This window comes from Phocoena sinus, chromosome 15 (assembly GCF_008692025.1).
Source record: "Phocoena sinus isolate mPhoSin1 chromosome 15, mPhoSin1.pri, whole genome shotgun sequence".
In the NCBI taxonomy this organism is placed as follows: Eukaryota; Metazoa; Chordata; class Mammalia; order Artiodactyla; family Phocoenidae; genus Phocoena; species Phocoena sinus.
In genome coordinates this window covers 10,028,320-10,316,677 of record NC_045777.1, presented here as the reverse complement: position 1 = coordinate 10,316,677, position 288,358 = coordinate 10,028,320, and the positions used below count along the sequence as shown (strand labels likewise).

Genomic DNA, 288,358 nt, shown 5'->3' with positions numbered 1-288,358 from the left:
TGGAAGCAGAGGGGCAAGAGAGTATCTCTGATTTATGAAGCAAAGCAAAGTCAATTTGCCTGTCTGATCTCACTAATTCTAAGGATTTCCATAAAGCACTGCTGTGTGATCACCCATCTTCCACGTCAGACTTAGGAGCGTGTAGTGGAGGAGTAAAGGGGAGGTAGTGAGGGAGGCAACAGTCTTCGGTTGTCTAAGCTCTCACTTTCAGAAAAAGGCATATGAAACAACTGAATTTCCATACGAAAAACAATGCAACTGGACCCTATCTCACACCATACACAAAAATTAACCTGATACGGTTTGTATCCCTAAACCTAAAAGCCAGAATCAAAAACCTTCTAGAAGAAAACAGAAGAGAAGATGTCTGCTATCTTCAGATAGGCGGCGATTTCTTGGGAGAATATAACGAGTAATAATCCCAAAAGAAAAGAAAAGAATATACTAGACTTCATCAAAATAAAGTATTCATGCTCTCAATAAGACAAAATTGAGAAAATAAATAGGCAAGCCACAGACTGGGGGAAAATATCCATAATACATACATCTGACAACAGGTTCATACCCAATGCAAAAAGAACTACTGTATATTAACAATAAAAATATGAGTAACCCAATAAAAACGGGCAAAAGCTCTGAACAAACACTTCACCAGAGAAGACACAGGACAGCCAATAAGCACACAGATTAGGGCTCAGCGTCATTAGTCTTTAGGGAAATGCACATTATGGGTTATGTACAACGAGATACCATTTTACTCACTGTAATGGCTACAATTAGAAAGACTGGCAAAGCCAAATATTAGTGAGCAAGTGGAATTCTCAGACACTCTTGTACGGAGTGCAAAACGATTTGGAAAATACATAAATTGGAACATATGGTTTTTTTTCCCCATGACCCAGCAATTCCATTACCGGGTATTTACCCAAAAGAAACGAAAGCATCTGTCCACAAAGGCCTTGAAGGGGAACGTTCATAGCAGCCTTATTCATGATCCCCAAACCCCAGAAACAACCCAAATGTCTATCAGTGGTAAATAAACAATCGTTATATTCATACAATTGAATACTGTTGGGCAACAACAACAAAAAAGGAATGAACCACCAAATCACACAGTAACAGTGATGGATCTCAAAAACATCATGCTATAAGTAAAACAAACCAGACACGAGAGAGCCCATACTGTACTATTCCATTACATGAAGTTCTAGAATGGGGAAAGCGCATCTATGGTTATAGAAATCAGAACAGTGCTTGCCTGTGTATGGGGCTGGGGAGGGGGCACTGGCTGAGGGGTAGGAGGAAACTTTCAGGAACGAGGGAAAACGCCCTGTATCTTGTTTGGAGTGGTGGTCACACTGGTGTACACGATTGTCAAAACCACTGAACAGAAGATTTACAGTCCATGCAATTTAGCGTATCTTAATTATACCTTTGGTAAAACACATTTATGTCATGAAAAGGGAGAGACTGAAAACACCATGTGAGAAAAGCTATTTTCTAGTCCACACCTCATACCCATGCCCCCAGTTCCTGCAAAACGAGCGAAGTGAATTTACACTCTGTGCTCTGAGCGGGCAGGGCCCGGTGGGAAATTGCTTTAGGTGTTTCCTGAAATGTGATGAACAGAGAGGCCCCTTTGCAGGGCAAGGAGAAAACCCAAGGAAAGTTCTCACGGGAGAAGGCATCTGCCCCTGGGGACACATCCACTCTGTCTCATGGCTGCCTCTCTCTCCTGCGGGGCAGCCTGAGGACACTGTTTTCACACTTTCATTTTTTTCAACAAACATTCTGGAGACAGTTGCTATGTGCCAGGCCCTGGCTAACATCCACTGGCCCCTAACCTTACCTAAGAGAGATTGATAAGTAAATTGGGTGTCAGTGCACAGAGAGGGGACCCTATACCCTGTGGGGTGAGGGCAAGCTTCCTCCTCGAGGGGCCATCTAAACTGGGGCCTTGGATAAGGAGGGGTTAACTAAGCAACTGAAGGATGCGGGCACCCCACCTCCCAGCAGTAGGTCTCTAACTTTGCCGCATGTCAGAATCACTAGGCATCTCTGAAAGTCTACGGGTTCAGGGCTCAACGCAGACCAACTGAATCAGAGTTTCTGGGGTGGGATTCAGGCATCCTATTTTTTCTTAGAAGTCCCCAGGTGATTCCAACATGCAGCTAAGATCGCTCTGGATGGAGGTGACAGCATAGGCAGAAGCCTAGGAGCCCGAGGAAGATGCCCGTGGATTTGGGAATTGCGGAGCAGAGAGAAGGGTGAAGCCGAGAAATGCAGCTGAGGAGGTGTCGTGGGTTGAACTGAGCCCCATCAAGATTTCCTGCCCACCCAGAACCTCAGAATGTGACCTCATTTGGAAACAGCGTCTTCAATGATGTGAATAAGGATGAAGATGAAATCATCCTGGATTGCGGGGTCCTAAACCCCATGAGAGTGTCCTTAGAAGAGAGAAAAGAGGGCACACAGAGAAGGCCATGTGAAGATGGAGGTAGAGACTGGAGTGATGTGTCTACAAGCCAAGGAACGCTGGTGATGGCCGGCCACCACCGGAGGAGAGGGGCCTGGAACAGACTCTCCCTCCCTCAGAGCCTCCAAGAAGGAACCAGTCCTGATGACACCTTGGTTTAGGGCTTCTGGCTTTCAGATCTGTGGGAGAATCAATTTCTGTGGCTGGAAGGCTCCCAGGTGGTGGTAATTGGCTTCACCAGGCCTGGGAACTTGCACAAGAGGGAAGCAAGGGTTCCACCAGCACAAGGGAACTTGGAGTTGAAGCCGAGAGCTCTCAGGAACCCAGGGGGTAAGGAGAACTGTCCCATTCCAAGGGTCCCAGACGAGGAAAGGCTGCCCACAGCTGTGACCGTGTGCAAGGTCTCTGTTGGGCAAGACCAGGGTGTTGCCTTCTGAGCTCTTCCAGGTTCTCCTCCAAGTGGGAGGAGGGTGGGGCAGCCTCCGGAGCTTGGGAGACCAGAGAAGGTTCGAAAGAGTCTCTGCTGAGAATAGGGGAGGGAACTCAAAGGACCTCCCTGGCAACACTGAAGATCCGCTGGAAACAGAAAACTAGAAACATGGGGTGTCCCTCTGTGCACAGGTGAGATTTGACCTCGGGCACACTGGCCTATAAATAAAGAGAAGAGATCTGCCTTTCTGGCAAGTAACTCCACTTTCCAAAGAGTGGCCTCCAGTAGCTTGTTCCAGACTTTTCTACTAGATTCTGAGAAGTCAACCTTGATCCCTGAGACGTCACGTAAAAGACATCTCCAAAGTAAACAAGTTAGCCTTGCAAATAAGCACCAGCCCACTGAGTGTTTTTCTTACCAACCTACCTTCCCCAAGGGGTGTACATGAAGTCAATTAGTCAGCAGATATTTATTGTACGCATACTGTGTTGATACATGTCACAGACTAATTTGTCAACAAATATTGAATATCTCCCTAAGGATCAAACAAACAGGAATTCAGTTAGTCCATAAATGTTGGAACTGCCAGACAGAACAGAGGAGATAAAAATGACACAAGGCTCTGCCTTCCCTCCGCGAGAGGGAAAGTGGCCCATCGGGAGCTCCACTTGGTATTGCCAGAGAGGCTGGTGTTGCAGAAACCAAAAGAAGCTATTTCACAGAACTAGAAAGTTGGAGACTCTGCCTCTGCTCCCTACCGAGTAAAAATGAGTAAATCACCTTAACAAGAAATCACCTTACCAAGAAAGTCTCCGTTTCCTTATCTGTCAAAGCACAGTAGTTCAATCGGCCAAACACTTTTTTACAAGAATAGGAAAACAAAAAACTGCTATGTTCAAAGCTCACGCAACTTTTAACACCCTGAGGATCTTGCTGGAGGTGCGTGCAGCCAGTGCTGACCCTTAAAGTCTCAGATTGACAGGAGATAGAATGACTTGAAGGACCCAAAGATGGAGAGAACAGGAGCTCCTATCAACGGTCCCTCCTGAGGCCTCCTGACCCCCACCTTGCTACAAACCACAGCCCCATCCTGGAGACTGAGTCATTTGCCAGAAAGGCAAGACCTTATCTTCTCAAAATCCCCCAAATCACTGAGGAAGAGCCTGAGTTTCCTTCCCCAAATGTCTTGAGATGTTCAAAACCAAGACCAGGGTGGGGCAATCACCACGACTAGCACTTGGGGGACAGGGGTGGGGTCTGCTGGGCAGAGGAGGGGAATTCCTTCACTGTTTCTGTGATGATGTTTTTCAAACGCTTGTTTTCCTCTGTTGTCTGCTGTTGGGTCTTTCTCCTCTAACTTCAGAGCACAAACTCACCACCACATTCAGCCTGGTCCCCATCCTGACTCACCAGCCTGGAAGAGATCACAGGCCTCCTTCACCCTTGTCCAAAGACCAATCAAGACCAAGTTCTGGCTTCTCTACCAAAGAGGGTCCACCCTCTCCTCTTGCTGGCTGAAGGTCAGTCTTCCTCAATGCTTTCTGCATAAAATATTCATACTTTCCCTTTCCTCATTAGTGTCTGATTAAGACCACCTCTGATGAATCCAAGCCACGTGCAGTTCTCAGCTGACCTACAGAGTATTTTGACTTTGTTGTCGCTTTTCTTAAAAATCAGGAGATTATTGGTTTATCTTTAAAAAAAAGTCAGGGGCTTCCCTGGTGGCGCAGTGGCTGAGAGTCCGCCTGCCGATGCAGGGGACGTGGGTTCGTGCCCCGTTCCGGGAGGATCCCATGTGCCGCGGAGCAGCTGGGCCCGTGAGCCATGGCCGCTGAGCCTGTGCGTCCGGAGCCTGTGCCCCGCAACGGGAGAGGCCACAACAGTGAGAGGCCCACGTACCACAAAAAAAAAAAAAAAAAAAATCAGATTTGGCCACACTGAGTCGACACTCCCACATGGAAACACTGGCTGGATTTGGGTAACAGCAACCCATTTAGGTGGGGAATGTGCCACCCTGGCCCCCAGTCTCTACCACTACTACCCACCCAACCCACTCCACTCATGTCCACGACCTCCCTCGTCTCTGCAGGCAGCTGATTCTGTGACACCTAATTATGGTAAAATGTCCAGTAAAAAGGGGGGAAAAAAACCCTGAAACATAATTGAATATGGAACATTATTGTAAGAGTACAAAAATATTCTTAGAAGAACGAGACTTTTTAAAACTAATAAAAACAGCTTTTGTTTCTGGAACAATGCTTACTTCTTTTTTTATGCTTTTAAAAATGACTTCTCAACTCTCAAAAGCTGAGCAGACAATAAGCTTTGTCACATCTTAACTACAAAACCCAACAACAAACTTGCCCAAAGTACCTAAGAATGATCTCAAAGTGATTTCTTCTTTTGAAGCCTGATGTAGCTGGGCCAGGTCTCTGCTCAGAGACCTTCCAAACAGGATCTTGGCCACTCTGTACTGGATTCTGAAAATCTTCTGCATCTTCGTGTGGGTTAGCTTATACCAGACTGTAAGCTCACTGACGACAGAGAAAACATCTTGCTCATCTGCAGGCCCCCGGCACAGCACCAGACACTGAGCAGATTCTCAGTCAACACACAGGGATGGGCTGAGGGCGATGGGGACGTGTGGCTCCTGCATGCCAAGGCTCCTGCTCAGATCCCAGCCCTGCTGAGACAAGTTACACTACCCCTCATCTCTCTCCCTCCTCTTCTCTAAAATGGGCATCACGACACCAGCCATTGCCAAGGACTGCTGTGAGTATTTAAAGAGTACGACACACTGAGCACTTAGCCTAGTGACCAGTGGAGTCACAGTGCAGTAAGCGAGAGCCACCGTGATATTATTATTATTCTACTGAAAGAAGAGAAGAGGAAAAAGGGACTTCCCTGGTGGCACAGTTGGTGGGACTCTGCGCTCCCAATGCAAGGGGCCCGGGTTCGATCCCTGGTCAGGGAACTAGATCCCACATGCATGCCGCAACTGGGAGTTCGCATGCCACAACTAAGGAGCCCGCCTGCCGCAACTAAGACCCGGCGCAACCAAACAAAGAAATCTAAAAAAAAAAAAGGGGGCACTAAGTACAGTGAACTCACTCCAACTGCATCTACCCTTTTTGAGACCAGCACAACACTTATACATTCCAAACCTTCTAAACCAAGCTGTAGGCTACTTATCAGCCATATTATTTTTCACAGTAAACCCTCCACAAGTAAAGAGAAGCAGAGAGAAACCCTGAAATGTACTCTGTCTCTGGCCCCTTTGGTCATCTTGGGCCACCGCTGACCCCTGCGGGTCACACATTCTTGCTGGGTACCTTGCCCAGGCTGCACTGCCCAGGGTCACATACACTACACTTGCCAAAAACCGACCCTGCCCAGAACCCAACTTACAGCACTCGATGGGGTTAGATGCTGTCTGCAAGGAGACGATCCTTCCGCTGGACTCTGGAATGTGCACCCGGAACACCAGCCTCACCCGCGTGTTCTTCCTCCCGATGTCCGTCTCGCCTTTCCGCAGCTCAATGTCCGCATTCCGAAGCTTCAGGATCCCCGCACAGTCAATGCTGCCGGAAAGTCAAGAACCCCACTGACAACTGACCATCTCGGGGAGCAGGAGAGGTCACCCGCAAGGGGGGCGGGGGATTGCAATACACAGATAAATTTTTCAGCCAGGAATTTAAACCAAAATGGGGGTAAAACACAAAGTAATTAGCAAAATCCCCCAGTGGAAATTACCTCTCTAGGGAGATTCTGCATGCTTACTTTTCTACTCTCCAAAGTACCTGAAAAACTCAAAGACGCAACTGGGAAAAACTGATTATGGACTATGCAATAGTAAGAGTAGTAATATGGACATTAAATACCTTGAATTTGATCAATGTCCTGTGGTCACGTAAGAGAGCATGCTTGTTCTTAGGAAATGCATGCTTAAGCACTTAAAAGTAAAAAGGCACGATGTCTGCAACTAACTCGCAACCGGCTCAGGAAAAAATAAAGAGGGGGGAGAAAAACAGTAATAAAGCAAATGTGGAAAATGTTAACAATTGGTAAATCTGAGCGAACAGTGTAACAGGAGTTCTTTGTACAATTCTCGCAGTTTTCATGTTTGAGATTATTCTCTAATAAAGTTTTTTAAACTCCAACACACGGGTGCAATGTTTCCCACATTTTAGCCATATGCATATCAGCTCTGTGAGGTTAGACCTATCTGCATAGTTGTTTAATAATTTTAAGTCAAATAAATTTATAAATGTAAATAAACTTAGCCTCATCCCAAGCAACATAAACCAAAGATGCATAAGTATTCTTCCTCTCAACACACATGAAAAACATCTAGGTCTAGAACTTTTAAAATGGAGACTTTTAAAACAGAAACCTCTGTGGGTCCTTCACAAATTGGGAACCACCGTCTACGGTTGCTTCCATCAACTCCCTCCTCCTCCCAAATCCCTGCCACTTGGCCCCATCACTTCCCCATGAAGACCCACTGCCCTCAGCCCCCAGCCCTTACGTTGCCCTCATGTTGTTTTTTGGCTCCAGCGGAATCTCCAGGACTTTGGTGTTGCCCACGATCTTCTCGTAGCTGGTGGTGGTGACTGTTTTCCCCGTGATCCGGTGTACCTGGTAGAAGGCATGGGGCTTAAGGATCCGCTCGTCGGCCGTCCCAATGAAGATCTGAAGCCCCAGCGGCTTGTTTTCCATGTAGCCATGGAGCTGAGGGGAAGAAAACAAAACCAAATTATTACAGCACCATTAACATACAGGGTATGGTGGCTACAGTCCAACAAACAAAAACAACAAAGAAGCTCATGAGCAGCAGAAAGAACACAGAATTGCTGCAATGTCTAGAGTCATGGGGAATTGGAAGCAACCTGCATGTCCAGCCAGAGGGGACTGCTTGGATAAATTACAGGGATCCTCTTTCAAATGGAATATTAAGCAGCCCTGAGAAAGAGTGTGATAGATCAGAATTGCATTTATGGAGAAACAGCCCGAAACTATGCTTAATTGGTGACCGGGGGTCAGGGGGTGGTAGGGAGAAGAGAAAATAAGTGGAAACGATAAACCAGAGCTCTTGACAATGGGTTGCCTAGAAAGAAGGAACTTTCAGTTTTTATATGACTATGTTCCAATTAACAAGTTAGATTTTATAATTTTAAAAAAGAAGGAGCAAGACAAAAGTACCGTCATCTAAACTGGTAGAAAATTAAAGACTGGAAGAAAATATGTGTAATGTATAACATGCAAAGGATTAATACATACAATACATAAAGAACGCCTACAAGCGAATGAGTAAAAGACAAGATTCCTGGCCATCCTATTTAAAATCGAGTCCTACCCCCATGGCTGTCCCTAGCTCCTTTCCCTTCTTTTTAATCCCATAAAATATACTATATATTTTCTCAATTCCTTTTGCTTGGGTCTTTCTTCTACAACTAGACTATCACCTCATTGAGGCAGGGTTTTATTTAACTTGCCACAGAATCCCTAGCACCTAGAATAACGCTTGGCACACAGTAGGCATTCTAGTACATATCTGCTGAATAATGAATTTTTCAACAGAAAATTGGACAAGAGATTTGAACAGGCAATTCACAGAAAAACAAATGACCATTAGCATAGAAAAGATGTTCAAGTTGCCTTGTAAACAGGAAAATACAAATTAAACAACTATGAGGTATCATTTTTTTGCCCATTAGATGGGCACCCATGTAGATATTTGATAATATCAAGTGTTTTGGAGGCTGTGAGGACACAGACACTCTCCCACAGCTGATAGGAACAAACTGGTATAACTATTTTTGGAGTAGCAGTTATTAATATTAAAAATACATATTCCCTATGACCTAATAAATCCACTTCTCAGTATGGACCCCAGATGAAATGCTGTGCATGCAGGAGATGTGCACAAAAATGTTTACTAACACGAAGAGAAAAATGAACAATCAGTTTCATCCATCAGGCTTATGAGTAATACACGTCCAGGCTATGAAAGACTACAACAGTTAAAAAACCAGTATGGTAAAGATCTGTGAACTTCACCTGGAAGATCTAAGACATACTATTAAAAAAGAAAAGCAATTCGTTAAAAAAAAAAAACGTGGATAGCAGGATACAACTTATTTTTTTTTAATGCTGAATGTTTTGATCCATTCATTTATACTCATGTAAATGCAATAGGGAAAGGTGTGGAAGGATGCGCTCCAGACTGACCACACCATGATCACTTCTAGGGATGCAGGAGATCAAGGATGAGAAGGTGATCAAAGAGGAATTTAACTTCATCCACAAAGTTATAGACAGAAGAGCTGCCTGGAAACTTGTGGAATTTAACATTGGTTTTGAAAATTATACGTAAGAAAAGAAAAAAAGGACGTTGAGCTAAGAGTTAGAAGGTGGGTCCCTGTCTTGCCACTCCCCAGCTGAGAAATGCTGGGCAAATCATGTAATCCTTCTGTGCCTCTGCTCCTTCCTCTGCAAATTGGGCAGAAGGGGGGTTATGACAAGTGACAACTCACTGAGACCCCACCCTTCCACAGAGTTCTACAAAATTTCAGTAGGATCTCCAGTCAAATGCCCAGAACCAAAGGCTCCAGGGCAATAGATAATCACACATGGTCTAGAACTGCACTGTCCAGTACAGCAAGCAGTACAAAAATTTAATTGAAAGGTCAGTTTCTCGGTCACACGAGCCACACCTTCCAAGTGTTCAATGGCCACAAATGGCTGGTGCCATAATGAACGGCACAGATACAGGACGTTTCCATCATCGAGAAAAGTTCTTTCAGACGATGCTGGTCCAGAAAGATGGTGTTCTCTTGTGCCCCTCTAAACACTGGACCAAGAGGCGAGCTAAGGGTGGAGCAGAGCCAGAAGGCAACCTTCTTCATAACCTGCCAGGCTGACACCTACAACATTTACATAAGCGTCTGATACACACCGGAGAGGCACCCTGGGGCAAAGGTGGAAGTGAAGTCAGTCTCTTATCTTTCTCCCCCATGCAAACTGAAGAACAGGTACTGTTCTTGACAAAAATCAAAGGAGGAAGGGCAGCTTTGAGGACAGATTCCGTTTTTGTTGTTCTTGCTTTCCATTTGGACCCAAGATAAATATCTTTCCTCACCTCCTGTCCTGGATTTATCAGGAGGTGGTAAACACAGTATCACTCAGAATCAAGGAGGAGAGTAGGTAGGATAGACAGTGACCCTAATGGTCTGAGGTTCCTTCCTCCTTCCCGGGATCTAAGAGCAGAAATTGCAGGCTGCATGTACTCAGGGTAAACAGCCAGAGAACACCTGGGGATAAAATCCGTCACATCCCAAAGGAGTCCAGCCGCCTCTAGTCCCCTCCCCTGATGGCACACTAGTCCAAGCCACTACTGCCTCGCCCTGGAGTGACCACCACTGCTCCCTAACTGACCTCTTGCTGGTCTTTAACAGAATAGCTCTCTGATCTTTAAAAAATGCAAAGCAGACCCAGACGTTCCCCTGCTTACAACCCTCCAAAGACTTCCTGTGGCCGGAGAATAAAATCCAAACTTGGTACCATGGTCTGTGAGGCTTCCAACAGCCCAGCCTCTGTCTTCCAGTCCTTCCACCCCATTAGGCTCCTGCCAGCACCAGCCATCCTTCTGTTCCCTGAGCACACCAAGCTCTCTCCGACCTCAGGGCCTTTGCACAGCCATCTTCTCTGCTGGCATACTCTTCCACTGGTACATTTAGCTCTCAGATCTTCAGGTCTTTCCCAAACCACATTAGTTACATACACTCAGGGCCGGAGCCAGCTATTCCACCCTTGCAGTTGGTTAAATTTTCAGGAATTTTAAGAGCCGTTAGACATTACTTTGATAGCCTGAAATTAGCCACGATGAGAATATTTACACCACAAAAACTGGCAAATGCTACAAATCGGGGCTCTTTTTTTCTAGAGAAGTAGATGTTAAACATTCACTGACACACCACAGGAATAGTTACTTCGTTACCATCTGAAATTTTCTTGTTACTTGTTCATTTGCTTAGTATCTCTCTTTTCCACTTGAACAGGAAGTCCATGGTAGGAGGAAGCGTGTTTGTTTCGTTCAGTGTGATCAATAATCACGTGGAATCAATGGTCACCAGCAACAACCGGGCAGCAGCTAAGTGTACACTGTCCCCAGGCCAAGCACCACACTCAACGTTTTACATGTATCACAACAATTCTAGGTAGGAGGGGCCCATCTTATAGATGAGAAAACGGAGGCTGGCAAAGTCCTGGCAACTTGCCCCAGTGGACACTGTTAGTACAGGGCAGGGCCAGGATGCGGACTCTGGGCCTTCAGGCTCTAAGTCCATTCCCAGCGTGCTGTCTGTGCCCTTGGTGCCTGATAGACTCACAGCTGCTCTCTGATCTACAACTACAGCTCAGAAAGTGCAGATTACATTCGCAAAGGAAACACGAGCGAGTGCGAAATTATAAGATCAAGAGTGCTCTTCCTGCTGAACAAGAAGCGGTGGGGGCAGGGGAGGAGGAAGGGAGATGGAGGGAGCCGGAGAAACAGGCAACAGCAACCAAGACAAACAACGCTGCCCCTCAAGAGAAGAACCCACTTCTTTAAGCGGGAACTTTGTGTGTCCCGGGCTGAGCAGCCCCTAGTTCAGCTGGACTAGCTGATGCCATGTGAGCAGCTGGAACCCACCTCACCCTCGTGAGCGCCCCCTCCCACGTAAGACAGGTCTCTGCTGTCAGAGGGCGTGGTAGAGCAGGAAGGAGAAAGGATTTCACGTTTGGTCAGACGTACCCAGCTCTCAGTCCAGGCCCTGCTTCTTATCAGCAGCTGTGTGACCTCAGAGCAGTGACTCCACCTCTCTGAGCCTCCATCTGCTCCTATAAAACAGGGACATCACTTCCCACTGCCCAGGGCTCTTTGAAGGCTAAAGAAGATGACCTTTATAGGGCCCCAAAGCCCAGCACACAGGAGGTACCCATGAAAAGAGAATTCTCCTTGTCATCGGAGGCTGATGCAAATCAAAACACGGAGGTGACAGGACGGAACTGAATGGAGAAGTGAAGAATGAATGTGAAAGACCCACAATGTGAAAAACAACCCCGAACATCCTGATGTGTGGTGAAACCCAGGCACTCATTCCATCGTCTCTGTGGGCAGCTGAAGAGCCCCTGACGTGGAGGGCTGGGAGGAGGGGGGTGGGGGAAGAAACCACACCGTCTAGCGTGAAAAAAACACTTCCCCTCCGACCTCCACCCTCCCCTTCCCTGAAGGTGGCAGAAGATGACCAGAGCGCGTGCATTCTGGAAGAGGCTTGCCAGCTTTCCGGAGGTTTGATAAGACCATATGGCTATTTACTTGCCTCTCCAAAACCTGAGTGATTTGGGTCTTGCAAACAGAACCTGATGCCTTGGGATGGCGTGCCCTGCCCTCAAGGTCTCAAATGCCCCATTGCCCCCATTTTAGGAAGACCTGGGTCTCGAGGCCTCTTTCCAGGCTTCTTCAAAGATAAGGTCATCTCAGGAGCATGGCAAGCAGGGTGGCCTCCCAGCCATAGCAGACTCCCGCCTGCCCACCCATTGGAACCTAGAAGCTCAAGGTCAGCCAACCTCCAAAGCACAAGAGGCTCCACTTCCTGCAGCCAGGGTGAGAGCAAAAGTCTTCTCCTTTTCGCAGAAAATTTCCCGAGCAGTCTACAAGATTCCAGGAAGAAGGGGTGCTTCTGGGGCACATCATGAGGGTCTGCCGCACAGCTAGGGGGTGTCAGAGCTGATTTAATCTGTACAGCAACACACGGAAGGAAAAGCAAGGTGATCCCTTTTATGGGTGAGAAAGCCAAGGCTCAGCGGGGTTAAGTGACTTGCTCATGACCCTAAGCTCCAAAGCCATCGAGTGGAAGCTCAGGGATGTGGCCAGACTTGCTTCCCATGTCGCAGCTGCCTCCTGACGCTCCCAGATGCTGGACTATATTATATATATTATGACAGGCAGGTCCATCCCACCAGCTCAGCCAGAAGAACCCAGACTTGAAATGGTCTCCACATCTCAGAGACCCCCCGTTTCCCAGAGAAAGCTCATCAGAACCACGCCTGCCCCCAAATTCAAGCTCTGCCCCCTCTTAGCAGCAACTGAACTGTCCTGAGGCACAGGTACATGTGGATACTTGCTTTCCCTTCGTCTTGTTATAAAAGTAATAAGGGTTCATCATTCATTGCAGAAAAAATAGACAATATAAAAATATATATATTATAGAGAAAATACTCTCTCAAAATAAATAAGCATTTTAGTGTACATCCTTCCAGACGCTTCTTCTAGGCACTTAGAGAAACATACCTGGGATTCTATTTCAGATATTGTTTCCACTTAACAATATAATGTGACCATTGCCCTTGGTCATTAAATGTTGTCCACTGGGACAATCTCAAATAACTGCATAGTATCTCCCTGGGCTTAGACCGGCACAAGGCAAGTGAGGTTCCCCGGGCACGTGGTTTAAGGAGGCACCGGCTCTCAGGGCTGTGCAAATGTTATCTGAGTACCTGAAAGTGAGTGCTACCTTAAATTTTGCCCTGTCCTGCATCCCTTGTTCCCATCCTACGTTTGGACTCAGAGCTTAACCTCTACAGTTGGGCATTTAGGTTGTTCAAACATTCCCCATTATATAATGTTGCAATGAGAACTCATAAATGACACTTCCTTGAAAACAATTTTTCTATCAACTCTGTTCAGAGTTTTTAAATACTCTCAGATGGATGAGGTTGCCATCAAATCTGAAATGTGGGATTGATTTTCAAAATGGCAACAGGCCAAGGAAACTGTTTTGAATTTTACTAAAATCAAACTTTAACAATGTTAAGTAGCATTTTTTTGTTGAATTTGGAATATTAGGAAATTGGTATCGTCCTCAAATATTACATTGTGAAAGAAGGGAAAAGCCCATGGGGATGTTTTATTGTAATTCCCAACTGCCACACAGCACGCAGGGAGAAAGTTTTTTACAAATACACGTGGATCTCAAATTCTGCCTTTATTTTTGGATGCAAAAATTGCAGAACATAGCTGCTACCCCAAGCCCACTCCCATCTCACTCTCTCTCTCTCACACACACACACACACACACACACACACACACACAAACACACACAAACACGCACACCAGGAAAACTACTCCATGATTTTACTCTTATCTCAGTGATGCCAACAGCATTACATATCCATCTAATGAGCACATATTAATAACATCATTAAAAACTCTAATTCATGATAACTCCCTCCGCCTCACCTCCATATCGGATCCACCTCAGAGTCCTGTCAATTTGATTTCCTAAAGTGCACTCAAATCCATCACCATTTCCCCATCCATCACTTCCGCCCTAGTCCAAACTACAACTATTTCTCTCCTAAAGAGTTTCCCTGCATCCCCTCCAGTCCCCACCCACGACTTTCTACCCTGTGGCCAGGATGACCTTTTATAAACTCCCAGCTCCCACTGACGACACCACCATGTGTGATCTGACCCCACCTCACATCACACCCCGACCCCCTTACCAGGGGCTCCCTGTGTCTGATCTTTCAGAAACAATCCCCCCATCACCCTCTCCACCACCTCTGCCCTAGGTAATTCCTAGTCATACTGCAGAATGTGACTCAAATACTATTTCCCAAAAAAAGTCTTTCTTTTGCTCCCCGGACAAGGCGGGGCCTCCCAGCAATAGTCTTCTTTGTTATACTTCTCATAATTACAAGATATAATTAGGTGCCCAATTAACTGTGGCATGCCTGTCCCCTTTCCATCCTCCTGAAGTTCCATCAACAACTCAACTGCCCTTTTACAGAAGAGGAAACGGAGGCTCAGAGACATGAGGTCCCCAACCAAGCAAGCAGCAGTGCAGGGATTTGAACCCAGGTCTGACGCCAGGAGGAATATTTCCTTCATCTGCTCTATGTGCGACTGATGCAAAAGACAGAACAAGGGTACCAACCAGGTAAAACTTGACCTGGCTGAAATATGTAAACCTAAGAGCAGAGCCCACAGAAACAGGGTGTACCCAAAGCTGTGGTAGACAATTTTGCAGTTATCTTTCAAAATTACAAATGTACACTCCCTTTGCTGTAGTAATTCCACTACTAGTAAGTGGGTTATCCCATGGATGCCCTGGTAGATGTGCAGAGAAAAACTAATGACAAGGTTATTCAATGCAGCGCTCTTTAAAATAGCAAAATATTGGAAACGACCTAAAGGTCCATGAAAAGAGTACTGGTTAAATCAGTATTGGGATATTACAGAGTATAATAATGTTATTAAACAAAAAAAAAAGAATGAGTATGCTGGGGACCAGCATGACAGTGAATATGAATGGCAACCCCTGGAGTTGTGCAGTGCACAATCTGGGCAACCACATGGGGCACCCTAAGGAAGCTTTTTATATAGCAATATAGAATAATCTCCAAAATACACCATAACCATGAGAACAAACATATGTGTTTTTAAGGTGGAGAAGGGATGTGTGTGTGTGTGTCTGTGTGTGTCTGTGTGTGTGTGTGTGTGTGTGTGTGTGTGTGTGTGTCCAAAATAAAAGTAGAAAAGAAATCAGGTCTTGTTTTAAAATGCCCACTGGACTTTGATCATTCCCAGTAAGGAGCTCTGTTGTCCCATGACTCCATGGTTGTAGCTCCCTTAAACCCAATATATTGGTTACAATTCAACTCAAATGAATGTATAACATAAAAATAAAGCCAAAATATTCATTCAAAGAAAGAGACACACCCCCCCGTCTGCTTTTCTCTTTGTAAACCTTCACATTTCTTTTAAGGGCCACAAAGAAGGTAAACTAAAGCGATGAAGGTACAAATGCATGTGCAACGTCCCATCCCATCCTGTAAGAAAAGTCAAGACCCAGGACCCACCCACAGAAACGTCAAGAGCAGGAGTCCAAGGTGGAGGCCTTCAGCAAAGGAAGAAGCAGGCAGAGGTGCCAGCAGGGTCCCTTCGAGTTAAGGGTATGGGGCCCACACCAAAAGAGAAGCAAACCGCACACCACATCCACTGGAGCAGCAAGTCTTGGTGGCTCAACGTTTGAAATCCAGCGAGAATCTGCTTCTCGCAAGCCCGCTTACCACCACTAGGGTCTGAGCTACCATCATCTCTTGCCTGGACCATTGCAGTAACCTCCTTCCAGGGTCTCCCTGCTTCCATCCTTGCCCACCTCTTCTCCTCCCCACTCCACATGACCTTCTGCACACAGCAGCTAGAATGATCTTTAAGACTGTACATTAGATCTTGTTGCTCCTCTACTCAACCACCGCCCCCACCCACCCCGCCACAGCAAACATCTTTTTTTTTTTTGCGGTACGCGGGCCTCTCACTGTTGTGGCCTCTCCCGTTGCGGAGCACAGGCTCAGGATGCACAGGTTCAGCGGCCATGGCTCACGGGCCCAGCCACTCCGCGGCACGTGGGATCCTCCCGAACCGGGGCACGAACCCGTGTCCCCTGCATCGGCAGGCGGACTCTCAACCACTGCGCCACCTGGGAAGCCCACAGCAAACATCTTTTTCGGATCAAAAATGCAATGTCTTTAACGTGACTCAGAAGATCCTATATGATCTGAACCGTCTCCTCCATCTCCAACCCTCCCTCCCCGCTCCCTCCACTGCAGCCACACCGCCCCGTTGTCCTCAGACAAGCCACGCACACCAGGCACGCTGCAGCCTCAGGGTCTCAGCACGAAGCGCTCCCTGTGCTTGGTGCGCTCATGCCGCATCCTCCCAGGGCTCATCCTCCTTGTCGCTCAAACCTCTCCCCAAACGACCCCTTATCAGAGAGCCCTTCCCCGACCACTCATCCCAACATGGCACCCCACGCCCATCTCACTCTTCACCTACCCACCCTGCTTTATGCTGTAACAGCCATTTATCGTAGCCTGATGTCGCGTGATATATTTAGATTTTTTTCCCTTCTCCGGTCCCTCCCTGACTAGAGCATCAGCAGCTTACCTGTCTGGCTCACAGAGGCATGTGCAGTGCCTAGAACACCACGCAGGTGCTCAACACGTGAGCGACCCTAGGAGGGAGGGGAGCCCCACCAGAGGGGTCTGAGTGGCTATCATCCCTCCAAACCCTCCCCTCCCCCATGACAAAGGGCGGTTATGCCGCCCACGGCAGCTAGCTTCCAGGCCCACAGCGAACACTGTGTCCTGCTCAGCGTGCGCAGGACTCGGCTGGTTAGACAACCGACACCGGGACTCCCCTGCTCCAAGGAGAGGTGACAGCATCTCCAGGGTGTGATGGAAGAGGGGCCCCACGTCTGCTTTCTCACCCAAGCGGGGATCCCGCTGGCCGGATATGTCTTCAGCCTCGCAGGGAGACCTCTGTGACCAGACGCCCCTCTGCTAGCGTCACATTCTATTTTATTATTGTATTTTATTTTTTATTTAAATTGAGGTAGAGTTGATGTATAATATTAAAGTTTCAAGTGTACAACATAGTGATTCACAATTTTTAAAGGTTGTATTCCATTTATAGTTATTATAAAATATTGGCTCTGTTCCCTGTGTTGTACAATATATCCCTGTAGCTTGTTTATTTTATACCTAGTAGTTTGTACCTCTTAATCTCCCCTACCCCCTATCTTGCGCCTGCCCGCTTCCATAGGGCCACATTTTAAAAATCACGTGGTGAGCCACAAAAAGAGAATGAGACACTTTGCACGGGCTCGAAAACAAAACAAGTCAGTCTCTCTCAGTATTCTAAATTAAGAATCAAGTCATTCTATATTTCTCACATCACTGGAAATTAAAAACAGACATATCTACCGCAGAGCAAGCACGATGACTGACGAGAGAGGCTTGATGGCCTGAAACATGCTAAATTTGTTTCCAATTACCATGTCCACATTTGAAACCCCAAGGAAGCCATAGAAAACAGAGTGGCGAGATCAGAGACAGACACATTAGCCTAATGGGATCCAGGACCCAGTGCTGTACCCCATTCTCCTCTCCCCACAGCACCGCCCCCCAGGGGTCTCTGAACAAAGAAACGGGATCACTTTGCCCCCTCCCTCCTGGAGACACCACCTTTCCCTTCTCCGGTCCCACCTGCCCCACTGTACCCTCAGCCCCCTGCTTCGGGTCCGCTCAGCAGAAATGTCAGGAAAAAAAAGAAAAGAAAGAAATGTCAGCTCCCCACCAGCACCCCCATCCCGACCAACTATCTCCCCAGGCCAAGGAGTGGCTGAGTCATAGAGGAGATGAGTCTGGAAGTGCTGGACTGAAATATGCGAGCCTTCTCGGAGTGGACCTTTGGAAGGAGTTTCGGTTTTTTTGCTGCTTTAAGAAGCCAAACGAGTACTTTTCACATCTTCTCTCTGTCCCATGCCTTGGGTAGAACCAATGTAACACGGAGATTAAGAGCATGGACCCTGGAGAAGCCAGACCATCTGGGGTTACATCCTGGCATGGGCACTGACTCTGTCGTGGTGGGGAAGTTAGTTTACCTCTCCGGGCCTCAGTTTCTTCATCTGTATATGGGACTAATGACAACGTACCCTCACTGGGTTACTGGGAGGATCAAGTGAGTGACACACAAAGCAGGTTGTAGGCGTTCGATCAGTATCAACTTTCACAAACATTCTTTCACCTATGGCTGGTGACTTTGGACAATGAAATTCCTCCTTCTAGTCTAAGTTCTTGGAAGAAATCATCTTGAAGGTTATCTTTCGGCTCTAACATGTGATAACCCTCAGGTGCATTTAGAAAATCCAAACGCCTCATCACAGTCTACAAAACCCTGCATGATCTGGCCCTTGCCCATGTCACCAACTTCATCTCCCCGACCCTGGTCCAGCCACACGGGCCCCCTTGCTGCTCCTTAAACAGGCTGAGTTTGCCCCTACCACAGGGCCTTTGCACTTGCGCTCCCCCCAGCCTAGAACACTCTTCCCTCAGGTCTTCCCATGGCTGGTAATCCCCTGATTCTTTAGGTCTTAGCCTAAATTCAGGGCCTTCTTTGAGCAGCCCGGCTAAAGCAGAGCCTCCCCACTGTCGCTCCATCATTCCTGCTGATTTCCTTCGAGAAGCGTTATACATTTGCTCACTGCTGACTGTCTGTCCTCCCCACCCCACCCCCTGCTAGAATGAAAGCTTATTCATCACCACGTCCCAGCACCTTGAATAGTACCTGGCATATAGCAGATGTCCAATAAATATTTGCTGAGTAAATAAATGAACAGATTAATTTTCAGGTTCCTATGTGGCTCACAATACTGCCAAGTGATTCATCCTCCAGTGACCCTGAGAAAGGAGGCTTATTCATGTCTAGAAGAGAATCCCCATGTTTGGAGTCTGCTTGAATTCACCACCACTTGAGCCAGTCTGCAGGAATGTGTCTCACCGTGAAAGAGACATATTATGCCAGGCTAATTCCATCGGAAGTCAAAGAGGACACAAGCTCAGGCTGGGAAAATGAAGTGTACCATCTCTTCTCCAGCAGCATTTAGGAATGGACACAGGGAGAGACTGAGTCAAAAGTACAGTGACTCGGTAGCCTCTTGGAGGTGGTGAGGAAAGGTGAGGCACGGGCAATGCCCTCTGCCACCTGTGCGTTCACCCAAAGACCAGACAACAAGAGAGACTATGCTTCAAAAACATTTTTCCACGAGTCTCTCGCTCAGGGCCCCAACCTGATACTGAGGAACAAAGTGTCTGATGTGTGCATGGGACCTGGTCTCTGGGAGAAGAAGGGAAGAGGGGAGAAACTGAGTCCCCCTGGAGGGAGCAATTGAGGACTGAAGGCAGCTCATGAAAACCTTGTGCACCTATCTGATCCTGACCAGTGGTACCCAACATGGCAGTGTGAACACCCAAGGATGCTGGGACGAGAATCCCACAGCCGGCTCCAACAGCAGCCCCTCTGAACACTTGGATAAAACATCCCAAAGAAACTGCAGCTCAGCCTCACATAAATGTTCCACCAAAGACAGGGTCATCTGGGCGAGGCATAAACTTTGGCCCTTCCTCTTTCCCTTGGGCCAAAAGCTGAAAAAGAACCCAGAGATGAAGTGGGAAAAGCCAGGACTTGTGAAATGCAAGACAGCCAGCTGAGCCAGTCAAGGCCTTCAAAAGGTGAGTTATTCCCAATCAAATGACACACCTCCCCCCACCCCACCCCAAAGGCCACGCAGGTCTCTCTGGATCCAGACCAAGAATTCTGAGTCACTTTTGCCACAAAGGGGAAAAAAGGAGAAGGCAGACGTGATGTGTACCTTTCCGCGCGCTATTTTGGGATTTTAACATCCAATTTCTGTCGTTTCAAAGGGTGGGTTTTGGGAGGGCTCTGCATAACTTGTACCGCGCACAGGCGAGGCAGCGCGGAGACGGGCCTCTGTCGGTGACCTGGGGAGAGGCGCGGCCCCTTTGGCAGAGCAGCAAGTCGCATCATCCAGGAACAAGGAGCCCGCTCTTGTGCGGAGCCGCTCGGGGCCGGCTTTCATAACATGATGCAAGCGTGTGGGCCGATCCGATCTGACTCACCTCCTTCTGGAGGCAGCTCCGCGCTCATTCACTCATTCGTTTATTCACTTATTCATTGAGCAGAGGGCCTCTCAGGGAAGGGTCGCTAAACTGAAAGCTGTTCTCACAACAGTGACTACGCATCCCTTGGGTGAAGAATCGGGTACCTCTCTGGATGGATGGTGACACCTGGGATTATCATTATCTCACAATTTGTTTAAGATGTGGGGTAAAAAAACAAAAACAAAACTAGTGAATCAGGATTTTTCAGCCTCAGCACTACTGCCTAAGGTTGATTTGGGGGCCAGCTCATTCTCTGTGGGGGCCCGTCCTGTGCATTGTAGGGTGTTTAGCAGGGTCTCTGGTCTCTACCCACAAGACGCCAGTAAACTGCTCCCCCGCCCAACCCAGTTGTGTTGATCAGAAATGTCTCTGGACACTGTCAAACGCCCTCTGAGGGACAAAATCACCCCACTTAGGACCATTCTTCAATTACACTGACATTTGTGGGGAAGGGCCTTTTTCTGCAGAAAATCTGTATTGGAACCCTATCCGCAGTCCATCAGAAAGTGCAATTGGCAGAATCTTCAAAGGGCACCTCTAATCCTTCAATCTCTCACCTTCTCTTCCACCTTCCCTGGGTCCCAACACCACCATCTCTTGCCCAGACCACTGCACCCACCCCCTTGATAATCTCCCTGCCTTTCTCTTGCCCTCCTCCTACCTCACCATCCTAAATACATTCTCTACAAGCAGCCAGAGGGATCTTTTTAAAGCAAATCAGATCACATCACTGCTCTACTTAAAACCCACCAATGGTTTCCCGGTGCATAAAGAATGAAGTTCAAATTCCATGCCCCGCAAGGTCCTGCATCATCCAATTCCTTCTTCTCTCTCCAGCTTTAACTCCTACTGCTCCTTCCCTCGTCCACTACAGGCAGCCACACAGGCCTCCTTGTCAGTCCTCAGACACCCAAGCTCTCCTGCCTCAGGGCCTTTGCACATGCTGTTCGCTCTATAGGGAAGGCTCTTTCTCTGGTTCTCATCCGACTGACTGCTTACTGTCATTCAAACATCAACTTAAATGAACCCATGCCTGGAGAGGAATCCCCTGACAATGCCAATATAAAGTAAACCACCTCTCCAGGTATTCTCTCCTATTACCCACTCTTTCCCCTGAACACACGTCATCACAATCTGAAACGACCCAACTTATGGTTTAACCTGTTCAATGTCTGTTTCCTCATTGGAATGAACACCTCATTTTTCTCCTTCACTTATAACCTTTGTTATAAGAAAAACAACTTATTAAAAAGTAATAATAGCCACACTTTGCCTAGTCTCGCAAGCACTGACTTTCAAGGCCCTTGGCCCCTGACACCTCCATGGCTCCTTAGAATATGCTCCATCTGTGAAGGCCAGAAGGACGAGTGGGCCAGTGTGCTCGTCTGGATTTTCAAGATAAGGAAACCAAGGCTCAGATTCACTTACCCTTTTACTGACTACAGAGAAAGTGCCTATGATGTGCCACGCAGAGTTCTAGGTGCTGGAAACGCAGCACTGAGACAGACCAGACTAGCAGGAGGGAAGGCTGGAGGTTTTTGACTTTTGGGTACAGACATGCCCTCAAAAGAGAATCCCAAAGGTCCCCAGGGACCATCCCTCATAGGAGACCTTTCTTGCCCTCTCATCAGCTGGCATGTTCCATGGACCTCTCCTAAAACGCTGCTACATCTTCAAGTTTAATATTCACCTCTCTAGACCACAGACCATGGAAAATCAGGTAATAAATGAAGGACCACAGCTCTCAAAACGTTAGAACTGTTACAGTACCTTTCTTCAAGGTTACCTGTTGTGGTAGAGACCACTTGCTCTCTGTTGCCCATTTTCCCTTCCTTAGTAACAGGATCCCAGTTATCTTAGGTGGCAACGAGTCCAGCTGAGCGCCACACTTCCTAGCCCCTTGCAGATGAATATAGCCACGTTACCAGGTTTGAGTCAACGAGATGTAGGCAAAAGTGTGGAGAGGACTTGCAGAAAGGTTCCTGAGAGGAAGCTAACCCAGGTGGGGAGTGGGCCCCTTTTGCCCTGTCTTCTTTCTTGCTTGGAATATGGATGTGATGGCCGTGGCTCCAGCAATCATTTTGGACTATTAGGTGACCCTGAGCGGGACAGGAAGAGAGGAGGGGCCTGGATTCCTGATAACTTCATAGTACTTCAGATGACCCATCTCTAGACTCTCTCCATAAGAAAATAAGCTTTTGAGTGTTTAAAGCAACTGTTATTTCGGGTTTCTGATAGATGCAACTAAGTCTAACTGAAAGACCCATCATCCCATCACCCAACCCATCATTTCCTCCATACGTTCATGTCCCCTCTACTGCATCTCAATGGGAATAAGATGACCATGCTTAGGTGAGCTTCAATTGAAAATAAAAAAAAAAGACTCAAGATTCAAAGAGTAGATGTACTGGTTCACAAGTCTGCTTTACAAAAGGCTTCATAAAGAATGATTTCTCTTAAGAGCCAGCACTGAATGTGAATCTGAAAGGAACTGCCATACACAAAGAGTCAAAGATCCAACTGCTCAGAACCATTTCAGGCAACGACTCCCAAGTCAGTCTGCTCTCCCTCTTATGCATAATTGGAATGAGTGTCTAGAAAGGCTGTCTGACACATGCAGGGGTGACGACGGTGCTCGCTAGAAATAAAATTGCTGCTTACTTTCTGTCTGGTTTCCGAATTGCTTTTTCCTGGTTGAAAGGTGCCAGGCCTGGCAGCTTTCTAAAAATTTAAAATTCAAGTCAACAAATATTTGTTGAGCACTCTCTATTCACAAAAAAAAAAGCCACACTAGGGAAAATCTGTATAAAAGGGGGATGCTATAATTAATCATAATAATAACAGTAACGACAGTAGCAGCTAATAATGTATTGAGCATTATTGCTTGCTAAATATTGGGCATTGTTCTAAGTGCCAATATCTATCAACTCATTCAATCCTCATGGCAACCTTCTGAGGCAGATACTATTACTTTATTTAAGAGGAAATTGAGGCACAGAGAGGTTAGGCAATTTGTTCAAAGTCACACAGCCAGGAAGGGAGAAGTCAGGGTTCCAAGCAGGCAGGTCGGGCTCCAGGGCCCATTCTCCTGACCCCGGTATGATATTCTGCTCCTGTTGACTCAGAATGGGGGAGACAGCACACCCACAAGCGGCCACACAATGTCCCCAAACCTCGATCATTCTCTAGCCATGTTCCTGAGCTTTTACTGAACCATTAGTTACTGAAACTTTCTCTTTAAAAGGCAACTTGTATTTCTACTTACAAAAACTTATTTTAAAATAAATTTTACATTTTTTGCAAAATATATAAATACAAATATTTATATAATGTATACTATACGTATACCATAAATAGTTATACAAGCTATTGTGTATAAAATAAATAAGCTACAAGGATATATTTATTGTACAACACAGGGAATATAGCCAATATTTTATAATAACTGTAAGTGGAGTATAAACTTTAAAAATTGTGAATCACTATGTTGTACACCTGTAACTTATACAATATTGTACATCAACTATATCTCAATTTTAAAAGTTTAAAAAATCAATAAATTCAAGTTAAAGCTACTAGAAATATTTGGATAAATAATAACCCTCTTCAAAAATCTTCCATAAACAATGCCGGCAAAATGTTGATAGTTGTTGAGTGATGGGTATATAGCGGGTTCACTGCACCGTTCTCTCTAATTTTATGTATGTGTGAAATCTTCCATAATTAAAATTTTAAAGAATATAAATAAATAAAATAAACTTTGTCACTACCTCAAATAGGAACCCAGGATCATCAGTCAGCAATCAAAGGTGCACATAAATACACAATAAAGGGCTTCCCTGGTGGCGCAGTGGTTGAGAGTCCACCTACCGATGCAGGGGACGTGGGTTCGTGCCCCAGTCTGGGAAGATGCCGCGGAGCAGCTGGGCCCGTGAGCCATGGCTGCTGAGCCTGCGCGTCCGGAGCCTGTGCTCCGCAACGGGAGAGGCCACAACAGTGAGAGGCCCGCGTACAGCAAAAATAAATAAATAAATATAAATATAAATAAATACAAATAAAATACCGGTGCCAAGAAAATAATTATAAATGTTTTTTAAAATGCTAAGTACCACAGAATTCATTGACCAGGGAACCCCAGGAAACCCCAGTTTGAAGAACACTGACTGACACATAAGTCTGTCACAGACAGTGCTAGGGGAAGAGCAGAGCCAGGGTTGGGAGCCAGGCGATCATCAAGGGACTTGTTAAAAAACTACCTGGGTCGGCGCCCAGACACAGGAGAGGCTCAGGAAACCTTTTGCTCAAGGAGCCGAGAAGCTCTACAAGAAGAAAAAGTACCACTGCCCTGCCCGCGTGCTAGCAGAGGGGTCCTTTGTGCAGAGAAGGAAGTGGAAAAAGAAAATCCACCAATGTATAAAACTTCGATGCATTTTCCTGAAACCAAAAGTGACAATCTTCCAGGCAGCTGCTTGCCTGTTTGTCTTCCTTGTTCTGTGTGTGTAACTGCAGGGTCTCCGGGGTGGGCTAAGTGTTTAACAACCAGTTCTCCACGGGAAAAAGCTCAATTTGTAATGTTTGCCAATTTCCGTGGTGTAAATACTCCCACCATAGCTGACTCCAGTCTACCAATGCAATGTCACCGGATTTGGAAAGAGATGTACAATGGCGGACCGTACGGACTATTTTCCCTGTACGGAGACAATGGATGTAAATAACCTCAGGGGCGTAGATGATAGGAAAATGTAGAACTCCTGAAAATTTAACAATCGGTTCCCACGAGCCGGTACAAACTGGCAGGGCCACACCCCTGGGTACACTGTTCTCGTGCACATCCGCTCATGTATCCGTCTGTCCATTTCTCTCTCTTCTCCCACTGATGGAGAGTGTACACACACTTGCCCCCAGCCGACGCTCCGTGAAAAGCGTAAGGATGTCTCTGCAGTCTGGGTCCCTCTCCACTCGGCCTCCCCTCATCTCCCTGCCGCCCCTCCTCCAGTCCCCCGCCCCCCCCCCCCCACGCCCCCGACGCGCCCCTGCTACACCAGCCCGGGCTCCTCTGGGGCGGCCGTATCCCCAGTCCGGGTGCTCCAGGCTCCTTCTCACCCCACCAGGAGCTAGAGCCCTGTCTTTCAATCCAATCACACACATCTTCCTGTCTAGACAAGGCCGCTGGCTGCGGGGCCCGGGGGTGAATGAATGCGCAACCCTCCACACCCTGGCAGGGTCACGCTCTCGCCAGAGCTCCGTGGGGCTAACCCGGGGGGCGGGGAGGGTGGCCAGAGGACCCTGCTCGGACCTGGCACAGTCCGGGCTTGTCCAAAAGCCACAGGGGAGACTGCACTGCTGCCGGGAGCAGGTGTGCGTGAGTGTGGCCGGGCGTGTGGCGTGCCACCCCCAGAGAACCGGGCGTCGGCAACGCCAAGAATCATCCGTCAGCCTCGCGCTGAAAAGTGGGAAAACAAACAACAAAACCCCGGCCCGGCCTCACTTTCTGTGAGCCAAATACAAAAGTCGCAGGAGAAAGCCTTTCCTCTTTGCGCTTCCCTTTTCCGGTCCGGAAACACCAACAGGCCAAGATAAGGGCGGCGTGAGCCCCCCCTGGATGGTTTCAAAGGGTTGGCACCCACCCACCCCCGGGCCCACCCCCACTGCTAATGGCCTCCCCCGCCGCCGGAGCCCGCGGTGGGAGCTGGAGGCGGCGGAGCTCCACGCCAGGGGCTTGTTAGAGGTTTAAGGCTCACGTAGCGGCAGGGAGGAAGCGCAGCCTGTCAAGGGGCGTGATAAAGCGTCTCTTTATCGGGAGCTTTCCTTTCAACTGCCTCCAGTGAGCGCCGGGGCTGGGCCCCTGTCAAGGCCAAGCATGTTCCTTTCATGTCGCCCTGCGTCCCCCGGTCACTGCCGTGTCCGCACGCACACGGAATTGCCGCATTGGTGCTGGCGTCCTCAGCTTGGGGCCCGCATCTCCAAGAGGACAGGATACTGACCTGCAAGCCTGGGCCTCTGGTTACCACGTGACATTTGCAAAGTCACCCAAGCCCCTGGGCCCTGGTTTTGTCATCAGGAAACCAGAAGAAGAGATGTCAAAGCAGTAGAGGCCAGGGGTGTGGACTTGGGGGGGGTGGGGGGTGCGGCTGGGGGCTGGCAGACCCAAGCTCAAGCCTCAGCTGTTGAACTCACTGGCTGGCGACCTCGGACAAGCACTCAGACCCTCCAAAAATGCTTCTACGTGTGTAAAATGGAAACAGCGCCTACCTATGTCATAGGCTCATGAGAAGGAAATGAGTTATTACATACGCAACTCTTAAAACAGTGACAGCACATAGTAAGTGCTCAATAAACGTTATCCATCATCTTCATTTGATTTTCAAGGGGCTGTTGTGGACATGGAATGAGGTTTGGTGGCATCATGTCACAACTGCATGATGTGAAATCAATGATGTACCAGAGAAATCGTTCTGGTCTTACAGGCCATTCTGCTCACCTTCCCATTCACAGGGTGAATGGCCCCAGATGGACATGGTGAATCTACTATCCTCGATCGGGGAGAGACCCTCCCCTTCTGTGATTCTCATCTGCCAGGCTCTGGACACAAGCCAGCTCCTCCACCTGAGGCAGCTCTGCAGAAACAGCCCCCTGGCCAAGCGCCCCAGAAAGATCCAGCTGTGCTGATCCCCCGAGAGGCCAGGGAGCAGAGGCAGGACAGAGTCCAGCTCGGTCCACACACGGTTCCCTCGTCTGTGCCAGTGTCAGCACCAGGGCCCCGGGCATGATGCTCTCCCACTGGGATGGGCAGAAACACCAAGCGAAGAGTCTGGCCCGGGACATGGTGGCGCGCTGACCACCAGCTTTCTCAGGCCCCAACTGTGTCTCAGATCTAAGATTCGTCAGAACACTGGCCCCCGTCTGTACAAGGGGGATAATAACAAGTACGCGCCTCGTGTGTCCTCACTGCCATGAGGATTAAATAATACATGTAAAGAGCTTAGAACGGCACCAGGCACATAGTAAGTGCTCAATAAATGTCAGAGTTACCATCATCACCAGCACCATCGTCATCATTAATTTCAAACCTTCCTCTAAGGTAGCTCAGTGTCATCATTCATTAATTTGGTTCATTAGTCCTCCTTAGAAGAGAGAAGAAGGGCAGGGCCCACGCTGCTGCCCACGCCAAGCCCGGAACCAGGCACTGCACCTCCAGACGATAGCTCAGAGAGGCTAAGTGAGCTGCCTAAGGTGACCAGCTCGGAAGGGTTACAACTGGGAACGAAAAGCAAGTTCAGAGGCTTCCCCAGCCCGTTGCTTTTCTGCTACACCTGCTCCTCCTATTTCCTCTTTGTTTAAAAATCATCCTTTTGGGGCTTCCCTGGTGGCGCAGTGGTTGAGAGTCCACCTGCCGATGCAGGGGACACGGGTTCGTGCCCCGGTCCGGGAAGATCCCACATGCCGCGGAGCGGCTGGGCCCGTGAGCCATGGCCGCTGAGCCTGTGTGTCCGGAGCCTGTGCTCCGCAACGGGAGAGGCCACAACAGTGAGAGGCCCGCGTACCACAAAAAAAAAAAAAAAAAAAAAATCATCCTTTTATTTTCGAGTGGAAACACAGCACACATCAGTGATTCTCTTACACTTCACTCTTAAGAGGTTTGTTATTTCATGCCCCAAAGCCCTTTCCTTTGCTACCATTTTCAGATCTCTGTTCGTTCCGTCGGCAGCCTACCCCGGCCAAGAGTTGAACACGGCTCCATCCGAGTCCTGAGACTCGGGACCTGTGGGGTGTGAGGGGCTGGAACCCGGCTGGCAGCAGTGAGGCACCACTGCCCCAGTCACCTCACAGCGAGGGAGAGATTCTCACCTCCCACGGCAGGGAGGTGAGAGGTCGAGAAGCCCCAGTTTGCCAAGAAGGACTTTTGGAAGGAAAGGGAAATGAAGTTTGTTGTAAGAAGGAAACGCTCACTCTAACTCCTTAAGGATTAGAGAGGCCTGGGTGGCCACCCAAACTCTGAAGTCCTCTGTTAACGGAGAGAGATGGTGACGGAGAGGACGGCCACTTACCGTACCGAACGTGACAGCAAACGGGTGTGCCCGCTGCCTGCGAGTCACCCACACTTGGAAAGGAGGCCAGCCTGGGGCCTAAATGGACACCCAGCCACCCGACAGTCACTGGGGTTGTCAGAGCTGACCTCCAGGTGGGCAAAGTAAGCCTCCACCCAACTCTGTGGGGCTAGAATCCCAGCCACCCCAAAGCCTCCTTTCTGACGGGGATGTGAGCGTGACCCTAATACTCAGCTCAAAGAAAATGCGGCTTCTCCATCATTTCAGGGGAGCGGAGAGACAAATTCCATCTTAAATGTCCAAGATGAAGCGAGTGCTGTGTCAGTACCATATGTATCCTGTCTGGGGTTCAGCCTCATCCAGTTCTGAGCTGGGATTTCCTCTGCTGACTCGCAGAATGCAGATAAAATCTGCAGCACTCATTTGTTTAGCAAGTGTGGAATTTTGAGGGGCCGAGGGAAGCAAACTGCCTCCCTGTTCTCAATCCGTGGGGTTCAGTTCCCTTCCTTTCTGAGCTCGAAGCCCACGACAAACACACCCATCCCACTCCCAGGTGTAGCAGCTCAAATCAACCCCGGCTGGCCAGGTCGACGCCCCAGCGTGTCACCTGAAGAGGGATTTAATTCAGGTCTCAATTATCCCTCCTTTTTCCCTGTGAAAAATCTGTGGATCAGAACAGACCCCCTTAAACAAACTTTGATACGTCAATACAACGGAACTTTACGTGGCAATAAAAGGAATAAAATATTGATTCGTGCAAAAAACAAACAAAAGAACAGACCCCCACCTACCTCCTTCTACTGAAATGAAGGACAGTAATGTGGGAAAGGGAAGGTCACCTTTGTTATTCAAAGTCTCACTTCTATATTTAAGAAAAATTACTTTGGGTAAATGTTTAGACATTAAAGTCAGTGAGACCTGGGTTCATTTCTCCAAACATTTCCCAAAACAGGTAACAAATCCCTGTCCAGGATCACCAACAAGGTGCCCAGAGGGACCAGGTAAGGACTTGAATGAGCAAACTGGGCCTGGTTAGAACTGGGGGGAATCTGGGATTACAGCCCTGGTGTAAAGGGAGGGCAGCCCCCAGCTCCTGACCACTATTACCATGCAGGATGTGGGCCCAGTGTTGCCAGATCTTCTGATTATTAACATCAGCCAGAAGTCCCACTTTTTATGAGAAATCTCCTAATCTGTAAATGCTGGTAACTAATGTCAACTGTTGTTTGAAGCCCTGAGCTGCTAAAACCATCTGTGGACAGACTCAGGCCTCGAGCTCTTACACAGTGTGCTGTCAGCTCTGCATGCTTACCAGGCTGTTCCTGGAGCCTGGAACATTCTTCCTTCACATCTCTCAACACCCCAATCAAACGTCACCTCCTCCCAGAAGCTGCCCCAGATTCTCTGAGGCAGAGTGATCTGCTGAACCTAGACCTTCACCATCCCCTCCCTCTATCACATCCCTCATAGATGTTACCCTTATCTCAGTTAAACAAACAAACAAACAAACAAACAAAAACTAACATTTATGGGACTCATTTTACCAGGCACTCTGCTTAATGCTTTACAGTCGTCATCTCTTTTTCAAGTACCATCATCATCCTACTTTATAGCCACAGAGAGGTTAAGTAACTTGCCCAATGTCACACAGCCAAGCCAGTAAGTGGCAGAGTCAGGATTCTAACCCAGGCCATCTGACTCCATTACCGCCTCCTATTAACCTCTTTGTTCAACTGCCTCCCTCGTGACTTCAATTATTCCCATGTCTGGTTCTCCCTATCCCAGTAGACTGAGCGCTCCCCGGAGGCAGGGACTGATAGATTTCTCTCTCCATCCTGGGTGCACAGCTGACACATGGTAAATATTTGCTGACTGAAGAAGGGTTGCTGCCCAACCTGACCTCCTAGATACCCCTGAAAGGCTCTGGGGGCGGGTGTTAGGGTGCCATCCAGGTGCACTGCATCCAGGTGGACCTTGTTCTCAGCAGCTCAGCCGGGGGGTGGCAGATGGGCGCAAGAGGTGACGCAAAGCTTCCCATTGAAAAACGTCACTCCCATCCTGGCCCTGACAGGGGACGCAGGTCTGACCACAAGGCAGGGGACGCAGGTCTGACCACAAGGCAGGACTCGCACCCACGTCCCCAGCGGGTCACAGCCTCCCAAAGTCCGCCTGCCACCTGGAGATGCACTTTCCAAGGTTGTGCCTCGGCCCAAGAAGAGGGCAGCAACGGGCCCCCCTAACCTCATCCCCAACCAGGGATTCAAAGTCAAGGAGCCAATTCTTCTGCTCCCCTGTCAAGAAACATAACACATCCACCAAAAAATAAACACACGAGAAAAGAATGCGTGGGAGCAGGGCACATGGGCGTAGAAGAAAGAACAAGAGTACATGGGGTCTCTAGATACACACTTGCAGCTGCTCTGGGGACACCGTCTGAACTTGGGGTGAGCCTGTTCCTATGCAACCAGCCCTTGGTAGAGATGCCCGGCTGAGCACGAAACCACCTTTAACCCCTGCACAGGAGCCCACGTTCGGACGCCCCCCTCCCCCCGCCATTGGGCATCCACTCCGAGCCCAGTTCTTGCAGCTCCTTCCACCCACTTGGCCCTCCTCCCCGTTGCTCCAGGGGCAGGACGGGCTGTGGAGGGTATATCGGAACAGGAAGAAGATGGGGTGAGATCTGGGAGGCGGCCTGTGTGGACAGGGCACTTGGGACACAATAAACAAGCCTGTTGCCTTGTTCAGAGCAGGACCCCAGGACCCCCGATCCCAGCGCAGCCCTAAAAGCATGAGTTCAAAGTTAAAGTTAGACACACGCAAAGCTGCAGCCCCCAGGGGAACTCGGAGCTCAACAACAATCCTCTCTTTGACTGAAAACCACAAGGAAACACCCACGGCATACTTCTTGATTAAAAAAGGAAAGTGAAAAATAAGGGTTTTTTTTTCTTCTTCTTAATCATTATAAAACTAACTTGTGCCCATTCCATCAAGTCACGACTGCTGTTTGCCGCAGGCAAGGCCGAGTCACGTTGGGCGAAGAGACGAGGGGCCGCGGAAGCCTGGGCATGTCCCAGCGCCCTGAATTGGTCCTTCTTAATTGTTGTACTTCCTTCCTTCATTTCCTTTAGCACAGGAAAGCCACCGAGGGGCCGCCCGTGTCAGCACACCCGTCACCCCAGCTCCCTGGGCACTGTTCATCCAAGGGGCCAAGGCAAACCGGGGCTCACTAACACCTGCAAGGAACAGCGGTGACACTCAGCCAACGTTCATGCGCGGATCAAGTGCCTCTAAGCGACAGGCACTGTGCTTGGGACTGGGATGGAGCAGTAACGGAGGGCTGATGGGGGTATAAGTGGGAGGGAGGGATGGAAGGAGGGGAGGAAGGAAGAATATATCGGGCTATGAAAGAAAACACCGTAAGTAACATGGGAGGGGATGGCAGAGGAAGGGGTAGCTATTTTGATAGAAGAATCAGGGAACGCTTCCTCACAGTGACAATTAAAGAGAGACTTGAGTGAAGCAGAGAAGAGCGCTGTGTGGATATCTGGGAATGTGAATAGCAAGTGCAAAGGCCCTGAGGCAGGAGCCTGCGTGGAGAGTTTGAAGAACAGTGAGAGGCCAGTAGCGTGAAAGTGGAGTGAGTGAGGACGAGCAGGGAGGCAGGCAGGGACCAGATGACGCAGGGCCTCGCAGTCCATGCTAAGGAGTCTGTGTGTACCGGGTGAGAGGGGAGACACAGGAGGAATCAGAACAAGGGAGTGCTGTGGACCCATTCACATCTCAAACAGATCCTCTGGCTGCTGTGTGGGGAGCAGACTGGGCAAGGGGCACAAGTGGAGCTAGGGAAACCAGTTAGGAAGCTATAGCTGTCTCCTCAGACAAGGGAAGATGACAGCTCAGCTCCAGGAAGCAGAGGGAAGATGGTAAGATATGGTTTAGCCAGGGGCCACCAAAGTATCAGCATCACCCTCCCTGGCACAGATACACAGACCTGTAACAGAGGCCAACAGGTAAACAGGATGCACATAAAAGTTCACAAAGCAAAGAGAAGTGCGTGAGAAGGAGAAAAAGATCAGAAATCTGAAATGGTTCCACTTACTGCCTGCATAAGCCTTACCCTGGGCAAGCCACACATCTCTTGGGGGCTCCGTTTTCTCATTATAACAGGACCCAATTCACAGGGTAACCATGGGTAATGCAAGCTGGTACTTAATGTCTGGCATGTTGTACACGCTTGATAAAAAATACATTCCTAACCTCTGCTTTTAACAGTCTGAGTGGGGGCTCAGCCAATTCAGTCACTGTGTAATCTTTACAATTCACATCATCTCTCTGAGCCTCCATCTGATAAATGCAAACCAGTGATGACGGTACCTACCTCAAGTCCTCAGCGTGAGACTGAATGAGACACTGGCTTAGCAAAAAGTCTGGCCCTCAGTAAAACAGTAACTGAAGCCCTCAATAAAATGGTAACCGAAGCGCTCAGTAAGATGGCATGAATCTGACACACCAGTCATTCAGCTAGATGATTTCTAAGTCTCCTAGCTCAATCATCCCCAAACTCTAAACAAGCCAGCTTCAAGTCCATGAATGAGTCAACCCTGGAGGTAGGAAATAATGCCAGTGAAGGCAGGCCAAGGTGAAGAGAAGCTGGAACTCCCACCTCAAAGTGAACAGAACTAAACGCAGGCACTTCTACTCAGGTGATACCTATTAATCTGAGTCACAGAATCGTGTAAGTTTAGTGGTGGGAGGAGCTCACGGAGCACCCTTGTTTTGGAGCTGAGGCTCCTACAACTCAGAGAGAAGAAGTGTGTGGGCTGAGGTTGCACAGCCAGGCCAAGGCAGAGGTGGAAGCTGACAAGGCTCCCCACGCTGTCCCAGCCAGTCTGGTTGGTTAGAGGGTAGGAAGGAGAAAACAACAAAAACCCCATCTGCAAGAAAGAAAATAATTGAGTAGGGATGTCTTTTAGACTAGCAGAAATGCCTTTCTTGCCATCAAGAGTTAAATTCAAATGGCCTAAAGGGCCAGGTAATGTAAATGAACTGAGCAACAAGTGTAAAGACAGACGAATGTCCCTAACCTGAAGACATTCACACTCAGATTTTTTCTCTTTTTAAGAATTATACTACCAGGGCCACTGCTAAGATGCCTGGCATTTTTGTACAAATTAGGAGAAGACACCTCTTCCTCCACACCCTTAGAAGGCATGTGTCAGAACACTGTCTTGATAAATATACAAATGTGAATGGTGCCCTCATGAGATGCAGTGCTTTTGTGCAGTGCACTGTCTGTGCAACTGTACCCAGTGACACACAGAAGACTTCCCTGGGCTGCGAGTTGAGGACCTCTGTCTACATTCCGTGGTCATATAAAAGGCACTGAAATGCCACAGCAAAGGTCATGTGAGAAAAAAAAAACATCTTCACTGTCAATACCTAACTCCTAATCAGAACCCACTCTGAACCGATGTCCAAAATGGACACCAGGAAAGCTCCCGCCTCAGTGCCTTTGCATTAGCTATTCCCTCTCCTATGGCACTTTCCCTCAAGACAGTGACACAGCTTACTCTCTCACTGCACTCAAAATTCTGGTTAAATGTCATCTCTTCAGAAAGTTCTTCCCTAAATAGCATCCTCACCACCTCACAATCATCTTCCATCCTCCCATCCTGCCTTATTTTTCTTCTTATGGCTCTTCAGCAACACTAGGTTTTACTGGTCTGTTGTATATCTCCCTCCACCGGAACACCATCTCCGTGAGAACATGGGATTTTGTCTGTTCTGTTCACTATTCTATCTCCGTCTCCAGTCAGAAAACGTTTCCCATAATGGACAAGACAGTAAACATTTTAGGCTTTGCAGGCCACATAGTGTCTGTCGCAAGGACTCAACTCTGCCAACGTAGCACAAAGGCAGCCACCGACAATATGTAAATAAATGGCGTGGCTTTGTTCCAATAAAACTTTATTTAGAAAGGCAGGTGGCGGGCCGGACTTGGATGGCATAGTTTGTTGACCTCTGTCCTAGAATAATGTGCTCCAGACTCCAATATGCACACAAATCACCAAGGCATCTTGTAAAAGGCAGATTCTGACTTGGCAGACTGTGAAGCCTGGGATTCTGCATTTTGAACAAGCCCCCAGGGGAGGTCTGTGCTGCTAGCCCGTGGACCAAACTGAGTGGGGAGCACCCAGCACAGGGCCTGGCATGTGGTGGAAGCACAATCAGTATTTGTTGAATAAATAAGAGATAAGCAGAAAACCACTCAATCCTACTCCACACTCTTCTTGCTACTTTGTAACCATGGCATCCTGCCCTTGCTGATACCATCCACTGCTTTTATCTTCAATGCATCATTTTCTGATGGAGAGAGAAAGGATACAGGCATAGGCGGGGGATACAGCCAGTGGATGCTGATGGATTATTTTACATCATTACGCCCGGAGTCAGGTAAAGCCAAGGCTTAACAAACATTTACTTGAGGCAGGTTCCAAAAATTGTATTCATTAGATCAGTATTTACAGTTTTATAATAAACGTCAAATTAGGAAGATGGGATTCCTTTAACAGAAACCTAAGTTTCAAGGGGAGAGGTCAATTTGGTTAAATAAATGATGCTAAGAAGGTCAACTCAGCCTCACTTCCTATTTGGAAAATCACAACGTGATGCATTTTTAAGGTCCACAGTAATAACTGCTTTGACCGTTTACAGGGAATTTTAAATGTGCGGGGCATTCTGCCCATGATGATGGCGACGACAACAATGCATCCAACCACAAGGACAGACACAAACCCTCTCTTGAAGGACACTCAAGAAACTGGTGACACTGGGGCCTCAGGGAGAGGAGGTGGCCGCTGGGGTATGAGGAGGGAGGCCGGTCTTGCCCTGTGCATCTCTTGCATCTTTCGAATTCTGCATCATGTGAATGCACTTCCTTCCCCAAAGGTAAACTATGAAAGAAACCAGAGCAGCCTGCACTTAGCACTGTCTTTTACACACATGCTCGTCTCCTAGATCCTAAAAGAGAAGTAACTTTCTGTACAATTTGCCGTGGGGGACCTTGAGGCCCCAGGAGGTCAGATGATCCTTGTTCAAGGTCACACCACTAGTGTGATAAGAACAACTCAGGCTGAAGGACAAGGATGGCCAGGTAGGTCCCATGACCAGCTCAGCACAGGTGGGATCATGGTTTGCATTTGGGAGCCAAACCCTCTGGAGATGCTGAGGTCTCAGAGCCCAAGTGCAGGCTACACTGGCCTCCCTGGGCTCTTAGGCTCCAGGCCTCATACCAGGACATGCTCGCGAGTGTCCTCAGAGGCCCACAGTCCATGCCCCCCACCAGGTCGCACAGCCCCGCAGGCCGGCTATTGTTCTGCACCTGGGAGGGGCCTGCTGGCTGCTGTGGCCAAACCCTGGGAGAGAAGGAAGGCAGGTGGAGGAGAGGGGAGCAGGGAGACAGCAATGGACGACATGAGCCTGAGCACCCTGACAAGGGAAGAATTTGCTTTGATGCTCAAATAGACTACATTTATTTCCTGAATTTTTCAAAATACCTAAGCAACAACAGAAGCCCCTAGGCACAACCTGGAAAATTATCTTAGGATCATCAAAGATTTCTACTTCTTCTTTGTGGCCGAACTAGTTAAGTGTGCAGGCTTTGGAGCTAGATGCTCCAGGTCAATTCATGGCTCACCCACTTCCTGTGTGACCTTAGGTAAGTTACTAAACTTCTCTGTGCCTCCAAGTACTGCCTGGAAATCAAGATAGTATTATATCCATTTATACATGGAAGGCACATAATGCAATTCCCAACCTTACTTGGAGCTTGGTAAATGCTACTTTCCCCCTAATGTCATGAAAATAACCTGATACAGACTCAACTAAGGAAGGAGGGGCAGGAGCTGGGTACTACGAGCTTAAGTGTGCAAGCATGAGGAAAAGACTGAAAGGAAAACGCTGAAGCAATGACACTAGTTCTCTCCAGGTGACAAAGGGTGCTGTTTGGTTTCTTACATTTTTCTGTATTTTTTAAACAATGAATACATACTAAGACAAGAAAAATAACCGAATAAAATTTACATATATATGTGTGTATCTTATGCACAGATACACATATATAGTGTCTATATATATGCATGTGTATATTTACACATATATGTATCTGTTAATATATATATATAATCTATATATGCAAGTCTGTGTGTGTGTGTGTGTATATATATATATATATATATATATATATATACACACACACACACACACACACACATATACATCCACACAAACTTTTTCAAACCTGTGTCAGAATGTTCAGAATCAGCCACCCCTAGGCAGTGGGCCTGAGGACCATATACAGCAGGGGAAACAGTTTGGCCAAGGAGGCCGACAGCTGTGCTTTTAAATTCAGCTCCACCACGTGTGGGCTACATGACCCTGAGCGAGTCCTCTGACCTCATCCAGGGCACGTGTCAGTAAATTACGGGCACTCATATCATCCTATCATCGTTATCTAGCTCATGTCCATCCCAGCTCCGGGATGACAACATGAAATCCAAACTTCCACGGGAGAACAAAGGCTCCCTTTTTTTATCCTAACAGGATGGTGCGGAGGAAAATAAACAATAACAGGAAAGAGTGACAACGCACGTACATGGGGTGCTTGGTGCAAGCCAGGCCCCGTTCTAAGCACTTTCCCGTCTTAAGTCTTTTATCTTTACAAAGACCCTAGGAATTGCCCCCTCTGCTGAGTGGTGCGACCTTAAGCCTCAGTTTCCTCATCTGTAAGTGGGGTTAATAATAGCACCATGACCTCCTGCAACTGGCACACAGGGGAAGCTTGGTCAGGGCCACTAGTGACCACGTGCTTCCCGGGGAAGGCACTCGACACCTCTGAGCCTCATTCACAGAGCAGGGGCAGCAAGCCTGCCTGAGCCAGTCCATGTGACGTGCTTGTCACATAGGAAGTGCTCGATAAACAGATGCAATTATGGGCAGAGTCAGCCCACAGTTTTCCAGGAAGCTCAGAACAAGCAGCTTTTACCTCCACGCTCTCTCCCAGGATCCAGAGAATGGCTCTGCTGCTCTCACAGAGGGAACAGGGCCCGTGTGAGAAGCCATCACCTCCCCTCTCTCCCGGGCCATGTTGGAGCTAGCAGGTACTTACAATCCACCTCTAGCAGATGCCTCCTTTCTCAACAGGACCAGAGACAGTCTTTGTTTCTCCCGGGGTCCCTCAGTGAAGAAAGTGAAGGCCACGATGGGACCCGGATGCCCAGCGCTGGGTCCAGGGCTCAAATCACACCACCAGCCGGGTGCTGCCCAGAGATGCTACAGAGGAGCCTTTCACGAGCCGTGTCCCATCTCACCCTCATGTGACGCCCCAACTGGAGCCCTCTGCGCTGGGGCTTGAGGCGGGGCCGGCTGGGAGCAGGGGATGGATGAATGAATAGGTGCATGGAAAGATCAGAAGCCAGAAGCTAAAAGCCGAAGTCAGGGCTCCAGTGCTTGCTGGCTGCCTGACTTCAGGTAAGTGACATTAGCTTCCCCCCGGCCTCTTTATCCATCTGTACAAGGGGAATAATAGCACCAACTCACTGAGCGGTTGCAAGGATGAAACAGTATCACGTATGTAACAAACGATGTGTAAATAAACAACCCTCAATGTGTAAATAAAGTACCCTAAGTTAGTCTCAGATGTGGTTAACTCAACCAGAAAAAACCTGAACGGGCACCAGGATCTAATCTTGGGCTATCGGAGCTTAAAATACCCCAGATCCATGTCAATCTTTCCCTCTCAACCAAAGAACATCAGCAGATTAAAAGACCACTTTGTGGGACTTCTCTGGTGGTCCAGTGGTTAAGACTTCGCCTTCCAATGCAGGGGGTGTGGGTTCGATCCCTGGTTGGAGAGCTAAGATCCCACATGCCATGGGGCCAAAAGAACCAAAACGTAAAACAGAAGCAATATTGTAACAAATTCAATAAAGACTTTAAAAATGGTCCATATCAACAACAACAAAAAATCTTTTAAAAAAAAGCCTACTTTGTACCCAAGATCACACGGGGCACTTTTGCTTAGAACCCTAACAACTCTTAACAAAACAAAACAAAAAATCTGAAAGGTGTAGGTCTTTACTCTTTTCTAAGTGAAGACACTGCAGGCCAGCCAGTTACCCAGCCAAAGCTGATGAATGCGAGGACGGCCTTGCTCCGAACAACCTGCTCTTTCTGCTACCAAAAGGCAGCACAGATCGATGGCTCAGTGTGGGCTCTGGCTTTAAACCTCCTATGTCCGAATCAAAGCCACCGCTCGCCGGCTGGGCGACATCAGCCAAGTTGCTTAACCTCTCTGTGTCCCAATGTCCTTGTCTGTAAAATGAGCGTAATTCTACCACCTGCACTCCATAGCATCGCTGCAAAGATTAAGTAGGTCACTCTAAGGAAAGCACATGGTAGATGCTGGGTAAGTGTGCCTGTGTCATTGTTACAGCACAGTGCCTGGCCCGTAAGAGGAATCCAAAAATTTGTTTATAGAACAGATGAAGTTTCCTCTCTATGTTCCCACTGGTTGCCAGACACACTGAAGGCTCAGACTTAATCTGTCTTTTTGGAACCATTATTCCTTCAAGATTCTGGAAATTTTCTGTTTTCTGCTTACACTGGGGGTGGCGGGGGGCAATGTTTGGCACTCATTCATGATAATTTATATTCTCATGTGAGCTGAAAGCACCTCTTGCTTCCCTCGGTGTGTTTCTGACACGCAGATGTGTTAGCACAAGGCACCATCCAACCCTGCACTTCCTCATCCCTCCACACCTGTACCTGTGCAGGCTCCGCCCCCCGACACCCTCTCTTCTGCACCTGGCTCACCCCTGGAGGCCAGCACCCGTCTCCACGCTTTTACAAGGCCTCCATGGCCACTCCAGCCTCAGCCAAGGTCACACGCCAGGGCTACATCTGGCCCACAGGTGCACTTGGTTTGGACTGTACTCTTTTTTTTTTTTTTTTTTTGGTATGCGAGCCTCTCACTGTTGTGGCCTCTCCCGTTGCAGAGCACAGGCTCTGGACACACAGGCTCAGCGGCCACGGCTCACGGGCCCAGCCGCTCCACAGCATGTGGGATCTTCCCGGACCGGGGCACGAACCCGTGTCCCCTGCATCAGCAGGCGGACTCTCAACCACTGCGCCACCAGGGAAGCCCTGGACTGTACTCTTTTAAAAGATGTTTTAATTAATGGCCAGTGTGATCATCAAGAGACTGGCATAGACAAAGAGAGCGTGGTGAGGCTGGGTCCTCCTGAAGTCAGCCTCAGCATCCCCTCCCCACCCCATCCTCACCTTTAAAGGAAAAGGCTGGGTCAAGCCAGCCCTAGATGTCTTCCCTCTGAAAACAGGAGAGTCTCAGTGTGACGGGCAGGGCTGCTCAACCCTGGGCACTCCGGCCTCTCCCAAGACTACAACCACCCGCGTGCCTCCCGCCCATAACTGACCTCTCAAAAAATCCAGTTTGCTTGACTTTCAGAATATACCCAGAGTCCCACCATTTCTCATGCCCTCCACTCCCCAGTCCTGGTCCAGCCACAGTCCTGTCTCGCCTGGACCACCGCAGCAGCTCCTAGCGCATCTCCGTGCTGCTTCCCCCAGCCCCCCGGCGGCCTGTCCTCATCTGCAAGGCAGCCGGAGGGATCCTGCTGAAACCTAGGTCAGACCCGCTCTTCCTGGCTCCCACCTTCCTGCGAGTCCAAGGCCCAAGCGCGCCCATCCTCTTTCCTCTGGGCCTGCAGCCCCTCCTCCTCTGCCCTGACTCAGCCTGCCCTTCCCACACAGGCCCCCTCTCTGCTCCCAGACCACACCCAGGGTGGCCCTGGCTGTCCAGGCCGCCGTGAGCACTCATCCCCAGAAACCCGGACCTTTTAGTCCTTCAGCTCCTCCTTGGCCCCAATGCTACCTTCTCAGGAAGGCCTAACTGACCACACCCAATTCCCCTCGCCCTGGCAGCTCTTCCCATAGTACTTATCACCTTCCAACGTACTACTGAACTTTCCTATTTATTAGATTTATTGTTTATCTCACTGCAGCCAGAACGTCAGCGCCACAGGGGCAGGAATTTGTCTGCTTTGTTCACGGCTGCATTCCACACCTGGAAGAGTGCCCAGCACCTAGAAGGCGCTGGGTGAATAATTCGAACAAACGAATGAATGAGCAAAACGCACCCCCGATGACCTCAGAACACGTGCTCCCCCTCCGAAGCTTGAGGATCACTGTTTCACTCTTCTCCTTTCCTTCTGCAGAAGGTCTCATCGAACCTCTGTAGTTCTAAGCAAACGCAGCAGCCGTGATCAAGACAAATTAGCATCTGCAAGACCTGCTTCCTGTTTCACGGAGCCAGCCTCACCGAGCACAAAATTTTATTAGTCAATGGAAGCCAACACGCCCAGCCAATGCCAGAGAAGCGCGGCTCCCGGTCACGACTCCAGTTTCGCCTGGTCAGGAGGAAACCCCATCTGGCTTCTTTCTCCCCTGTCTTAGATATAATTTAAAGTGAGTCGCAGAGAGTACAAACGCCAAAATCCAACAGGATGAAAATCACTGTCCCGTAATCTGTTTTACGAGATGAAAGCTCGGAGACTTTACTAGCCTCCTCCAGGATGGGAAGGCGGTAACCTGGACAGGTGCGCCCCGGCCCCCCACTCTCCTCTCTGCAAAGCTCATTACTGTTCCCCAGGATGAAATCGAGATCAGGTTTCTGCATCTGCAAGGAATTTCTCCTAAAGGAACTGCCCATGTTTTCTCCATATGTCTGAACATCTGTTTGAAAGAATCAGGAGTATTGTCTTTGGAGGTGTGTGCTGTGGTTAAACAATCTCAGATTTTGACTACTTTATAACAAAAAGGATGGCTTTCCAATCCTTCTGTCAGTTGAAAACACGTCCCAGAGAGTGGTAAGAATAACGTTTATTGAAAGCCCCGGCACAAAGATGGATGAGGAAAATAATGAAGTGTCCTCTACCGGGAATTTCTATGCAGGATTATGGTTAAAGGGTCTGGAAGCAGCCAGGGAAAGGATTAAATGACAGTGGCATTATACAGGCAACTCTCAGCTGGAGTATTATGAGATCCCATAAGCTGAAGAGCTACGGAAACGCTTAAAGCCCAACCTTGCGAAGCTGCCTTTGAATGGCAGTTCTGTCCACCAAAGGACCACTGCTTCCTGTCCTGAAAGAGGACGAGGAAATGATGGCAGGGTTCCACCAAAAGGCACGTGGCTCTTTCAAGGTGAATCAAGTGGTTCCCTTTCTCTGATCCCTACCGGTCAAAGTCACGTCAAAGAACTAAGATTCCCAGGCTCCTCAGAAAAAACCATAAGCTTGCTCTAGTTCCACGGGATTTAGAGCTTTATAGGAGAAATGTCCAGGGTCTGGCTGCGAACCGAGCTCCTTCCCTAACTGAACAATTCTTAGAAATCGTATAAACATAGCCTCTCTCCTACCTCCCTTTCTACTGATAACCCTTAACGTAGCACAGTCCTTATTAACCCCCAAAGGCTATGAACTTGAGGATATCTGCCTTGAGCTAAATCTAACTCAAACTTCGATTTAGTAGCCAAAATATAAAAATCAGAAATTTCACATCAAAATTCAGATTCCTAGCTCCCCTTAATAAAAACTGTGAAACCTGGCAACTTTGGTTCCCACATGGCATAACCAAGGGGCGCTGAGTACCAGCTGCCTCCTTCAGAGAAGGTACATACTGTGCTGTACCCTACTCCCCACCACTCCCTATTGCTCCCTGCTTGGCCAAGGCAGTCATTTCCTTCCGTCGTCTGGCTCCCAGGAGCGCTCAGTTTGTAATCTTGTTTGTGCAATCACTTCTTTGGTTCTCTCCTTAGTCCACTGCTTCTAGAGAGATGCAGCTTGTTCTTGAGGGTATGGGAAATAAATCCTTACAAGTGGATATGCACTAAGCCCTGCAGTGATGGCCTGAGCATTAGAGAGTCTAGGACTCTGCTTCTGAGCTCCAGACTCATATACCCAACTGCCTACTTGCCGTCATTGCTTGGACGCCCCACAATCCCTTCCTAATTCCCTCACCCCAAACTGAACTCGTAATCTTCCCCTAGGAAAATGACTGCCTCCCCAGGTCTTCCCACGTGGCATATGACAACACCCTCTACCCAGGCGCTCCTTCACACCCCCACACCTAAGCCAGCACCAAGTCCCGAAGCTCACACCTTGGAATCCATCCCCTCCTCTCCCAATGCCACCTTCCCGTCCTCACCGCCTTGACCTTCCAGCCGGCACTGCCACAGCCTATCAAATTCCCCTCCCTGCTTCCTCCCGTAGAGAAGCCCACTCCTTAGAGGGAAGCCCAAGTGGTCCCAAAAATATTAAATCGGAATCATCTTCCTCCTCTGCTCAAAACTCAGCACTCCCTTCCCCCTGACCTGAAATAAAACCCAAGTTCCTCATCTTGGCTTGTGAGTCCTGCCAACCATCACCCTCCAAGCTAAACTCAAGTGACACTGGCCCTCCTTCAGCTCCACAGACACACCAAGTTCTTCCCTGCCTCAGGACCTCCGTGTGTGCCGTGCCTTGTGCATGGAACGCTATCCCACCACCACCAAAAGAGACAGAGACAGACAGAGGAAGGGCAACATTCCTTTCTTTGCTGGCTCAATCATCTGCTCCAGGCCCCAGTTGGTAAGTCACCTCCTCAGAGGGATCCTCCCTCTAAAGCAGGTCAACCAAGTAGTACTTTCCTGACATGGTTTGTTTTGTCAAAGCACTTACCACCACCTCCCGCCCCAAGTTGTGAATCCAACAGATGAACTCCTAATCAGCTGTCACGTTCTACCTTGGAGTCCAGATGTCATCCCAGATGGCCCTCGTCTGGCCTCCCTGACATGCCCACATCTCAGCAACGGTCACACCAACCATCCTGGTCTACTTGGCATATCTGGTACCCCTTGAACTACATCAGGGCAGGGACTGTGTCCATCTCACCCATCATTACATTACTGGCGCCTAGCACAGCGCCTGGCACACAGCAAGCCCTTGACAAAATGTTCACCGAATGAATGAGTCATGAGATCTGAAAAGCATTTAAGGTTTGGAACAAACTTTCTTCCAAGATCAAGTGACATTCAAGAGAGAGGAAAGCAAAAAGAAAGAAAAACAGCTGAACACGGCATATGCTTAAGATATGAAATTTTACATGTAAAGAAAGAGAATGAAATGGTCATGTACTCATTTTATTTTCATATAAAGAGGAGCATAAAACCACTAGGCATGCAAAAAAAAAAAGTGAAGTTTTATAGTGTGGCAAATAAAAAAGAGAAAGGTGAGGACGAATCATCGAGAGGGGGAAAAGTGAGCCATGGTACAGTACAGAAATAGAAACAGATGGAGAGATAAGGAGAGAGACAGAGATCAAGAAAGAAACCAGCAGAAGCATCTAGGCAAGGTACAAAACAGGGCTTCGCTGCTCTTCTGGGAATGAAAGGGCAACCCTCCAGATTTCGAAAGGGGTTTTCGCACCTACTTAAAGGTTAAGAGCCCTTGTCTTCTTAAAGTCCCCTCTTCTCTTCATTTTTCAAAGAAGTTTTTAAAAAACTGACTTCCTATGTTAAAAATCAGGGGTTAGCACATCTCGTTTTGAAGAGAACCCAATCTATTCAAATGATTTTTTTTTAAAGACTTCACTTTGTGTCTTTTGAGGATATGGCTACAGATTTTTAAGTCATACGTTGAGTTTTCAAAGTTACGAACAAGAAGAGGGGCGGATCCTGGGGAGCTGTCGGAAGAACGGGCATGAACATCAAGCACAGTGTAGTGGGCATCCTCGGAACTGCACGTCCAGCCCATTCCCTTCTCTGGAACTTTCCACGGCTCCAGCCCCTGATGAATGGGTGAGCAGAGCCTTGCACTGCACATGCTCTGACCTCTCTGGCCAAGCTAACTGGACCAGAGGGTGGCACCCTTCCCCCCACCCCCAGGGCCATTTAGAATCTCCCTGAGGGTCAGGACTTGGGCTCCAACGAGCTGGTGAGGGGCTAGAACAGGGACAGCATAGAAAATTGATAGGCAGGAGGGCCTGGTGGGCATCTCTCCACCAGGACTTCCCTGCCTGGTGAGAAAGAGGCGGCAGGGAAAGCTGGTCTGCAGAGTGATGTGGAAGACGAGGAAGGCTGTGTAACAGGCAAAGCCAGACACCTGAAGCCAAATCCTGAGTCCACCACTCAAGAGCTATGAGCTTGAACAAGTTCCTTGACATCTCCTTGACCTACTGTAACTGCTTCTTAGGGCTTTTTTTTTTTTTTTTTTGCGGTACGTGGGCCTCTCACTGTTGTGGCCTCTCCCGTTGCGGAGCACAGGCTCCGGACACACAGGCTCAGCAGCCATGGCTCATGGGCCCAGCCGCTCGGCATGTGGGATCTTCCCAGACCAGGGCGCGAACCCATGTCCCCTGCATCGGCAGGCGGACTCTCAACCACTGCGCCACCAGGGAAGCCCATTAGGGCTTTTTTGAGGATTAAATAAGTTATAACACAGACGGCACTTGGAACAGGGTCTGACGTGTGGTAAATGCTCACTAAGTGTTAACTATCATTAGCACTGTCTTGCTGAATCGTAAGTTCACGACGGTGAGGGTCTCTGGCCGGTTCGTTCATACCACATCCCAGAATCTAGAACCATGCCTGGTACATAGCAGTGCTCAACAAACGTTTGTTGAATAATCAGAGAACAAAGATACCACATAGCCCCGAAAGGACAGACACCATGGACAGAGCCTCCTAAAGCTTCTCCTTGTTTCTTACCTGCTTTTCCCATCTCAGGGTAAAAGCCAAACTCTCCCCCATGGCTACTCAGGCCTTGCCCGCTCGGGCCCCCTCCTCTCTCCCCCTGGCCCTTCACAGTCTGGTTCCACTGGCTTCCTCAAGGTCCGCTGCCCCAGTTTGCTTCCTTCTGCCTCTAAGCATTTGCACATACTGTTCCCTCTATGCATCATCCTCCATCCAAGTCTCTTCTTCAAGGAAATCTTCCCAGGGAAATCCTCCGCCCTCTACGCTGCCCCCTCCATTTTACACGCCTGGAGCCTCATGCACGTTTCCTTCCTGCCACTTGCCACAATTTGTAATTTTATCAGGTGCGTGATTATTTAGTCGATAACTTTATACCCCCGAGATCATGAGCTCCACAGAGAAGCTAACCACCGCTTCTCTTTTAGTCTTCACTGCATCTCAGCATCAAGCACAGTACATGGCAAAAGGTAGGTGGTCAACAAACACTTGCAGAACGAATCCACTTGTTGAATGGATTGACTGAGCAAAGAAATAAACCTTGGACTCATGACCATGAGTCCAGGTTCTTCTTGAGCTGAATCTCCTGACCTGATGATATGTTACCCCAGTAGCCTCCCCATATAATCCCCTTTTTCTAATCTGCTTTGAATGAGTTTCTCTCTCTGTTACAACCAAAGGCTTTGACTCCAGCACACACTAACACCACCTCCAGGCCAAGAGGTTCCCATCCTAGAGCAGATAAGCCTTGATTGATAATGATATGAAGACTTTCTTTTCCAAAAATCAGTGTTCAAGCATGAGTAAATAGTACCAGACCAGCCCTACCACCATAAACAACTATCAAATAGGACAAAAGTTGATAAGTCAATTGCTTTCAGGCACTAGACAGCAGGCAGCATAAGACTGTGGTCTACGAGAGAAAGGAAACACAGGAGGTGAGCCCACGTTCACTGCAGCTCTCTGCCTGGGGACAGTTTCCCTCCCACATGCAGGGAGTGGAGTTCAAGCAGAACACAGTGGGCCTGCTCAGTTGGGGAGACAGAGTTCAGAGTCCCAGGCTGGAGAAGCAGCTAGGATCTGTGGGTAAAGCATCAGAGAGGAGGAAGGTGCTAGGGGAGCTCCCCAAGTCCTTGGCCAAGGGCTGGGCTGTGTAAGCACAGGGAAAGAATGTGCAGAGTTTATCAGAGAGAGGCAGCTATGGGGTAAAAAGGGAAACAGAGAGACTAGAGGTTGAGCAGGCCTGGAGTACTGGAATTCCAGCCCACCAGAGAGGAGTGACCTCCCCACGAAGCATCCAAAAAGACTAGGCCTTAAGAGTAAGGTCATGCCTTAGAGTAAGGGCTACTTTAGACCTGCCCTAACATGGTCTAAAACCTAGCCTCAACTATATCCACAAAAGAAGGAATTTGATGGCTAACCCCATGAACCTGAAGGGCATGGGGAACACCTTGGGCTTTCCACAGGTCTACCTTAACAAAGGGTAAAAATCAAGCCTATAAAAGGTCAATGTGATCAGCCAGTAACTGAACTACCTTTAGAGGAAGATAACAAAATCAAGAGTCTCTACAATGTCCAGTACACATCATCATCACAATGTCAGTATACAGTCAACAATTACTAGACATGCAAAGAAATAGTAAAATGTGACTTGCGATAAATGAAAAGAAGCAACGAATGGAAACAAAATCCCCAAAAGGCTGTGATGTTAGATTTAGAAAAAGCAACTGCCAGGATTTATAAGTTCCTAATATTATCATTAAAGTCCTTAACCAGGTATATACACTCAAAGCTACCTGTGAAGATTTTAGGGTTAGGGGTTTGTATGTTTGTTTTTTGTCTGAATTGTACTTATGTCATGTCGTTTCAGGGGATGCTCAAGAATCTGCATTTTTAACAACTACTCTAAAGGGTTTTGATGCACCATCAGATTCTTATCAAAGAATACTTTTACTTTAAGGCAAATTTAAAGGAGTTAAATTAATTTAAATGTATTAAAGGGCTGGTTAATTGAGTTGGTTGGTGGCCACCAGTCAGCAGTTCCTGGTTAACCAGACTATACAATCAAGAATATTTCAACTCAATATTTTGGAGGAAAAAAACAGTTCTCTACTTATTTTGAAAAAAAAAAAAATCTGAGGTTAAATCAAAAGCCACAGACATAAAAGATAATGATTGGGCTTCCCTGGTGGCACAGTGGTTGAGAGTCTGCCTGCCGATGCAGGAGACACGGGTTCGTGCCCTGGTCCGGGAAGATCCCACATGCCGCGGAGCGGCTGGGCCCGTGAGCCATGGCTGCTGAGCCTGCATGTCCGGAGCCTGTGCTCCGCAACGGGAGAGGCCTCAACAGTGAGAGGCCCGCATACCGAAAAAAAAAAAAAAAAGATAATGATTAAGGAAAAACCAGGAGGAAATGCTCAGAGTATAACGTAAAGTGAAAAAAAATCAAAGTACAAACTACTATAACATCAAGTATACAAATGTACAGTGATAGACATTGCCATGTTTATGAATAGAAAAAAAGGCAACAGGAAATGTATCAAAATGCTAATAATAGTTATTTTAGGTATTTGACTCTGTGTAGTTTTAACTTTTCCCTACTTTTCAATATATTGATTTTCCTCAATGGACTCTCATCTGAAATTTAAACACAAAATGATGGCTTCAGAAACCTTCAATGCAAAAACCTCTGCAAAACTCTAGTGGTCTCTCAATCAGAAAGAGAAGAAAGAAGAAGCTTGAGCATGAATATCATTTCTCTCCTTATCCAGTTCAGTAAGACTTTTGTCTATGGCTTCTGAGTAGCTGGATTAGCTTCTGATACTCAGTCTCAAATATCCCATCCCTCAGAGGAAAAGGAGGCTAAGACACATACCTCAACCTAAAAAGCACCAAGCAGTAGCTCAGCAGAAGTAAATCACCCAGTGATAAATGAGGACGCAAAAGGAAGAGAACTCAAGGCCATACCTGAACCACAGGGTGGCCGCCGGTCGGAGCTTTGACAGCCCCTCGGCTGCCTTCTGTCTCGTAGTGAGCTCGGTGATGTGGCTTGGGCTGCACCTCGATCCTCAGCTCATAGGAGCCTGACTGGTGGGAGAGTGGCCACTCAAGTGGTGGGAGGGATGCAGTCACTGGGATGCTGAAGGAGGAAACAGAATCAGTCATGTGTACAATAAATCATATCCCGTCAACCTGTACAATAAACATAAATGGTCCCTTTTCTGAAAATCATGTCCAATGGGCATATGATAATGTTGGCTGTTGGGAGGCACACATTTCTCAGACATGATAGGTAGGGCTCTTCACAAGGTAGAGATCTTTTTCATTCTCTTTCTTTGTTTTCTCTTCCATCTTGATGAAGGGAGAATGACTGACATCTCAGTTTATGAAGCTAAGTTCATGATATGATTGTTCTAGCACGTTCTGAACCACTGTAACTTCTTTTCCTCTGGAAATTTTGAAGAATATCACCTCTCACCTCTAAAGAACATCCCTTATCCAGGATGTTTTTCTTTTCCAAAGGAGTAAGTGTGGGAGAAGGAACACTGAAATAGAAATCAGGGGCCCCACTGTGTCACTAACTTGCCATGTGACATTAGGTATGCAACTTCATCTTTCTTATCCTTAGTATCCTGTAACCACAAATGGACCAGATGACATCTGAGAGTTTTTCTAGCTTGTATTTCTGTCTGATGTCTCAATTAAAAGTAAATTTAGGGAGAGGCCATTCCCAGTCACAATCATTACTTCTTGGGTCAAGTGTAGAACATCTAACCACAGAGAGGTGTCTGGTTTTGGTATGGATGAGCCAAACCACTCAGACTTCCTACAATTAAATGAGGAGTAAAGGTCAAGAGCATGACTGGAGTTACACACCCAAGTTCCACCTCTAACTACCTGTGTGACTTAGAGCAAATGCCTCTATCTCCCTAGGCCTTAGTCTCCTTCAACTGTGAAATGGGGATACTGAGATCATATAAAGAGCTTAAGCACAATAACTGCTCAATAAATATTAGCTATAATTATTTTTTCATGTAATATAGTATATATTTCAAATAAATAGTTACTTCCTGTAGACAATCTGACTACAGTATAATGGTATTGGATATGTATGCTTTGGCATCTGAATTTGTAAAATCTTTGAGGGCATGACATTAAGTTTCATTTTATTATACAGTCTCAACCCTACCCAGCACACACATCAGGTACTTGATATGAGGTTAGTATTAGGTCATTGAAGAGGTGAATGAAGTCTTGACAATCTATCTAGACCATTCACTCAGAGCCCAAAAGAACCTAGAGACATTTTCCCAAAATCACAGAGCAAGACACAGCCAAGGCTCCAACTTAAGTCTCTTGACTCCCAGTCCAGTGCCCCTTCCACATCTCTACACTGTCTCTTATCTTATTAATTTCTTTAAAATAGGCCCAAGAAAATACCTCATTGATGGAATGAGTCTAGAGCAATGCCTGACATTTGCTAGGTCGTCAGTGAATATTCAGTGAGTGGGCGGACAAATGAATGGAAGGGTAAATGGATGAATGAACAAGCAGTTTTATTTCAAAGAACACCCGTATGTTCAAAGTAGCTTTGAAGTTGCAAATGCATGGATTTGTGTCACTACGTCCTGATTTTTCACATGCCGGAGAAAACATTAATCTAATCAGGACAGTCTTTCCTGCTAAGCCCAAAACTGCTAGAAGCTAACATTATCAACTGGACTTAATTAAACATTTGCAGTGAGGCCAATTCTATCCCTTCTCTCTTATAGCAATTCCAAGGGGAGAGTGGAGGGGGGCAGCAGCCCCACAAACTCCATCAGTGCCAGAGCTGAACTTGAACATACAATCCAACTTACGATTCCACCCTCACTATGCAAGGAAATCTCCAGCCCTTCTTTATAACCACATTGCCTCCTGAAGCGCCTTTAACTCTGAAGTCTCAGGTGTCTAAAGTGCCTTTATTTCTACCTCAGTTACAGTTCCAAGATGCCTTCAAGCTTCTGTCTACATCCAAGGTGCCATATGTGTTCAATACTCTTATTTTCATGTATGCAAGTTAATATTTTCTAAAGTTAGCAAAATAAGGCTCATGAAAAAAATCACTCCACCCCTGTATGAATCAAAACATTTAGTGAGTAGAAGATTCAATGGAATATCCCTAAGTATCAACTTCTAATCTTGTTTGGTTCTGGAATAGGTATTTGACAACCGAAATATAATCTTAAGACTCAGACCACTGGAGACAGTCTGACATCCTGCATTTGAATTCCAGCCCCCTGCTGAGTTATCCACACTCCCTGAGATAACTATCATGGTGAAACTCCTCTGAATGCCCTATCTTCTCAATCGAATAGAAAATTCTTGCAAATATCTCACTGGCTGGCACAGATTGGCACTTGCTACGGACTAAAGGACTCTAACTCAACAGAACCTCTCAGATCAAGCCACATAATGGAGAGGGAAGGATTTTATATACAGTAAAGTCTCAGATAAATGCCTCACAATCGTATTTTATATTAATGATCCTCCTCACTCCCAAATAAGTCATGTTTTGGAGACTGATCAAGGAGTTGACCAGAAATAACAAGGAGTCAGGAATCTCGAATTCTGATTTCCAGCTTGGTCATGAACTAGCTGGGTGCCGATGGGCATATCACTTCACCTCTCTGAGCCCCAGTTACTCAACCTGCACCGGGCGTTGATCTCGATCAGCATTCCTAAGGTGCCTCCAGGAAACTTTAGTCTCAGAACTCCGTGATCAGATGGCCTTTGAAATCACCGCACATTCTGTCCACAGCGGGGAGCGGCCCCTACACAAAGGTATCTATTAAACTCAATTAAACCCAGAAACTCCTTTCCTTAAGGGACTGACTGACCTATGATGGCACTAGTGTTCTCAGAACCTGCTTTGGAGGAAACATCAGACCAGAAGCTCCATTCAGTCCATTTCGGTCGGGGTTGGGGGCAGGTGGGCGTGGGGAAGCCAGGCCCAGTGGACAGGACCCTAGGCTACTCTCAACCCCACATCAATCAAAACGGCTCTACATTACCTATTTTGGCATTCAACGTTTTATTTGAAAAGAAGAGGCTTCCGTTTGCTACAAGCAAATAACACTTTGAAAACCATTGGGATAACGGGAATAGCATAAAGCTTAGATTCTTCACCTAATAAAACAGATAAAATAATCTCTGCTCCTAATCTGTATACCTCATTTTCCTTATTATCAAAATGAAGATAAATATATAACCAGACCAGGTTTATGTGAGAATAACATGAAATAACCCAGAGAGAGTACTTAGAAGTGTGCCTGGCACACAGCTAGCATCCTGAAATGTTGGTGATTATTATTGCCGCTATCATCACTCTAACAGCTATTGGGGACTCAATCTCCTAGCACACGGCGCATCAGTGAGGAAGCAACAACGTGCTTCCTCTATAAGGTTAAGATTCCCCAATAACAATAACAGCTGTCTCTCTCATGAGCTCTTACCTATGTAGGTTCTATGCTAAGAGTCTGATGTATATTATCTCACCTAATCCTTAAAAAAACAAACCAACAAACAAAACATGCGGTAGGTACTATTATCATCCTCATCTCACAGGAAATGAACCAAGGCCCAGAAAGGTGCTCAGTGAGAATGAAGGTCCTGATTGATTAGCAATGTCTGCCCTGGGCACGGCATCAAAAAGGTGCTCAATGAGAAAGAGGGCCCTGCATGATTAGTGATGTCTGTTATGGGTACAGCAGGATGGCAGCAGCAGACATGCCCATGATCACACAGCCAGTGAGTGGCAGAGCCAGGACTCAGATCCATCCCTGGAGACCCCAAGCCTACATGCTGCTATTCATGCATCTCTTCAGCTTGCCAAGATTTTAAGCTCCTTGAGGATTATGGCTCCCACATTTTTTGAAGACCTCCATATCACTGATTGCAATACTGAGGCACATAGCAGATGCCAACAAACATCAATTCCTCTTACAATAAGATAGCAAATTCCACATGTTCAGGCTTGCTTTGAGCTTACTAGAATGTCAGCTCCACGAAGGCAGAATTTTTTTTCCCATTTTGTTCACACTGTCTCCCCAACACCTGTAACAGTGCCTGGCACATAGTAGGTGTTTGATAAGTACTTGTTAAATAAGCGAATGCATGAATGAGCTCAGTGTCATATGAGCAATCACGTGCATCCTATGACTGCATCCTCCTAACAACCACCCAGTAAGTCAGGGACACTTCCACCCATTTTACAGATGGGACAACTGCAGCTCAGAGTTTTGTTTTGTTTTGTTTTCCCAGAGAACTTAACTTCCTTTTCAAGGTCTGGCAGCCAGTAAATGGAAAGCCGGGATTTAAGACCAGTCTAGCCAACTCTGAATCCCATGCTCATAACCAGAAAACCTCCTCTTAAAACTGGACCATGGAATAAATCGTTTTCAAAGCCTGACTCACCTGCAGATGGGAATGGCGGGCACCAGCTGCTTGGGCCAAGTTGATGGCACCAGTAAGATGGACTCGGGGGCTGAGTTCCTCCTCTCCTCCTGCTCGCAGGGCCCCAGGAACTCCACGGCTGGGTAGATGTGGCGGGGTGGGCCAGCCTTGGACGGGGCGCTGGACACCGGCGACGGGTCGGGGCTGGTCTTCCACATCTTGGGGGGGATCCCACAGGGTGAGTCGGCAGCGAGGCTGTTCAGGGCATCCATGAGGACGGCAGAGCCAGCCGCGGGGGGGTACCCGGCAGGGGCGCCGTCGTCCCGGGGCTGCGGCGAGGGGCTCCGCGAGCGCTGGGGTGAGGCTCCGGGCAGTGGGGCAACCAAGGCCCCCGCGCACGAATGCCTCCGCTTGGTACCAGGCGACGAGGAGCGGGAGGCCGGACGGGGCACGGGCGAGTGGCGGCCCAGGCAGCTGTCCTCAGCGAGGCCGGTTCGAGGTGACATTATTGGCGAGGTTCTGGGGGAATAATGAGCAGGGATGTTTTGAAACTGGGGACACAGGTCGTCGGGCCCGCCGTTATTGGGCGAGACGCAGGGCGAGGTGTAAGGGGAGAAGGTGTCGGAAATGAAGCTGGCAGAGGAGCCGCTGCTAGCGGGGCTCAAGCAAAGCGGCTCGCGGTAGCCCTCGAAGCCGGGCACGGGCAGCGTGAACCTCGGGCTGGCGGCCACCCCCGGCAGGGGCGGCTGCTCGACCACGAGGCCAGTGTCTCTCATGCGGAAGGGCCCCCCTGACTGCATCAGTTCGTGGGATGGAGTGATCTCGATCCGAGGGCTCAGGCCCGAGGCCCCCACTGGCTTGGCAGGGCACAGAAAGTTCTGGGGCCCTACCCTATCCGGCTCTCCCAACCGGTGCGGGGGCTCGCCAGAGAGACTGTCTAGGGGGCTGTATGGCTTGAGGCCATAGTCCAGGACATCATCGGGGTATGCGAGTCCGGAGGGTGGGCTGGCGACCTTATGTGCATTCGGTTCTTCTGGAAAGAGAAGGGGGGAGGGAGGGGTCTTTTTAAGCCTCTAAAACACAATTCCGGATGCAGAGCAATCACAGACTGGGTTTTGTCTCCTGTTATTATTATTATTTTTTTAATCCCCGCCACACCAAACCGCAGAGCTAGAAACTCCTTCCCTCACAGAAGGAAAGTGAGGCCACTTCATCCCAGATTCCTTGAACGGAGAGATCAAAGCGGAAGGATTCTAGGGCAGGTGCGCGAGCACAGCTGGTCCAAGCCGTGCAGCAGCAGCCGGAGACCTGGATGGCTGGCTGGGCTAACGGCTTCCAAACTTTTGTTTCAGTGAAACCCTTAAAAGAAATGTGATTTTATTTCACAATTCAGTTCACACCATCACGTTCACTGGCAACTGAAACAAAAGCTTCCCAAAACAATACTTACCCTGCTACGTATGATGCGCTCTTATCTACCCTCCTGTCTGGAGTTATTTTGTTTAAATTCTGGTCATAACTCATTAAACAGATTTCCTGTCCCACCAGTGGGTCATGACCCACAGTTTGAAAAACACTGACCTAGGCCCATCTGCTCTTTCTACCTGTATGATACAGCTACAAGATGCAGGGGGAGGCCACAGCAGCTCTGGAGACCATGAAGCTCTGGGTTCAAATCCCAAATGTTTATGCCCACATGTAAAAAAGTGACTTAATTTACAACCAGAACTCCTGAGCCATATCTCATCTTGTGCCATTTTACAGATGAGGAAACTGAGGTCCAGGGAGGGGAAGAGATTCACCCAAATACAGAATGAACAGGATTAGAAATCCCCCAGAAAAGCTACTTGGCCCCCAAAAGACAGAGCCATGGCTATAGAGCCTCCCAAACTAGTAAAATCAGTGGATACAGAATGATCTAATTTTGTTCCTTAATCGTGGCCACGTAGCTCAGGCTTCTGCTGCCACCTCGAAAGAACCCGTGGCTGGAGAGTGAGATTAGAGAGGGAACTAGCTATTTGTTCCCACCATCCCACACCCCGCCCCTCCTGCAAGTTCCCCAGCTCCACAGAGGCCCCTCCACCCTCCCTGTCGTTACTTGGGTCAGCCTTGACTCTTCTCTCGTGACCTTACATCCAATCCATCAGCAAAGCCTGACCGCTCTATTAAAATGTAAACTAAATTCAGGGGTCACCACCTCCCGCCACCCTCTTCCACTTGGACCGTTGCCGTCACCTCCTCCCTGGTCTCCCCATTTCTACACTCACCCTCTATGGTCTGTCCTCCACACAGCCGTCTATGGAAATGTCCACTGTAAAGTGAAACCCACTTTAAAGGCTTCCCTAGATGTCCCCAGGACAGTCCTTAACACACTCGTCCCCTAGCCCTGGCCTGTCTCACTACTCCCACTCTCCCCACTTTCCCCCAAGCTCTCAGCACCAGCCCTGCTGACATCCTCACGATTCTTCAAGCAGCTCCTGCTGTGGAGCTCCCTCTCCCTAGAAGTCTCCCCCCAAGCTCTTCACCTGGCTGCTTCCCTTAATTCCTTCACATGCCTGCTCAGCTAGCAGCTCCTTAGGCCCATCCCCACCCCTGTGTCATTCTCCACCCCATTTCCTTGCCATCTTTTCTCCACTGACACCTGTTAGCAGCTCACATCACATCAGATATTATCTGTTTAGAGAATCACATGCTGCTAGATCAGAGGCAGGCAAACTACAGCCCCTGGACCAAAGCTGGCCCACAGATTGCGTGTGTAAGTAAAGTTTTATTGGAACAAAGCCGCTCCTATTTGTTTACACATAGCCTGTGGCTGGCTTTTGCACTGTAACAGCAGAGCTGTTTGATGCACACAGGTGATCCTCCACTTCCTTGTGCCCTTTCTGGGCCATCCTGGAGTAAGTGCTATCTGGTTTAGCTGAGCTGATCTCATAGGGTTCAGGTGGTGCCCCACCCCAGGTGAGAGCCCAGAAATGGCTTCCCACAGCTCCTAGGATCAAGATAAACAACCTCAACTAGGTCAGCCCGGTTGAGCCTCTGCCTGCCCCTCTAGCCTTGCCTCTCTCTACCCTCTCCCCTCCCCTCTCTCCCCGGACTCCAGCCAAACTGGCTGTCATTCTCAGAAAATGCCAAGCTCCTTTCTGCCTCAGGACCTTTGCACTCGCTGTTCCCTCTGCTCAACAACTCCTCCCCCACCCAGCCCTCTTCGTAACTAAAACCGCTCCTTCCCTGAAGCTTGGCTAAAGTGTGCTCTCAGAAGTCCTTCTGACCTTGACGAGATCAGACCCCACTCACACTTCCCTGCTCTGCTCCACTGCACTTCTCACAATTCTAATTCAGTAATTCTGTAGCTAACTTATCATCTGCCTCTCCCCCAACTCCCAGTCCCACCTCCACCAATCAGTCAATTCCATGAGGGCTCTCTCACCACCCCACCCCACCCCCACTGTATTCCTAACGACTGGACAGGACCTGCCACAAAGTAGGCCCTCCAAAAATATTTGTCGGTCTGCTGAATAAAGCATGAAATATTTAAACTACTCCTCAAAGATGCTAACATCCAGAACAAACGGTAGAAAGACATAACCTTAAGAGAGGGTGATTCGGTAATATGTATCTAAATTCCAAACGCATGTATACTTGGAATCAAGCCCTGTTTATAATCCCCAAAGACTGGAAGCAACCTACAGTCCATCAGCTGGGGATGGGTTAAATTCTGTCATTCACATAGTGAGATACAATACAGGTACAAAAAGGGTTGAAAAGGTTCTTTTTACATTGATATAGAATGACCACAAGATACTGTTAAAGATGCACACAGTATGCATAGGATAGAAACAGAGCGTGTGTACACACACACACATACACACACACAATGCTTATGGGTACACAGGCTTTCCCTGGAAGTTACAGGTAACAGTGATTTCCTCCAGGGAGAAGAGCTAAGTAATTAGGGGCAGAGGCAGAAAGGAGACTCTGACTTCTGTACTACACTGAGAATAGAAAGATAATTTCCAAAAGGCACGTTTTTATTTTATTTATTTTAAAGGGGGGGTGGTGACATAACATGATATATAGCAATGACACCTGGTTTAGGAAGCAGAAAATTGCGTTCTAAGTCCTGCTCTGCCACTAACTAGTTGTGTGACCTTGGAAAAGTCCCCTACCCACTCTAGGTCTCAACCTCCTCATTTGTAACCGGACAGCGTTAAACCAGATCGGTCTCCTTGGCTGCTTCTGGCTCTGACGTCCTTTCATTTTTCTAACTAGAGTCTGTAGGGTCTAGGGTTCTTGTAAAGCTGCAGTTCAATATAAACTTGTACTTGTGCCTGCACGCGCACGCGTGCACACACACACACACACACACACACACACACACACACACACACAGCCTTCCTGGCAGGTAACAGAGCACAGATTTTTAATCTAGGAAGAGATCCAGGTCAAATCCGTGTCCGACAACATTCTGATAATCCATTGCCCTGCGAACCAGCAAAACAAAACACAGAAAGCCTCTTAGCAAGAATTCCGGCCTTATCAGAAAAACTGCATTACATCTTATCAGAAACACCCCCTCGGGGCTGATGTGAAAGTCACAGAAACTTTTTGCCATAAAAATACACATCACTCACACTCCGGGGCAGCAATGAAAAAGACAAAGGCCAGTTTGCTGAGCAAAAGCATTTAAAGCATTTACATTGGTTTTAATTAATCCAAGCAGCAGAGTTTTTCTTTTCTCTCCCCAAGATTTTGAAAGTTTACCCACAAGCAAGTAATATGGAGGTAGTTTATAATCATTTAATTCTCATTCCCCTGGGTATTTGACAGTAATTCTCACAGACAAAAGGCTCGTGATTAAAATATTTCTTTAAGTAGCTAGGATTCTCCACTATTTCTCCGTAAACAACCGCCACCCTTGCAGAGAGCTCCCTCGCTGTGCCCACACAGCACTGGGCCGAGCTCGCCTCATCTCAGAAGCACCAGATTCTCTCAGAAGGGTTTCCAGAAAGCTTGCTCCTCTTACCACTTGCATGATCTTTGCTGTATTCATGTACCACCAGTGAATATTATTCACTTAATATTTCAATTTAAATTCATCCGCCTATTACTTTCTTCTTTTTTTTACGGAAACTTTACACCCATACCACAAATGGAAAATCAGTGTCACTTCCATAAATAGAAGGTAGGGTAAAACTACAATCAAAATAAAAGTTACTAAATTCAAGCGAGACACTGTTGCTAGCCAAAGGCTCTGAGCCTGAGGCCCACTTTTTTTCCTCCTTGATGCTCTTTATTTAAATAAGGTATCATTTATACGTACAGGTTTTGAGTGCAGAGTTCAGTGAGTTTTTGCCAGATGTTCTACACCCTCGTCACTACCACAGTCATGACGCAGGACATTTCCACGACCCCAGAAAGTCTGCCTTTTTTTAAGTTGGAATTGGGGGAGGAAACAGCAAGTATCAGAAAGAAAGGCATTCAAGACACAGTAGCACCTGACGGAGGCCTCACTCCTGACTCAAGAGAAGGCGCCCTGCCAAGGGGATGACCCGCGTATACAATGTACTCATTGGGGCGGCCCGTGAAACCGTCCCACTTGCCGTGCGAGGTACCCAGCCCACACTCGAGGCATCAGGATTCCGAAAGAGGCAGAAGGTGGAGGCAGAGATGAGGGATTCAGAGGTTGCTGCTCTCAGTCCTCTGTGCCTCCATGCTTTTGCACATGCTGTTCCCCATGCCCAGAACACCCTTCCATACCTCCTGTCCTCACTTTTCCTAGCAAGCCACTATTTGTCCATCAAGATTTCACTTGGGCCACCTCTTCCTAAAAGCCCTCCCTAGGCTGGATCAGACACTACGGACTCTGTAGTGTTGCCAGAACCTGAAGAGTCGTGTAGTGAAGTCTATCAAGTACAGATTCACTTGCCTGTCTCCCTACTAGACAGTGAGCTTTTTGAAGGCGGATAAAGGCCGATAATCATAATAACAACAGCAGCAACAGCAGCTACCATGCGCTGAGAATTTATCTGCCAGGCTCTGCTGTAAACACATTACATGCAGTAAATTATTTAACTCTCACAACCTATGAGATGGGCACTGTTTACTCCCCTTTTACAGATGGGTTAACTGAGGCACAAAGAGGTGAATTAACTTGCCCGAGGTCTCACAGCTTGAACCCAGCAGACCTGACACCAGGGGTTCTCAGCCTCAGAACTACTGACACTGGGGGCTACAGACTTCTTCGCTGTGAGGCTGTAGGATGTTTAGCAGCATCCCTGGCCTCTACCCACTAGATGCCGGTAGCATCCCCTCCCCTCTCTCAGTTGTAACGACCGGAAGCATCTCCAAGCATTGCTGAATTTCTCCTGCGAGGCAGAATCACCCGCAGCTGGGAACCACTGCTCTAGGCCCTACAGTTCCGGGCCCTGCTCGCAGCCAAGGCCCAAAAGAATGTTGGGAGCATCCATTCACGAGTCAAACCTGAACTGATTCAGAAATGAGACATCTGCTCCCCGTCAGCCCCAGCAGGTAAATCATTTCTGCAGCAGACATCTGAAAGTCGAATTATCATCGCCCTTCCTTCCATCAAGTTCCCAGGTGCTCACCCCAACATCTAGGCCCCATGAATATTTGGGGAGATCTCTGGCCACTCCCCAAAACCGCAAGACAAGATTGCTGGGGAGGCCAGTCCAGCCCTGCTCTAGCAAGGCGTCTGCACTGAGGTCCGGGTCTCGGTCCATACACAGTGCTAGGGGCCCCCAGCTCCACGGCTTCACCCCTTTCCCCCACCCCCCATCCGGCTGTGTGACCTGGGGGACCTCTGAGTCCTCGTGTATAACACAGTTGCTGAGGTTGGTGACAATACCCACCTTATCCACATGAAGCCCAAAACACACAAAATAAACACTCAGTAAATGGGGCCTTCCAGTCTACTCGTATTATCATTATGGAACAAACGATCTTCTAAGTGAAAATTCTCCCCTTGCTCTGCTTTCATTGCCTTATTTTACAACTTGAAAGTGTGACACACACTGGCCCCCAAGTGCCTTCCAAAGCATTAAAAAAGAAAAAGGGAAATTTTTATAAAAATAAAATGGATTGGTCAGCACCTGGGGAATTCTCTTTTACTGCTAGCCTTCAGAAAATACGTGGAGTAGGTAAAGAATGCCTGAACACCTCCACTCCATGCTTTGTACTCCCTCTTCTGGGGTACCTGGGGTATCAACTAAATCTTACTAAAATGTTAGTGACACAGTGAGCTAGTTGCAGTAACAAAAATGATTCTCACTAACACATCTCTACCATATACTTTATACCAAGAACCACTATGTATGCATTTAGCATATACTAATGCTTGTCTTACAAAAGGCCTACGAAGCAGGTGATAGAGTTTCCTCATTTTATAAATGGGGAACGTGAGGCTCAGAGAGGGTGATTAATTTGCCCAAGGTCACACAGCTTCTAAGCGGCAGAGCCAGATTCAGTCTCAGGCAGCCCACCCGGCTCCTCCACCCGCATAACACATGAAAGGGGATACTTCCTGGATGATGATACCTTAATTCCAACACATAGAAACGAGGTGTCCCCAGAATAGGAACTGCTCTGGAGCCCCATCATGAGGTAGGCTGCCCTCGACAACTAAAGACACGGATTCCTTTCTTCTGGAATATTCACGATCCCTCCATTTGCCCCAGGATTGAGTCAACGATTATTTAAAAATCCCACTCAGGCCACAAGGAGCTCTCTGCCAGTGCCTGCCCTCTTGGAGCCTCTGGCGGGCCTGTTGCTCACCCTTAAGGACACACGGCCAAGTCTGAGACAGCCGCCAGCGCCAACTCACCAGCCAACAGATCGCTTTTGAAAAAAGGAACAGCAAGAGAACATCTTCTCCGCCTAGAACTACAGGCGGGTGGAATTTTCAGGAAGCAGAATAGAATGACCAAAATAGAAACCCAGCTAAGGAACCTACATGAGGCATCTGTCCTTTGGGGAAGGGGGAAGGGGGAAAGGACTGCACGAACCGGTGCTCTCAGGCTTGAACGACTCGGTAGAGAGACGCCAGGGCATGGCCTGGAGGCCAGACGCCCCTCAGGCTGGCAGCAGGGCCCCAGAGCTGCGGTCCATCCCTGTCTGAGGTGATAGACCCACCGCTCGATGAGCTGACACCCCAAGGTGGTATGAGTTCCAGGCCCTGGGTTTGAGACATCACAGTCTGTTGCCATGGCAGCATTAGGATGCCACAACCTGGCACTGTACATGTGCAGCCAGAGGACAGGGGGGTAGATGGAGGGAAGGAATCCTGCCTCCCTCCATCCCACTACTCTCATAACCTCCTTTGTGTTGGGGGCTGCAGGAAATGCCAAGAGGAGCAAAAGGTGGATGGATTTTTCATCCGGCAGCTTGCACCACCTACAGGAAAGACCTTCTTTGAAAAATTAGATTGTGCTTCAAGTAATAAATTCAGCACTTAGCAAACTTTCCAAAGGGCCCCCCATGCCCCTACTGCCCCCACCATGCACAAATGCCGAACAGTAATTGGATTCCCAATCAATGAATGGTGTGTATTAATAATGACGGAGAATCAGGTTGTCACACCCATCATTCAGAGATGACGTGTACAGAAGCAGGGCATGAGAGGTGAGAAATTCCATCCAGATAAGTCAGGTCCAGAAATGCCAGAAAGGGAAGAAAGGCAGTTTACCATCCTGTCTCGTCAGTGTGGAACCACTAGAAAAAGCCACCTTGAACGCTATGCTCTTTGCTGACCTTGCCCCAGCTAAGGCAGCTGTCTGCCTTCACCAGACAGGGCAGAAAGGAGGGCTCGGTCCTGCCTCCCAGGCAGCCTGCCATGAGGCCAGGCGCCTGGGACACAGGATCCAGGACCCGGGTCAATTTGCAAGCACCGAGCCTTACAGACTGGCTACTGGCATGGCTGTTTGCAAAAACACACGCACCCGCAGGCTGACACGTATTCCTTTTGGAGAGAACCAGAGAAATGTATGGAATCTGCAACCCATGTGCCTCAAGGTCAGCTTTTGGATGGGGGCAGCAGGGCCCAGGCATCTGGCAGACATGGGACCTCACCTCTGTCCTCAAATTGGGATAGAAAGAACCGGTTGCAAGTCATTCCATGGGGCCCTCGCGCTTTTAAGAAGTTCAAAGACCTTCCTATTTTTAGTCGTTCACTGCGCCTCAAGCTTTCCCGTGTTATTACCTCTCTCTCTGGGGTTTACAAGCACCCTGGGAAGCCGGAACCATCAACTCCTCTGTGTTACAGAGGGGGGCCCTGAGACTCAGGGGCGCGAGGATTCACTCAAAGTCACAAAAACAATCAGGGGCAGAGCTGGGGTTCAAACTGAGACATCATTTAAATGCAGTCAAATGCACAGATATTAGAAGTACACCTCGTGCCTTTCTACAAATGTACGCACCGTGTAGCCACCAATCAAGATATAGAATGTTTCCATCCTGCCAGAGGATTCTCTGGTGGCCCTCCCCAGCCAATAACCCTCATTCAGGGGGACCCGCTCGCCTGCCTTCTCTCATTATAGCCTGGGTTTGCCTGCTTTGACCATTGTATAAATAAAACCGTCCAAGATGTACATGTCACAGTTTTCCTCAACCTCATGTCTGAGATTTAACCATGTCGTATGCATCTGCCGTCTCTTTTGCGTCTCTGTGTAACAGTCCATCAAATGATGACATCAGACTTCACCTGTCTGGTCACCTTGCCATACTGCCTCCGTTCTTCAAGACCGCGGCCATTTGAGATTGAACTTGTGCTTCAGGGAGATCTGTCTCTAAGAAAAGACAGTCTCTCCGCATTTGTCACGTGGTGCTCAACAGAGAGCGACTTCCTCGCCAAAAGGAAAAGGAAAGATCTGGGCAGAAGAATTAGCCGGAAGTAGACCTCAGATAATCCTTCCTCAGAAACAGGGCTTGCGTGGCTACCCCGCCTCTCCGTCAAAGCCCTGCACAAGGCGACATGGGCACGGCCACCTTCCTTGCTTTCCTTCCTCTAACTCACTCAGCAAAAGCCCCCTTGCCTTTACGCCAGGCCCTCAAAGAGCTGTACCCTTTATGGAGTCCTACAACCCCTGTCACGGCCTGCGAAGCTGATTTCCACCTTTCTTTCAGGCAACTTGAAATTCAAGTGGAAACTTCCACTCGAAGAAAGTGGGGCCCCATAACCCTTGGCCAGGGGCAGAGACTTAAAATTAATACCTGATTGACAGATGGGTGCTTTATTTACACTCGTCCCGAGGAGCTTTCACTTTGGTGCCGTATTCCCCGAGGGCGGGCACACTTCATCCGTGGCCCCTGCCAAGCCCGGTCATTAATGACATTCCTCCTTTCTCCTTGGCAACGGAGGTGATGTCACCTGTTGCGGATTTCAGACCCTCATCCCACCTTCTTAGGATCACACAGGTAAAAAACAGCCCCTTTCTGAAGTCTTTACAATGACTTTCGCAGGCACTGCAGACTTAAAGCGTTCCCCACCTCCACGTCTAACGGGCACCCTTTTTCAGCACACCCAAGCAGGTTTGTTTTGATAAGGACCTTTATAAACCCTGAGCTTTGCAGGCAACTTTCTTACTTCAGACAGCTCACTCAGGCGTGGTTCAATTAAAATTCACACAGAAGGACTGGCTTTTAGAAATATGTCGTATTAACTAAAACAGGTCCAGGTGAGAAGATGCTCTTTCCCAAAACCTCAGACTAGGACGCATGGAGGGTCCCCAAATGCCAACTCGGGAAAAGCAATCCCTCTGCTCTTCCTGTAGCTTCCCATCTACCTCTGATATATTTCTCTTGCAGAGGAAAAAAAGCACAAAGAGTCCAAGGCACAGGACTTTAGATCTAAATGCCAGTCCGTAGCAGATGCAAGGGACAAAGGAACACGTTAAAAAAAACACCACAGGGATGCCACTGGCAAAATCCATCACGTGGAGACCAGCACAGGAAAAATGACCCTGCTTCTTCAACAAATAAACGGCAAGAAAACAGACTGATGGGGATTTTTATAAAATAAAAGAGCCATAAATGGCCATGTCAACCAATTACAATGTGAGGATCTTGGTTCAAACAAATTAACCATAAAAAGATCCTCGTGAGACAAGCAGGAAATTTAAACACTGGACATTTGAAATTAAGTATTATTCCTTTTCAGGTTTGACAATGGTATTTGATTTTTTTTCAAGAGCCCTTACTTTTGAGCTACATACTATTTATTAATAAAATATTATGCCACCTGGAATGTGATTTAAAGGAAGCAGGGGTGGAGATGCGGAGAATACACCAAGGCAGAGATGACATAAGATTGGCCTTATGTTGATCATTGTTGAAGCTGGGCACGTGGGAACATGGGAGTTAACTATACCACTGTCTCTACTTTTCCATATATTCGGAAAAGTTCGTAATAAAAGTTCAGGAAAAAGTCAAAGCCAGTTCCTCTTGCTTTGGGGGAAACTATGTGGGGCTCTGCTCCAGGTAGGAAAGCTCACAGCCCCTGACGCATCCCAGGAAGAGCCTCAGGGCCGAGTCTTGCCTTGTTCCCTGAGCTCAGTTTGGGAACAATGGGCAAAAACCAAACCTCGCACCAGCCCAGGGAAGCCGAGTTTGGCTGGAGCTCTGTGGAGCCCTGTGGCTATTTCCTGTGCTGGGCAGAGAGGAAAGAGGAAGTCCCTTCGTGGGGGGAAGCCACAAGGCATCCATCACGCTGCACTTTCCAAGGCTGCCTCTTCCTGGCCCTGGCTCAGGGGGTCCTGGGGGATCAGGGCAGGACACCTGGGGAGGCCCTGCCTCTCACAGAGGCAGCCAGAGGGAACCTTGCAGCCTGCGAGTCAGGTCAACTGAGAAAGCTTTTGCAGCCGGCCAAGCTCTGGGGCTGAGGCAGGGGCCCAATGAGTCAGAACTGATCGTACGTAAGTTAGATAACTTGCTGTGATGCCAACTGAGGCCCAACAGCCAGTGGCTCCTCTCCAAAGAGCATCTTCTCTTAAGACTCGGGATTCATCAAAGGCCAAGGCAAAGACTCTCTCCTCCAAGGAACCAATGCTCTCAAGAAGTCAGGCGAGCCAGAAGACATCTCGGAGCCCACCACCACTGCCACCCGACACTCACACAGCCCTGCTGCCTGCACTTAATCGCACCGCCCCGTGGGCACCTGCCATCTCCACCCCCATTTCACAGATGGGAAAACACAAGCGCAGGGGATCAAAACCACCTGCCCTGAGGCATACCACTAATAAGGAATTATGCAACTTTTCATCCATTTATTGGGCAACGATTTATTGCATGCTTGCTAATGCCAGGTACTTTTGCTTGGCCAAGGTCACGCAGGTAGGAGACAGCTAAGTCAGAATTTCAAGCCAGGATTCCCTGATTTCAGATCTGGCACTCTGACTTGCTGAGCCAATGGCCCCTGGAGTTGGGGGGAACATGTACCCCAAGAGGCGTGCACGACAATCTACTGGGATGTAGAAAGAAATACAGGAACAGCAGAACTCCCGTTTATACGCTGTCCTTTCCCACTTGCATTTTTGTTGCATGTTTTAGGAGTATAATCCCATTAGGACAGCAGTGAGCATAAAATTGATAAGTACGTAAATACCAAAACATACGAGGTGAATGCACCCCATGCTGGCGTACAAGGGACCCAGGAACGCTGGAGTCAGTGAGATACTGGCTGAGCTGTAGTGCTGAGGGCAGAGACCTGGGATCCTAACTGCCCGGGTTCGAGGCCTGCCCTGCCATGTACCGCTCAACGACTCTCAGCAAAAGTTAACTGACCCCCAAGGAGTCTGACTTCACCGGTCCTGGGTACGGCTGGAACAGTCTAGCGTGTAGCCAGGATTGAGGACCACTGGCCACCAATGCTGCATTTTTCCCATTTATTCAACCCCACCACCGTACAGGACTAAAAAGCCTTGGGAACAAACTCAAATAACACAGCTTTAAGATTTTAAGAACCTCTACTCCCGATCAAAAGCTAAGGCCACCTTAAGAACAGAAGGCCTTTAATTTGGAAGCTGGGATGGCATGTGTGCAATAGTGAAGAGTGATTAAGGCAACTTTCTCCCTAGTCCTTTTGACTCCCTTGACGAGGCCGCGGCTCAGTTCAGCCCTCATTTCACCTTTCCAGCTGCACCTGGAGACACTATTTGTACAAAGCAAGCTTATTAAGGCCTGTCCTTAACTCGACACAGACGGCAACGTCTCTGAATGTCACATGTGTTTAGCGAACTGCTTGCTTAGGGTAGAGCTCTATTTTTAGTAAGCACCAAAAAAAAAAAAACCCAAGATACTATATCCCAGCACCTCATTTGTCCCAATTTGTTTACCAGGCTGTGTCCCACATTGGCCTGGGGGCCAGGCAAGGGCAGGACCATATCTCATTCGTCTCTGTACCCCTATGGGGCCTGGCACAAAACCAGCATTCGGTGAGTGAGCGCTGAAAGAATGAGGTTTAAATTGTGCCCTGTGAATGGGTTGAGAGCAGGGGGCCCTGAGTCAAGTGCAGGGGACATTAGGGCTCCAGCAGGGCCCGTGACGCTACTTGGAAATGGTATAAAAGGTGCGCTGGGGGCAGAGGGGATGCTGGTTGGGGTGGGGATTTGTGGAGGGGGGAGCAGTGCAGGAGGGTGTGCAGTGTGCTTCTACAGCGTACGGGATCTATGGCTTTTATCAGTCTTTCAAAGGGCTGTGACCCGAAAAGTTTAAGGATCACCAGAGGAAACTTTACAAGCAATGACCGGGAGTCCATTTTCCTTTCTGAAAGGTCAAAGTTAATGCCACGTGCATCGGCTTACCAGGAATCGGAGGAGGGACACACCAGACCCACTGAGGTAGACTAGAAGCAAGCGCTCAGTCCCAACAGAGCCCGGAGGAGATCCGGCACCTCTGGGAGGTGACCGGGTATTCCCAGGACCAGCCCGTCTCTCCCAGTGTATTACAAGTTGGGAGTAGTAAGAATGCATTGACTTCACAAGGACACACAAAGAAATTAAACTTCTGATCTGTCTGATCACAGCCAGCACACCTCTCCCCTCCAAGGTGGGCTCAGTAGCACTGGCCAGGACTCCCACAGTCCCGTCCCCATTCTTTCTATCAGTATTACTACATACTTAGCTCTCTCCCTCAGTAGAAAAAAATAAGAGTTTACTTTGAATGCCTCTAGGCAAATAAATCTGAAAATCCAGATAAGGGAAATAAATAATTTCTTAGAAAGATAAAGTTTACCAAAATTGACTCCAGTCGAAATAGAAAACGTAAACAGACCAGTTCCCATAGACACAATCAAGAAAGCTATCGCAGAACCACCCCCATGAAAAGGCACCAGATCTAGATGGCGTCACAGAGGAATTCTATCGCAACTGTAGAAACTGGATAGTCCCAATAATACACATGCCGTTCCTGAACATAGAGAAGGAAAGAAATTTAAACCTAACAGCATACCAAAATGGACATTACAGACAAATATCACTCATACATACCGCTAAAAGAAATCCTGAACAAAATATTATCCAGTAGATGCCGGCCCCATCACCACAAGAAAATAATACACAGTGAGCAAGTGGGGGTGATACCAGGAATATTTCAATATTAGGAAATCTATTAATATAAGCGATCTTAGAAGAACAAAATCATATATTTTTCCATAGATGCTAAAACGTCTACAGCATAACTCAACTCCCATTCTTAATCAAAACTCTCATGAAAATAGAAATGGATGAATACTTCCTTTACGTAATTAAATACATATGTCTCGATTCCAAAGCCAACACTGAAGGTACTCCTGCTGGGGTCAGGAACAAAGCAAAGATGTCTACTTTCCAGTACCATGTAGATGCTACTGGAGGTACCAGTCAATGCAATTAGACGAGAGAAGACAATTAGAGGCTCTAACTCATTGAGGGCAGGGACTGAGTCTCATTTCCTATTATATCCCCAGGATCTAACACCATAGGTGCTCAATAGTTAAGATGGATGAGTAAATGAATAATGACTCACATTACTGAGCACCTCTATTAACAAAATCAAGGCTTTAATAAAAGCTAATGAGAAATCACACTCTGTGTTAACTGATTTAAGTGGGTTAAGCCATTCAAGGCAAACACCGCCATGAGGTGAGTACTATCATTTCAGTCACGTGACAGCTGAGCAAACAGAGGTCTGGAGAGGTTAGATGACTTTTCCAAGATCACTCTGTTGGTAAATGTTTTAAATTCCAGTCTTGCATGGTACCAGGCCCCTAACAAACTGCTTTACACGTGTCTCTCATCAAGAGAGGGAACGAGGAACAGAAAACAGGCTCTGGAGCGGGACAGCCAGGTTCATATTTCAGCTCTGCCGTTTACCAGCCCTGCTTTCTCGGGAAAATTCCTTCACCTCTCTGTGCCTTTGCATCCTCCTCTGTAAAACGAGGGTGACAACAGTGCCTACCTGCTAGGGTCGGAGGGGTACTACACGAGCTAACAAACACCTGCCACATGTTCAATCTCCATAAAACGTGCACCCGACTTCCCCCAAATTCCCTAAGTGCCGACACCAACTTCTGACAACATCTGGCCCATGAGCAGTCCCCTCCCCTCTTTGGTTTTTCACCAAGCCCACGCCCAGAGTTAAGCAGAACACCCCATGTGCACCACCAACATACTGTCACCTGGGACAAAGCCCAACAGCAAGGTAAGGGCTAGTGTTGGCCCTTGGGGAGACCCATCATGTGGAAGAAGAGAGAGGGGACTGCTATTAACATCTGGGTGAGCCAGACCCACATCTGGGACAGCTCGCTTTAGCCTCTCAAGGCTCCCGACATCCCTTCTCTTCCTGAGCCGTGATGTTTCTGTGCTGCCGACTTCCCAGCAAGGGGTCATTATTTTACAGATTTCAGAGCATAGCGCCTTACTCTTTAAGCGGGGCTGCACACAGTGACCTCTTTCCAAAGAGCACAGTTCAGAAAGGAGTAACCTTACAGTGGAGGAACCTGCCAAAGGCTACCTCAGCCAGGTGGTCAAGGCCATCATCAGTAGTGATAAATCATGCTGACAGTACGTACCCTCGATATGATGTGATGGAAATGGTCACTTTACCGCTGTGGTCTTCCTCCCCCAAAACCCATAGCCCTGTCTAACCATAAGAAAAACATAAGATCCCACTGAAGCGACATTCTACAATGTACTTGATCAGTACTCCTCAAAACTGTCAAGCTCATGAAAAAAAAAACAAAATAAAAAACGACAGTCTGAATGTGAATAAAGTACGGACTTAGGTCCATAATTCTGTATCATAATATTGGCTCATTAATTATAACAAATGTATCAACTAATGTAAGATGCTCATCATATGGGGGCTTGGTGCGGCGCTGGGTATATGAGAACTTGCCGTACTATCTTTACAACTTTTCTGTAAATCTAAAACTGGTCCAAAAAATAAAGTTTATTTTTAAGAAATAGATTCTGGGGCCTTCATTGTGGTCATTTAGACACCCCTCTGGCAGCCACCAAGCACCCCTTGCCAAGAAAATCTATGAAAAGCACCTCCCATCGGATTTGGCTTGGAAACTGTTTCCCCGGAAATCTCTCCCCACTGCAGGAAAAAAAAAAAAATTCGTTGATTGTGAATCTGGGAGGGGTGTAAGTATTAGTTCCCTGCAAAACATGAGTTTAATCTCAACAAACAGCAAGACCACTGATGCTAGAGGGATCATTTGCAGATTCTTAACTGTATCTTCTCAAAGCAAAGGACGGCCTCCGGATTGCAACTCAAGAAGACTGGTCTCTTCGGCTGGATAATTATTTCCACCTCCAGCCAAAATAGAGAATAATTACGAATTACCATCTTCACTTGGTATCCGAGTGAGGGCGTCTCCGAAATCAAAGCAAGCCCCTCACCTAAGGAGCTTCACCTGAAGACGCTGTGGAAGGAAAGTTAAAACTTCTCTGCCTAACCCAGCATCTCTGGGAAACAGCAAGCCCCGGAGAGTCCAGAAAAGGCCTCCTACACATAGCAGGCAGCACAACCCCTTCCTGCTTTCCCTAATGCAGCCAAGCCCAAGTGCATCTGGAAGTTACCACCAGGCCTGCCCCAGAGGCTTCAATAAGCACTGGCTGGGCTAGGCTGTCAAAATCAGGAAGCCTAGTTGGGTTGTTTTTTTTTTTCCCAAGACAACCTGCTAACCAGAAAAATACAGTGAGGTTGGGTGCACCACCTTCTCCTTCTGACCAAGGCTCCTGTTAAACACGTGAAATGACGGCCCAGCCTGGGGAAATCCCCGGTCCCCAGCGCAGAGAGCACTTGAAGGCACCGACCAACAGGTCGCTGAGGCAGGAACAGCCTGCATCTTCCTGAATCCACAACCGCCCACAGCCATGATGACCGCGGGGTGGGGGATCCCTTAATAAAGCTCACACTGAGCCATGCGGGGTGATGTGCAAACACAGCGGCAGACCCGAGGGAGGAAATGGGCCAGCCGCCCAAGATTAAGTCAAACCACCCTCCAGCATTAGATACAGACAACTTCTTCCTTAGTGTCAACACAAAGTCCCCAACGACGGGCTCGCACGCGGTGGTGCCCGGAGGTGTGAGGATCCGCTTCACCTGCCCTCTGTTTGCACCAGCCCCTTCCCACGAACTCCATTCTCTGGCTTCCTCATCTCCTCCCTCCAAAGGCAAACCAGTAGCTTCCTCTGCCCTCTGACGACCAGCTGCAGGCAAGAGGCCAGCTGAGACCCCTGCCACCCTTGGCTTTGCTACCAGTGACAATCAGGGAGAAGTAACTGGAAACCAACGCCCTACCCGGCAGAGTGAGCCTAGCGCCCCCTAAAGGCGGCTGCAGTCCCTGACGCCTCGCGCCCTCCCTCTCAGCCGGGGGGAGAGGCACCCCCCCGCTCCAGGCCCCCCAGTAAGTGTGACACGTGGGGCAAAACGGGGCCCTGTGTCCACTGTCCAGGCCCAAGCCCCAGCCCGGGCTCGGAGGCCAAGCCGGGGCGAGCCTCCACCGACCTTCGATAGGATTCAAATAGTCATAATCGAAGAGGATGGAGAAGTCGAACTCGTCTTGGGGGCTGCCTCCAGGCTCCTGGCCCGGGGCGCCCCCGCCGTCGGGGTCGGGCTGCGGCTCCTGGGCGTCCATGGCGCGCAGAGCGGCGGGAGGGCGGCGGGCCGGGGGCGAGGGCAGGCTCGGCTGTCTCCTGGGCCCTCGTCTGGGGTGGCGAAGGAGGCAGGAAGCGGGGCGGAGAGGCGGGTGGAGCGGCGGGGTCACTGCCCTCGTGGGAACGCACGCCGGGTCCAGGGACGGCGCGCCTGGCGCAGCGGGTCCTGGACGCTCCCGCGGGAGCTTAGCAGCGGCGGCGGCGGCGGCGCGGGCTTCCTGCTCCGGGAGGCACCTGTTGCAGCCCGGGGAGGGGAGAGGGGAGGCGGGGACAGCGCGGCCGGGTCGGCGGGGGCGGGGCCGCCACCCAGGGACCCGGGGAGGGAGGGGGGAAGGGAGGGGAGGAGTGGCGGGCGGGCCCAGGAGGAAGGAGGCCGCCCCCTGGCCCTGGCCGCACTGCCCTGGCCGCACTACCCGGGCACCGCGCGCAGCAACCCGCCGGGGCCATCGCCAGGCGCTCTGGTGAGGCCGCTGCTCCTATCCTCCCCGCGGTGAGCTCTGCGCCCCTGCCGGATCCTCCGGATGAGAAAGCCTCTTGTCGTTTGCCCTCTATGACCGGCTGATCCCAACCTTTTTCCTCTTTTCTAATCTAAGGGGGCGGGAGATGGGGGGATGGGGGGATGGGGGAGGGAGTGCACCCACGCCCTTCTCTTGCAGACTCGTGTCTCCAGGTGCCTCTCTACCCACAGCTGTGGCATGGTTTTCACGTACATCAGTCACCTGAGTGCCCCTGAACTCAATTCCCAGGACCTGGGAAAGAATCAGAGATACTCTCAGAGCGCAAGTCCCACCTTTACATCTATACCTCTTGGCCAGGTGCCGGGGATCCAGCATGAACCAGACACTGCTGGGGCTCAGTTTCTGGTGGGGGAAGAGTCATGCAGGAGATAAACAGGGGAGCAAAGATCATCCCCGTAAGGTGTCAGGAGAGAACTCACCAGAGATATAAGGTAAAGGCTGGGGGTTCACGAGGCTTTGGTCACTTCGGTGGTCAGGTAGGGCCTCTCTGGGAAGGTAGCATTTGGTTGAACCAGACTGATGGGAGGATCTGGGGGAAGAGTGTTCCGGCGGTGGGAACCAAAAGAAAGTGAGAGCCAGAAGGTGTTCTTGTGTGGGAGACCAGGAAGGAGGGCAGTGCAGGTGGAGAGGTTGGCAGGTGACAAGTACGGCTGGACGCTTGTTAAAAACACAGATTCCCAGGCCCCTCACTGGAGCTTCTGAAACCCTAAGTCTGGAGTAAAGGCTCAGGGTTGTGTATTTTTAAGCAGGCACCCAAGGTGAATGTTATGAACAGGTACATTTGGGGAACAGTACATAAGAACCTACTACCACCCCCCATGAAACACTTCCAGGGGTCTCGGACCAAGTTAGCTAAAGTCAGAAAACAGACTCACAGGTAAAAACGGTGAGATGAGAGCAGTGGCCTCAACCCTTATGCCACGTTAGCATCACCTGAGACACTTTTTTTAAAAAAATGCCTGTTTCCACGTTTCAATCCAAACCCACTGAACTGGAACACCCAAAGCTGTTTTTTGGGGTTTTTTTAATGACCTCAGATGAATCTAAAGGGCAGCCAGTGTTGAGAATCGCTGGATCAGAAAAGTAGGTGGGAGAGGTTCAAGGAGTCCCTGAGAACCACAGCTTGATATCAGCTGGGGACTGACTCTAACCCTTCCCCACGTGCCAGAAGTATAGAGAAGATGCACTCTTCAGGGAGAGCCATCTCTGCTCCGTTAAGGGGTTTGTGTGAAGCTATCAATCATCATTCATTCCACAAATTTTTACTGGGCACCTGCTTGGTACCTGGCACTGCTACAGATCTTGGGGATGCAGCCATCAGCAGGACATGGTCTCTACCCTCATCATGTTTCTATCCTGTTAGCAAAGAGACACAGCAATGAATAGGGCTTTCCAAATTGCACTTAGACCAGTGACTCTTAACCCAAGCTACACATTAGACTCACCTGGAGAGCTGTTCAAAAACTTCAAATGCCTGGGCCCCAGGAGGGGCCAGTTATAATCAGAATGTTTGAGGCCCAGGCATCAGTACTGTGTAAAAGCTCCCCAGATGCTTCCAATGTGTGGCCCGAATCACTAATACAGACACAAACTCCATTCCAGGGTCCTGGGCCTGGCTCAAGATTTGTGAACTTTCAGAGTCTTGGGAAGCACTTTCTGGTTGTCAGAGCAGAAACAAATCCTCTTCTTTGTTTCCTAAGCATAGGCATACGTATATTGGGTGTATCCAACAAGCATCTTAGGGGTGGCTGATAGATTTAGGTCGAGGAGAGGCGGTGACCCAGGCTGCAACACTTAGAGCCAAGTATCTAGAAGGAGATGGATGCTCTTGGGTCCCTATGACAGGACTCAAAATCCAAACCCTGAAACTTGGTCAGGGATAAACAAAGGAACCAACCAGTCCTTGTGATATAGAAAAGGAGAAAGGCTGGTGTCATCCTCAAGTGTCCCTTTTCATCCCTCCATCCATGATGATTAAATGCCTCTAACCTAGTGGACATCTATTGATTTTGCCTCCCTGGCATCATTCCCCACTTCTTCTGATAACAACACCCCAGTGTGTTCCTTTGGGAAACGACTCTTGATACAATCTTGGTAAAATTATCAACCCAGCTGTCCCATACTCCCCTGGCAAAGAAGTGAACAAATGATCCAGGCTTGGCCAATTGGAGAATTTTATCTCCACTAGCCTATGAGACCCATTAGGGCAGGGGTCATGAGTGCCTCATTCACAGCTTTATGTACAATGGATGTGTGGATATGCAGATGGATAGATGAGTGGATGGATGGATGATGGATGGATGGATGGACAAATGGGTGAATGGATGGATAAATGGATGAATAGATGGATGGATGGATAAATGGATAAATGGATGGATGGATGAGTGGATGGATGGATGATGGATGGATGGATGGACAAATGGGTGAATGGATGGATAAATGGATGAATAGATGGATGGATGGATAAATGGATGGATGGATGGATAGATGAGTGGATGGATGGATGATGGATGGATGGATGGACAAATGGGTGAATGGATGGATAAATGGATGAATAGATGGATGGATGGATAAATGGATAAATGGATGGATGGATGAGTGGATGGATGGATGATGGATGGATGGATGGACAAATGGGTGAATGGATGGATAAATGGATGAATAGATGGATGGATGGATAAATGGATGGATGGATGGATAGATGAGTGGATGGATGGATGATGGATGGATGGATGGACAAATGGGTGAATGGATGGATAAATGGATGAATAGATGGATGGATGGATAAATGGATGGATGGATGGATAGATGAGTGGATGGATGGATGATGGATGGATGGATGGACAAATGGGTGAATGGATGGATAAATAGATGAATAGATGGATGGATGGATAAATGGATGGATGGATGGATAGATGAGTGGATGGATGGATGATGGATGGATGGATGGACAAATGGGTGAATGGATGGATAAATAGATGAATAGATGGATGGATGGATAAATGGATAAATGGATGGATGGATAAGTGGATGGATGGATGGATGGAGAGTAGATGGATGGATGGATGGGTAAAAGAGTTTGTCCTCGTGTATGTAAGATCCTTATATTTCTCTTTAAGGGCCCTCCTCCCTGAGGCTTCCTCTGGCCACCCAACTGTTTGGGCAAGAATCTAAATTCTTACCCCCAACTGATATCCTCTTGAGATACCCAATAATAGGATGAGATAATAAAGGTAAAAATCACTTTACAACTGATAAACTGCTACAAAGACTTCAGTCTTATGAGAATGGTTCAGGACATTCTAAATAATACTCTAATTGTCTAAGTTGTTCCTCTGAACAGTGGATATATTTTTAAAGTTTCTAGGATCTGCACCAAATCATAGTTCTTTAAGGGAAGGGGTTCAAATTAGGCCCTGACCCATAACAAAGTTTCTGCTAGAGCAGTGGGAAGTAAGAGAGTTTTCTCTAAAGGCCACTTTGAAGGGTGCAGCTTGGGTGTGGGGGAAGGCATATTTTCATTTCCAAAATAAATAATTTGTGTCGTTCAAAGCAAGGGCTAGGGGCAGAATACATGACCTTTATGCATTCAGAGGCCACAGCAGGAAGCTGGGGGGTGGGATAGAGGTCTTGACAGTGCAGCTCTGTCAACCTTCCCTCTGCCCTGCCACTGGCCTCGTCGCGGAGGCCCTAGCCTTTGGTTTTTCTCCGGGTTCCCCAATAAAAGTGCAATGCGAAGCTCGTGAGGCCACTGAGAGTTTGAAACTCCTAGCACACGTCTGACCCTGGCCCAGGAATTGAGCTCCATTCAAGAGCATTTACTCTAGTGTACAATTACAAACGAGGTAAGTGCCATGAAAGGAAAGAAGATGCCACAGAGCTTATATCAAGGAAACCTGATGTTGACGGGGAATTCAGGGAAGGCTGCCCTGGGGAGGTGATATTGAAGCTGAGAACAGAAGGTTGAGTAGAAGTTAGCCAGAGAACAGTGAGGGGAAGAACTAACAGCCAGATGGGAAAGTATGTGCAAAGGCCCTGAGGCAGGAGGAAGTAGGATGTATTGGAAGAACTGAAAAAAGACTGGAGTGGCAGGTACCCAGGAATGGACAAGAAGATGGTGTGAGGTAAGGCTCGGGGGTGAGTGGGGCCTGAGGGCCCGTGTGGAGAATTTTGGACCTCAGACCAACGAGGAATGACTCAAGTGTATTAGGCACATACATGACAAGATCATATCTGGGGGTTTTAAGCGGTTGCTCTGGGTTCTGCGTGCAGAAGGAACTGCAGGGGGCGAGTATTGAAGCAGGAAGACCAATTAGGAGGTTCATACAGTCATCCAGGCAAGAGAAAATGGGGCGTGAACTATGGTGAGGGCAGCTGAGATAGAAAACAGTGGAAGCACATGAGAGATATGCATACTCTCTTCCTTGAGTTATCTCTTTTCCTCTTCCAGGCTACTTCTTAGAAGGCAGCATTGCACGTGAATACAAATACCTGAGGTGCACCACCCTCTGGGGCCCTCCCACCCCACTCCAGGTGGCTCTGAGTCCTGAGGCCCCTTCAAGTTGGCCCCGGAATGACCCCTGCCAACGCAGAGCTCTGCCCTCCTTTCCCCCTTCTGGTACAAAGCTCATTTTTAGCTTCAGCCTGGACCCCTCCCCTGAAATCTGGGCTCACATATCCCACTGTCCACCCAGCATCTCCATGTGGGCATCCAACAGGCCCCTCAAAATACACGTGTCCAAACCAACCCTGTTATCCTCTGAAACTGCTCCTCTCCCACTGTTCCCAGCTCAAATATCACCCTCCCATTCATCCCATTCCCCCCCCGAAAACCAAGGAGTAAGTCCCTTGCGTCAGCTCACACCCACGTGCAAACTCTCGGCAAATCAAAAACCCTCAAAACGTAACCCAAATCCCACCGTTTTTCACCAACTTCACTGTTCTTCCTCCCACTCCAGCAATCCTAGCCCCCCACCATCTCTCACCCGAACGAGTATGATAGCCTCCTCCCTGGTCTCCCTCCTCCCTCCTCCCTTCCACATTGGCCCTTACATGGAGCAGCGAAAGGGATCCTTTCAAAATATACACCCGATAAACCTCCCATGGCTTCCCATTAAGTTGAGAATTAAACACAAGCACCTTGGCCTACAAGGTCCTAGATAAACCACCCCTGCCCCAGCTCCCTTTAGGTATTATCTCCTGCCATTTTCCGTTTTCTGACTCCCTTCTGCCACCCTGATCGTCCTTGAAAATGCCAAGCACGACCCCACCCCAGGGCCTTTGCACCTACTATTCCCACTGATATTTGTCACTTCCTTGCTTTGTTCTTTCCTCAGCTCAGTGTCAGCTTCCATGACCATCCCCATAGAAGTAGCATCCCCTGGCCTCCTCTGTCCCCTGACCCTGCTTTACGTTCCTCATAGCCCTCATCTCTGCAGCATGTTTTATTCATATGTTCATCTTTTACTCATTCTGAACCCCACATCCTGACAACCCCCATCGCAATAAAAGTCTGACTATAAGTAGGCACTGAAACGTGTTTAATCCGAAAAGTAGGAATTTTCTTTACCAGATTCCAAAACGCGATCTCCCTTCAATTTAAGCACATCCTGGGATTACCACCCTAGTTGCTAATATTTTAATTTATAGATGGATGCATTTGACTCCACCAGGGCTGGAACCAGAGTGAGGCGAGTGAGGCGAAATTTAAGAGGGCACCAAGCACCTCCATAATTGAATATATTATGTTTTCATGAAATGTTTTTTAAAAATCAAAATTAAAGCCAAAAAAATCCATGGTGAGCAAAATCGTTACATTTCGAATAAAGACAGAATCAGTAATAGTGCCGTGCAGAGTTGTACTGGACCCTGAAGCAAAGGGAAGATGAGTAATACTGATCCCGTCTTTATTTAAAATTTTTATTTCTATTTTTGGTTCATCTTGGATTTTTTGCATCAATTTTGATTTCTAAAATAGTCCATGAAAATATTATTCATTTTGATCACTTGAGTTTTTCAGCGCCCCCTTCCACGTTGCCTACCCACAAAGCCATTTTCCAGGAATGAGCTCCTTATGAATTGGGGGAACAACAAGACAGTTTCAAACTTGACTTTCACTCCAATCTATGATGGACATCATCTTTTGAAACCTGAACAGGACTTCTCTGCTGTGAGGTAACTAATTTCCAGGAGGCAATTTTAGCTGAAAGCAGTTTGTTGAAATTGGCGGCCCCCCCGGGACAGGCACTGAGGGTAAAAGCTCTAGGAAAGCAGGGATCTACTAAAAGCTGGAACCCAAACCAAGGTGTGGACTGTAAGAAGATGCCACCTCAGACAGCAGGGGTGGTCACAGGTCTGCAGTAGCTCGGCCAAACCCATCCTGCAGGCATCATATGTTTGGCCTTGCCCGTAATTTTTTTTTTTTTTAAATCTGAACTAACAGTTTTTTAATTGAGAGGCTTCATTTAAAAATCCAAGTGTCCGATATCTCCCCAAAAATGGGAAGATCAGGCCACAATACGCAGGGTCTGTATTCCCAGGTGGATCCGTCATCTGGGGCTGAGTGGAGGCTGCCTCCTTCAGACAATCCTATTGCTCTCAGGTCACCACTGCCCCACGCAGCTGCCCCTGTCCGTCCCCGTGAGCACGTGAGCTCCAGACCTTGGTCTCCAGGCTCTTAACTCCTTCTCCCTAGGCCCTGCTCACCTACTTTGTCCTGGCTTTGTTTGTCCTCTTCATTCCTTGCTTCGTAGCACGTTCCCCTCTGCCTTATATTTACAGGAGAGCACGAATAGCACACTCACCTAGCCCTTAAGCTACCGTCCTTGCCTTTTATTAAACAGGAGGTGCCACCATCCCTCTGCCAGGGGAGCTTCATCTTCTACTGCATCAGAGCCTTAATGGCAGGCAGCAGAGGGTGGATTAGTTAGGGGATGGAGCATTGGTTAGTCTTTGCCCAGCCCCACAACTATTTCTCAACCATCTGCCTTTTCCCTCTCTCCGCCATCACCCTTCTGTCAGCCAGGCTGTCTTCCTAGATGACCGCACCCCCAGTATCGTGATGCGCATCTCCAGCCTCTCTCCTGCCCTGGTCTTGCAGACTCGAACATCTGTGTCGATTTCATAATCTTTGAAGTCAGGGAGTGACGCACACAAGCAAGCTAACTTCAGGGATCTCCAGGCCACCCTCCACCAGCCTCCCTCCAGCACCATCACACCCCAGAGCATCTCCCACCCTCCCACCGCCCGCAGAAAGCACATGGCATCCGCTCTTGCCCTCTCTCTCTTAAACTCCTCTATCAGCACAGTCATTAGACTTCATGGAAACTTTTAGTTCCTTTGCATGTAAATGGCTTCACACACAATTGTCTCTTTATCTGACTTTGGAAAAAAAAAATCTTTATCTGACTTTCAAATGCAAATGAGAGCTTCTTATATATCTTGGATATTCTCCACACCACCTAGCCAGTGTCTTGCAATAGCAGGTCCTCCACAAATCCCTCTGAACTAATTGGTTGAGTGACTGAACTAGGTCATCCAGAAAAGACCCCAAAGATTTGGTAGGAAATGCATTTATCCCAATCAGGAAGGACACTTGAAGGTTAGTAGGCTGAAGGAAAGTAACAACTTGAATTTAAAACAATAAAATAATAGTGTAAATGGCAGCTAACAGGAACTGACCGCTTTATATACACTGAGAGCATCACAGCCGTGATCTTCAAACCTCAAAGCACCCGCCATGTGTAAAGATTACTATCACCCTCGCTGTTCAGTTAAAGAAACTAAGGCACGGAGTAGGTTGTGATGTTACTTTTGAAGACACACATGCCACCACGGAAGTGGTTTTGTCCCACACCAGTCTGATACTCATTACTGAGTCACACTGTTCCTGGGTTATTAGCTAAGGGTGGATGCACTAAGGGACATTTTTGGACCAAGATGAAACGCTGCGAAAAGTCTTATAACTCCCAGGGATAGCAGAGAGGGAAAGGGGAGCTGGCGTGGGGAATCCAGGCTGGGCCAAGAGGAAGACCTATTGGAAACAGTTCATATCATTCACAAAATTAATAGCATCTACCCTCAGGTGCCAAAGACAGGGACCATCCCTGCAGAACCCCGGGGCTCAAGGGAACACAGTCTGAGAACCGAAAAAGAGAACGCTCTACAGACAGTTGGTACAGAAGTACCAACTCCTCCCCACTTCCTCCTCCCCACACTGGTCCCAGCTCCTGTCATCTCCTGCCCAGGCCACCACCTGTAGCCGTCATAGCCTCCCACCTGTGTCCTAAGCATCCACTCTTACCTGGCTAAAGGACATCTTCCACTTAAAGGTCAGTAGGATCCTACGAAAAGGCTAACGAGCTCACACCCTCTGCTGCTTGAAATTTCCCCAATGCCTCCCCGTTACCATGAGAATGAACTTCACACCGCTCACGAGATCCTGCTGGGTCCTGCTCTGCCTTGCTTCCTTGATCTGTCTCCTATCACACTTCCCCTCTTCCCCTTTCTGTTCCTGCCACATTGGCCTTGCTGTTCATTGACTACCCCAAGCACATGTCTCTCCTCAAGGCCTCTGGACTCTCTGTTCCTTCTGCCTGGGATGCTTGTCCCCCAGATCCTGTACAGGCAGACCCCTCACCATTCAGAGGTCAATGAATAAGCTGTCTCTTTAGAGAGAAGGGGACCATGCCGTGTGAACTAGCAATCCCTACTCTCGTGTGTTGAATGATTTCCCTCTCCCAAAATATGTTCAAGCCCTAACCTCAGGTACTTGTGACTGTGATCTTATTTGGCAAGAGGGTCTCTGCAGATGTGATCAAGTTCAGATGAAGTCCTTAGGGCTAACGGCTCTAATCCAATGACTGGTGTCCTTACAAGAAGAGGACAGAACACACGTACACACAGGAAGAAGGCGGAGAGTAGAGGGATGCAGCTACAAGCCAAGGAACGCCGAGGACCACCAAGGGCCACGAGGAGCTAAAAGAGACACAGAAGGATCTTGCCCTAGAGCCTTCAGAGAGAACATGGCCCGCTGACACCTTGATTTCACACGTTTTGTCTCTGAAACTATGAGAGAGTAGATCTCTGTTGTTTTAAGCCACCCAGTTTGTGGTAATTTGTGATGGCAGCCACAGGAAACTCATACACCCACGCGCTACACACCCGTAGATACTGAGTCATTCGCAGCCCTGTCCCCCTATTTTGGTCTCCAGCACTTAACACCACTCCACACTATCTTGGATATTCCTGGTGAGGGCAGACACCAGCAGTCTTGTTCGCTTTATCCCCAGCATCTTGGTGGGTTACTGGTGCAGAGTAGATGCTCAAAACGATGAAGATGAATTAAATGGTCAAGGGGGCTTCTCAGAGGAGATGGGAATGAGGTGGGCCTTGAAGAACGATGTGAGAAAATGGAGCGGGGACCCCAGGTGGAAAGACCGGCAAGGCCGAGGCAGAGGGAAGAAGCGGACCGTGCCCAGGAGTAAGCAGACTGGCGCGGACTGGCTCTGACAGCAGTGGCCGCACCGGAAATGGGAGCGCTGGAGCGTCGGGCCAAAGAAGCACCCAGCGGGGCTTTGGCCACTGAGAGAGGCTCTGAGGAAATGAGTCTCTGTTGGCAGGTTCCAACCGGATAGGGAAGGGATGGGGGCCACCAGGAGCTCCTGAGTGGCCCAGAAAGGCAAGGTGGAAGGCAGGAGGAACCCCCACTGCAAACTGTGGAGGGCGGGCTCCTGGAGGGGCTGCAGCCCCTCTCTCCAGCTCACCGTCTGGCCGGGTGATCCTGCTGCAGGAAGCAGGAGAGATAGGCCCGTGCAGCCCTTAAGTGCTGAGCTGTGGGCATCAGCTCTGTCCTGTAAATGCCTTGATCACGCCCTGTCTCGGTCTCCTGCTCCTGAAATGGGAGGATCATATTCCGTACCAACCTCTCGGGTTATTTTGTGAGAATCCACTGAGAGAATATCTGTAAAGTGCTTGGCCCTACAGTACGTGTCTGGTAGGGAAAACAGATCCCCTTCTGCTATGATTATTCAGCCTAACAGGGATCAACATGGTGGAGTGCGATTGGTTCTATGCTTTGCAATTAGCGATGTGACCCTGGGGCGGTGGCTACCCCTCCCTGTGCAAGATGGGGTCATAACTGGCTGAGGACCAATGAGGCGGCCCGTGGGAAGCTCTGGGGATGGGGCCTGGCACATGCGTAGCACACAGTAAGTGCTGGCTGCTGTTTTTGTTGTTTGGGGCTGACTCATTCCAGAGAACAACATGAGGGCATGTGCCTGGTAGGTGACCCAGCACGAAGCCCGCCTAGGTCACCAGCCCTTGGTGGGAAAACATGGAAGTCAAAACCTCTGTCATTGTCAAAAGGAGGCAGAAGCGAGTGAGCCAGAAAGATGGCACAGTGCTTCAGAGTTTGTCTTTTTTTTATAATTTTTTTTTGATGTGGACCATTTTTAAAGTCTTTTTTGAATTTGTTACAATATTGCTTCTGTTTTATGCTTTTTGGTTTTTTGGCACGTGGGATCTTAACTCCCCGACCAGGGATCGAACCCACAACCCCTGCGTTGGTTGGCAAAGCCTTAACCACTGGACCACCAGGGAAGCCCCCAGAGGTTAAGTCTTAATTCTGTGGCCTTAACAGGTCATATCACCCCTACTGTGCCTCATTCATTCATTCATTCCTCCATCCATTGAACAAAAAAAGTACTGAGCACCTATTAAGTACCAGGCACTGTTCCAGGCACTGGGGCCACAAGGGTGAATAAGACAGTTGTGGTTTCTGGTTCCCGGAGTTCAAGTTTGGAGGAAGACAGAGACAGGGCACGGACAACGACCACCAGTGTGATGAGTACAGGGTGGGGCAGCGCCAGGGTGGAGGCCCGGGGAGGCCAGAGGAGGCCTCCTCTCTAGTCTGGGCAGTCGGAGTCTCAAATTCCTGTTCTAGCAAAGGAACAAAAATAGGAACCTGCCTGGCTTCTTCCAGGTTAAGAAGTGAAATAATCACTCATGCGTGTAGTAAGAGTAGAGCCAGCCAATGAGAATACGTGTGGGGAGGCACTTGGTAATTGGTTTTTTAGGTTGGATTTTTGGGTGTGTGTGTGTGTGAGGATAAATATTGAATTAATGGATTGTACACTAATAATAACAGCACTTAGTAATTAAGTGGGTACTTTGAGGTTCATATTGTTTACTAAAAGACTGAAACTCTCCATAGATTGGTAAATGATGGCTGTCCTCCCCCCCTCAAGGGCCTCTGCTGCCTTGAGACCCTCTCTACAATTCAGCAAATAAAGGGTTAAAGCCCTGCCCAGCAGGGGAGTCTCTTGGGACCCCGCTCCTGCTGTGCTGATTGGTTGATACTTCAGTTGTTCAATAGATGAACCAATATTCCAGACAATATCACTATCATTTTTTCATATGTGGGGAAACTGAGGCACAGGAGAATGAAGTTACTTGCACGAGGTCACGCAGCCAGCAAGTGGCAGAGTCAAGATTTGAACCCCTCACTCAGATCTCAAGCTGTTGACGTCTTGGGTGTAGAAACATTACCTGGGATCCACCGGAGGTTCACAGAAACAGGAGACCTGGCCCTGTCCTCAGGAAGCTTACAATCCAGCTAAGGAAAGTCTTAATAAAGGCAGTCCGAGGAGCATCTGGGAAAGTAAGTGATTCTCCCTGAACTTCTGGGAAGAGAAGGAGAGACCCGGAAGGCCTTGCTGGAGGAGGGGCCATCTGGGTAGCCAGGGAGGGGCTCAGCCAGGAGGAGGGGCCCTTGGACGGGGTCTCAGTTCTGTGTGGACAGAAAGTAGAGCTGGCTTTGCAGCCTCCTGGCCATACGGGGACTTTTCTTCCGCTAGTGGAAATGGAAACACTGTGCTTTCATTTCCCTGAGGCAAGGCAAGGAGCTCTCCCTGACTCACCCTCCGCTTGGGACAAATCAGTGGCTGCCTCAGTTTCCCCGTCTCTAAATGATGGTCATACGCTCCACATCCTCCCACACTTCCTTCTCTTCCAGGATATGTCAAGGAACAACACGGTGTTGGCCAAAAAGCCCAGGACAAGGCTCTGGTCTGCCTCAGTTTCCTCATCTGTCAAATGACGTGATTAAAAATTATGATAACATTAGTAAGTTCCAGAGAGAGCAGAGCATGTGGCCAAGGGCCTGGGTTCGAATTACAGTCTCCACCAGCTCCCTGCTAGGTAGCACTCAGCCAGTTACTGCCCCGCTCTGTGCCTCACTCCACTGCTCTGTGAAGGAGACACTGATCACAGCACTTGTGGTGTACAGTGGCCCTGACAATTAAAAGGCTTGATACTTGCAAAATACTTCACCCTGCTGCTTCCAGTCCATACTCATAATGTGGCTGCCCTCACCCCTGCGGAAGGCAACAGAGCCCTTACCGTGCGCCAGGCATTGTGCTACGACGCTGGCTCTCATCCTCAACTGTCAGAAAATAATAACATCCAGCGTGTATTAACGGCACGTTAAGCCCAGAGGTAAGTGTTTTATACGCACGATTTCATACGATGCTCACGACACCCCTGTGAGGTCGTCACTATTCCCTTTTGCAGGTAAGGAAATGGAGGCTTCACAAGCCATAATCTTAGCCCAATCTGTGTCACCGTGAAGCTCCAATAAGTTATAAAGTCCCTTGATGAAAGGTTTAAAGTACTGCATCTCTTCAAGGAACTTTTGCCGTGAAATCCAGTTTCTATATCAATACAAGTTATTGTTTTGCATTTTCAATAGGAATTGCAGCTAACGTTTATCCAGCGTTGACTATAAGCACGGCAGCATTTTAGATGCTTTACGTGTGCTACCTCACTGACTCTCACAATCTCTGTTAAGGGAGGCATTATTATTGGCTCCCTTTTACAGATGTGGAAACTGAGGCCCAGAGAGGTTAAGTCACTCGCCTAAGATCACACAGCTGCAATGTAGCTAAGCAGAAATCCTAACCCAGGCAGAAGGCAGGGAGTTCGGGTCTGGGAGTGAGCAGAGCTCACCCTGGGTTTGTTTATTCCTGAAATACTTTCCATCATCCCACTTCAGATAAAACTGAACACACCTCTTTCAGATCTTCAGTTTTTCCCAGGCCCTTGACCCAAAACTGCACAGCAAGGTCAGTATTTTCTTACCATGCAAATATTTCTATTTGCTATTTAATGACCCCACCCATCTGCAGGCGCCCTCAAATCTGCCCCTACACTCGTGGTGGTGTTTGAGTTTGAAGGGCCATTTGGGTTTCCCTCAGGAGGCCCCAATGCAGGGCACGGTCGAAGTGCCTCTCACTCCAGCTGCCTTTGACGCCTGGAGTTGCATTCCGTGTGCCCAGTTGCTCTGGCATATGCCAAGCGTCGTTTGCCGGGAACAATGCGGTGCCCTGTCTCCCACATGTGGACACACAAACTGGCATACACGTTCTCACAGTCCCTGCACACGTGAGCGTGGGCTGGGGAGGCTAGGCGACACACTTCACTTCAAAACCTTGAGAGAGGACCAAGTTCACAAACCTGGAGCAGAGGTGTAGCAGCGCCAACAAAACGTGAAGCTTGTGTGAGATCACACAGTGAAACGGACGTCCAATTTCTCTTCCCAGCTCTCGCTCTCTCTCTCCGAATTGACCTAAATCTGGCGTTAGTCTGTCCTCCCACCATCATAACATCAAATACTGTGTTTCAGTATATACGGCAATAAAAACCAATTCGCGTCCTTAACAGATCTGTCGCCTGTCTCAGAGCATCCCTTTTACAGGTGATGCAATGTTAGTAACATTTTTTGGCCATTATGTCATAGGCTTAACCACTAGCAGAGAACAGGATAAACTGGTACCAGTTAAAACATTCAAGGCGCTGGCAGGGTCTTGCTTTTAAAAGCGCAACTCAACTAAAAATATATGTCACTGAGGTCCGCTGTGGCAAAGCGCACCATCTACCTAACCTGAGGCATTTGGTCCCATTCCGGTTTTCAAAAAAAAGCCCCTTAGGTTTATTTACTGAAATTGTCATTTCTCCCCCACCCCAGAACTTTAATCAGCCACGCAGAGCACAAAACCTACATTCAACTCTGATTTTATGACACGAAGCTAACTCCTCCTACGCATATTTATTTCATTTAACTCTTGCAGCCCTGCCCTCCGGGCAGTGCCCCCCACTATTTGCAGGGCTGGCCTCTGAAAAACACATCACATCGCCTGGTTTCCATTTTTAAAGTCAGATTCATTAGTGTACAGCCTAAACCCCGCCACAATCCCAGCCAGATGGGATATCTTCGTATCATATTTGTATACGTTAAGCCCCTCCCGTAATATCCAAGTAGTATGATTCCAGGACAAACTCCAGGAGGAGGGAAAAAGAGACAGAAACACGGAAAATAGAGTGTAATCGGATCGCAAAACAAACTGATGGTACATTGCACTTTAAAGGGGGAGCTGGAGGACTCTATCCATGAGACACATCAAAAAACGGGAAAGAAAATTGTTTAAATGTCCCAGAGCATCTGCTGCTCTGTTAAAAAGCAAAGTCTTCATTACTAGATTTACTAAATAGTAAAATGCCAAGCATGTTCTCCTAAAAAAAAAAAAAAAGCTAAATAATGATGATGATAAAATGATGATGATAATAATAACACAGCTGAATGGCATCCGCTGTCAAAAGCCCAGCGCGGAAATAGTTAAGCAGCCCGCGGTTAGCAGCGAGAATCCCTCCCGGTGTCCCATGGAGGGGACAATCCTTTTGACAGACTGGCCTGGGGAATCCCGCCTTGGGACACTTCGCTGCCCCCGCGGGAAGTGGTCTGAAGTCGGCTCCCCAGTCTCCCTCCTTGGCCAGGGAGAGGGCGCCTCTCCTCCCGGCCACGCTACCTGTGCGCCCTGGGAAACCGGAGTCCCCGGGCCTCCCCGCGACCTCAGCCAGAAGCTGAAAGCGCTGCCCGGGAAGAGAGCAGAAGGGAAAGGGCTGAGAGGTGGGAGGAGGAAGCGTCTGGAATAGAGGGGGAGTCAGTTACCTTGGTCCACAGACCCCATGATGCGGAGGGGATGGCAGTGCCCCAGTCTGAACGCAGCCTCTCTCTGCATCTGGAGGGGATGGGGTTTCGGCGCGCGGGGTGAGAGGGGTCTGTTTGGGTAGACCAGGAGCCAAGGGGGCGCCGTCCTCTCTAAAGCATGCTCACGGGGCTGCCCTGGCCGAGGAGCCTGCGAGCGGCCCGGGAGCTGCGCGCCTCCCGCCTCCAGGATCCCGGCTCCCGGCGCGGCGGAGTCGGCGCGGCTCGGCGCTCCGGCTTACTCGAGAGGGAACGCGACTTCCTTCCCCGCGCTCCGTGTTTATAGGCTTTCAATGCAGTAAAATAACGGGATTCCCTCACTGTTTCCTCCTGTTTATCCAGCGCCATGGAAACCACTGGATCCCGTCCATCTCCAAAACTAAGGGCTTTCCTGCAAACTTCACACTCAGGAATCCATGACGTCGCCTCCTCCGCGGCCAGCCAGCTCCGTGGCTCCCTCGGCCGCCAGCACAAGTCCCTGATTGTTCGGGAGAAAAGTCAGGGAGAGGGAGCGATGCGGGCGACGGCGAGGAGAAGGGGGTGGGGGCGTGGGAGTGTCCAAGTCGGCCTTGCAGGAGCTCCAGGAGGCTGTTTGCAAGGATTGCTCCAGCCGCCGCCTCCCTAGCACGCTGCAGCTTCGCATAAATCATGCCCAAGACACCCACCCCCCCCCGCCCCCCCCCCCCGTTTTCCAAGCGGGCATCTCTCCGAGAAAGCCGCCCAGGGCTCAAATCAACACCCCAGGTGGTCGAGACCCCCGGACACTGACCCAGGGGCCCTTCCCAGTCCCTCAGGGCCTCTGGCTGCCCAGATTTTTGTGCTCAGGGCTGACGGGGAGGAGGAGGGAGGGGGGAGAAGGCGGGGGGAGGGGGAGGAGGGAAAAGAAATAAATAACGGTGCCTTATGTCAACTCTCCAAGATTTTTTTTCAAAGAGGTCTATTTTTAGATTCATTTAGAAAACCCAAGGTTTGCAGTGATGCTCAGAGGCTCCAGCAATAATGAAATGGCCACAGAGACGCGGAAACCAGGCAACCATGTGTTTACACATGCTCTGAATAAACAGGAAAATAAAGGGAAGGGATGTCATGAACTTTGCACAGCCTCCAGAAGAAGGTCCAGGGGATGCCACGCGTGTCTCCCGTCAACAGGCCACAGACCCCGGCAGGCCGGTGGGGAGGTCCTGCTGTCAAAACGCTTTTCCTGAACATAGCCTGGATTTGCCTCTTCACCCCCGCTCAGGGTGGGGAATCGGGGGCCCCCAGATAAAGCCAGCTTTGAAAACGGCCCTTTCAGATGCTGTTGTGGGCTCTGATAAAACGGGGGGGGCCGCACCAAGGCTGGTGACGCATCAGCCCCTCCCCACTTTCTTACAGACAGACTTGAACTTGAAGACGCATTGGCTTCATCCGGGGGACCACTCTGTATTCCATACCTTGACCCACAAGAGCCTCGCTGGGCTCTCAGACATGACCACTCCTGCTGGAGACGCGGTCCCACAAAGCCCCCGAGCCCACCCACCTCGCTTCAAAGCCCGCTTCAGCCAGGGCGGCCTCCATCTGAAGTAACACTGTCTCCCCAAAGGGCAGCCATACCTGCCCACCTACCACGCTACCTTACCTCAAACACCTTGCAGCCACCCTAGAAGCAGGGGAGCCTTCTCCCCCACTTTCCAAAAGAGAAACCGAGGCACAGAGAAGGCAGAAGCCTTGCCTGCTAGTTTCCTCGGCAGATACTGGAGTGCAGCCTGGAAGGCCATGGAAGAGATTCTTTTCAAGGAACCCTACTGAGGAAGCCCCATCCCCTGAGGACTCTGTACCCCATCATCTGAGGCAAGAACAGGGTGACCAACCGTCCTGGTTTGCCTGGGATTGAGGTGGTCCCTGGGAGGCAGGACTTTCAGTTTTAAAACCAGGAAAGTCTTGGGCACAAATGAAACTCAGCACTCAACTTCCTTTCACAGTGATCCACGCGGCAGGCAAACCTATAAACCTTCGTCTCTGAAGACAGCCACCATACATAGCAGTGCTCTGAATAGCAGCTCCTAACTCAGCACCTACTATGTGCCAGGCCCTGAGGTAGGGTCCTCGATCAATTCCTGTCCCTTGACCCCCTGCAAAGTAATACATTGACACTGGGAGGGCTTAGCCCAGCACTGTGTGCGAGGGTAGCCACTGGCCACATGTGGCTCTTGAAATTTAATTAACAATTAAATAAAAGCTAAAAGTCCGTTCTTCGATGCATGAGCCACATTTCAAGTGCTCAAAAGCCACAGGTGGCTAGTGGCTACCAAGTTGGACAGCACAGAAGAGAACATTTCCGTCACTGTAGAAAGTTCTGTAGGGCAACGGGGGTTTAGGCAACCTGAGAGGCAGGATAAATGCAGTCTCTAGAATCAGATGCCTGGCTCTGCCATGGAGTCACTTACCCACTCCATAAAATGGGGACACTATTAGTGCCTTCCTAAGAGTCGATGTCAGGATGTGATGCTAAGAACATGAAGGTATATGATAAACGCTTAAAATGTATATATGTGTGTATATACATGTGTGTGTGTACAGGGTTAGATAAGATCTTCCGGAAAAACCCAAACGAAATTTTTGGCCACCCCAATACTTTAAGCCTTCCTACACTCAAAGAGTGAGTGGTCACTAAGCCAGGATTAAGACTGTTCGACCCTGCAGTCCATGCCCTTCAACTCCAGGCTGCCCTTTATTAAACTCAGCTGCATCCAGGGCATGAAGCAGCCTTTTTGCAACATCTCGTCCATTTCACCATCCCACTGAGCTTGACGCCGGGAGCCGTGTTTACAGATGAGCAAACCGAGGCTCCGTGAGCTGATGTCCACACAGTCAGTCCAGATCGGAACCCAACTCTGTTTGGCCACAAAGCCCATGTTCTTGGCACCACAGCCCCTGCCTCCCAGAGGCCTCCCTGGGAGCCGAGGTCTTGGAGGCCAGAAGCGAGGCAGGAAACGAGCACGCTGGGCCCTCCTCTGCCAGACTCATTATCGGGGATAATTTTAGACTCAGTCCCACCCAGGCTCAGGCCTCAGAGGCGAGTCCCGGTCTCCACAGGTGCCGAGAGGGGGACGCCTTTTGGAACTGGGTAGAATAAGCATTAGGCACATTTTTACAGAGCCCACTCTTTGTCACAGTTAAGCATTTTTCCCTTTTAAAGCACGTTAATACTATAAGGAGTGGAGCCGGGGTAGTGGTAGCTGAGTCACCTAATTTGCCCTTATGGGCTGCAGGTTTCAGCTTCTCAGTTTAGCTGCTCTTAGGTTCCTCAGACAATTTCTTTCCTCTCCCAGTGCCAGGGCAAGAAATATTTTGTCCTTTTGAACTGAACCACCCACTGTTTTTCACTTCTCTCGAGCACTCTCCCTTTTTTTAAGGGATGCTGGGTGGGGGGGGAGAGCTTCCGCCCACAAAATTATCCACGAAAACTCCCCAAAATAGAAGCTCTCAGCTGGGGTGGGAACGTGCCAGCATATGAGGAAAAAGGAAAGAGAAGCTGAATCAAAGCAAATAGAAGGCGTCCAGGTGGCGATGGGGAGAAAGGTCCAGGGAGACTGCAAGACATCTGGGCTGAAGGAGACCTTGAATCACCGGGGAAGCCTTTTATTAGAATCTCTTCCCTCCAACAGCCTCCCAAATAAGAAACGCAGGTATTTCTGCTGAGACATCACTTACTGGTGCTACCCAGACAACTGATTCAACACCAGGAATATTTGAGAGGACTTGGGCAGCTTCAAGGAGAGAACCCACTGGTCCTCTCACTGCGTTTATAGCCCAAGTGTCATCCTCACCTGTCGGTCACCTTGACCGCCAAGCCCTTCATGGCTGGAAGGTAGACACCAGTTAGAATTGGTCTGGACTCCCACGTGTCTCAAACACAGAAAGTGGGACAGACCCAGCTGTATGAAAACCAGAATGGTGAGGGTTACTGATCTCTTATCACGTGACCAGTTACTGAGTACTTGCCGTGGGGCAGGTATGAACTCATTGACTCCTCTCAATAATCCTAGGATTATCATTTTACAGAGGAGGAAACTGCAGCACAGAGAGGTTATGCAGCTTGCTCTAGGTTGCACAGCCAGTAGATGGCAGAGATGGGATTAGAACTCCAAGCACCTGACTCTAGAGCCCGGGTTCCGACCCACCAGGCAACGCTGCCTCGCAAGTGTCAATTCAGTTGCTCCACTGGATTATAATTACCTTTAGCATAAAGTCCAGAATCCCATATGTGGTCTACTAAGACCTATCAAATTCACCCCACCCCTTCCAGCCTCATCGCTCACCTCTGACACCTTTGAACTCCAGAAGTACTCAGGGGCCCCAATCATCTGTGTCCTTCCTCGTTACAGGGCCTTCCAGCGGGCTGCTTCCTCTCTCCTCCTATCCCTGCTCTTTTCTCTTTACTTGGGTAATTCCACGGGCCTCCAGTGGGAGGAGGGCTTGCCTTGGATAGCATTTCTTTGGGGAGGTTGCATGCTTCCTCATCTGTAAAATGGAGCCATACCAACGTCTTAGGGAGACATGAGGATGTGATGACGTTGTGTCTAATGAAACACTAAGTGCAGTGCCTGGTATAAAGGAAGCACTCAATAATTGTACTAAAATTACTGTCATCTTGCCACCACTTACAGCAGTTATGCACGATCCATCAAAGATACCATTTCAGAGATTTCCCATCCCTCTTAGAATACAATCCAGATACCTCACCATGGCTGTCATAGCCAGCCTCTAAGAAGGTCCCAGTGGTGCCCACCTGGGCATTCTTGTTCTTGTCCAGGCCCTCCCACCCTGTGTAACAGTAGGACGTTGCCACAATGGCGGCATGTGAATACTGAGGCCAGGTTATAAAAGAAGTGTGGCTTCTGCCTTTCTGTCTTGGATCACTCACTCTGGGGGCAGCGAGCTGCCAGGTTGTGAGGACACTCAAGCAGCACTTTGGAGAGATCACATGGTGAGGAACTGAGGCCTCCTGCCAACAGCCAAGATTTCAGATGATGCAGCCACAGGGACCAACTAAGCTGCTCCAGGCCCACAGAGATATTACATGCTTGTTCCTTTAAGCCGCTAAGTTTGGAGGGAACAGCAAACTAATACGAAGGCCTCCAAGACCTGACCCAACCCACGTGTCCAATCTCATCTCCCTCCCTCTCCCATTCACTCACCTGCTCCAGCCTCACGGTCCTTTCCTACCTGGTCCCGCCTCGTGGCTTTTGCGCTTCCTTACCCCTTTACCTGGAACCCTTTGTGCCATGATCTCTCATGGCCGGTTTCTTTCATCCTCTTGGTCTCAGTTCAGATGTCACCCTATGAACACATTCTTCCATGACCTTCATCTCTAAAATCTGCCCCTCTGCCCTAAAGCCCAACCCCGCCCCACAAATCTCAATCACGACACCTGTTGTATTTCTGTAGAGCATTCACCACTTACCACAAATAAATTACATATTCACTTGTCTATCGCATGTCCCCCCTGCCTCCCAACTAAAATATAAACTCTACAAGGGCAGGTCTTTGTTTTATTCGCTGCTGCCTCCTCAGCACCAAGAACGGTGCCTGGCGTATGGCTGGACCTCAAAAAGCTTTGATGAGTAAATAACAGAATGTAACATTGTCTCGTCAGTTTGTTTACTTGGTTATGACTCAGACTAGGAAAAGAGGACCATGCCTGTCTTACTTGGGGCTTGGAATGACGTCTGGAACTGGTGGGTACTCAGTAAATCATCCTATCATATGTCTACTGAGTGATGTCTCTGTGACAGGCTCCCTCCCAAGCCCTCCTTATATACCAATTCATTTGGTCCTCACGACAACTCTGTAGGAGGAAGACTACTGTTATCCCCATTTTGCAGGTGAGGAAACTTAGGCACAGAGACCCAAGGTCACCAAATAGTAAGAAGCAGACAGCGTGAACTTGGATAGTGGCAGCCTGGCCCCGGAACCGTACTCCCAGGTCCTTTCAAGGTTTGTCGAATGAATGGCAGGCAAGCCTGAGTGTCTGGCCACCTTTTCAGCTGGCCGGGGAGGACCCTCACTCCGTCACGTGGCCGAGGAGACAGATGAGATGCTCAGCTGGGGTTGGCAGGGAAGAAGGAACGGGGCGGTGGCTGGGTAGCTGGAGAGGCTTTCCCCGTTTCCAAGCGATGGAAAGGTTCACCTCATCCGGAAAGAACTCCCAGTTCCCTGGCTGTGGCAGGGAGCGAGGTGTCTCCCCGGCCTGGTTCATTTTAAAATACATTGTCTTGCTTTTAATAGCCTCCCTGATCTGCTCTTGGAGGTTCTCATGACTGACTCTTCCCAAAATAATACCCAGCACCGCTTTTTCCAACTCAGAAGTGCTGAATCTTGCTACCTCCCAATCAGCCGCTGGCTGCCAACCCAGAGCCCTGGTTATCCCAGGGTCCCTCAAGCCGGAATGTGACCCAACAGGGAGATTTCCGAGGCATTTGGAGAGAACCCCCGACGTTCTCTGCCAGCTCACCGGGCTGCTGACAGCGAGTTTCCAGCGAGAGCCTGGCCCTCCGCGGGGCTCCCTCCGCTGCTGAACTGGGATGTGACAAGAGGCCAGCGGCAGCCCTCGGGATGCCCCAGGCCCGCAGGGTGGGGGAAGTTTTTCCTAGAAGCTGGAGAGCTGACGTGGAGGGAGAGGGAATCGGCTTGGCTTGGCTTCCTTCTGCTGGCAGAGGAAAGAGAAAGGCAGGGAGAAGGAAAGGTTTATCTCGTTTGCATTCTTCTGAGAGCTAAGCTTGAAACATTCAGGCCTTTTGTTTAAAAAAAAAAAAAAAGGGACTGAGGTGCATATACCTAGAATTTTTCTCCTCATATTTTAAAAATCAATAGGCCTGTCTTGTTGCTTTGTTTATTCGTTTCACAAATATTGTCACATACCTGCAATATTCTGGGCACTGGAATGCAGCCATGAGAAAACCAGATACAGGATGCTGTCCTCATCGAGCTTACAGTCCAGGGGGGAGATCAAGAGAGAACACATGAATACAGACGACATGGATGAGTGGTGATATATGCCAAGGAAGAAACAGAAAGTGGAGCTATGATGGGGAAAGGAGCCAGTTTTAACCAGGGTGGTCAGGGAGGGCTTCACTGAAGAGGTGACACGAGCAGAACTGAATGAAGTATGAGAACTAGCTATGCAGCTGGCTGGGGAACTCATTCAGAACAGAGGGAACAGCATGTGCAAAAGCCCTGAGGAAGTCTCCTCTATGGTAGTGAACCTGCTGTCACTGGCAATATTCATTCTTTCATACATTCAACAAGTTTTCTGGGCACCTGCCTTGTGGTCCTCAACTTGCTGCTGGGGATACAGTGAGAAAACAAGACAGAGAGTGCATGTCTTTGGGGAACTCTCCATCCAGTGGGGACAAGAAAGGTCAACACACATTACAAAGCAGGGCTCTACTGCTGTGATGGGAGAGGCTTGGGGAGCCGAAAAACACATGAGAGAGCAACATAACCTAGTCACAGGGGTGGGGTGGGGACTGTCAGGAACAGTGTCATCTAAACGGCATCAATAATAATAGTTGCTAAAATTTACTGAGGGTTTACACTTTGCCCTTTTCCAAGAGTTTGACATGTATTAACTCATCTAATCCTCATAACCTTTGAAAGAAATTCAATTTCTTTTTCAAAGATGATGAAGGACATTACATGACTTACCATAGGTCACATGGCAGAAGAGCCTGGAATCAAACCCTTAAAGAGACAGGACATATGATCCACTTCCCCTTCTCCCCTTCCTGCTAAAATGGAGACTTGATGGTAGGAGCTCAAGCAGCCATTTTGGGCCATGAGATAGAAACTGTGTTAATGAAGACAAATATGCCAGATGGAAGGAGCTCAGGTCCCTAAGGATCATGGTGCCTCCATATCAACCCTGGACCTCCCACCCAGGTTCTTTTCTAAGAAAAATAATAATAATAACTTGTTGAATCTCCTGCTATTTGTGGATCTTTGGTACAACAGCTGAACTTGCTTCCTAGTCAATATGGATTTCACTTTAAGAGTATAAAGACATCAAGTACAGAGACACTGAGTAACATGGATCAGATATGTGCTTCAGAAGATGGCCATGGGTGGGGTTAAGAGGCTCCAGAGGGACTTCCCTGATGGCACAGTGGTTGGGAGTCCGCCTGCCAATGCAGGGGACAGGGGTTTGAGCCCTGGTCCAGGAAGCTCCCACATGCCACGGAGCAGCTAAGCCCATGCGCCGAAGCTGCTGAGCCTGAGCTCTAGAGCCCGTGAGCCACAACTACTGGAGCCCATGTGCCTAGAGCCCATGCTCCGCAACAAGAGAAGCCACGGCAATGAGAAGCCCGCGCACTGCAACGAGGAGTAGCCCCCGGTCACCGCAACTGGACAGGACCCACACGCAGCAACAAAGACCCAACACAGCCAAAAATTATAAATAATATAAAAAAAAAAAAAAAAGAGGCTCCAGAGCCAGCTGGGCTGGATGCAAATCCCAGCTCTGCCTCTCCCCAGTTTTGTGACCAAGCTACTTATCTTCTCTGTACCTTGGTTTCCTCATCTAGAAAATGGGAGTAATATTACCCAATGGGAGAGCTGTTGTGGAGAGTTAGCACACATAAGGGTGCTTAAAATAGCACCTGGTACATATTAGGGAGCCTTAGGCTCTGTGAGTACAGCTGTAGGAAGACACTCCTTACTTGAGCCCTTTGGTCTCCATGAAGAAATAGAAAAGCAGCTGCAACCTCCCTCTCCCAGAAGACACTGGTAGGTACCTGGGAGCCCAGAAAGATGTCTAGAAGCAGCTCCAATCCTTCATTTGCAGTCAGAGGAAATGGGCCACGAAAGAGAACACCCGGATGGGGCAGTAACTCAAGACAATGCCGCAGGGTCCCGGGGGGCTGCATCTGAGTGGGGCGTGGACCAGGCCACGTTGCAGAAGCCACCTCTGCACAGTCCAGCCCAGTAAGCTGTGCCTGGGAGCCCCGCACGGAAACGCGGCAGGAGAAGCACGCTGCCCTTTCCCCCGCCGGGCTCCCTAGAAGATAAGAAGCCCCAGCTTCCTGAGGATGTGCTCTGAACCTTCCCACTGGCTCCTCTGGGCTTGTCAAAATATTTCTTTGTGGAGTCATCCCGTTTTTCCATTAATAAAGGTATTTTTGGGCTCCTGGCAACAATGGGTGAATGTTACAAAAGAGGTCGGGCCTTCCAAGGTAAACAGAGCTCATCCCGGACCCCAGTCAGCCGGCTCTGGGCTGCCAAGTCGGGGGAGTAGTGTCCTTATTCTGGGGCTCCCTGCGCTCTGAGCTGTGATCCAGCCCAGGCTGTGGGGCCATCTGCCTCTGTGGGCAGGACAGAGTCTCACACTAGAGCAGAGGAGCAGTGCCACGGCTATTCAGGATCCCCTGGGATTTCTTAGTGCAGTGCCTGCCACGTCCATCCATCTCCTGGTTCCAGCTGGTCAGTCGGTCAGCACACAGTTGTTGATGTCCTGCTCTGGGTCCAGTACCACACAGACAGAAAAGACATGGTCTCTGGCCTGGAGGAGCACAAGCCTTGCAGAGTGACAGACGTGGAAGCAGGTAGATCCACAGGTGCATGGCAAATGTCTCCCTGGGGACAAGCAAAGGGAAGGGGGAGGGGAGCATACAGCACAGTGATGAAGCCTGTGGGCCCTGGGTTCTAATTCAGCTCCACCACTTACTGACCATGGGGCCTTGGGGCAAGTGACTCAACCTTTCAGTGAGCCGGTTTCCTCATCGGCAAAATGGGGACAGTAATGAAAGTTAATATTAAGAACATGCTCAAAAGAGAACCGTTCACAGTTCAGGGTTAGCTATTAAATCATTGTTGTTAGAGCACCCTAAACGGCCATCAACAGAGGGATGGCCAAAGAAGAGGTGGTGCATGTGTACAACGGAATACCGCTCGGCCATAAAAAAGAATGAAATAATGCCATTTGCAGCAACATGGATGGACCTAGAGATTATCAAACTAAGTGGAGTAAGTCAGAAAGAGAAAGACAAATACCATATGATATCACTTACATGTAGAATCTGAAATATGACACAAATTAACTTATTTATGAAACAGAAACAGACTCACAGACATAGAAAACAAACTTATGGTTACCAAAGGGGAAAGGGGTGGGGAGGGATAAATTAGGAGTTTGGGATTAGCAGATACAAACTACGGTATATAAAATAGATAAACAACAAGGTTCTACTGTATAGCACAGGGAACTATATTCAATATCCTGTAATAAACCATAATGGAAAAGAATATGAAAAAGAATATGTATATAAATGTATAACTGAATCACTTTGCTGTACACCAGAAACTAACACAACATTGTAAATCAACTATACTTCAATAAAAAATAAATAAATCAAAAAAAAAAAATCATTGCTGTTAGGTAACTAAAGCATACTCTGTAAAGGAAGCATTTGCCCTCAAAAATATCTTACCAAGTTTTATAGAAACCTTTCTAAATTTCATTACACTTTATAAATTGTTTACAATTTGTTAAAGTAATCAATATTTGTTGAATGAAGAAATGAATAAGTAAATGGATGGGGGGATGGATGGAGGGATGGATGGATGGATGGATAGATGGACTCAATGTGTCAGTGACAGTATTAGTAATCTATCGCTGCATAATAAATCACCCCAAAATTTAGTGTCTTCAAACAACAATAAACATTTTTTCTCTCACATAAAGTGAGTGAGAAATTCTAGAGCAGCTTGGTTGGATCTTTTACTGCATTGAAGTCAAGATGTCAGCCAAGACTGTAGTTATCTGAAGGCTTGACTGTGGCTGGAGGATCCAGTTCCAAGGAGGCTCCCTCCCTTGGCTGGCACCTGGGTCCTAGGTGCTGGCAGGAGGCCTCAGTTCCTCCCCACGTGGGCCTCTCCTCAGGCTGCTTGAGCATCCTCTTCGCATGGCAGCTGGCCTCCCTCAGAGTGAGAAAGAGAACCAGGCAGAACCAGAGGCTGTGACCAATCCCGGAAGTCACTTTCATCACTCCCACCACGTCCTGCTCCTCGATGCACATTGCTAAGTCTAGCCCACATTTCAGGGCCAAGGAACAAGGCCCCACCTTTGCCTTTTGAAGGGCAGTGTGTCAGAGAACTCAGATACAGTTGAAAATCACGACAGTGACCAAAGAGATTCCTTAAACAGACCAGAAGGGCTTCAAATACCAGCTTCTACAGACCAAATGAGAATACACTGCAGGAGTCCATTCATATGAAATGCTGGAACAATCCAGACCAATCTGTAGGATGGCAGTCAGAGTAACAGGTGGCTGTGTGGAGGGTGCGGTCAATAGCAAATGGCAACAGGGATGGTCTGTATCTTGACTGGGGGGTTGGTGGTCAACACTGTTTGAACTGTACACTTTAAATGTGCATTTCATTGTACGTAGGTTATGATTTAGTAAAACTGACTTTAAAAAAATACCAGCTTCCTGACTCAGGCAACTAACTGTTCCTACAGTTTCTTTGGTCTAGGTCAGGAGTTGACAAACTATGACCAAATCTGGCCCATTGCCTGTTTTTATAAATAAAGTTTTATTGGAACACAGCCACACACATTTATGTGTGGGTCATCTCCGGCTGCTTTCCTGATAAAATGGTAGAGTGGTTCAACTGGGTTGCAATAGAGATCAGATGGACTGCAAAGCTGAAAATATCAACTATCTGGCCCTTTACAAACAAAGTTCGCTGACCCCAGCTCTAGAGGAAAATTAGAAACTTATACTACTTTAGATACATTCGTTTTCAGGGCCAAATGGATCCAGTTTCCCAATCTTTTTACCCAAAAACTGCCCGGCTCCCATGTGTGCATGGCAACTTCTCCCAGAGGCAGGCAGATGTGGGAAGATCCACGTTCTCCAGAAGATCCCTCAATTTATTCCATTTGGGAACCATCTGATGTTTCTTTAGGAGCTTTTTCTGCAACCCACTCTTTAGTGTCTGGGAGCTCTGCCTGGGCTGGTGAATCAAGAAGATGGTCATCAAGTAGAACCTGGTCTCATGGAGCAGAAGCTGATGACATCACTCCTTGGGGAGTGTTTATATTCCATGAACTATGTTTATCAACATTCAGCCTTCCTTCCTTCCTTCCTTCCTTCCTTCCTTCCTTCCTTCCTTCCTTCCTTCCTTCCTTCCTTCCTTCCTTCCCTCCTTCCCTCCTTCCCTCCTTCCCTCCCTCCCTCCCTCCCTCCCTCCTTCCTATAAAGACATGCCAATCTGCTGGATTAGTTGTGTGGACCAGGTTCTCTCAAAGTGAGCCCTTTGCATGGTGCTGACTCAGTCTGTAGTCAGGCAGACGGTATACAATTGCACTGTCATCAGCTTTAAGAGCAAAACTCATTAAATACCAAAATGGGAGCAATGAATGGGAGGCTATAGGGAGGATACTGTCTGTCACCCGCCTCTCTTCCCAAACCTGAAAAGTCAGAGCATGGGACGTAGGCGACAGACAATCTCCAGGCCCCAATCCCGACAGACCTTAAACCCTGACCGGGGAGGAGGGTCCTGAGGGTGAGAGGGACCTTATGCCGCGGCCTGCTGGGGGCCTCCTGCCGCAGGAAGACTCCCCCTAAATACCCTCTGGCTTTGCCCCTAGCCCTTAACACCCCTTCCTCTTCCTCTGGAAACAGTGCTGCCATTCTTATTTGGGGATCAAACCTTTCTGACTCGCAGTTCATGCTGATCAGGAAGGACCGAGTCTATCCCAGCTTTGGGGACGTGCATGTGACGTGGGTCCTGCTTATCAGCATCCAGAGCGACTGGCTCAGGCCAGTGAGAAACAGCCCCGGGGCTTTAGTTTGAACCAGTAGAGAAGAGAATCTCACCCACACATTTTCTGTCTTTCCTCCTGAGATAGAAGGATGTAAGCCTGGAATTGCTGTCAGCCTGTGCGGTGCATTGCAATCTAGGTAGCAAGATGTCAGAGATGTAAGACCACAGAAGAGGCCAAGACATAGGAAGAGATTACGTGCTGCTGACAACACGTGAGCCTCTGAATCCAGCCACGCCTGAAGCCAGAGGAAATTCGTGTAGCTTCTCCCATATATGAAAACGTTTCTTTTTCAGGTAAGCTACTTTGAATCGGATGTTCTGTCATTCGCAACATCTCCTATTCCATCCATAGGAGTTTGCAGTCTGGAATTGGGGCCTCAGCTGCTGACAGTGGCCACCTTGTGACCCTGAAGGAAAGCAAGGCCAAACCAAGGGAAACACAGAGAAACGAGGCTGGAGCTTTGATCATGAAGCTCCTGAAACCCTCCTTAGCACTAAAGCTCCTGCTAATGAGATGATACACTTCCTTAAGGTTTAAGCCAGTTCGAGTCAGGTTTTGCATTACTTGGGGCCAAAAGTGTGCCCGGTGACACAGTCAGTTTTCTTACGTGTAACACAGAGATGATCACACGTATCTCAAATAGCGTCTGTGAGGAATAGGGACCAGCTGTGTAAAGCTCCAGCCCAGAGCCGACAGACCACGTAGGGACTCAGCAGATGTTTCCTTTGCCTCTGTGACTGATTTTCTTCCCCTCCCTCACAGCTGGCCCCATGCAGGGCAGGCTGGGGGTCTGCCAGGTAGGATGGGACCCTCCCCGTGCAGTGGTCCTCGGCCCCTCAGATGCGATCAAGGGTGACATTTTAAGGGTGAGCCTGGGGACAAGTGGGGCTAGGACTTTACCCAGACCCCCAGTAGTGCATGTCAGTTTACCCACCTTCTGATAAAACAGCCCCCAAGACTCTCTCTGGCAATTCCCCAACCCTCAGTCTATACACTTGGAAGTCTACACACTTGCCTGTGGAGGCAAGATGGCGGGCCCGTGGTGAGGAGATGTCAAAGGATGAGAACTGGTATGCCTAGAAGCAGATCTTAAAAGGACTTTCTCAGGCTTCCCTGGTGGCACAGTGGTTGAGAGTCCGCCTACCGATGCAGGGGATGCGGGTTCGTGCCCCAGTCCGGGAAGATCCCACATGCCGCGGAGCGGCTGGGCCCGTGAGCCATGGCCGCTGAGCCTGCGTGTCCAGAGCCTGTGCTCCGCAACGGGAGAGGCCGCAGCAGTGAGAGGCCCGCGTACCACAAAAAAAAAAAAAAGGACTTTCTCTCTAAAGCTTTTTTTTCCCTACCTTCTGATAAACATCCTGACTCACCATGGCAGTAAAAGCAGTGAAATGGGTGCTATCACGAGAGCTGTCCTGAAGCATTTCATTCCAGTTCCCAAATGGAGCTTTATATTGTGTTTGTCATAAATCCACATATTCTCTTCCGGACAACTGGAACTGCAAAGCAGAGCTTGCTTCAACATCTGAGGGCAGGGCACTAGGACCCTCACCCTTCTGTGGACGTCCCATAAAAACACACAAAACCAGTGCCTCCACCAGATCCTGTGCATTGCCACGAGGAAACACAGGGCCACCTGCTAAAGATCTGATTAGAAAGCAAGGGGAGCACATGAGAGAACAACTCAGCAAAGTGGTCTTTACAGTGCTAAGCACAGTTGTTATTCTTGGGGATGGTGCCACAGATGCCGTCAGAAACTGGATTCTCCAAGACACAGATATTGTGATATTGAGGTTCTCGGGAATCAAAGAGAAATGTTAGCCCATGCCCCATGTGCCATCTGAAAAAATGCAATCTGGTGTGGTCACCAATACAGTGAAATAATCACAAAATGTCTTTTCATATACACATGAAAGAGAGATGGGGGAAGAAAAAGAAAGAGAGGGAGGGAGGGAGAGAGGGAAGGAAAAAGAGAGGAAGAAAGGAAGGAAGAAGGGAGGGAAGGAGGGAGGGAGGACGGGTATCATGTGACCAGGGCCTAAACCAATCAGCACATGGAACTCCCCTGACCACTATGATTGGTTCAGGGATGAGCACGTGACCAAGTCAGGGCCAGTGTTTACACAAAAGGCCTTCAACCCGGCTTTGGACAGACTCACTCTTTCCTGTTGGAAATGAAGGTGGAGAGAGGTGACCAACGTCGCAACAGAAGGGGCAAAAGCTGGAGTAGAGTCAGTGTGCTGAAAGCAGAGCCAAGAGAGTGAGAGAGAAACCAAATCCCAGTGACAAGGCTGGAACCCCTGAGTCCACCTGAGCCTGAAGTCCACCCCTGGACTTTTCAATAAGAAACTTCTTTTTACTTAAATCAGTTTGTAAGGTTGCCTGTGGGTTAAATTTGAATTTCAGATAACGATTAATAAATTTTTAGCATATGTATGCCCTATGCAATATTTCAGACAACCTTATGCTAAAAAAGTATTTGTTGTTTACCTAAAATTTAAATTTAACTGGGAGTCCTATCTTTTATCTGGCAACCTTACCAGCTTGGGCCAGGTTTCAGATCACTGGTACCCAAGGGTGTCTTAACTGATGATCAGCCCCACACCCTTCCACAAGGGCACCGAGGTGCCCACTGGCCCCAACTCCCTCCACAGACCAGCCCCAAGGCCCAACAGCAGGAATTTGCACTATGTGATTTCTCACAAGGACACCACCCCTGGAAGTAAAGACCCATTGCCAACGTCCTGTTCAGAAATGCCTCCTATGGTTCAGGGCTCTCCCGGCATCCTCTTGCCTCCTCCCCAGGGCATTAGTCTATGAGGTAAGCAAACTACAGCCCGCATTTTTTTTTTTTTTGCGGTACGCGCGCGGGCCTCTCACCGTTGCGGCCTCTCCCTTTGCGGAACACAGGCTCCAGACGCGCAGGCTCAGCGGCCATGGCTCACGGGCCCAGCCGCTCCGCGGCATGTGGGGTCTTCCCGGACCGGGTCACGAACCCGTCTGCCCTGCATCGGCAGGCGGACTCTCAACCACTGCGCCACCAGGGAAGCCCTACAATCCGCATTTTATAAATGAGTAAACTGAGACTCAAAGGTTTTGTGCTTCACATGGGGTCAGCCATGTTTCTTACCAAGCCTGGTTCCAGGAATTACTCTTCTCAGCAGGAGCTAGGGAGGGAGCTGCTCCCCGAGGGTCTTTTGGAGGGAGCCTCGTGGCCGCTCTCTGGACAGAGGCAGGAGGCCTGGGGTGTCTGAGTCACTCTGGCTGGGATCACAGAAAACCCAGTGGCTTCCCTCCCTGAGGGGTTTCAAGGGCCTGGGCGCAGGGTAAGAGAAGGGACATCATGCTGACCCCAGACAGCCAGGAGAGCGGAGGACGCCAGCGGGGGGGGGCCCTCCGACTTCCAGTCTCCTCGGCGGTTCCCAGGCCCCTCTCCTCAAGGGATCCTCATTTTCAACTACGGTTTTGCTTCTTTTTTTTACTTTCTTTTCTTCTCTCTGTTGTTACCACTTTATAAATAAATAAATAAAGCAAACCAACAAAGCAAACATCTGGAAAGCTTTGTGGAAAATGGCATCTTGCTCCGACGACCCACCCTCCCCGGAGTCAGAATGCAAATGCCCGCGAGATCCACAAGTGGCCCCCAAATGCTCTCAGAGGTGAGACGCAGGCCCCTCTGTTCTCTTACCAAAGCCCTGTCTTCGCCTGGGGTCATGTCCTTCCAAAATCACCACCACCTCCAAGGAGGTGGTTCCCAACTCCCTGCCCTGAACAAGTGCCCCACAGGCTCATGGGCCTCCGTGCACTATGCCCAGCACATCCCCAATCCCATCCCATCCATTTCCTCCCACTTGGGTCTCTCTTTTCCACTTGGGCAGTCACTGCTCCACCTTGGACTTACATCTCATTCCTGACCCATCACAAAAGCCTCTTCTCCCCTTGCATCACCTCTTCTGCTTCACTCCAGCCAACCCCTCTCCCACCACCACTGCCAAGGGTATCTTCCCAAAGAACAGTTTGGATAATAATATCACTCCCCTGCTCAACAACCCTCTATGGCTCCCCATTGCCTCCTGAAATCAATACCAGCTTCCTCACTATGGTGTTAAACCTTCCTGTGGTGGATGTCTGCTGTTTTGGTTTTCCATCATTCCTTTTCTCTTCTCTTGACAACTTCCCTCTGGGTTTTCTTGGGGGAAGAGGGAGGAGTCACACATCCCCCCCTTTGAGTCCATGTGGTTTGGGGGCTGCCTTCAGTCTCACATCCAGGAGGGGGTTGTGTGACCCAGGCTGGGCATGTGCCACGTTCCCCTGAACAAAGGAGTTGGTTCAGGGTTGGCCGTGTGAGCCAGGTCAGGCCAACCACAGTCAACACCAGGTTTCTGGCTGGAACTGCTGAGAAAGAAGGGCTCTCTCTGTCTCTGTCTCTTTCTGTCTCTCTGTTGGTGTTGCCAGGCAGGCCAGAAACTGCTGAGGGCCATCTTACCACCACAAGGGGAGAGCCAACTCAGGAGAAAACAGAGCTGTGAGATCAAGAAAAAAGTGGTCTTTAAAATATCTTAAAGTCCCTGGATACACCTGTGCCGGAAGCCAATGCTACCCACTCACTACATCCCTCTTTTTTTTTAAGTTTGAACTAGTTTGACGTGAGTTTCTGTCACTGGCAACTAAGCAATATGGTTTCAGCTTCCTTTCTAGCTGTACTCCCACTATTTCCCTACATGTCTTTATACTTCTGAGAAAATGGCATCGTGAACAGTTAGTGGAATGCACTCCACCTTCCAGCCTCTCTGTCTTTAGTCCTGCTGTTTCCTTGGCTTGAAGTGCCCTCCTAACATCACTGTCTACCAAAACACTAATTCTTCTTTAAGGCGTTTCTCAAGCAAGCTTGCAATCCATGAGAATGTCATAGCTGTCATTGCCTCGCTTTCTGTCCCTGTAGTGCTCTCAAAGAACTTATCACCCATCCCTGAATTCCAGTCATTTGTATACCTCCTATTCCTTCTCAGAGACAGGGACTTAGATGATAAGAATACATCTTCATTCAGCTCTAAGCACAATGCATGGCACAGAACAGAAGCCCAGGAAAGCATCTTTGCCCTCAAGGCCACCAGGTGAAACGTCACAAGACTCACTCACCTGAAGCCTTGATTTTGTGGCAGATGGTCTGCCTGCCCCACATCTGCTATCACACATTTTCGTACCGGTACCCCCATTTTCCTCTGGGGAACCATTCCATCTCCATTCCTATTCTTGTGGCTTAGGTGGAGCTCAGCCCACCTCTCTCTGGCTCCAATAATGACATGTGGCCCAGAGCTGGCCAAGCAGGTCATCTCACACTTCCAGCCACAGTGATTGTCTCAGGGTTGGATGAGGGACCGACCAATGAGATTCAAACCTAGAACTTCTGCTGGAGCTAATGAGAAGGAGCCGCTCTGTGGACTGGGATTGGAAAACTAGTGGGATGTGAGCCTAGGTTCCTGGGGCCACCAGTAGGAGAGGTTCTGCCTGGAAAGAAGCAAACACCAAACCAAATAAAGCCAGGCAATAGAGGCAGATACCTGATATCAACTTCATCCTAGATCCAACCATGCCTGAAGCTGACACTACTCTGTACTTCTTAGGTACATGAGTCAATAAATTCCCAATTAATCGGGCTTCTGTTGCTTGCAACCATGAGTCTCAGCTGATACAAGTTCCACATCCTTCTCTCCATCATAATGCCTAATCCAGAACACAAGTGGTCCATAAATATTTAGTCACTGATTAACTGAGGGCAGGACACATTCTCTGCCTTGTCACTATCCCCTCTCCCTCCACTCCACATCCCCTACTGTTAATCTAACTAAGATCTATCCATCTTTCAAGTTTCAGTTTAACTAGGACTCCTAGAAAGGCCTTTCCTAATACTCTCAGAAAAAAAAATTATGCCTCCCCATAATTCGGAACAGGCAGGAACCAGAAGACTCAAGAGACTCCCTGAGTCTCTACTGGGCCTCATAACACCCAGGCTTTTCCTTCATAAGACTTCTTACAGTCGGCGATTCCTAATTGTTGGCGAAAGTAGATTCTTCTTCTACGTTCATTTCCCCTCCAAACTGCAAACTCCATCAGGTGAGACACTGTCTCTTTTACCACTGCATCCCCAGAGCCTACATGGAGACTAGCACAGAGTAGGTGCCCAGTAAATGGTCACTGAATTAATAAATGCATTGATACCACTCCGAAATCAATTAAAAGATTATGTGACCCATGTTTCTCAATTTGAATAAAGATGCTGGAACCACATACCCTATTTGCACCTGGTCCATTGAAGGAGGGTTCCAGGGAGAACCAGGCTGGGGAAGGCTTGGAGGGAAATTGCCTCTTTGTGCAACTCCACTGGGGTTTTAGCATCTTGAACTTGATCAGAAAGCCCAACACAATTTGTGGTTCATTACTAGGGACCCTAGCCACGCCCTGAAGCAAATGTCAAATTTCACACATTTAATGAACTCCATACTTGAAATATGTGGCCTGTAAAATCTGATTTACACTGCTATTAAAATCCATGGTGCCTAAAAAGGAACGTGAAAAGTATATATTTGTGCTTAGAGAAGGGCCTTTTTCTTCCCCCCCGAGACATTAATTCACTCCAAGGTGCATAAACGTTCCCTAAAGCTTTATTTCAATTGCAATATTTCTTTCAGCACCTCAAATTTAGTTACCAACTTTTGAGAAGAGTGGTTGTGTTAGGTCACACACGAGTGGAAAAGTGTCACCATGTAATCGTCAGCTCTCGCAAAGGTAAGCGGAGTTGACAGCTGAGGTGGGGACAGCCCCCAACCTGCACAGCCAAGCTTACTTGGCACCATCATTAAAACGTGCCTTACATCAACATCGGCGCAGCCATCATGCCTGGCAAGGTGAAATTTTTTTTCATTTCAGCCCAAATCCTTACTTACTGGATGCTACCACCTGGTGTTTCTTTCTTCTCCAGGTTTGCCACCGGCTTTGGCACATTTTAGGTAAGTTTCATACCTGGGGCGTCTGAGCTATGTGGCAGGTCACAGACGGCCTCCCTCTGGGGGTGCTCCATGGAGCAATGAGGACACGACTTTTATGGCCACTTCCGGACAGAAAAGGACACCCTGACTCCTACCCCCCACCTTTTAAGCTTCACTGGTTCAAAGAAATCCGTCCAACAAATAGAGATAAAGCACTGCTGCCCTGCTGGGGTCAGCCAACTGCCACCCCGCTCTTTCGGAAGAGCAGGGGTCAAATCTGATTGGCCGTCCTCCATTCCCCTCTCGCCAGTGACTGGTTTAGGGGTGGGCGTGTATCCCAGTACTGGCCAATGAGATGTAAGAGGGACTTCCACGAGACGTTTCAAAGCTGATCAAAACAGATGGCCGAGGAGAGTGTGTCCCGATTTTTCTAAAGTTCCACCAGAGATTCTGAGAGTCACCCTGGTGTGGAACTCAGTGCCTTCATTTCAGAGTAGGAACTGAAGCCTGGAGAGGGAACGTCTTGATCAGGGAGTTCAGTGTCAAAGCCAATATTATTATTGTAATAGACACAGTTATGCTTTGACCACCAAGCATCCATTTGCCTTTTCTTCTTAGGGAAACAAAAACAATCCCCTTGAAAAGTTTCCTCTTCCCCAGGGCAGACGATCTGGAAGAACTGTAAGTCAAAATACCCGGCTATGTGACCCAAGCTGGATTCACGAGATTCTCCCACCAGGACTTTGACTGTGTAGTGATACGCAGTGGGGTTGGGTGGGGTAGATTTAAAAAGCTGGAGGTGATAAAACAAGCTGCAGGAACTTGACTGGAGGTGGATTAGCTCCTGCCACCTGCATTCCCAGCATATCCTGGTTCCTGCCTGTTCCAAGCCCAAGTTCCAGTCTGAGTCCCTCTGCATCCTGGCAATAAATTCTCCCTCCCCGATTCTTGGCTTAGCTTTGCCAGTGCTGATTTTGGTTGCGTGCAAACGTGGAGCTGTGCCTGATACAGAATGGCTTCATGTGTTCGTGCACCATGCGGGCATTTCACATATATCAATACATTTATTTCTCCCAACAAGTATTATCAATTAGGGACTGGGCACACGTGTACTCAGACACATACTCATTTCACAGATGAAAAACCTCAGGTTCAGGGTGCATTATTTGTCCAGCATTTCATAATTAATAAGCTAATAAGCCAGGTCTGGAATATAAGTGTATCTTGCGTTCCTTATCTGTCAAATGAGTTTAATGCCACTTAAACCACACGGTTACTGTGAGGACTCAACAAGACAATACAGGTGGAAGACACAGCATACACACTCCCATTTGGAAGCCATGTAGCTCTTAGAAGTCCTTCTTGAGAGGCATTTCCTGGGTCCAGTGGAGATTCTCTCAAGAATTAAGAGAGCTTTCTCATGGGTTGATCCAGCCTCCAAAAGCCACAACCCTGGACTTGGAGAATGAAATCAGTCATACTTGGGGCAAGCAATGTGGTCTGGGGCATGAGCCACATCCTTGACATCTCTGGTGATGGGAATCCCAGCAGGTCCACTGTCTAAGCTGGCCTGGAAAGTTCAGAAAGCACCAAGTTCTGGCATGGAGACAGGCCCAGGGAGGTAAATGGATGCCTTCCTGCTAGACAACAATACTCACTTCCTGCCACTCATCATCAGCACTGGCCACCACTGCTCTTCTTTCTCTTCCTCGATATGCTGAACACTTCCTGCCACAGGGCATTTGCACGTGCTATTTCCTCTGCCTCAAACACTCTTTTTTCATATCTATGAATGCTGGTTCCCCTCACCTTTCAGGTTTAAGCTCCAAATTCACCTATTCCAGGACACTGTCCCTGGCTACCAAGTCTAAAATAGCCACACACACTCCTCACCCCTATCCCACTCCAGTCTCCCTAATGGCATCCTGATTTATCACTGTGAAATGCAATTACCTTATTTGTTCACTTCACTTATTCACTCCACAGTTATTGAACACTCATCACGTGCCACCTTTTTCTAAGTACCCAGAACAGCAAATAAGTCAAAGAGCATACATTCCACCGGACGATACTGAAAATAACGCTCCAATAGCACTAAGTGCCGAGGACAAATACAGCAGGGTAAGGGGCTAGAGGATGACAGGGCTGTAACGTTAGTGGGGCAGTCAGGTAAGGCCTCTCTGAGAAGAGACATCTGAGCAAAGACCTACATGATGCCTGTTTGTTTCTCCATCTAAGACAGAAGGCACTTCAGAGAGCAGGCGCCATGGATGTCACATCCTCAGTGCCTAGAAGCTGCCTGGCTCCCAGTAGGTGCTCGTGGATGTTGAACGGTGCCTCCAGACAGCCCAGGGGCTCTCTTCCTCAGTGACAATATCCCTGCAATGACTCATGACTCGAGGCCTCTACCCCATCCCAGGGCTGACTCTGCTCATAATTAGAAGGTGGGAACAACCACAACGACAGCAGCTAGAAAATGTGGCAATTCCCTGGGAACTGCTATGTCAGGAACGGAGGTAAGGAGGGTCCTTGGGAATGATGAGACTCAAGATAAACAGAGCGTTTGTCATCTTCACTGACATTTCTCAACCTCTCATGACATACCATAAAGGAATGCAGCTTGCTGGACAGACTCAGGCTGTTGCTTTTGCTGGGAGCCTTGAAGTTGAGGGTTAAAGCGGATTATAGCTCCAAAAAAGCAGCTGCCTCTAAGACCACAGACCTGGGTTCCAATCCTCGCCCCACCTCTTACCTAGGAGCTGTGTCACCTTGAGCCAGTCACTGTATCTCTTAAAACCTTACCAGTAGAAAAGATAACGACCGTCTCCCCCTCTTCAAAAACATTCTGTATGTGAAGCACTGTGCATAAAACCAGAGCTGCTGTTGAACCAAGACCCCACATACCAGACTAAGAAATGATCTGATGCAAATGAGAACCACAACGAGATAGCACAATGCACCCACCAGAGGGGCTAGTATGAGAAATACCGACAGCAAAGAGAATGAATTGACAAGCTACAGATGGGGGGGAAATTTTTGCAAATCACGTATTCAACAACATACTTCTATATGTTATAGGAACATACAAGGAACTCTCAGAATTCAACGGTAAGAAAACAATCTAATTTAAATGGGGGGCAGGGGGAGGGGGTGGGACATGAACACCTCACGAAAGAAGACATGTGGGTGGCAACCAAGCACATGAAAAGATGTTCAATGTCATCGACAATTAGAAACATACAATTAAAGATCATGAAGAGAGACCACTGCACATCTGTTAGAATGGCTAAAACAAAAGGACTGACAATGCCAAGTGCTGCCAAGGATGTGGAGCGACTGAAACGCTCGTGTGTTACTGCCGTGGAATGCAAAAACAGTGCAGCCGCTCTAGACACAGTTTGGCAGGGTTTGTCTTTTAACAGACTTATTAAGATATGTTATATACTATAAAATTCACCCGTATGTGGTGTATAATTGTGTTTTAGTGTGTGTGCAGTTGTGTAACCATCATCACAAGCTAATTTTAGAACTTTTTCATCATCCCCAAAAGAAACCCCCTACCCATCAGAAGTCACACCCATCCTCTGACCTTCCCCAGCCCTAGGCAACCAGTAATCTACTTTCTGTCTCTATAGATTTGCCTCTTATGAACTTTTCATATAAATATGTAATCATACAACATGTGGCCTACAGGGACCGGTTTACTTCACTCAGCATAATTTCAAGGTCCATCCATGCTGTAGCATGTGTCAGTACTTCATTCCTTTTCATGGCTGGACAACATTCCACAGTTTGGATAGACCACGTTTTGTTTATCCGTTGAGCAGTTGTTTGCACTTTTTGGCAATTGCAAATAGTGTTATGAATATTTGTGTTGCTATGTGACCCTGCTTCACCCTCAGTCTCTCTCAATGATGCTTTTCTCATCTGCAAAATGAAGATGATAACACCTCATAATCACAGAATGAGGGGCAGGTGGGAAAGCACTTTGCAACCGTAAAATGCCATGACACAGCAAGGCCCACTTTTTCAAGTCAGGTTCCTGAATCTTCCAGAATCCACTCTTAAAACTCAATGACCACAACATTGTAAATCAACTACATTTCAATAAAAATTTTAAAAAAAGAAAATTTCAATGACTTAATGCCACCGAACCGTATACTTTAAAATGGTTAAAATGGTACACTTTGTGTATATTTTACCAGAATAAGAAAACAAACTCAAAGTCACCACGGGCCAGGTCCTGGGCTGGCTGAGGACAAAACCGGAAGTCAGTTCCTCCCAAGCCACCTCTCCACATCCCCTAAGAGCAAAGCCAGTGAGGAAGCACCACCCACGTGGGCTCCAGTCACCCCCTCCCCCTTCACTTCTCTCAAGCCTCTTGGTTTATTTTTTCAAACTCAAGCAGATTTTGCCTTCTGCTCTATTCATGAATTTGTTTTCATGTGAAAAAAATGTGTTAAATGATTTGCCAATTCAATGACTGCCTGCCTCTCATTCTCCATCCCAAATTGCGGAGTCAGTGGAGTTTGAGGGACGTCCTCTTTCTCCTTTGGCTACATCTACCCCCAGCCCTGAAGGGGTGTAAGCCCCAGGTAGGGATGCCCAGGCCAATCCAGCATAAGGTGGGCAGGTTCGTGTCCCACGCGGGGAACAGGAGCCACTCAGAGCAGGGCAATTTAAAGGGGAAGCACCTGCAAAGCCAAGGAGAGGCGAGCAGAGTCAAGGTCGGGTATTGCCTCTGTGCCCAAACTCTGAACTCTTTTAAGGACTCTATCCAGACGGGTGACCCCAGCGTTCGGAAAAAACATGCACGTGAACCCATCTCTATGAAGGACTTCGAGCGTCGGGGAGACGGCCTCCCTCCATCTGCAGCCCGCCCTCCCTCGGAGGTCTCAAGGGATGACAACAGCTGTGCCACGAGCCCCGTTGCTGGCTCTCACAGGTGGTGTTCCCAGTCCTAAAAACAGGCAGGGGACTGAAGCTCAGAGACTCTAAGGAATCGGCCCCATATCACTCAGTAGGTGTGGGACTGGGTATTCAAACCAAGTCTGTCTCGATTCCAGCTGGGGCCGTGGCACGGCGCCCTCTGCTGCCTCCCCCTACCCGCCGCCAAATTCCAGCCCGTCTCCTAAAATGTCATTGCATTCATTTCTACTCCCACCCACCATTAGGCCCAGAAGAAAGGTAGTGCATTCTCTTAGCGTCTCCCTTAAGTATGAAGCCATTTTAGAGCAAAAGTCTCCACGTCTGCATCAGGCAGCCTGGCTAGCGGGACTTTTTCTGGCCTGATTTTCTCTAATTCTGGTGGTGATGAGCTAATAAAATTATGCTAAGTTTTGTGCATAGCGAGTAGCATCTTACATGCTAATTACCGGCCACGTCTTTGAAGAATTCCTGTGCGATTTCCAGGGTAATCAACTCACCTCTTTCCTTGGATCTGATTAGTAGTTTGGGCAAACTGGAGCCCCCAGCCCCGGCCCCACTCGAAATCAGCAGGGCTCTGGATGTCGTTAGCTACTCCAATTGCCTTCTAAAAAATCTGTTTCACATAAAAGGACAAATGAGAATGAGTATTTGCCCATCTTTAAGACACTAACTACATTCTTTTCCACAGCCTGTTCTCGTTATTATTTCTCTCTTCAGGAGGAATTTGAACACAGCCTGGGTTCCCGCACGCAGTTCATGACTGCAAAGCGCTTCCTCTTCGAAATCCGACCCAAGTGGGCATATTCTGGAAATGTGGCAGCTTCGAAGAACGTGACCCAGTTCATTCTTCTCTACTGGTTCTCCCTCCAGACTCACCTTCTAAGTCGGAGGTGGCCGGCTTTCCAGGGCTCGCCCAAGAACAATCACCTCTGCCCACTGTGCCCCAGGCAGGGCTGAACAGAGACCCTTTGTAGTATTTGCTGGAAAAGCAAGAAGAAACTTCATCCAAGGACCGCCTTCTTCTCCTCTTTATATAATAGTTAGTGTCGTTTATGCCAATAAAGTCACGCAGAAATACTGGGCATGGCAGTGGGTTGATTCCAATGGGAGGGGTCTCGCCTCAACCCCCTTGGAACACAGAGGTGGAAACAAAGACAGGAAGGGATGGGTCAGTGAGTAGCAGGGAGAGAGTGAACTGGGGCCCCTTGGACAGAGTTCAGGTTCTGACATAGTTCGTGGGCCAACTTCAATAATGCTCGTTTGGTTCTCATACAGCACTCAGTCTGAATGCCATGACTGCAGGCCCTACCTGCCTCCCTGCCCCGCCCTCACCTCCTCCAACCTCCCTCTTGGTCTCAGCACTCTGGCGATGTGCCCACCTTTCTGCTCCTCCTCCTTTCCAACCCCAGGGCCTTTGCATACCCTGCTGCCCAAACACCATTTCCCCCAGAGCTTCCCACAGTTCCCTTCCTCTTATCCTTCAGGCTTCTGCTCCAGTGGTCCATCCCAAAGGGCCCTTCTCTGACCCCCATCACTTCCTCTATCCATACTTTAACCATATAATCACTCTCTTCTTCTCCCTCTCCCTGCTTTCTTCAGAGGACATTAGAGTCTGTATCTGTACGTCCACTGTCTCTCCCCCACACAAGAAGATAGTCACTATGAAGGGCAGGAACTGTCCCTCTCGCTCTCCACTGCTGCTTCCTGCCCGAAGAACAGTACCCAACACATAGTAGGTGCTCAGTAAATATTTAGTGAATGAATGAATGAATACATCAGCATATTCCACACAACTCCCATCCCTCTTTCTGGATTCTGCAACCTTCCTTGAAGAAAAAAAAAAATATTCCTGGGCTTATCTGGACCCAATAAAAGAAAAAATGTTCTTCTCTTAAATCTCTTGAAAATGAACAGCAGAGGCTTAGGAACACCAAGTTCTCAGTGTAAGCAAACAGAACCTGCAGGCTGAGTTCTAAGAAATGAGACCTGGCTGGTCACCGAGCATAGGGTGTGGGGCTGGTGACTTCACATATGATTCAGTTATCCTCAAATTTTAAGGGGAATCCATTTCAAAATCAAAACCTCAATAGGGAAAGTGGAGGGTGGCTTTGCTTTGGCATTCTTACGAGAAGGCAGGCCTTCTGAAAAGATGCTATGTTGTAGATAACTCATCCACAAAAGGGGGAGCAGGAGGGAAGGGGAGAAACCCCAGGATCGGGCATACTTCTCTGCTAAGGCTTCAGATGAAAACCGATCTGGGAGTGCGTGATCCTCCAAAAATCTGCCAGCCCCCAAAGTACTTAAGTTATCCCTCCAACCACAGCCACATGGAGAACGAAATTAAATCCCACGGAAAGATTTGACTTTTTTTTTTTTTTTAACATTATGCAATGTTTGGATGAAAAAGGGGGGGGGATATCAGGAGAAGAAGAAGAAAAAAAACTCATCGTTTTCCCAGAGTTTAGCAAAGCTATTTCTAGCTTTTAACGATACATTTCACCATCACTTCAAGGGTAGTTTTGAGAGGCGCAAAGGAGGGACTGTTCTGTTATGTAACCCATTTAAAGTAGGAAATTAGCAAGTCCTGAATGAATTCTGTTACTGTGCTCCAACTTGTGGAAAGTTTGGAGCGACTACAGTTCTATTTTGAGGTGAGCAAATCCATCATTTACAGATCAGCTCACAAATACTGCAGGGTTTCATGTCACCCTGAAAAGTTTCATAACAAAAACAGTTAAAGTACTTGAGGTGTTGGGACATTTCGTCTCTAAACCTTATGAGCCTGAAGAGTGCGGAGGGCAAGGATCCCCAGTTGCCAATTATTCAAAAATGCAAATATCTGAGATTAAATAAATATTCATCTCACCCCCGCCCCCATCTTTTTTTCTTTTTTTTCCCCAAGCTAAGTCCAGCAAAATAGTCTGGTCAACAACATAAAAAGAAATGTCTGTTTTTAACGGAGCCGTTGGCCATGAAATAAATTCTGAAGCTATGAAAGCAGCGTCTTGAAACATAACAGTTAGGTATGCTGGGCCCGCCAGGCTGGAGAAAACAGGAAACAGAAATGTCTTTTGATCCTCAAGTTCCCCCTAGTGGCTCGGATGGAGGAGTGTCTGCACATTCGTGGAATTTCACAGCAGGTAAAAGCAGTCTGAAGACTTTACATCGACGGCACGCGGCTAAGGAAAAGTACTGCCCTCTGCTCTTGAGCGCAGGCATCCTCCACGTGCCCGGGGAGCCGCTCTTGACTGAGGCACAGCTAATGTACAATCTCCTCTCGACTCCATAAACTGAGAACGGCCCTCTCAGCGGAGAGCCAGGGAGAGGAAGCCAGGAGCCCGCACTGCAAAGAGCTGCTAATTAAAACATTTGGCCAGTTGGATGTATAATCAGCTTCTTGAGACGAGTTTACAGCTGCTGGGCTCCTTTGGAAACGAAGACAGACTCTTACAAACGGCAAAACTGACGCTTGCAGATTGCATGTGGGTTTCTCAACCTCAACACTTTTGACGTAGGTTTGAATGATCCTCAGCTGCGGGGCTGCCTTGTGCAGTCTTCATTAGATGCCAGCAGACCGCCACCCCTCCAAGTTGCGAGGACCAAAAGTGACTTCAGACATTGCCCCGTGTCCCCTGCAGGCCACAGTCACCTCTGGCTGAGAATCACCGGATTAGATGAATAAAATACCATGTCCTCTGTATCCTATACAATAGATTAAAAACCTCTTTTCCCTAAAATTTAAGTGACTGGGTTCCTAAATCTTCTATCACTTGATTATAAAAAAAAAAAATCTATACAAAGCAATCAAAGACTGGGTGTATAAATACAATATGAATCATAAAATATGTTTGCTTCTTTTATATAGATCACTTTTTGAAATTCTAACATATCTGGAATAGACAACAGTACAGAATAATAAATAATGCATGGGTTTGGGGGTTTTTTTTGCTGAAATTAAAATATTCTTTACCTGGAGAAAAAGCTATTTACATTTTATGTACCATGAGATACATACAACATAGCATTATAATAACAAGCTCTCATTTTGACACCAGAGTTTCACGTCCCTGCACAAATTAAAATGCTCCCCAAAGGCATAAAGTACACAAGCTTTATTGGGCAACAGCAATGGGCCACGCTGGCAGACAATGAAAAGAGAACGCTCAGAATCTCGCAGGATCACATGTGCGTCATCACAGGATCAAGAATTTAAATCATCTGGAGCTCCTGCTCTGTACTATCACTTCCCTCTCATCAAAAAAACGCTGTCCCGGTGAGTATTTGCCATGAGGATTACAGATAATCTACTAATGAGGACGTCAGAGTCCCAGAGGAATTCACAGTCAGCCCCATGGCAACAAAATAATAAATGAGCCACAATTTTTGTTTTTTTTTGCAAATCCCACGCCCACGGCCCACATGCCCCCCCCCCCCCCAGCAAACACACTATTCACTGACATCGCCCAGCGACACCAACAGACTGTGTCTCCAACCATACTGTGATGGAGAAGACAGATTCCCAGGAACGCCTGCGCTGGTGTGAGAAGATGCTGAGCATCTCCAACTGCAGTGCTGCTCGCGTGCTTATCGGTTCCATCCAAGAGCATAATAGATATATTTTTCCAAGACACAATGGACTTAATGGAACTATTTCCTAAGACATATATATAAACGACCAAATAAAAAGCTTTATGTTAAAAGAAGGGGGGAGAAATAAAGTCTGTTGTCTTTGCAAAGCTCCTTGTGTATTTCTTAATGAAAAACAAAACTGTGAGTGATAGGATTTTAACGCAGTGAAAACCAAGTATGTCTTCAAAACACTGGAGGTGACATCACATACTCACACATACACACGTTGCAAACACACCAAAAAGATCCAAGATAAAAATGGCTGATAGGTGTTGGCCTTGAGTAAGATGGAGCAGAAGAACACGTAGGCCCCATCTGCAATTCTGGCGCAGGTTTAAAATGCTGCCCCATAAAGGCGCAAGGGCATTCCTATCCCCATCCCGGGAAAAACAAAACAAAGCATAAAAGCAAAAGTCTAGAGACAGAAAAACAGGCATGATCGTGTCAATTTCCAAGGAGCACGAAAGCCCAAAATACATTCAAAAGTACTGTCACAGGGCTTCCCTGGTGGCGCAGTGGTTGAGAGTCCGTCCGCCTGCCGATGCAGGGGACGCGGGTTCGTGCCCCGGTCCGGGAAGATCCCACATGCCGCGGAGTGGCTGGGCCCGTGAGCCATGGCCACTGAGCCTGCGCGTCCGGAGCCTGTGCTCCACGACGGGAGAGGCCACAACAGTGAGAGGCCCGCCTACCGCAAAAAACAAAAAACAAAAAAAACTGTCAGCATAACCTAAATTTTCAGTGGAAAACATACGGAGGAAAGGGTAAGCAGATGTTGGTATTTAAGATCACTGCTACGAAAAAGGGCTTCACTTAAGGGAAGCGAGTCTGGGATCCGGCTATAATAAAGCTGAAAGTGGGAGGAAGCCCAGCTCTGGGCCTCCCAGCTCCAGGTGGCTGTAAACAGGTGGTCTGCTCCAATCTCAAGATGCTCCCAGGGATGCCCTTCGTCGCTTTAGGGTGAAGTCCTCCGCCCCAAGCAGCCCAAGTAAGTGCAGCCGGTCTCACGGAGCACCGTAAGCAACACACACACGCGTGTGCACACAGAGCACCGTGAGCAACACACACACGCCTGTGCACACTCTCCAATTAGCACTGAAACGGGCAGATGCAAGAGATCACTCAAGATGGAGACACTTGTCTGGTCATTTTCCTAGAGAAAGGGAGGGGAAAAGAGACACCAAACAGATTCCTCGCTTTCCCACACACACAACCATCACCAAAAAATATAATAAAAAGAATCATCAAATAATAAAATTAAGTTACTCTGACAGAAATACCTAACGTTGTCAAAGCGCAGGGGGTGGTGTAACTTTCACTTTGAGGGAAGTGTTTAAACAGCACTGATGGTGTGCCAGGGGCCTCTGGCTGCCGGAGACTTGGGGCCACTGAGTTCCAAGGCGAGGGGACCTCCAAGGTGTCAACGGTGTTTCCCAAGTTCCTTCCAGACTGGTGAACGGAATCCTTATGCTTTTTAGGAATTCAGCAGTTTCCTTAAAATGGCTTGGATTTCTTGTCTGTGTCTTTGTCTTCTCCCCACAGCTAAGCTCACACGGGAAGTGCCTGTGTACGCAGATCCTCTGGTGGGATTATGGGCTGATGTGCGCACGTCAGGATCGTGTACACTCAGCTGACTCGTGGCTCCCGCCACGTGGGTCTCCAGAGTTTGAGAAGCACACGTGTGTTTTCCTAGACACTCCGGACCCCGGAAGGTGGTGGGAGCAGGCTGCCCCCTGGCAGGGTGGCTCTCCAACACGGTCACGGTCCCCACTTGCATTTCAGTCCCTCTCACCCTTGGCCGCCTCCACCAGGGTACGGTCGAAAGGCAGAACGAAGGGGTCTGTTGACGGCACAAACGCACCTGCGACCTCCAGGCACAGCTTCTTCTGCTCCTCTGGGACGCTTTCTCCCTCCCAGATGCCAAGCAAGAGTTTAGGTGTTGACTTTCAAAGTCAACCCAAGCACCTCGATCAAAACTGGGAATTAAGGAAAAGACCAAAGAGACTATCTTCCTTCCTTGTCACTGCTGGAAACATCTAAAAATTTCCATGAGACCTACCTGTAGGAGCCATCACCTGTCTGTGAACAAGGTCAAGTTCAGGGTTTGAGAGCTGGGAGTAGAAGTACCTTTAGACTTCCGGTTATACAGGCTGACTTCCAAGAAGACAGACAGGTACAAAAACGCTGAGCACAACGTCCTCTCACTCCACCTCTGAAATCACATAAAATCACCCAGCAAAGACGTCAGACCTGCTCGCCCCTTCTCAAAGTTTTGGACAAAGATCCTCTTCCTGAATAACCATTCATTCAATACAACATTTACTTCCCGTAAATGTTTTCTGTGTGGCAGAAATGGCTGGGACAGAACGGGAAAAATCCTGCAAAACTGCAGAATCTCAAAACTAAAATAGAAGTGATGTCATGGCCAATTTCGCAGTGCCTGCAACTTACTGTCATTCTATAAAGTTTTAAAAGGGCAACAGAAATACACGAGCATATCGAGTGCTCCAAAGTCAAGGGCCTCGTGTCCCCAGCTCTCCAAGAGCAGGCTTACCCTAGAGTGGTAGCCATAACTTACATCTCTGAAGCACATGAAGAAGAACCAGGCCGAAGGGCTGGAGGGTACGTACTCATAAAGAATCAATCACAAACCTAAGACCTCGAGCATGATCAGCTCTCGCAGATCCACCAACCTAATCCTCTGGCACACACGTGTGGCTTCTGCCAGGAGAGACGTGAAAACCCAAGAAAGCTTTGCCGGGCCACATCCAGCGCTTGAAAATTCTCTTCTTCCCCTGAAACAAGAAGCCACAGCTTTATAGGAAACACACATGCGTGGGCCCCACCCTGGTGGGGAGAGGAATCTCTACTCCTGGCTGCCTTCCAGCGAGTTCCCCTTGAAATCTGTAGGCAGCGCAACGGAGCCCAGACCCCAGAGCTGCAGCCCGGGCCTCCTTCCACTGAGGCTCCTCGCTCGAAGCTGCCACTGATGAATGGCAGCGTGCTAAGACGCCTCTGCCTTTGTCACTGTGTCCTCAGTAATTCCTCCTAACAGGAAACAGATTTCTGTGGACGTAAAGAGCCCCGGTCCCTGACCTTTCCACTTCAGACTCAGAGGGTCTGAGTCACACGTGCTACGTTGCCTGAAGAATTAGCTGAGTCTCTTGTCACACTGTCGACACATTTAGGGGCCGTTCAGTGGCACGTTTCCTGCTAAAACAACTCTGCTGAAAATGTCTCAGAGTGTCCTCAGATAGCCACAGGCTTTGTAATTGTTACCAGATCCCAACGAAGCAAGATAACACCTTTGAAATTCTTTTACGAGGTGACAGGTGATGTTAACTCCAAGGCTACAGATGCTGAATTGGAGGAAGGATAACGTACCGGATTTACGGTTCTCTCTCTCTTCTACTCTCTTCTCATGTGGTTTTCTGTAATCCTAGGAATCCAGTGCCGTTTCGATAAGCAGGGCTGCCTTAGAGAGGATATTTAGCATTTCCAAATTGAGATTACTGTCTGGTTAACTTCTTACCAAATGTCACCGTCTTTTCCCCCAAAACCTATACTGAGAGCTTTATCTTTCTCTGAAACCAGGTTTTTAAGAGCAGAACGACATAAAAACGCACACACATTAGGATTGTTTAAAACAACAACCAAAAAACCCTCTACCGTCTTCGACTAGACAGAAACTTTTATCACATGACAACAAAACTCAAGTCATAATGAAGCCTGCACAGTGACCCATGAATACATCTCTCGGCCGAGTCACCGGTTTTCACATAGTCACATTCACTGACTGTGAATCACCAGGGGCTCAGACTCCCGTGTGGGGCCCCCTTAGGCGCCATCCTCCTGTTTATTCGGTGTCGGGCTCCGTGGAAGCGCAGCGCCTCTTCATATCAGAACTGCACGTGGGAGCCACCACTGCACAATCCACGGGTGGTGGTTAATAGAAATGCAACTTGAACTCTGTCCGCCAGGAGAGTGCGGAGACCGGGGTCCTCTCCCGAGTGCACGGCCTAGGACGTGAGCTTCGAGTAGCTGGGAGGGGAGAACCGCCTTCGCAGGTACTTGAGGACATAGAGGGGCAGACAGCTGACCAGAGTGATGACAGACACTTTCCACAAGAAGGACAATGTGGCGATGAAGTACACGTCTGCAAGCAAACAGAAGACAGCAGTGAGCGGGCGGGAACGTGCCGCCCAGAGCCGGCGGGGCGGCAGGGCCATCGGAGGGGACGCGGGCTTCTCTCCCGCGGGGGATGTGCTCAGAGCACCCAGGCTGCCAGCCTGACTTTCCTTCCCTGTCTCTCTCCTCCTCTCTCTGACCTGCTTCTGGAGCTTCCGGACCTTCCGTGAAATGCCGTTTTCAACAACTCGGAAAAGAAAACTGGGCAAAAAAATCCCCCTTCCAAGTGTTTTTGATTTGGAATCTGACAGCTGGAGTTTTTCTTCCTAAACCCGGCAGAAAGTGACGCTCAGACACACTTCTTCCCAGCAACTTTTCCCCTTCGCCTCAGCAATGGTCACAGAAGCCAAAGCCGGGTCTGAGGGTGGTGCAAAGGGGGGCGGAGACCCCTCGTCAAGAACAGTGTGACCTGGAGGGGCGGGGAGCTCCCCTTCCTGCCGCCACACAGTCAGGCCTGCAGTTCCGAGGTTTTTGCAACAGAGGAGCGACAGCTAGTGATTTTCAACAGTACCGGGAGTGGATGCCTGGCAGCCGCCTTCCCTGCCTCTTGAGCACAGGCTGGGGGAAATGCAGCGGGCACTGAGTAAGCACCTACTAAGTGCCAAGCCCAGAGCCCCAACCATGGGCCCAGTCCTATGACTGGTCCACATCTAAGGTGACGACCAAAGCTTCGTGAGGGCAGAGCTTCTAAGCATCTTCTAAGCCTCTGTGACTCCCTGGCCTCAAGCCACTGAGCGCACAGTAGGTGCTCACAAAACCTATTCAGAGAGACTTTTCAAACAAGTGTGAAACTGTTCTAAGACTTCACTTTTCACGGGAATGCTCCTTTTTCCTTTATTAAAACCTTCTTAAAGAGCGTTTACTGATAAGGAAGAGGCGTGATAGAAGATGCTTTCACGACAAGGCAGAGTTTCTCAAGCTAATAACACTGGTAAGTCCTGATGGACTGTCATTTACTCTCTGGATTCTCACCATCTCCATAGCTCCACGGAGCCCAGCACAGTGACCAGCTCCCTGGAGAAGCCCACTAGGTCCTTGCAGGACTGAATGAATCCCCTTCTAAGCGAGCAGGCACGGCGTGGTTTTAAAGAAAACACTCTACATTAAGATTATGCTCGCCAGCCTCGGTTCCAAGAGGCTGATTCTCAACTGCCACTTGTCCCAAGGGACGCCAGTGAGCAAAGGGCGGGCAGCTGAGTACCAAGGCCTGCTGGTAAGACCCTTGGACCTGATGGGCGGGCCCTAAGTGCAGGGGGGCCTCACCGATAAATTCGTGGAGGAACACCAGGGAGGCGATGTAGCAGGCCAGGCTGAGCAGCTCGGCCACCGTCATGAGCCAGTGCCAGGTCTGGATGGTCAGGGCCACCATTAGCAGCTCCGTGAGGATCAGCGACGTGAAGGAAATCGCCACAATGTGCACGAATTCCGACTCAAACAGCAGCAGCGCCCCGTACATGATGGTGCTTCCTGCAAAGGCGGAGGGAAGTCTGGGTGGGGAGGGGCCTCCGCTGCCCACGCAGCCCGCCCTGCTGGGAGCCGACGCCTCCCCCTCCCTCCCCACCGAAGGCTCACCCTGCTCACTCACATCTGACTCCTTTTGTTTTTCCCATTCAGACATGAAAGGTACCATTTGTTAAAGAAGGTTAATGAGTGGTACTTTATGGAGGTTTGAAAGAGAGGCCTCACATTCTAGTTTTCCCATGTTCCCTTTCGGCTGTATATAAGAGAGAGTTTATGTTTATTTTTTTCTTAACATCTTTATTGGAGTATAACTGCTTTACAAACGGTGTGTTAGTTTCCGCTGTATAACAAAGTGAATCAGCTACACATATACAGATATCCCCATATCTCTTCCCTCTTGCGTCTCCCTCCCACCCTCCCTATTCCCACCCCTCTAGGTGGTCACAAAGCACCGAGCTGATCTCCCTGTGCTATGCGGCTGCTTCCCACTAGCTAACTATTTTCCATTTGGTACTGTATATGTGTCCATGCCACTCTCTCACTTCGTCCCAGCTTCCCCTGCCCCCTCCCTGTGTCCTCAAGTCCATTCTCTATGTCTGTGTCTTTATTAATAGAGAGTTTATAATTGGACAGAGAGGGAGAGGAAGAGATAGAGAGGAGAAAAAGGAAAAGAGGCAGAGAGAGCAACTCTCTGGATTGGGTGGAACAAGAAATAGAAGTTTTTGTGTATTCTTTTACATGACAGATGTAGTCAGCCACAGAAGAACAAATACTGTACAATCCCACGTGTACGAGGGATCTAAGGAGTCACATTCATAGTGACGAAGTAGAACGGTGATTACCAGGAACTGTGGGGAGGAAGGAAAGAGGCGTTTGTTGTTGAATGGATACAGAGTTTCAGTTTTGCAAGATGAAAAAGTTCTGGAGACCTGTTTCACAGCAAGGTGAACACATGGGACACTACTGAACTGCGTACTTAAGAAGAGCTAGATGGTAAATGCTATGCTTTGTCTCCTTTACCCCCTCCCTGCCCCCAAACACAAAAAAATGATAGGGACAACCAAAAGAGAGCCTCAAAGAATTACGCACCTGCACTGAGGAGAGAAAGGAAAGTGGGGGAGGGTCCAGATAAGTGCACTTTCATCCAGAACTGCGGGAACTCAATGGGGAATGTCTCACGTTGATCAAAAGCACTAGCTAGCTACGTGAGATTCCTGCTCAAGAGCAAGAGACCCTAAACCCCAAAACTCCTCAAATGACGGCCTATTACAACAGTGCTGGGGATGCAGGGAGTGCAATGAAGCACCACTGCTTGTTATTATGAACTTCCATGCAGGATTTGCATTCTTCAACCAGCTACATACATGTCACTTTGCTACACCTCTCAAAAAAAAAAAAAAAAACAACAACAACCCTCAAATTGTTTCAATGATAATTTAGCCCCTAACAAATTCAACGGTCTACACTTTTTGACCACACATCCCATCAGAAAAAAACACTAAGAATGAATCCCTAATGGACGATGCGGATTTGTAAATTATCCGTGTGTACCTGTGCAGACAGACACAGAGAGGTAGCAGGACCACTGTGCAAATGTGTCAGGTACATTATAAAACACACATGACAACAGAAGTTCTAAAAAGAGGAGAAAATAAATACGAAGAGAGGTTCTGACATTTCCTTTTCATAGTCCAGTAAGTCATCTCACAAACCCTGTACCGTCTGAGGGACCCTCTCTGGAGGCCACAGAAGTAAATATGTTGTTCAAGAACTACAACTTGACTTCAGAAAAAGTATCAGAACATTCCAGAAAGCAACCACGTTTTGTTACAATGACTTGAACACCCCAGCAGGGTTTGATTAGTATTAGTTGTACTTTTCTCTGACTGTCTCAGTTAAGCGGACAGGACCACCTCACGTGTGACCTGCGCCTGATGAGCAAGGCCTTAGAACCCGAGGAGGGGCTCCCTCGGACACAGAGCCACACTCCTTACTGCAATCTCGGCATTCCAGCTGCTTCTCTTTGTGTTCTACAGACAAGAGAATGGTGAAGTTGACCCTGGGGCCAAGGCCAGAGCATAAGACAACAGGTGTTTTCACCCGTCCTTACCTTGATAGATGCTGATCAAAACCCATATCAGGAATGTCTTGTAGGACAACGGCCGTCCCTGAATGAGAGAGAGGAAGACAGAGCGGGCTAGCGTGCGGGGCTCACCCAGGGCACGAGCCACTGTCAGGCTACCCTCCACCAACCAGACAAGGAAACCTGCCTGTTTTCGTCAAAACAGTGGCTCACACACGTCAAAATACATTCAAGAAACGATGTTTTTTAAAGAGAATTGATATTAGATGGAAATATTGGGTTGGCCCAAAAGTTCGTTCGGGTTTTCCCGTAAGATGTTACGGAATAACCCGAACGAACTTTGGGGCCAACTCAATAAATCTGCTCTTTATCAAAAACCCCTTGAGGACCAACAAATGCAATCACACACACACACTTTTCAGGACTGTACACAAAAGCATCTCCAGGAACAGACACAAGTTGCAGCTACAAAATGCAACTGTCAGGGGCTTTTTAAAAAGGCATTAGGAGGTTTGTTTTAAAAGTTGACATATCACTGTACAGTTTAGTATTCTTTACATGTGCGTATCATACTTTAAGAAAAGACATATACTCCCACGCCTTCCTCTCAAAACAAAGCCACCAGTTCAAGTGTGTTCACATCAGACATGGAGGGTCTGTGTGAAATATGTTAAAACAGGGAGGGAGGGAGGGAAGAAGGAAGGAAGGAGGAGGGGGCTCCGTGAACCTTGAGGAGATCCTTGTAGAGCTCAGGGTACAGCATGGCAACTTCTGACTTCACATCTTTGTCCAGGACCAGAGAAAACACAGGAAACATGGTATAGATGGTGGAGTACCTGGGAGAAAAAAAATCACCGCAGGTAATATCCAGCCAGTGGAGTACGAGCCATGTGCTGCCCCAGCCTCTGGAGCCCAATTTCCTTTCCTTCATTCAACTACTACGTACTGAGCACCTGGTATGTGTGTCAGGGCCAGTTCGAAGCACTGGACATTCAAGATGAAAAGCAGACCACAACGCCTGCCCTTGGAGAGCTTCCGTGCTGGTCGGTGAGTCATAAAACAAATTCAGTAAACTATACCGTGTGCTGGAGGTAAAGTGCTGAGGAGGGAAATACAACGGGGAAGAGGGAATGAGACATGGGGCGAGGTGGTGCAATTTTAGAGAGGGTGGACAGGAGACGGGGCATTTGAGAAAACACCCCCAAGAGGTAACAGGGAGGCCATGCCAATATGCGAGGGAAGAGCATCCCAGGCAGAGAGAACAGCAAGTGCAAAGGCCCTGAGGTGGAGGTGTGTCTGTCCTGTTTGAAGAACAGCGAGGCTGCCAGTCTGGGTGGAGCTAAGTGGGTGAGGGGGGAAAGCGAAGAGATGAGAACCAAGAGGGAAGAGGGGACCAGATCATGGGGGGGCCACATGGAGCACGGCTCAGGGAACCCCTGGTTCTATTCAGGCATGTTCTGCCACTCTTCCAGGACCTGACAAAGGACAGGCCACTTTTCCAATTAGAAGCAGGCAGGATTCCAGTGCCTACTCTCAGGCTGAACATAAAAAGATGGAAGGCATACTTTTAAGACTCCACTGGGACCAGCCGGCCTCTCTGTGCTTCCCACCTTGGTAACCAGGGGAGCGCCCTGCCAGCATCTCTATCTAGGGCATGTGGTAACCAAACTCCACCTACCTGGGGAATTCAGAGACTGAGCACATCCTCTCAAAAGGTCAAAAGGAACGTCCTAAATTCCAGGTCAGGAACGGGGGGTGGGTTTGATAGCAAACGTAGCAACTGTCCAAGGGACAGCATGCCTCACGGGTCAGTGGCATGCAGCGGCCAAGCTCTATCAGGGGTAACCCGGAGAGGGCAAGGCTCTGGCCGCCTTAGAGACCCACCAGCAGGATGGTCCACTACGGGCAGCCATGGCAGAGAGGGTACTTTCCAGATGCCCCTTCCACTTTTTCTAAGACCCGTCAGTGATTTCCTAAGAAATCACTGTCTGTGAAGCTTCACTCTTGCCCGGTGTATCAATCAGCTGACAACCTCAGGCTCTCGTGGGCGAGCATCCTTCAGCCGTCAGGTATGAATGGACCACGAACAGATCGGGGTCTGCATCCGCAGTCTGGTTAAGGGCTTACCAGTTCAAAAACGTATTCATTCGAGAAGGTTCTAAACCAGACTGCCAGACCTGCCTCGACTTGGGGACTGAAGGGTCTTCACATGATGCTTCCTCCTTCTGTGGCATTTTAGGGAGGTTTCATTAAAAATTAATACCTTGCCTGGACTTCCTTACCCAATGATGAGGAATCCTTGATAGAGAGGAACGGAGGCAAAGTAAAACACGGAGGAAAAGACAGCCTGTGCCGAGGAAAAAGGAGGATGTTACCAAAAACCATGACCAGAGCCCTTGTGTTTGTATCAGAAAAATAACAGCCAACGCTTACCAAGCCCTTATTTTACACCCGCACGGTCACGGTGCTTTAAGTACATTAGCTCATTTAATTACTACAGCAACCCTGTGAAGGAGGTACTGTTATCATCATCCCCATTTTACAGATGAGGGGAGTAAGGCACCGAGAGGTTAAGTGACTTGCCCAAGATAGCACAGCTCATAAGGGACAGAGCCAGGAGTCACACCGGAGAGTTTAGCTCCAGGGTCCACTCTCAGCTCCTCTGTGAACATTTATTAAGTTACACAAGCTGGACCTGGAAATACTTCGTATCTGATCTCAGTGAATCTCCAGAAGAACGCATGAGATCAAGTCCTAATATCGCTTACATTTTACAGGAGGGGAAACTGAGCACATAAACGGCCCTGCGGGACTCAAGCCCAGTTCTGTCTCCAGAGCCCACACTCCTGATGGCTCAGAATTACCACCTCACTGGGTGTACAATCGATAAACGAGTTGGTGTTACGTATTGGAAACAGGTAGGGGAAAATATCCTCCGCTGTGAGGATATGCACCAGTTTCCCTGGAGGGTAGGACCGCAGAGAAGGCTTCACTTCTCATAGTACATGTTTCACTCTACTTGGAAATTTTTACAAAGAGCCCACAACCTGCTACTTTTGCAATTAGACAAAAGCAATAAAGATACTTACGAACCCCTACTGAAATGTCTGCTTCCGGATTTGGAAAATATTAGCTACTGGCAGTGAAAAGGAGGCTAGGGAGATAAAATCAGGCTTGATGCTCTGTTACTTCCTTCTCTGAACATCTACCGGCCAACAGAAGCAAAGTGACCTCAAAGCTAATTTCTATCAGTATAAAACCTACAGGAGGCCAGGGACAACTGTTGCCTAAAGGCTTTTTAAAAACCGAACGTGGGGCTTCCCTGGTGGCGCAGTGGTTGGGAGTCCGCCTGCCGATGAAGGAGACACGGGTTCGTGCCCCGGTCCGGGAGGATCCCACATGCCGCGGAGCGTCTGGGCCCGTGAGCCATGGCCGCTGAGCCTGCGCATCCGGAGCCTGTGCTCCGCAACGGGAGAGGCCACAGCAGTGAGAGGCCCGCGTACCGCAAAAAAAAAAAAAAACAAAAAACCGAACGTGGAGGAAAAGGCTGGGCCAGGCTAGTGGTTAAAAAGAGCGTGGGACAGAGACCCCTTCCCCTTATCACCCGCTATGGGTGTTTGCTTGGCACAGAGCTCAGAACACAGGTGGCACCTAGAGCCATGGTCACGGGCAGCCCCGGCCACACCCGGTCGTGATTTCAGAACTGAAAGGTGAAATCCGTTTTTCAAATGACTTCTCACCCAGGCTGGGCCACTGCACAGGAAGGATGGTTATAAAGACGTCAAGAATCTGGTGTTCAGTTTTACAGAGCAACACCAGGAGCCTCTATCTCTAAAAGGGCCAGACTGACCATAAAGCCTTCACCCTGGAAAGAGCACTGTGGAAAATAAAAATGCGATGTCTTCGTCTATCTAAGGGCCCACTGTCAAGGTGCAATGCGAACTGGACTTGCTCTCAGCCAGTCACTTTCAGCACAGTGGACAGGGTTAAGGGCGTTTTTTTGGCTTTTTTTTTTTTTTTCCTACAGCACAAAGAACAATTCCTCATGCTAGAATTTTTCTTTTCTGAATCGATGTTCACGGTAACATACAGGCATTTCAGGAGTCAGCTCATCCAGGCCAGCTTTTGTGTGTTTGCCCGGGGACAAGCTAATTAATCTCCCGGTGATTAAAACCATGACATGCAGTTCAGTTGATGAGCTAACATAAAATGAAAGTACAGATGTGGTCTGACGAACCGTAGGAGCTGTTGGCGTTCAGACTGTGTTGATGAAAATCACTGTAAGGCTCCTTCTCTCATAAATGCAATCGATACTGAAAACATAAACCCCCCACCCCACCAAAGGCATGGATGAGCCAGTGGAGGGTGAATTCTCATGTACACCAGGCAGCGCCACTCGACCCTTTAAGGCAGGGTGTCTTTCATGTACGATTAAACACCTTTCCCACAAATTAAAACATCACCTTAGGTTTATGCCTTAGCCTGTTTTGTTTTTATTAATAATGGTAAGGACGCCTTCAGCACCTGATGCCTTAGAAAACTCTCTGCTTTTCAAAGTAGCCCTGTCTGAGGGGCAAGGGCCAAGATGCTTGGATGGAGTGATAGAGAAGTCTGATGCCCACTTTACAGGTGGAAAGACTGAAGCCCAGAGTGGTAACGTGACTTGTTCAAGGTCTCAGAGACACCTGATGATATGGGTTCCAAGATGTCCCGGGCCTATGGTTCTCACCACTTAACTGGGGGTATTTTTCACCTAAACGCCCAAGGAGGAAAGTCAGCCAATAGTTTTTCAACACCCAAAATGTTTCCTTTCCCTCCCTTTGGCCTCCTTCCTAATACAACTTCATTGCCACAGCCTGATGACACACTTTGAAGGAGCTGGGGAGAGAGAAGATGGGAAAATACCTTACACATTCTAGAATCCTTTTGTGAAAAAGCAAGATGTAACTCCCTGAGAGGACTGACGATTGGGATAACTACACTGGATTCCCAGCCAGGCTGCACCAGAGGCAGAAGCGAGATGCCCTGGGCTGCGCCGCCCTCGCTAAGCGCCCCCCTGCATGTGGAAGCAGCAGCTGGCCCTGTGGATGGGGGGCAGAGGGGCACACCTGCATTAAGGGCACAGGTACCGGAATCCCCTGCCTGGGTAGACTAAATCCCTGAGAGACACTGCACCGATTTCTTGCCCACACCGGGCCTCAGCCGCCCCATCTGCAGAATGGGCACAGGCTACAGTGAGGACTACAGGTGAGCCCGCATTGTGAACACTTAGCCTGACGCCCAGGGTACAGGAAGCACTCAAGAAAAGCAAGTCATTCTTCTTTTGTGGCTGCTCTCTGTAGGTCCTTGCTTCTGCATGTGGAAAACTTAGGGCCGGGGTATTCACTCGGCATTTAACTCTGCATCTTTGCCTCTGGCAAACTGAGGATAAGGACTCACCCCAATATGAGCACCCGGGTCATTTACACTACCGCCCACTTCGTGCCAAGCCCTGACAAGGCTCACATCGGCTCCGCACAGCAAGCACAGCCTTCGCCCCCAACACAGGAAGGCTTCGGGGCGGCCACTCCAAGCTCTATCGCCCAGGATGTGGCGGGGGGCGGGGGGGAGGGAGGTTGGGGGAGGGGCATTGAAACAGCTCCAAAGTGGAGACTAGTTCTCAGGTCCATGGCAACCACACAGCCGTGCGCACCTGCCCACCCACCTGCATGGTGCTGATGCAGAGGCTCCTGTGGATCACGAACTGGCTGAGGGCGGCCGAGCGCTTGTAGCTATTCCGGCCATGCACCATGAGTAAGCGGCCAAGGTGCTTGAACTGAGTGATGGAGAAGTCCGCAGCCAGCGAAGCCTGTTTGCCTTCCTAAAATCCGACAAAATTGGGCACCGTCAGGAGCACGAGAGGTCAAGGCACTTTTTTTTTTTTTTGAATTGAAACAGCAAGAAACTGTAAGGAGATTTTTGAACAACTTCAATATAGAGGTTCTTTGGTTTCCAGTTATACACGGTTGGTGGTCTGAGTCTAAATTTGATTTTAAAAGAGGAATTTATTGAAATAAAAAACATTCATAAGCGCAGATACTCATAATTGGGAGGTCAAACGGATCTAGTATTAAGCCTTGGGGCTGAGGCCCAACCCATAATGGGTATCAGAAGCAAAGAATCATTCTAAGATAGGCATTTAGCACTCAGCTCAGTTCAGAGTTAAACGTATGGGGGAGGGGAACAGCTCATGCTACCAACAGTACTGAAGTGAACATCCCCGAACATACAGCTCCGCATGTTTCTAGTGCAGCCGTATTATGGGATTCTCTAATCTTAAAAGGCACGTGACGGATGCCACTAACGGGACAGATGGACATCACAGCCTCCTGGTGCGACGCGACAGGAAGGCACCAACCCCCCTTATGTGCTCCTCACACCAAAAACGCAGAACCTGAGTCAGATCCATCCGACCCACAGACATCGTGGGAGGTTCCACAGCTGCCCCAAACGCTTCCAAAACATCAAAGTCGTGAGACACACCGCCTGCCCCCACAAAAGAGCTGGAGAGAAGTGTTCTCCATTAAAGAAGAGTGAAGAGACATGAAGACACGGGAATAAATGCAGTGCGTGATCCTTCACTGCTTCATGGAGATTTCTTTTTAAACACCTTGAGGACAACTAGGGAAATGAGACCATGAATATTACATGACATTATCGGATCAATGTTACACTTGGGGTGATGCTGTTATTTTGCTTAGGTAGAAGAATACACCTGTTCTTAAGAGATCCGAGCTGAAGTATTTAGGGGTAACGTATCCGCAACTTACTTTCAGCTGATTCTGAGAAAGCGGGAGAGAGGGGAGGGGAAGGAAGAGCAGAGGGAGAATCCTGCAACTGTTTACAACTGGGAAATTACAGCAAAGAGTAGACAGGTGCTCACTGTTCTATTTCAACTTTTCCGAAGGAGTTACAGTTTTCAAAATAAAAAAGGTCCAGGCAACGTACAAAATGGTGGATCTACATGTTTTGATGTATAAAGCTACATGTTCTGATGTATAACGAACTCTAAGATATAGCAGATTTAGGCAAGCTGCATTTTAAAAAAAGCATAGTGTAACATTTAAAATTTTACATTCTATGTGGAAATACTGTATATATATGTGTAAGATGTGTGTATGCATATATATGTATTTGTGTGTGTATATATATTATATATATACCCATAACTATTAGTATAGAAATAGACAAAAATTCTGGAAGCATAACCAATGTTACTAGTTTTATACCGCCATCTAAAAGAAAGGATGCACGTGATCCATTCCTAAGTTGTTTCGGGGTTTTTTCTCACAGTGAGCACTTTTTACTTTTAGACTCCAAAAACCAAAGGAATCAGAATATAATTCTGAACAGAAGGGAAAATGTTTTAGTACTATAAGCATCGTGTAAAGAATTCCATCTACTAAACGCAAGTGTGCTTCTTAAAACCTGCATTAAAGGAATCCATACAGATTTCAGACATAACAACTCCTTCAAGGATCACTTAACTCTGCAATTTCAAGTAACTGTCAACTGGATGAGAACCAGAACACCAGGGGGAAAAAAAAAAAAGGTAGAAAAGAAAAAACATTTTTGGAAATTCCAAATGCAGGAATGTATGCAAGGAAACACATAAGGGAGTATCTCCTGCCCTCACTCTCGGCCTCTGTACTCCTGCTTTACACGCTGTGCTAACAAACGTGGTGGCCAGCCTCCTTGCCTACAGTCACCGCAAGATCACAAACGAGTTGGGCAGGGTAAACTACACACGGCTGGCACACAGTTGACAGGGAAGGAAAGAGGAAAACTACTGTACTGTAACACACAAACTTAGCCTTTTAATGAGAGGCAGGACTTCCCTGGAGACACAGTGGTTGGGAGTCCACCTGCCAATGCAGGGGACGCAGGTTCGATCCCTGGTCTGGGAGGATCCCACATGCCACGGAAGCAACAAAGCCCGTGTGCCGCAGCTACTGAGCCTGTGCGCTACAGTCCGCAAGCCACAACTGCCGAGCCCGCATGCTACGCTACTGAGGTCCGTGTGCCTAGAGCCCGTGCTCCGCAACAGGAAAGGCTACCATGGTGGGAAGCCCCTGCACCGCAACGAAGAGTAGCCCCCGCTCGCCGCAGCTGGAGAGGGCCCGCGCGCAGCAAGGAAGAACCAACACAGCCAAAAATCAATAAATTTAAAAAATAAATAAATTTAATGAGGGGCAAACCATGCCACATTCTTCCATAATCCCCAAGAGATCACCCCACAGTGTGATAACTAATGCTTTTACTGACAACACTCCCAGGAAAGCGTTTGAAGTACATTCGCTGCACCCTAAGAATGTAGCAAAACACTTTAAAAAATTAGGTTTTGGCAAGCAAAGACTCAGCATTTGTCTGTAAGATAACAGTGATAGGGATCTGTGACTTGCAGATTGTAATACCAGGTAATTATGGTACATGATTCCTTATGCTCTGTAATTGTAATCTAGAATTTCCAGAAGCATTAAAGCTGTGTCTTGGAGAGAAAATGAAACTCCAGGTGGTGGAGCAACTCCCAGCTAAGGACACAACCACTTCACATCCTAACGACAACCACTCGGCAGAAATCAGCACACACGCCCCCCACCCCACGGGCTTACCTTTCCCTCGACACCCACACCGCAGTCAGATTCTTGGATCATACTGACGTCATTGCCTCCGTCACCTGTGGGTCACCCAGACCAGAGAGAAGAGCCAGGAGATTAGGGAGAGGCAAGAAACATAACCTTGCTTTTCGCTGCTACTTCAAATAATCACACACGTGCTGCCTCTCACCGCATGCTAAGTGTCTTTTCTGCTCTGCTCCACTTAATCGCTCCAGCAACCTGCAGTAACACGTTCTTATTTTACAGGCAGAGGAGCTGAGAGTCAGAGGAACCAGGTGACTGGCTGAGGGTCCTGGCCATTGAGTCACTGAGCAAGGGAACTGTGTCCATGCCACGTGGGCACTTACAACACCGCACGCCCTGCCTCCAAGGTGTGGGTGTCTCGTCATTATCAGCAACGACAGACGTTGCACGTAGGGAACGCTGACTACGAGTGCAGCGAGCACTTCTTAAATGCTACTGCCCCCTCTGACTCCTCGTAAGCACCATGAGAGAACCACTGTTACTCTCCCCTTCTACCAATGAGCAGACAGGCTCAGCTGGGGGAAGGAAGCCCTCCGGGACCCTCAGCTAAGAAAAACCAGCAGTTTGGACCCAGATTCCTCTCCGCAGTGTGGTCTTAGCCCCCAGGCATTGCTGTGTCCCATGTCACCGGCAAAGGAAGCGCAAGCTAAGGAGGAAAGTCCTCAGCCTGCTTCTCGACTCTTTCTCAAAGCAAAATACTTTAAAAAAATAATCATAATAACAAAAATAGGGCCAAAGGGGGAGGGGGTGTCAATGTCACGGCCTGAATAAAGTGGCCTGGGAACCTGAACACCAGGGCGGCGGGACCCAAGCACGCCTGGGGAAGGTCGTCTGCGCAGGCGCGGCAGCCCCTACCTACTGCACACGTGAGCTTCCCCGTGCGCTCCTGGAGCAGGCGTACGATCTGGGCCTTCTGGGTGGGCGCGCAGCGGCAGCAGACCACGGCCGGACACTGGCAGGCCAGCTCCATGAACTCGTACTCGTAGTACTTGAGGCAAACCTGGCGGGGTCAGGGAGAGGTGGTGCGTCGGCCAAGGCCCCCCCCACACGGCAGCTCCCGGGAGGAGCCTGCTGGCGGGGTTGCCCGTGCCCACCTCCAGGGAGTCTCCGGAGATGACTAGGGCACAGTCGTGCTTCCTGCGGAAAGCGTTCAGCTCGAGGTGGGCCTCGCCGCGGTTGGTCACCTGGAAGGAAAGACAGGATGAAGGAGGCCTTGCTCTCCGGAGCTGGTGGAACAACAAACAGTGGCTTCCTGCAGCCTCGTGAAGACCATGGCCGCTGGCCCGGGACCCCACCCCTCCCCTGCCCCCAGAGCCAGAGACGAATTAGATCCTGTTTGCTATGACTCTGTGGGAATCCGGAGGGCCTGTACGCCAACCATCCCCTCGCACTTCCCGCAGGATGGCTGTGACCCACATAATAAAAATAAGAGCACAAAGCCGCTGTGCTTTCATTCTGTGCCAGGCACTGTCGAAATAAGCACTTTTCAAGCATTTTCACCCCATCTGTTTCTCACAAGGACTCTTCGAGGTGCACGATGATAACAGTTCCACTTTACATCTAAGGAAACTGACACAGGGCAAGATTTGTTAGCCTGGCTACCGTGTCACAGCCCATCCACTGCAGAGCAGGCCTTGGAAGCCAGGCATCTAGCAGGGGCTTTCCTAAGAAGGCCCAGCTGTTAAATATGACACGCTTTGTGGACCACACAGTCTGTCACAACTACCCAACTCCGCCGCTACAGTGCCAAAGCAGCCACAGACAATACGTAAACAGATGGATAGATCTTGTGTTTAAATAAAACTTTATTTACAAAAACAGGTGGCCGGCACACGGGCTATAGTTTGCAACCCCTGAATTCTAGAGCATACAGTGTGTTCTCACTATGTGCAATAGTCATGTTCTGGAAAGTTGCTGTGAATACTGAATTAGTGATTTTTAAACCACTGCTCCTGGGGGAGGTACAGGGCTAGCTAGGCTCCTATGAGCCTCTGGTCACAATATTTTTGTCCATCAGTCAACACATAACCTCATTTTCTATGTGCCTCTGTTTAAAGACATCTTTGAAAATATGTATTGTTGAAATAAGTCAGAGAAAGACAAGTACTGCATGATATCACTTATATGTGGAATCTAAAAAATAAAACAAACTAGTGAATATGACAAAAAAGAAACAGACCCACAGATATAGAGAACAAACTAGCGGTTACCAACTGGGAGAGGGAAGCAGGGAGGGGCAAGATAGGGTTACAAGCTACTAAGAGGTACAAGCTACTATGTATAAAATAAGGGGCTGGTGGAGCCAAGATGGCGGTGTGGGAAGATGCAGAGTTTGCACCTCCCCACAACTAGGGAAACTGCTGGACGCTGGTGGGGGACCTCAACACCCCAAGAGACGGGAGGAATGCTCAAGCGAACCGGTAAGACGTGGGGGGACTGAGGGGGGAGAAGTGGAGGCCAGACAAGATCAGCGCCCCTGACGGGTGGCTGAGAGGGGGGAGGGGTGCCCACGCCTGGAGGGACCCTCAGGGGCTCGGATGGGGGTGGAATGCACCAAGCGCTTCCCCTGCCCAATCGGCCAGGGAAGTCTGCCTTGCTCTCAGTCCGGGTCCTACGCCCTCAGAGGCCCCCTCCAGGCCCCGTTGGTCCTGGGGGTGTAGGAAGGATGCCGGGGGAGAACAGGAGAGGCAGGCGGGAGAGGCCCTTGGGGACTGGAGGAGAGCAGCAGAGGGCGTTTGCCTCACCCACTCGAGCCCTCCTGGGCTCCCAGGTGGGATCCCCCACCCTCTGAGACCAGAGGCAGGAGGCCCACCTGGGCCCCTTCTGTTCTGTTGAGCCTAAGCCCCACCCCCTACACCCCCAGGGCCTTTTTCAGCCCTGTGGGTCCTAAGCATAGGCCCTGCCCACCACCCAAACCCCACCCCTGCTTAGGCCCCATCCTCCACAGCCAAGGCCTTTTCCACCTTTTTCTTTTTCTTTCTCCTCCTCTTTTTTACTATTGTGGTTCTGGTTTTACCTTCCGGTTGTTGTTTCATCCATATTTTTATTTTTATATTCTTTCCAACATACCTGTTAGTTTCCTAGTCTGATTTTATTTTTTACTTTGTTATTGTTCTTTTTTTTTTTTTTTTTTTTTCCGCCCCACACAGCTTACAGGATCTTGGTTCATGAGCCGGGGGTTGGGCCGAAGCTCCTGTGGTGGGAGCTCCAAGTCTGAACCACTTGGACTAACAGAGAACCCCAGACCCCAGGGAATATTCACCAGAATGAGGTCTCCCGAAGGTCCTCATGTCGGCACCAAGACCCAGCTCTATACAACAGCCTACGAACTCCAGTTTTTGAAGTCTCAGGCCAAACAACGAGTAAAAAAGGAACACAATCCCACTCATCAAAAAAAAAAGAGCTGGCAAAAGAAATATGTCAGAGACGAAGGAGCAAGGTAAAAACCTACAAGACCAAAGAGGAAACAGGCAATCTACCTGAAAAAGAATTCCGACAGTAAAGATGATCCTGAATCTCAGAAACAGAACGGAGGCACAGACTGAGAAAATACAAGAAATGTTTAACAAAGATCTAGAAGAACCAAAGAACAGAGTTGAACGACACAATAACTGAAATGAAAAATACACTAGAAGGAATCAATAACAGAATAACGGAGGCAGAAGAACGAATAAGTGAGCTGGAAGACAAAATGGTGGAAATAACCGCCAAGGAGCAGAATAAAGAAAAAAGAATGAAAAGAATTGAGGGCAGTCTCAGAGACCTCTGGGACAACAATAAACACACCAACATTCGAATTATAGGGGTCCCAGGAGAAGAAGATTAAAACAAAGGGTCTGGGAAAATATCTGAGGAGATTACAGTAGAAAACTTCCCTAACATGGGAAAGGAATTAGTCACCCAAGTCCAGGAAATGCAGAGAGTCCCATACAGTATAAACCCTAGGAGAAACACACCAAGACACATATTAATCAGACTAACAAAAATTAAATTCAAAGAAAAAATATTAAAGGCAGCAAGGGTAAACCAAAAAATAACATACAAAGGAATCCCCATAGGGTTATCAGCTGATTTTTCAGCAGAAACTCTGCATGCCAGAAGGGAGTGGCAGGATACACTTACAGTGATGAAAGAGAAAAACCTATAACCAAGATTACTCTACCCAGCAAGGATCTCATTCAGATTCAACAGAGAAATCAAAAGCTTTCAGACAAGCAAAAGCTAAGAGAATTCTGCACCACCAAGCGAGCTTTACACCAAATGCTACGGAAACTTCTCTAGGCAGGAAACACAAGACAAGAAGCAGACCCACAAAAACAAACCCAAAACAATTAAGAAAACGGTAATAGAAACATACATCTCGATAATAACCTTGAATGTAAATGGATTAAATGCCCCAACCAAAAGACACAGACTAGCTAAATGGATACAAAAACAGGACCCATATATGTGCTGTCGACAAGAGACCCACTTCACACCTAGGGACACATACACACTGAAAGTGAAGGGATGGGAAAACATATACCATGCAAATGGAAATCAAAAGAAAGCTGGAGTAACAATACTTGTATCAGATAAAATAGACTTTAAAATAAAGACTGTTAGAAGAGATAAGGAAGGACACTACATAATGATCAAGGGATCAATCCAAGAAGAAGCTATAACAATTATAAATGTTTATGCACCCAAAATAGGAACACCTCAATACATAAGGCAAATGCTAACAACCATGAAAGTGGAAATGGACAGTAACACAGTAATAGTAGGGGACTTTAACGCCCCACTTACACCAATGGACAGATCATCCAAACAGAAAATAAATAAGGAAACACAAGCTTTAAATGACACAATAGGTCAGATACATTTAATTGACATTTATAGAACATTCCACACGAAAGTGGCAGAATACACTTTCTTCTCAAGTGCACACAGAACATTCTCCAGGATAGATCACATCTTGGGTCACAAATCAAGCCTTGGAAAATTTAAGAAAACTGAAATCGTATCAAGCATCTTTTCTGACCACAACGTGATGAGACTGGAAATCAATTACAGGGGAAAAAAACTGTAAAAAAACACAAATACATGGAGGCTAAACAGTGCACTACTAAATAACCAAGAGATCACTGAAGAAATCAAAGAAGAAATAAAAGAATACATAGAGACAAATGACAACAAAAACACGACGACCCAAAATCTATGGGATGTAGCAAAAGCAGTTCTAAGAGGGAAGTTTATAGCAATTCAATGTCACCTCAAGAAACAAGAAAAATCTCAAATAAACCATCTAACCCTACACCTAAAGCAACTAGAGGAAGAAGAACAAAGAAAACCCAAAGTCAGTAGAAGGAAAGAAATCATAAAGATCAGAGCAGAAATAGATGAAACAGAAACAAAGAAAACAATAGCAAAGATCAATAAAACGAAAAGCCGGTTCTTTGAGAAGATAAACAAAATTGATAAACCCTTAGCCAGACTTGTCAGGAAAAAAAGGGAGAGGATGCAAATCAATAAAATTAGAAATGAAAAAGGAGAAATCACAACTGACATTGCAGAAATACAAAGGATTATCAGAGACTACTACAAACAGCTATATACCAATAAAATGGACAACCATGAATAAGTGGACAAATTCTTGGAAAGGTGCAGTTTTCCAAGACTGAATCAGGAAGAATTAGAAAACATAAACAGACCTATCACAAGTAATGAAATTGAATCCGTAATTAAAAATCTTCCAATAAACAAAAGTCCAGGACCAGATGCCTTCACAGGTGAATTCTATCAAACATTTAGAGAAGGGCTAACACAGATTCTTCTCAAACTCTTCCAAAAACTGCAGAGGGAGGAACACTCCCAAATTCATCCTACAAAGCCACCACCCTGATACCAAAACCAGAAAAAGGTATCACAAAAAAAGAAAATTATAGACCACTATCGCTGATGAACATAGATGCAAAAATCCTGAACAAAATACTAGCAAACAGAGTCCAACAACACATTAAAAGGATCATACACCATGATCAAGTAGGATTTATCCCAGGGATGTGAGGATTCTTCAATATACGCAAATCAATCAATGTGATACACTATATTAACAAATTGAAGGATAAAAACCATATGATCATCTCAACAGATGCAGAAAAAGCTTTTGACAAAATTCAACACCGATTTATAATAAAAACGCTCCAGAAAATGGGCATAAAGGGAACCTACCTCAACATAATAAAGGCCATATATGACAGACCCACAGAAAGCATCATAATCAATGGTGAAAAACTGAAAGCATTTCCTCTAAGATCAGGAACAAGACACGGATGTCCACTCTTGCCACTCCTCTTCAACATAGTTTTGGAAGTCCTAGCCACGGCAATCAGAGAAGAAAAAGAAATAAAAGGCATACAAGTTGGAAAAGAAGTAAAACTGTCACTGTTTGCAGGTTACATGATACTATACATGGAAAATCCTAGATGCCACCAGAAAACTACTAGAACTAATCAATGAATTTGGTAAGGTTGCAGAATACAAAATTAATGCACAGAAATCTCTAGCAATCCTATACACTAACAATGAAAAATCAGAAAGAGAAATTAAGGAAACAATCCCATTTACCATCACAACAAAAAGAATAAAATACCTAGGATAAACCAACCTAAGGAGGCAAAAGACTTGTCAGAAAACTATAAGACAATGATGAAAGAAATCAAAGATGACACAAAGAGGCGGAGAAATATACCATGTTCTTGGATTAGAAGATGAATATTGTGAAAATGACTGTACCACCCAAAGCAATCTACAGATTCAACGCAATCCCTATCAAACTACCTACGGCATTCTTCACAGAATTAGAACAAAAAAATTTTACAATTCGTATGGAAACACAAAAGACCCTGGATAGCCAAAGCAATCTTGAGAAAGAAAAACAGAGCTAGAGGAATCAGGCTCTCTGACTTCAAACTATACTACAAAGCTACAGTAATCAAGACAGTATGGTACTGACACAAGAACAGAAACATAGATCAATGGTACAGGATAGAAAGCCCAGAGATAAACCCACGCACATATGGTCACCTAATTTATGACAAAGGAGGCAAGAACATACAATGGTGCTTCTTCAATAAGTGGTGCTGGGAAAACTGGACAGCTACATGTAAAAGAATGAAATTAGAACACTCCCTAACACCATACACAAAAATAAACTCCAAATGGATTAAAGACCTAAATGTAAAACCAGACACTACAAAACTCTCAGAGGAAAACACAGGAAGAACACTCTTTGACATAAATCACAGCAAGATCTTTTTTGACCCACCTCCTAGAGTAATGAAAATAAAAACAAAACTAAACAAATTGGACCTAATTAAACTTCAAAGCTTTTGCACAGCAAAAGAAACCACAAACAAGATGAAAAGACAACCCTCAGAATGGGAGAAAATATTTGCAAATGAAACAATGGACAAAGGATTATTCTCCAAAATATACAAACAGCTCATGGAGCTCAATATCAAAAAAACAAACAATCAATTAAAAAATGGGCAGAACACCTAAATAGACATTTCACCAAATAAGACATACAGATGGCCAAGAGGCATATAAAAAGATGCTCAACATCACTAATTACTAGAGAAATGCAAATCAAAATTACGAGGTATCACCTCACGCCGGTCAGAATGGCCATTATCAAAAAATCTAGAATCAATAAATGCTGGAAACGGTGTAGTAAAAAAGGAACCCTCCTGCACTGTTGGTGGGAATGTAAATTGATACAACCACTATGGAGAACAGTATGAAAGTTCCTTAAGAAACTAAAAACAGAACTACCATATGACCCAGCAATCCCACTACTGGGCATATACCCTGAGAAAACCATAATTCAAAAAAAGACATGTACCACAATATTCACTGCAGTTCTATTTACAATAGCCAGGACATGGAAGCAACTTAAATGTCCATCCACAGATGAATGGATAAAGAAGATGTGGCACATATATACAATGAAATATTACTCAGCCATAAAAAGAAACGAAATTGAGTTATTTGTAGTGAGGTGGATGGACCTAGAGTCTGTCATACAGAGTGAAGTAAGTCAGAAAGAGAAAAACAAATACCGTATGCTAACACATATATATGGAATCTAAAAAAAAAAAAAAAAAAGGTACTGATAAACCTAATGGCAGGGCAGGAATAAAGACACAGACATAGAGAATGGACTTGAGGACACAGGGGTAGAGGGAGAAGCTGGGGCGAAGTGAGATTGGCATGGACATATATACACTACCAAATGTAAAACAGACCGCTAGTGGGAAGCAGCCCCATAGCACAGGGAGATCAGCTCGGTGCTTTGTGACCACCTAGAGGGGTGGGATAGGGAGGGTGGGAGGGAGGCTCAAGAGGGAGGGGATATGGGGACATATGTATGCATACGGCTGATTCACTTTGTTGTACAACAGAGACTAACACAGTATCGTGAAGCAATTATACTCCAATAAAGATCTATTAAAGAATTAAAAAATAAAATAAATAAGCCACAAAGATATATTGTACAGCACAGGGAATATAGACAGTATTTTATAATTATAAATGGAATATAACTTTTAAAAACTGTGAATCAGTGTGTTGCACACCTGAAACATATAATACTGTACGTCAACTACACTTCAATTAAAAAAAATTTTAATTAAAAAATATGTTTATTGGGCTTCCCTAGTGGCGCAGTGGTTGAGAGTCCGCCTGCCGATGCAGGGGACACGAGTTCGTGCCCCCGTCTGGGAAGATCCCACATGCCGCGGAGCGGCTGGGCCCGTGAGCCATGGCCGCTGAGCCTGCGCGTCCGGAGCCTGTGCTCCGCAACGGGAGAGGCCACAACAGTGAGAGGCCCGCGTACCGCAAAAAAAAAAAAAAAAAAAAAATATGTTTATTATTGATTCATTAACACTAGACTCATGGCCAACAGGACCGTAACTCATGCCTGGAGGAAGCTTATCTCCAGGAGCCTCATCACAGCCTTCCTGCACTCAGGGATATGGTCAGTTCCCAGCTCTGTGCTGGGGGCCATGTTAAACAGTGAAACTGCTAACAAAAAACCCCACAAAAATGCAAAAAACGTGGCACTGAGTAGACTGAAAAGGACCCTTGCGTCCGCCTGAGAGCTGAGACAAGAAGGCAGAGCGGGCTTCCCTAGTGGCGCAGTGGTTAAGAATCCGCCTGCCAATGCAGGGGACACGGGTTTGAGCCCTGGTCCGGGAAGATCCCACATGCCGTGGAGCAACTAAGCCCGTGTGCCACAACTACTGAGCCTGCACTCTAGAGCCCGCGAGCCACAACTACTGAAGCCCGCGCACCTAGAGCCCGTGCTCTGCAACAAGAGGAGCCACCGCAATGAGAAGCCCGTGCACCGCAGCAAAGAGTAGGCCCCACTCACCGCAACTAGAGAAAGACTGCACGCAGCAACACAGCCGAAAATAAACCAATCGATAAATTTTTTTTAAAAAGGCAGAGCGTCGCCCCTCTCCACTTCAGTTAGGAACTCACTCGTCAGATGACTCAAACTTTCCACTGCTGTGAATGCGTCCATATAGGGCTCTGAAAGCACCTCGAGTATTGATTTTCGGGTTACAAACAAGTTTTAGTGAGTGGGTGAATTTGCAAATACAGAATCCATAATGAGGATCCACTGTATCTGTCTCTACACGATGCTGGTTGTGCTAGTCCCGAAACTGCTGGATTTCACAAAGCTTCAACGGGCTATAGACCAAAGGCAGGGGTATGGGGGGAGACCCCCAAAACGTCTAGATCCAGTTGTCTGGCTTGGTAGCTCTGATGACAGATAAGTAGGACCACCACATCTGGCCCCAGAGGGGACCTAGTGCCCCTCCCAACTCCCAACTCAATAAGGCCAATCACCGTCCTTGGCTTCGAGCCCTGGAGCAGCTCCTTGTGCCTGCACTGTTTGGGCCAAGCGCTGGCCACCAGGGCAGGGAATTCCCAACACGCCTCCTTCTAAAGGTTACTCAAGGGTTTCCTTCAGGAGGGAAGACAGGCCAGTATCTGCGATCTGGAACTGATTTCCTACCCAAGGACTGGGCTTCGAAGGGTTCAGGAAAATCCCAGACTTGTATGTACAATTTCACATGTATGAGCTCATCTGCATCCTTCACGCTGATCATGCCTAACTCCCGTCAGCTCCTCAAAGGGACCACAGTCAGCACCGGGTTAAGAACACAGGTTAACATGGGGCGGTAACCAGGCGCTCCTGCACCACCACCGGCAGGAATCGTTGAGCCTCGCCTGGGTCATTCAGTGATCCCACCCAAACCAACGACATGAGCTCCCGCCACCCCCCACCCAGGGGTCCACGCGAGGCTATGAGGTTACAGGGCAAACGGTAGCATCACCCCACAGGGCCCCAGAGCAGACAACGCTTTACCAGCCGAAAAACGTGGATGTCTTGGTTTCTGGTCACCAGATGTGCATTCTTTGCTGTGCATGTAGCTGTCTCCAGCTTGTCCCCCGTCAGCATCCAAACCTGAAATTACCGCACGGAAGGGGTCCCCTTGGTTAGCGTTTGAGGCTAGCCTGTCGCCTGTGTCAGCCGAGTTTCCAAACACATCAAGCTGAACTTGATACGTTCCATTTACCTCCTTGAGGCCTACAATGTCCCCAACGAACCACAGGAAAGGCCCCAGTTCAAGGGCTTCAAGACCTTGGGCGTCCGCCGCTGGTGGCAGGAAAAGCTGGTGTGGCACTTTTGAAAAACTGGCCACATGCTGCAGCAGACGTCGTGAAGCTCAGCCTCTGCCCTCCTAATCCCCGTTCCGGAAACTTTCCTTAAAGCAATAAATAATCTCAAAGAAGGGGAAGGCTGTATGGACGAGGGGTCACTTCCATGTCCCACAGGAAACACTGATTTGTCACGTTCCACAGGGTCTTTCTACGCGGCCGGATGCCCCCGAGCAATCTCAGGGGACTGAACCCTAATTAAAACGCCGACGGTAAACGTGCCAGGTCTTCCTCGCCTCATAACTGAGCACTGTGCGCCTCACTGTGGCAGGCTCAGAGAGGGTGGGTGACTTGCCCAAAGCCACACAGCTAGTTCCTGTCCCGACCAGGCCCAGAACCCAGGTCTTCAGAGTCTAAATGGATGTGCTTCCTACCCTGCTGATTCACCCATTAACCCTCTGCTCCCAGTGGGCAAGTGGGGAGGGGGCCTTAGAGTCATCGGACAAAGGGTATCTTGGCGGCAGGGGAAGCGCAGGAAAGAAAATAACGACAAAGGTTCCCCGAGTGTTCACCGTGCCGGGCAGCTGTTAAGTGCTGTGCGTTGTTCCTTCACAGTAACTTTATGAGGTGGGAAACAGAGGCCCAGGCCTCATCCGTCCTGCTGACATCGCCCCGCTCACGGCACTCGTGCCAGATGTGGGCCCAAGGACGCAGCCCAGAGCTGCTCTGGGCAGAGGCAGGCAGCTTAACCTACGTATTTTCAGGAGCTTCTAGCCGATGAGTTTGCCGATCCCTTGCTTGGGTCGGCCGAGATGGAGCCCGCTCCCCAGACGCCCTCTACTGGCGTCTCCGGATTAAACTACCAGATATGTATTTTTGGGCCCCAAACAAAAATGTAAATACAGCAGTTTGTTGGGGCAGATGGTCACTCTGTTGGGTGGTCATTCAGTTACCCAGACCAAAAGACAGATTGGTTGGCTGGCCGGACACTCAAAAAGAATATAACAAACACCACAAATGCGCGGGACACAGCTGGTCCTGAGAGCTAAGGAGATGCTCTCGGTCCTGTCTCCATGGAGCCCGGCACGCAGAGGGGAAGCCGGCAGCAAAAGCGGACACACAAGACGTCTTCCACAGCTGTCAAGGACGGGAGGGCTACAGGTCACTGTCCGAGCCCGGTTCCCTGTCACTACTTCCATCCTCGGCCCCGCCTCCCCCCATCTCTAATTTTCACCCTCCGCTGACAGGATCACTGGTCTAAGTCTGGAATTCACTGCCATGTGGCAACCTATTTCAGCAGTGGGTCCAGGCAGGCTCACCCTACCTTGATGCCGGCGTTCCTCAGGGTCTCCAGGGTGGGCCTCACGTCCGCCTGGAGCTGGTCCTCCACCCCTGTCAGGCACAGCAGCTCCATCTCCATCTCCAGGCTCTCGATCACTGTGGCCACTTTGAGGGAACGGTCGTGCACACTCAGCTTGGCCTGGACATAGCGGGCCTGGGACACACCAGGGGACACTGTCACCACTTAGGATGGGGAGGTGCAAGGCGGACCAACTGGCAGTGGGAGCGTCTCATCCCCCACACAGGGCAGGGACCCCAGCACCTGGGTGAACCTCAAAGGGGTGAAACTGAGACCTCCAGCCTCCTTCCCAGTTCATCAGTCCAGACGCTGGAACTGGACAGACCGGAGCTCCACCCTTTGCTCTACACTCACCTGCTGTGCAACTTCTAGCAGGTCACTTAACTTCTCTGAGCCTCAACTGTTTTCCTCCCCGAAGAGGCAATAACGGCCCCAACTTCACTGGGTTTTTACAAGGATTAGTACAACTCGAGACCTCAAAAGACAGTAGATTCTCCCCACACAGCATATGCTCTGTAACCAAGAACTCTTGACCACCAGGTTGTCTAAAGACAAAGTCTTACTTCCAAAGACCATCGACCCAACCCTTCTGCTTATCTCCTCTTTACGGTGTTAACAAAGATACAGCAGTCACAAAGCATATGCCTTTAAAATTGAAAGAAAGGTAGAATTTTATCAGGGCTAGAACTCTCGTTAAATAAAACTTTACAAAGAACTCAAGCACATAAAAGAGACAGACCCAAGCACAGTTTCTCTGGGTGGAGCAGGACAAGGGCCGCAGAAGCCTTTCCCCCAACCTGGTCTCTCTCCCCTTCAGTCACGTGTAAATACATTCATTCAGCTTTGTGCCAGGACTGGGGGTACCACAAGGACCCTCCCCCTGAAGGAACACACAATCCATGGGACGAGATGACAATTAACAAGACATATTTATACTGGAAGCCTTGGCAGTGAAAGTCAATGATCGAGTTCAAATCCAACATTTTTTACAGCTTAAAAAAATTAGGGCTTCAAGAAGGTTTACAATTTCAAATTTGAAGGTTTCATTTCATATTTTTCAGAAGGTTTATAATGACTATCGTAAGTGTTGGGGTACAAGAGCAAACCAAACTGATAAAGTCTCTGCTCTCAAAAAGATTTTATTCCAGAAAGAAGCTATCAAAAATAATCTGAGGGCTTCCCTGGTGGCGCAGTGGTTTAGAGTCCGCCTGCCGATGCAGGGGCCACGGGTTCGTGCCCCGGTCCGGAAAGATCCCACATGCCGCGGAGCAGCTGGGCCCGTGAGCCATGGCCGCTGAGCCTGTGTGTCCGGAGCCTGTGCCCCGCAACGGGAGAGGCCACAACAGTGAGAGGCCCATGTACCGCAAAAAAAAAAAAAAAAAAAAAAAAAAAAAAAAAAGAATGTGAAAATACGTACATAAAGTCATTACAGCTGGTGATAAATGCAGTGAAGAACGTTCAACAGGGTGACAACGGGGAGTGATGAGGTGGGGCTGCTTTAGATGGGGGATCCAGGAAGATTTCTCAGAGGAGGTGGCATTTGAGCTGAGACCCAAAGGAAGTGAGGGAGGGGGGCCTTGGAGCTCTGTGAGGGAGGAGAGTACTAGGCAGAGAGAAGAACCTGGTGTGCTCAGAAATGACGTCAGTCTGGCCAGAGCAGAATGAGGGAGGGGAAGATGGGGAGGTGAGTGGGGCTAAAAAGTAAAAGAAAAGTCACAGAACCACTGACCTCAAAGTCTTGATACTGCTCCTCTGCTAGAGATTTCTTCGCCACCACAAGCACCCGCAGCCCTTCCCGGGCCATGTTTCCACACTGAAAAGCAAACCCTGGTCAGCGGAGAGCCGCACTAAGGGCTCTGTATCCCGGACTCTCTCTGGGGAGGGCTGGAGGCTGAAGTGGATGCCCCTCCCAAGGGGACAGCGCAATGGTAAATCAGAACGCTGCTTTCCCCTAAAGCAGTCTCTCTCAGCAAACCTCCCAAAGGGGTCTCAAAATTTAAGTCAATGCAGTAAGATCTCAGAGACTAATCTGGATTTCTGGCTCATTGGAAAAACTGAACCTTTGACAAGAGCACTTTCCCAAATGACCACAGCCAGTGATACTGAAAGGCGGCTGTTTCCACACGGTCCCACGAAACACAGCTGTCAAGTGAAGAATATTCCAACACGTTCAACACACAAAGTGTGATGCTGTCAGGAAACACATACTGGCCCGTTTCATTCACCTGAGTTACCTGCCTAGCCCCTGTCGGCATTTGGGTTTGTTACTCACTAATTGGAAATATGATATTACTGAACATAAAATGTGAATTCTGCGCCTGGAGATGGGAGATGAAACAGAAACGGCCTGACAGACCGGAGGGTTCCTTCCCTCCCTGCTGCAGCCAATTCCCACGTCACAATCCGGGACAAGGCGGCCTGTGACGGGGCCCCATGATGCCCGCCTCCTGGTACCCACACCCTTGTACGTTCACCTGCCCTGAGTGTGCACTGGACCCAGTGCCTTGTTCCTAAGAGACAGAATGTGGCAAAGTGAGGGGAGGTCGTTTCCAAGGTCACTTCTCTCTGTTTCATCTCTCTGTTTCACTTCTCTCTGTTTCATCCACATGGCAAGGAACGTGGCTGCCTCCGGCCTAGAGGCACTGAGGAGCTGAATCCTGCCCATGACCACTAAGTGGGCTGGGAAGTGGGTCCCGCCCCAGCTGAGCCTTCAGATGAGACCCCAGCCTTGGGTGACCCCTTGACCAAAGCCGAAGAGACCCTGAGCTGAGGACCCAGCCAAGCTGTGCCTGGACTGCTGATTCGCAGAAACTGTAAGAAATTACACACGTCCTCCTAAGCTGCTAAGTTTGGGGGTGATTTGTTACATTGCCCCAGAAAACGCATGCAGGGACCCACCTCACTATTCCATGCAAGGGACAGACTCCAGGACACGCGTCCGAGGCCCCGTTTCCACACCCCACGTCACGCTTACCTCTTCCTCCAGCCAGTCGTTGTACTGCACGATGCCAGCCATGACGACATCCGCTCCCTTCATGTAAAACGTAATCTCCCCAGTCGATTCATCCTAGAGGGGGAGCCGGGAGGAATGAACACCCAAGAGGAACACTTGGTTCCGCTCCAGTGGCCGCTTCCCACGAGAGACGCTGCACAAAGTGTACTCAGTGGACGCCAGTGTTTTCTCACTTGGCCGAAGATGAAAAGTGAGAGGGGAGCCTCACTTTGGGGCAAAGGCCACAGAAAACAAGAAAACTCAAAGCATTTGGAAAATCATTAAATGATGAAAGCAAGATCAAAAGGATTGACGAACTCTGTTTTTACAGTTATTACTATTCTAACGGGAACAGACTGACCCTCACACTGTAAGATAATTTTAAATTTATACGCGGGGCTGCCAGTATTGCCAAAATGTGGTCTACCAGCAAGAGTCGGGAAGTAAGATAATTCTCGAGATCAGGGTTTCTCAGCCTCGGCACTGTTAATATTTGGGGCTGGATAATTCTTTGCCGTGAGGGGGCTGGACTCTGCACTGCACCATCTCCCGCGGCATCCCTAGCCCACTAGATGCCAGCAGCAATCCCCATGGTGACAACCAAAATGTCTCCAGACATTAACAAATGTCCCCTGGGGGACACATTGCCTCAGTTGACAGCTACTGCTCTAGACAACATGGGACCCTTACGTCTACCTGAGGACTTAGCTAGAGAGCAAAGTACCCAGATTTTCAGTTCACACTGACCAGATTTTCTGGGGAGAGGGTGACATCACAGCACAGACATCAGATGCTTAGACCCGGTACCAGCTCCCAGCTGTGTGCACCTGGACAAGCTACTTCTTTTCTCTAGACCTCAGTTTCCTCCTCTGTAAAACCGGGATCCTAACAACTCTTACCGTATAGCTTGCTGGGGCTTAAACAAGATCATCTACATAGAGCAGGTAGCAAAGGGCCAACATCCACAGAAAACGCTCACCCAGTGTTATTATTCCTGTTGGGGTGACAGTCACTCCTCAAGACCCTCAGTCGCACTGTTTGTAGAAAACAAGGTTTAAGCTGGGGGTCTGAATGGGGGTGGTTTTGCCCCCAGGGGACTTCCGACAATGTCTGGACACATATTTGATTATCTCAACTGGGAGGTGCTACCGGCATCTAGTGGGTGGAGACCAAGGATGCTGCTAACCGGCCTACAATGCACAGGGCGGTCCCTGCAACAGAGAATCATCCCGCCCCAAATGTCAATGGTGCTGAGGCTGAGAAACCCTGGCTTTAAGGAATGACGGTGAAATCGTCAATTTTTATCCCATGACTCTTTCCTCACAGACCTGCATCACAGAGAGGCTGGAGGCAATGGAGATGAGCAAGGCTAACTGAGCACGGCCATCACCACCTTGTGCCTAAATTCTGCTACCCCAGGAAGCCCAGAATGCATGCCTGTAAGCTCTTCATTGAATAGGAAATAAATACCCAAGGTCAAATCAGTGGTATAGTTTCATCTACTAAAGTAACTTCCGAATGCCTCTGATCACGGACAATCTTTCAGAACAACATGCTTACTCATAAAAGCACCCACAGGCCACGAACAGGCACCTGCACTTTAAAAGCATTAGAACAGCATTAGAACTGCAGGCTGCTTCTTTGATGGATTGCATCTATGCTTGCTTGTGACTCGGGCCAAAGATAGCAGTGGGGTCTGAACATGAAAGCATCTGAGGTTTCTTTTTCCTTTCGCCTTCACCCAAATGCTGCTATGGGAAATAACGTCCCCCTCCCCAGCTTCCTCTACTCCAGAAGGGGCTCAAGAGAACTCGGACATCTTGGCCAATATAAATACTGTACCGACTGTCTCCTCCCGTTAGTCATTTCCTCCCACCAAGTTCATCACAAGGTTACTTCGTTCCCATATTATGGCAAGATTATGCTATAAATTTACAGAGATCTGCTGGTTGTGTTGCATTGTTTTGGGGCCTCATCTTTTTCCACTGTGGCCTGACTCTGGCACCTGTTCAAAGGCCTCTTTTATTCAGACAGTGACAAGGGTATGATCTATACCAGTGATCCGACTTCAGCACGCCAAGGGGGAAGGGTGAGGGGAGGGCAGTGGAACATCTTGTAACACAACAAAAACAAAACTGGCGACACAGAGACAAACACGCAAGCCCCGACGAAACCGGCTTCTCTAACCTCACTGACCTTCTCAGAAGAGAGATTCACAGAAAGACCAGACCTTGCTTGGTGAGGGTAAGAAGATGCCGCACAGAACCGTCCATGAGCTCACACATAAGTTTAAGAGCGTTGATGAGCCAGGTGAGAACAAAACTATAACTGTCAACCATCATTAAACCAGGTTAAGAACCATTTTATAACCGAGGGAAAACTTCCTCACATCAGGTAACTGGGCAGTTACTTTCAAACAACAGACAGAAAAGATGGCCACATCAGAACAGAGTTTCTCAGCCCTGGCACGATGAACATTTGGGGCTGGAACGTTCTTTGGTATGAGGCTGTCCTGACCTCTATCCACTAGATGCCAGTGGCACCACCCTCTGAGCTGCAACAACTAAAAATGTCCCCAGATGTGTCCCCATGTCCCCTGGGGGCAAGATGGCCCCAGGATGAGAATCGTTTCGCGAAAGGAGAACAGTGAGATTCGTGCTAAGTGGAGAGCTAGCTCCACAGCCATGGGCACGGATTTGCACCCTGCAAAACCAAAGATAGAGAGGGAGACAGGTCAGAAAACAAAAATATTAGCAAAATAATATGCATCACATTAAAGACAGCCTAACAAAGATGGACGTGCACAGATTCATTGTTAGTAGTGAGAGATGGAAAACAACCTAAGTATCCAAGAAAGGAATAGTTGATTAAATAATGCTACATTTTTTCAGCAAAACACCATGCCCACATTAAAATCATAAAAATCATGTTTTAATAATATGAGAACATTATTATTCAGTGGAGGGGGTGGGAGTTTTAGAAAGCTTTAGGTGGAGTTTGAAGCCAGTTTTATAAAATTGCGTGTGGCTATTTACACTCATTTATGCTTAGAGAAAAAACTGAAGGGAAATTCCCTGAAAAGGCAAGAATGGTTGTCTTTGGGTGATGAAAATACAGATGAAAGGTTCTGATCCCCTTCTATACATACTTATCTGTTCCCAATGCTGATTTTTCTAAAAACATAATCTGGGAAGGGTGGAGCACTATTGTAAAGTAATGATAGATTTGCCCACCCAACAGTATCCCATACTCCCAGACACAGATCCCGTTCTTGCTGTGAGAAGATACAGGGGTCACATCTCATTAAATGTGATGCATGTCTGGGAATGATAGCCCTTTGCAACTAAAGGAAGGGTGACGCACTCAGCCCACTTATTCTAGAACGGCTGATATCGGGACTATTTGATGATGATTCAACCCTCAAATGACTCCAACATAGACCATGGCCCTAGAACTTGGAAAAATAAAGGCTGGAACAAAATAAAAGCAATTCCATAGTAGATAATGACTCTAATTCCCCAGGAAACACCCACCCACAGGAATCATGTGGCTGCTTCCAGGCCATGGATGTTCCTGACATCAGACATGCACTCAAGATACGGTTTAAAAGCCACGGGGCAGGATAGGTGCAGACCAGTGGGAAAAGCAGCAGCTGCATGGGAAGAAAAGCCCCCATCCCACTCAAAAACTGCCAAGGATGTATGTCTGGTAGAGTCTGAAGACTACTGGCACCGGGGACATAAAAATCCCTTAAAATGTGTCGTTTTCAAGGCACATTCGTACTCTGTGTCACTGGACCATCAGTACTGCAGCTCATGGAGCTGTTTCTAACTTTTACCTGGAGAAACAGCCTCTTCAGTGACTCCCACTTTCCCCACCTCCCGGGGTGTTCACACCCCTGGGTGATCCAGGCTCACCAAGTGGTGGGCTGGACCCAGGGACCTGCTTCTAATAACAGAATAAGGCAAAAGTGAAGGGAGGTCGGTTCTGAGATGACGTGCCTTCTCTCTTGTTCACACTCTCACAGACTCACTTGGGTGAAGCCAGCTGATGTGGGAGCCAGTCTATGGAGAGGCCTGTGGGGCAGTGGATGAGGGTGGCCTCTGGCCAGCAGCTGGTATAGAACTAAAGCCCTCAGCCCAACAACTTCAAGGAACTGACTCTTGCTGACAACACTGATTTCACCTGGCAGTGAATCCTGCCCCGGCTGAACCTTGGATGACTGCAGCCTATGAGAGATCCCGAGGCAGAGGGCCCGGCGAGGCTGCACCCGGACTCCTTGGCCCCCAGAAATCGTCAGATAACACTTCCTGTTGTTTTAAGCCATCACATGCGGGATAATCTGTCACAACGCCATACGTAATTAACACACTGCCCTCAACATTACTGTGGGTGCTCTGTGAGCTTTCCCACATCCCTCTCATCACACCCGAACTCCCAGGGCCTGGCGGTAAAGAGCATGACCTGGGAGCCAGACAGCCTGGGGCAGAAGCCCAGCTCCACCTTTTCTAACTATAGGAACTTAGGGAGATTTCTTCTTCTCTCTATACCTCAATTTTCTCCTCTGTTAAATGCCAACTGCAATGGTATTACGAGAATTACATGAGTTGCTTTATGCAAATCATTTACAACAGTGACTAGCACCCAATAAGCACCATTTAAATGTTACCTCTGTTATTATTATTGTTCCTAACTCTGTTCCTATTACTAATGCTGCTAGTACTATTACTAATTACTCCTATTACTAATTCTATTATTACTAATTTACTACAATAGGATCTACAACTCTGACCCCTAAGGCATGAAACACTTGTGTAGATAGGGCGGAGGGGATCCTCATTTGTTTAAAAAATGAGAGAGTCGTATTCCAAAGATTCTCATGATCTGGGGCAGCATTTTCTCCAGCCAAGCCAAACAATGTGAAGAACCTTTAAGAACACCAGGGAACCATCTCAATACCAAAATAGGACTGGGACCAAAGTAGTCTGCAATTTTTAAAGCTCCGATGGTTAATTCCGATGATCAGCCAGGTTTTGTTTGTTTGTTTGTTTAGATCTCGTTTTATTTATTTTTGGCCATGCTGGGTCTTCGTTGCTGCGCTCAGGCCTTCTCTAGTTGCGGCGAGCGGGGGCTACTCTTCGCTGCTGTGCGTGCGCGGCTTCTCACTGTGGTGGCTTCTCTTGTTGCGGAGCACGGGTTCTAGGCACGCTGGCTTCAGTAGTTGTGGCATGCTGCTTCAGTAGTTGTGGCACAGGGCTCAGTAGTCGTGGCACATGGGCTTAGTTGCTCTGCGGCATGTGGGATCTTCCCGGACCAGGGCTCGAACCTGTGTCCCCTACATTGGCAGGCAGATTCTTATCCACTGCGCCACCAGGGAAGTCCCTATCAGCCAGGTTTAAGAACTACTGAGCAGAGTGGCTTATGAACACAGGGCTTCCAGGCTTCCCAGAATGGAAAGTGCGAGTAAAAGAGCAAATAGGAAAACAAGGTATTAATTCAGATTGGCAAGATTTTAAAAGTCCGACACTATCAAGTGTTGGTGAGGATGTAGAAAAACAGTGGGACTAAGATTAGTATAAGCACTTTGGAGAAAAAGTTGAAAAAACCTGGTAAAGTTAAAGATGTATACATTCTACCACCCAGCAAGTCCACCTCTGGGTGTAGTCCACAGAAAAACACGGACATATGTACAGTGGAGACTGCAGCAGACAAGGCTACACATGGCAGCGGTCTTTCTATCGGCAAAAAAAGTGGCAATGACCTAAACGTGTATCAAGAGAGAATGGCAACAGACGGAAGGAACTGAGGTATATTTGCACAATGCAATACAACAAGTCAGCAAAGAGAAATAAAGTGGGATTACATGCATCAACATAAATAAAGCTTTTTGTAAAATGTTAAACAAAAATTAGGATGTGGAATAATAATATATATACAATGACATTTTATAGAGAATAAAAACATGAAAACCATAATACATATTATTTACACCCAGTGTGTCTGATAATAGTATTTTAAAATTCATAGGAGTGATAAACCTGGGGTAGGACTGAAGAGGAAGCACATCTAGAAAGGATAGATGGGATTTCAATTGAATGCACAATGTTTTCTTTGTTTAAAAAATTTTTTAAACTATAATACATGCAAAAGTGTGGATCAACACATAAATATAAATTTGAGCAAACGAACTCAAACACAAAAGGGTATCTACTGTACAGTTTCCTTTATATAAAGTTCAAAAAAAGACAAAATCAGTCAGTGGTATAAATGGGACAGTGGTTATATCCTTGTGGGAAGAAAGGATGCAGTAACCAGAAAGGGGTACGAGGGAGCTGCTGGGGTGATGGTGGGAGGGATTCTGTTCCTTGCTCGGGATGCGAACGACACTGTGTTTATTACTTTGTTAACACTTGAGCTGTACACTCCTGAGGTTTGCACTTTTCTCTTTGTATGCTGTACTTCAATAAAAGCTTCAAAAAATATAAAAAGAAAATCTGAAATATTAATGCCAAAATGACGATGTTGAGTGATCACGACACTTTTTTCCAGTAACTTCTGTGACTGTATGAATGAAAAATCATCGAAAATATCTAATTACAAGGGTATCAAGACTATTCAATGGGAAAACAATAGTCTCTGCAGCAAACGGTGCTGGGACGACTCTCCATCCACACACAAAAGAACGACGTTAAAACCCCTAACTCACACCATATATGAAAATAACTCAAAATGGATCAATGATCTAAAGAGATAAAACTACAAAAACTTTTAAAAGAAAACACAGGGGTAAATTTTCATGACCTTAGGTTTAGCAATGGACTCTCAGATGTGACACCAAAGTCAAGAGCAACAGAGGAAAAAAATAAATTGGACAAAATTAGTAACTTCTGTGCATCCAAAGAATTTTATCAAGAAAGCAAAAAGACAAGCTACAGAATGAAAGAAAATATTTGTATGCCATATCTCTGATAAGGATCTAGTATCCAGACTACGTAAAGAACTCTTACAACAATAAAAGACTACCCATTGCAAAAGTGGGCAAACGACTTGAACAGACATGTCTCCAAGGAAGAATACAAGTGGTCAATAAGTATATGAGAAGATGCTCAACATCATTAGCTATTAGGAAAACGCAAATCAAAACCACAATGAAATACCACTTCACAGCAACTAGGACGGCTACAATGAAAAAAAAAAAAAAAAAGGGAAATAACAAGCACTGATGAGGATGTGGAGAAACCAGAAGCTTCATACACTGCTGGTAGAATGTATCAGGCTGGCCAAGAAGTTTGTTCAGGTCCTTCTGTAACATCTTACAGAAGGACCTGAACGAACTTTTTGGCCAACCCTAGAAGTGGTGCAGCATTTTGTAGAGAAGTTTGGCGACTCCTCATAAAGTTAAAAGATAGAATTATCCAGCAACTGGGAAACGGACCCAGCAATTCCACTCCTAGGTATCTACTCAAAAGAACTGAAAACAGGGCTTCCCTGGTGGCGCAGTGGTTGAGAGTTCGCCTGCCGATGCAGGGGACATGGGATCGTGCCCCGGTCCGGGAAGATCCCACATGCCGCAGAGCGGCTGGGCCCGTGAGCCATGGCCGCTGAGCCTGCGCGTCCGGAGCCTGTGCTCCACAACGGGAGAGGCCACAACAGTGAGAGGCCCGTGTACCGAAAAAAAAAAAAAAGAAGAACTGAAAACAGATGCTCAAATCCTTATACACGAATGTTCATAGCAACACTATTCACAATAGCCAAAAGGTGGAAACAACCCAAATGTCCACTGATGGATGAATGGCTAATCAACATGAAATACTACTCAGTCATAAAAAGGAATGAAGTATGTATATATGCTACAAATGGATGACTCTCTAAAACATTATGCTAAGTGAAAGGAGCCAGATACAGAAGGTCACATATTGTATAGTCCCATTTATATGAAATACCCAGAATAGGTAAATCCTAGAGACAGAAAGGAGACGGGAGGTTTCCAGGGCCTACGGGGAAGAAGGTATGGAGAGTGACCACTTAATAGATACAAGGTTCCCTTTTGCAGTGATGCCAATGTTTCCACCAAAGTGGTGGATGCAAGACACTGTGAATGTACTAAATGCCACTGAATTACACATTTAAATGATTAATTTATGTCATGTGAATGTCACCTCAATAGAAAATAACATTTAATTAAATGAAAGCGTATACGGTGAGAAATGTATTATTACCAAGAAATGCTCAATCTACACTCATTAGACCTTTCACTCTGGAAGTGGGTTAACCAAAAGCTATCCGAGATCCGTCCAACTGATGAACTAATTCTCTTTCTTCTGAGGGAATTAAATCCTCTTGTTAGTCTGAATGACAGGCAATAATACAATAAAGAAAGGGGTAAGAAAGAATGTCCAGCCACAGGGACATACACAGCAGACTTAGGCAGGTTTGGTTTTTTTTTTTAACCATTTTAAATTATAAATAAAAGACAACTCACCCTCACGATGATGCCCATGCGTTTGCTTTCGTAGGTGAAAGGGAAGATCTGCAAGATGGTGAAGTTCAGGATCTGGTCACCAGGGGTCCTCAGCTGCATGGAAGACTGGTCACGGCCCACCAGTGTTAAGCCCACACTTTCGGTCCACTGCACCAGGGCCACCTAAATGTGACAAGGGTCGAAGGTCAGATACACAGCCGAGGATCCTGGTTCACAGGTCAAGCAAATGAACATAAAGGTGGATGGGGGAGCAGAGACAGGTGAGGCTGAGCAGGGCCTGCATCCCTGGAGGAGGTCGTGCTGGCCGGTGACAGCCCCGCCCCCGCCCCTCTAGGCCTGCGGGAGGGGGGGCTCCGCGCTCATAGCTGCCGTCTCTCCTGGGCCCTAAAGCAGGCCACGCGCCAGAGCTGTGGCAGAGAGAACCGCACAGGCTCAAGGATCACCACAACCAGAGATCACGTCTGGAAGGAGCAACACCAGGCCAGGCCAACCACAAACATGGGGAAGCCAGGAGCACGACGCCGGGGTGGGGCGACTCACCTCCAGGCTCCCTGTTAAACTCACACACACTCAGCCAGGAGGGCATCTACAGCAGTGCTCGACTGGGCAGCTCCGCCCCCCAAGGGGCACATGGCAACGTCTGGGGACAGTTTGGGCTTCACAGCTGAGGAGGGGGTGGATATTTTCTACTGACATCTCGTGGGTGGAGGCCAGGGATTCTGCTAAACATCCTACAACACACAGGACAGCCCCCATGACAGAGAATCACCCCACCCCACATGGCAGGCAGTACTGACGGGGAGAACGCTGGTCTGTACAGATGAGGAAACTGAGGCTTGCGGAAGCTCATTAAGTTGCCTGAGGTGATGCTCCGGGGCAACGGCCGGCTAGGCAGGAACCTGGATCCTCCACCACCCGCTACACTTCCTAGGACCACGGTTCTGTCACCAGCTGGAATCTTCTCACAGCCCGAGCAAGGTTTGCTTCACTTCCAGTCAAAGGCATGGAGAATGCAAATTCCAAGACAGGGGCCAGACCAGTGGGAACTGCGGCAGGCAGGAGCCAGTGCCCCCTCTGAAGGAGGCTGCCCCGCGGGAATGCGGACCCAGGGTGGCCAGAGCTTCCAGTTTCTCAAGAAAAACCAGAAATCTGACCTTGTCCCTGAGATCTCTAACTTTTCAATGTAAGCCACTAAGCTGCACGTTTTAAGCGCCCATGATGAAAATAAAACACGTCTACAGATGAATCTGGTCTGGGGTCTTCAAGGAAAGAAGGAAATAGGAGTGGAAAAGGCGGGGACAGAAGGGGGAGCTGGGGAGGGGAGACCACCAAGCCCTCACCGCCACTGCCACAGGAAGGGGGCTGCGCCATGGGGTGGGGGGGAGACAGGGGTAAGTACAAAGAGCCTACAGCGTACAAACCACAAGGTCTTCGTGTTTACTTGTCAGCACAGCCCATGGAGGCAGGAAGTACCAAGCAGCTCTACCCGACGGACGAAGAAACAGAGTCAGAGAGGCCAGGTGAGCTGTTCTCGGCGGGCAGCTACCATGGGCTGAGATGAGATCGAATCCTGTGTCTAGCTGACCCAAGTAGCCCAAGGGAAAGTGCCAATCCCGGGCCATCCAATGCCTGTTCTCTAAACATGGGTGCACACACATCAGTGCATCCTTAGTGGGTGTGCCCGGTCACCCGACTCACTGTCACCGTTAGAAAGTTGACGGGGGGCATGGCAGGCATAGTAACAGCCCCCAAAGGTGCCCACCTCCTAATCCCCACTGACCTCCACCTCCAAAAGAAAGGGCTAATCAAGTTTGGTTTTGTTTGTTTTGCTACTAACCTTCATAAGTCTTTGGAAACTCATTCATATAGTTGTTTCATCTAATCACTCTGAATTTCAATATGGCCTGTCCTATCTGCTAACAATCTTCTTTCCAAGTTTAAAATGAACAAATCAGTAAACACTGATATCAATTTAAAAATCCCATCCATATAAATATTAAAAACTTTGGGTACATGCACTAAAACGCTTATAGGATGATACACATGAAGAGAAATTACTTCACTCTTCTCTCTATATACTACTGAAATATTTTAGTGTGTACACGCACTTCTTTTATTTAGTTATTTATTTATTTAGCGGTACATGGGCCTCTCACTGTTGTGGCCTCTCCCGTTGCGGAGCACAGGCTCCAGACGCGCAGGCTCAGCGGCCATGGCTCACAGGCCCAGCCGCTCCGCGGCATGTGGGATCTTCCCAGACCGGGGCACGAACCCGTGTCCCCTGCATCGGCAGGCGAACTCTCAACCACTGCGCCACCAGGGAAGCCCCATCTTTTATTTTTAATATTTTTAATTTTAATTAAGTAAATAAATATCCCAACACAATACGAGATTATTACAAATACGTAGCTTGACTAAATTTACATCCTCCTCTACATACCAGTTTAGTAACAAAGAAAAAGGAAATTCTTCTTCGGATGCTTTCCAACACGACCGCCAGGGAAAAGATTTTTTCATCCTTGCTTTTAAACAGCTGTTGTTTCACCCCTTAAAAACGTATTTAATTGCTCTGAAAAGATGTGAAGAGTCTGTAATACTGGGCTTCAAGGAGATACACTAATTCCCCCAAAGCCTGTTCTTAACTTCAATCAAGAAAGGATCTGAAACTCCAGAACGGGAAGTGGCTTTCAGGGCCGTAGAGGCAGTTCTGGCCTTGGCCAGCCTGGGTCCCCCTGCCGCGGACCCCACAGGACTGTGCTGGAGGGGAAGTTGAACCATGAACACAGCGACAAGTGTTCCCGGGGAAGCATGAATTACAGCTGAATGGAAACATCTTCTAACCATGCTTTCTTCTACAGCAAACCCCTCGAGGGAGTTAAGGAACCTACTTTGACTGCGCTGGTTGCCCCACCTCCCATCTCCCACCCCTTGGGTCCAAGGTCCTAATCAAAACCTCATAAGTCCCCTTGGGGGCTGATTCCAACAGGATATGAGCCCTGCAGGGGAGCCTTTCTTTCTCACCTTACACTCCCTTATTCCAACTTTAACATTAAGTCAGCTTTAATTTAAAGCTGCTTTCTACCACAACATATAAAATCCCCCAGGTCCTACTGAGAAGAGAGCAGTTTAGAACTGGGGAGCTCACTAACCCTTCTCAACAGCAGCGGGGACAAACATTTCAGCGGTCAGGTGGGACGACTCCATTCCTTCCTGAAACAAGATGATGTAAATGAGGCTACTTCTGCTAGAGGGTCTGAGCTTCAATTCAAAGGAATCATCCTGTATTGCCAAATCAGAAAGGATTTCAGGGTCTTTTTTTTCTTTCTTACAGCCGCACTACACCGCAGGTGGGATCTTAGTTCCCTGACCAGGGATCAAACCCGCACCCCCCTGTAGTGGAAGCGTGGAGTCTTAACCACTGGACCGCCAGGGAAGTCCCCAATCTCAGGGTCTTGAGCCTCGCTGTCCTTAACAGCCAGAGCTGGGGTCTCAGGGGGCGTCGGGTCAGACTACCCGGAGGTCAGAAGAGCAGCAGAAAAAGAAACCTCGTAAAAGGTAAATGAATGAACAAATAAATGAGAGGCAAAAGCAAACGCTAGAAACCAAGAAAGGGCCGGAGCGGGGGATCTGGGCTCCACGAGTCAGCTGTGCGTCTGGTTTGGGTCAGAAAATTAAAAAAAGAGCCTCCTACTCCACCCTTCCGCCTCCAAAAAAAAAAAGCCCATCTGAAGAATTCTTGTCAGAGCTGTCCATGAAAGGGCTTTTTCATCATTTGTTGGTCAGCAATGAACCACCTGTGACAAGCTTTAATAATCTTCCCTTTGTACCTGGGAATGTGTGCTTGGGAATTATGCCAGACAGGCTAAAGAGCCTTGAATTCCTGTCAAAAGCAGGATGCATATGAAATACAAGAACATGCATGAATCTGCCATCTGATTAAAACGGTGCTTTGGGGGCATTCAATCAGATAAACACCCAGGCTTACAAAGAACGGCCAGTCTGCCTGAAGCCAGGCCTTTCAAGCTTATAAATACCCACAGACCTAGGTATTCTTTACTTTATTAAGAAATAGGCTCCAAAATGTGCCACATGGTGGTTTGCAGGTTCGAACGCCAACAGGAGCAGGGCAGGCAGCGGACCGGGGCAGGGCCGGCCACCTAGGGACAGGGCTTGGGGGAGGGGGCTAACGGCTGCCAGGTGGAAACTGGGCCCAGTCTTTCCAGATCTGATCTTTCTCAGGAGAAGCTGATTTTTATAGAACACTGAGTGATTTTTAAATATTGCTGCTTTTCTTTTAAACACAGCATGGAGCAAACAAAAAACAGCCTGCTACATTTTTTTTTTTTTTTTTTGCGGTACGCAGGCCTTTCACCGGTGTGGCCTCTCCCGCTGCGGAGCACAGACTCCAGACGTGCAGGCTCAGCGGCCATGGCTCACGGGCCCAGCCGCTCCGCGGCATGTGGGATCTTCCCGGACCGGGGCACTAACCCGCGTCCCCTGCATCAGCAGGCGGACTCTCAACCACTGCGCCACCAGGGAAGCCCCAGCCTGCTACTTTTAAGCATCAGTGGACAAGGTGGTAGAATAAAAAGCCACTCCCTGATCCGAATTTCCTGATCCTATACTTGAAATTCAGCCTCTTGGGACTTAACTCTGCTAAAAACAAGTATTTGAAAAGGAAGAATGGCATCATCTCCATAAAAGTTTAGCCACTTAGAAACGACTATTTACTTAAGTCCATTCTGGACCAATACTAATGTGATACGGGACAGGACTTTTGCATGTATGGCCGCAGATGAGCTAATACCAAGGAAGGCTCATTTGACAGTTTTCTACAGTGCCCCCAAAATCCCATAGTCCTGCCTGACACAGGACCCCTATCTTCTGAGCAACCAAAATCTTCTTTCAAAATTCTACCCCAGTGGTTAATACATAACATTGATGGAGGATTTTTTCCTTAAGTTCCCGACCGCTGTTCTTTGACCTCACCCTCAGGTCCAAGGCCCTGGCAACGTGATGGTAGAGCCCCACCAGCCTCCTAAATCTCTCTGGGTCAACACTCCACACTCCATCGTGCACACATCTGAATGCTGGCATTGTCTGAAGCCTGGAGCTGAGGCTCAGACACGAGGAGGCATTCAGGGGACCGACAAGGATGTGGTTATGGAGGAAAAAGAAACCCCAAGGCTGCAAAGGGACGGGAGATTGCCAGCCCCCCCTCAAGGCCACAGGCTTACCTTTCCCCAACGGTTTTTATCCTCATTCTTTACAACAGCGTTAAGAAAATGCAAAATGAGACAACTGAGACCTTTCATGCATGCTGAGAGATGTACAGAGAGACTGAATGAGCGAGGCTCTCCATCATGACATTATTTACGACAGCCACAAGTGGGGGACAACCTAAATGTTACACTTGGGAGACAGAGAAAATAATCTGTGGTGTATCTAAGCAGCAGAATATAGAGCAGCCACTAAGAATATTCTTACTATAGTTACCGGAAAGGGATAATGCAAGGGAACAAATCAAGGTCATCGAACATATATCGTATATATACAGAAGAGAAATAGGCAGGAAAAACACCAAAACATTTTTGGCTTTTCTTTCCTGTCATTTTTTTTCTTTTTCTATAACAAGCTAATGTTACTCTTATAATTAGTGCGGGGGGGGGGGGAGACTAAAAATAAAATCTGCTTCTAGATTAGCTGTACCTTCACTATACCCCTTTTTCTTATATCACCCCTGTCTGCATTACTCCCAGCTTCTGACATTCTAATGGATGCAGGAATGCTCTCCATCTACAGACTCACGTCTGGAGGAGAGACCCACTCGCTCTTCGCCCAACTCTCACGGCCACTTGCAAGGGGGCCATTTCAAGGTTACTGTGGACTAGCGCAGAAACACATCCTTTTTGGTTTTCCCTTCTAAGGGCTGGATCCTGAAGAGACGGACGGTGAAGGCAAGACGCTCAGAAGGTAGGCTTCTGGGGTCTGGCAGAAGACGGTTATTATCACCAAGCCTGGAAGCTTATAAGATGAGAAAAGAGGGAAGGGACACACACAAAAGGTGCCACTGAGTTTTGGAGATCCCAGACACAACACTGGCTCAGTGCATGTGTCCCAAGGGGACCGGAGTGGGTAAAAATAATTGGGCACTCTGGAACTTCACCCAGGATCCGCCCTGAGCTCCCCAAATGCGAGTGCTTCACTGTCTACAGCACTTGTGAGTTGACAAAGCACCTTCAAGCCATCATGCCATGGGTAGTGACGTGGTCCTGTGGGGTTACGAGCCCCACCTCTGGACATGGGCTGCGGGTTTTAATCTCGCCAGCCGTGTGACCTTGGGAATATTCCTTAGCCAATCTATGCCTCATTTGCAAACAGCACGATCACAGTAATTCTGGGTGGTAAGGGATGCCCGTAACGCGGTGCCTGGAACAGAGCAGATAAGCAACAGGTGACCCCTTCTTACCACTGGCAGCATCACCGCTCCCCTCACTGCTCCCTCGCTTCTCTAAGGGCCATGAGCTCCGTGTGATGTTATCAGCCCCTCTCTACCTACGAGGAGGCTGAGTGCAGCTTAAAATCACACCGCTAATCAAGTCCGCCCTGGCAGTGACACACGACCCGCAGCTGCACTGCGGGGTAAGGAGGGGTAGTGTGATGCCCCCATCTTTCAGAAAAATTAGTGGAAATGAAGGTCTTGAAATGCCATTGCGAGATGACAGAACACACAGCAACCCAACATTTTAGCAAAACTCAGCTGACGTCCCACACAGCGACACCACACACACGGACATGCTTTAGAAGGATGAGTAACGCAAAGCAAGGTGCAAAACTTTATCTATAATTTACAATTGTGCTCTTAAATTTTTTAAATAGGTTAATAATTAAAGGGTGAGGAAAATTCTAATGTATGCAAAGAATTATCTCTGCAAAGGTACTCAGATATTGAGAACAGTGGGCAGCTCGGAGGCAGAGGTCAGGGGAGGGGCCCTGTGTAGAGACTGTGAGAAAGGAGGGGGCGGGGTGCCTCAGGGGAAGATGGAGATAGACTTCTCGCACTGCGCCCTGAGCAGGGGTGGCCACACAGAACATCCTACACATTACCCAGAACTTGTAACTAAGGGTTCTGAAATCACTGAGTTACTCAAGGCACAGCCACATACAGCAGGCCACTTTCATTTACACTCACACACACGCACACACACCCATGCACATCCACACGCCACACACGCTCTAACAGCAGCCGTGCACACATCACGTGCACATGTGTTCACACCCACACTCGTGCACATATGTACACGCGCCCACATGCACGCGCACACACACGCACGTACACATAAACCCTACAGGACCATGAAAACCATCTGGCTTTCTCAAGGACATGACTTAACCCACTTCACCCTCCTTCCCTCCTCGTACTATAGTGTGATTCTGTACCAGAGAAACATACAACTGTAATTCTACATATATGCCCACATTTAGGAAAAATCTGGGTAACTCTACACCCGAACGTAAACAGTGGTTATCACTACCGAGTGAAAATTACAGGTTATGTTTATCAACTTCTTTAGACAAATGAACGAGTCCCAGGGTGGATTCTATCTGCTCGGAGGAGAGCACTTCCTTGACCACTCACGCCAAGAAGGACACGTTAAGAGTTGTATCACAGTGACCCCCCCCTCCACTGCACCCCACCTCCAACACTGCCTAATATCCTGCAAACGATGGGATGCTGTCAGGGCTGAAGCCTGCTCGCCCCAGCATCTTAGGACCACTTCTCTCTGGCCAGATTACATCTGTCTCATTTCCCCTGGGAGTTTACTGTACAGGCAGGGGGTTGGGGGGGGGGGTGCGGGCGGGGGTGGGGGCAGTGCCCCCCAGGCCATAATCAATAGCTGAATACAGACACTTCAAGGCTTCCCAGGCGGAATGTGCACAGGAAACAAATTTAGGAAATCCTGCTTTCTGTTACAGGAAATGAATCCTAGGCCAACTGGTAGAAATTACTCCAGGAGCTCCAAAGTAAAGAGGACACTGGCTTCTGTATGTATTCCATCAACTGACCTTGCCCGCACCAGCCAGGTTTTATTGATATAGAATTTCAAAGGTAGGATTCTAGACCCAGCCACTCCTACGTGGAATCCCACAGGGATCTGGAAACAGTACAGCTTTCTGAAAGATTTCACTGGAACTAGATTTAACCTATTTTCTGTCAGACGGTATATTTACATAAACAGATTTATATTTTGAGGTACGCATCTTTTGAAGTAGTTTAAAAGGCTGGTGAGTAAAATATTAACAGTCGTTATACCTTCAGTTAGTAGGACTATGGTTTACTTTTTTTTCTTCTCTACATTTTCATATATTCTATCATAAACATGAAATGACTGTGTAATAAAAAAAATAAATAAAGCTGTGGGGAAAAGGAAACCAAGAAAGTAACACCGACCTCTGTGAAGACACCAAAGACCAAAAGAAAATACCTTTTTTTGAAAAAGAGCAAACTGCTATTCAGAATCTTAGAAAAACAAAACAAATCTGAATCCAAAGGCAATTAATGGACAGCAGAGATAAAGGGCTCTTCTCTTTAACAAAAAGGAGCTGAAAAGCACAAAGCATTCCATGGAAGATTTACCTTCATGGAAAAATCTTTGCACTGCCCTAAAACAAATATATCAAAGTTCAGTGGGAACCAGGGGTGTGGGACAGGCATTAAAGACCGTCACATATGCATGTCAATAGCCAATCGGAGCCCAGAGGCACAAGTGCTGATGGGATCACCAACATTTAATTTAAATTCTGTGAAATACCCACAAGCTACTGGTCCCCAGTCCATAACTACCAAGAATCTGGTCCTTTCTCACAGAGACCATTCAATGGTATCACCCTCCCATTCCGAAACGGATAGGCAAGATCAAGCAGACTAACCCTGGTTAAGACACGGTGACAAATACGACAAGCTTCTGGTCCCAGGGCACAAGTCTCAGTAGGCTCACCCATACCTATCCCCCACCTCCCCCTTCTCTCTGCACACAATTCTCATCTCAGGATTTGGCCAAGAGTTACCAGATTTTTCACCCCTAAAAAGCCTGGTTCAAATATCAATGGTCAACAGAGGAACTGGGCTCCACAGCTGGAGCTCTTCCACAAACACCAAGCGGATGAGGAGTCATCTCCCAGGGGACACATTCCATTGCCCCAGAAAAGGAGGAAGAAGAGACTGGGCAGGGAAAGACACACCCAAGTGTCCTGCCATTTCTGACCTTTGGAAAAGATTCTTACTGTGCCACCCTCCCCCACCTCCGCCCGCACATCACGTCAACCACTGGTTCACGGATATTCTCAGATGAGTCCAGACCTCCAAAACACTTCACGTACCAAAGAAGCCCGTCCCTCCTTCTTAAAATGAACAAAAATCATCACCATCATCACCATGACTGGGAATCCTTGCAACATTGGCGGAAGAGTAAAATGGTTAAAAAAAAAAAAGAAAATCCCGGGAAGCACTCTGGTAATTTACGTCATGAGCCTTAAACATACTCATTCAGTTTGACCCACAGGATTTACTGACCACGTACTAAGGGCCTCACGACACCCTCCTGTGGGTCCCATGTCACAGACACACAGTGGGGATAAGGAACCCGCTCAGGCAACTGTCTCACTCCTGCTGCCCCAAGGGGTGTGAGCTGCTGCCTTGTTTAACGTAGACTCCACAGTGCCTGGCCCACGGGAGGCACTCAAAAATACCTGGTGAATTAATGAACCCCGTCACACCATTTCTAGAAATAGCAAGTGTAAGGATACTCACTGCAAATGTTTATAAACACTGTTGCTCAAACATAGAAATAACCTAAATTCCAATAATATGAGAACAGTTGAAGACATTAGGGTCCATACCGTAGGCAGTGAATCTGAAAAACTGTGTAATGTTCAAGAAAATGGAGAAACAGGTATGATAAAATATTAGTGAAAAAAGAACAAATATAGGCAAAACCCATAACTATATTAAAATGCTCATTTTTTTACGAAAAAATACACGAAAACCTAGTGGAGGGGCTATATATCAAATTAATAAAAATTAATATTTAGTGGTTTCTGAAAAATGGTTTAGTAAAAGGATTAAGAGTTTGGGCTCTGAAAACAAACTCCCTGGGTTAAAGCCCTGACCCTGTCACTTAGGGGACTGGTGTTGTAACGTAAGTCAGCCACAGAAAACGGCAACTTTACCAGGAGGAAACCTGGGAGACACCACCTTAGCCAAGAAACCTAAGTTAACATCTCCGAGACCTAGACACGCCAACATCACGCGTCTCCGGATACCCTGCACCGAGGACAGTGCCAGAAATGCATAACCTGAGTCAACATCATAAGAAAATGTCAAATACAAACTGAGCGACATTCTACAAAACAGATAACCTGTATTCTTCAACAGAGTCGAGGCTGTGACGGTCAAGGAAAGCTGAGGAACTGTGCCAGGTTCATAGAAACACCAGATGGTCCAGTGGTTATGACTCCGAGCTTCCACTGCAGGGGGACGTAGGTTCGACCCCTGGTTGGGGAACTAAGATCCCACATGCTGCACGGCTTGGCCAAAAAGAAAAATTAAATTTAAAAAATAAAAATAAAAGGGACACCAGAGGCGGTACAACTGAACGTGGTGCGTACTCCTGGACTGGTTACTGATCTGGGGAAAATATTTTTTTCTTTTTTTGTAAAAAAAAAAAAAAAAAAAGTGAGTGCGACAGTTGATGCAATTTTAATAAGATCTGCAAGTCAGATAACAGACTGTATCAACATTAATTTCCTGATTCTGATAAATGACCTTGTTTTGTAGGGAGATTTTTAGGAAATATTTAGGAATAAAAGGGGATCATGCCTGAAGCTTTTACTCTTCAAAGGTGAAGATGAAGCAAAAGCAGAGAAGTGTTCACATTTGAAGAATCTGAGTAAAGTTTGGGTAAAGGGACTTCTTTGTGTTAATTTTACAACTTTTCCAAAAATCTGAAAGTACTTCAAAATTAAAAAGTCTAAAAAAAAAAATCCAGGGAAGATATAAAAATGTAATGTACAGCACAGGGAATATAGCCAATATTTTATAATAACTTTATATGGAGTATAATCTCTAAAAATATCAAATCACTCTGTACTCCTGAAACTCATATAATATTGTAAATCAACTATACTTCAATTAAAAAATAATAAGAGAAAAGAAAAGCCACTATACTTTGAACTCTTAAAAAAAAAAAACAAAAAACTAGGAACTTCAGGCCAAGTATTTAATCTCTCTGTCCTTGACCTTTCTCTTCTGAAAATGGGGATAATCATAGTACCTCTTAGTTGCTGGGAAGATTTAATGAATAATACACAGTACGTCAAATGGGACCTGACGTGTACCAAATACTCAAGGGAAGTTACCTATTGTTATCTTTTATGAGTGAAGTTGCAAATAACCCATTTCCTTCTTTATATTCTTCTGAAATTTCCAAATTTTCCACACTACAAAAAATTGCTTCCATAATCAGAATAAAAGTTTTTTTTAAGGAAAGAAAAAAGAAAGGAAGGAAGACTGGAAAATAAAAAAAAAACCAAAATGTTAACAGACTAGTAAAACATGGACTGTGTCTTAACTACACTCAAGTCAGGGAGCAAAGGACATGATACCATTTTCATGCTGGGCGAGGGAGTTCTCTGCCTACACCTACACAAAAGGCGTTCCTATCATATGGCACCCTAAGAGAAAAAGCAGTTAGGGGCTTCTTACAGAAAACACTACACAGGCAACTGTATTACCAGGTCCTATGCTCTTGAACACAGAATTACATGAATCCTTTCAGCTTTAGCAAGAGTTGATGCTTAGATACAAAAATATCTGGCTTACTAGACTTCATCAAAATTTAAAACCTCCACGTTTCAAAGGACACCATCAAGAACATAAAAGATAGAATGGGGGCCTCCCTGGTGGCGCAGTGGTTGAGAGTCCGCCTGCCGATGCAGGGGACACGGGTTCGTGCCCCGGTCTGGGAAGATCCCACATGCCGCGGAGCGGCTGGGCCCATGAGCCATGGCCGCTGAGCCTGCGCGTCCAGAGCCTGTGCTCCGCAACAGGAGAGGCCACAACAGTGAGAGGCCCGCATACCGCAATCTGACAGGAGGCTTTTATCTCAAATACATAAAGAACTCTTACAACTCAATAACAAAAAGACACATAACACAATTAAAAGTGGGCAGAGGGCCTGGATAGACATTTCTCCAAGGAAGATACATAAAGGGGCCAATAAGCACATAAAAAGATGCTCAACGTTATCAACGTTATTAACCTTTGGTATCAGAAACACCAATCAAAACCACAATGAGATTTCACTTCACACTCACTAGATCGGCGAGAATCAAAAGGAGGGACAATGACAAGTGTCGGCTAAGATGCAGAGAAACTGGAGCCCTCATACCTTGCAGGTGGGAATTTAAAACGGTACAGCCACTTTAGAAAACAGTGTGGCAGTTTCTCAAAAGGCTAAACATAAATTTAACATGACCCAGCAATCCCTCTCCTACACGTACACCAAGAGAAATGAACACATATGTCTGCGCAAAAACCTGGACACGTGTTCATAGCACAATAGCCCCCCCAAAGAAAATACACACATATATATATATTATATGCATAGAAAATATATCAACGGTCCGAATGTTCATCAACCAAAGACTGGATAAACAAAACACAGTATTACCCATTCAATGGAATATTGTTCATCCATAAAAAGGCATGAAGTATAGATACATGCTACCACACGGATGAATCTTGAAAATACATGCTAAGTGAAAGAAGTGAGATGCAAAATGTGTGTGTATCTTTCCATTTGTATGAAATGTCCAGAATAGGCAAATCTACAGAGATAGAAAGTAGGTCAGTGGTTGCCAGGGGCTGGAGGGAGGGAGGGTGGGAGTCTACGGGAATACAGGCACGGAGTGCTTCCTTTTGGGTTGACAAAAGTGTCACAAAAATCGATTCTAAAATCGACTGTGGTAATGGTTGCATAACTCCGTGAACATACTATTTAAAAAAACCACTGACCTGTATGTATCTGTCACACGGGCGATTGTATGGTATGTGTATTATATCCTAATTAAGCTGTTTTTTAAAAAAGTAAAGTGGTTTCATGGGACCTGTGCCCCTTATGCACTGCCCGTCTGAACCACAAACAAGATCTCTCGCTGCTTCCTAACTCAGGATGTATCTCAAGTCCAAGGCTACTCCTTCTAGAGGAAGATCAAGGGCTGCAGGCATTTGCCAGCCTGTTTCCCTAGCGGCCCAGCATCGTCCCGGATCCTGCTGCCCTGACAGGCGGCCCCACCTGGAGCAGGTGGGAAATGGGCAGGGCATCCCGCATGCCGGGGCTTACCTCGTCCGGGCTGGACGCCTGGTACACGCGGCAGGAGTCCTCGTACTGCTTCTCCGCCTCGGCCTGGTCGGTGACACCGCTGGACTCGTACACGGGGGTGACGTTGTGGCACAGCGCGATGGCCTTGACGGCTTCGTGCACGCGGGTGCCCATGGTCCGCCGCACCTTGGTGGTGAGCGCGGGGCCCTTCTGAGCGGGCGGGTCCTGGGATTGCTAGGAGAAGAGGAGACCAACGAGGAAGATGACCAGAGACACGGAAGGACCTCAAGAGGGAAGAAGAACGACCCTGCGGAGTCGCTGCTTCTCTTTCAGCTGCCCTAACACACGTCACTCTGGGGGTGTCTCCAGTAACACTGCCATGAGGGCGTGCAAGTCAGGGATCCGGTCACGGGCGTTCAGCCAAAAACAAAAATGCAAAATAAATAGAGGAAAAAAATGACAGCTTGGTGAATGTGGGTGATGCTACCTGAGAACCTGGGAACGTGCCTTCCTTTGGGTGGTGCTGGGGGCCTCTGACCGAGTGGGGGCCCCATTACACTTCAAGTGATGCTGCTGCTTCAGACCAGGGCGTCCGGACCTCGGCACTGCTGACATTTGAGGGAGATAATTCTCCGTTGGGGCTGGCGGCAGGGGGAGAGTCCTGTGCATAGTGGGATGGCTAGCAGCTTCTCTGGCCTCCATCTACTAGATGCCAGACGCAACCCCCAGTTGCAACAGGAGAACAAAACTCTCTTCAGATGTTGCCAATTGCCCATGGAGACCAAAATCATGCCCAGTTTAGAACTGCTGTTTTAAATGGACATTCCTCTCAGTTTAAAATTGAAGACAGGGGACTTCCCTGGTGGCGCAGTGGTTAAGAATCCGCCTGCCAATGCAGGGGACACGGGTTCCGTCTCAGGTCCAGGAAGATCCCACATGCCGCGGAGCAACCAAGCCCATGTGCCACAACTACCAAAGCCTAGAGCCCGTGGTCCGCAACAAGAGAAGCCACCGCAAGGAGAAGCTCACGCACCGCAACGAAGAGTAGCCCCCGCCCGCCGCAACTAGAGAGAAAAGCCCACGCGCAGCAACGAAGACCGAACACAGCCAAAAATAAGTAAATTTTTTTAAAAAATGAATTCAACAGTATGGACGGGGGCTCTAGGGGGTAACAAGCAACCAAGGGCAGGTCCGGGGAGCATATCAGTAACAACCAGAAAGAAGCCTGGCTGGCTGGACACACTGCAAAATGGTACCTACAAGTCCACTGGGGGTAGATTTTCAAGAGTAAACTTAAATGTACTCAAGCTTTGCCTTCCACACTGGCCAGGGACCCTAACTTTTGTCTAAGAAGCAGTTCTGTTGCTTACACAGCCCTCATCCGTTCCTTTCAAAGCACAGCTTGGCCTCCTAATGGGTTAAGTTGGGGAAAAGGTTTTGAGCAACATGGTAAAAAGAGTACTGAAGGCTGAGAAATCTGAGCCTGATTCTCGGGTGGGTGTGAACAGCTGTGTGACCTTTTCCCGCAAATGAGAGGAGTGGGCTAGGGGGTGGTTTTCACCCCACGTGCTGAGTAGAGAAATCCCGAGAAACCCGCTCAGCACCATCAAACGTGGAGGACAAGCAACCCCATACCCATCTGTGTTACACACCGGGTACCATGAAGGCCTAGCTTTGAATAAAGGGGTTCTACTGCCCTAAAATACAATAAAAAATTAAGACCACTTGTCAACAGTCTATGAGTTAGTGTTCAATAAGAAACACTCAGGTGCCCTCCCATGACCCACCTGATTAGCCTCTCTGTCCAACCTCCTTCCTGCCTCAGGGCCTTTGCACTTACGGGACCCACTTCCTAGAACACTGTTTCCCACATCCCTGCAGAGCTAGCTCACTCCACCTCATCATTCAGGTCTCCATTCAATGTTTCCTCCTCAAAGTCACCTCCCCTGAGCCCCCTGATCCATGCCGCCCCCTGTGCCCACCCCACTGGGAGCCACGCTTCTCCATCACCATGTGTGTTATTGTCTCCACTGGCTAAAACTGAATCCTTTACCTGATAATTCTCCCGTTAGACCATGAGAACAGACAGCTTGTCTACTGAATTCTAGTACCAAGGGCCATAGTAACTAGCAAGAGATATTTGTTGAACAAACAAACAACTCAATATTCCTAAGATACTGGTTAGAAGTCCTCATTTGTCATGAACTTTTTTTCCATTTCTAAGAAGAAATAAATATCAAAATTGACCAACATCAGTTCCAGATTTTAAGTCACAGTTTAGGACAAAAGACCTACAATAGTCTTCCTGCCTCTACAACTGAGTCTCGGAAGCTGGAGATGTTTGTGAAGTTACTGAATGCTGTGTTCCATTAAAAACATATTTTATCCAACAGACCAGAAGCCATCCGATCTTTTAGAATGAATCACGTTTCATACCCATGAACACATGGTTGCCCAAAATAGAGAACAGATGGGTTATGAGAAACAAGAAAAGGACTTTCATTTAATTTTTTAATACTATTTTTAGCAGTGGCATTATACTCCTCAGGTAATTAGACAATTACTAAATTATTCTGGTTATGCAGGCACACACACTGCTCTGGCTTCCTGCTCTGTTAACCTCTGGTGTCAAGAGGACGCGAGTTTCACTTCCAGGCCAAAGGGCACGGCATGGTAACAATAATTAGAGTAATATATCAGAACTACAGTTTAAATGAATCATTATTTGCCAAGTGCTTTTAATCATAAAGAATTTAACTTTAAAATTATAACGAGGACTGAAGATTTACAGAAAGGTTCCCTCTCCGGGAGAGACTAAATCAAGAACATTTTTTCTAAACTCTATAATTTATGTTCTAGCCATGGACGCATGTCTTCATTTTTTTTGCCCACATTCCCCAGCACCTGGACCAAATTATTACTTAACATTAGGAGCAAGAACAAGACCTTTGACAAAGTAATTGCTCTGGCTGGCAAGTTTTAGTAACAGTGGATTTGAATGAAAGGCTGAGTTCAGGGCATCTTCCACAAACCTTAGGATTTTATAAGCAATCTGATTCTGTCTACAGAAGTATTTCCACTCATATCTCAAATGTGGGATAACACAGAGCTTTGGGGTTTTGCATTCCAGGTGAAACAACACTAGGGCAAGGCAAAAAAGAGAAACAGCCCAGAGTTTTGCAAAGACCTCACTCTCAGATCAGGGAACCATTTGACAACAAACTAGAAAATGATGGTGACTGAACTGGACCAACATCACAGGCAGACTGGTTTACTATCTCCACGTTCATTTCTCTCTCTCTTAAACTGATACTTATCCCACTTTCCTACTGTTTCAGGGAAGAGGGGTCATAACCGTTGATTCTGAAATTCTCTTTTAATTTGCAAACAAAAGGCTTGTCCACACACCAAATGGCAATCCACATATATCATGAAGGCACTGGTAATTACCAGGAGCTCGGCTAGTGTTCGTATTGAGGCCCAGTCCTCAAACATCCTCACATTCCCCATATGGAAGAGTTTCACATTGTACAGTGTTTATCTCTAGCCTCCTCCCCATAGGCCCTTTAACCTACACACATTTCTTCTTACTTAAAAAATACCAGGGGAAAATAAAAACAGATGTGGTATCCACAGAGACAGGTTACAACTCTTTTTTCCCTGGGGGGGAACCACTGGCCCTCTTAAGGAGGGAGGGCAAAATAGCCCCACGTGAGGTCAGAAGTTGGGTGAAGAATCAAGATCTCCGTATACAAAGGCCTCTGACTTGGGCCCTTCGGTGGATATCTCACACCTTGTGATGTTTTGGTCATCCTAGGGCAGCCCAGCCAACAAATGAGATATGGAGATTCAGTGAAAAAAACAGGCCTCCATTTCTCATTAATAATCCATGGCAGGGACATTTCCCAATGAGAACTCCAGCCTGTATTTCAGGAAACAGTAATACAGAAGTTAAATGCCGAGTCACCGTGAATATCCATTTTCTTTCCAAATGCAATGAAAACATCACCCCTTACGAACACTCATCATGTTACCAGATAGGATGCATGGGTTGCAACTGGTAAAAATACACTATTGAAGAGAAGGAATTCCTGTTTCAATAGGCCCCCTTCACTCCCCAAATTGAGCTCAGAGCTGGTAACTCATTAACCTCAAAGGCCCACCTCCACAGAAACAGCCTTAGAGCTACCACTTCCAAGTGAATCAACTGTCTTACACGCTAAGTGACTGCATAAACACAACGTTTACCGCTTAACAGTACACATCTTTCCGCACGACAGAGGCGACAAATTTCAATTCATTGAAACTGAACCACGTATTACACAGGGGTTCTCAACTTGGGAGACTTTGCCCCCCACTGGGCAGCGTCTGGAGATAACTGAGGGTGTGACAAAGCAGGTGCCGGGGGAGTGTGCTACAGGCATCGAGATGGTAGAGGGCAAGGATGCTGCTCAACACCCTACAGTGCACAGGGTGGTCCCCACAGCAAAAAATTATCCAGCCCGGATGTCAATATGCCAAGGCTGAGAACCGGACATGAAGCCACTGCCACCGTAAAACCGGGGTTAGGGTGGTGAGGCCAAACTGGGCGAATGCTGAATTGGATACTGTCAATTTAAGATTTGGATTTTTCGCATGAATTTGGAGTTTTTTAAGTACCGCATTACAGTATGATTTGTCTTGATGACGGCGTTTTCTTGCCATCTCGATAAGTTTTGCTCCCTGGGTGCAGGCCTCACTCTCCTTAACCCTACCTAGTCCTGGCCCTATTATAAAACCATTAAAAAGGATCATAATCATGACATATGTGAAAAGAAAGAAGCTGGACAGTGTTATTCCAACAGTGGTTCTTAACCAGAAATGCCTCTCCGAGTAACCAGTAAAGATTTTAAGAAGTATATATATATGCTTGGGCCCCTGACACTTAAAGAATAGAGGAGGGCCCAGGCATATATACATATGTTTCAACTTGACAGTTTTGATGCTCAACTCTAGTTCAAAAGAATTACAAAAATATGATGCCTTCTTGTTGAAAAGAAAAAACGAACAGAGAGAGAGAGAAACAAAGTACACATCTCCACAGACACAAAGGCAGAGAAATAGCTTGGCATTTTATACACCCAGGTGTTAACACTGGCTATCACTGAGTGACGTAAATACAGGTGATTTCAGTGTTTTTTATTTGTACTTACCCATGTTGTTTATTTTTTCTGCAGGAAAAAAAAAATGTATCCTAAGAAAGTATTAGGAATTTTTTAAATCAGTAAAAAACAAAGTAAGCTCTGTGTCCCAGAGAAAAACACAACAGACAAAAAATTCTTCCTCGAGAAAACATAACCTTCTCTGTTTCCTATGGATGCAGAAAGCAAGAGGGACACTATCTGGGACACAGCAAGCACTGACAACCGAATGCATCCTGTGTGTATATATCTTGTGCAGGAAAGTAAACCACAAACTCATACATTCACCAACATACTCATTAAAAAGAAAAGGAAAAAAATGATCAGTAGATTCCAACTCTAACAAATACTAAAACAATATCAGAGACAAAACGTTAAGTGAAAAATCACAGTTCACAGACCAAAATACGTGAAATAATGGGAACTGTGTTTTTTTTGAAAAATAAGAATTTACATGTACAAAACAGCCTAGAAGAGCGCTCTTGGTCTTGGGCTTCTCTGACACAGGACACCACGAGGCCCCCACTTCCCACACTCATCCATTTTTTTTCAGATACATTTATTAATAAAAGTTAAAGATATTTCCACTTGCTGAGGGGAGTAAAATAAAATAGATGACTACATATTCCAGGTAATAAAGAATATTCGTCTCAAAATACTTTGAAGATGTTGAGAAAAAATTTAAGTACCTTCCACACATGTATATTTAAATTGTATAAATATTATATTGTGCATTATGAAACAACAAAAAAATTCTAAAATGATATGATAAAAATGAAAACAGCGTATTTCACAGAATTAGCTAATACCTCAAAATAACATATACTCAGGGTAAGGGGCACTGAGAATTATAAATTTTAAATTATAATTATGTAAATTATTTAAAATTATAGATTCAAACTGTCATATCTGTCATAAGGGGCATGAAGCGCTGACACGTGCTGCAATCTTGGGGATGCCATGCCAAGTGAAATAAGCCAGGTGTAAAAGGTATTGATTGATTCCCTTCAACTGAAATGTCCAGAACAGGCAAACCACAGACACAAATAGTAGACGCGTGGTTGCCAGGGGCTGGGGTAGGGGTGGGAGTCTTAAGAGATCGGGGGTCCCTCTTTGGGTTGGTGAAAACATTCTGAAATGAGATAGCAGTGACGATTGCACAATGCTGAGAATATACTAAAAAACGCTGACCTGTACACTTAATGGGTAAATGTTATGGTTTGTGAATTCTCTCTCAGTTTTTTTTTGTTTTTTTTTTTTGGCGGTACGCAGGCCTCTCACTGTTGTGGCCCTTCCAGTTGTGGAGCACAGGCTCCGGACGCGCAGGCTCAGCAGCCATGGATCACGGGCCCAGCCACTCCACGGCATGTGGGATCTTCCCGGACTGGGGCATGAACCCATGTCCCCTGCATCGGCAGGCGGACCCCCAACCACTGCGCCACCAGGGAAGCCCTCTCTCTCAGTTTTTTAAAGATGCCAATAAGTAAATGAATAAGGCAGAGGAAAAAGCATCACATCTCCTTAGCCTGTCATGGGTTTATCTCATAATGTGTTGGCCATTTCCTTGTGGTTTACTTGGGCTTGTATGGATCATCTGGAGTTTCCCTGCAGGAACCCTGTAAAGCCACCTGCCCTCTTTCCTCTGAGATTACTTTAGTTAAATAACATCCCTAAAACCAGTCACCTGGACACTCATAAAAGACAATGTGAATTTCAATGTTCTGAAAATAAACAATCGTAGAATTCCAACTCCTTTCGCAGGACACCTCAAGGACTGTGCCTGATAAAAGTTTATCTGGGGCTTCCCTGGTGGCACAGTGGTTGAGAGTCCGCCTGCCGATGCAGGGGATATGGGTTCGTGTCCCAGTCCAGGAAGATCCCGCGTGCCGCGGAGCGGCTGGGCCCGTGAGCCATGGCCGCTGAGCCTGCCCGTCCGGAGCCTGTGCTCCACAACGGGAGAGGCCACAACAGTGAGAGGCCCGCGTACCGCAAAAAAAAAAAAAAAAAAAAAAAAAGTTCATCTGATATATGGAGTGGGGGGTCCCAGGGTCAATCTTAAAGCTATTAGTAAAGTTTAAATTTTGCTGTAATTTTGAAGATGAAAATGAAATGTGAATAGACATTCTAATCTTCTCCTCCTGCACCTCAATGGGTCTCCTTGCAAACTCTGTTTTGGAGTCCACAGATTTAGACAATGACATTCTGAAAAATAAGGACAAACCTCAGATGTGCAATAGCTATTCTCAAACTCTGTTTTACTTTGGAATCACCTGGTTCACCCGTTAAAACTGTAGGTCCACGCACCACTCCTAGAGATTCTGACTCTGTCCCTAGCGATCTGAGCCAGGAGTTCCAAATACTCTACCTTAGGAGACACTGTTATAACATCCTATTATTAAACTCTGAAAGTCAGATGAATGGCTGCAATGGGCTCGGGAGAGTCATCTGGGGTGGTTCTAATACTGGATTGTGGGGATGGTTCCACAACTTTGTAAATTTACCTTAAAAAATCATTGAATGCTACAGTTAACGTGGCTGAATTTTATGGTATGTATGTTATACCTCAATACAGCTGTTTAAAAACCACAGGAGAGCCTTCGTACTTGTCATCACAAAAGTAGTCATGTGTTTACCACAGGGCTTTTCGATATCCCGAGAGAAGAATGCACGTGGCCTCAGGGGGTGGAGTGTGCACACCAGCCTCGGTCTTTCCCCATCACACTCAGCTGCTTTAAACCCAAGGCCGGGACAGGCAAATCAATTTACAAGCTTCCGCTGAGGAAGGGTGATGAGTTAAGAGTCCATGGTAAGGACTTCCCCAGTGGCACAGTGGTTAAGAATCTGCCTGCCGGGCTTCCCTGGTGGTGCAGTGGTTGGGAGTCCACCTACCAATGCAGGGGACACGGGTTCGTGCCCTGGTCTGGGAAGATCCCACGTGCTGTGGAGCGGCTGGGCCCGTGAGCCATGGCCCCTGGGCCTCGTGCGTCCGGAGCCTGTGATTCGCAGCGGGAGAGGCCACGGCAGTGAGAGGCCCACGTACAGCAAGGAAAAAAAAAAAAAATCTGCCTGCCAATGCAGGGGACACAGGTTCAATCCCTGGTCAGGGAAGATCCCACATGCCACAGAGCAACTAAGCCGATGTGCCACAACTACTGAGCCTGCGCTCCAGGCCCCACGAGCCACAACTACTGAGCCCGCATGCCACAACTAACGAAGCCCACAAGCCTAGAGCCAGCGCTCTGCAGCAAGAAAAGGCACTGCAATGAGAAATCCACACACCACAACAAAGAGTAGCCCCGGCTCGCCACAACTAAAGCCTGTGAGCAGCAACAAAGACCCAATGCAGCCCAAAATTAAATAAATAAATAAAAACAAAAAAAAAAACAAAACAAAAAAAAAGGAGTTCATGGTAAGAACTTTTAAGACTTTACACAGTGTTATCTGTGCTAAACCAAAAATGGGCTACAAAAGCTGAACTAAACAAATATCCTGAGAAAGGATGGCTTCTGTCAATACCACAAGCTCTTAAAAATACCACCAGCAGTGGGCTTCCCTGGTGGCTCAGTGGTTGAGAGTCCACCTGCCGATGCAGGGGACATGGGTTCATGCCCCGGTCTGGGAGGATCCCACATGCCGCAGAGCGGCTGGGCCCGTGAGCCATGGCCGCTGAGCCTGCACGTCTGGAGCCTGTGCTCCGCAACGGGAGAGGCCACAACAGTGAGAGGCCCGCGTACCGCAAAAAAAAAAAAAAAAAATACCACCAGCATGGGCAGCGGTGTGCCTCCCGCCAAGGTGCACCCCAAGGTCTACACGGCAGCTGGCACCTCTGAGACAGGGCTGAGAGGCAGGCGGGACTCGGCCAGGTGCTGAGAAGCATAACGATCCACACACTGGCCCCTCAAGAGGGGCCCGGGAGGCACTGGGACCGATGGTTCAGAGGGAAGAATATTCCAAGACACAGAAACGAGGCTGCTCACCTTGCCCTGAATGCTGCAGGCAGTGGCGTAACGGGGTGAGCGGGAGGAGAGAGTGAACAGCGGGAGAGGTGGCAGCAGGGGATGCAGGCCTCACTGGACCACGTGGAAGCCTCAAACCCTGCGACGGAGCTGCCAGTACAAGGGCGATCCTGTGCTCCCAGGAGGGAAACAGGGAAAGCCTGCAGGGGTGTCATGCAGACAGGCAGGCAAGGGAGAGTGTAGTTCCTGCCTAGTGAGCGAGAGGGGATGAAGAAGAAAGGCCAAACAGGTGATCTGGGGGGAGCAGGGCCACGACTGAAGGCAGGCGGTCACGGGGCAGGAAGCAGGGGCACTTCCCAAATCCCTGGACGAAGCTAACAGGAGCGATGCTTACTAAAACAAGAACAGCTTAGAGAAGCAAGTGTACGGAATGCAGGAAAAATGTCGGGATGGTGGGTGCACCGTCCTCATGACCCACAAGCGGTGATGCCAAGTATGCAGGTGTATTCCAGGGTAAAGCTCCTGGTCGGGCCAACACAGACATGGGAGCCATCAGCTTCAATAAGGTGACAGAAGCTGGATAAGAGCGGAACCTCCTAGAGAGTGACACACAGAGCCCAGCACAGACACCACGTCACCTCACAGAGGAAGACGGGTCAGAGAGAGAGAAAGGAACCAGGGGCTGACTGTGGCTTTTCCTCTCAGTCCAACCAAGTCCTTGTGATTTTTTAATAGTCTTAAAGTCCACCTCTGAAGAAGGACAATGGACCATTTGGGGACAAGCCACAATGCCCACACAGGGAGCCTAGAAGAATGAATGACAAGGGCTTCGTGGCTGGTAGCAGGTGATGACGTGACATGGATCAAACAAATTGTTCTCCACTTAAAATCCACCTCCACTTCCACACTATCCCCTGCCCTGCCATTTTCAGGAGATACCCCGGAAATCCAGGTGTGCAGGCTAGCGAACATTCCAGAAAATTAAATGTTGACTATAATTGTATCACAAAGCATTTAGAGAGTCCACCTCTAACTCTTACACAAAAATACATTTTTAATTGGCCTTCTGACTATGGAATCATTGTCTATTTGGACAAATTTAAGCAAAACATGGCCTTTTTATTCTATTGCCCCCAAACAAGTGTCATGACACGTAGCTGGTCTAATGCAGTCCATCTTAGCCCTGGGTGTGTCTCAGAATTACCAAGGGATTTGTTTGTCATCTTTCTTTTAAAACACAGGAGCCCAGACTCTCCTGTCCTCTTAATGAGTCAGAATCTCTAGGATACCAGACCCAAGTTTATGTCTTTTGTTTTGTTTTTACTCTGTTTTTAAAACATCACCAGTAATTCTGATGAGCAGCCAAGGTGGGGGACCCACCGGTCTAATCTTTAAGGACTCTTAGGACACCTACAAGTAATACCTTCCTCTAAAAAAGAAGGGGGAAAATCAGGAACAGATAAGTTGACCATCATCTCTGATAATTTCTTCCATGAGACTGCTGAGTTGGAAAGAGATGAGGAACTAAAGCTGATCGGTTATACCGTGATTATGTCACAAGCAGCCCATTAATTATGCTGTTTTGGCTCATAACGGGGGAAAAGGAAAAAGTAAGCACATTTGTAAACCTGAAGGAAAACCAACCATTAGGTTCTCAAAGTTCTTTCTGGCACCAGTTACTAGCAAATCATTTTTTCTTATGTTTTCCCCAGTGTCCATTAGTATTTCAGTAGATTAACCCTGGGGATGAGGAAGACGGGGCAAAAACCTCAAACGCAGGTCTATTCAAAACGTGAAGGATTAGTGGTTGCCAGGGGTTTGGAAGGAAAGGTGGGGCTGGGGCAAGTGAGGAGTGACTGACTGTCCATGGGTACAGGGCTTCCTTTTGGGGTGATGAAGATGAAATTGACTGTGGTGATGGTCACACAACTCTGAGTATACAAAAAAACACTGAACTGTACACTTTTAATGAGTGAATCATATGGTATTATGAATTCTTCTCAATATAGGTGTTAATAAATGTAAAAATTGTTTGGGTATCAAAACAGAAGAATTTACCTGGGTGTAAATACTAAAAATGTGGCTTTGTACTTCATCCATTGAGTCGAGGCCATAAGCCACGGTGCCTAGATGGAGCCGTTTGAAAACCATCTCATTCTGGGTAAGAGTTCCTGAAACACAAGACAAATCAGTAACTGCCTACATCCTGGAGCTCTTATTATTATTAACAGTAATGATAGCTATTTGGCGTTTTTTTTTTTTTTTTTTTTGAGAGTTTACTATACGTCACAGACTGGTTTCAGCACTGCTCCTGCTGGCTGAGACACCTGTGATATTTTGTCAGCCTGGAATCCTAGAATTTCTTCTGAAAATAGAACCCCAGGTTTCCAGGGGGAATTATCACTCTCATTCCCTGAGATGGTCCAGAGGGAGCGTCAATCAGGGTGCCTGACTCATTCCATTGGCCAAGAGGGCAGCACGTGACATACATGAGGCCAATCAGATTCTGTCTTGAAGGAATCTAAACCTTGAACAGACGGACATATCAACAGAGGATGAGTCAAGTCAGGAGACCATCCCAGGGGTCCTGATGCTGACACAGCCAGAACCTTCCTGGTTCTTCTTCTTCCTGAAACCTAGTTTTGCTCTGATTTCCCGAACCTTTGCAATAGATTCCCTTTTATCCCATGCTCAATGAATGGTAGAGAGGAAGCTAAAACCCAGGTCTCCCCACTACGCACTTGCTCTCAACCACTACGACAACCTCGTAACTTGACAGATGTTAAACTGTGGAGCAGTATTTTGAGGCGTGGTTTCAAGGTCAGGACTTGAAGCCAGACTGTCTTGAGTTCAAAGCCTGCTTCTGCCACTATGTGCTCCTGACAAGTCACTTAACCACCAAGTCACTTAACACCCCCGAACTCACAACACCGGGGGAGGATTAAGTAAGTGACTATAAATACCCAGAATGGTGCTTTTGTACATAATTAGCAGGAAGTAAGGCTGTGCTGCTATCATCATCATCACCAAAGAGTCTGTCATCATCAAAAGACGAAGAAAATAAAAGTGCAGCAGCATGCATCTCTAACACCTCCAGAAAGAGATTCCAAGCACCTTCCTCGACCTTGAATCCTGCGAGGGCCGCAGGAAACTCACCGGTCTTATCTGTGAGTAGGTAGGAAATCCTCCCCAGCTGCTCGGGAATCGTGCTGGAGCGAACCACGGTCCCGGGGATTTTCGAATCCCGGCGAATCACCCAGCTGTACACGATCTTGCCCATGTCCAGGTTCACACGCAGACTGTCAGAAAACCAGAGCACACAGGTTAACGGGATAAACATAAGACTGCCTGTATCTCAACAAGGACTCTAAATGCACATCGCTCGTGCCATAACATCTGGAATCACCCCCTGTAGAAGCACACGGCTGGGGCTGAATCCACAGATTCAACACCACTATCAAATTTCCATGAAGCGATTCTGTTACGGACCAAAATAAAATATAAAAATTTAAGATACTTTTAAAATATCGAAAAGGTAGTTGTTTTAGCCTTACTTAAAAAAAGAAAAAACAGTAGTCCTCTGAGCTAATGTTTTTTTTTTTTTTTTTTTTGCGGTATGCGGGCCTCTCACTGTTGTGGCCTCTCCCGCTGCGGAGCACAGGCTCCGGACGCACAGGCCCAGCCGCTCCGCAGCATGTGGGATCTTCCCAGACCAGGGCACGAACCCGTGTCCCCTGCATCGGCAGGTGGACTCTCAACCACTGCACCACCAGGGAAGCCCCGAGCTAACGTATTTTTGATACCTTATTCATTTTTTACATTGTGGTAAAATATATATAACATAAAATTTACCATTTAAAGCATCTTAAGTGTACAGTTCAATGATATCAAGTACATTCACACTGTTATGGGACCATAATCACCATCCATCTCCAGGACTTTTTCATCTTCCTACACTGAAATTTTATACCCATTAAACAGCAGTTCCCCATTTCCCCTTCTCCAGCCCCCAGCAAGCACCATTCTACTCTCTGTCTCTACGAATTTGACTGCTCTGGGGGTCTCGTACTGTGGAGTCACACATGATCTGTTCTTTTGTGTCTGGCTTATTTCACTTAGCAAAATTTTTTTAGGGTTCATCCATGTTGCAGCATGTGTCAGAATTCCCTTCCTTTTTTTCCCCTTCCTTTTTAAGGCTGAATAATATTCCTTTTTATGTCCTATACTCATTTTTTTAATTTATTTATTTATTTTTGGCTGTGTTGGGTCTTCGCTGCTGCACATGGGCTTTCTCTAGTCGTGGTGAACAGGGGCTATTCTTAGTTGTGGCGCGCTCGCTTCTCATTGCAGTGGCTTCTCTTGTTGCAGAGCACGGGCTCTAGGCACGCGGGCTTCAGTAGTTGTGGCACGTGGGCTCTACAGCGCAGGCTCAGTAGTTGCGGCGCACGGGCTTAGTTGCTCCATGGCATGTGGAATCTTCCCGGACTAGGGCTCGAACCTGTGTCCCCTGCATTGGCAGGCGGATTCTTAACCACTCCGCCACCAGGGAAGTCCCTGTGTTATACTCATTTTTAAATATTTCATTGCAAACAATAAAAAGAAATCTTAAAATTCATTCATAATCCTATAAACTGATTAAGTTGCTAACTATCTCACTGGCTAGCCCTGGCCCATATGCAGATTCAATGCACCGATTTTCAGTCATGTTGTAGACAGAACTTTAAAGACTACAATTATACACAACATTACAGCACAAACACTCTTTTGTTAGCAGTAAATTAGACGTATTTATTCTTTCAAACCATCATCCAGAGCACACTAGCCTGGGGTTCAATCTCCTTCTTCTAGTCACGTTGTTGTACCAAAACCACAATCTCTGCCTTCGGAAAAAGACGAAGTCTAGCTGGGATGATATAAATACACAAAAGAGCAAGACAAAATACAGGGCAATAGATCAAGTGTAAGAGAGAGATTATAAGCACTAGACGTCTGAGGGAAAAAGATATGGCTTGTTTTATAATTATTTACTGATCATTTATTATGGGGAAAAAGTAGAAACAAGCATCCAACAATACGGGTCTAAATAAATTATCAGGCATAGAATACGTACCACAGCAGTTCTAATAAATGACGGTGTGCAAGTATATTTGATGTGAAAAGTTATCTGCAACACATCCTTTTGTTAGAAAAAAAAGTGGAGGGTGGGAGTGGATTTTTATGTAGAGCAAATTCTCCTTTTTCTAAAATAGAAAGCCGTCTAGAAAACATACATCCCAAAACATTAACAGCAATTATCACTTAGTTGTGAGATTAGAGATGATTTTTATTTTATTCTTTGGCTACTGTGAATTTTTTTTTCTACTATGACCATCTATTACTTTATTTTATATATATATATGTATATATATATATATATATATTTTTTTTTTTTTTTTTTTTTTTTAACCATTTATTCAGCCTTCAAATGAGGTAGGCGAACAATTGTCTGGCATGTGCCACCAAGCTTCCACTGCTAATCAAGCACCGTGAGTCCCGACTCAGGCTCAGAATCCTTCCCAACACAGCACTCCCACCAGTCACCACCAACCTCCTGGGGCTGGTAAATAAGATGAAATCTAAATGGCACGTCCAGTGTACACTGAGACTGGGCAAGGCCAGATCTTCTGAGCAGAGAGTAATTCCAGAAAGGATGGTTCAGGGAGGAATGTGCCCATCCAGTGCTCCGGCCAGAGCGCCGCCTACACTCCTGACCCTGCCTGTCCTTGGTCATCACTCTACAAAAGGGCCCGGCTCCTTCTCAAAACCACAAAACCATGACCTTTGAATGAAGAGAGAGAAGCAAATGTCGCAGCACTTAAACACAAGCTTGTTCTCTGCTTACCTGATGGGAATGATGTTGGAAAACAAAAGGAGGAAGCGGATGATTTGTAGGTACCAACGTCCGGCGAAGTGCTGGAGGGCGACCATGACCAGAGACACCACCACCAAAGCTCCAAAGAGGATCTTTGTTAGACAGTTCACTTCCAGGTCAAACAGGCCAATCTGTGGGACAGCGCACAGAGCGAAGCTTGTGATTAGCTGGTGCAACCCACAGCCCGCCCGGAGAACTGGTCCTTCTCCCATGAACACCTCTACCTCGGGCAAGACCGTGGGCTCCATGGATCCCCACATCTTTGGGTGAGAACGCTGGGCTCCACAGGCTAACAGACATCCAAGGGACTTCAATGAATCCGATTTCCATTTTTTCTTAATGAATTTAGATTTAGCCTTGGAATCCCATAAGTGGGTTACTGCTGCCTTCAGCGATGCTGTGCACTGCGTGGCCTCTACCGTCCTACACAGCAGTCTGTAGAATCACTCAGTCCTACAACTCTGTGCAGTGCACCACACACTAATTCCCTGTGGCCGGGAAATTCGGGGCACACGCCACTGGTGGCCCCTGATTTTTAGGTGCTGCATTCATGAACGTGAGTATTTTAATGACTACATACTTGTTTTAATGTATATTCTTTAAAAATGGAACCAGCACATGAAACCCATCACTTCGCAGAAACGTGGCCCCGGATACAGCTAAAACATCACATAGGGGACATCTACAGTTGTGATAACGATGGTCGTCATGGGGGTTGTAATGGCAGGGTGAAATGACTGGCATCTGTTCACAGTACTGACAAAGAAGACCACTGCAATATTCTGACTCTAAGAACCTGGGGGAGTGGTGGAGCTGGGGGGGGGGTGCTGGTGGGAAGGGAGCAGCAACAGGGCCATCAGGCAGACCGCAGAGCTGACTCCGCTTGCCCTGCCACAGCAGCTCAGCGTGGGTCTGAAGCCAGGTCTACACAGCTTGGCCAGAGCGTGGTCCTTCTCCAGGCCATTTCTCCTCTACAAGATGAGGCCGCAGAAGCACCTGTGCTCACAGGCTGGCGTAAGGATTAAATGAGGTGCAGTGAAGGATGCCGCACAAGACGTGGCAAACAGTAAGGACTCGTCAGTTCATTTTAAAAGCTTTTAAAACGTTATGTATTCATTTACAAGCAGTCCTTGTTTAACTGCTGTGAGCTTAGCAGACACTGAGGTTTTTTTACAAATTGAAGGTGTGTGGCAACCCTGTGTTACCAGAGGATAAGTTAGTATTTTTTAGCAATAAAGTATTTTTAACTAAGGTACGTACATTGGTGTTTTTGACATAATGCTTTTACTGCACACTTAACGGACTACAGGATAGTGTAAACATAACTTTTAAACGTACTGGGAAACTGAAAAATTCGTGTAACTTGCTTTGTTGTGATACGCACTTTACATGGTGGTCTGGAATAGAACCATCACCTCTCCAAAGGCTGCCTGTACATACGTACACGTATTCATGTACTGTGCGTGTGTATCTATATATACACATGTACCTATGCGCACACACGGACGTGAAAAGATAGTCTGTATAAATGAAGTCACACTGTCAGGGGTTCCTGTTTTTAAATCTAGCTTCTCACCCCATCAACACCAATCATCAAACTACATCAGGTGAGAAAATTCTGGCAAGGAAACACATCCTGTGACTCTGAACGCACCTTACTTCGAGGATTTGAGGTATTCATGACACTCCGGAGTTCTCTGCCCGTGTAAAGAACAACACCCACAATAGTACCTAAGGTGAGAAAAACGACCCAAAGAAATGTGAGTACAGACAGGCAGGCTTACAGACAGAAGAGTCCTACCCGCTTGAGGAGGAGATTTTCTCAAACCGGTATCCACACACTGTGAGATGCTGCAAAGTTTACATCGGGGCCGACTGAGACCTACGTCCACACTGAGGGTAGCAAAGCCCCTAGCCACATGTGGCCATTCACATTTAAATACAATTAAAATGAAATAAAATACAGTCCCCCATTTTCACTAGCCACATTTCAGGTTCAACAGCCATATAAGGCCAGTGGCGGCCATACAGGGCAGTGAAGACACAGGACATTCCCCCTACTGCTAAAAGTTCCACTGGTCAGCGCTGGCTTGTGGGGTCCGGCAGCCTCCGATAGCAGGAAAGGTGGTAGAGACTTCCAGAGGTGCCTAGACCTTCATAAACAATTATGGAAACCTATGAACGCACCCCTCTTATCGGAGCACGTTCTTCCCAGGGAGTCTGATTCCTTTCGGATTCGGTGTGTAACTAGAACATTTGGGGGATGTCTGTCCAGATGACAATTCTTTCCTGAGAACTTCCCCACCCCCTTTTCCATCCCCCCAGCATAATTAAAAATAAAAGATATCAATTCTTGTAAACAATTTATAGAAGAAACACTAATGACCAATTAACATTAGAAAAGATGCTTCATCTAGTGAAACACCAAAGAAATGCCAAATAAATCATTTTTACTCCCATCCTACTAATAAAAATTCAAAAGACTGAGAACATTCCGTGTTAGCCAAGAGGTGGGGGAATGGACTCTGTCATGTACGCTGTTGGCTGAGGTGTCCATTGGAATAGGAAGGAAAATTGGCAATATCTATCAAAAATTTACATTTGTCTCCCCTTTCCAGTGTGTGCCAGGAAAACACTCCGCACAGCAGGGAAGACGGACAGTCAAGAAGGAAAGCAGGACACCGGTAACCACGGAGAGAGGTGGGTACCACGGAGAGAGGTGGGTACCACGATGAAACGAGCAGAGAACAGACAGGAGGGGACCGGGGAGGCTGCCGGCGTGTGCTGGGTGGCCAGGGACGCTGTCTCTGAGTTGAGGACATCTGAGCTGAGACTTGAAACATGAGAAGGGGCAGCCCTGCCAAGCACTCAGGAAAGACCCCAGGAATACAAACAATCTGGTCTCTCTGCTGGATAAAGAAAAGCCCTAACCTTCTCTCTGCTGGCCCCTCACTCTTGGAACACCAAAGAGGTTTAAACAGAGTTGGTAAAAGAGCCCAACCCCAGACGAAGCGCTGGGGCTGTGTCTCCTGGCGGGAGTCACTGAGGTCCCCCACGACTTGATGCACACAGCGTTCTGCACAGTGCAATTCCCTTCCAGAGAGGCACTCAGCAGATGGCGGGCCGGGGAGGGCGCCTGACCACTCCTGGGCAGCTGGCAGCTCCCGCGAGCGCAGGCCCATCCCCCCAGCAGATGGTCGGACGGTGGGAGCTGAGCCTGGGCCGAGTAGGGACAGCCGCACGGCCGTGGCACTCATCCCGGGGCAGACGTGGGTTGGTCTCAATTCCCAACATCCAGGGTTTGAGACGGTCCTAATATCAGGGGCCCCCAAGGGCAGCGTCCCCCACTTGGCACCGGGCAATCTCCACGCCTTCAAAGGCTACTGGAAATGCCCTTCCCTGCAACACCGCCTGTGCCCAAAAGCAAAACTGTCTCCAGGAGATGCGAAGCCTGGCCTCAGCCACCCCGAGGGAGCACACCAGCAGCACAGAGCTGCACTGCTTTGGTCTGCTCAGTGCTCTAAAGGTTTTGAATTAGGTGCCAACTTTTAAATGCAGAAACTTTCATATAAAGCATAGGCTTCTTCTGGAAAATCAGAAGACCTGGTGCCACTGACTGCTCGGTCCTCACTGTGTCACCAGCAGATGTTGAGCCCGGCCACTCCCTTTAGCCGGGCCCCTGCTCTCCGCTCATCACGGTCCCCATGTAGCCCCTGAAGACCTCCCAACCCATGCCCCTCCACCCCCCAGACCTCTGACCCCTCTTTCTAGGCTGTGCCCCCTGCGGTCCCCCCTCACCCTCGCCACTCTTATCCTCACTCTCACCCTCTCTGCCTCCTGCCCACCATGGCAATCCTCTCCATCCTGCTGGCTGGGATCTCCCACCGGCCAGGCTGCTGTGGTCAGGTATTTCCCCAAGTCCTTTGGAACCCTCCAGAAGAGGGTGGTGCTGGGGTCAGACCTACACTGTGACTCCTCTGACCCCATCCACAACAAGATAAACCATGAACCCCAGAGAAAGAGTGTTCGACACACTTACAGCAACTACACACTGTTCTGACGTTTGAGCCTGCAATCCCGGGACAAGCCCCAAGGAACAGGGTACAGACCAGCTGGGCATTATCAGACGCACGTGGCGTGACCTGCATGCTGGTCACACACAGCAGGGTCACAGATCCATCTGCTACAGATTACGGGTGGGGCCAGGGGGACAAGAAACTGGTCCCCCTCCACAGAGAGTCTGAGAAGAACTGGGATCCATAATATCCAGGCTCCTTCTCTGCCAACACCTCCCTGGCCTCCCCCATCCCCTTCCCTATCTTCGCCCCAGTGACTCCTCAGCTTAGCAGCACAGTGTGGGGTTACCACGGCAACTGCATCCTCTACAGACTGATGCCAGCCAATGCAGCTGGACCCTTAGCATTGCCTGGCAAGCTTTTTAATTCTTTAAATTTCCAACTGATAACAGCTGAGTGACCAAGACACAGGAGTTAGATTCTAAAGGGAACAGAGAAGTGAAATCTCATATAATTAAGATTACTCTTGATGGCTGCTCCTGGAGTCGAGCCCCAGGAGGAAATGGCTTGCATTTAATGCCGAGTTTACATTAGAAGCAGAGTGCAGTCAGACATCTACTTGGTGAGAAGCAGGGGAAACTGAGGCCAGCTAAGGAAATGGTAACTGCCCAGCTCCTCAGACTCACTCGAAAACATACGTTCACTGAAGGGCGTGGCAACCAGTGCCACTGGATCAGGAATCACCACTCTCTCTCCCTTCCCACATCACCAAACACAAAGAGAAGAATTCAGACAAGTGGAAAAATGCATATTTTAACTTCACAGTACATTTCTGATGAACTGTTTGAAATCTTTTTTCCATCTTCAAGATCCCAATTTGCCTTCCATTCTCCTCCTCCCAGGAGATGATCTCTCCAAGGCTGTGTGACCTTAGGCAAGTCGCTTAACCTCTCTGAGACTCAATTCTTCATTCCATTAATTGTCCTCATTTAATGTTGTGAGACCAAAACAAGAGAACAGGAGCAAAACACTTGGAAAATAAAAAGTGTCTGATAACTAAGACGTATTACTGTTAATCTCTGAAATTGAGGCTGAGAAGCTTCTTCACTCATACCCTCCACCTTCCAAATTCCCCACGTTTTCACTAAATCACTTTCCTTCTCACTGGTTTCACAGGAAATCCAGAGAACTCACTCCTACTTCCTCCCATCTCCTCTGCAATTTATATTAAGTTTAGAGTAAGTTATAAATCCATGAAGGTGGAGACAAGGGTCTTCTGGTATACCACAGCACTGGGACCTAGCAATGGAGCTTGGCATTATTATAAATAAGTGCTCAATAAAGGTTTGCTGCATGGAAAGAAGGAAAGCAGGAAGGAAGGAAAGAAGAAAATTACCAGAATGAACACTAGACATGTAAACATATATTTCTTATCGAATATTATCAAAACCAGTGCCTAACCAAACAAACCGTCAGTCAGCCCTACCCCACCCACCCAGAAGTAACCACTACTCTGACTGCAAGAAATGAAGTGTGCACTGTTCACATTACTGCCTGGGAAGGAGACGGGTATGTCACAGGCATCCTTGAATTTCAGGCCTGTCTCTGCCAGGTGCAACATGACCCAGGGCTTAAACCCACTCTGGGGCTTCCCTGGTGGTGCAGTGGTTAAGAATCCGCCTGCCAATGCAGGGGACACGGGTTCAAGCCCTGGTCTGGGAAGATCCCACATGCCACAGAGCAACTAATCCCATGCACCACAACTACTGAGCCTGCACTCTAAAGCCCACGAGCCACAACTACTGAGCCCGAGTGCCACAACTATTGAAGCCCGCGCACCTAGAGCCCTTGCTCCGCAACAAGAGAAGCCACCGCAATGAGCCCACACACTGCAACAAAAGAGTAGCCCCCGCTCGCCGCAACTAGAGAAAGCCCGCGCGCAGCAACGAAGACCCAATGCAGCCAAAACTTAATTTAAAAAAAAAAAACCCAGTCTGTTCTGATTTCCCTTAACACCTCTCTCTGCTCCACCTGAAGAGATGGGCATTTGACACAGAATGTCCCCCTCCCAACGTGCATGCTTTATCATGTGACATCTCTGTTTCCCATCACACTGTCTCTTTACACAGGGCCACAAACAAAACCTGGCACAAGTGTCCGGAGCTGAGGTTTGAGCTGAGATAAGATCCCTTCGCTAGCTAGTTGTCCTAACTTTACTCCTTAAACCAAGATGAAGCCCAGATGGAGCAAACATTTTAATATAAAACCATATAAACACTCCAAGCAAACACTGATGTACTATTAAAATGGTAGAGCAGGGAAGATTTTTCTCAGCATGTCACAAAAACCAGAAACCATAAGGAAAAAACATCAATAGGTCTGCCTATATAAAAATTTTAAACTTTTGTGCCAAAATACGAATGAGATCACCTGGGAAATAGTAATTGCAATGAAGGTAACAAACAGAAGGACAATATCCTTATTGTCCTTATAAAGAGTTCTTAGAAACCATTTTTTCAAACGAACCCCGCAACAGGAAAACGGGCACAGGGCATAAACTGGCAGTCCATACATATATTTTGAGGAATGCAAACAAACCGTAAGTACGAAGAAAATTGTTAAACTTTACAAATTATTTTTAAAAGGGAAATCAATATGTTAGATATTTATTCAATGTCTATAGGTGGGCAAAAATTTTAAAGTCAAACAGAACATGGTGCTCATTAAGGTACATTTATAAGATTATCAGAAGAGGGAAGTTTGCCCTGCGAATCAAAATGTACAATGTATACACCCTTTCACTTAGTAATCCCATTTCTATGAAAATGGTGATGACATCAACACTGAGAAACTCTATCCGGAAAAACCAACCAAACAAAGCATATCACAGACAAAAACAAAAGACAAACAATAAACTGTGAGAAAATGTTTGCGACTGATGAGAGATGACAATTCGATACCCTTTCTTCTATAAAGCATTCTTACAAGTCAATAAAAAAAAGAACCTAGAAGGAAAGTAGATAGACCAAAATATTAAGAAAGGTCTTACATGCGAAAAGATGTTCAACCGTACTCACAAAGAAATAAAAATTAAAACAATAACAAAATATCATTTATCACCTAATAGACTAGAGACAAAATAGTAACTTTTAACTCCTGCATACTAAATACACCACAAAATTTTTTAAAAGCCACATGACGTATTTATGGAATCTAAAAAATAAAACTACCTAGTGAATATAACAAAAAAGAGACAGACTCACAGGTATAGAGAACCAGTGGTTACCAGTGGGGAGAAGGGAGAGGGAAGGGGGAGGGGCAAGACAGGGGTAGAGGATTAAGAGGTACAAACTACCATGTATAAAATAAATAAGCAACAAGGATATATTGTACAACAAGGAATATAGCCAATATTTTATAATTACTGTAAATGAAATATAACCTTTAAAAACTGTGACTCACTACACTGTACACCTGAGACTTATATAATACTGTACATCAACTTACCTCAATTGAAAAAAGAAGAAATTTTGAAAAAGAAAAAAAAAAAACAGATAATAAATTGGATGGGGGAAAAAGGATATGAGGTTTAGGCATCAGAAATGAGAAACTCTTACAAATGATTAAGAAAAAGATAAGAACCATAACAAAAGAATGACTAAAGGACACACAAGTAACTGACAAAGGAAGAAACAAAACAGATATATGCAAAGATGGCCAACCTTCCCGATAACCTAGGAAATGCAAATTGAAACAAATTCTTTTTCAGTCCAATTATTAAAGATTAAAAAGAATAACTAATTACTTGTTAGCAAATGACTTCAAAGTGGAGAAAAGCTGGTGAGGAAGAGTAACAAGTTCAGAGAGACTTGGGTGGACAAGTGGCCAGGAAGAGGCAGAGGTGAAAGGGCTGCTGCCGGCCCTGGGTGGCCATGGCCATGGCCTTGGTGTGGCCGGGCAGCGGGGCAGTGCAGAATACTAAGGACCAATTTCTTACATCTTTAGTCACCAGGGGAATTGAGAGACAATCTAGATTGTGCTCCAAATACAGGCTGCAAGTGGAAAAACAACATGGCAAAAAACGAAAAGGGAGAGTTCATCTCTGTCCACTGGCTTTAAGTGAGTCTGTGGATGGCAGCCTGTGTGGAGTCTGTGCTGGTCATTCCCCCTCCTTGTCATACAGCATCCCGACTGAGCATCTGTTGTACTAAAGAACCACAAAACAGCATCAAGCAGAGGAAAATGGGTTGGTGGGGGGGGGGGGGGGGATAATGGATTCATCCCATGGTAAAGACAGAAAGCTGCCAGTAGTGGAATTACGTTATTAATAGCAATATATTATTATATAACATATATAATATAATAACAGCTGCACACTGAGTTCTGCTTCTGGGGCAAAGTGCCTGGGTTCAAGCCTCAACTTTGCCTTTCATGTGCTGTGTGACCTTGGGCAAGTTACTTAACCTCACTGAGCCTCAGTTTCCTCATCTGCAGAATGGGGACAATACTAGCACCTGCCCGCATGGTACTGTTGGGAGGATTAAGTGAACCACGTAAACACACAGGGAAGGGCCTGGCCCAGTGCCTGACAGACTGGCGGCCCCAGTGCCTGACAGACTGACGGCCCCACTGCTATCACCCCAGCTGCTGCAGGCTGTGCTCAGCCCCTGGAGCCCCTTCTGCTCAGCTTCATACCAGTGTTCAAATCTTTTCCTCCTGCACCTCAGCAGGTCATCTTGCAAACTCTGTTTTGGAGTCCAGAGGTCCAGAGAATTTCTGTGTCATCTTGGAGTTTTAAACACTTGAGGCTCCATCAGGCCCGTGGCCCTGGCGTGCACACCAGGGCAGGACCGGCTGGGCAGCCCTCACGGACACAACTTCCAGCCCGAACACCCAGGCTGACCCAATTTCTGGTACAGATTAGGACGTCAATCTCAAGTGGCAATTAAGGGCTATTCCCAGAGCGGACACTGTGGCCGAGTCCACAGGCCAGGGCGGCTTCTCCTCCAGACGTCTCCGAACGTCCGAGGGGCAATTAGATGGCCGTTTAATTCCCCGGTGGTGCGGGAGCAAGTGGAAAACACCATTTGACTGACAGCTCATTTTCCCAACTGAGAGATGATTATTCTCATTACACAAAAGGATTTTCTTTCCTTTTCAAATTGTTAACACATTCCTCCACAAGAGCGCCGTACCTGATGCGGTGACCGTGCCCGCCCAGAGCGCGTTCTCTACGCTCAGACTCTCGCTGATCGGGGCATCGCTGTCCTCCTGCAAAAGAACAAGTGGACACACGCTGACCCACCAAGGTCTGGGCCGGACCCGCTGGCTGTCTCCAGCCTGCTCTTCACAAGAAGGGAGGAGAGGACGACCCCCGTTTGGAAGCCAACAGCCCAGCTGGGAGAGGCAGGCCAAACTCATAAACTCCTATCCTTGGCGTTCCCGCCTCAGTGGAAAACAATGGTTCACAATTTAAGAAATGCAGGCTTCTAGCACCAAAGAAACATTTTACAAGGTAAGAGCTAAAATGTCGAGGCAAATTGAACAGAAACAGCCCTTTCCTGGTCAGTCCTCGGGCTTCCGGAACAAGAGCAGGGACAATTCAATTTGGGTTCTATAAACCTATTACCCCACCGGTCTAAAATAATTCAAATCCAAATTCAATTGCTATTCTGAAAGGCTGGGACGTGGCTTAAAAATGATAACCCTGGCAGATAGGACTTGGAGGAATTAAAGAGGACAGGGGCTCACATGAAAGAGACAGAAAGAGTAACTGCTTTCAGACACCAGTTAACGTTCACTACAGTAACACTGGCTCCAAGCTGTCAGGTGACTCGAGCTGTTCAGAGGCTGGAAGAAAATCCCAGTGGTGTTGATTTTATCGAGAAGCAATACGTCAGCTTGCAAGGTGGGGCCTTCTGAAGGGAACGTCACCCCACCTGGCACAAAGCAACTCCCTGACAAACACCTGTCAGCACTGCGCGGCAGGTCCTCACCCCAGACGTGCGCCCCGCCAGGCCGGATTCCGCGTCACACGAGGCTTACTTACTCTAGTGAAAGTCCCCACAAAGTTGTGAATGTCGATGTTTGGCTCCTCTGCATACACGTACGATCGAATCTGAAGAAGGTCCTGTTCAACGGGGGTGACATTGTGGAGGTAAAACGAAGTCACTGTATGATTATAAAGGGATTTCAGGAAGCATCCACTCTTTTTCCAAAGCAGGTGTATTTTCCAAACAGCTCTCAAAACCACAGGGCAGGTGGAAAAAAAGAGGGAAACCTTCTGGCAAGTAAGCTTAGGAGTCACTACCTGTAATATCCCAAGACACACTGAGACCCTAAAGGGAAGGTTCTGTGTTTCTCTGTGTTTACCCAGCATTTCCAAAGCTAAGTGACAGTGCAGATCCCCCTCTGCGACACTCTGGTTTACAAGAGTTGTTCATACCAATCAAAACACTCATTAGGGAGGGTAGGAGGGAGACGCAAGAGGGAGGGGATGTGGGGATGTATGTATAGCTGATTCACTTTGTTATGCGGCAGAAACTAACACACTGTTGTAAAACAATTATACTCCCGTAAAGGCGTTAAAAAAATTTTTTTTAATAAAAAAATAAAAGGAAAGAAATTCTGACACTTGCTCCGGCATGGATGAATTGTGAAGATACCATGCTAAGTGAAATACGCCAGTCACAAAAAGACAAATACCATAGGATTCCACTTATCTGAGGCAGCTACAGTAGTCGTACTCATAGAGAAAGAAGTAGAAGGGTGGTTGCCAGGGGCTGGGGGAAGAGGGGGAACCGGAAGGCGTATTTAGCGGGTCCAGAGCTGCAGATTTCCATGACGGGAGTCTGGAGATGGATGGTGGTGATGGCTACATAGCAGTGTGAATGTCCTTAACACCACTGAAGTGTCCGCTCAAAAATGATAAGATGGTCAATTTTATGTATATTCTGCCACAATAAGAAAGACGGGGGCGGGGGGAACCAAATCAAGTGGTCAGGCAAATTCAGGCCACGTGGAGTAGAGGCTACTGGCCACGCCCTCAGCAGGCCCTGAGCTCCCTGCAAACCATCCAGGAGGCCCGTATGCAGACGTGTGGGCAATGCGGCATCTATGTGCTGATACATAAAAAAGGCCCACAGACAGAAAGTGAAGGGAAAAACGTTTCAGAATCGTAAGCACAATCCCATTTATGAGAAACCACACTCTACCAGCAAGTGTGCAGTTGTATATTTGTAAGAAACCGCACTAAAAAGGACCTGGAAAAATCACTACTGAATTCACAAGAGCCCCTGGGAGAGAGAGGTAAGATCTGGGGAGGAGGCTGTGAGCAACACTTTTCACTTGTTCCTCCAATTTGAGTTTCTTTTTAAATAGAATATACTCGCGTATTCCTCAGGTAAATCTTTCCATACAATTCTTTTCATCTATGAGTTTGTCAAAACGCTGTTAGCCAACTAGGCCCCTTCAGCCCACTAAGGCTGAAGGTACAGACAGTGGTACCTTATCTCTCTCTGGACGCCAACCCAGGCCTGGAGAAGACGAACGTTTATGAAACTGGGTGAAGTTTCCAAACTGCACATCGAGAAGGGAACTCAGAGCCGTGGAACCGGCGGGCACCTTCACGATTCTAGACTCTTCTGGACTGTCTCCTGAACAGACTCCCTCAAATCATGGGAGTGACCCTCGCTGGTTAGCCCCATCTCAAGGATTCCCCAGGGCTCCTGGCCACAGCTGAAAACTCACTAGAATTCCTGGTCTAAACAAATAATAATAAGGATGGTGCTATTTCCCATCTTACTGGCCATGAAAAATCATCAGTACTGCGGGCACGTTTACTGTGACATTCACTCCACTGAGACACAGAACTGTCTCCTGCCCTCTCCCTTCCTCACAGGACACAGTAAGGACTGGCATTAATCAATGTGGCCACAAGCCCAGGAAAAGCTTCTGCGCTCTGCTTAATCCTTTCGGACCACCCACAGGGCATGTCAGTCTCTGGGCATTTAAATTACATTTTGTGATTTTGTAACCTACTCCCCAGGCCTCATCAGCCCAGGTGGCTTGCGTTCAAACTTCTTCTTTGACTCCCTCCCTACCTCACTCTACAGTTTAAGGCATGTGTGACAGGGAGCTGGTGGGGAAGTGTGAGGCCCCGGAGAGCTCGGAGGGCCTGTTGGTTCCAACTACTGTGGCCGCCCCCCTCAGACAGGGCCTGCATGCTGTTCCATGCACCGTTCGACACACTGTTCCATGCACTGGGCGCACAGCAGCGAACACACCGACAGAAACCTGCTCTCGAAGACTCTGCCTTGAAGTGAGTGGAGTGGGAATGCAAGGAGAGGGTGGTCAGGAAACACCTCTCCAATAAGGGGACTTGTACACAAAAACCAAGAGTGAGTCTGATTGTTCCTGGTGGAGAAACTGCAAGGGCAAATGTCGGGGGGCAGAAGCATGCCTGATGGAGAGGCCTGTATGGCTGGAGCTGACGGGCAGAGGGGAGAGAGCCAGAAGCTGAGGTGAGGCCCTTAGCAGAGAGACAAGGACCGCAGGATCGAGTCTCAGGAAACTGAGATGCCTTTGGAGATTCTGAGCAGAGGAATAACGTGCTCTGCGTTGGGTTTTACTTTTATGCCAGGTATCTGGTCAAGGTTTCTTAGAGCTGCAGCTTCCCTCAAAAGAGTACCATCCCAACAGGCCAGGTCTGCGTTCACAAGGCCACACGGCCTGGAGCCAGCAAGCACTCGGGGCTCTCAAGAACCTCACACCCCCGAGGAGCCCCACCTCATGCCTGACGGCCCGTGTCTGGCCCGAGGGGCCCGAGTTTGAGAGCCCTGAGGTGACACAGTCGCCAGTGGGGCTTCTGCAAGAACAGTTACTCACAGCAGCGGTGGGCAGCCTCTGAGTGCAGGCCACGGGCAGCCGAAGTTTCCAGTCCGTCTCCCCGTCCAGCTGGTCCGTCCGCAGGAAGCAAGAGCCTGTGGAGGGAAGTGAGGCACCGTCCGTTCACCTGCAATTCAAGAATCCTTCCCGTGGCAGCTCCGAGCAGCTCCGGCTCTAGTACTTGTAAAAACAGCCAATCGATGGCCAACGACCAAGAGGGAAAAATAAATACCCGATTTCCCATCTCCTCCAAAAGCTCTGGGGTCAGAAAGATCCGGGTTCAAATACCTCGCTCCACCACTCACAGTGGGAGCCTGGGCTAGTTTCTGGACCTTGCTAAGCCTCGGCGTGTCCTGTCTGTAAAATGGGGAGAAACACAGATCTCACAAGCCTGCTGTAAAGGATTCAAAGGGGTGATCATACCCCCAGCACGGCGGCTGGCACGGGGTAACCAGCATTCGAGTCCATTTGGGGCAGGGGTTACAAGTACCTTCTCAGGAACCAGACCTCCTGGGTTCAGGTTCAGCCTCCACGACTCCCTAGCTGTGCCCTGAGGGAGTTACTTCTCTCCTCTGAGCCTCAGTTTCTTCCAGTGCACAAATGAGGATATTACGGCGCCAACCTCATGCTGCGAGGCCTAAAGAGCTGATCCATGCAAACTGCTCAGAACAGGGAAAGGACCCCAAGGACCACGTTAACTGTCTGCCGTGACTATCGACCTGCAAATTTGGTGGATACATATTTCAATCTGACCTGTACAAGTCTGAGCAGTCAGTCAGCTCTGTATTTCATCAGACAGAGAATGTACTGAACTCCCTGACACCGCACTTAAGACTTCTGAGGACTTTCAGGAGATCCCTTCTAATTTTTTTTGGGGGGGGGGGGGGGGGGGGGGGGCGGGGAACAAAGGGAGAGCACGTCTGGCACTCCCAATCCATAACTCCATTTTCACTGACGAGGACACAAGAACCAATTCGAGGACAAAGCTGCAGTGTTTAGAAGAACACTGTTTTAGGGCCTTCCCTGGCAGTCCAGTGGTTAAGACTCCATGCTCTCACTGCCAAGGGCCCGGGTTCGATCCCTGGTTGGAGAACTAAGATCCCACAAGCCGTGCAGCACAGACAAAAATAAATTAAATAAATAAATAAATAAAAGAAGACTGTTTTAATGGAGTGCCTTCCACCCCCTCTCTGGAGGATTTAACATATTATCAGTATATCATGTCATCTGCACTTTTATCCAGTTCATCATAAAAGAGGTTGCAGCAACCTCAAAGGCATACAAATACGGATTTTTCCAACGCTTGAAGATCTCTGATTATGCCTGATGGGCAAGAGAAAAACAGCCTTGTTTCCTCAAAACAGCTTAAATAACAACAAATAAAAAGAAAGGAGATTTGAGTCAACGGACGGGGAGGGCAGGAGGCAGCGGGGGGCGGCCACAGTGGGAAACGCAGCCGGGCCCCCCGAGCCTGCCCCGCGGGTGCAGACGACCAAGTGTCCTACGTCATTCTATATAAGGGACTTGAGCATCCGTGGATTTGGGTACCCATGGGGGTCCTGGAACCAATCCCCCTCAGACACCAAGAGACAACTGTAATCGCGAGGAGTGGGGTCTTGCAAGAGACTTGAGAGGTTCACTCAGGGAAATAAGCTGTAACGACAAATCAATCGATGGGCAGGGGTGACTATGGCCCCACCACTCGTGAGCCAAGGTGGGGAGAGGCCACCTACCCCTACCTCTCCCCCCAGCTTCCCGACCGCCCCATCTCATGACACTCTCCCAGTATTTTCTCAGAGGAGTTTCTGTTTGCTTCTGTTTGTTCGACACACTTCCCAGTCCTGCCAACTCCTGCGGTCGAGCTTAATGCAGCCCAGCGGGGAAAAGCACAGCCACTGTGTGTGACTTTCCCAGCTGGGATTCAGCACGGGTCCGACTACCTTTGCTATGATCAAAATCTGTTGACCTGCGCGCACCTAAAACCTTTTTTTTTTTTTTTAAAGACTGCTCTTTCAAAAGAAACGTTCTTGATTTGCCTCCATGGCTCCAAAATGATCATCTGCTTCTGTTACATTTTCAAATGATTATTTTGCCAAATTACCACTGAAAGGTTAATGGTTATTTTCAAAATTGATCCCAGATGTTTACCGTTTTTTTCTGATGTCCTCAGGAAGATCATGTCAGCAGGGACCCGCTGGTTCTGCGTTATGAACAGAGAGACTGTTACTGTGAATGCCCCTGTGTGAGGTTTCCATCCCCAAGCCCCCGCCCCCTCGGTGGGGGCGGGGGGGGGCAACCCAAACCCACAGCCTCTTTTAAGTGTCTGCCTTTGTCAAAGACAGATCTGGGGATTTATTTTGTTTTGAATCTGAAAACTCTTGCACACTGCCTTTACGTTACTAATCTCCTACTGAAATCTTATGTCGGAAAGAGAGCTTCTAGTTTTCTGGCGAATCCAACCATTACCTCCTGAAATTGCAGCCAGAGGACCCGGGAGCCCAAAGCCTGCTCCCCGAGCTGGCTTTCTTCCAGGCTGTCTGCTGAAACTACATACCTACACTCGGCTCACGCTTTCTGCTTCTACCAATTTTCCGGCTTGATGTTTGGCTTCGAGTGGGATTTTAATAAGGAAGTCAAGTAGCAAGAAGCAACAAAAGCCGTTCTCAAAAAAAGGGGGAAGCCAACAGCAGGCCTCATGTAATTGTGAACAGGCAAGTATGTCATAACATAAAGAAGTTTGTGTGGGTCTTCTGAGCTGCCACCCAGGAGAGCTTCACTTTACCCCAAATCAACTGTGAGTTCTTGGATTTAATCCTTTTAAAAGAGCATAGTTCACTTCCTACAGAAACAAGTTAAGATGCAATCCTTTTCTAATCAAATATGACTCCAAGACTCTCCAGGGCCACCCCCAAAATCCAACACCTCCCAAACATACACAGTAAGAAAAGGTATGAGTGCTGGAGTAACAAACATTATCGACAGCGCTATCTTTAAAAACGCACCTGGGGCCTTTTTACTGTTCTCATGTTTCACTTAACCCCTACTCCCCATGAAATGACAGAAAAGCACAATGTTATTTAAGTCAAAAAATGTGAGACAAAATTGTTCAAGAGGTAAATGACAAATATTTTTATGTGCTTGTGCAGTCCCCAGACTTCTAGGAAAAACTTTATTATGATGAGTTTAAGACTCCAAAACAACAAGCACATCAAATAGGAAATCAAACCTTGGAACTGTGTTTGTAACTTGGATTTCTGGCTAAGAAGCACACAGAAACCATGAAAAAATATTCTGTGTGTGTGTGTCTCATGGGAAAGAGATGTTTCTCCCCAGGCAAAGCTTCTGGGTAGAATCCCAGAAAGCAAACGTCCAGTTCGGCCACCAGATACACGGATCACACGTCGCACTGGGACTCGTGAAGTGGGGGCAGTGACGTCCCTCTCCCACGCGCCCACGCAGCAGCCGTCAGGAGCCGCGAGACCCCACTCACCTTCTCCACAATGATAAGATCTCCAACTTGGATGCTGGAGCTCTTCACCTTCACTGTCCCTGCAAAGAAACAGGCCCAGATATATCACATCTGAATTCCTTCCAAGTCTGCGTACCTCGGCAAGGTGTCCGCTAGCCTGCGGACCCAGAAGCACGTGCCCCTGAGCCCGGCAGCAGCATCTCCTGTCTCTCTGAGAAAAGGTTCACCTACCACAGAGGCCGCCCCAAAAATGTATCCCCGTTTTGCGGAGCACTGGAATGACTCACTCAAGTAAGATCTTCTGTCTTAACAGCACCTTAGAAGCTATTCTAAATCAGCACCATAAAAGATTCAGCCTCAAACACACACACACACACACACACACACACACACACACACACACACACAGAAATGGGGAAGAAAATTCAGAGTCAGATCCGTGGACAGAAGGTCAACACTTAATTCTCAACACCATCAAAGAGAAAGAGGATAACCCAAAATGACTGACTCTTTTTAAATCTGCGATTGCTCTATCGTGCCGTTTATATGATTATGATCAGATCACATAACTGTGGCTGGATGTTTATCTGGATAAACAATAACCGCTAACGTTAAACACTAACACTGTGCTAAGCGCTGTATAGATATCGACATCCTGATGGCTTCGCTTGCTCCTCTCAAAGGCCACCAGAAAAATATATTATCTCCAGTTTTCAGACAAAGAAAGTAGGCTCAGAGAGGCCCCGTCTTCCCCTAGTCTCACAGTTAGAACAGGTCAACACCAAGATTCAAACCCTCATCTGACTCCAGAGGATGGAATAAAAAAGAGGGACTTTGGTTCAATTCAAAAAACATTTACTCAAGTGCCATGTTCTAGGAATTCGAAGATCCAAGACAGTCCCCTTGTCCTAAAAAAAAGCTCATAGTCTCACGCAGGCGTCGACCAACGCGTCCTATGAAGAGCAGGAGGGTAGACAGTTTAGGTTTTGCAGCCAATGGACAATCTCAACTCTCCCAACAGCTCTTCTCCCCAAAGGCAAATAGCCTTTGTACATTTATATTTTAAAATGTAAAAAGTGTTCTTGGCTCCCGAGCGAAGATGGTGGGCTGAATTTGGCCCACTGGCTGTAGTCTGCAAACCCGTAAGCTGGTGAGAAAGACAGCAAGACAAATGCTGTTAGTGCAAAATAGTGTGTCAAAGGATGGGAGTAAGTCCAGCGTGCAAAGGGAGCAGAAAAGGAGACCTCCCCCACTGAAGGAGGACCAAGAACAGTACCTGGCACCCAGAAGGCTCGTGACTGTTCACTCCACATTCAAGCCCCCTTAACTGAATGCCTGCTGGAGGCCAGGTGTTCTAAGGGTGGGATGCGTGGGACTCGCACTCCAGTGGCAGGAAGGAGGCAAGAGACAAATAATGAATGAACGGGCTGGGGTATGGGGAGGTATCAACAAATGCTTTACAGGAGGGCTGAGGTCCGAATTAACCAGATGAAGGATACTGGTTACCAGCATCAGGAAAAAGGAAGGCATGAGATGGGAGACCTGATACACATGCGTAGCGCATTCATCTGCGTGGCCACAGGCTGGAACTCCTTTAGCAAGGGAGAGAGCATCACACGGAACAGAAAGAGAGCAAGGGCTTGGGGGGCCAGGTGGTCCAGCGCCCCATGAATAAGCCTGTGGAGGACATGGGTCTTTATTCTGGTGACGGATCAAATTCCCACACGAGGGAGTAACACCATAAAAATCTTCATGCTTTTGGCGTCTCGTAATAAAGCCCATTTAACTTACAAATGTTCAACCAAGAGAGAAGAAAATCCTCAAGATTCTCAGTCCCCCTCGATAAAGTATATGCCCCAGAGCAAGAGTGACCTGGGAGTTCTGAATCTGCTGTCCCCCACCGTGGACTCACTCCTTCAACAAACACCCAACACTCACCCGCTAGGAACTAGCGCACAACGCAAGTTATTTTATCATACACTTCTCCCATCATTTAATGCCATGGGTCTTTTTAGTAATTCACCACTAAATGAGATGTTTCAAAGCATTCCAAGGACTTCAACTGAAACAACTCTTTCTAAGAGGTTCCACAGGGTTTGATTTTTAACTAATGTCTGTACTTAATTAAATTTTGTCATGGTAACAGTGAGAAGACCTGGCGCTAAAAGGGCAGCTCTTGAACACGAACGACTTTTAGAAAACACGTGGCAGATGGCTCTGAGGACGGCTAGACTCTCTCCACCTAGGAAGGGAGCATCTGATAGGGCCCTGCTTTCATAAATGGCCTGAGCCTGGGCATCCTCGGGACCCACTAGCCTCAAGCGTTCGCTGTGTCGATATATTGGCAGAGGGAACGGAGAACATCGGCGAGCCCTATGAGGCAGCTCGTTAGAAATGGCAGAATGAAGAGCGGGCTCCACGCGCAGAATTCTCTTCCGACCTGAACAATTCTTCTTGCCCAATGAGGCGGCAACAGGAAAAACGCATACAGATACGCTGCTCTCTCTGGACAGCTTATCAAAGCCTTCCTCGAGGGAAGATCGTAAATTCATCGTGCCCCCCACCCCCTGAGCCAGTGAGCTTTTCCTTCGCCTGAGCTCGCCCCAACTTTCCCGAACATAAATTTACACATTGTCTTTGGTTTTATTACTGAAATTTATGCTGGTGGCCTGACCCAAACCATCCCTGAGCCTGTGTTCTGATCTTCAAGACCTACTCACAAGTTTGCTCTTAATATCTAACCCTAAGAAGAACACTGTTATAACTCTTATTAAATAATAACTGCATATGGATATATGTGTGTGTTAGCGAGACAAAGGACAAATCAGGAAGATTATACTAAAAGGGTTAAGGGTGATTCCTTCTAGGGACAGAGGAGATTTACCCCCTTTCTTTGGCAAAAATACTTTCTAAATTCTTCACGACAATTTTCTTATAATAAACATGAGGTGCTCTTCCAATAAGAAAAAGATATAATAAATTAAATTAGCTCAAACTTTTAAGTGACCAGGCCCAGATTTTTTCCTTCCACGGCAGGGTCCTGATTTACGATCGGTTAATTTGAACTCTGCCTCTCTGTCCATCTGCTCTACCTCAACAAAAACCCTTTAATCCGCTGTGTTTGCAGAGCAGTTTCTGACTAAACCCAGCAGGCCGATCCCTCGGACAAACCCTCCTACTGTAACTGGCTCCATCTCAGGAGGAGGGCAGCGGGGGCCACACCACCCTGAGGTCACTGGGGTTTCTCAGCCCCGGCTCCCTCATTAGCATTTTAGGATTTGGCGGGGATGAGCCTCAACTTTGCAGGTTCCACACAGGGAGACCCTCAGATTCACTGGCTCTATCGAGCCAACACATGATCCTGACCATACATTAGGACTTTACAGGCCGCACTACCGTTTTGGGGTGATCAAAAATGTGTAGCTCAGGCCTGCACACAGAACACACATTTAGCATGTGTCTGTGTACCTGTGCGTTCTGAACGAGAAAAGACAAATTAAAACCATAAGAATGAAAGGAGGGAAAGCGGCAGGAAAGAAAGAGAAGGAGAAGCAGAGACCAGTATTTCGATTCCACCATTTACTGGGGTTTCGGTTGCCGACGTCCAAGTGAAACGCCCCTCTCTAAGAAGCCCACGAGTAGGTAGGGGAGGCACCGCTGGGGCAGGAGAGAAAGAGGACCAGAGTCAGAAGAGCTGAGCACGCAGTGGCTGGGATTAACTTCCAGAACGACAAGACTCTGAAAATTGTGGAAAGGGCCCAAAACACATACTAAAACCACTGTTTTGAGTTTTCTACCAATATTCTTGCAAAAAAGGAACAAGAAACATTCGCACGATGGCAGAGCCCCCGTCTTCCTAGCAAGAGAATACGATACATGAAAAAGAACACACTGACAGTGATTATTACCTACCTCAAGCGAGAGGAGCTCTCCCTACAGTCCATTATCTGATTAGAAGAAAATTCTCTCCCAACACCCCACTGAGAAGTTAGCAGACATACTTCCCAGGTACCCCTACTTTCTGTGTGTGTGTGCGTGTCATCTACCCTAGAGAGTCCTAAAACTTCTAGAAGCAGAGTCCAACCCGTGGGCCTGTGACCTGTGTATTCACATAGATCCCCTCACCCTTGGGTGAATGACCTACGGTTTTCATCTTCAAGTTCTTAATAACTTTTAAACAAGTGACCCCGTATTTTCATTTTGCACTGAGTCCCACAAATTACATAGCTGGTCCTGAACAGGAGTAATGACACCCATTCGCATCTTCTGTATAAAGTGCACACGAAGATCCGGCCGTGGTCTAAGATCCGAAGCCACAGAACTCCTCACTTTGCCCCCCAGACCTCCTTTTTCTTTTGGACCCTGTCACACCCAGTCTCCAACCTCTAGGCTCTGGGATTCTTACATATCTTTGCAGAAACTCTACAGAAGTTGGGTAAGAGATTTTTCAAAGGTTAAGTGGCAGATTCTCTGCCAGACACATCCTAAATCATAAAACGCCTTCTATAAAAGAAATGCATCCCGTTCAGCTTCTGCCACTTCACCCGGGTCACCTCTGAGCTAGAGTTTATAACGGGGAACAAACTTCCAATTACTAGAGCTGTTTATTTCTGCAGAGATGGACCCCCGAGCCTTTCATAAGCAAACCCATTGAGCCCAAACCGTGCTTTTCATGGATGAGAGCTTCAGAATAAGGGCAGTTTGTCTATACTGCAGAGAGAAACCAGATGTTTCCCTTGAGTCGAAACAAGCAAATGACAATTCAGTCACACTGCAGAACAGCCCAAAAAAAAAAAAAAAGTAAATTCCGGAGCGCTAGTACGTGTGGGCCAATTTTTTGACCTCCGAACACCTCCAGCTATACTTCTATTTTTCATTGTGCCTGCAGGACATTGATTGCCTTTGCAGGTCTTTAGCAGCAAGCTCCATGCACTAACCCTGGTTAATGTATAACTCTTTAACTCGAACTCTAATCTGACTGTGACAGTGATGAGTTGTAAATTCTACAGCATGTGTACATTTCCTGGGCTTGACACGAAAACGCCTTTGCAGACCCCGCAGAGTTCATAGGTTTAAAGTTGAAATTTTCATATTCCGATCAGGTTGTCTGCATTCCCCAAAGCCTAAGAAAAGACTGTTATTTGAAAACAGGCAAAGGGTGGAAGAATATTATTATAAATTCCACGGGCCACTTCCTGGGGCTTTTGTTTAAATTAGCGGGAACTTTAAAAGAAAGGCTGTAGTTTAAATTTAACAAGTGTATACCCAACAGAGGCTTTTAAAATAAATACATAAATGGCCCTTCCCTGCTTCTGGTGCCCAATAATGATGAAATAGGCCAACACCCCTGGCAGGGGGGAAATACCTTTTGGGAAAGATAACAGTGCAATTTGCATTTGAGATTTTCTTTTCAGGGTTTTTAAAATTTTTTTAAATTAAACAATAGATCAGTTCACCAGCGATTTGTAATAAAGTCAAACTGAGTAGTTTGAAAGAATAAAAGGAACCTTATGGGTCTGAAATAACAAACTTCACATCTGTCAGAGAATTATGGGAAAGTGTTTGGCAAGACCTATTTTAAGACTTGTAAAAGCTAATGCTCTGAATCTTAATGAGGAAAGCCTGGGAAGGGGAATGCTTCGCTTACTGAGCTGTATTTGAGATCCTCAGTAAAGACCTTTGCAGTACTTCTGCGGCAGTAATATCAAAAAGACCATCACTGAGCAGATGCAAACTATTATACATAGAATGGATAAGCAACAAGGTCCTGTTGTATCGCACAGGGAACTAGATTCAATACCCTGTAATAAACCATAGTGGAAAAGAACACGAAAAAGAGTATATATATATATATATATATATATATATATACATGCAACTGAATCACTTTGCCGCACACCAGAAACAAACACAACATTGTAAATCAACTATACTTCAATAAAATAAAAAAATTTTTAAAAGACCATCACTGTAACCCTCTTCTTTTAAAGAAGTATAAAGCAGTTTTAGTGTTATCCTAAGTCTGAACAGAGTATGAAAACAAACGGTACTTGTGTTTAAGAATACAGCGTTTTCGTTTAGCTAATTATTAGCTAAACAACTCCCCATTGATGAACACATGTTCCCTGCCCTATCCTACCTTCTGATGAACTCCAATGGAATACAACGCCCTAAAAGAAACACATGTGTGTCCTTAGACCTCAAATTTTAGTCACATTAATTGCAATCCTAAATAATGGTGCAAAGTGGATTTTGGACTAAATTGAAAAAAAGACATCACTCTCAAATGGAAGTGAGATTCTTGAGGTTATTCTGTAACTGGGAAAGGGTGAACAGAGCAGCACGAAGGAACAATCTGAAAAGAACTGGAGAAGAGGAAAGATATCCATTTCGTTTTTTACACCACATATGTACTAAAAAGCTGAAAATAAGAGGGAGTCTCTCCATTTTGCACAGACCTTTGGCTTACGACTTACGGTTCACCATGTGCCCAGATGTCTCCAGCAGGAAAGAAGCATCAACAATTGTGTTAATTATGCTTCTGTTTGCACTTTCCTTCAAGGCTAATTATCCACTTGCTTCATTTAGCCCTTGATCACAAGTTAGCCTGAGAAAACATTCCTGGTATGAAGACCCTGGAATTCATCTGGTAAAAATGCAAATCCAACTGCCCTTACTACCTGTGATAAGCAAGGCAGATTCCCCCTCCAGAATTAAAGTTTTGGTTTGGTAAGGACAAGGATAAAGAAAAATAATTCCTTGACTAATTACTCTTTCCTGACCCAACCCAAATCTTTCAAGTAACAAAACAAAGTTTTGCTGGGTCTGTTACTACTTCAAGACCCTCTCTTCTTCGGCTTTAGTGTTTGCAGTGCCACTGAATGCTATTAATTTGGAAAGACAGCTCCACAATTAAAGTCACAGAATGCATAAAAGTCCAATAAGAACCTCTCAAGTCTCTGATCAGCTTTAAATGTGGATTGCAAGTAGGAGGAGAGGGGATGCTTATTTATCTAAAAGCATCATTCCTACTTGGCTCTCAACAGTTCGTTCATCTCAGAATGAGGGGGCTGGATTGATTTCTTTGGACTCAGCAATGTGTTTTGTCCTACTGTACAGCAAAAGGAACTATATTCAATATCCTGTAATAAACCATAATGGAAAAGAATATGAAAAAAATGCATATATATGTATAACTGAATCATTTTGCTATAACCAGAAACTAACACAACATTGTAAATCAACTACATTTCAATTAAAAAAGAAGTGTTTTAAAATGGACTTAAATCTAGAAGCCCTTCTGTAGCATATGTATTAAGGCTGAACGCCATGGCAATCATTGAGATATTCTATGGGAGAGTGTGAGCCTCAGCTCCAGGCACAAAGTGGAGCCTAGACTTATAGGCTAAGGTTTTACATTCAGACAAGCCGGGGTTCACATCAAGCTCTACCCCTTAACCAGCTACATCATCTCAGACACAATACTTAACCTCTATAAGCCTCAGTTCCCCATAGGTAAAAGCTACCTCCATGAGGCTGTTTAAAATAATTACAGACAAGACCTTGTCCAGCACCTGGCTGGCTTAGAGTAGGTAAATCTTTCTTTTTTTCTCTCCTGCTTCCCAATCTGGACAGCGTTTTTCAAACAGTTCCAATGCCACCTTCTCCCTCTAGCACGCCTTGATTACAGATTCCTGGATCACAGAATAAACTGCCCCAGAGTCTCAGGTCTTCACTGGCCAATATGGTTTTTTCTTCTATTTTCCCAGGAAGGAGAGGCTCTGGAAACAAGGCGGAATTGGGAAGAACAAGACAGAGCCAGAACCTGGGGTTCTGTACCCCACGCCTCTAGCCATCCCAGCCTGTGACCTTTGGAGAACTCTTTACCAGGAACACTTCATCGGCACGTGATTCCCGTAAAGGCACAGGGCTGCACTCAGAAGGGGCCATTACTTGGTTTCATGCTCTGCTGCCACCTTGAATAATTTTTGAACGGGGGCCCCAAGTGTCCACTTTTCATTCAGCACCACCAATCATAAAGCCAGGGCTGCTTTCTTCCAACCTCGAAGACTCGGGATGCAGGTCACCTCTTCCGGGAAGACATCATCAGCTCCTCTCTGATGGGCTCCCGTAACCTCCCATAACCTCTGGTTCATACCTCCATTAACTCACCCACCAATATTTCATGAACCCCTGCTACGATACCACCAGCACTGCCTTTCTTGGGCACAGACCAAATCCCAGCACAGTGCTAAGTTTTTCTCACGCAAGAGTTATATTTACGGCAACTCTCTAAGGTAGGCGCTATTATTATCCCCAATTTACCGACAGATTAAGGGATCTGTCCCCACAGCAGTGGGGGAGGCAGAAGCAGGACTCTTGAATCCAGGCAGAGCACAAACTCAGAACCACTACTCTCCTCAACCACCAGGCGCTGTGCTCAGAACAAGGAACGTGGTGGTCACGAAAGGGGATATTCTTTTTAAGGACCACAACACTCATGCCACTGAAGTGCAACTACGAGTTACATTTTGTAATCATCATCCCCTTTACATGCCTGGATACCTTGCTGGACAACTAATTTCCCGAAGTCCCAGCCCCTCAAGTTTATCTCTGTAATACAGAAACCTCTCACAGACTTTGGAAAGTGATGGAGTTTCAAATATCCTTGAAGAATGAAAAAAAGGTCATTTCTACATGTAGGCTAATTTTACTATCAATATTAAAATACTTCAAATACTTCTTATTAAACTATGACAATTACATTAAAAACTAATCCATTGATGTGTTGTTTTAGACACATCTTGAATGATATAAGATGATCTAAACCACTGGAAGCAGCAATTAAAAAAAAAATAAGATCATCCTTTTTTTTCTCCCAATGGTGAATTTCTTATTTCCAGAGTTTTTAATTCACTTGTTTAAAATCCATTTTTTTTCCTCCAAGTTCGAAACTTTTTCAATTCGATTAACATAATGCCTCTAAAACTTTGGTAACGTGCCACTGGCATTCTTAAAATGACATAAATTCCTGCATTGTTGTGAATCTAATTTTGAGACCTCGAGCAAACACGAATTGACGGACAAGCTACAAAGTAACTGGCCTAAAACTGGCCTGTCCTTTTCAAAAATGTCAATGTCATAAAGAAATCCGGAGAACTCTGCCAAGTTCGAGGAGATCAGGGAGAAAGGACAACTAAATGCAAACGGCAAACCTGTCCTGGCTCCTGGACAAGAAAAAAAAAGAAAAAGCTATAAAAACAATTTTAGGAACAAACGGCGAATTCTGAGTGAGAAGTATAGATGAGATTAATAGTAATGTAATGATAAACTTCCTGATTTTGTAATTATACTGTGCTATGTAAGGAGAACATCCTACTGGGAATTAAACGTTGATGTATTTACAGGTTAAAAGGGAATAGTGTATATGCAACTGAATTCTCCAAGGGCTTAGAGAGTGTGAGGGGAAAGCAGGAAAAAGACAAAAGCTTAACAACTGATGAATCTGGGTGAAGGCAAATAGGAGTTTTCCACATGATTTCTGCAACTAATTTGCTAGTTAGAAGTTATCACCCACCCACCCCAAATATTTAACTATATTAGTACAAGTACTGCTGTTATTAACAGGAAATGATGCCGAATGCAGATAAGTATAATGGCTTACAATCTCATGATCAAGGACTTGGTCTTTTGGTTTCCAAACTTTTTTGAACTCCAAAAATAGTGTTGAAAAGTACATTTTAAGATGCCACGTGATAAAAAAAGAAAACAGTCCTGCGTGGATATACACATACGTATCTGTTTCCCTTTGCTTTTGAAAAGCCTCACTCAAGAAAATATTATTAAATAATTGAATGGTAAGGTAAAAAAAAAAAAAAAAAAAAGCTTCTTTCTCTTCCTCTCTCTGAAATCCTCCAGTTTGGGCTTCATACTTTGGCCCTTCCCCCCACAGTGTATCAAATAACTAACCTCCCCCTCCTTCACTTTCCAAGCTGACAGTTTTCTTCAGTGCCTTTTGGGGCCTTTCAAAACAAATTGCAGAGCCAGGGTCTGGGTTAATATTCAGAACTCTGCTAGGTCTTCCCCTACTGTTGGATTGGCATGACAATGGAAACCACGGGCCACAGAAGGAGACCCACAAAGGAAGACAAGTTTTTAATGCTACAGCCATCTGCCAGTTCTCCTCGGGATCTTTTCAAGAACTGAGGGAAGCTAAAGCAGGGGCTGAGAAGGGGGTCGGGTCTGCAGGGGAGGGCAGAAAAATCACTCACAGGAAAAGCAATTGCAATATGAAAAGAACCAAAGAAGGTCTGGAGCCTGGATGGCTGAATGAATGGGATCCCAGGGCCCCTCCTCCTGAGCTCTAAATAGACCCACCGCACCCTCTCGATGGGGCTTTTGTCGGTTGCCAAGCATTTTAAATGTTATAGTCAGAATATGTTATTAAGGGAGGATTTAATATACACAAACCACAAAAAAACATACTCCAGAGGGGTCCGATTACCCACATGGAAAGCCCAAGCCACCTGCCTTTGCAAAGATTACGCTGGGTTTTCTTTCTTTAGGGAGCAAAATGTCCTAAATACAGTAGTTTAGCAATAATAAAGCATTTCTATACCAACTCTAAATCCCCCCTTCTCCCAGAGACTTGCAACTTTTTAAGACCACCAACTATGAAAATCTATTTCAATGCATTAAAACAAGATACTTTCATGCCCTCACAGGATTATACTTTTTTTAAAAAAATTTGGAGCCTTAAATAAATTTCTCCAACATTTTTCCGAGAAGGATAATTCTACTCAAATCCCTGAAACCATGGACGGACTGCTTCCTCAGAAGACTAACGCACTTAACATACAGCAGTTGACAACCTGGCTGGCTGCGAGCTCCCTTGGGCATCTATCTTCTCTCTTTCCGAATTCTCAATTTCCTGAAGGCAAACCACAGTTTTTATTCCCCTCAGCCGCTCCTAAAACATTATTAATCCCTGAATGGGATCAGTAATCTTTGAGGAACTTTAGGTAACGTTCTCTCAAGTCTGAATACAACCTTACAGGAAATCTAGGTAGAATTTGTAGTTGGAAACAGAAGTCGACACTGGCTGGGTTGTTTTGTGGGTTCTCAACGGTGTGTTTGAGCAGGTTTTTAAAATTCCCCCATTTCAAAAATTCAAATTAAAGGTTACCTAGTAATTTCTCTTTGGGTCAGGTTTAGTCACTCTTCCCTCTTCCATCTGGAGGATTTATAAGATGGCTTCAAAGAAACCTTCACAGATGCAGCTTTTATTATATTAAGTCTGGTGCCTTCTTAAAAACTCACATTGCAAAGTTGTAACGTTCGTTTTGTAATGTTGAAAGAGTATCTTTTAAAGCTGCACTGCCTTGGAAACGCGTGTGGGAGGATGCAAAGCGCACAGAATTAAATTCCAGGTTGATGAGGCACAAGTCAGATGACAGGACTGGCTCTAAGAGAGCAGTGGCAGCCCAGGGATGCGGCTGGAGTAACCCCAGGTCCTGGGGCAGACGCTGGCCTCCCTGGTGCCGGCAACGAGTGACTGCCCTGTCACGGGGCACCCACACACCTGCTGGCCCCGGGCCTTGAACTCTGCTCCCTGACTGTCAGCGGCCCATGATTGAGTTGCAACCCTGTGGGCCACCCCCCACACACACTGGGGGCCCTGCTGCAGGAAGTGGCCCCACTGGGTCCAGGAGGCTGACCTCTTGCTGTGAGCCGGCTGTAGACCTGCGAGTTGACTTCCTTGTCTCGCACGTAGCATCGGATCTCCTCCACCGCCTCTCGGATGATGGTGACAGCCAGCACGAAGCCCTGCACAGAGACAGAGAGAGGGTGAGCCCTGGTGGAAGCCACCTTCCTCTCCTGGGGCCGGGGACAGAAAAGGCCAGAGGCCACTTGAGGGCAGCAGGGCAGGACCTGCTAATTATTCCAAGGGCAGAAGCCCCAGCAAACCCACTTCTCTGAATCTCATGCACCGGAAAAACTCTCACTGACACACACGTATCCAGGGACGTCCGCAGTCACCACCACCACAGGGTTCCTAAGAGTGAAAAAACACAGAAACCCCAGGACCGTCCGGCCACAGGTGAGGGCTGAGTGATGGTGACCTCTGACGTCTGCATCTCACTCGCCACGTGCCGGGTGCCATTCGAAGTGCTTTCCACCCCAATCTAGTTCCAGAGTCTTAACCGCCACAACGTTCTGCCTCTGGAGAAACCTGGGTAGGTGGAACCAGAAAGATGGTCCAGCAGGGCCCAAAGTGAAATGCATCCCTGTTTGTATTGACCTGTCAGTAGGGAAATTAACTTTCTGGAACATAACAATGTAACACTGTTCAAATAAACACCAACAAAGATTCTCCTATACTGCTAAAAATTTTCCACTGTCCTCAACTACTGGTTAGATTCCTCGGCAAGGTAGGGGGCTAAGATGGGATGGGGACTTCAGTCTTTCCTGTAATGTTTTAAACTTCTATAAAGAAAACATATTAAAGTATTAATTGCGTAAGTACACACTCATAAAAAGAAAATTTTAAACTGCCATACCTTCCCAAGTCAGATACCCCAACTCATAAAAACCTGGTACAGAGGTTATACTCACAGGTATGTGAGTCACCCATATCTAGAATCTATTTTCATCTAGATTTTTCCTCTGGTATCAAGAAAGGCAAGAACCGTCATTCATTTTTTCTTACAAAATACACTTGTCACTCTCCTCCTTTTAAAGTCTTTTTTTTTTTTTAACGCAGAGAGCACAATCGCCCCAAGGTTAGCAGTAGTGAATTCTTTGAGGCTTTCATCTTCATACTGTTTATCCCATGCAATGTATTAAGTTAGATTCAAAGGACTTCAGATCTCTTATGTAAATTTAGCCAGAGATGTGCTGCTCTGTGAAACTCCTCCAAAGGCCCACACATCTTTACTATCAAAGGATTACTCCTGTTTCCACTCAGATGTAAAGTACACACTGAAGCCAAAGCAAAACTGGTACATTTCAGAAAAAAAAAAAAACAACAAAACGCATAACCAGACCACATACAGAGGTGAGAGAAAACCCATTCTGGAAAAGCACGGCTGGTTTGCAGAATCCCCACCCCCTCCCCCAGGCTGCTGTTTTGTTCTGGGCCATAACCCACGTTTTTTGTTGTTTGTTTTTTCAAATGTTCCAGTTTCTATTTCTCTCTGCATGGGCCTGGCTAAATCCCATTGATGTTAATGGAAAGTGTGCGCTCACTACAAAGACAGGAGGCGCTACCCTCCCCGCTACAAATAAATACCCCCTCATAAGTCACCGTATCTATGACCCCCGAACACACACACACACACACACACACACACACACACACACGGTCCTCATCAATCCCAGGGGACGTGCCACATCTTAAGCTAGAAACTGCTTTACAAAGAGCTGCACATGTAGTCCAGAAATAAATTCCACCCGTCCAACTTTGGAGGTCCTTAAGAGCCACAGATACTGAGAAAGAGGCTTGAATGCGAGTGGGGGGTTTTCTGAGCTTGTAAGGAAATCAGAGGTGGTGACGGTGAACAGACATGAAATTCTGAAGGTGCTAAGACTCTTCTATAAAGTTGTATGTCAAAAATAGATTTACTAAAGCAAAATTCTGAAGGAAATCAGAAAAGCCGTTCCCTCTGGTTGGGGAGGGGGCTGACTGGAGAGGGGCAAGACGGGACTTCCGGGGTGATGGAATGGTCCTGACCCAGGTGGTGCTGACATGGGTGTTGACAAATGTCAACACACAGTGAACTGAAAACTTAGTATCTGTGCATTTTATGGCATGTAGATCGCATCTTAATAACAAAAAAAAAAATCTAGGTTATGTGGTCTTCGTACAATTTTATGGATTATTTCAGCAGTCACCTGAGGAATTTCTCCCTCTAACATATTACTATCAAGAAAAAAGTTACCAAAAGCTAAAACGTAATCCACACAATGAACAATGGCACTAGTACCAGAATTTTTTAATTAAAATGAGAACATTTCCCGAGAATGTTCTACGTGTCAGGAGCTATTTGAAGCATTTTACTTGCTGTACTTCACTGAACCTCCCAACAAGCCAAGGGAGTAGACATGATCGCCCCTATTTTATAGGTGAGGAAACTGAGGCTCAGAAAAGCTTGTTCCAATTACACAGCTTCTCAGAGAAGTTGCAGCAAGAGCTCAACCATCTGGCCACCCCGCCCGCATTTTGAACCACTGAGTTCACGGCTGGGTTTGAAATGAGAGGACTCTCAGGGTGGTTGGAGACATTTCAAAATGTACTTTAGCCAAGAACGGGAAATTGATTCTCTACATAAAAATCTAGGGGATTTAGGGGAAGTCAGCTACAGTCTCCTAGAAACAGATGCTACCTAATTTGTCTGACCCCAAACTCCCTTCTCGGCAGCCCCTGGAAAAAGAGGAAGAACTTGTACAAGACAAGCATCTCCTCCTGTCTCTGAACCATCACAGAAAACTTCGGCTATAAAAGGGGTCACAAGCTAGTGAGAAACCTCAGGACTGGGACGTCCCTGGTGGCGCAGTGGTTAAGACTCCACGCTCTCAATGCAGGGGGCCCAGTTTCAATCCCCGGTCAGGGAACTAGATCCCACAAGTGTGCCACACTAAGAGTTCATGTGCCACAACTAAGGATCCCATGTGCTGCAACTTAGAGGCTGGCAAGCTGCAACTAAGGAGCCTGCCTGCCACAACTAAGACCCAGCACAACTACATAAATAAATAAATAACCTCAGGACTGCCAGAGGCTGCTGGTAACCTGTCTTCTCTCTACAGCCAGAGTCCCAGGGAAACCAGGTGATTCAGCTGCTTACGTTGGAAGTCAGGCCTTCTGGCTTCTCCCGGAAATTCTGAGCGTCATTTCAGAGAGGAGAGATGGGCTAGGACCAGGGTCGGGCCCTCTTTTAGAAGGGTGGCAGCCCTCCAGGTCATCCCGGCCCCCACGGTTCACCCCATTGCATTTCCTGAGACCCTGGAGTCAGCATCACCGGTGCTAATGTACAGAATACATACTAGGAACAGAAAAGGGTATAGTACCTAACAACAAGTTGCGTTCCACATTTTGATTCTCGGTCACCAGCCCCAAGAACCAACGTGGCCTCCCCCTGTGGAGGGAGCAACTCTACTTTGAATGGTTTCAAACACCCTGAGTGCACGTCTGACCTACGTTAGTTTCCTATACCCTTCCAACTTCCGTAGAGGCACACGGAGGTGACTTAAGACAGAGATCTCTGCACATAAAGATAAAAAACACTTAGAAGAATAAAAGGCGGGCTTCCCTCGTGGCGCAGTGGTTGGGAGTCCGCCTGCCGATGCAGGGGACACGGGTTCGTGCCCTGGTCCGGGAGGATCCCACATGCCGCGGAGTGGCTGGGCCCGTGAGCCATGGCCGCTGAGCCTGCGCGTCCGGAGCCTGTGCTCCGCAGCGGGAGAGGCTGCCGCGGCAGTGAGAGGCCCGCATACCGCCAAAAAAAAAAAAAAAAAAAAAAGAATAAAAGGCAACCCCCAGCTCCAAAGATAAATACTAACTTCGGTGAAGAACCTTCCAGACCTCCATGTATTTACATGCACAAGTGTGCAAAAATACTTGTGGGGGAGAGGGTCATAAAAATGGGAGTATGAAAAAAAAAAAAATGGGAGTATGCTGTCCATGTTATCCTGAAACTTACTTTTTTCACGCAAAGAAAAAGACGAGTCACACCGTGTCGTGTCGACATCACCGGAGTGACTTCGTCATTCCTGACTCCAGGGCAGCATCCCATAGTTTTGCTGGACCAGCGTTCAGGTAACCACCGATGGACATCTGTTTGCTTCCAGTGTCTGAGTAACATACGCCATGCTGCAAAGAATACCCTCGTACACACACCCCACACACGCCCCAAGGCCTTTTCTGATATTCCAAAGCCCAGTCCTTAGAAAAAGAAAATGAGTGTCCGTCTCTGTGGGGCTTCACATCCCCTCCACACCGTAGCATGATCTCAAGCAAGCTCCTTATTCTCCTTTGCCCCATGTTCTTGTTTCTCGAGTGAAGCATCTTTTTTCTCTACCAGTCTGTTTTGCCTCCAGTCCATGGGAATCTCCAATAACCACTGTGGAAGAATTCGACAGAGCTGATCTCATTTCCAACCCCACTATTTCTCCTGCATAATTCCATCTTCTCTGAGTCATACACATGACTCTCGGTTAACAGAATGAAAAATTTATGCCAAAGATGGCCAAAGTTCCCTCCCCAACACACATGCCAACGCCAATGTGAACAAGGTTGTAGGGGTGCTAGTAGGTCTGCACCCCAAAAATCATTCGGACGATGGGTTTATATGACAGGCTGGGCAGATGAATACCTCGAGTGGAAGAGAGCACAGACCAGATATCATGCTTGAGATGGTAAAGGCAGGGAGAGGGGGAGACACACAGCCGCCTTCTCGAACACCTTGGGATCCAATTGCATTTACCTAATACATACTTTACTATAATGTAAGTTAAAGTGTATGTAAAACAGGCACGTGTAAGAAGAGACTGAAAGGAAACAGACCAGAAACATAGATGGGGCATCTCAGGAGGTGGCTGCACAGGTAGGGATTTTTGCTGTGCTGCTTCTCCTTCAAATTTTTCTCCAAAAATAATGAGTCCCGGGCGACTTCCCTGGTGGTCCAGTGGTTAAGAATCCGCCCTTCCAATGCAAGGGACATGGTTTCAATCTCTGGTTGGGGAACTAAGATCCCACATGCCGCGGGGCAACTAAGCCCTCGTGCTGCAACTACTGAGCCCATGCAATCTGCAGCCTGCGCCACAACCAGAGGGAAGCCCACACGCCGCAACTAGAGAAGCCCGCATGCCGCAATGAAGATCCCGCACGCTGCAACTAAGACCCTCTGCAGCCAAATAAATAAATATTAAAAAAAAAAAAAAAAGAATGAGTCCCTTTGTAGAGTCCCTTCGTAGTTGATAAAGGAAAAGAAAAATGAACAGAGGGCGTTTTGCAGGCAATAAAGCAGCAAGATCTGGGGTCTGGGGAGAACCCAACAGACAAGATTTGAGAGGTGGGATCTGGTCATCCCACACTCCCAGTCGAGGGTTCCTGAGCCCAGAAGGCACCAATATGAGGTACCAAGGAAACCCGTACAGCCTCAAGCAGAGCAGAGACTGCAAACCGGCAGCCTGCGGACAGACCACGAGAGAAGGCGGGGGTGTGCTCACTCCACACAGTGCTTTAACAATTTGTAAATGAGTTAGCAATGTTTGAAAATCAAGGGAAAGAGATGCTGGAAATTAGAAAAAAATGACTCAGCACTGTGTATATCTTGTAACCTTTTTTCTAAAAAGGAGCGTTGGGGAGCAGGGAAAAGACAAGATTTTTAAATTTAATGTTGTATGTCAATTATACTTCAATTTTCAAAAATCATGGTAAATGGCAGAAGCCAGTCCAGAAAAAACTTATTCATTGTTTGTAAACTTTGGAAGGAGGAAAAAGAAATGAATGACAGTGTTTTGGGGGTGGAACTGGATAAAAGGGAGATTTTTCATGAGGTACCTTTTCACACGTTTCCTGAATCGTGTGACTGTATTACCTTTCAAATAACTATATTTTTAAAACGTAATCAGTAAAACGCAGGGTGATAGATGATACTTTATACACATTGCAGACTAACTTTTCTTAAATAACTGACTTACAGTTTGACTTTATATAGGTATGTAGCAAACTGCTGTGGAACTAAAAAACTAAAAAGAATTCAGGTCCTTCCGGTAAAACTCTGAAGTTTCTACCTCTTGGGCAACTCTGGGTCCATGTTTGCAGCGATGGAACAAAGCAGCATCTTCTGCTTTGAGATGGGACACGAGCACCCCCGCCCCCCGGCTTCTATCAGCCTGGCCTCTGAGTTAGTGACACTCACTGTGTAAAAGCACACACCCTGATGCAGACAGGAATGTCTGTTATCCCAACATCCTACCTCACCCACAAATGACTCAGAGCAGAAAAGAACGATTCCCGCATCCCAAAAGCACCTCCACCGCCTGTGTGGAAGAAATAAACCCCGCTCCTCTTCCCAGGGCTGGAACTGCTGACACGACCTGTCTGATTAACGTACCACCAATGGCGTGTGGACCCCGCTTCCTGGGCCCTTGGCATCCACTTCCTCTGCTCCCTAAGTGCCTGTGCACCAAATCCTTACCGTCCAAAAGAACGTGTGTTTTTGTTTCCTTAAGGAGGAAACACCTTTTCTACTTTAACAATCTTCTCCCAATGAAAAATTTAACAAGATTTGTGAACAGAGAATCCAAGTGTTCCTTCCGAGCCCTGCGTAATGAAAATTAATATTTCATCATGTCTCCGGAGGAAAGGAAATGTCAGTTTCACCCTCTCTGTGCCCCAGACGCGCTGGGCTTCTTTCTGTTCTTCCAATATTCCAAGCTTGTGCTGAACGCAGGGCCTTTGCACTGCTGCTCCCTGAACCTGGGATCCTCCCACCCTCCTGCTTTTCTTCCCATCACCTCCTCAAGAGGCCTTTCCCGGCCACCCTGGCTAAGACCGCCCCTCCACATCTCCCACCTTCATGCACTCAACAAATACTAACTGTGCCTGGGATGCCACATTTGCCCTACGACCTTCTACTACCTTCACAGCAGTTTCACAACTTGAAACAATTACGCTCAGCTGTTTTACTGTCTGTCCCCGCTGAAAGTCAACTCCGCGAGGGCAGGAATTTTTCTACGTTTCAGTCACTGCTGCATCCCCAGTGCCCAGCACCGTGGCTGGCACACAGCAGGTGCTCAATAGCCATTTCCAAAAAGGCAGGAAGAAAGAAAAGGCGGCACAAGAAGGATGGAGGGGCGTCGGGTCCGTCACCCTCCATACACACTGAAGCACAGAATCTGTTCCCGTCAACCCTGCACGCTGAAAGAGTCTACATAATAAACAGAAAACGATCCAAAGAGCACAATGCAAAGAGTCGGAGGCTTTGCCTTGCTCACGACCGCTGTGTACTAGAGCCTAGAACCGAGTGATTCACGATAGGCATGCAAAAAATATTTGCTGAAACAAGGAAAGGCTGAACAGCTGACGGACAGAAGGAATGAGTAGCACAGGCATCACTACGGTTGACCCCGGTAGTGGCAGAAACGGAGCCTCACATGAAAACCTCAGGGGTTCCCAACGTGTTGGCCGGAGGGTGTCCTCTCCCTTGAAAGGCCGAGTCCCATTCCAGGTGCCTGGAGGACAAAGAACCAGTGCTGCCCAACCTCTGATGTTACTGAACGGACGACCCGACTGACTCACCAGGGGAACCCAGTAGGTGTACAGTGCTCCCAGTCGCATTTCGGGGACGAACTGGGAGCAGGCGAGAAGCAGGAAGTAGAGGTTGAAGAAGTATTTGAACTGGTTAAACAGCACCTGGAAAAGGAGAGAGAGGAGAGAGAAGACACTTCAGGTTGGTCTGATGCAGCTGGGTGGGCTTAGAGGGGGATGAGTGACATTTCAAAACACCCCCCCAGAAGAACAAAACTCACATGGTACCTACATATACGGTTTACACACCTCTACATGTTGTATAGGAAAATACACCTGGGTGGCGAAAACATAATTTGTCAAAGTAAAGAAACAAATGATACACATGGGAATTATAAACACTAGATTCAAGACAGTGGGGACCTCTGGGCAGGGAGGGTATGCTGGAGGCTTCGGCTATAGTTGTGAGATTTTATGTCTTAAACTTTTTTTTTTTTTAATTTATGGCTGAGTTGGGTCTTCGTTGCTGTGCACGGGCTTTCTCTAGTTGCAGTGTACGGGCTTCTCATTGCCGTGGGTTCTCTTGTTGCGAAGCACGGGCTCTAGAGTGCAGGCTCAGTAGTTGTGGCACACCAGGCTTAGTTGCTCCGCGGCATGTGGGATCTTCCTGGACCAGGGATCGAACCCGTATCCCCTTCACTGGCAGGCGGATTCTTAACCACTGCGCCACCAGGAAAGTCGGAAACTTTTTTTTTTCCTAGTTTTTGGCCACGTGGAGCAGCACGTGGGATCTCAGCTCCCCAACCAGGGATTGAACCCACGATTGATCCCTAAGGTGGAAGTGCAACGTCTTAACCAGTGGACCGCCAGGGAAGTCCCTTCTTAAACTACTTTGTAAGTACAGAAAGGGCCACTCAAAATGTTGTTGAAGAGGTTTTAGTGGGAAATGCTTATGCTGTAAGACTGAATCAAACAAGTGAGATAAGTGGATATCTCCCTGGTATGATCTCAACGTCATACAATATCTACAGCAGAATTTCATCCCATGTGGCAGGAGGGTCCTGGCAGAGTTTCAACTGCCCCCACGTGCCCTGGAAGTGACACTGATCCCCCTGACTCATTTTGGGCAACGAACAGAAATCATGTGTCCCTTCGGAGCACTGTCCGGCCCCTCGCTCTTGCCCTGCCATGGAGACGTGGGTGCCCACATATTCCAGATAATGTAGCTGTGAGATGGAGGAGAATGGCCTGATCTGCCTCAGAATTTCCATGAATGAGAAATAAACTTTCACTTGACTTAAGATACTGAGCTCGTGACTTCCCTGGTGGCGCAGTGGTTAAGAATCTGCCTACCAACGCAGCAGACACGGGTTTGAGCCCTGGTCTGGGAAGATCCCACATGCCGCGGAGCAACTAAGCCCATGTGCCACAACTACTGAGCCCGCGTACCACAACTACTGAAGCCCACGCACCTAGAGCCCGTACTCCGCAAAGAGAGAAGTCACCGCAATGAGAAGCCCACACACCACAACGAAGAACAGCCCCTACTCGCCACAACTAGAGAAAGCCTGTGTGCAGCAATGAAGACCCAACGCAGCCAAAAATTAATTAATTAATTTTAAAAAAAGATACTGAGCTTTAGGGGGCTGGGGGAGGGGAGTAAGCCAGGCAGCAATAAATGTACTCAAAATCACCCTTAAAGGGCTCCCCTGGTGGCACAGTGGTTGAGAGTCCGCCTGCCGATGCAGGGGACACGGGTTCGTGCCCCGGTCTGGGAGGATCCCACATGCCGCGGAGCGGCTGGGCCCGTGAGCCATGGCCGCTGAGCCTGCGCGTCCAGAGCCTGTGCTCCGCAACGGGAGAGGCCACAGCAGTGAGAGGCCCGCGTACCGCAAAAAAAAAAAAAAATCACCCTTAAAAAAACATTCAGGTTGACTTTAAGCTACAGTGTAAGGTATTTGCATTTCCATGTTCTCCCTCAATAAATCAAACAGTGATTTTTTTTTTTCTTCCAGCTTTGGAACTGATTGCTGCTGCTGCTTCTGAAGTCAGTCAGTGTATTCTGGAGGCCACACTAGATAAAAACAGATGTTTAACTTAAAGGTGTTTTATGGGCAAGGTTTTCAGAGTACTTGTCCATGAATTTAACAAACGAAAGGGATGAATGCAGAGTAAAATACTACGCAAAACATTAGCAAACAGGCTTCCCTGGTGGTGCAGTGGTCGAGAGTCCGCCTGCCAATGCAGGGGACACGGGTTCGAGCCCTGGTCCGGGAAGATCCCACATGTCGCGGAGCAACTAAGCCTGGTGTGCCACAACTACTGAGCCTGCGCTCTAGAGCCTGTGAGCCACAACTACTGAAGCCCGCGCGCCTAGAGCCTGTGTGCTCTGCAATGAGAAGCCACTACAGTGAGGAGCCCGTGCACCGCAAGGAAGAGTAGCCCCTGGTCGCCGCAACTAGAGAAAGCCCACGTGCAGCAACAAAGACCCAACGCAGACAAAAATAAATTTAAAAAAAAAAAAAAGTGACTTCAATAAAAAAAAATAAGTTCACAAACATGTTAACAAAAAGTCTCTCTGGATGATAGTGTTAAAATTTACCTTTAAAAAAAAGTTCTCTAAGTCATGTACCAAAATGTTCATTGCAGCTCTATTTACAATAGCCAGGACATGGAAACAACCTAAGCGCCCATCATCGGATGAATGGATAAAGAAGATGTGGCACATATACACAATGGAATATTACTCAGCCTTAAAAAGAAATGAAATTGAGCTATTTGTAATGAGATGGATAGACCTAGAATCTGTCATACAGAGTGAAGTAAGTCAGAAAGAAAAAGACAAATACCGTATGCTAACACATATATATGGAATTTAAGGGAAAAAAAATGTCATGAAGAACCTAGGGGTAAGATAGGAATAAAGACGCAGACCTACTGGAGAACGGACTTAAGGATATGGGGAGGGGGAAGGGTGAGTTTTGACAGGGCGAGAGAGAGTCATGGACATATACACACTAACAAACGTAGTAAGGTAGATAGCTGGGGGGAAGCAGCCGCAAGGCACAGGGATATTAGCTCGGTGCTTTGTGACAGCCTGGAAGGGTGGGATGGGGAGAGTGGGAGGGAGGGAGACGCAAGAGGGAAGACATATGGGAACATATGTATATGTATAGCTGATTCACTTTGTTGTAAAGCAGAAACTAACACACCATTGTAAAGCAATTATACCCCAATAAAGATGTTTAAAAAAAAAAAAAAAAAAAAAGTTCTCTACACTTTTATCTCCCAACTTTCCTGTTCCAAATATGTATTTCATGATAATGAGGGGTGGGGGGGGAATGTAAGCACTGATTTTTTTTTTTTAATAAATTTATTTATTTATTTATTTTTGGCTGCATTTGTTGCTGTGCGCAGGCTTTCTCTACTTGTGGTGAGCGGGGGCTACTCTTCGTTGCGGTGCGCGGGCTTCTCATTGTGGTGGCTTCTCTTGTTGCAGAGCACGGGCTCTAGGCGCGTGGGCTTCAGTAGTTGTGGCTCACAGGCTCTACAGCGCAGGCTCAGTAGCTGCGGCACACGGGCTTAGTTGCTCCGCGGCACGTGGGATCTTCCCGGACCAGGGCTCGAACCCATGTCCCCTGCATTGGCAGGCGGACTCTCAACCACTGCGCCTCCAGGGAAGTCCCCTCCTGATTTTCTTTTTTTTTTTTTTGGAACAAAGCTATGTCCTCAAAATATCTTTTTCACTCTTAGGCCCAACACACCAAATAAATGTGAAGTTATTCTAACCAATCAAGTGGAGTCTCACAGCCTTGCGGACAGAAGGCAGCCCCCTTCCAGGTGCTCAGGACCAGGGAAGATGAATGGCCAGTGGCTGAGGTGACATGGAAAAGACGGGGTGTTCACAGAATCTGCCACAGGAACTTCAGTCTGCTAAGACTGGTACCACTGCATACATCTGGTGTAGGAAGAAGAAAACGATGTTGCCCCTGCCCGTACATACCCCAGGCAAAAAGGTGAAGAAGTTGTACTTCTGATTGTTGATGACATTTCGAGGGTATCTCTGGTCCCTCTTCTCGGGGTGCCCCAACCAGACCGTGCGGGGCCTGGGCTCCCCTGCACCACAGCATCTCAGCCACTCGCAGCACCTGTGGGAAAGACACGCCCACACCGTCAAGGCCACGCCCACACCCATCCACTCCTCCCAGAATGTCTTTCTCTAAAGCATCTTCACTGAGTCAGAACCACAGCCCCATCTGAGGCTTCATCCTTCAATGAGAGGGGAAAACAAAGCTGAGGCATCTAAGAAGCTGTGGTCCAAATCAAAGATGCTTTGTCCCCAAGCCCAAATTATTTCAAAAAGTAGGATTCGTTTTTTTTTTTTTTTTTTTTTTTTTTTTTGCAGTACACGGGCCTCTCACCGTTGTGGCCTCTCCCGTTGCGGAGCACAGGCTCCGAATGGGCAGGCTCAGCAGCCATGGCTCACAGGCCTAGCCACTCCACGGCATGTGGGATCTTCCCGGACCGGGGCACGAACCCATGTCCCCTGCATCGGCAGGCGGACTCTCAACCACTGCGCCACCAGGGAAGCCCCAGGATTCGTTTTTAAAATAAGATTTAAGTTAAAAAAAGTAAATACAGAGCAACAAGTACTGTTATCACTTTGACATTCTGCAGGTGAGAGAGGAAAGCTCAGGACAGCTGAATAAAGCACCCGAGTTTACCAAGATGTGAGAAACAGCCGAGTCTGGCCTTGAACCAGGTCCATCTTATTCTGAAACCCAGTGTCTTTGCACCCCACATGCTATCAAGGGTGCTGGTCACACCAAGATTACTATACAAAAAGAGAAGGGAAAGAATCTCCTTCCACACTCGGCTCCACGTTTTAGCAACATGCTGGAGGAACACGCCAGCAAGATGATGACTCGGCGCCCCGCATAACCTGAACACAGGCCAGCGTACCAGCTGTAGGCAAACTGACTCCCAGGGCCGCCCCCGGAGGGCAGCTCACCAGGCACGCCTGCCCTCAGGTCGCCTGTGTGAAGCCAGGGACACCTGCCCAGCTCTGGCAAAACTCAGCTGCTCTGAGACACACATGCCCACCCTCACTCGTGCCAAAAAAAGGCAGCCCATCCTTCAGGAGCGGCTGTAAACAGGCATTTTGAGAATTACGAGCATTCGTTAAGGGTCTTTCATGGAAAGACCCCAGGCTGAACTGTTCACCTCCCCACCCACCCCCACAGGCTGGGAGGAAGGAACCCCAGCCCTACCAGCCCCTTGAGATGCTGCCAGCTGAAGGCAACCCATCCAGACGTGGCCATGATGACTTACATAGTCACCTGTCACCTGCGGACCCACCGTCTCCCCCTCCTCCTACGGGCCAGGCAGGCCCTGCCCAGGTACTGGGGTGGAGAGCTGAGCACACACAGTCCCTGGGCATCGGGACTCTAAAGATTAGCAAGCCAGCAAGTTGTTGCCTGCTCAGATGCTCAAAATTTCCATGATGAAACACGATGCTCTTTCTTAAATATAGCATCCTGGTTCCCGTAAACTAGTGCTAGGGCTGGGGTGGGGAGGATGGTGGTAGCTCTCACGAGGATGGGTGTCACTTCTAATAACTCATTCGTGTTGGCGAGAGACACATACAGAAACCTTGAGGTGTCCAGCCCCATTCCTGCTCTTGGGTGTGTGTCACCCAAGCCGGCCATCCGTGGACGCAAAGCACTGAATGAGGGAGGGAGGGAGGATGCATTTGACGGAAGCACACCCTTCAATCTGCAGATACCTACTCATGGTCACTGATTTTTCTGTGAACCAGCCGGTCTCTCCCCATCCTATAATAATCCTGTAATGACGACTCCCAGAGCTGAGTGTTTCTAATGAAAGCTGAAGAATGAACTTAAGAGAATGACATACTGTCAGGCTGTTTATGAGTTTTGTCTGTTTTGTCCTAGCAGAAGGTTACTCACAGCAAGCTACCAAGTTAAACGCTCCGTGACTTAACCGGCAGGCGTGCATGTGCACAGGGGGCAGGTCATTCAGGGCAGCCCGCACGTGGTAGCAAAGACTGGAACCGTACCTAACCGGTCATCAGAGGGCGGCTGGTCAAATAAGCAGGGAACGTCCATACGATGGCATGCTCAATAGTCTTTGAAGAGGGAGATAGAGCTGTATGCGCTGAATAGCCCCATTTGCAAGATACGCTAAATCAGGAAGGAGCTGCAAGGTGTGTCCAGGATGCCATTCCTTGCATGAAAGCAAGAGGATACCGTGCAGACTATGCCTGCCAATGCAGAAAACCTCCACGACAGCTGACGCCACCGGTTTCCTTTGGGAAGGAGGGAGTAGGGGCGCCTTCTCCTACTTATTCTTCCATCACATTGTACATCTATTACCTATGGGACTAAATGTGCATTTCTTTTTTTTTTTTTTAGCTAAATCCATAATAGTAAGCATTTATTAAGTGCTCATCTGGTCCAACTATGATTCCAGTTCCTGTGGGGACCTAACTTTGGAACGGGATCCTTTCCTTCTACTTCCTCACAATCTCATTGCAACAAAGGGTAGTAAGCGTTTGGCACAGGGTAAAATAAGGACTTTGTGTCACCTGAGCCCAGTGTAACTAGCCCCAAGCTGATCTCATTTAATCACCTTGATTGTCACCTTGTTTATTCACTTTCTACCTGCACTGGATATAAGCTGCACACTTTCAATGACTTTTAGGTCAACAGTATTTACTGAGTATCTAATAAGAAGGAGAAGAAGACAAGGGATCATTGCTCCCTTTTTGTCACACATTCATTCACCTAGAATGTCCTGTGCACTCACAGGACGCAGGTCCTCACCTAGGGCATTCAACAGTGAGCAAGACAGACGAGGTCCTCCTCCCACGGGGAGGAAGAGAGACAGTAAACAGCTCTCTAAAATAAAATAAGGCATGGGATAAGAGAAGGAGTGGGGAAGGGGTGTGGCTCCGGGAGACTGGGTGGTCAGGAAGGCTGGGGTGACAGGTGAGCTGAGTGACAAGAAGAAACATCCATGCAACCAGGCAAGGAAGTGCCATCTAGGCAGATCAGAACCGCAAGGGCAAAGATCCAGAGGTAGGAAGCAGCCTGACACACATCTGCAGGGAAAGAAGACTAGTGTGGCTGGAATGCACCGAACACGGGGGAGAGGGTAAAAGATGAGGTCGGAGGAGGAGGAGGAGGGGGCAGACGACACAGGGCCTTGTCACCAGGGCAAGGAGTCTGGATTTTACTCCATCCACAGTGGGGATCACTGAAGGGTTACAAGCACAGGGTGGCATGATCTGATTTAATTTTTTTTTTTTTTTTTTTGGCCACGCCTCACGGTTTGCAGGATCTTAGTTCCCCAACCAGGGATCAAACCCATGCCCCTGCAGTGGAAGCACAGAGTCCTAACCACTGGACGGCCAGGGAATTCCTGAGTTACATTTTTTTAAAGGTCCTTCTGGCTTCTGAGCAGAGAAGACGCTGCCGTGGGCAAAAGGAGAGACAGGTAACAGGTGTGAGGCTTCTTTGGGGGATGGTGAAGTGTTCTAACATTGTGGTGATGTCTGCACAACTCAGTGAATATACTAAAAATTGCTGAATTATATACTTTAAAGAGGCGAACTGCAGGGCATGTGAACTGTATCTTAACCAAGCTGTACATTAACCAAAAAGATTGGGAACAGAAGGATCATTTAGAAAGCTGTTGCCGTCATCCAGGCAAGCAAAGACTAGGGTGGTGGCAGTGAGGGGTGATGAGAAAGATAGATTCTCAAAATGTCACGGATGTAGAAGTGTATGCTCTTTAAAAAATAATGTCTTACTTAATGTTCACAACCATCCTACATAGTATGTACTAGCATCATCCCCATTTTCATGATGGATAAACTGAGGCCCAGAGAGGACTCAGTTACCTGCTCAAGATCTACTGCTACACCAGCTCCATCTACTACCGAGTGGTAGAAGCCGACTTTAAGCCCACGTCTGTCTGATCCAGATCCTGAGCTAAGAGCCTGAGAGTACCCTGCACAGCCAATGACAGCCCCATCAGCACAATTATTTCACAGCTCTATTTTTTTTTTCTAGTCTCTCTTCATTACATAAAATTGGAAAGATCCTTAGGGGCCATAGAGAGTGAGGGCTCTCAGGCTGCTCAAACCGGAGCTCTTCTGTGTGCACATCAGCTGCCCTGCCCCCCACACTCATTCATTAATCTTCATATCAATGCGTTGGCTCCCAGCTCCCGAGTCACCCTTCAGTGCCCGCTCTCCTTTCTGCCTCTCCTTTACAGTCAGTGAAATGCTAAACCTTCTCAGTAGAGGGCGCTGGAGGGACACCACTGGAGGAAAAAGCTCACCTGTGGTTTCCAGGCTGTGGCACAGTGGGCGGGTCAGCAGTGCGCTGAGTGAGGCCATCGAATGGTGCCCTGGCCAGCCATGCGCCCAGCACATGCTGTCCCTCGAGGCTTTCAAGCCCCACTGTGGCCCAGGGGTCACCTTACCAGGGCCCTCTCAATATGGACATCCCAGGCCCCAGGCCTCCTCCACACCAGTACCCTGATTCCCTCACCCCCAGGTTTGTCTCCCAAGGTCCCCCTGTCACTGTGGCCCTTAGTGTCCCACCAGGGATACTGTGAGCTCAGGTGCCCTCTCTCCCATTGTACACCCAATGCGTCAACCGCCAGCTGTGCCTGCCACCCCATCGGTACCCCTGGGATGGCTTTCTTGCTTGCCCCACCTGCAGACCAGCTCTGGTCCTGCCATCCAGTGGCCTGAACTACACTGTCTCCAACCAGGTCTGCACCCCAGCCTTAGGGAGGGGCCCCCATCCAAGTGTGTCCTACCTCAGATTCAGTCCCTTAGCCTAGGCTACCATACAGTTTTCTTCTATAGCCTACAGTTATAATTTAGTAAGTCCATTTCCCTCCATCTTTCCACCTGATTGAGCCGAGGCCAACCCCACCTCTGAGCTCCAGGCATGACAAGCCCAGGATCCAGGCTTGGTCAAGCAGAGCCCTCAGCATGGTGCTAGGCTCAGAGAAAGGGCCATTGAGAGGCCTGGCTGGGATTTTTGCTAGAAATTCCAGAAAGACATGCTCTTCACCCTGGGGTTGTTAAGGTGGCAGAAAACAAGCCTGGAGTTGCAGGAAGCCACCTTGCTCCTGTTTAGGGAGAGTCTGCCTGAAAATGGAGTCACAAGGAGGATGCAGAGACCACAGGAGGCTCCTGCCCACCTCGGGGGCGAGTGTAGGTCTGTCGGTTCCCTGGGCTTCTCAAGTCTTAGGCACCAGTACATTGGTTTTTGTTTTATTTTACTTTGCTAAAGCCAATGTTAAGTGGGTGCAGTTAACCACCGCCCCAAAGCTCCTGTCTGATAGTCCTGTCTGCCACGTGGCTGGGCCGTACTTAATAAGATGCTTTCCTGTTGGTTTGTGTGTCTTTGCGTCTAAGCTTTTAAAGCCTGCAGTCTATCATCCTGACGTCTGCACACTGATCTCTTCAGAGCTGTGATGTCCAACCTGGTAGCTTTACATTTAAGTTACTTAAATAAAAGAGTTAAATTCCTCATTCTCAGCAGTCACATTCTGAGCGCTCCGCGGCCACAGGTGGTCCGTGGCTATGGACTGGACGGCGCGGATGCAGAACATTCCAGCATGGCAGAGGTTCGACTAGACGGTGCTGCTTTAGAGCAGCTCTTTCAAGGCATCTCCTCCCTCCTCGCTCTTGAACAAACCTCAATGCCCCAGGAACATCAGCAAGTGGACCCCACAACTGAAGGCAATTTGCCCAAAGAGTTTCCCAAACTTCAGCCCTTTTCATACACACGGGATTTCTACCATATCCAACTAATTCTACTTTCTAACTTCATCAGTTTGCCTCAATTTGCATACCTTAAATCAGCGATTCTCAACAGGGAGAAGGGGGTTAGTTACTGGTATCTAGTAGGTAGAGGAGGCCAAGATTCTGCTAAACATCCTACAAAGCCCGGGACAGCACCCGCCACAAAGAATGATGCAGCCTCAAATGTCAGCTGTGTCCTGGTTGAGAACTCCTGACCTGGATTTTGTTTATCAGTACATAAATGTGTCTTAGGAGGTAACTTAAAAGGTAACCACTATCATAAATGCAAAACCACTATAACTTGCCATACACAGAAGGTAAACATCAAAATCAACACAATGAGAAGCAAACGTTACTAAATTCCAGACGCAGTGGCTCCCAGCCCCCAGCCTGCTGCCTGCTGGCCAGTTTCTTCTGCTATTCAAAAGCGGGCCCTGACAGGGTTAAAAAAATGTTGAAGGAAAACTGAAAAAGGAAGTGTCTCGCTATACATCTCAATGTGATTTAGTTCCTGTCCGTGAATTACTTAGGATCACTTTAGCACCTGGAGCCATCATCTGCTATTTGGGGAACTACTGTCCTGCAGTAGAAGCCTTGGGCTTGGTAGCAAATTTACAAGTGACGGCCTTGGGCTTGGTGGCAAATTTACAAGTGACGAAGTCCTCCCCCGGCCCCCAGGTCAGTTAAAGCAGAAGAGGCGGCAGCCAGGCTCCCCCGACATCTGGATTTATACCCACGACTCTTTTTCCTTCTGTCAGCTGCCGCCACACCCCGTCTGTCCAGGGGTGGACGTCAGCACCCCGGAGGTCCAAGAGGGGGAGCTGCCTGGAGCTGTGGGGTGGCAGCTGTCACCCTGCTGTCGCTTCTCAACGCCAAACTGAGCTGTCACTTTCCCAAATTAACTCCTATCCCACATTCTAGACAGGTTGGGGAGATGGGCTACAAGATAGAACCCCTGAGTGCGAGAAATTAATGTAGAGGCTGAAAAAGAAATAACAAGCAAGAGTCTCAGTTTCAGAACAGCAGGACCACGTGGGCTAGAGGAATAAACACCAGCTTTTCAACCAGATGGGCCTGTGCGCAAATCCCAGCCCCGTTCCACACCAGCTGTGAGCCCTTGGACAATTCATCTTCTGTGATCCCCACTTTCCCTATCTGTAAATTGACAGTAAGACCCGCCTTGCTGAATTACTACGAAGACCAAGGATTTTATATATAAAGGGTGTAAGACAATGCCTAGCACACAGCAGGCATTCAATTAAAAGTAGATCTTATTTCTCTTACGTTATTTTTCCAGATTGAAAAAAGAAAACATGAAAATTTTCTCACCTGAATAGCAACGGCTATTCAACTAGGCTAAGATGTAAGGCTAGAAATAATCCCGTCTACGCTGCTTCCAGCTTACACAATTTAAACAAAAGGAAACCAAAGTGGAGTTCCTTACGACTTGACTCTAAAACAAAGGTTTTGATAGCCAATAGCCTGCCAACCAGATGTGCAGTGTTTTCACACAATCTGGCCAAATGCAAGGAAAACAAATATTAGAGAGGGACACGCCAAGGGAACAATGTTTCTGGACAATGTAACTACTGCCACAAGGAGCTGGCGTCCGAAGAAATGATCATCTCTGCCCTGGTGCCACTCAGCAGGCACTCAGTAAATATCTGCTGAATTGCCTGCATGACGTAGCTACCTTCCCTGAAGCCGGAGTCCAGGAAGCTAGAGTCTCAGTGTTGACGCCGGAAAGATCCAGGAAGAATGTAAAGGAAAATTAAAAGCAACACGGAGAACTCAGATACAGAGAACAAACTAGAGGGTGCCAGTGAGGAGGGGCGAGACAGGGGAAGGGGATTAAGAGGTGCCAACTACTATGTATAAAATAAGTAAGCTACAAGGATATATTATTGTACAGCACAGGGAATATAGCCAATATTATATAATAACTACAGATGGAGTACAACCTTTAAAAGTTGTGAATCACTCACTAGGTTGTACATTTGAAACTTGTATCATAGGGTACATCAAGTATACCCCAATTTTAAAAAAAGCAATACAGAGAAAATAGTCTGCAGCAGTAGCTCTCAACGGAGGTAGGGGTGAATTTGCCCCTGGGGACACTTGGCAACGTCTAGAGAGATGTTTGTCTGTCATGACTGCAGGTCCAGGGAAGGGAAGGGCTACTGGCGTCTAGTGGGTAGAAGCCAAGGATGCTGCTAAACATCCTACAGTGGACAAGACAGCCCCACACAGAGGGGCTGCCAACCGTCCCAAGTCTGAGAATGCTGCTCTAGAGCGGGACTGTCCCCGACATTTCTGTGCAGAGGGAGATGTTCTCTAGCTGCACCATCGAACACACCAGCCATTAGCCACACATGGCTGTTGAGTGCTGGAAACATACATTTTAAATTTTAGTTCATTAATTTAATGAATGAAAACAGCCACATGCGGCTAGTGGCTACCACACTGGACAGCAGGTCTAGAAGGTCGTAACCCAAACTGTTAAGCACAGATGCCTGGGGGGGCAGGTGGGGGGGACTGGAAGGGATGGGAGGGAAGGTATGAAGGGAAACTTCTGCTCTTTGTTCTAGAAACAGGGAAGTGGCTAGATTTTTTTTTTTTTTTTAAACCGGGAGAATATAAAATCTAGGATCTGAAAGAATGCAAAGAAGGAAGTAGTTCACTGAAGTCTGAAGTATCTCTGGCCACAGGAATGCTACTGTCTGGAGAAGAAACAAGACTATAGTTGTCCCCCTTATCCACAGGGGATACGGTCCAAGACCCCCCCAGGGGATGCGTGAAACTGAGGATAGCACGGAGTTTTTCCTACACACAAATACCTGTGATAAAGTTTCATTTATGAATTAGGCACCGTAAGAGATTAATAACAATAACCAATAATAAAACATAACAATTATAACAATATACTGTAATAAAAGTTATGTGAACGTGGTCTCTCTCAAAATACCTTATGTACAAATTTAATGCCCTTTTCATCTTAACTAAAGTACTTATCACACACTGTGGCCATAAGTTTTGCAGTTTGAGGTGCACGAAAACTAGCACGTATTTCTTTTTCCCTCTTCATAATTTCACTGATAAAAGATTCATCCTTGCTGTGGATCTTAGCAACCTCAGCATACGACTTCTTTTCTTTCAAGTCGAGAACTTTCACCTTTTCACTTAAAAGAAGCACATCACAGCTTCCCTTTGACATGTCCGAATTGCCAACATCACTATTCGGGGCCATTATTAAGTAAAATAAGGGTTGTTTGAACACAAGCACTGTGATACTGGGACAGCTGATCTGATAACGGAGACCCATCTAAGTGACTACCGGCAGGATATGCAGGACACAGGGATGATGAGTCATGTCCAGGGCAGGACTAAGGAAGACACAAGATTTCATCATGCTACTCGGAACAGCGGACAATGTAAAACTTATGAATTGTTTACTTCTGGAATTTTCCATTTCATATTTTCGGGTTCATTACGGGTAACTGAAACCATAGAAAGCGAAAGCTCAGATAAGGTGGGACTACTGTTTACCAATGAAAAAAGCCAAGTCAATGTAGCAACTTCTTCAACCGTAAAGCTCAGATCCTCTGACCTAGCAAGTCTACCTAGAAGGACACAAATATTGGTACTGGTGACCAACGGGAAATGCCCTAGGAGGCCAACAGCAGCAATACAGAGAGAGAGCAAAACCCTGGAAATGACCAAATGCCCATTACGGCAAGACCCCTGTACAATGGACTGTAGTCTGGAAAGAATAAGGTAGAGACACACACACTGGCAGGACAAGATCCAAGTGATAAAACAGAAGGAAAAAAGCAAGCAAAAGAAAAGCAATTTATTGTGCTATATTTTAATAAAAATAATATATGCTGATATATGCATGGGAAAAAATACTAGGAAACAAATACACACACACACACACACACACACACACACACACAAACTGTTAACTCTGGTTCTCTGGGGTAGGGGGCAGTCACGGATGATGCAAACTGTCGCCTCTCCCTATTTCTCGTGCCTTAAGTCTTCCCCTATTGGTCTCTTTCTGCTCAGAGCACATGACACCTCTCACATTGCATCCAACCCCACGATTCAATAATTATGAACTCAAATTCACCCCTGTTACCTTTTCATCCCAGGTCCTCACAGTCAAGCCACCGATTGCAGCCAAGGCAGGTGAGCTCCAGAACTCTGCACTTTTAGCTCGTCCCTGGCTGTTTCATTTTTCTCCAACTCCCAACCCCTGTGCAAGACTCATCCACAACAGACTTGCTCAGGCAAGCCCATCACCCAACTTCTACTTATCCGTCAAAACCCAACTCTGTTATTCCCGAAGAGAGGACGAAGCAGCTCTGTTCTCCCTTAGACTTACCCGTTTCTCTCTAGACCAGGACTGGCAAACTCAAATCTACAGAAGCCCAGCAAGTAACAGAAAACAATAAATGAACAAAAATAAACACAGGATCCAGTGGGGTGGGGCACACTGAGGAGACCAGATCTCATGGGAAGGAAGTAGCTGCCCCCAGATCCTACCAGGATACAATTCTACATAAGCCCAGCACAGCAGACCATCCAATTCTTCAAGACAAAGACAAAACATAAGATTGTGAGATGCAAACACTCAGTTTTTAAATGTTGGCAACCAATTCAATTTTAAAGTACTAGGCAAAACTAAAACCACACTGAGAGGTAATTTTTTTACTTAGCACGATGACGAAGATCAAAGAGCCTAACAACACCTGTGCTTGGTCAGGATGGCCAAACAGGCACCTTCACTGCTGGGAGGGGCCTAAATCAGTGTTACCTTGAGGGAGGGAAACCTGGCGACAGCTATCAAAATTACAAATGGACATTCATTTTGACCCAACCATTCCCCTTTGAGATATTCCATATGCTCCAAAATGGGTATAAAGACCATTCACCATAACATCTAGTAACAGCAAACTAGAAATAACCTAAACCTCATCTGTAGTAAACTGCTTAAAGTACATCTATTCGATGGAATCCTATTAAAACACTTTAAAGAAAACATTTAAAGGAATAAAGAAGCTTTTTATGTCCTGATATGGAACAAGCCCAGGGTGTACTGTTAAGTGAAAAAAATAGGTTGTAGTGTGTAAGGTGTACTAACAATTGAATAAAAGAGGGAAACATCCATGCATGTTTGTCTAGATAGATATAAAATACTTGTACTTTTTTTGGTAGATGGTTAAAGTTTCTCCAGAGCGACACTGAAGAAATTGATGAGTGGTTGCCTGGGGAGGGGCACAGGGTAGGTGAACGGAGTGGGTGGGAGGGAGACTGAGTGTGCAATGTACACACTTCTGTACCTTTTAACACTGAACTGGGACTTCCCTGGTGGCACAGCAGTTAAGAATCTGCCTGTCAATGCAGGGGACACGGGTTCGAGCCGTAGTCCAGGAAGATCCCACATGCCGCGGAGCAACCAAGCCCGTGCGCCACAACTACTGAAGCCCGCACGCCTACGGTCCGTGCTCCGCAACAAGAGAAGCCACCGCAATGAGAAGCCCATGCACCGCAACGAAGAGTAGCCCCCGCTCGCCGCAACTAGAGAAAGCCCACGCGCAGCAACAAAGACCCGATGCAGCAAAAACAAACAAATAAATTTATAAGAAAAAAACCAATACTGAACTATGTGACCCTGTGATTAAACTTTTTAAATTTAAAACCAAAACCAAAAAAAACACAAAAACCCCACACTGCTGCCCAAACAGCACACAGCTCTCAGTCTGCAGCCTTAAATCTCAGCCACAAGCTTGTGGGTCAGAGACCAGATACTGCTCGCCTCCCACCCCAGGCCTGGCATACAGCAGGTGCTCGGTCGCTCTGCGTGGATCCCTTCACATGCCCCAGGCACCCAGCGTGCAGGGACACTACTCACACGTGGACGCTTTCGCTAGGCCATCTGCTCACAGGTTCTAGAAGAGGTCTGGTGTGGCAGCACCCAGCAGCAGCCCACAGAATGCCAGAGAACTGAACAGAACTGAATGATTACATGGAAGGCAATTCCCCAGATACCAGGACAATAAGCAAGAACAGCTATAAAGCGCTCAGCGTGTGCCGGCTGTCCATGTGAATTACTTCCCTTGATCCTGACCCCCATTCCGTGGGCGCTCTCATCGCCCCCCTCCCACACTGAGAGTCCTGCAGCTGGCGGGGGGCAGAGTCAGCTGTGGGTCCAGCAGGTGGACCCGAGAGCCATCGCTCTTAACCGGTGCCTGAAGACCTCACACTACCGCAGACTCCAAGAGCCACCTCTGAATTGTTCAGACGACCCCCTAGGGAGGAACCCAAGGACAGAGACACAGCAGGACACACGGAGGGTCCCCAGTGCCACCGCCCAGGCCCGCATGGCTCCTCCCTCCACCCCACTGTCATCCCTGACAATGGCTATCACTGCTACTGTACTTCCCGGGGGCCACACGCTTGGGATCTAAGCACCTGACATGCATCAGGTCATTCAGTCCTCACACCCCGCCCCCCCCCCCCAGCACTGTCATCACACCCGTTTTCAGAGAGCTGGACTCTCTCGCCCAAGGTCATACAGCCAGTGAGAGGAGGAGGCCAACGTGGACAGAGGCAGCCGTGCCTGAATCCAGGCTCTCAGCCCCTCAAGGTGCTCGGCAGCCAAGCCAGGCGGCGGGGAGCCAGCCCTCCACCAGGAACCCTCCTCCTAACCGGACTCAGCTCCATCCGCGCTCCCCTGGAGACCGGGCTGCCCCACCGGGCGTGGCTCTGGCACTGAGCCCCCGGGAAGGCCATGGGGGATGTTTCCAAGGGCGCCTGTAAGACGCCAGAAGTTACAACACCTGTCGCTTGGGAGGAGTTTACCTCTGGAAACAGGTGGTAGAGGGGCTGAGGGGCTGGTCCGAGGGCAGCTCAGGCGTGGCAGGGCCCTCACAGGGAGCGCTTCACACCTCTCCTAATGATGCTGCTGCAGGGAAACGCGACCCTGGGCTCCAACGACCCCACTACAACCCTCACCCTCCTCTGCAGGGAAACAGACGTGCCCTTGGCCCTGTTGTCTACACACAGCTTTGTCACGAGAAACTGGATCTAGAAAGCCTTTTATTCGTTCAACAAACATTTACTGTATGCTTGCAGACTCCGTTATCTCTCACAGCCACCAAACACACACCACTGTGAGGTGTTCGGTTCCCCCAGTCCATCCACAGAGCGTTAGCGTTACCACGGAGCAAGCCTGTCCTCAATCGACCACAGGCCCCTACTGCCCTCCAGCTCCACCTGGCTCACACATTAATAAACAGGAAGCCTGATTTGTGGCCGACAAAGAAAGGAAAGCATGTGTTTTTACTTCTTTCTCTCTCTTTTTTTTGAACTTTCCCAATCTCGGGGGTCTGCACTAGGCAAAAGGCAAAATTATCCTGACCCTGGAACAAGGGCCATTCTGGCTTTCATGGGGTGTAAAATGGCAGAGCCCTTCCAGAAATTCACTGTCCAAGATGTAGCAAAAATTCATGCATCAAGATAGCCTCTAGGGACTTCCCTGGTGGTCCAGTGGTTAAGACTTTGCACTTCCACTGCAGGAGGTGCGGGTTCCATCCTGGTTAGGGAGCTAAGATCCCACATGCCCCACGGCATGGCGAAAAAAAAAAAAAAGAAAGAAGATAGTCTCTGTAGACTAAGTTCTCATTTCTAACAGCAAAAACCAACGAAAATAATGTCACCCAATAGCCATCCGATAAAATTATAGATCAGAGGGAAACATACCTAAATGTTAATAGAAAGTCGGGCTTTAAATTCTAGCTACTGCATCTTTAACCTTTCTCTAAGAGAAATCAGTAGTTTTAACAGAAATTATTACTTTTATACTAGAAAAAATAAAATGCTAGTGTTTAAAAGTCCCATGTGGGGTGCTTCCCTGGTGGCACAGTGGTAAGAATCCACCCGCCGATGCAGGGGACAGGGGTTCGAGCCCTGGTCTGGGAAGATCCCACACGCCGTGCAGCAACTAAGCCCATGTGCCACAACTACTGAGCCTGTGCTCTAGAGCCCGCGAGCCACAACTACTGAAGGCCACAAGCCTAGAGCCCGTGCTCCGCAATGAGAAGCCCATGCACCACAATGAAGCGCTGCAACTAGAGAAAGCCCCCGTGCAGCAGTGAAGACCCAATGCAGCCCAAAAAAAAAAAAAAAAGTCCCACGTGGGGCCCCAGAGCTGGGGAGGGCTCTGAGTGGGTCAGGTACCTCCAGGGCCACAGCAGCTGTCTCCGGCTTGACTGTACAGGGGCTGTCCTCTAACAAGCCCTGGTCCCCCAGGCCCCTGGTTCCATCACTGGGCACAAAACAGCCCAGTACTGCTCAGGGGATATTAGTGACTGACAAAGGCTCAGCCCCAGTTAATACAACAGCCTGGAAACACAAGAAATCTCAGTGATGCAGCAGGAAGCAGCTGGGAGGCATTGAGGACTGAAACGAGAGCATCTCCACCCAAATAGCAAACATGAGATCACCATAACCCAGGCCTGGGCCTCCCTCAACTTTCCCTTTGTGTGTCTTTGGCCTGCCTCTGCTTTGCAGGGCCAGCGTTCAGAATGAATACATTGTATTTATAAAGTGACAATAAGAATCAACTTGTAAAACTACAGGGCCCTGGTTATGTAAATTAAAGGTGTCTCCTCAAAGAAATAATATGTTGCCACTTAAAGTGTCATTTACAGAGCACATCATGATACAAAAAAAGCCTTACATTAAAATGCTGAATGAAAAAAAAAGCAGGAAATAAAAACACATGTGCTACGTGGTTATAATTCATCAAACAATGTACACACGGAAACAAGACAGGAAGAAAACAGCATATGCTAAAAGGTTTGTGTTAACTGTGGTTGCCTTTGAAGGGAAAGTTACACCAGTAACTCATTCATCAGTTTTCTCTGTTCTCCAATTTTTAATACACATGCACTCACTTTACAATTAAAAGAAAGTAAATTTTATACTTTTTTACTGTTCCCCTTATGATGAAAACTACTCAAGAACAGGGTGTTTGGTCGTAACGTATGCAGAAATAGAAATGTAATGTTGTGCACATGAAACTTACATAATGCTACAACCCAACGGTACCTCAATTAAAAAAGATCAAAACTGGGGCTTCCCTGGTGGCGCAGTGGTTGAGAGTCCGCCTGCCGATGCAGGGGACACGGGTTCGTGCCCCGGTCCGGGAAGATCCCACATGCCGCGGAGCGGCTGGGCCCGTGAGCCATGGCCGCTGAGCCTGCGCGTCCGGAGCCTGTGCTCCACAATGGGAGAGGCCACAACAGTGAGAGGCCCACGTACCGCAAAAAAAAAAAAAAAAAGATCAAAACTAAGAAATGCAAAAAAAGAAAAAAAAGGAAAGAAAGATCAAGCTGCAGAATATACTGGGAGGAATCAAGGTAGAAGCAAGGATTTGTGTTAGGACAGAGGCTGCAATCTTTGAGCTAGTGTGAGCTATGGTGCAAAGTTGTCATGAGGCAAAATAAAATCAAAGTAAGAATAAAAGGAGAGTACTTGGTCAGAAAGGCAAGGCTGCTGTGATGCGACCATTTTGCCACGTTTAGGTTCAGGGTTACCATGATGTGGCTATCCTGTACGTCTAAAACTTGACTTCAGAGCAAGAAAATGAAGCCTCTCTCAAACAAATTTTTTGTTGTTGTTGTTTTGCGGTAGGCGAGCCTCTCACTGTTGTGGCCTCTCCCGTTGCAGAGCACAGGCTCAGCGGCCATGGCTCACGGGGCCCAGCCGCTCCGCGGCAGGTGGGATCTTCCCAGACCGGGGCACGAACCAGTGTCCCCTGCATCGGCAGGCGGACTCTCAACCACTGCGCCACCAGGGAAGCCCCAAATAAATATTTTTTTTAAATACATTTCTTGTGATACTGCTATGCTCCCATGAGGAAGGCTAAAGCGAAAAATGACAAATACCAAGTGTGGATGAGGATGTGGAGCATCTGGCACTTTCCCGGGTGGAGAAGCACAAATTCGTACAATTTGGAAAACTATCAATTTCTACTAAAGCTAAACACAAATATCCCCAAGGGCCCAACAAAGCCACATAATACATGTCCTCAAGATAAGCTCAGGGAGGTCCACAGCAGCACCATTCATGAGACCTCAAGCTGGAAACGTCCCACTTGTCCATCAGGAAGAGATGGGGATAGAGGGGTCATGGAATACAGCTGGCCCTGGAAAAACATGGGTCTGTACTGCACCAGTCCACTTACTTATATGTGGATTTTTCTCAATAAATAAAGTACCTGTATTTTCATTTTACACATCTTTAAATTAACTAAGTTTGGGGAAAAGTTTGTGTTTGATTAGAGATCACAATATGTAAAATCAAAAGAACTAGCGTTTGAGTCCTTATTCTATTCAAACTGTTTGAGCTTCTGCTCTTGCGTGAGTCATTTATCAATTCCTTTGTTTTTGAGGCAAAGACAGCAAGCAGTACCAGTACTTGGATTCTTGACTGGTTGGGGGTCGACACGCCTAACCCCCTCCCCCTCATTGTTCAAGGATCAATGACTTATTCATACTCTGACTTCATATGGCGGACAGGAGTGAACAAACTACAATAAACATGCAACACGGTCAACCCTGATGAATCAAACATGGAGCAAGAATTAACAGGCATGAGTGAGTACCTGCTACATGACTGCATTTACTTAAAGGTCAAAAACAGGCCGAGCCAATCTCCGTTAGAAGTCAGGATATAGATCCAGGCGGGGGAGGAAGGAGGCAAGAGGAGGCTTCTGAGGTCAGAGCCTGTTTATCTGCTGCCAGTTACGGGAGTGCGTTCACTTCATGAAAATTCATCAAGCTGTGTGTTTATGATTTGTGCACTTTCCTGTGTGTGTATATATATGCACGGATGTGTACATATGCATAGTTTTTTAAGCAGCTTATTTAGGGAAAAAAACCCCGCGAGGTGGGACAAGTGGTGTTGTCTGTTTACTACCTAGTCCTTTGATTTACCCGGACACAATTGCGTCATTCCTCGTATGAGAGCCTCTGACTGCCTTTAATCTGGAGAACAGAAAAAAGAGGGGAGAGGATGCGGGCGGGGGAGGTTCTCCAGTTTTAAATTTTCTTTGCACTTTCATGGGGACTGACTGTATAAAAGCTAAAAAGTATTCAGATTCAAATCACTTCCTTTTACAGGGTGAGTACACACATTTTAGAAATAGATGTTCTGCACTCCCCCACCCCCGCCATTAGCATGAATGTCTCTCCTACAGAGAGAGTGAATTAAAAAAAATAAGGATCAATATGGAAACTAACTCTGAAAACAGATATTATGCTTCTGATGGATTTACAGTGATTGGGATAATTTGAAGTTTCCAGAATTTTCCTCTGTCACATCATTTCTGCTCTCTGCTTCTACCAGCAACAATGGAGTACACACATATTTACCTCCAAATCACTGAAGGGTCACACATCCCCAATTCCTCTTCCCTCAACAAAAATCACTTCCTCTAAATGGCCATTACAAGAAAACTCAAATAGGAAAGGGCATAGAGACAGGTTGCGAAATACAATTTGCTGCAGAAATTCAAATTAAAATGAGCCTTTTAAAAAAACTGAAATGAGCTTTTAAGTTTTCTAAACCAAAACCGTTCTTCAGTTTGTCACCTGTAAAGTAGGGCTGTCAGGAGGATGAAATGGGATGGTCCACGTCAAACTCCTAGAAGAGCACTGCACACCTAACCAGCACACAACAGGGGGCAGCAACTATTATAATTCTCATCAAATTAATCTAGCACAATCCAAGTCACAAGAACTAACCAACCATCCAAAGCACAACCTGAAATGTGACCCCTGTAAACTCATTAAGCAAAAGGAAACATCTGGGGACAGCACCTCCACCTTACGGAGCACGTACACGTGTTTTAGGTTGCAGGGGGTGGGGGGTGGCATTCAGCTCTAGTGGGCATGACTTTGCAACACGGAGAACTCTTTGCTTATGGAGAATTCTTGAGACCGGACTGTCTAAAGAAAAGCACTAAAGAACTCATCATCGGTCTAAAATAAAGGTTTACCAAAAACACTGAGAGATTCCTCACCTACCAAAATAACCACACGACGCTTCCTGTATTAGCCTGCTCAGGCTGCCATAAGAAAATATCACAGGCCGGGGGGCTTAGACACTGGCAATTTATCTTCTTATAGCTCTGGAGTCTGGAAACTCCAAGATCAAGGTGTCAGCAGATTTGTTACCTTCTGAGGCCTCTCCCCTTGGCTTGCAGACGGCCACCTTCTCCCTGTGTCCTCATGGGCTTTCCTCTCATGCCTGGCATCTCTCTTCGTGTCCTAATCGCCTCTTCTTAGAACACCACTCAGATTAGTTAAGGGCTCACCGTAATGGCCTCGTTTTAATTTAATCATCTCTTTAAAGGCCCTGTCTCCAAATACAGTCACTTGCTAGGTGCTGGGTTAAGACCTCAACGTGTAAATCTGGAGAGGGACACACGTCAGCCCATGACACTTCCCAAATGCTTTCTTCCAACAGCTCAAGACTTCCTTAGCTGCTAAATGAGAAGCTGAACTCAGAGTTAAGAACATAATCCAAACACGAATCTCTTGCCCAGCAGGTTCTTCTTTTTTTTTTTTTTAAAGACAGGATGAGTCACCTTAAGGACAGTAAGGGGCATGGCTTTTCATAGAGTGTACACATTCCACTCATCCAGGGGGTCCTAACAGCTGCAATTCTGCCCACTCCTACTCCTCCCACCCCCCCGGGGGACATGGCAATGTCTGGAGACAGTTTTGGTTGTCACAACTGGGGGGAGGGTGCCACTGGCATCTAGGGGGTAGAGGCCAGCGATGCTGCCCAACATCCTACAGTGCACAGGACAGGCTCCCAAGGCAGAGAACTGTCAAACCGAAAATATCAATAGTGCTGAGGTTGAGGATCCCTGAGGTCTAAACTGGCCAAACTCTACCTCATCTTGTGTCACAGCAGATGGCCCAGCAAAGAGGGGGAGAGCCTACCAGGCCCCGTTCCCTCCACAGGCATCTTCTTCCTCAGGGAGGGCAGCCAGCAGGCTCTTCCCTGGCACTGGGCAAATGCCACAGAGATATAACTGGAAGAAGGCAATAGTCTCCAGCCCACCCAGCTTTCCAATTCACACAAGAAGCCTTTCTTTCCATGGGGCCCCTTCCAACTGTCCTCTCCCACAAACCTCCCACAAACTTTAGAAAATGATTAAAGCAACGTCAAGGTCCCAGATGAACTAGGTAAACTAACCATCGTTTAAAAACCATGTTTTTTGGGCTTCCCTGGTGGCGCAGTGGTTGAGAGTCCACCTGCCGATGCAAGGGACACGGGTTCGTGCCCCAGTCCGGGAAGATCCCACATGCCGCGGAGCGGCTGGGCCCGTGAGCCATGGCCGCTGAGCCTGCGTGTCCGGAGCCTGTGCTCCGCAGTGGGAGAGGCTGCAACAGTGAGGGGCCCACGTACCGCAAAAAAAAATTTTAAATAAATAATAATGTTTTTCATGGACAACTTGGAAAAATAAAAAGAATTTTTAAGTCAGCCACTATGGAAAATAGTATGGAGGTTCCTCAAAACACTAAAAACAGAACTACCATTTGATCTAGCAATCCCACTCCCAGGCCATATATCCGGACAAAACCGTAATTTGAAAAGATGCATGCACCCCAATGTTCATAGCAGCACTATTTACAATAGCCAAGACACAGAAGCAATCTAAATGCCCATCGACAGATGAGTGGATAAAGAAGATGTGGTACATGTACACAATGTTATTATTCAGCCATAAAAAAGAATGAAATAATGCCATCTGCAGCAACATGAATGGACCTAGAGATTATCATACTAAGTGAATAACTTAGACAGAGAAAGACAAATATCATATGACATTGTTTATATGTGGAATCTAAAACATGACCTAAATGAACTTATCCATGAAACAGAAACACTCACAGACACAGAAGACAGACTTGTGGCTGCTCAGGGGTTGATGGGATGGGCAAGGGATGGAACGGGAGTTTGGGATTAGCAGCTGCAAACTATTATATACAGACTGGATAAACAACAAGGTCCTACTGCAGAGCACAGGGAACTATATTCGATATTCTGTAATAAATCCTAATGGAAAAGAATATATATATGCATAACTGACTCACTTTGCTATATAGCAGAAACTAACACAACACTACAAATCAACTATACTTCAATAAAATAAATTTTTTAAAAAAGAATTTGTAATCTATTAGCACAACCAGCTTATCCCTTTTCTTTCCCCTTTGTAACAATAACATTATATTTTTTGACCAACAGCACCATGTTATTAGCACAGGCCACCACTTCCTAAATGTCAGGCATGACGTGGGCATATCTACAAACCTACCGAGCTATTACTGACTTCATACTTTTAAATCAACTCTGTGTTTTTTACTGAAATGTATTCTAAAAGAAATCTTCCTGTCACTACTACAAAGAGAAAACAAGTATCACTTGGCACAAAAAGAAGGAACTATAAACATATTTGCTAGCCTTTCAATGTTTGGCCACGAGCCACCTAAAGTGATCTCTGGCGAAGCTTCCCACGGGCCAAGCTCTGAATACCTCAATCAATCTTTCAAAGTCACATAAATAAAAGACACGAGCTTTAAAAACAATCAGCACCATTCTATCTCTTTAGGTAAAAGTCATCAAAAAATATGTTACAATGAGTCTTTTTCTTTCTAAATTAAACCAAAGTCCACTCACTTTTAGGAGGGAAGCTCCTCCAGGCACTTCATGTCCATTCCCAAAGGTGGCCATCAAGTCTGGCCAGCCCTAGTTAATGATTTTCATCACGTGCATCTGGGTAGAGATATTAGAAGAAACTTCTGTTTTGAGAAGCGACAGCCCGAAGTCCAAAGACGGATCATTCGACACCCCGCTCCTCCTTTCTACTTGTTGCATGGGTGGCCGAGGTCAAGGTCAAATGGCCACCCTGCTTCCTTAGGGACTGGCACCCAGGTGGCTCACTGGCCTTCCTCAGGGAAGCCCCGGCAAGAGTGGCGCCTGTATCCACGCTCTACCCTTCAGCATCTCCACCTGGGTTTGTAATTTCACATCTGGTGTCACTGCCTGTGCCTGGCATGGGCAGGGAGCACCTGGTCCGGGTTTGGTCAGTACAGGGGAGGGCCCACGGCAGGGATTCTGTAACAGGAAGTGGATGGCACAAGTGCAGCTGGGCTGGCAGAGGACGCACAGAGCACTTCCTGATGGGCCGCTACCAACGCCTGCTCTGACTGTTCTCATCCAAGGGAGCAGAGAGCTGTTAATGCAACTCTCCACTCCATCACAGAGGGGGGAAGGGCTGGGGTCTATGCATTTCATTCACCAGCACAATCCCCCTATATGCTCCCCCCAACACACCCCACCCCCCAATATAAATACCTAATATTAGGTATTAGGACTGCATACCTAATACCACGTCCACTGTGCCAACAGAAAGACACTGAAAACACACGCACCCCTACATACAGCCCATCCTTCCAATTTGTGATATTTGTTTTTGCCAATTCACCTACTGCCTAAAATTCGTAACCTCAAAAATCAATGCTCACAGCACTCTCGTGGTCATTCACAGACATGCTCAGAGTGGAAAAAACAATCCGACTCACCCACACACATTCCCAGCTGAGGCTGAACGGGGCGAGGATCTGCCTTCTCGTCTCCGCTCTCATACTGTACAAAAGTGTCCTCTTCATGGCCTGTTTAGTGCCATGTGTCCTGCATTTCTGTGCTTTTTGTTATCTATTTCACTGTTTAAAATGGTCCCAGCACTGTCAGCGCTCCTAAGAGCAAGAAGCCTGTGATGTGCCTCATGGAGAAAAACACATGTGTTACATATAAGCTTCCTTCAAGGCATGAGCTGCAGTGCTGTTGGTCATGAGCTCAATGTTAATGAATCCACAATATATTTAAATACCATGTCTTTCAACAGAAATATACCTAACACAGGGTTCTCTACTCATCAGTCGACTGAAATGTTGTAACCCAAGGCTCGCAGGAACCTAACCCTATATTTCCCCCTAGGAGCTGTGGTTCACTGTTCGCTAATTCAGTGCTGGCAGGGACTTCACAGAACAAAACTACTGCAAGTAATGAGAATCAACTGTACTGTATACCTAATACTACCCTCCGTGATGTCAACAGAGACAGGCATTTTAACATCACAAATCAGAAGCGACAGCTTCAATCAAAAGTTCAGAACTTCCCAATGAATAAACACATCTGTATAAAGAACCCCCTACGCGGGCACTGTTCGTCCACATCAACAGTGAATTCACATCACTGCTGCACCCTCGTCCTGGCGTGGCGTGAGCACCTCTGCAAAGGAGCACCTGGCCTGCAGCAGCCCTGCCACTACAGATTTAGTCATTTGAGGTCTGAGAGAGCTTCTGGCAGAGTCAAGTCCTCTGTGGCCATTTTCTGGCCAGAGTTCTTACTCAACCAGACTCTCTACAAAGTTCTAGAAAGAAGAGGAGATCGTGTTACCCAGTGCAAGAGTCCGCATGAGGCTTGGTCCCTCTTCCAGGCTGTGCAAAGAACAATTTCTGACGTCCTCTGAGGGCTCATTATCTACTCTGCATATATTATGCCCGACCACATGGGCTCTTACTATGTCGCCACTTTACGGAAGAGGAAACTGAGGCACAGGAGGGAAAAGACAGTGGTCTGGGACTTCTCTGGTGGCACGGTAGTTAAGAATCCACCTGCCGGACTTCCCTGGTGGCGCAGTGGTTGAGAGTCCGCCTGCCGATGCAGGGGATACAGGTTTGTGCTCCAGTCCAGGAAGATCCCACATGCCGCGGAGCAACTAAGCCCGTGCGCCACAACTACTGAGCCTGCACTCTAGAGCCCGCGAGCCACAACTACTAAGTCCACGTGCCACAACTACTGAAGCCTGTGCTCTAGAGCCTGTGCTCCATGACAAGAGAAGCCACGGCAATGAGAAGCCCGCGCACCACAACGAAGAGTAGCCCCCGCTCATCGCAACTAGAGAAGGCCCGTGCACAGCAACAGAGACCCAACGCAGCCAAAAATAAACCACACAGTAGACAAGAGAAATAAAAGCATATGTCTATACAAAGACTTGAATGTTCTTAGCAGTGTTATTTACAATAGTCAAATACTGGAAATAATCCAAATGTCCATCTTGGTGAACAGATAAACAAAATATGGTATATCTACACAATGGAATTCTATTAAGCAATAAAAAGGAACTTTAAAGCCATTGTGCTAACAAAAAAGAAGCAGACTCACAGACATGCAGAAAACTAGTTGTTACCAGTGGGGGGTGGGGGGTGCTAAATAGGGGCTGGGGAGCAAAAGGTACAAACTACTGGGTGTGAGATGAGCTCAAGGATGTACTGTACAACACAGGGAATATAACCAATATTTTGTAATAACTGTAAATAGAAAGTAACCTTTAAAAATTGTATTAAAAAATTTTAAATTAAAAAAAAATGCTGTGAAAAAAGGCAGATACAAAGACAACATATTTTATGATTCCATTTATACAAAATTTCCAGAAAGGGCAAACCTATGAAAACAGAAAGCAGACCAGTGACAGCCTGGGATGAACTGCGAACAGGCACGAGGGAACTTTTGGGACTGATGGAAATGTTCAAAAACTGGATCGTGGGGATGGCTGCACAAACTCTATAAATCTACTTTAAAAAAATCAGTGAGCTGTACATTAACAGTGGATGTATTTTATGTGATGTAAATTATACTTGAATAAAGTTATTTATAAAAAAAAAAAAAGCTGAAATAGACTCTGTACCTAAATAGTCAGCTCTTTCTTAACCCAGTTCATCCAAAACTTCCTAATGCCCCAAGTCCAAATACATCAAAAATCAAAGCATCCTTGCCCAATTTGGCCACAAAACCCCAAATTATTACTAAGAGAAGGCAAAGTCTCAGTTCTGCCAGAGCTGCTTTTGACAATATCTATCACACCAGGGCGTCTACATACCTGGATGGAATAGTTTATGTAGTTAATCATTTCCTGGATTTGATCAGGAAGGAGCAATGAAGTCAGTAATATTTCTTTACTTCCTACCATCAAAGGTCCTTCCTCTCAAAGGAGCGTTCTGGAGATCCCCCAAAGCAAACCTTACACAAAGACCTAATTATCACTATCTGTCCTAGTAAAGACCCAGGAGGTACTTAGCACTTAGTGTTCCAAACTTAACATGGATTAAGTCTCAAAACAATCCTAGGAGGTATACACAATTACTGTTACTCCCACTTCACAGATGAAAAAATGAGACCCAGAAAGGTAAAGTAATTTTCCCAAGTCACACAGCTAGTGAGTGGCAAAACCCAGGCTTGCACCCAGCCCTCCAATCCTACGCCTACGCTCTTAACAAATCTCTTGTGTTTCACCAAGAGGAGAACTTCATTTAGCCAGAAGGAAAGCACATGATGTCAGAAAAATGGTTTCCAGCAATGAGAGGCAAATGCCTTGTGTCCAAACAAAACCACTGTAATAGTTTTCTCAACATCAGGATGTGGTAACTTTCTCAAGAGAGAAAAGAGCTCTGGGTCTACGGGATTCCTCCAGCAAATAAACTGCATATCTTGGCGACACATGCTGAGTGACCCCAGCATTAATTATACTCTGTCTCCTGGGACCTGTGGCACCTATGTTTTTGGTTTTTAACCACAAAATCCCCCAACCATCCTACAGCTTTGAGCCATTAGGTAAAAAGAGTTGATCCACCTCCTCACACTGAGTATCCCTATGACCTCCAACAAATTATTTAGCATCACTGAATCTTAGTTTCCCTGTCTATAAAATGAAGAAACTAACTCCAAAAATTCACACAGTTGTTATGAGGATTTAAACACAGCCATTTATCTCAAGTGCCCAGCAAAGAGTCTGACCCATCACAAATATATTTCTTATTCCTTTACCTCCCCCCCTGCCCCCCCCACCTTAAACTACAGGAAGCCTTTCCATCTCTCTGTGCTTCCAAAAGTGCTTCCCAACACCAAGATCCGCAACTTGACAAGGCTACTCCTAAAAATGCAGATTAAATACTAGAACATATACGCAAATACCTGGAATTCCAGATACATGAGTTGAATTTGAATCCATGTCACTGTTTAGGAAATCAATTCGTTCCAAAGCGGCAAATTCTAAAAGAGGAGAGATCTTCCATGCCAATAACAAACAGAAATCTTTTTTTTTTTTTCAACTGTCAGCACCACTCCCTCTGGGCCCCTGTATCAACGGTGCATATTTCTATCATGGTAATCATCACTTTTAAATAATTATTTGCATTTTTCTCTCATGCACTGAATCAGAGGTTCTCAACTATGCCAGCGCATTAAAATCATCAGGGCAGCTTATAGCCAAGTCCCACCCCAGACTCTTATTTCAAAGGTCTAAAATGGGGCAGGGATGGTAATTGTTTAAGCTGCCCAGGTGATTCCAATGCAGGGTCAGGAGGTATGCACCTGTGGTCAGGGCTTGTTTAATTCGTATATGCACCCCAGACACCTGACACAGCCCCCCCACACACACACACACACACACAGTAGGCATTTTATAATTGTTTTTGGCACAAATTAATAACTAGAGGACCTTCGAGTCCACTGATCATATTAATTCATTAAAACACTGAGAAAAAAAACATTTACTGAGGGTGTATATTACATCAGGCACTATGCCAGGCATACGGCTCAAGTTAATTGTTATCGTTCTTTAGCCTTGAGTGGTCAGGATTACAACGCGCGCGAACAGTGAAGGGAAAGGGTGGAGGGCTGTCGGTCTCTGGGGTCAGAGAGCCCGAGCGCAATCTGCATTTTGCAGCATCTTCCCAGCAGTCCTCGACCTCGCTGGGCTCTCTTCCTCCTCTGTATTCTATCAAAGGGGACTCCTCACCGGTAGATTTCAGGAAGACTTTAAGAAGACAGGGACAAAGACCTCACAAAATGGCAGCTGGCATCATTCTTCATTTTTCTTAATTCGACGGACACCTGGTGAAGCCAGCCTACTTGTTCACCCTCCTCACCCCCTCCGTCAAGTAACTGACGCCGCAAAAAGCGGCCGCCACAGGGAAAAGGCCCAGAGAGAACAGGACGCCAAAGGGAAGGGCGGGTCCGAGAGGCCCGGCCCCGCCCAGCTGCGGTTCTCAGCCTTCACCCGACAACAGCCTCACCTGGGCGGCCTCGGAAAATGCACATTTCCAGGTCCCACCCCCAAGAACTGATCGGCGGGTCTGGGCGGGGCCGGGGAATCTGCATTTTAACCAGCTCCCCTCAACCTTCCCCCCAGCTAACTCTGTCGCAGGCGATGCCACAGACCCTTAAAACCTCAACAGGTCATTGCCATCCTCCGAATAAGAAGACGGCAGGGCGCAAAACATCCTCCCGTCCTCTCTCTCCAAGTGAGGGAAACCCTCACCAGGCTGCCCAGGGGCCTGCCAATGCGGGAAGGCACAGCAGGTGGCAACCCCTACGCCTGCCAGGGGGCTCCTTCTCTCAAACTGGGGAGCCGTGGAGGGGGGGGTCTCCTGTTGACCAGTAGGAACCCTTCTCGCCCTCCTGCGGCTACTAGTTCGGGTCCAGCCGGGGCCGGGAGGGGAAGGCGGCCATCTGGGGGCTGAGACCCGGAGGCACTGATGGGGACCCCCCCAGGCGGGTCTGCGAAGGAAGCCATGCCTCCCCCGACAAATAAACTGAGCATATCCGGGCTTCCGAGGACTCCACGCGCAGAGCAAGGTTTGATACTGACCGAGTCGTAATTACAACGACAAGGAGTACTCAGGAAACAAAATGGTTAAGAGGCAAGGCTGATCCCAATTCCACGCGCGTGTTAACAGCGCTGGGCAGGCCCGGCTTCTCGGGGTTTGGAAAGGAAGGTGGGCATCGGTGAGAGGCAGCCGGGCGCTTGGGCCCAAAAGGGACGCGATCGCGCCGGGGGCCCGGGCGGAAACTGGAGATGAGCCGAATTCCCTCCCAGCCCGCCCGCCCGCCCGCCGGCCGGCCTCCCAGGCCCGGCCACCGGCTCATGGCGCCGGCCAACCTGTCAGGCCCGGCCCGCCCTGCCCGAGCGCCAGGCTCCGGCCGCGCGCGGACAAAGGAGGGCGGCCAGCCCCGGGTCTCGCTCACCCGCCGCGGGGCCTGCTGTCCATCCGCTTCTTCTGGCGCACCGGCTGCAGTGGGATGTTGTCCGTCATGTCGCCCGCGCCGCCCGCCTTGGCCGCCGTGCCCCCAGCGCCGCCTGGGCCGCCGCCCGGTCCGGCCTCCGCGCCACCGCCCGCCGGCGCCGCGCCGCCCCGGGGGAGGAGGCGGCGGCAGCGGGCGGGCCGGGCCCGCAGCGAGGGGGCGAGCTCGCGAGCGCCGGGCCACGCGCGGAGCCGCCCGCGCGGCCCGACCGACGGACACGGGCGCACCATGAGCCCGAGCTACGCGCCGCTCCCGCTCACCCCGCGCAGCGCCTGCCACGGGGGGCGGCCGGCTGTGTCCGCGCCGCCGCCGCCGCCGCCGCAGTGTCCCCGCCCCCGGCCCGCGCCGCGCGCCCCCCACGCGCGCCCACCCGGCCACGCGCCCCCCGCCCACGCCCCGCCGTGCGCGCGCGCGCCCGATCCCCGCCCCCAGCCGACACCACTTTCACGCGCACACACTGCCACGCTCCCTCGGCCTCCATCCTCTCACGTGCTCACCCTTGCACGTTCACGCGCGACCCTCGCACACACATTCTCACCTGCTTACCCCGCACCAGCATCCGACCTTCACAATCACACACGTACACCTGCACGCACACACCCTGCTACACTCACGCCCATGAGTCACCTTTGTCCGCCCTGGATCTCAGGCCTCACACACGTGTGCCCCCAGGAATCACAGTCACACCGGGACCCACGCTCTACCTCACTCCGCTTTCCGGACTCCCTTAGCCACCATCCTTCACCATCCCCTACCCTCACTCTCCCACCTGGACCCCTGAGATTCACAATCACAGCATGCACTTACACACCTGCACACCCTCGTTCTCACACACACTCCTTCACCTACCTCTGGGGCTGACACACGTACCCTCTCAGTCACCCAGGCCAACATGTGTACCTACATCCTCTCCTACACAGTGTCCTGGATCCACTAACTTTCCAAGGACTCGATAAAATTTTAAGAACAAAAAGAAGATGAATAGTGGTGAAGGAAGGAGGGAAGGAAGTTAAAAATCCATATGTAATGAAAGAGCCTCAAAATGTAACACCGTGTAAACTAACCTACTGCAACTAAAGGAAATTTTGAAGTAGCTACATCTAGTACATTTCATGCGGGATGCGGGTGCCTTTTGTTTGCGATGAACAAGGGCAAAGCCACCAAGTGTCTGTGTCTGGGGCCTTGGGTGAAGTGGATCCCAAACCAAGAAGTGTGACTTATCTCATGTTCCGATGAAGTTCCTCAAGAAAAGCATGTCATTAGACGTTGCTGCGTGGCACCTTTGAAGGGAAAACAGCATTCTTTGGCTAACAGACCCGGTCTTCTTTGCGTCCGGTACCTAGGACAGTGCTAGGTGCACAGCATGATACAGCCAACTCTCAGTAAAGGCTCATTGAGTGGAGGAAACGTAAACATCCTGACCCACCAATTATGGCATCAGAGGAGGCCCCACCCCCTCCCACCTGCTCCCCTAAGGTCCCCTCTCAAACCCCACCCACCTCAGTCCCCTTTCTCCACTCCACTACCATAGAAGGTAACAGACAAGACCGAAGAGATTGTGGCCCTTTAATCCAAGTTCCCCCACACAGCTGGTGTTCAGTAAATGTGAGCTCTTGTTTTTAGGGGGGTTTTGTTTTGTTTTGTTTTTGCGGTACGCGGGCCTCTCACCGTTGTGGCCTCTCCCGTTGCGGAGCACAGGCTCCAGACGCACAGGCTCAGCGGCCATGGCTCACGGGCCCAGCCGCTCCGCGGCATGTGGTATCTTCCCGGACCGGGGCACGAACCCGTGTCCCCTGCATCAGCAGGCGGACTCTCAACCACTGCGCCACCAGGGAGGCCCTGAGCTCTTGCTTGCTTGTTTGTTTGTTTGTTTCTGAGCTCTTGTTTTAATCAAGCACCGAAAACACACGTGGAGTCCCACATTTAATCCTCCCAGCCCTGCCAGCTGAGTCTAAATGGTCACACCCATTTCACAGGTGAGGAAACAGAAACTCAGAGCGGCCTGCACAAAGCAACGTGATTAGGAAGGAACTCAGCTGGGCTCCCAGGCCCGGCCTTTCCTGATCCAGAAGGCAGGAAAAATGCCCTCCAGTGACCAATGGATTCAGTTATCATGACATTTCCAGGTACCTATTAATCCTGATTCCAAATATCTTCGAGCTCCCTCTGCTCCTTGTGGAGCCCACCCGTGGCCACCCTTGTCAGGCTGTGCCCTCATTGTCTAGAATATGCAGTAATAACAGTGGCTCCCTCATCTGAGATCCTGTATCACTTCCACCATCTCCCAACTGTAGAACCAGAGGCAACTTACAAACTGCTGAGGCTCAGTTTCCTCATCTGTAAAATGGGGATAGTACCAGCCTCAGAAGATTGTTGGAAGGGTTAAATGAGACAATCATGTACATAAAGCAATTCGAAGAGTACATACGCAGAGGGAGAACGTGGGCAGTTCAGGATTGTTGGAAGAATTCAGGGCAATAATAGGAACATGTAAAGCACTTAGTGCAGCGCATGCCACAAGGTCAATTCTCATCAAGGTTAGCTACTACAATTTCTCGTCCTCCTCCTATAATGAATTTTTTTTTTTTCCTAATTAAAGAAAGAACACCACAGTGTTATCAAATGGTGGTCTCTGGACAAAAAGATTCTAGGCAGATATTTGAAATATAATTCGGTCACTAGATTATTTTTTGTAGTAATTAGTACAGAGAGCTCCATATCCCATCCCATACCCACCTTACCTCATATCTACCCCCACCCCAAACCCAGCAGTCTCCCTTATTAACATTTTGCATTACTGTGGTACATCCAAGTGGATCTTAAAATTTTCTTTATGTTTTGTCTATACTTTCTGCTTTTTCTCTAGTGAACAGGTATCACTTTTACAACGTCTTTAAGTAAATACATTTTTAAAAGACCAAAGAGCCCCCTCAATCTCCAAAGGTAATAACATTTTCATATGAAAAGAGAGGCGATTTTTATTGCCTTTGCATTTTCCAAATTTCTTTCAGTGCACTTTTATAATCAATACAGAAAACACTTTAAAAAACTCCCTTCCAGCAAGGCAATCCCTCAGGAAAGGAGGCACTTAAAGGCTTTTATCTCTTCTTGAGAGAGATCCAGATGCTTGCGTGAGATAGCAGAGAGCCTGTGGGGAGAGCAGCAGAGCTGGGGCAGTGATGGCATGAGGATGGGAGGAGGGGCACAGCATCCCTCTTCCGGGTCCAGCCCTGCCTTCTTCTCCCTGTGGTCCTAGGAATGGTCACCTCAGGTCCTGCTTTCTGAGGAGCAGCCCCTTGACAGCCATCTCCATCCAAGAGACCCCGGGTACAAGAAGCCACTGACCCCTAGAAAGCTGGAGCAGAAAGATCTTTGACAGGTAAACCAACCTAGTCTAGCCTCTTGTTTCCAGAAATCAGAGAGACTGAGGCCCACAGAGGTCACAGATGTTGGGCCCAGACCATAATCTATCTTGAGACTCAGTCCAGCCCACGCTGAACCCTCATTTTCATGGATCACCAAGCTGGCTGCAGCTGTTTACGGAGTGTTGGTGGTAAGAGGACATGAAGTCAGGGGCACTAATGGGTGAAAGAGAGTCAGGGAAAACAGAAACAATGACTTCATGAAAATGTTTTGGGTAAACTCAGGCTGGGGAGAGAAGTTCTTTTGGTGCCTAGAATCTTCTCTCCGAATGAATTCTCTCTGAATGAATGCATTCATTTAGGTAGTCCGAAAACAGTTTCTCATCCTCAGCACTACTGACATCAGGGCTGAATATTTCTTTACTGTGAGAGGCTGTCCTGTGCATTGTAAGATGTAAGCAGCATCCCTCATCTCTATCCACTACATGCCAGGAGCAGCTCACCCCCTTCTCCCTGGTTGTGACCTCCACTGATGTTTTCAGACACTGCAAAATGTCCCTGGAGGGCAAAACTGTCCCTAGTTGAGACCCACTGGGCTAGAATGTGATGTTAAATCATTTCTAAATCTCTAGTAAAACTGTGTCTCTAACACGAATCTGATCTTCCCACTCCCCCTTTTTGGGGAAAGAACTTTGTAAGTGCTTTCCACAAGCACCTATATCTAGCTAGGATTTAGTAACATTACTTTGTTTGTATGGTACCGTTTTTACCTCCAAAAAGACACAGGAAGTTTAGGGAAAACACCCCTGAACAATTCATTCAAGTCATCTTCACCAAGGACCTACAATATTCCAGGCCCTGAGGATACAGTTAAGAGACACACAATCCCTGCTGCCTAGGGCTGGGGTCTCTGCTGGTTCCTAGAGGTAAGAAAAGACTGGTCATCTTCAGCAAGATGACCAGATGACCTGTCTAGCACACTCTTCTGGGTTACCTGTGTCTTTCCTTGTCTTTGAGCTCTTTTACAACTCTTCAACTTGCAGAAAACCCAATAGTAACACAAATGATTCTTCTCCATAGAAATGCAAATGAATTTTGTCCAATGGAATGCAGTTGATTCTAGCCCTGTGGATACCGATCATTTTTTACATCTTTATGTAAATTCACTTCAACTTTCCTGATTGCCTGAAATTGGGGAGTTCTTTCCATTCTCCTTTCAATCAGTTGTAAAACTGTTGATACAATCTTAGACACATTCATTTTACATTTGTAGGAGTCCTGATTTTCCCCTTCTAAAATGTTATATTTCAACAGGATAGACAGAAAATAAACAAGCAAACATTTCAGAGAGTGCAAAATGCCATGTGGATAACAGAACACGGCAATGTGAAAGAGATACTGTGCTTTTGTTTATCATTCTTACTTGATAAAAAGTTGGCAACACTAAGCAATTCCCTTCTATTCCAGGCATATCTACAGCACTTACCACCAGAGAAGGTCATTTGTTTCACTGTTTTTAATTTAAGGACCCACAATTATCCCTTCAGGATAAAATAAAACTTCGTATCCTTTGTTCCATACCTTGTCTTTAGAACACTGGTATTTCTTTCAACTTACTTCTTTCCTTAAAACAATAGATTGTTTACAAAGGGTGGGAGGGTGGAAAATGACAGGGGAGGGGAAGAGACGGGAAGAAATACAAGTCATTTGGGATGTTCATTCTTCTCCCAGAAAGGTCACATATTTTTAGACCTTGAAGTGCAGGGCTTGATGCTTCTTTTAAACACATTAATTAAACACAGGTCTTACCTTAATACCACGATTGCAAAGTCCACTTCTGAGAGGTAAATTTACTTACCCTCATTTTGGCCTAGCTTAGCTAATTCTCCATTTTTCTTTTATTTAGAAATAGTTGGATTAAAAAAAAAAATAGTTGGAATTAGTCACAAAAAAGTGATAAGGACCTGGGGGTTTTTGGTGTTTTGTTTTTTTAGGCAAAAGTCTTGAATTTCCATGGATGCCAAGAGCAATAAACCCCTCGACCAAAAGCAGTTGCTTCTTTGAGCACATTACGAGACTTTAATAACTTTGAGAGTTAACTCATTTTCTTTGAAGAGAAATGAGCATTCCTTATTTAAGCACTTAATGATTTTGTTTGGAAACAAGAAAACAAAACTGGGGGAATAGCTAGGACTGAGAATAATTACTCCACAGGAAGTATATGCTTTCTCCAGTGGAAAAAGTGCCCCTTTAAATGATTTACATGGTTACAGAGTCCATAAAATCAGTGGTGCCAAGGAGAGAAGAAAGTAAACGTATGAATTAGCTGCTGTGGTGTTCAGGTCTCATCAAGACAAGGTCAGAGTCACAAGGTTAGCCAAATATAGCTCTTTGATGGATTCAACATAGGCTCCCAATACCAAGAAAGGGCCTGGAACCAGCAAGGTTCTGCCATTTTGTAACTTCCAACCACACAAGTATCCAAATGTCCTGGGGTAATTTGTCAAAAGCGGTGGTGGAGAGGGGGTAAAATGTACAGGTAGGAACCAATGAAATTGTAACTACTGCTGAAATACCAGTACTCATGTATCTATATTTGAAGAAGACAAGCAGAAAACCCATCTTAGAAATTACCCCACCAGCCTACTTTTTTTTCACATTTTATTAATCAGAGAATGATGATGTATGTCATTTCACGCATGTCCCATGTGTTATGAGCTGCAAAGAACCACATCACCTTGAACGTAAAGGAGCTGCCCACCGCCTGGGGGCTTCTGATCCATGTGACTTCCTTCCTCAGTCCCAACAGATTGAACCAGGAGATTCCGCCTGATCCAGAGCTGGGACAAATCATACCCAACTAGGTGGGACAGTGTTGATTTTCTGAAGTTAGCCATAGTGATGGCTAACTATTTTACACTTACTATGTCTCAGATTAGATGAGCATAAAAATGCATCACCTCGCCATTGTCTTATGAATCCAATATCATCCCCATTTTGCAGACAAGATATCCAAGGTTTCATGTTATCTTGTCTTAGGGCAGGCACCCCGCCCAAGTGTTGAGCTGGGACATCTTGCCCAAATGAAGAGCCAGTGTTCTCACGATGAACCCTTCTTTTCCCCAGATTTGAAATGTACCTGTTTCATCTAACTCCTCACTAACTTTGTTTCTGGACTTTCTATGTATCCTGACACGTAAGTTTCCTGTTTGGGCTCAGTGATCTGCTGAGTTGTAAACAACCGGAGTTACTTTTGAAACTATTGAAGGGCTTCCTGTAAATGTGCAGATTTTCAACACCTTCCCCGATGTTAGGGTTTAGCTAAACTATCACCTGACTCAGTGGCTCTTGGCAAGTTCTGCCGCCATAAAGGTGCAACTTTTCCACCTGGAGGTGGGCCTCTCCCAAGCTTTCTCCAGGCCCTCTGCAAATGCACGTTCCTCATGCAACGCAACAAATCCTTTCCCAGAACACTTGTCTTTAAGCAGGTTCTGGGCGTGCCAACTGAAAGCAGAGGGCCAGCAGAAAAGGTGGAAGTTCTTTTTTTTCAGCTTTACTGAGATATAACTGACAACGGGAAGTTTATTCTTAAAGTTAAAAGCCTTTTGGGACTCCCTCAAATCATCCATCAATTATCAAAAACTGTGAATACACAGAACCCATAGAGGAAGACACAACGCAGGCAGGTCTCAAGTTAAAAGAATACGTTCTATGGCAGCTGTACTGCTCACAACCTATCCTTCTGGCTTCAAAGATTAAGGCCGAGGGCTTCCCTGGTGGCGCAGTGGTTGAGAGTCCGCCTGCTGATGCAGGGGACACGGGTTCATGCCCCGGTCCGGGAAGATCCCACATGCCGCGGAGCGGCTGGGCCCATGAGCCGTGGCCGCTGAGCCTGCGCGTCCAGAGCCTGTGCTCCGCAACGGGAGAGGCCACAGCAGTGAGAGGCCCGCGTACCGCAAAAAAAAAAAAAAAAAAAAAAAAAAAAAAAGATCAAGGCCGAGAAAACAGCCACACACACACATGCTTACGAAAACAACTGCAAACACACGTGGAAACATTCATAATCTTTGTCCTAGCAATCCCTCAAGGAGGAATTCACCCTGGAGTCAAGTGCAAGAAAAGTTAGACCACAAAGATGATCAAAACCAAAGTCTGGAGGAAACATAATTATTGTCCAGCAATAGCTGATTAAACATTTTTGTATTATTGCAGATATTTAAAAAGGATTAGCCAGAAATGTGCTTTACCTTGGAAAGATGTCTCTAATATGTGAGAGGAGAAAGCATATTTTCCACTTAAGTAAAACAATTCTTATACATTCGAAACTAGAAAGACATAAAACTTAGCTGTAGGGTAGTATCAATTGTGAGAAAGGATGAAAATTCTAAATACTTGGGACCAGGCCATATTAGTTTAGATCAGCAGTCCCCAACCTTTTTGGCACCAGGGACTGGTTTGGTGGAAGACAATTTTTCCACATACATGGGTGGGGGAGGTTCAGGCAGTAATGCGAGGGGTGGGGGAAGGTTCAGGTGGTAATGCGAGGGGTGGGGGAAGGTTCAGGCGGTAACGCGAGGGGTGGGGGAGGTTCAGGCAGTAATGCGAGCGATGGGCAGCGGCCGATGAAGCTTTGCTTGCTCACCTGTCACTCACCTCCTGCCGTGTGGCCCGGTTCCTAACAGGCCGTGGATTGGTACCAGTCCACTGCCCAGGGATGGGGACCCCTGGTTTAGATCCCTCCATTTCAATTATCTAAACGATTGGGTTTATCTCGCTCTCAGTCAACAGAGTGGCTGCTTTACCCTAAATTTAGATGAGTTGAGGTCAAAGAACATCAAACCCCGGGGAGGAGGGCATCCACCTGCAAAGGAAGTTGACACGCAGAGCTCACATCAGGTCAAAGGCAATACGGACACAACTCCTAGACCTTTCCTGGATGTCAAGACTCCTTTCCAGGATGCTGCGGTACCCACATCCATTACATAATGAGCCTGATGCTGTGTCTTGCAAAGACACAACACAGCACAAGAGGGTACTATGCCAGGAGGACATTACCATGGTCCTGCCCTTGTGTCTCTCCTCAAAGAGCACTTTTCCCACCACCCTAAGATTCTTCCCTTGGAATTAAATCCCACGTCCTATGTGATTCTCAGCCCATCCCCTTCTAAGCAGCCAGCCTGTAAGTATGAGATGATTAAAATACTGTCTCTCTGGGAATTCCATGGCGGTCCAGTGGTTAGGGCTCTGCACTCCACTGCAGGGGCCACAGGTTCGATCTCTGGTCAGGAAACTTAAGATCCCGCGTGCAGTGTGGTGGCATGGCCAAAAAAAACAAAAACAAAAACCAGAACCTGTCTCTCTGCCCAGTGATGTGTAACCAGGTATGGATGGGTTGAAATGTGGGATCATCTAGGGCCTGATAAATTTTCCACAGTTACAAGCGAACACGAGCAAAGTTCTCTAGAAGGAGAGGACTCTAATAAAATGCCTTAAAAAAGAAAGATACCAACCAGCCAGTACTTAGTTGTGTGTGCTTGAGTAGTGGGTCAAGCATAGATGTAACCAGATGTGCAGCTTCAATTCCAGGACCTAGAGAGACCAAGGGAGCTGGAAACGATTGTCAATTAAGGATTCTCAGGGTTGTTTTTTTTTAATTTTTTGGCTGTGCTGTGCAGCATGTGGGGTCTTAGTTCCCCCACCAGGGATCGAACCCACATCCCCTGCATTTGAAGCGTGGAGTCTTAACCACTGGACCACCAGGGAAGTCCAGGATTCTCAAGTTTAGAGCAGAAACTACCAGAAAGACTTACATACACACCTGGTGGTGAAAAAAAGAACCATCCAAAATTTATTCTCCAACAGACAGACAGCATCAGCAGGTAAAAACTACAGGGGTTTCTCCGTAGATCATACATTCACAAGGCATTATTAGCTTAACAAGTGAGAAAGCCTCTGGTGTATTTTCTGTAACAATATCCACTTCACAGTGTAAACAGGTACTATTATGTGTTCACTTACAATTCCAGAAGGAAAGGCACAACTTGGCAAAACAAAAAAAATTTTTTTTGGATCCTAAAGTCAGGTGCAATTACCGAGAGACAGACTTGAGAACAGTCACAATCCACTTTTCCACATAGAGGGGCAAAGACTTCACCCAGAAATGTGGGTCTTTCTTTCTCCTTCCTTGTTAAATCCTCAAGAGTAACACTTCATCGTCTGTGTAATATCACATATACAAAAGGGGGATTAAGAAAAGAAGAATCACAACATGTTGAACTTCCAGCTGCTCCCACCAATACATCAACTCTTAGGTTTACGACAGGGCCTAGGAACACTTCAGCGGTCATCAAATAAGAAAATAGAGACTATAGCTACAAAAATAACACATGAATGAGGTAGATAAATTAAAGCTTTCACATCCAGGACTTGCCTGTTCCAACTTGGTAGCCTTCATGCAATACTCAGAAAAAGAAAAATCTTCATAATTACTTGGCATATGTCACAATCAAGGAACTTCTGGTACAAATTAGTATAAGAAGTTATTAGTATATAATAAGACATGCCCTTCCTGTGAGTTTGTTTCTTCAAGAACGGACACCCAGCTCTTCAGAGTAGGCACCGGTGAACTAAATTAGGTCACCTGAGATTCCCTGCTCAGGTGCTCACCTCTCCTGGTTTTGGGAAGAAGAAGGGCATCTGGAAAGCATAGGGAGGACACCTTGGCACTCTTGGGGCTCCAACTGAACTGTATTTAAATAAGCAGCAACACACACACCGACTTTCTAAGGACTAAAATCTGTCCACTTGAGGGCATTCTACTTAAGGTTCCAAGGTTGAAAAAAAATTTGGAATTCTACAACCTCGGCTTTAAAAAAAAAAAAGTACATTCAAAAAAGAAAAGAAAAATGGGTGTAGGGTTGGGAGAATACCAAACAGGTCCCTAAACAGACGACAGACCTTGTCCATTTACCCGCATACAGTCACCGCAGAAGTAAGTATACAGTACCCACCCACCCCTCCCCCCACCCCCCAAACAGGCAAAACAGTTGTCTTCTCCATGGTGGTTCAACACCTTCCAACTTGAAATAGGTGACAGTCTTTGGAAACAGTTACTCTAGGTTGTACAAAGGTTTTATGTATATAGTTTGTTGCAAGTAACAAAACTACTTTGCAAGACCCGCTTCTTTCCAAAATTAAAAAAAAAAAAATACTAGTCTATATTTTAGTATGAATTTTTTTTTTTGATTTTTCTTTTTTGTTTGTTTTTGCAAAGCAGCATAGCAACATTGTGATTGTAGGATGTGCCTGAGGTTGTGGTCACAACTGTAAACATTATTTGCACATCAGGAAGAAAACTGGAGGAGATGGGGTCTTTAAGAAAAACAAACAAAAAAGGGACAGTTCTAGAGAGGTCACTGCACTGCTCCTTCGACGTGCGTTCTCCTGTAGCTTAGCTGACGGCGATCTTGTTTTCCTCCAGGAAGTGAGGGAACTGGTGTTTGGGGACGCTGTCGGCAGCTCCTGGCTTCTCCACCTCGGCACTGATGGCCGACTGGGAGCCATCCATCTTGGAGGTAGCGGTGTTAGTCACCACGGAGCTGGCCCCCAGCGACACCGGGAGGGTGGGAATGCCACCACTCTGGATCACAGAGATTTCGTTGGTCTTCATGGCCAGACCACCATTGAGCATGGTGGTGTACTGATTCCACACAACAGGGTCCACGTTCACCGAAGGGGCCAGGATTTCCTTGGGAAATATCTCGGGGACCCTCTTTCCGTCCGTTCCTAATAGAGCCATGGTGTTCTCGATGGCCAGCTTCCTGCCACGGCGTGCCGAGCTATTGTTGGCCCCATGCGTCATATAATGGACCTGTGGGAAGAGGGACAGAAAGGTTTCCACCAAAACAGAGATGGGACTGCATGTGGGCAAACCAAAGTCAAGTCTGCCTATGGGTTTGGTCTATCTAACCTTATATTTTAAAATTAGATGTCATTATTAAAAAAATCCAGATATCGGGCTTCCCTGGTGACGCAGTGGTTAAGAATCCGCCTGTCAATACAGGAGATATGGGTTCCAGTCCTGGTCCGGGAAGATCCCACACGCCACGGAGCAACTAAGCCCATGCACCACAACTACTGAGCCCGCGCTCTGGAGCCCACGTGCCACAACTACCGAAGCCCATGCACCTAGAGTCTGTGCTCCGCCACAAGAGAATCCACCGCAGTGAGAAGCCTGCGCACCGCAACAAAGAGTAGCCCCCGCTCGCCGCAACTAAAGAAAAGCCCTGGTGCAGCGACGAAGACCCAATGCACCCAAAATAAATAAATTTATTTAAAAAAAAAAAAATACAGATACCTATTCTCTTGGGGGAGAAAAAAAATCAGATCATCTGGCAACCATGGATCTACATTCCTGCCTAGAGGCAAGTAAGGGCAACCGAGGTGGGGAATACACACTCCAATTTTCCCCATACCACTGCTCACATGTACAGTTTTGTCGACACCTACTACACAGCAGCGTTGTTTCAAGTGCTAGGGCTACAACTTGTGAACACACAAACTTACAGGTAACAAATGGTACGGAACTTAACACATACAGACACGGAGTACAAGTAAAACGGGAATATCTGTAAGACCAGTAGGTTACATCAATGTCAATATCCTGGTTATTATTTATTCTATAGTTGTGCAAAATTCTATCACTGGGAGAAACTAGCAAAGTGGGTAAGCATCTCTGTATGACTTCTCCCTCTGCATGAATCGACAATTACTTGAATAAAAATTTGAGTTAAAGGGCTTCCCTGGTGGCGCAGTGGTTGAGAGTCCGCCTGCCGACGCAGGGGACACGGGTTCGTGCCCCGGTCCGGGAGGATCCCACATGCCGCGGAGTGGCTGGGCCCGTGAGCCATGGCCGCTGAGCCTGCGCGTCCGGAGCCTGTGCTCCGCAACAGGAGAGGCCACAACAGTGAGAGGCCCGCGTACCACAAAAAAAAAGAAAATTTGAGTTTAAAAAATAATCTTTGAACAAAACAGACCCTGGCCTGATGGAGCTGACATCCTAAATACATAGTGTGTCAACAAGAGTCATCACTGCTGTAGAGAAAAATAAGCCTAGTTGGGAAGGTTACAAGAGGCCACGGGGAATGAATGTTATTTCATCTATGGTAGCAGACAAGGCAAGGACTCTTCTCAAGAGGAAAGAGATCCTACCACTTACTGCTGCTTCGACCTGGCCAGCCTCCTATCTGCAATTATGTTCCTGGTCTGGTTTTTGAGCTCTCAAATCCCTTTCTTTATGAAGAAAGAGTTGAAGAACGTGATGGGTCCTGCGTTTCAAGCATTCTCACGTCACTTCACTGATATGCTTAGAAGTCAGCAGTTATCCCAGCGGGCTCAGACGTCACTTGCTCTTCATCACTCCGAGAAATTACTAAGATGTTCCTGGCATCACGTGAAACACTCATACAACTCAATTAATCTCTAAGCGACCCTGAGGTCATTACCATGATCCCCATGCCTGAGAAACCGAGGGACAGGAGCCACCTGCCCAAAGCCACTTACGCAGCAACAGCAGCTCCAAACCTTGCCCAGATTGATTCCAAGGCCCCTGAATAAATTTACGCTTTGTATTTCTGGAAGTTGGGATTACAGGTTAGATTACTTCCATGTTCCTCCCCTGACATTTCTGCCACCTAGACTAAAATATTAAGAGAATATAGTTTTTTTAATAAGTACTTTTAATTTCTAACATGACATGAGGTCTTCTAGGTCAACTTTAAGATGAAGTTTCAACCTTCATTCTCATTACAAAGAATTCAACTAGTCTACTCACTGGGGAGCTAGTTAGAGAAAAGAGGTCCAGAGAAACACGCCTGGAACAAAGTAGAGGCAGGACCATGAGGGAAACCCAGGTTTCCCATCCTGTGTCCTTACACAGGCCACTTTCGATCCTTACATGGGACAGTCTCCCAGGTAATATCTTAGGTGGAACCAACTTATCCTAACAATAGACACACGACATTCTTTGGAAGAACCCAGCTATTCAGTCTCAAAGAAAGGCCGATAAACCTGGAGGCTTTCTTCCTTTAACTCCAGTGGCACTATATCTATGTTTAACTCGTGGTATTTATTTCAACCTAGCAGGCCAGGAAAACAAAAACCAACGTACAGGGTGGTCATCAAGTCTGAAAGCACAGGCAAATCCGTAAAGGATTTATCGACACTACATTACAACACGTGACAAACATCATCTGTGTTTCCAGACTTGAACGATTTCATGCAGGCACTGACAATGAGAATCCCAGCTTCAGAGATGTTGTAATGTGAGAAAGTCTCTTTCTTCTTTTTTCTGTTTTTTCTTTTTTGACTGCACTGCGAGGCTTGAACTCACCTTCAAGTTGCCTTTGGTGGTAAAAGCTCGCCCACAAATGTTACACACGAAAGGCTTCTCCCCGGTGTGAGTCCGCTCGTGAATCTGAAGTGCGCTGGCAGATGAGAAGTTCTTCCCGCACCTTGTGCAGCCGTGCTGCTTGGCCTGTCGTCGGGGCTGGATGGCTAGCAAAGGTGTCACGCCCGGGGACATGGTCGCGGGACCAACGAACGCACCAGGAACTTCAACTTTGACATAGGCTGGCTGGGCTCGGATAAATGTCGGTGGGCCAGTGCTCCGACCTGGTGTGCACAGAAAAAAAAAATCCCAAATTATCATCCTACAGTCATTCATTCTTCAATCCAAAAAGAAAGGAGCTTTGACCGCAACTGCCCCACCGTTTGACAGCCTGCAAATAGCGTTCAGGAAATTGACACCTTGGAAGCAGCTTTCCTTTTACTTGTTTATCTGCACGGAGAGTGACTCCAGCACTTCAGAGAAGGTTACTATTTTGGCTTTAAAGGTATCAGCAACAGTCACAGGCAATGCAATTCCAAGTTCAAATTCCTGCATTCAGTTACTTTTATAAAGTAAGCCCTGACACTATCTTTCTGATTCTACGATGTTGCTATTCCCCCATTTTTGCCATTAATGCCGTCAATAGGCACCCCATTTATGTGGGGTGCTTTTAAAATAGGTTAGATTCTTTTCTCTCCCTCAAGGGTTATTAATTTGTGAACTTTACATAAGGCAGTGAGATTTCAGAATCAAAGAACTATGGCTTATCTCACTGGCCAAAAAGCAATGCCCACTTTCTCAAATACTCTTCTACTGGAGCATTTACTTAGGATTACCCATGTTGCCCTCACAGGGCTCAAACACAAAAATAAAAACCCACCAAAAGTAAGTACGCTGTCCACACCCAGCTTGCAAGAACCGTCGTAAACAAAAGCATGTCTCTACTACGACAGAGGTAGTTATTATTGCCCTCTATCCAGAAGTACCCACAGAAAGGCTAATCGCCCTACAGGGGAGCTATTTCACATATACCACACTCTCCATCTGTCAAGTTCAACCCAGGTTCCTTTTGGATGACTCTGTGCCCAGAATGGACCTAAGTTAAATCCAAAGCTCTATCACCTTCCGTCTCAGTGCGGCTGTTCTCGGAGCTGTCCACTTTGCCACCGGTATCAGGAGACTTGGATTTGACACTCTCCGCTTGGCTATTGGCTGGGGAGACTGCCTGGAAGGACGTGGTCTCCAGGACATCTGGACTTCGGCTCGGATACTCCTGGTCCCCCATCACTGAGGAGGAAGAGTCGTTGGTCAAGCCATCACTCTCCACGGAACCATTTTCTCGGCTGCTCTGTCGCTGCAGGACAAGACCAGTGAGACCCATCTTCCCTGGGGCATCTAGGGAAGCCACCGAGGCCAGCCCTAGAGTAGGTGATGCCGAGTGGATGCTGGGAAGGGGCATGGGGACCTTCGAGGAGCTGCCAGGGGCCTCCTGGGAGCAGACTTCATCTACATCGATGCTCTCGACATCATCAGGACAGACAACGCTCGTACTGCCATTTTCACTGACCGCCATTGGCTCGGGACCCGTAAAGTCACAGGGATTCTCCGGCAGAGGCGCGTTGGGAATCTGGCCGCCCATGTGCATCCGGATGTGCTGCTGCAACATGACCGCGTTGGTAAACTTCTTCTGGCAGATGGGGCACGAATGCTGCGTCTTTATGGACGTGTTGGTCCGGTGCACCCCGAGGTGCGTCTTCAGGTTGCCTTTGGTGGAGAAGGCTCGACCACAGATCCTACACTGGAACGGCCTCTCCCCGGTGTGGGTGCGGTAATGCATCTTGAGGGAACTTTGGCAGCTTAAGACACGGTGGCATATGAGACATTCGTTGGGGTCAGTGGTGGCCTTGTCGATGTTCTCCACCAGCTGCTGCAATTTCAGGGTCTCTGACCCCGGCTCGGGTGTCCCACTCCCTTGGAAGCCACCAACCCTCGGGGAGTTATGGTTGGGCCCCACCCCAGGTAGGATGGATCCATCCTCACTTTCCGGAGAAGGCCCGGGCTGCAGGTCGTTGGGCAATGGGCCACCCATGAGGTCCTTGGAGTTAGTCCCCGAAGAGAGATTCTGAGATAGCCCTACATTGGGGGTCCCCGTCGCAAGGACGGGTTTGCTGTCTAAGGAGAGCCCGGGTTCATCTACGGGGACAGGGCCAGAGAGCACGTAGGGAAGGCCACTGCCCGCCGCCATCTTGTCGTGGAACTCGGCAAACAGCTGCGGGTTTGCCTTCACCTGGGGATGTCGATGAAAGTGCACCTTGAGGTTGCCCTTGGTGGTGAAGCGGTGGCCGCAGACAGAGCACACGAAGGGTCTCTCTCCGGTGTGGGAGCGGAGGTGGATCTGCAAGGAGCTATCAGTCCCAAAAACCTTGCTACAGTACTTACACTTGTGCTTGTAGAGGACCTCGTCCTTGGGTTTGACATCTACCGGGGAGACACTCGGTGGCTTCCCTTTCCCTTTCTTGGACGGGTCTAACGCCACCGCGGAGAAGGGGCTCTGGAAGAGCACAGAGCCTGGGGCCTGAGGTAACAACGCCCCCGGGAGACGCGACAGGACGTTGGGGAGCACCCGGGTCCCATCTGGCTTCAGGGCGAAGGGCGTCAGCCCTGGGGACACGGAGCTGGCAGCAGAAGGGATGCTGGTGTGAGGTAGCTTGGCTGGCTTCAAGGTGTCCAGGGGCAAAGCCGGGCTCCCCGCCTTCTGGCTGAGCAGAGCCACAGCCGCCGAAACCTGCTGGGACACGTGGCCGCCCAGCGTCTTCAGGGAGTCAGCTCCGGCCACGCCGGTGGAGTGGAGGGCGTGGGAGGCCCACAGGTTCACCTGCACGCGGATCTGCTCCGTGAGCTGGATTTGCTGGAGCTGCTGCTGCTGCAGACACAGGATCTGCTCGAGGACCCAGGGGATGCTGCTGGCGCCGGGCAGCGGGGCGGGGGGCGCGTCTGCACCCCGCTGGTTCACGGCCGCCTTGGTGCCCCGTAGTGCTTGAAACGTGACGTTGGTGTTGGCCACTTTGCCTTTGGGTAAATAGCTTATGTCCTGGGGTGTGGGTGGCAGGGCGGCCTCCGTCTTTAAGTACACGATGGACTCTGCCCCCGGCTTCTCCCTCGTGTCCCCTGAGCTGCCACCGTCCTCTCTGTGACCGTCCTTCCTGCTTGGGCTGCGTGGCTGGTGGCTCAGCACAGCCCCGGAGAAGTCTTCTGAAGGCACCGGCCCCTCGCTGTCGTTCATGATGAGGACAGGTGGATTTTTAGTGCAATTCTTCTTATGGTCTAAGAACTCCGAGAAACTGAAGAACTCGGCACAGCATTTCTCACAGATGTGAGTCTCCTCCCGCCGAGGCCTCTTTATCCCTGCTCCGTCCACGTTCACGTCATCGCCACTCCCTGGGGGGTTCATTGGAGTACCTGTGACAAGAGAGAAAAAGCTAAGAACTCTACCCAAGAAAGGATGTGGAGTGATTTCTTGGGAAAAACCACAGCTCACAGTCCAGAGGTCTTCGTGATCTGTGTCCCAACACGCACAAAACTGTGTAAGGGAACAAGGCATCCAAAGAGTCTCAAGTGAACCAATCACTTAGGTAGTGGGGGTCAAATCATAACCCCCCAAAATGTCCAATCCTAACCCCTGCACCTGTGCAAGCGACCTTCTTTGGGGCAGGGGGGGGAAATCTTTGCAATTGTAATTAGGGTGGGTCCGAAGCCCAGTATCTGGTGTCCTTAAGGAGAAAAGAAAGGGACATGAGACAGAATAAGGCCATGTGAAGCCAACGCAGGAGTTACGTGGCTTTTATAAGCCAAGGACGGCTGGAAGCCAACAAAAGGTAGGGAGGAGGCCTGGTACAGACTCACCCTCAGAGGCTCCAAAAGGAACCCTGCAACTCCTAAATTTCAGCTGTCCACCCTCCAGAACTGTGAGAATAAATCTGTCTTAAACCGTCTAGTCTGTGCCAACTTATTAAGGCAGCCCTGGGAAACGCATACAATTCATTAAAATAATCCCCTTGGAGCTCTGGCCCTCACCCAGCTGAGAGCTGGCTTGAAAGGCAAATGGATCTCATGCCACCATAAAATGATGTTGGAAACCTGCTCAATTCATGGCCGCTCATCTCCATCCTGGGCCCATCGAAAGTGAAATTGCAGTAAGTCACTCATTCAGACAATGTGGTAAGTGTACCTTCCCACCAGGGACAATGAAAGGTTAAAGGTGCTAAAAATTAATAAGAAAAAACACACTGAAAAAAAAGGAAAGATTGCATGTCCAAGAAAAAAAACTTCACTGACCTTCCTGATTACGAAAAACCTACAGAAATGCCTTAACAGGACATTAAAGGATTAATAAGCCATTAAACAAAGAAAGAAGCCCAAGAAAGGAAGGAAGGGATGGGAATGATGGATTTTATTCCTTCCTCACCTTCCGTTTGCAACTTCTACTCTGTTACACAAAAGTCAACCAACCGTCCTATTCTGGGTAGTTCTATTCCTGAAAATGAGTGGTCCCTGGACTTCTTTTGCAGTTGGGTCCTATTTCCTTCACAGTGACTGCTAGTCTGCACATCACAATGCCTGTCGGGGGACTGTGCTTTTTAGCCAGATGCCTGAGTCCTGGCAGGTGGAGAACCTCTAAGCTACTTTATTTTTCTCATTTCCTGCCTCACCTATTATATGTACACCTTACCACTGAGAAGTCATATAGGCACACCTCAGACCCAGCAACTCCAGGTGCGCAGATCCAAACCACAGACATTTGCACACGTATACAAAGATCCATGGAGAGGACTTCCCTGGTGGCGCAGTGGTTAAGAATCCACCTGCCAGCACAGGGGACGCGGGCCGGGAAGATCCCACATGCTGCAGAGCAACGAAGTCCGTGCGCCACAACTACTGAAGGCTGCACTCCACAACAAGAGAAGCCACCACAACGAGTAGCCCCCGCTCGCCGCAACTAGAGAAAGCCTGCGTGCGGCAACAAAGACCCAACACAGCCAAATATAAATAAACTTATTTTTTTAAAAAAATCCATGGAGGAAGAGGGATTTTTTCACAGAAATGTTTAGAGCCACAAAAGAGGGGGGAAAAAAATAAAGGTAAATTTTGGTTTACCCACAGTACAAAAACGACGCAGAATTTCCGTACATCCTGACATGGAGACAGAAGTTAGGTGGAAGTAGGTTACAGAATAGTTTGTAAGGTGTGACCATTTTTGTTTAAAACAAATCCGATTTGAAATGTACAAATGCATGGGGGTAAGGCCAGGCAGTATCCACTTATCTTTTAAATAAAATGATCACTTTGTAAAGCCAACTAACCCATTTTGCCTCAATTCCTTGGGTGATTACATTTCCCAACAGCATGGGTTTTTGACTGAGGAGTCAGTCAACAATTTGGGGAGGGGCTGATCTTGCAACAAAGTGTATTTCTCTTGAGAAAGATCTATACTTTCCATCAGATTTTCAAACACTGGTTCTTTTACATTTCCATAGCACGGCCTTAATAAATTGACTTAATTTTTCCTAATTTCAGACTAAATAATCATCAGAAGTTCTGCAAGGTGTATGCGGGTCGGGGGTGAGCCAAGAGAAAGCAAACAGGTCAGGATCAATCCATGGAAAACAGGTTTGATGTGGTGGGCTTACCCCTCGGGATTTCTACTGAATGTGTAAAATCATGACAACCACGTAAGTTAGATGCCTGTGTTAAGTGACGTGATTAATTTAACAAATGTTTGCTGAGTGCTGACCGTGAGCCTGGCGCCATCCTATGACCTGAAAGTGCAGATCCTGTACGTAGTCAGTTAACATCAGTTTCTCCACCTTTTCTATTTCGGTGGCTTATCTGGTTACCTGGGCAACTAGGGCTGCTGAACACAATAAGCCTTGTACCAGTCATTTAAAGCCTCACTCATTTAACAATACTTCTCGCCTCCTACTGAGTACAAGGCAGGGGCTAGGGGGGTGATAAAATGATGAGCAGCCTAATAGCCTCCTGTAGTCCAGACTAGAACCTCCAGGTGCCCTGGGCTCCATACTATACCCATCCAACCCTATTTAACATCAGCCCCATTTACAGATGAGGAAAACAGACTTGGATGTAATGTGCCTTATACCCAAGGCAACACAACGAAAAATCTAGTCATAGGTAACTTTTGAGCACTTACTATGTACCAGGTGTAATTTACATGTTATTAACAACTCTTGAGCTAGAGACTATCATATTTAACAGAGGGGGAAACTGAGGCACAGAGGACATTAACTTCCCCAAGGTAGGGCATGTGGTAAACTGCGGAGCCAACATTAAAACCAAGGCACGCAGGACCCAGACTGTCCCTTTGAACTCTTCCTTGATACCCTTCCTCCTAAGCATATGTTTCTTCTGTTGAGACTGGCAACTATCTTTCCTCTCACAGAAACCCCAGGAGGAACAGGAAAGCTTGAGGGGTCAGGTTTGGGGGTGTGGGGAGGTTAACTTAGGACATAATACACCCCTACTACTTCCATGTGGAGTGTAGCAGGTAGGTACCTCCTTCCTTCCGGCTCCACAACTGCTCCAAAGCAATAGAATTTCCAAGAATCAAGTTAAATACATTCACCAATTCCCAGAATCCTTAAGATAGTACCTATTGGTACACCTTCCCAAGACTTCTAATGCGGTGTTTGCTGGGGTGTGTTGTTAAACCGGCACAATCCTTCTGGAAGTGCAATTCTGGCAATTATGTGTCAAGAACTTCAGAAGTAGAACTTAAAGAGCTTCTCTTGGGAGGGAAATACACCAGTAGGCTGGTACCTATAAATACATACAACTTCTTCAGAGCACAGTCCACCAACATCATCATTTTTGTGTAATTCTCCTTCCACCCAGCAATTCCCTTGTTAGGAGTTTACTTTCTGTGATACCAGGATACAGGTTTCATAGTAACAAACAACCTAAACGAAAAAGGATGCACTCTGGTCCATCAGTACGGTTCTGATTGAATAAATCAGGGTACACGAAAATGATGACTACTTTGTAGCCTTCAAAAATAAAGTAGATCTTTATTATATATGCTTGATCTGTAAGACAACCGCCCAAGACTGATTTCAAGAGGAAAAAAAGTGTAGAGAACAGGATGTATAGATCCTTTTTGTGTCTGGGGATAAAGATATAAGTATGTACGTGGGAAACTTTTGAAATAATAGATGCTGTGGCTGGTCCCTGCCTCTTGGAGCACAGGCCTGGGGTAGAAGAGAAACTTTAAAATGTATACACTTTTGGGACTTGCCTGGCGGTGCAGTGGTTAAGACTCCACACTTCCAATGCAGGGGACGCAGGTTCGATCCCTGGTCAGGGAGGCACATGCCGTGCAGTGTGACCACAGAAAAAAAATAAATAAATGTATACACTTCTGTACTTTGGCTTCTTTTTTTTTTTTTTGGCTTCTTTTTAATTAGCAATGTTACACCCCTTTTCTCAGCCATTCTACTTCTGGAAATCTCTAACAAAGCTCATGTACAAATGCTTGTTAAGGGCCAAAGCAAAACTACTACCATCCTCCACAAACTGCAACAAAGTACTCACTTCAGACTCCTACACCTTAACTCACTTATCTTCGTAGCCACGTAAACAAGCATCTTTGTTCCCAATTCGCAAACATGGAAACTAAGGCTCAGAAATAAGTGCCTCAAGGTGCCGTGCTGGTAAAACACAAGGGCAGGGACTATAGCCTTAAATACTATTGAAGAAGAGAACTGAAGCTAGTGGCCCGATTTATAATTGTTTCTTCTAGAGCAGTTTCTTGAACTTTTTTTCATTTTACCCCTCTAGGAAGGGTTTTAAAGCTTTTTCTTCCTAACCACCACCCCCCCCCCCGCCAAATTTTAATACCACCAATATACTATATTATCTGTTTATGCACTATGGTCCTTTGGAAGGCCACAAACCTTAACTGTAACATCAATAAACATTTTTGGCCCCCCCCAAAAAAACCCAATTTTCACCCCCTTGGGGACAATATTCCCTTACTGACAATGCAGATTTTAAAGGAGATAACTCTTTAAACTGGGGCTGATGAAATTAGACAGGAAAAAAAAGATGGCAACCTTATTTTCACTCAGCTGAATTAAAACTTAACACTTCTTTCAATTATGAGCGTGGGGAACATACCTCAGCGGTATTTGCAGAACCCATGCCTATGTCATCAACAGAAAGCAGGTATTTTCCTGTGATGTCAATGCGGTTGCATTACTGGAAATTCTGGTTACCTGACTGACTGCTAGATCTCCTTTATTGTGTTCATAAAGAAGCACATGTTACTTTTACTAAGTGTTATCTCAATGCAATTTATTTCCTTGGTATTTCTATGTATCTTATTGTATGCATTTAAATACATTCTGATGAGAAGGGGTGAATGTGGCACAAAAAAGGTTAAGCTCCCTGCCCTAGAAGGATCCAACAGTTCCCAAGAGTGATTTACAGCTTGAATACCAGCTTGCCTGCACTGTATACACAGGCTTGCCTCTTCTGTAGCCTCCAAGCAGTACCGGCAACATCCCACTTGAGTCTTCAAACAGCAGGAGCTCTGTTTGCTGGTGCAGTAAAAAGTACTTCGACATTCAGACCACCACTGGCAAATACTGAAAGCGTATTTGCCAAAGAGTAAGACGACTCTGTCATGAACAATTGCTGGGTATGCTTAAGTTAACCCTTCCCAAAAGGAAAAAGCAAAGTTCAGAGGGATTACACAGCAACTAGATCTTCCATCCTTCTACCCCACCCCCACTCCGAATTTTAGGAATGTTATCTCTCAGCATCTAGTTATCCAATAAGTTGGAAGAATGCAGTAAACCCAGCAGGGGGCTTAGATTCAATCACTGCCAAATGGATAGAAAATACTCTTACTATTGTATAGGAAGAAAGCTCATCTGCCAGAGGCCAATCAAATTCTGGAGCCGGTGAAAATGCTTAAGACACAAACCTGTGTATCTCGAGGAAAGCATTATGCCTCAAGCTTATCTCCCCCCCCATTCCTATATTAAAAGAAGGACAATGAGCATATTATCTAGAGTACATAAACATCTTCTACCCCACCCCCACCGGCAGGATAACTGCTTACCAAAAAACAAAAGGAAATTGAGATGTCCTTAAATACTGAACCAGTTCAAAGAAACTGGTTTACCAGTTTAATTTTACATCTGAATTCAGCAATCCTGGGAAACACTTTAAGGAACAAGCCCTTAACTCAATTTGTAGGTGGCAAATTAGAGCAGTAATTAACTTTCTATTTAATTAAGGTACAAAAAAAATTTGTTCCAAATGGTCTTGGATCAAAATTCAAGTCTGCTGAAAAGGAAGAAGTAAAAGAATCAAAGTCTCTTTGTGCTATAAGGTGTGCGAGCTCTGCTATTTACGCTGTAGAGATACGTCCCATATTGCCTCAACTGGAGCTCATCTTTTAAGCAATTTGTAAACTCCATGAAGGCAGGAGCTTTTGCTGCCTCCTTCCCCAGATCCCCCTATAACAAAGCCTTTCATAGACTTGAAATCTAGAAAAAAAAAAAAATAGATGGCAACGATCAGAGATGCAGTTCTTACATGGATTTAGAGCTTTAAAAAGTTTTTAGATGCTTTTTTAAACAATCAAAAGCACAATAGGTTAAGGATGATGAAAAAGGGAATATCTTGAACTCTTCCCATCATTTTTTCCAGGGCAGTAAAGCCCAGAGCACCAAATGCAAACTCTGCTTTATTTTCGACTTGCTTCCCAGGACCTCTTATTCTAAAGCCTGCAGAGGCACATCTCAAAAATTAAGAGAGGAGGAGAGATAACACTCAACCAGCTGAACACTCACCATAGCTCCCTCATCTGATAGAAAATCCCATCCCATAACCAACTCTTCTAAAACCACGATAAACACAGTTTCTTGGATTTAGAGCAAGGCTCAAATCAAACAGGACAAGGCAACCCTGGGCAAGCCACTGCAACCAGGAGTTAAAGTTTACTCTAAAATGAGTAAAAATGAGGATTACAGATAATGTCGTTGAGGTCCCCAGCCTGGTGTCTGGCACACAGTAGGCTACAGATAAAACTGCAGAATTATCTCAACTTGGCAGTTCAGTGCTGTCTTGGCACAATAAAAAATAAAACATTGTTATTTTGAACAAAATTAATTACTGATCACGTTTCCAGCACACAGTGGGTCTTGTATAGTGGAAACTATCTAAATAAACAGCATGCTTCATCTCCATGGTACACAGGAAGAACCCAAAAGCTCAGAAATCAAGGTTACACAGCTGAAAGTCATACAACCAGATTGGAATGCACACCTCACTCTAAAATCTTACCAAAACCTAACTTCATTTAAAAAGAGGAAGCATTAACTCTATCCCTCCCTCCCAAGATGGCTCCCCAACTCCCCACCGTGAGGAAGGCTGCAGAGGCTTGAAGGACCAACTAGCATTGACTTGTGCAATTTCTTTTTGACGGAACAAAAGCGGTGTGGGCAAGTTGTAGCCCCTTTCAGAAACTCAGATGGAAACACAGAAAGTCAGCCTGCAACATTAACTAACGCTTCGATCAACAAGATTTCCCTCTCCCTCTATTAAAATATAAGCTCCCAAGTGCCCTATTCTCAGAATCCTTACCGCCAATGTAGGTCATTTCAGTTTAGAAACTGGGGCTAGGCAGTTATTTGAAATTTGGGAATCTTAATCGTTGATGGCTGTAATCCAGTTTAGCACAAAGGGCATTTGAAACTCTTTTGAGAAAATGCTAATTTTCCTGTATGTAGCCTGAGTCCCCTGACCACCTGCAGATTTTCTGATCTAATTTTTTGCCGTACTTCATTTTCCTCCCTCAAAAAGTACATTCTTTATAAGTGGGTCTCAAATTGGCTTTGCAAAATAAGACCAGTCTAAACTGGATTTTTAAAATGATACATGCAGGCCGCTCAAATACAAAATGCATCAGTTAAAATGTACTACTTGGGAAAACTACCTTCTGTCCCATCGTGGCAACTGGGGGACTCTGCAAACACATTCGAGGATCGAAGAATTCTTTCCAAGAATTCCAAAGACTTGGCAAAGAAAACCCGGCACTGCCAGGGATAGCTCAAGCAACCGACTGGAGTCCCTAGCCTAGCCCAGCCCAGCGCTCTCCATCCCCCTGCCCCAGCCTGTCCCACCCATCAGGTGTGAGCCGGTACCTGCGAAGGGACCCGCCTCTCAGCAAAGGGCGAGGTTCCAGGCTGGGCCTCCAGGGGGCGCCCGCGCGCAGCTCGGCCGTCCACTCCAACCCAAGCGATCAATAGCAACTCCCCCTCCCAAATCGTGGAGGGAGCGCACAGCCAGGCCCGCGATCCTAACCAGCTCGGGTTAACTGATTGCAAACTCCAGCTAGCGTTAATTTAAGAAGCTCCCCCTAAGGTGCCAAACACCACCAAAAGCCCCACTTCAGCGCGCCCACCCAAAATGAAGCGGGTAGGGGGAAGGGGAGGTCAGAGCAGGACCAGGGGAGGGGTCAGAGCCAGGAGCTCGCCCCTCCTCTCGGGAGGAAGCGGGCGGGCAGAGGGTTAACCCTTTTGTTCCAGGTGGGCCAGGCGACGAAGCCTCTCCATTCTCCCCCGCACTCCCCCTCCCAAGGCACAAAGAGAGTCCACCCTCCTCCGACCTTGGGTGCACGCTGCCCTGACCATCGGACGCCCGAAAACGCACAGCCGCCCCCTCGGTCAAGCAGATCTCTTTAATTTGCCCTGGAAAAATTTTATTTGAGGGGAAATAGGGATTTACATTATATTATAAATTTAGGAAATTTACCACATTCCCTCCCCGAAATAAAAGGTACGGTAACCAAAACGTAGAAACCGTTTTCCCATCGGAGTTGTAGCTCGGAGTCGGGTTGCCGCGCACACCCCCATCACGGGCTGGGAAATTAGAAAGCAGGCGGCGAGAGGAGAGAAGCCACCAACAAGGCCCAAGAGGACGTTAAAAACGCCCCCTCCCCCCACGCGTACGCGAAAAACTTATCAGGCGACAATTTGGCGGGCCAGGACGGAGGGGAGATAGTGGGAAATCGACTGGCTCCTAAAGCCCCCTGGGTTACATGATTAGGAAGAGAGGAGTTTGCTTGGCCGCTCCCTACCGGGCTGGGGGTCCAGAACTCCTCCAGACCCTCAAGACGCGCAGCAAGGAAGCGTGGGCCGGGTCAGCCCCCGGAGCTCGCCCTGGCCACGACCGCCCAGTCCTGGCCCGACCTCTCCCCTCTGGCCCCCGGGGCGCGCGTTTGGAAAGCCGGGCGCCCTAGAAAGGGCACGCAAAACGCCAGGCCGGTGCACCCCAGCGGGGCTGCTGTGCGCCCGCGACCCCCGCCCCTGGGGGCCCACACCCCTCCCGCCGGCCGCGGTTTATTTTTAGGAAGTCGGAAATCAAAGATGGCTGGAGGTCAGGCCCCGAAAGGTTAGGGCGAAGATCGGCAGGCGGCGTAGCCCCGGGAGAAAAGAGGAAAACCAAAAAAGAAATTTTTTTAAAAAAGGAAAATACTGTGCTCTTCTCCTCCACCTCTTCGGGCCCTCCAATCCCCTCCGCAGCGCTGGTGGCCCGCACCCCAGCTCCTGGGGGTGGGGAGAGGTCGCGCCCCCTCCCCCCTCTTGGCCCGGGAGGGGCGCGTGCAACAGATCGTGCTCCCCCGGGAGGTCTTCCTAGGGTGCGCCCCTTCCCCAGCCTCCTACAAAGACCCTAACGGGTGAGGGAAAGAGTGGGGACCCCCGGGGTCTTTCTTTTAAAAAGCAGCGCCAGGGAGGGAGGAGGGGAGCCTAAGTTACAAGTGGGGGGGAGGCTACCAGTGAGGGGAGTGGAACCAGTTACGAGAGGGGCAGAGGACAAGGAGAAGGGAACCTTTCAGGAATGAGGGACACAGGAGAGGCTGGGGGTCAATTTCACAATAAGAGCGAGACCCGGGGGTGAAACTTACACAAGAGGGGAGAAGCGATTAAAGGGGAGAAGTGTAAAATTAACGAGGGTGGGGGTGGGGAATGAGGCTGCCGCTCTCCTCTGGAACTGAGCCCCCAGATCTCGGTTCCCCAGTCTGCGGTGGAAGCCGTTGGGTCCCCGAAGTCCGCGCCTTCGAGGGTCCCGCGAACGTCCCGGAAACTGCCCGCCCGGGGCGTGCGCCCCCAGCCCCACTCACCCGGCTCCCCCGCCGCCGGCGCCGCTGCGGCCGCATCTGCAAACTCCGGGGCCGGCTGCTGCGGCTGCTGCTCGCCCTGGTCCTCCTCCGAGTTGATGTGTTGGGGTTTCGCCTGCTTGCGCCTCGACATGGTGCGAGCATCGGGGCGCCTGGAGAGCCGCGGTTATTTGCCCACTCCGCCACAAATTCCTGGAGTTCGGAAATTTACCCCCCTTCGGCCGGAACGCGCATGTCCCAGTAATTATTATTATCAATAATGCATTGCGATTTATCATGAGCCCTGACAGCTGATTGGCCTGGGTCCAAGACCTCAGAGATCATTTAAATAAGACCTCATTGATCAGGGAGGGGCGAGGCATTCTGGGCTTTGTAGTCCGGCCCTACAAGCGACAAAGGCGTGTTCATCGGGGGAGAGCAACTAATTAGCATCCGGGCTCAGATTGGCTGGATCGTGGACGAAATCCGAGGGGGACCCATCCTCGCTTCAGCTATCTGAATCCTCGGAGAGAAAAAGAAAAATGATTGTGTATTTACTAAAAACTTGGAGCTTCCGTAACAGTTTTGGAACGAGCGTATTTGGTAGTGTGCTCCAAAAATTACTTTTGTAAGGCTGATATCCTCGCAAGCCGGGGAGGAAGGTCTTTTCAGTGAAATATTTTGGCTCAGTGTTTACATCTACCAAAAAACAAAAACAAAACAAAACAAAAAACTGAGATTTGACCCGTGTCCCCTCCCATCTCCTTTTTCACTGAAATGTTTAAATTGAGTCTGGAGGTATCTGAAGAATGGTAAATGGTGGTATATTCAACCTTCCCACCCCATTTCAACTCTTAAGGTGGCCTTCAAATTTCAGATTACCCCCTCACCATGATTTATTTCCTTTGAATGCTAAGTAATAACCTCCAGGATTCATACACAAAAGGTTTGGTTTACTGTCACAGTGCAGACCTTGATTTTTGGTTTGGGTTTTGGGTTTTTTTCTTTAATTTAAAATGACTGGATACTAAATATAGAAAAGGTAGATTAAAAGCAAGTATAGTCAGAGATAATATCAAAACAAGAAGCGACTGCACTTTTTCCCCACAAGCCATAAATGTCTGATAACATCATTTTATTACTGAGACAATCCTCTTACATCTCCCATGGATCAGCAATGGGCGTTGTCATAGTAACTGGGTGTTGCCAAACTAATCATTATCGGAATTTTTTGCAATATGGACTTTACTGTGGAAAAGATGTGTAGTTCAAAGTGATTGCATCATCCCGACATGCAGCTGCCTGGAATTTTCTAAAAGTGTGTATGTGTGTATAATATTATATGTATACACACCTCTACAGTAAATCTCTCTGTATTTTATTCCATTAACTGCCTTGCATGATGTAAATGCTCAATAAATGTTGAATAAATGATGAACTCTTCAGCCTTCTAAGTCTGATTGGTGTTTCCCTGGTGCCTCTGGGCATGCGTCTGTATTTAGCATTTACTTCATTGTAGGGAACTGTGCAATTATAGACGCTCCTCCACGTTGTGCATTGCATTTTCTCGATTAGTTATTCATCAGCTTCCCGGCTTGTTAGAGTTTCTGGTAAGCTCATCGGGAACGCAAGCAAAATAGAATGCTAAACTGATAAAGATGTTCACCTGGGTGTTTGGACAACCCAAGGCAGAAAATAAATCGGCTTCATCATCTTTTTGATACTCATGGCCATCAATAAAACTTACTGAAGGAAAGAAGGTTAACCTCCAATTTTTGACTCTTTGTTTGAAAATGCTTGGCATTGTTTTAAGTCCCCTAAACCAAAAAAGAGAGAATTACAGTCAACAGCCCAAGTTGGAAAAGTAAGAATTTGGTTTAATAATACATGGAAGCTGTTTAGAATTCTCATACTGAGTAAAAAAGCCAATTAACACCTGCCTCACTGACTAATCTGCTTATATTCCCAACACCTTTTCTGGGTGAGGTAGTGTGGTAGATGTAATTTACCAATCTAAATGCATGTGCACTAGGTTTACAGCTCAAGAAATGTTAGTGGTTTAAGGAAAACTTAATTGAAGATATAGTTGTTTATACTTATTTTAGTTGGTGATAGTGAAAACACGATGCCGTTTCTGCTCAGAACAAGGTATTAAAATTATGCCACTTGAGTCTCCAAGTGATAATAATAATAATTCATTGAGCTCCTGGTATGTACCACAGGCTGCACTAAATGCACACTTTCTCCTTTTATCTTCCAAGAGAGGTTGGCATTGTTTTGTCCATTTTGAAGATGAGGAAACTGAGGTTTAAGGACATGAAATAACTTAATTAGGAAGTGGATGCGCTCAATCCCTAAGCCCGATTTCAAAATTCTTTCATCGCATCCCAATGATTGTCGTTCAGTGGTAGCTGAATATGGACAAGATAGCTAAACAAGTAAAAATTGTGGTAAAAGAAAGCATATGTTAAATTAAGCCTGTCCTGAAAAATCCACAGTCTGTGGAAATAACTTGTACGGAGAAAGTCAAAGAGAAGTTTTCCCCAAAGGAAAACCTTCCATGAATATTATATTAAGAAAAGAAAGGCACAGGACACTTTTTGAATCTACTTCCAACTGATGAGCCAGGAGCTAGTAAGCCGGCGGTGAAGTAAGACCCTAGAACAAAGAGGGTGGGGGGGAGTAAATGGCGCACGGCAGGGCAGAAGGCCAGTCCCTAATCCACGGTAATTTTTTGGATGATTTAATATTCCCTAAAACCAAAAGACCTGGCTGTGATCAGAGTCAGGGGGGAAAAAAAGATCATTGTAAAGGATGGTATTAAACTCTGTAATGCCTTTGGTTAGGTGACTGGGTTTATGTATAATCCAGTCCTTCTCACTGTTTGCCCGGGGCAGAAATTGTCGGGAAATCGACTTCCTGTTATATCTTTCCTCAAGCAGTCTATGAACATTGAGGCTTTACTGTGTCTAAGGGTATCTGGGATACATAATCCCATTTCAGCTTCATTAAAATCCTTTCTTATTCCCATTTCATCCATGGCAAAACAAACTCAAAGCTCCCATCAGCGCCTCATGGGTACTAACAGTCGTAGTATGAATTCAGGAACTTTCCAGTTAAGGGTATAGGTCTCTGTGGAACTCAGACCTTCCAACTCTGTCCACAAAATCCCACCTCTGCTCTGTTCTGCAAGGAACTTTCTTCCCTTCTACTCTTTACGCCTCTTCACCTGCCCACTTCCACTAAGCCTCCAGTCTCAGTTCAAATTTTTCTTCCTAAAACCGGCGTTTTCTCATCCAAATTAGAACGGTCTCACCTATTAGTGTCGATTTCTAGAAGTTCTTTCCTTTTATAGCATAGTTCAAAGTTTATAATTATAGACTGAATTGTCTATGTATTTATCACTTTTCACACTGCAGGTTCCACAAGGGCAGACACCTTCACCACTATGTCCTTAGCACTTAGCCACGGTAACAGAACACAGAAGTCACAATAAATGAATTTGGAGAATGACTTTGGAGACCTGAATATAAACTAGAGTATTAAGGGACTTCCCTGGTAGCTCAGTGGATAAGACTCCACACTCCCAATACAGGGGGCCTGGGTTCGATCCCTGGTCAGGGAACTAGATCCCACATGCATGCCACAACTAAGAGTTCACATGCCTGCATGCCACAACTAAGGAGCCCACGAGCCGCAACTAAGATCCAGCACAACCAAATAAATATTTAAAATAAAATAAAATAGAGTATTAAAAGGCAACTACCGTTGGTGGAAATGTAAAATGGTGCAACCGTTGTGGAAAATAGTATGGCAGTTTCTTTAAAAAAATTAAACGTAGAATTACGGTAGGATCCAGCATTTCCACTTCTGGATATACATCTGAAAGAACTGAAAGCAGGGACATGAAGAGATACTTGTTCACCCAAATCCATAGCAGCATTATTCACAAGAGCTAAAAGGTGGACATAACCCAAGAGTCCATCAACAAACGAATGGATAAACAAAATGTGGTGTATACATACAATGGAATATTATTCAGCCTTAAAAATGAAAGAAATTCTGGGACTTCCCTGGTGATGCAGTGGTTAAGACTCCACGCCCCCCCAAGGCAGGGGGCCCGGGTTCGATCCCTGGTCAGGGAACTAGATCCCACAGACATGCTGCAACGAAGAATTCACATGCCTCAGGTAAGGAGTCAGCGAGCCACAGCTAAGACCTGGCGCAACCAAATAAATAAATATTTTTTTAAAAAATGAAAGAAACTCTGACTTGCTACAGCCTAGATGAACCTGGAAGACATCGTGCTAAGGGAAATAAGCCAGTCACAAGAAACACAAATGCTGTGTGATTCCGCTTCTATGAGGCACCCAGAGAAGCCAGATTCGTGGAGGTAGAAATTAGAGGGGTGATTGCCAGGAGCTGGGTGCAGGGGAAAACGGGGAGTTACTGTCCAATGGGGGGAGTTTCAGTTTTGCACAATGGAAGGAGCTCTGGAGATTTTGCACAATCATGTGAATGCTCTTCATACCACTGAAGAGTTCACTTAAAGATGGTTAAATGGCAAAATTTTATGTTATGCGTATTTTACCACAATTGGGGAAAAAAGGCAATTACAGACTGATGGTTGCCTAACTATATACATTTATTAAAAATCACTGAAATGTACACTTATAATGGGTGAATTTTATGAGATGTACAGTGTATCTAATGAAGTTGTTTTTGGTCAGGAGAGCCTTCATCAAAAAGTCTACAAATAATAAATGCTGGAGAGGGTGTGGAGAAAAGGGAACCCTCATACACTGTTGGTGAGAATGTAAATTGATACAGCCACTAGGGAGAACAGTATGGAGGTTCCTTAAACAACTGAAAATAGAACTACCATACGACCCAGCAATCCCACTACTGGGCATATACCCTGAGAAAACCATAATTCAAAAAGAGTCATGTACCACAATGTTCATTGCAGCTCTATTTACAGTAGCCAGGACATGGAAGCAACCTAAGTGTCCATCAACAGATGAATGGATAAAGAAGATGTGGCACATCTATACAATGGAATATTACTCAGCCATAAAAAGAAACGAAATTGAGTTATTTGTAGTGAGGTGGATGGACCTAGGGTCTGTCATACAGAGTGAAGTAAGTCAGAAAGAGAAAAACAAATACTGTACGCTAACACATATATATGGAATCTAAAACAAAAAAAAATGGTCATGAAGAACCTGGGGCAAGATAGGAATAAAGACACAGACCTACTAGAGAATGGACTTGAGGACACGGGGAGGGGGAAGGGACGAAGCTGGGACGAAGTGGGAGAGTGGCATGGACATATCTACACTACCAAATGTAAAACAGATAGCTAGTGGGAAGCAGCCGCATAGCACAAGAAGATCAGTTCGGTGCTTTGTGACCACCTAGAGGGGTAGGATAGTGAGGGTGGGAGGGAGGGAGACGCAAGAGGGAAGAGATATGGGGATATATGTATATGTATAACTGATTCACTTTGTTATAAAGCAGAAACTAACGCACCATTGTAAAGCAATTATACTCCAATAAAAATGTTAAAAAAAAAAACGCAATTACGAGGAGTTCCCTGGTGGTCCAGTGGTTAGGACTTGCAGCTTTCACTACCAGGGCCCAGGTTCAATCCCTGGTCGGGAGCCTAATATCCCACAAGCCACGCGGCCAAAAAAAAAAAAAAGGCAATTAGATATTTGGTTGTCCCTATAATTGAAAGGGCCATAATTACGTGTGGTTTTTTTTCTTATGTGGGATTCCTAGAATCTTAAGCTTGAAGAAACTGAAATGGCAAGGCTGGTGTCCGTAAATAATGTCCTGCCGCTGCAAAAGTATTGCCCCTTTGGGTCTCTAATTATTCATGCCAGGAAATGGTCAAGTGGACCGATGTGGTAACTGCTGCTGCTTTAATTTGGGAAATACACAGTTTGGATTCGGGAAGTATAAAGAGTGGCTTTTTTCTCAACATGGCCCAACCTCTTGGAGGCTATGGACTCATCGATTTGATATCTGCCTGCCTCAAAGAGAAGGCTTTATATGTCTGGAAACAGCTGCTCAAATCTAGAGATTTAGAAGTTGAGCTAAAATTGCTTCAGAAATCATGCTTGTAATTCACTGGGAGTGCTTTCTTATGGGGCCAAACGTCCACTTTTCTGAGTGTCCTGGCCCACAGCCCTTCTACTGGGATGATTTATAATTGCAAAGTCTGGCTAATTGCAATCATCACCACTTAACTGATGATACCGCCTCCTCGTGCTTTTTTTTTTTGCGGTACGCGGGCCTCTCACTGTTGTGGCCCCTCCCGTTGCAGAGCACAGGCTCCGGACGTGCAGGCTCAGCGGCCATGGCTCACGGACCCAGCCGCTCCGCGGCATGTGGGATCTTCCCAGACCGGGGCACGAACCCGCGTCCCCTACATCGGCAGGCGGACTCTCAACCACTGCGCCACCAGAGAAGGCCCCGCCTCCTCGTTTTGATATCTCTCTGCTTGTTGCCATTTTATCACTCCCAAATTGGTACTGAACAATTTCTAGCTCCAATTAGTCTTGCCGGTTAATAGACCCCCTGATACGTTGAAGTCCACAACTGTGTACTCAAAAAGAGAAAAAAAACTATTCCAGCAAGTTCATTGAAACAGGAATGAATTTCCAGAAATGAGAATTTCTCCTGCAGTTTCTTCAGTTGAAGAGGAGATGGACCAGGAATAAAAGAGTTGACACGACTGGGTTTTTTTGTCCCTCAGTCCCTTGCCGGGCTCACTGTGGACCATGCATGCGGGTCGTTAGGTCAGTCTGGAGCACTCACATGCTGCAGAGGTTGACTCTCTGAGTCCATGGCAGTGGTTCTCAGTGGGGGGCAATTTTACCTCCTCCCCCAGCTGGGGACATTTGGCAACACAAGAGTGCTAGTTATATACGAGGTAGAGGCCAGGATCATGCTAATACCCTACAACAGCCCAGGGCAGCCCCGGACAACAAAGAAGTATCTGACCCAAAATGTCAGTAGCGCCGAAGTTGAGAAACCAGGTCTATAGGTAACATGATTTCAAGGCCATATTAGCAACTACCGAATCCTTTTTTTTTTTCCCCAATAGTAAAACACTTTCTAATAAAACTAGGTACTAAATCACAATCAAATCCTCTTATCTGGACTCCCCTGGTGGCACAGTTGTTAAGAATCCACCTGCCAGGGCTGCCCTGGTGGTGCAGGGGTTAAGAATCCACCTGCCAATACAGGGGACACGGGTTCGAGCCCTGGTCCGGGGAGATCCCACATGTCCGGAGCAACTAAATCCGTGTGCCACAACTACTGAGCCTGAACTCTAGAGCCTGTGAGCCACAACTGCGGAAGCCCGCTTGCCTACAGCCTGTGCTCCACAACAAGAGAAGCCACCACAATGAGAAGCCCACTCACCACAGTGAAGATCCAATGCAGCCAAAAATAAATAAATTTAAAAAAAGAATCCGCCTGCCAGTGCAGGGGACACGGGTTCGATCCCTGGTCTGGGAAGATCCTACATGCCACGGAGCAACTAAGCCCGTGCGTCACAACTACTGAGCCTGCGAGCCACAACTACTGAGCCCGTGCGCCTAGAGCCTGTGCTCCACAACAAGAGAAGCCACTGCAATGAGAAGCCCACGCACCGCAAGGAAAGTAGGCCCCGCCCGCAGAAACTAGAGAAAGCATGTGCGCAGCAACAAAGACTCAACGCAGCCAAAAATAAATAAATAAATAAAAATTTTAAAAGTCCTCTTATTTTCTATGGAGAACCAACTAGCGGTTACCAGTGGGGAAAGGGAAGCGGGTACGGGCAATAAAGGGGTAGGCATTAAGAGGTACAAATTATTATGTATAAAATAAGCTACAAGGATTGTAAATCAGCTATACTCCAATAAATTTTTTTTTACAAAGCTACAAGGACATACTGTACAACACAGGGAATATAGTCAATATTTTATAATAACTATAAATGGAGTATAACATTTAAAAATTGTGAATCCCTACATTGTACACCTGTAACTTGTATAATAATGTTGTACATCAGCTATACTTCAATGAAAAAAAAATCCCCTTGGCTTCTCCAGGGGAAGCTTCCTAACCTCTCCCGACTAAATCAAACCCGCGCATACTGGCCTTTCCTCTCAAAGATTATACAATCTTATATTCACTCGTTGGGATGATTTGAGTAATTTTTCTGCTTCTTCTGCAGATGAGAGAAAGATAACATTTGAGTGAATTTTCTTCTGATCTCTCTTCCACGAATATCATAACTTTTACAGAGTTGAGATCCATTTGAAAATACATCTTGGCATTCTGTTTCTTTCACTTCAACAGGATATCATCAGCCTTTTCTACCTCACTAAGAACAAATCTTTGTTAATGTGTTTTATCATGTAATTTTTTTCGCTCGTGGATGAACCTTTAATCTAGTTAACCAATCCCTGTTATATATTTGAGTTGTCTTTATTGTAGAGAATAAAGTCCATGAACTTTCTGTTCACACAGCTCTGTCCAAATTTTGGATTTCTTTTCTTAAGACCTCGTGTTCTGAGTCTTTCTGCAATGAATGTTGGTGTTTCACAAATTCACAACCCTTCAAGAGCTTTTGAAAATACTCTCTTATTCCTTTGTGGGTTCTTGTGCAAGACATGAGCCTGGGTAACGTGAGTGATCAAGCTAAAAGGGTAAAGCCATAAACATGCTTATCGGGACATTCACATATTTCGTAACTGGACCGGAGAAATGTATAGATTTTCAAAAACAAGTTGAAGGTTCAATTGATTGAACAATTTTTCTGCTAAAAACGCTTTCCACTGCATTCCCTTTTGTAGCAGTTGTGATTCATTCTTTAAACATTTCTGCACTGGCCCCTGCAACCTTTACTAAAAGTTTTCTCTTGCTTTTTCTTCTTTCTTTTTTTGATTACCTACCAGACACACATCCTGCCTCCCCCTTCCAAAAAACACCTATTCTGAACTTGTCTTTAAAAAAATATCACCGAGGAGGCACTTCTGTCCATTTGCCACGAGCATTCTTTATTATAACAAACCTTTAAGAGCTAAAAGCCCAGCACACAGGAAAGTTTACTGGCATAAATATCTATCTGTCATTGCAATATAAATTATAATTGAAAATAAACTTTTCAGAGAACTCTGCCCAACACACAAAAAGTGAGCCAGTGAGAGCGAGGCAATTAAGAATGTTAATTGCCACAGAAAGAAAAGCAAAGGACAGTCATTGTTAAGATAACTGGTCTATAAACACCTAAATGGATTTTGCGAAGGGGAAAAAAGAAAGGACCATCTTTTGGCCATGAAAGGGAATATAAAATGTCCCTTTCTTGGTTTTAATGTGTGGAGAGATTTTGACTTCTTTTCTCAGCTCCGACTCCCAAATAAACAAATGACTTGGCTCTGGTCTGGTTACAGAGACTGAGATGGGGCACCTAAATGGAGGGAAAGGGGGAAAAGCAAAGAGAGCAGACAAGAGCAGAAATAAGCAAAGGCTGAAGAAGAAAAATAGGAGGGAGAGGGAAGGGAAGGGGTGATAAGTGTAGGGGAAGAAATACAGACACCAGAAGAGAAGGAATAAAACTCCTGAGAAACAGAACGAGAGTTAAGCCCAGGGAAGAACAAGAACGTTTTCATCTATTTTCCACCCTTAGGGTGATCTGAAAGTTGTTGTTTTGTTTGTTCTTGTTGTGTTTGGGGGGCTTTGGGGGTTTTTTTGTTTGTGTGCTTTTGTTTTTTTCCGGCTCTGCTGTGCGGTTTGCAGGATCTTAGTTCCCCGACCAGGCATCGAACCCAGGCCTCCAGCAGTGAAAGAGTCCTAACCACTGGACCACCGGGGAATTCCCTGAAAGTTCATTTCTTAAATTGGGCCGCGTGGACAAGCCAGGGTGTGGGTCCTGCCTTTGTAATTTCCCTCCAGCCTGTCTCAGTCTCTCCAGACCTTGTTTCCTTCCCCAGTAAATGGGGAGACTAATCTCTATTTGTGGCATTGCCCCCAAAATTAGAAATGATTGTCGTAAAGCCTCTGGCTTAAACTGGTGTTCAGGAAACATGTGTCATCATCATACACATTTTTTCAGGCTACAGCAGGAATATTTATCTAAGGTTTCTATCTCATAATATTAAGTAGACCTGCAACATACATGATAGTTTTGGGTCCAGAGTTATTTTATTTACTTGGCCATTCGTTCATTCACCAAAGAATTATTTTGTCCACTAGGTACCAGGCCTTGGGCTGGGTGCTGAGGATTTTAGGATGAAAAAACTCAAGTGGTCACAGCCTAAAATGGGCAAAAGGGAATTCCCTGGCTGTCTACTGGTTACGACTCTGTGCTTTCACTGCCGAGGGCCCGGGTTCAGTTACTGTTGGGGGAACCAACATCCCATAAGCCAAGAGGTGTGGCCAAAAAAAAAAAAAAAAGGCCAAAAAAAGCTAATGTCAACACTACTGGGTCATGCAAAAATGGTGCTCTAGGGTACGT

At 47.4% G+C, this 288,358-nt stretch overlaps 3 protein-coding genes across 10 annotated transcripts in view; all 3 read right to left on the bottom strand.

Annotated features, from left to right (window-relative positions):
* Positions 1-71,147, bottom strand: part of NFATC2 (nuclear factor of activated T cells 2) — a 144,727-nt gene extending 73,580 nt beyond the window's left edge. For 2 of the 4 annotated variants that reach the window (XM_032605808.1, XM_032605807.1), the window contains exons 1-5: positions 70,762-71,147; positions 52,780-53,791; positions 48,292-48,463; positions 7,435-7,637; positions 6,315-6,487 (exon numbers count right to left, since the gene is read on the bottom strand). In XM_032605808.1, the coding sequence (XP_032461699.1) occupies positions 6,315-6,487; positions 7,435-7,637; positions 48,292-48,463; positions 52,780-53,791; positions 70,762-70,891 (1,690 nt within the window). In that variant the 5' untranslated portion in view covers positions 70,892-71,147. The remainder of the gene's footprint in view (positions 1-6,314; positions 6,488-7,434; positions 7,638-48,291; positions 48,464-52,779; positions 53,792-70,761) is intronic. The other 2 variants (XM_032605810.1, XM_032605809.1) reach the window with 1 other exon arrangement.
* Positions 71,148-112,921: 41,774 nt separating this feature from the next.
* Positions 112,922-251,136, bottom strand: ATP9A (ATPase phospholipid transporting 9A (putative)). Of its 4 annotated transcripts, XM_032605167.1 has the most exons (29): positions 250,857-250,953; positions 244,446-244,541; positions 223,833-223,977; positions 219,881-219,994; positions 212,295-212,403; positions 200,599-200,657; positions 199,257-199,308; positions 197,109-197,203; positions 194,272-194,352; positions 193,418-193,493; positions 185,861-185,937; positions 184,177-184,337; positions 181,452-181,594; positions 180,354-180,466; positions 169,181-169,393; positions 155,778-155,939; positions 147,278-147,370; positions 146,033-146,116; positions 144,268-144,438; positions 142,651-142,749; positions 133,322-133,411; positions 133,083-133,227; positions 132,198-132,262; positions 129,251-129,406; positions 125,829-125,893; positions 124,274-124,382; positions 123,574-123,631; positions 121,266-121,469; positions 119,491-119,970 (listed from the first exon to the last, which is right to left on the bottom strand). In XM_032605167.1, exons 4-29 carry the CDS (start codon positions 219,917-219,919, stop codon positions 119,834-119,836), a joined length of 2,856 nt encoding a protein of 951 aa, XP_032461058.1. In that variant the 5' UTR covers positions 219,920-219,994; positions 223,833-223,977; positions 244,446-244,541; positions 250,857-250,953; the 3' UTR covers positions 119,491-119,833. The 4 variants fall into 4 exon arrangements, 3 of the variants coding, with proteins under 3 accessions (XP_032461056.1, XP_032461055.1, XP_032461058.1); XM_032605164.1 differs by lacking the exon at positions 244,446-244,541 and having other exon boundaries at positions 119,481-119,970; positions 250,857-251,131; XM_032605165.1 differs by lacking the exons at positions 142,651-142,749; positions 244,446-244,541 and having other exon boundaries at positions 112,922-119,970; positions 250,857-251,133.
* A 10,219-nt stretch (positions 251,137-261,355) lies between these two features.
* On the bottom strand, positions 261,356-277,999 carry SALL4 (spalt like transcription factor 4). Of its 2 annotated transcripts, none has more exons than XM_032605850.1 (4): positions 277,870-277,999; positions 265,785-268,121; positions 264,666-264,946; positions 261,356-262,145 (listed from the first exon to the last, which is right to left on the bottom strand). In XM_032605850.1, the coding sequence occupies exons 1-4, from the start codon at positions 277,997-277,999 to the stop codon at positions 261,726-261,728; spliced, it is 3,168 nt and encodes a 1,055-aa protein (XP_032461741.1). In that variant the 3' UTR covers positions 261,356-261,725. The 2 variants fall into 2 exon arrangements, with proteins under 2 accessions (XP_032461741.1, XP_032461742.1); XM_032605851.1 differs by having other exon boundaries at positions 267,102-268,121.
* Positions 278,000-288,358: the final 10,359 nt, after the last annotated feature.

Excerpts from the sequence above, each read along its gene's own strand:
- ATP9A (XM_032605164.1), bottom strand. The coding sequence starts at position 250,924 with ATGACGGACAACATCCCACTGCAGCCGGTGCGCCAGAAGAAGCGGATG. Across the intron at positions 144,439-146,032 it reads AGCAGTATCAAGACTTTGAG|GCCCGCTATGTCCAGGCCAA; the intron begins GTCAGTGGTTCT and ends GGTGTGTCCCAG. Across the intron at positions 119,971-121,265 it reads GTTCCTCCACGAATTTATCG|ACGTGTACTTCATCGCCACA; the intron begins GTGAGGCCCCCC and ends GTTTGCTTGCAG.
- SALL4 (XM_032605850.1), bottom strand. The coding sequence starts at position 277,999 with ATGTCGAGGCGCAAGCAGGCGAAACCCCAACACATCAACTCGGAGGAG. Across the intron at positions 268,122-277,869 it reads GCCGGCGGCGGGGGAGCCGG|GTACTCCAATGAACCCCCCA; the intron begins GTGAGTGGGGCT and ends CTCTTGTCACAG. Across the intron at positions 262,146-264,665 it reads CCACCAAAGGCAACTTGAAG|GTCCATTATATGACGCATGG; the intron begins GTGAGTTCAAGC and ends CTCTTCCCACAG.